Source organism: Oncorhynchus mykiss, chromosome 8 (assembly GCF_013265735.2).
Source record: "Oncorhynchus mykiss isolate Arlee chromosome 8, USDA_OmykA_1.1, whole genome shotgun sequence".
NCBI classification, from domain to species: domain Eukaryota; kingdom Metazoa; phylum Chordata; class Actinopteri; order Salmoniformes; family Salmonidae; genus Oncorhynchus; species Oncorhynchus mykiss.
In genome coordinates this window covers 14944705-15233062 of record NC_048572.1, presented here as the reverse complement: position 1 = coordinate 15233062, position 288358 = coordinate 14944705, and the positions used below count along the sequence as shown (strand labels likewise).

The window sequence follows — 288358 nt, the reverse complement described above, 5'->3', positions numbered from 1 at the left end:
TAGAGACAACAATACATCACACAAAGCAGCCACAACTGTCAGTAAGAGAGTCCATGATTGAGTCTTTGAATAAAGACATTGAGATAAAACTGCCCAGTTTGAGTGTTTGTTGCAGCTCATTCCAGTCGCTAGCTGCAGCGAACTGAAAAGAGGAGCGACCCAGGGATGTGTGTGCTTTGGGGACCTTTATCAGAATGTGACTGGCAGAATGGGTGTTGTATGTGGAGGATGAGGGCTGCAGTAGGTATCTCAGATAGGGGGGAGTGAGGCCTAAGAGGGATTTATAAATAAGCATCAACCAGTGGGTCTTGTGACGGGTATACAGGGAAGACCAGTTTACAGTTATATTTAGCATCTATTGACGCAACATTTTCCAAACTAGTATATCAAACAACATTCCTATGGGTGTGGTCTTGCACACAAATGCATATAAATTAGGCAAAGATATTCGTATTGTCACAAAACTTGGTACACATGTTCCAAACACTGTTAAGACTCAACATATGCAAGCACATTCAGATGGACCACACGGTGGTGCTGTGAAGGGCACATGTTTACATCTCTTGATCTGTTTGACTCAGAGTGATTAAATTTGGCACACATCCTCGGGGATTTAAGTCTAGCTAACCTGTAAAGTATGGTTCAGTTTAGTCGCATGTTGGCGGTGCTGGACAGTCAAAACCATTCATGCAAGCTCATTGGCTCATAGCAGCCATAATGTTTGAGCTAGAGGCCTGGAAAATATTTGAAGACATGGGTACAAATATGCTATATACCAAATTTGGTGCCAATCGGTCCAGCGGTTCTGGAGAAGATGTTTAAAGTAGTCAACATTTAAAAATGGTCCAACATCACTCAAAAGCATTTTGCATGATCTGTTCGATGTTGAGTTCTGATATTTGGCAACTGTGGTAAGGAGTACAGAAGTAGCTCATCCCAGGGCAATGTGTCCAATTTGTCCAATTCTATGATGAGCACAGCCTCATCTGGGGGAAGCAGAGAACTGCACAGCCAAGTCCTGGCAGTAGGAGGACCCAGTCAGTGACCCCACAGACAGGCTAATGCAACAGGGAAAACATGAGATGGATCGCATCTCTAACTACAGAGTATCCAAAAAAGAAACATTGGACTGTCTTTATTTCATTTTTTAGAATGCATGCTAATTGAATGGAATTATATTTATGTAGAACTGTCAATACCAATATTTTCTTGAGAAAATTAAAGGCTTGAAAAATGAATATGTTGCAGAACCTACATTTTCTGAATGCATCACACCTCAGCTCCAAACCCACATCACATCAAACCAAGATCATAGATGAACATATCGATCTATTGAGAACTACAATCAAATGACAAAACCAGGAGTGTCTTTCTTTGAACTATGTGCAATGCATACTACAGGTAACCTTTATAAATTCTTAGCAAAAGATCAGTTGATAAGCACCTGGCTACGTTTGCAGGTGTGGATACTGCGCAGTGCATATTTGCGATGATGTCTTGCCATGCACGCCCCTTGTCTTGATCTGACTTAACTATGATATCACCATCCCCATAAACATTCAATTTAAAAAAGGAGGCACAGAGATTTTCTCAATAAAATAATTAAATAAATAAAGACAATTGAAACCATACCAGTTTAATGGGTATATGCCTACTTTCAGGGGCAGGCCTCGTCGTTTAAATAGAAAATAACCTCGCAGTATGCCCATATAGGACTATCTCACAAAACAAAACACTTTTATCTTTTAAATGTGAAATAGGCCTACCTGTATCCTATATTCCAATGCACATATATCAGGGAAGATCAATAGTTATATCAATTTTAATGAATATATGTAAAACAATATAAATGTCGTAAAGAAAACAACACACACGCCTTCTTGCTGAAAATAGGCATATAACGAAAAAAAACGGTTGCATTTGTTTATAGGCAAACAAGAAATCGTGTGGACCAATAAACGATTTACATAGTTCTTCAGAGGAAAAGAGTGGCAAAGACCAAAATACAGTACATGCCAAATATTTATCATGCAACCACTGTAATTAGAATGTTCGGATGAACAGCAATGTATCCTTATAAATAGATTTACCGTAAAAATAAATACAAACAGACGTTTGTCACAGACCCTCTGGGCATTCAAAAACTTCTAAACATTTTGCTTATTTTGTTGGTGTGAAGAGTAGGCTATACATGTGTTTGAAAGACCAATCATAATCAATCAATTGAAATCAATTTGCGTTTTAATAGCCATACGATTTATTAGAAAATAAAAGGTTCCAACTTCACGACGCATAAAAGCAATAGTCTTAAGTAGCCTACGACAGAAAGATGTAGGCCTCACATACTGTATGCGCAACATCATAATAGGCTAATCCATCTGCCATGTGCCCAATGTATCACATAGCTTTAGCCATGAGTAACCATAGTGGCCTAACCATCACTCACTCAATCAAGCACACCAAAGATCTCTCAAATATCGATGTTCGAATAGGTCTGTACTAAACCAGAAATTGCATAGAAATTGTATGAATTGAGTGTTGTTTCCATATGACCATTGTGCGCAGATTCAATTAATTGCAATTAAGGGGTAGGTAAATATTGCTTTTTTCAAACTAAAGTGCAGATTTTTCATGTGTGTTTAGCACAAATCTTTATTGGGTCATGACTTCCAGTCCACGTTTCATTAATTGTGGTAACTTTTCGGATGGATAAAAATGCTAATACCCTTGCAAATGAAATTTATAATGCAAGCTTGTATCACGGACAAAAAATATCATAGGATATGATCGGAGTAAATGCATTAAAAAGAATGGCCCATAATTACATGTTAATTATATCCATTGTAATAATCAAATAGGCCTATCTTTAAACAGAGTATATTTATCCTTGTCGTGGAGAACAGCTTTTTGTTTGGATTTTAATTTCCAAGCACATGTTTTCTCCGAGTTCCAAGAGTGTACCGTAAACTCTAAAAACCGGAAAAGATTCGGTGGAGTAGCTAGGCTAGAATACACACGGAGGAGGAGACCAATGAAATGGGAAAGGAGTCTTGAGCACAGCCAACAATATTGACGTAATGGATGCGTCAAATTAATCTGCGCACACTTGAGCCTTCGGGATGGACACATTTCCCCTTATGGGACAAAGATCACTTCAGTCCCTTTGCCCAAACTCGCCGTTTTAGATCATCTTACCAGAAATGCAAGAGCAGAACTGAAGGAAAAACGCACAGAAAAAACATTTTCCTCATCTCATGTGCAGAAGGGTGAAGACAGCACTTTTCGACCATTGGCAACTGGTAGAGGAAAACATCTCAAACCAAAAGCAATGGGTAAACTCATTATTCATTTTGCATGGATCTTTGACTCGTCAGGAGATAATGTTTGCACAAATAGAGATGTGAATGCATTAGGTTTTAGCTTTATATTGTAGCCTACTAGCTTGTCCTCAAATCGTGCGTCCTTCTATCATTCCAGTGTCAGTGTCCATGTCTCCATTTTCATAGGCTATTTTATTTTTCAGACACATTTGGAGTGAACTGCTTGACGATGTTTGAGAGCATAATAGGTTAGAGAACATTGTAGTTGAGAGCCATAACAGTCTGGGTGATATAGATTAAATCAAGGAGAGGGAATTACTTTTCGGGAACTTGAGTGTGCATTATGCTAGGCTAGGCTAAACAGGCTATTGTTTAAAACTCCGTCATGTTGCTATGTCGAGTCTATGCACATCAATGCAATTCCTTATTTGTTTCTTGCAGATCAAACATATGGAGAAGTAAACCAGCTTGGCGGGGTATTTGTCAACGGGCGACCTCTTCCAAATTCGATCCGGATCAGAATCGTGGAATTAGCTCAACTTGGAATACGACCCTGTGACATCAGTAGACAGCTTCGAGTATCTCATGGCTGTGTGAGCAAGATACTAGCGAGATATAACGAGACGGGTTCGATATTGCCCGGTGCCATAGGAGGAAGTAAACCCCGGGTCACAACACCCAACGTGGTGAAAAGCATAAGGGATTACAAACAAGGAGACCCTGGAATTTTTGCTTGGGAGATCAGGGACAGGCTTCTTGCAGATGCAGTTTGTGATAAATATAACGTTCCTTCGGTTAGCTCCATAAGCCGCATTTTACGCAACAAAATAGGAAATCTTTCTCAGCCGGGCCAGTATGAGAACAGCAAGCCAACCCATCCTCAACTATCCTACAACCACATGTACCCGTACTCATACCCCAGTGCAATGTCACCCACTGGGACTAAAATTGGCAGCGGTCACGGTGTACCGATCACAGCGGGCCATGTCAGCCTCTCCCGTCATGGATGGCCTTCGGTGCACACAGTCAGCAACATTTTGGGCATTCGAGCCTTCATGGACCCCTCAGGTAGGTGACAAAATCAAATACTATGCATGTATGTTACTCTTGAAGCTGAGTTGTTTTCTCATAGGCAGCAGCATTGTCCATTGCATCCGTCAGTGTGGCTTGTTAATCACACAGATATTTCAGATGATTTCACATTAATGAGAAACAATTTAAAACAACAAACGTATAGTCAACATCAGGGATAGACAAATATAATAACGATATAGGCCTAACTGTAAATAGTGAGAAGTTAATATGGGCTGAATAGGCCTAATGTATAATGTTGGAATGGACGAACGTTTAAATAATATTGATAAAGGAGCCAAATGGCGAATCTGCTATAAACTAGAAATGCAAAATCATCTTGATGGGGAAATAGCCTACATATAGGCCTATCAGTGTGAGTCCTACTTTGTGGTTTAGCCTATTCATATTTCTACAACGAACTCGTAGTCCATTATGAACGTTAATTAGGCTAAACGTCTTATTTTATGTCAGATATCTTATTGTTTCTCTTCAAAGTATAGCATTAAAATCGCATGAGACCAACAGGTCCAACAGGCCAAACTACAAACCTATAGGATTTACATCAGCAATAATGTAATATAAATGTGTTGTTCCAAAATCTCAAGAATGTACAAAAAACATGGCATTCAAAACGTTGTGGCCACAAACATTCGATCTGATTTTACTAAAATAAAGATTGGTTGAAGTGTGTGTTTATCAGATAATTTCCCCAAGAATTTAATAAAAAACATCTGTTTATCATAAAATGTTCACTACCATCCTGTATTTTTGCAAAAGGAATGTTCTTAACATAAGAGCTAGATCCCAAAATACATTATTTAAAATGCTCAACTGAGTTGGCTTCATATCGAATAAAAACGTACATTGGTTTGTTAGCCTAATAATGTTATATTCTACACTGAAACATTTTCCACAGCCATTGCTGGAGCAGAGGGGTACCAATCAAAAATGGAGGAGTGGGCGAGCGTTAACAGAGCGACTTTTTCCTCTGCCCATGGCGTCAACGGAATAGAGAAATCATCCCTAGAGGCAGACATTAAGTATCATCAGGTACAATTATGAAACAAATACACAAACAACGAATATGTTCATAGTTTGATCAGAAATACGTTTCCACAAGATGTCCACTGTAAATATATGCATACATATAAACGTTTTGGGGCGTTTTGCTTCGCTGTGCTTAAACGGTTTTTTTTCTTCCGTTTTTTTTCAGTCTTCTTCAAACCTATCTAGTTATGTACCTGCTTGTGCCTACTCTCCCCCAAACCAATACGGGGTGTATGGTGGGCCAGCAGCTAACTACATGACAACAGGACACCACTGGCAGTCTCAGAACGCAAACCTGGCCCACCCCAACAGCGGAGCAACCATGCAAGGTGGAGACTTCCACACGGCAATGTCTTTCAAACACTCATCGCGAGAAGGTAACTAAGCAAGTCGTTTTTTTAGGTTTCAAATCTTCCAGTGGATATTTTAATTAAGCACAATGGCACACATATATGCAGCTGTCAATCATAAAACAGCTATTTTTAAATGCAACTCGTAAAAAAAAAAGATTAGGCCCCGTGGGTCGAAACCCTACGACCTAACAGGATGGGTTTAAATAGGTGGTCGAGGATGACAACGGTTGACATTTAGATAATTTTGTATTTTATATAGGCCATAGGCCTAAATGCTACATACAACGGAAGCTTCGGGCACAAACAACAGAGCAGGCTGTGTTGGGCGACTGATAAGGAAACCATTGAGTTCTTTGAGAGAAGGTTACTTTATTTACTGTGCAAGTCATTATGGTATCAAGCCAGTGTAAATGTACAGAGTAGGCCTACAGCAATAGCATTTCATACCCTCAGGTGATGACTGCAGGCCTTTGGTGTAGGTGGTCTTGAATAACCTATTAATAATAGTTGAATTATATGATAGCTATTAGCCTAACGATATAGACCACATTTTTCCAAACGTTTACATATTCATTAATTAATGTTACAATTAGCTAGCTATGATGTTCAAATTATGTCTATTTAATTTGCGAATACTTTTTAGGCAACGTTATATATTCCTATTTTCAAGGGTTGTGCGTGCGTTTGCTTTTCAACGACGAGTAGTCCTGTAGGGAAGGGTGGGTTTTGCATTGATAGGCCTACATTATTTCCACAATATCATAACCTTTTTTACGGATAAAAATCTAATTGAGGTAATTTGATATAAATGACAACAGCCATGCAATTAGCGGTGTATATTGCAACCACATTCGACTTCATTTGAACAAAAAGCCTATTAAAAGATAAGCCTATTAATGCTAAACCAATCAGTATAATTCTAAATGAAATATCTGAGTAACCTACATTATCCATACCCTACTGTTTATCGTAGGGCAATCATTTTGCTTATACTTTTGTGAAGATAATATTTGTGTGAAGAATAAAACATTGCTACATGTGGTAGGCCTCAAATTTGCCCAGTGCAATGGACACATTCATATAATTCCATCCCCGTTTTATACACCTAGGTATGACAGTCCAATAACCTTGATCTCTATCAGATGAGAAACAAGTTTAGGTATCTAATCTTGCTAGGGCATTGAGACCTGACCTATAATTGACATGATTTTGTGTGCTCACTGTTCTGAATTACGACTTATTTGTTCCAGAAACATACTGTATCTGTTGTTTGTTTTTCACAGGAGACAGAAAACCTCACAGTCCCTTGATCAAGCACCAGCACGAGGCGTTGAACGTACACGGACTCTCCCTCCCGACCTCAGCTTAATGACCCAACGAACCCAACGGACCGTCAAACTCTCTTCAAATAGGCAATGTACAGAAAATGCATAAAATTATGGGCGAATTATCAATAATTCCACCAGTAAGTGAGGAACATACATTTCAAACGTCATTCAGTGTAATTGCATTGCAGTTCAATACAATTGTAAAATCATCGAATGTAGACATTAATGTTGTTATAGTCTTGTTCACCTGCATTAATGCAGTGGTGTTGGTTAGGACTTCATTATTATATATTTTGCATTTCACTCATCCAAAACTCATCCCAAATCGAAATTGCGTAAAACTAATTATGTAACTTCCCTGAGGTCACATTGTTTCCACGACGGATATGGCTAATAGGCGTGCATGCTGTGTGTGTTCAAACAAACATTTGTTATTATGGACTGAAAAGGAAAGTTCAAAATGTGAACAATATCATGTATTTGTAATTTTGTAAATGACATCCGCAAAAACTGTATTATGTATATTTTTTATAACTGTGCTTAATAAAGGCATGCTAAACGGGAAATGCCTATTTCGACATATTTGGATTTCCATAATTCATGCAGCTTTGCGCCTATTGGCTACTGGTCAAATTAAAATGATGAAATTATGATTGGTATAATAACTTGAATGGTTTATAACAACTTTTCTCCTGAGGTCTCACTCTGTATACCTTTGACCAGATGCTACCACCCGGACTGATTTGATTTATCTCTCACTCTATCTGGGTACGGACGCTGACCGCAATATAGTTACCAAACAATTAGTCAAAAATAAAGACCTAAACGCACTTCTTATTTGTGGCACCAGACCATGACAAAAATCATAGAGTGGCACCTCTATTGGATAGCCTATTCCAAGACAAACACGAAACACCCGATAATCCAAGAATCAACACACAGTAATATCAGAACTGGCACTACACAAACGTCTGAAGCATCTGATCAATCGAAACATCAGGTAGGAATGCAAGTCATGCGTGCGCAACTGCGGTTACGCACCGTTTGCATCAATAATCACAGAAGGATATAGGTACATCTAAAGCTAATAATGCTACGCCGAGAGTAGCATTTATGACGCTTAAAAATGATGTTTGTAAATGTTGCTCAATTTGGGACAGCATACTGTGTTGTCTTTTATCTTCAGAAAATATTGGAGCCTGGATTTGAGAAGTTGTTGACTGTGAGCAAACTATCACTAACCGATGAAACCATGCAGACTAGCTCCATCCCAGCAACGTTTTCCATATGCACATTTGTTTTTTAATATTTGTTTATTCCAGTTTACAGTGTGCATCTGTTCAACTGAATTTATATCAAAAGTGTATTCACCAATTCAATCGGTGGGAGCTATAGGCCAAATAGCTAGAAAGTGTATAGCTAGAAAGTGTATAGCTAGAAAGTGTAGACTAAATGCTTCATCGAAATCGAAAAGATTATCCTATATTATTATCACTTAGGCCTAACCTATCTACTTTACTCTATTCTATATCACGTTAGGAGTGTGAATGGTAGTCCTACTTGATATAACGTTGCATATTGAAATGAATCCAACTCAAACCCTTCTCGAAATACTACAAGGCTACTGAAATTCATTATCACTACAAGGACGTATTATTGTGAGTAATATGTACATGAACATTCATGTATTTATTTATATAACATTTATGTTTTAATACGATAATATGTCATCCAACACATTCATGTGAATTATAATTATTATTGTTATTATAATTATAATATTATAGGACGTTCTTGTACAAGACTAAAGATACATTAACTTCTCGCCTGGTTATGTAAGGTTTTTAATTTTATTTAGCCTTTATTTAACTAGATAGACCTATGTCTTTAAAAATAATACTTGTTTAAGGTCATAGAGTTGACAAAATTTCCAGGATGAACACAGAGGCCTAGTTGAGCTTTTGAGGCATAAACAGAGAGAAATGTATGATTTTTTATATATGCATATAGGACTTAAAATACTAACCTAGAAAACCTTATGAAAATAGAGTTAGTGGAAGTGGAAAACATAGTTTTGCTAAGCGCTTACTTTTAACAATCCCTAGTCTGCAGTTTGTCTGTGCGGTGGCTATAACCCAGTCCAAAGCCAAGCCACAGACCTCTCCAGGATGAGAACATGTGGGACATTCTGAACAGAAATATACATAACACAATCCAGGTGCCGGTATTTCAGCTTTGTTGTTTGAGTTTATTTATCCTTACATCCATATTTTGTAAAATGTGGTTTTTATCATCCAAATGAACATGTTGGTGAAATGCGCTTCAAAGTTTCGATATTGGATTGAGGTAGTTGTCAGATTATGTCCTGTACTGGATAAGAAACTAACTTTAACAAAAGGTTCTGTAAGATGCTGTACTCAGGGTGAGCAGGTTGACTGTTTGGACAATAGTCAGAAAGACAGACAGGAAGTCGTTAGCAGCAGGGGCATGTAGAGAGAGACGTGTGTGGTAGGGTTACCATGGACACCTGGTGATGGACATCAACACAAAGGAAGGGGAGCTGCAGCATGTAGCTTCATCCATCACAGCCCAGTGTGTCTCCTCTGCAATCAACACCACCTCACCACCCCAAAGTAGAAAACGATGCCTGTCCTATAGGACTGTTGAGACAGGTGGAGGACAAAATATATGGTGTTTGCAGACCCGTATACTATTTCAATGTATGGACCTGGGTATGTGTGTCCTTCTGGATATTTCTGTGAGGTGTTATGGTGTGAGTCAAGCTATATGTCCTTTAAATGTACACATGCTTTAATTCATTAGGCAAACGATCTGCCTGTGTAGTAGGCCTATCCTCTCAGAATGTATGCAGTGTCTTAACCTGAGGGACTATTCTCAATCTCCTTCTTAGTGTTCAATCGGCTGCTATGCCAAATTAGAAAAGTAAAACTGTCGTCTACAGTGTTGAGGCAAGTACATGTCGTACAGATGAGATGAAATTAAATAGAATTATCTAACATGATCATTTCCTGCTCATAATGTTTATCTGACTAGTAGTAATTCTGCAAAAATTCAACACATATTTACTCAACGATTAGCCCCATTTGTAATAGCATTATTACATCAAGTGTGTGTGTGGATGTAGCACTCTGTGAGCTCCCAGCCTCTAATGCAGGAGAAAAGGTTTGGATTTTGTACCTATATATTCAACATTTTCTCACCATTCAAAGTCTATATTGATGTTTTTTTGCTGAGGCGAGTCCAGTAGCCTCCTGTAGACAGGTAATGAGCAATGTAAGGTGATCCTCCAGCAAACAGTTACTGCTGAATGGAGGTATGTCATTACTGGGACAAGTCTGAGCCTTACTGAGCACACGTCTGACAGAAACACTGGGCCTGAGACGAAGCACTGCTCCGTTGTTTACAATAGTGGCTGAGAGGGCTTGAGTCATTGAGGATGTTGATAATGCCCCTCTCTCCCTCCCTGTCCCTCCCTCCCTCTCTCTCTCCCTCCCTCCCTCCCTGGAACATCCCCATTGCCTACTCTGTGTGCCGTAAGGTGAGTCAGCAGCTTTCATTTTGACAGCCTATGACTTTGATTGACTGACTAACTGACTGACTGATTGACTGACTGACTGACTGCCCACACAACTGAGCATATCATCACTGGCGGTTATTCTGAGGACAAAATCAATACACACACACACACACACACACACACACACACACACACACACACACACGTTTGTATTGTACACACGAAAATAATGTATCCTGTAAGTACATCTAACAACATCTGTTTCTCTTACCGTCATATCAATTACGATGTACCTTTATGTAGGGTCGTAAGGAAGCGTATGAATTCGCAAACAAACAGTTTTTCTCCACACCCTGAGGCAGGGCCACATTAATCTCTGCTGTGTCAAACGGTATTATAGTACAGGGCACACCTCCATTCCAAGACACACTGTCTAAATGTCTCCCTCTCAGCAGCAAAGAATCAAGGCGCCAGGACTAAGACAGGCGGCAGAGCATGAAACCACAAGCCACCTTCTGCCCCCCGCTAGAGATGTACACGCTGTTCTCAGTCTGCACACACAGCCCAGATTTGAGATATTAGTAAAAGGTCAAAAGTAATATAATTTAAATAAATGCAAATAAACTAAAATTTAATTCATTTCAGAATACTGACAAAAAAAAAGGTGTATATTCTTCATTTGCACACAAAATATTTATATATACGATGGTGTCTTTTACGCTAAAAAGCGGCAAACCTAAAGCAATATCTATCTGATGGTCAAGACCTTTAAAGCAAATACAATCCAATGCTAAAATATCTTCTTCATGGGGAATGCTAGCAGCATACTGCCGGTCAGCCACCATCTTCTCAAGTGACCATGCCTCGTCTCGGGTTACCGGGTTCATTCTCGGGCTCTCAACAAAAGGTATGTGTCAGGAGAGCTGAGGAAGTGCTGCTGTCCTCATCCTGAGTCCTTTTCAAAAGATGTCTGACGTTCAAAGTCAGCTCTGACCCTCTTTTCATCCTTTCCTGTGGAAATTTGAGGAGAGAGCAAATAAACGCAGGTGAGTCTACCAGACAGACGTCCCAAAACCAGGGGACAGCGTTTCGGCTGCTGCTTGAGATACAATGTTGTCCCACTCCTCCTGTCTTCTTATTTATCTCCATCTTGATTATCCTAACATTAGCATGAGCCAATAAATAAGAAAAGTTTATGGGAAATCTGGACGATTCAACCATGTGTGTGTGTGTGTGTGTGTGTGTGTGTGTGTGCGTGTGTGCGTGTGTGTGTGTGTGGCTGTGTGTGTGTGTGTACGTTTGTGAGTGTGTGCTTGTGTGTCACTCCTACCTCACTACCACCACCAGCAGAATTGCTCAATTTGACTGTACTGTATATAGACTTTTGTGCTTGTTTGTCTAGGGGGGTGATGAACTTGCTTGTAGTGAATGATAGGTGCGTGGCTAAATGTTATGTTGTTCCGTCTGAATGAATGGTTGCTTCTCAGTCAGAACTAGAATACCACTCAAGAGATGCATCTATCCCAGAGTTACGTACCCACCACCAAACACCTCTCCAACTAATTACTCTGAAACAGCAACACCATTTTGTGTTGCAACTTCGGAGCATCAGCTATCAATTATGACAGATTAACCTGTCAGACTAAAGACAACTCTCACCCTTTTGTTCCCCACAGATGACGCCATCTTAGTTTTTGAAATATACCACATTGCCTGGCTACAATACCATTATATAATCTCAGAAATATTCACCTACCTTCAGGGATTTACAAATAATAGAAGTCCCCAAAAGGTACCAACAAGATCTCCGATCTCGTTTAAATTTGTTTGTAGTCCTATGATACAGTAATGTGTGCAAGAAAGAGTTGGAGTCTCGGTTCTGAGACAACAGTGACTATGTCTCTGTGAGGCTCTGAGAGAGAGTTCTAATAATTCTCTCAGCGTTTTCACATCTGAGATTTAGTCTAGTCGAAAACCCAGTCCAGCACCACGCTACACTACACTATACATACTACACCTCCCTCCCTCCCTCCAATGACTGGCCCCACTTCTGGGTTCCATGTATGACATAATTTCCTCTCAGCACTCTCAGAGAGTTCTCTGATCTCTTGTTCAGATGCCAACAACATCCAGTAAAAGATGCACCAGGGTTGGCACTGCGCTGCCAGGGCTTTTCCTTATTTAATGAACATAACAAGCCAAACTTCAGAAAATGACTCTATGTGAACTATATTAAGGAAGCAAGCAATTTATTGAAACAACAGTGAACGCACAACAAACTGTGAAATAATGAAACTACATCAATTAAATAGGTTAAACACTTATCTTACAGTTCATGATCTCATTTTTGAACTTTTAAATATTTTTAGGAAAATACTAAGACACTTAAAAAAAATGTAATAAAACTCTTGTTTAGGTCAAATACAGATAAAAAATGTTTAGGCCTGGACACACACCCTCTAAACCCACCCTAAACCCAAACCAAAGTTTAATTTTATCACAGTATTAATATTTTCATAAGAAGCTAATCGAAATCTCATACATCATGAGGTTACAAGAAAAATAAGTAATGAATACAGATATTTTTTGTATCAACTTTTGTACCAACACTGTGGTTGAATCCGATCTCTCAACAAGACATAAAATAAGAAAATCACTAAATTATGAGAAATGGTCAAAGTTTATCCTGATGTTCCCCTTAAAAGTATGTTCGCAAAAGCATATTGCAAACCAAGCCCAACTTGTTTTTCAGCCTGTTAAAATCACAAACACGTAGCAAGGTTCGGTAGCTCAACTGAAGTATCCCTTTTTGTGTGCGAACACAACAGTTTAGCAAAGGGCAACGTTAGATCAGAGATGGTGTCCATTGATCTCGCCTTGGTTACTGGCCTTGAAAACCTTCTGGAATGCCTCTACTGTCTGATAACATCTTTAATGTACACAAGGCTACTGACTGATAGCCATCGCACGAGAGAGAGGGGAAAGAGTTCACGTTTTTCAGGACAATCACAAATTCCATCTGAACTATCTGGATGTCTTTCACATTGCCACACGCCCTGCCAGTGCCCCTATAATTGACCTCAAAACTCCCCAAATGAGTCTGAGCCAGGAGCCACCACCCAGGAGCCACCACCCAGGAGCCACCACCCAGGAGCCACCACCCAGGATTCGCCTGCCAACGTCATCCTTATTTTCTCCTATCAGCACCTCTTTGTTGCCATGCCGATGGAAGTTGGAGATAGTGCCGTGTGAGTGGCTTGCCCCCAATGGCTAAATCAGATCGCCATTGCCGGTCTAACCCTGGTACAACGCTGACACACGCGTTATGTCTCTAAGCTTGCGTCCCAAATGGCACCCTTTCCCTTTATAGTGCAATATATAGGGAATAGCCTATTGCCCTCAAACTCAACTCTGGATCTCAAAGACAGTTCCACTGTGTTGTTTTAATTGTGCGCCCTCTAATCAGGGACTGATTTAGACCAGGTGGGTGCAATTACTTATCAGGTAGAACAGAAAACCAGCAGGCTCCGGAACTCGTAGGCTAAGCGTTGAATAACCCTGGCCTCCTGTATTTAGGGTGCCATTTGGGATGCATCCCAACTCAACAGTGTGTAGATCATTTAACACACTCCCAAGAGGACATTATCACTGACTGGAGCCAAAGACTGGGAACAATTAGCCCAATACTGGAAGAGAACTGGAGCCGGAGTCAGCATTATGTCTGTAATCCTAATCACCAGGCAGAGTAAAACAGAGGCGTTTACAGGCACAGTAGTATCGTAGCTAGCACAATATGTCTTCACAGACTTCTACATAAATGTTCTAACCTCGCATCCAGCAGCCTCCTGGATGATGCTTGAAGTGCTAGTTCTAGAAACTGAGCTATTCTGACTGCGAGTATAAGGACTTGGCCAATCACAGAAGAGAGAGCGAGAGAGAGAAAGAGAGGGAGAATGATAACCGCAGTGATTAGTGAACATCATAGGCAGATCTTGTCTGGTTCCCAAATGGCATCCTATTCCCTACATAGTGCATAGTGTCCATATGGAACCAGGTCAAAAGTAATGCACTACGTAGGGAATAGGGTGTCGTTTTAGAGGCAGATCTTTTCATGGCGTATGACAGCGTGACCAGTAGCTATATGCCCGATAAGAATGATACGCTTTGTTTGGCCTGTAAGGAGTGCTTCACTGGAGGTGGCTGAGTTATCGGACAGCGGGGGAGATTGAGGGATAGGCCCCAAACATGTCCACAACGTCAGCCAAAGTCAAATGCAATCAAATCAAATTAAATTTGATTTGTCACCTGCGCCAAATACAACAGGTGTTGTTGTATTCCTTACCGTGAAATGCTTACTTATAAGCCCTTAACCAACAATGCAGTTTTAAGAAAATAGAGTTAAGAAAATATTTATAAAAAAAACTAACACAATGATATAACAATAACGAGGCTATATACAGGGGGTACCGGTACCAAGTCAATGTGAGGGGGTACAGGTTAGTTGAGATAATTTGTACTTGTAGGTTGGGGTAAAGTGACTATGCATAGATAATGAACAGAGAGTGTCAATGCAAATAGTCCGGGTGGCCATTTATTAATTGTTCAGCAGTCTAATGGCTTTGGGGTAGAAGCTGTTAAGGAGCCTTTTGGACCTAGACTTGGCGCTACGGTACCACTTGCTGTGCAATAGCAGAGAGAACAGTCTATGACTTGGGTAACTGGAGTCTTTGACAATTTGTTGGGCCTTCCTCTGACAACGCCTAGTATATAGGTCCTGGATGGCAGGAAGCTTGGCCCCAGTGATGTACTGGGCCATACGCACTACCCTCTGTAGTGCCTTATGGTCAGATGTCAAGCAGTTGCCATACCAGGCGGTGATGCAACCGGTCAGGATGCGCTCAATGGTGCAACTGTAGAACTTTTTGAGGATCTGGAGACCCATGCCAAATAGAAATGTATGAACTACAGTATTGTTGTGTGACTCGGTTATTCAAGCACAAATCATTAAAACATTTTTTGTAATAGAGCCATTTTCATTCCAAGAGAGGGGCCTTTAAAAAAGGTGAGTAGATAATTTAAATGTGCCTGCAACAATATACATACTATACTGAAAAACAACATTTGTCTGCCTCTTTCTGTGTCATAGAGGGGCTCCCAGGGCATGTGACTTTACAGCATGTAAGCAGCGTGGCACCTACAGGTCTCAGGAGAGAGGGGCTGCGCCCCAAATGGCACCCTATTCCATATGCCCATACGGCTCTGGACAAAAGTAGTGCACTTTATAGGAAATAGGGTGCCATTTGGGACGCAAACAGGGGATTTACATTACCTGTGTCAGGAAATCTGAGAGCTTCATGTGGCTGGAAGAGCCAACCATCCCTCTCCTCATCCTCAGCAGAACTATTTTAAAAGCTTTGCACCCCTAATCCCCAAACCAAATATTTAGTGAGTTTCTCTTGATGCCACAAAGCCCAGCTTCTCCAGTCGATCCTAAAGATTAACAGCGTGGGACAATAATCTGGTAGTCCTATTGGACAGAGGTCAGGGTTGAAGACCGACCAATCCCATAGCCAAACATGACCATTAATGACAGGTTGGATCTACTCTGTTAACATTCATCTTCAGTTGGAGAGCTTTATTACAGCTTTGTAACAGACAATCTGGTGAGGATACAGATCTTTGTTGTTTTTTCAAACCTGATGCCATGCTTTGTGATACTCAAGAAACAACTGGTACTGCATAATTAGAAAGGTGTTGTGAAGAGTTAATGGAGATTCGGTGAGCGTCCCAAATAGCACCCTATTCCCTATATGGCACTACTTATAACTAGGGCCCATAGAGAATAGGGTGCCTGTATCTCACCTGCAGGTTTTATATATTCAACCACAAGCATCTCATCCCTGAGCAATCTCTCATCTCTCTATCTATCTCTATGTCTCTCTGTCTCTCTGTCTTTCTGTCTTTCTGTCTCTCTGTCTCTCTGTCTATCTATCTATCTATCTATCTATCTATCTATCTATCTATCTATCTATCTATCTATCTATCTATCTATCTATCTATCTATCTATCTATCTATCTATCGACAGAGATGTGTAGCCACAGTGTTCGGATGGCTAGGGATGCACTGTTTTCTCACAGATCACCAGAACTGAATGGACATTGTGTGAAGACTGGGGAAAAGGCGGACTTATCTGAATGAGGGTCCATTTAAGATGTAGGGAGAGGATTAGGATGTTTTCATTTCTGAGCCATCCCACTTGGGTGGTACAGTGGGAAGCACCAGATGAGATAGCATTGTGAGTGTGAAAAGGTAGCATGCTACAAAAGGAGGTTAGGAAGCAGGCGAGGGTGGCTGGATGAAAACATAAAGGAGTAGTTTTCCACTTCTCTTTCCAAGACCTCCATTCATTTGCTGTTATGAAGTTGCTGAGACGGTTTAGTCGGTTAAAAAGATGAGAGAATAAAAATTAACCTCACAATAAGCACGTTGAGCAGGAAGTTAGCAGATGTTATGCTAAAGATCTTACTTTCACACACGCACACACACACACACACACACACACACACACACACACACACACACACACACACACACACACACACACACACACACACACACACCAAAGCCAGAATGTCTTCACCACTGTGATTCTGTCTTACTCACTTTTAAACTCTCCTCAGAGGAAGTGGGGTCCCAAGGTCAGTCCTGGAGCACAGACGAGCCATACAGTATTTTGAAAATATGTGACAAGGGGATAGAGCGCTAATGTATCCCAAACAACAACAGTGTCTATAGTGCCGCTGAGGCTTTTGTTACGTCTGTCTCTATGAAGTTCTAACAGGTTGTTAACCCCTAAAAATAACCCCTAAAACAGACGGGCGATGATCAGTCAGTCAAAGTGCAAGATAGGAAACACAGCTACTAAAGTGGCGTTGCTGCCTATAGAGAAAGTGTATGACATGATAAGAGGGAGATCTTCCCAGAACTACATTTTTTTGCAATCTCTTTGGCACTAATTTCAGAACCTTGTGGTCATTTTTCAAAACACTAGACACAAAACTCAAAACGGTCATCACTTGTAACACAGGCTGTCCAATGTTCAAAACATTTCATTGTGCATTCATATCTTTAAAGAAACCTTGCACTTTCAGAATGATCTGTTCAAATAACTAATTTATCATGAAATACCATAGGAACATTAATTTAGATCACCCACACACAAGATACCGATAGGTTCACTGTGTAGTTGTTCGTTCAATCATTAAATATTGTAGTACAAAATATGTGATACATGTTTCATTATGGTACTACACGTAAACACATCACTGTAAAAGGACTAGTAGAGAGAATACTACAGACACAGTGGAATCATTGAACAAAATCTGAAATGTATTGATGAAATAAAATAAAGTCACAACATAGATTTCTTTGAACCAAAGCAAAAATAATTCTCTACAAAAAAGAAAAAAACTACAGTAAAACGTAAACTGCAGTGTTCCTCACCTGGCTTACTGTAAAAAGCAAAACAAAGGATTGATTACTGTACTTCTATATTTCCTTCAAACATGTCTTGTGGATTTGGCCACAGGTTATCATCCACATCACAATGGATGTTTTCATTAGCCAAACATCTTGGGAAGAATCTTCGGGCATGGCGAATCCAGGCCTGACACTGGTCTGCCGTGATGTCATTGCATGCGTCATCCATGGCCTGGAGAAGGGTGGCTTGTTCGTGAGGGCGCCTATCATATACCTTCCACCTCCATGTGGAGAAAAATTCCTCAATTGGGTTAAGGAAAGTAGAGTATGGGAGTAAGTACAGGGTGGTAAATTGTGGACGGGCCTGAAACCATGCTTTCAACATTTGAGCATGGTGGAACCTGACATTATCCCACATAATGGCATAGGTCACGCCATCAGCTCTACAGACCTGATTTAGCTCATCAAGGTAGGTTACAAGGAGAGCTGAATTATAGGATCCAATACGAGGTCTGTGTCCCACCACACCATCTTCCGATATAGCCGCACACATGCTGATGTTTTTCCCACGTCCAGGTACTTGGATGGTTGCCCACTGGCCAATGAAATTCTGACCTCTCCTCCATGTCTTGGCCAAGTTGAAGCCGGCCTCATCCAAAAAGAGGACTTTGTGATGGTTTTCGTCAACAACCAGCTCCATCACCCTCTAAAAGATATTTTGGAATGAGAATTACTGTTTACAATGATGTAGAATTTTTCACAACGGGCATCTTGAAACTGAACATACCTGAACATATTCAGTTCTCAGTTACTTCCTTCTGTCTGCATTTATTTCAAAAGGCACACGTTATAGCTGTTTTAAAGACACCTGGTGCCTTTTCAGCATGGGTGCAATAGTCGGCAAACTTATGGCTTCCACATTGTTGAACGTGTCGTCATTGTCCAAGATGTGCTGCCAAATTTCTGTAAGGCAAATATAATTTCTGTCCTGAACCAAATTGACCTCAGCCCGCTCTTGTTGGTCAGTCAGAATTTTGCCTCTGCCTCTCCTATTTGGCCTAGTCTCAATTCTGCAGGGAAAATTACAGTAGGAACAGATTTAGTCACATCACCTACACTGTGGTATGATCTACGACATGGTCTACAAATATTGCTCTGATTTCATTGGACACTCTTTGTTGTTGCTGCCGGTGTCTTGGCCTTGTCCTCTACCTCATTCCCCCACACCTCTCAAACGAGGCCCACGACCACCTTTCAGAAGGGGTGCTTGTCCCCTGCCATTCCGTTGAGTACCACGTCTTCCTTGTCTTCCTCCTTCCTCCTCCTCCTCCTCCCTGGATCACCTGCCAGCTCCATGTTATCACTATGTTGTTGTAGGTGGATACCACTCATTTCACTATATACTCGTACCACAATGTGAAATCAATCATCAGTAACGAGTTGGCAGTATTGGAAAAGCAATTACACTCACCAGTCACTTTATTAGGTACACCTGCGTGTAAACACAAATAGCCTGCTCCTTCGAACAGCGACTCATGTGGCTCCCTACAACTCAATATATGGAGTATATAGAGTAGAGAGCTTAAGTTGTTGTTCAACCAAACATTAGAACGGGCAAGATGCGTAATCTAAGCAAATTGATTGTTGGTGCCACACATGGTGGTTCTAGCATCTCAGAAACAGCTGCCCTCCTGGGATTTTTATGCACTACAGTCTCTAGAGTTTACAAAGAATGGTGCGATAAACAAAACACATTCAGTGAGCGGCAGTTCTGCGGGCAAAACACCTTGTTAATGAGAGAGGTCAGAGGAGAATGTCCAGACTCATTCAAGCTAACAGAAAGGCCACAAATGCTCAAATAACAGCTGTTTAAAACAGTGGTGTGCAGAAGGGCATCTCTTAACGTACACCTCCGTGAATAATTCAGGCTGTTGTGGAGGCAAAAGGGAGTCCTACCAAGTACTAGATATGTGTACCTAATAAAGTGACCGGTGAGTGTACAGTAATGTCAAATCTGAAAACATGGTCTGGAAAATTGGTACATGGGACCGTAGAAACAGTGTCTGATAAAGAATGATGATGAAATATTACATCCATAGATAATGTAGTCCAATTGGTTCATGTTCCATGGTAATTGGTGTCAGTGGATCTCGTTATACTGAAACTTTCATGATCTAAACATGGAATATTGTTTGTCAGTGTCCATAAAACTATGCATTAAGAGTAATGCAACAGTTACTTATCATATTGAGCAGTTGTATTAATTGATAGTTACATCATTGTAATGAAATGAATAGACAGCCATCTCAGATTGAATGTGTGAATTGCATTTTGAAATGGTAATACTTTGATGTTAACTTGTGTCATTTTGAACAGGTGATTTTAGTTCAATTAACAAATTATCTTATCTTTATGTGTATTGTATCCAAGCAATTAGAAAGAGTTTTCAAAAATGTGCATTTTGATCATTGGTTGTGAGTTTTGCGTCTAGAGTTTCAAAAAATGACATTAAGGTTCTTAAATGAGTGCCAAAGTGATTGTAAAAAACTGTAATACATATACAGTACCAGTCACCTACTCATTCAAGGGTTTTTCTTTATTTTTTTTTACTATTTTCTACATTGTAGAATACTAGTGAAGACATCAAAACTATGAAATAACAATATAAGGAATCATGTAGTAACCAAAGAAGTGTTAAACAAATCAGAATATATTTTGTATTTGAGATTCTTCAACGTAGCCACCCTTTGCCTTGATGACAGCTTTGCACACTCTTGGCATTCTCTCAACCAGCTTCACGAGGTAGTCACCTGGAATGCATTTCAATTAAAAGGTGTGCCTTGTTAAAGTTAATTTGCGCAATTTCTTTCCTTCTTAATGCGTTTGAGCCAATCAGCTGTGTTGTGACTAGGTAGGGGTGGGTATACAGAAGATAGCCCTATTTAGTAAAAGACCAACTCCACATTATGGCAATAACATCTCAAATAAGCAAATAAAAAGGAAAATGGAAATGGAAATGTCAAAGAAAAAGGAAAATGTAAAAAACTTTGAAAGTTTCTTCAAGTGCAGTCGCAAAAACCCTCAAGCACTCTGATGAAACTGGCTCTCATGAGGCCAGCCACAGGAAAGAAAGACCCAGAGTTACCTCTGCTGCAGAGGATACGTTCATTAGAGTTAACAGCCTCAGAAATTTCAGCCCAAACAAATGCTTCTCAGAGTTCAAGTAACAGACTCATCTCAACATCAGCTGTTCAGAGGAGACAGTGTGAATCAGACTTTCATGGTCAAATTGCTGCAAAGACACTACTACTAAAGGACACCAATAAGAAGAAGAGACTTGCTTTGGCCAAAAAACACGAGCAATGGACATTAGACCGCTTTGGTCGTTGAGTCCAAATTTGAGATTTCTGGTTCCAATCTTTGTGAGATATGTGAATGGATAATCTCTGCATGTGTGGTTCCCACAGTGAAGCATGGAAGAGGAGGTGTGATGGTGTGGGTGTGCTTTGCTGATGACACTGTCAGTGATTTATTTAGAACTCAAGGCACACTTAACCAGCATGGCTACCACAGCATTCTGCAGCGATACGCCATCCCATCTGGTTTGTGCTTAGTGGGACTATCATTTGTTTTTCAACAGGACAATGACCCAACACACCTCCAGGCTGTGTAAAGATATTTGACCAAGAAGGAGAGTGATGGCATGCTGCATCAGATTATCTGGCCTTCACAATCCCCTGACCTCAACAAAATGGAGATGGTTGGAGATGAGTTGGACCGCAGAGTGAAGGAAAAGCAGCCAACATGTGCTAAGCATATATGGGAACTCCTTCAAGACCGTTGGAAAAGCATTGCAGGTGAAGCTGGTTGTGAGAATGCCAAGAGTGTACAAAGCTGTCATCAAGGCAAAGGGTGGCTACTTTTAAGAATCTTTAATAGTGAAAACATCAGCACTATGAAATAACACATGGGGAATCATGTAGTAACCAAAGAAGGATTAAGCAAATCAAAATATATTTGATATTTTTCTAAAATGTGGACTACTATAGAATGTAGCAGGTCTAGTACCACTATTATAGACTGCAGCAGGTCTAGTACCACTACTATAGACTGTAACAGGTCTAGTACCACTACTATAGACTGTAACAGGTCTAGTACCACTACAATAGACTGTAGAAAGTCTAGTACCACTACTTTAGACTGTAGCAGGTCTTGTACCACTACTAGAGACTGTAGCAGGTCTCGTACCACTACAATAGACTGTAAAAGGTCTAGTACCACAACTTTAGACTGTAGCAGGTCTACTACCAATACTACAGACTGTAGCAGGTTTAGAACCACTACTATAGACTGTAACAGGTCTAGTACCGCTGCTACAGACTGCGGAGGTCTAGTACCGCTACTACAGACTGTAGCATGTATAGAACCACTACTGTAGACTGTAGCAGGTCTAGAACCACTCATTTAGGCTGTAGCAGGATTAATGCCACCACTATAGAGAGTAACAGGTCTGGCACCACTACTATAGACTGTAACATGTTTAGTGTCACTACTTTAGATTGTAGCAGGTATAATACCACTACTATAGACTGTAGCAGCTCTATTACCACTACTATAGGCTTTAACAGGACTAGGACCACTATCATAGACTGTAACAGATGTAGTATCACTACTAAAGACTGTAGCAGGTGTAGAACCACTACTATAGACTGTAGCAGGTCTAGCACCACTACTACAGACTGTAGCAGGTCTAGTACCACTAGAATAGACTGTAGCAGGTCTAGTGCCAAAACTATAGACAGTAGCAGGTCTAGGGCCACCACAATAGACTGTAGCAGGTATATTACCACTACCCTAGGCTGTAACAGATCTAGGACCACCACTCCAGACTGTTGCAGGTCAAGTACAACTAATTTAGACTGTAGCAGGTCTAGTGCCAATAATATTGGTGCTTCTACACCTGCATTGCTTGCTGTTTGGGGTTTTAGGCTGGGTTTCTGTATAGCATTTTGAGATATCAGCTGATGTAAGAAGGGCAATTGAAATACATTTGATTTGATTTGATATAGACTTTAACATGTCTAGTACCACTACTTTAGATTGTAACAGGTCTGGGACCAGTACAGTAGACTATAACAGGTCTAGCACAACCACTACAGACTGTAGCAGGTCTAGAACCACTACTATAGACTGTAGCAGGTCTAGTACCACTACTATAGACTGTGGCAGGTTTTGTACCACTATTATAGACTGTAGCAGATATTGTACCACTACTATAGACTGTAGCAGGTCTCATACCACTACTATAGACTGTAGCCGGTCTAGTATCACTACCATAGACTGTAGCAGGTCTCGTACCACTACTAAAGACTGTAGCAGGTCTTGTACCACTACCATAGACTGTAGCAGGTATCGTACCACTACTATAGACTGTAGCCGGTCTAGTATCACTACCATAGACTGTAGCAGGTCTCGTACCACTACTAAAGACTGTAGCAGGTCTTGTACCACTACCATAGACTGTAGCAGACCTAGTACCATTTCAATAGACGGTATCAGGTCTTGTACCGCTAATATAGACTGTCGCAGATCTAGTACCACTACTTTAGACTGTAGCAGGTTTTGTACCACTATTATAGACTGTAGCAGATATTGTACCGCTATGATTAGACTGTAGCAGGTCTAGTACCACTACTATAGACTGTAGCAGGTCTAGTATCACTACTATAGACTGTAGCAGGTCTAGTCCCACTACAGTAGACTGTAGCAGGTCTAGTACCACTACTTTAGACTGTAGCAGGTCTAGTACCACTACTATAGACTGTAGCAGGTCTAGTACCACTACAATAGATTGTAGCAGGTTTAGTACCACTACCATAGACTGTAGCAGATCTAGTACCATTTCTACAGACGGTATCAGGTCTTGTACCGCTACTATAGACTGTATTAGGTCTAGTACCACTACTTTAGACTGTAGCAGGTCTAGTACCTCTCTTTAGACTGTAGCAAGTATAGTACCACTTCTTTAGACTGTAGCAGGTCTAGTACCTCTCTTTAGACTGTAGCAGATCTAGTACCTCTCTTTAGACTGTAGCCGGTCTAGTACCTCTCTTTAGACTGTAGCAGGTCTAGTACCTCTCTTTAGACTGTAGCAGGTCTAGTACCTCTCTTTAGACTGTAGCCGGTCTAGTACCTCTCTTTAGACTGTAGCAGGTCTAGTACCTCTCTTTAGACTGTAGCAGGTCTAGTATCTCTCTTTAGACTGTAGCAGGTCTAGTACCTCTCTTTAGACTGTAGCAGGTCTAGTACCTCTCTTTAGACTGTAGCAGGTCTAGTATCTCTCTTTAGACTGTAGCAGGTCTAGTACCTCTCTTTAGACTGTAGTGGGTCTAGTACCACTACTATATACTGTTACAGGTCTTGTACCACTACTTTAGACTGTAGCAGGTCCAGTACCACTATTATAGACTGTTGCAGGTCTTGTACCACTACTTTAGACTGTAGCAGGTCTTGTAACACTACTTTAGACTGTAATAGGTCTAGGACCGCCATTATAGGCTGCAACAGGTCTGGGACCACAACTATAGACTGTAACAGGTCTAGGACCACAACTATAGACTGTAACATGTCTAGGTCCACTAATGTAGACTGTAACAGGTCTGTGCAGAAGCCTGGTGTGTAAAAGGGAGCAGTGTCATGGAGGCCAGAGCAGTGGGTCATACCCTGAACCTCCACAGCTTGCAGCTCAGCTCCATCCACTGCAGGGGGGGCTTCCTTGTGGACTAAGCATCCTCCCTCCACCCTCCTAACTGGCCGTCAACATTGCTGATGGCCATAATAAACACCTATCGTCCACTGGGGATTCCATTCCACCATGCACTTGTTGTGATAACTTTGCCACTGACAGCGGACAACGGATAGGTTTGAAATTTGTTCTATAAAACGGAAAACCTGATAGCGAAAGGGCATGACAGGCCAGACAATGCTATATATTTCTGTTCAAATGTACTGCATAACAATGTCACTTTAAGTCTCATAAGCTGTTCATATATTTTAGCTTGCATGTCCCACATGTATCACAAGGGTCTTCTCTGTGTACAAATGTGTCCTTCTCATTTCCACTCAAATTGTTTTCACAAAAATAAACAAACCTCACCACTTAAGCACTGCCTACAGAGCTTATCAAAGGGTGGTCTCCTTTGAACCACACCAATTATCTGCTATTAAACAATAACAGCATCAGATAAGAGTCGTAGTAATCAGAGTGTTTACAGTGTTTACTTCAAACATCATCAAACCATGATGTTACTATGGAGACCATCCTGAGCTCATGTGATCATTTGTGAGTGATTTCTTTACCTTTATTTAACGAGGTAAGTCAGTTAAGAACAAATTCTTATTTTCAATGATGGCCTAGATAACAGTGGGTTAACTGCCTGTTCAGGGGCAGAATGACAGATTTGTACCTTGTCAGCTTGGGGATTTGAACTTGCAACCTTCCAGTTACTAGTCCAACGCTCTAACCACTAGGCTACCCTGCCACCCCATAACCACCACATAACCGCAGTCTCGTTCAAAATGACATATGACAACAATCAGCTTCCCTAATGTTCTAACAAGGTGTTTATCTGTTTACTTTCCCATATATCAGATGTCTTGGCTTCCGCTGACTTAAAACTCCATGCTACCGTTGGTGGGCGAGTCTGCCATTGGTCAATGTTACCGGGGAGATATGTTCCCCTCCACGTGACCTCTTGGGTGCATCCCAAATGGCACCCTATTCTCTATACTGTTCCCTACTATTGACCAGATCCCTATGAGCCCTGGTCAAAAGTAGTGCACTATAAAGGGAATAGGTTTCCATTTGGGATGCAACACTGGTCATGTCCATGGCCCTGTGCTGCCCTCTCAGGGGTCACCAGGGGAGAGGAAACAGATGTCACTGCCCTTCTTAATGAGTCTCTGTGTGGATGTCCCGGTCCCTAAACGCCTGTTTAACACTGTCTGTTTGTTTTCAGAAGTTCCTCAGTACCATTCACAACTCTGTCTGTCCAAGGTTTTTGGATGTCAGTGTTGGCACGGATACCTCAGCAGTGTGCGTGTGTGCGAGTGTGTGTGTGTTTGTGTGTGCATGTGTGTGTGTGTGCGTGTGTGTGCAAAGTTGAAGAAGCAGTTTCCAATAATGGACATGTAGTCATCCATACTTTGTAGGATCGAGCTCATGACTCATGAATGATAATTTCTGTACAAACAGCTTTGTTTTCAGTCATTTCGTCCTGCTGCAACAGACACGGCAGTGAACTCATCTCTGAGCCCTATTTCATCCTGAGTAGGAGAAGCACACACGGTTTTCTTCAGTGTCTAATAACTTGGTAATAACCTCTACTTATTGCTGTCCTTATTGTACTATTACACACAAAGCAAAGAATACACCAAGAATATTTTTCTCTTCGCCTCAGCCCAAAAAACGGTGTCACCTGATCAAACGGAAGGAAAGGTAATAAAAATTCCTCACCTACAGTAAAAAATACAGTGGCAGTCATTAGGGGAAATTTAGACATGTTAAAGTTAAAGTTAAACATGACCTGAGATGTATCCAACCCACTTTATTACAATGTATCCCTCTTTGCTCTCTGATGCTATCAGTCCTGTAACTGTATCCCAAAAGTGCACCCCGTTGTGTTTATAGTGCACTACATTTGACCAGAGCCGTCTGGTCTAAAGTAGTGTACTATACAGGGAATAGGGTGCCATTTGGGACACAACCCTGGACGCTCTAAGAGTGTCTTTAATCAACACTTAAACTGGACACGGTGTGTGAGGAAAGAATGTAGTGATGATAAAGTATCTTTACAGCCTTTCAGACTGGGTTTGATAACCCTCCTAATTGGGCTAAATGAATTCTGAGACTTCCTTGAAACAACTCCTTGAAGTTACTCTATGACCATGTCAACCATCAAAACTCGTGGGGGGACTGAATATATTTTCCAATGTACAATAAACTTGATTCTGAAAGCCCAAATTGATACAGAAAGTTTACATAAATTACATTAACACCTAAGATTTGTGTGTTTAAAGTTAGTACAGACTCTATTGTCCATTTGTTTGTATACACTATATCATGTCAGATATAGTGGGAGATCTAGTGGAACACTCTTGGAAAAAAGGGTTCCAAAAAGGTTATTTGGCTGTCCCCATACAAGAACCCCTTTTGGTTTCAGGTAAAACCCTAATTGGTTCCAGGTAGAACCATTTTGGGTTCCATGTAGAACCATCTGTGTAAAGGGTTCTACATAGAACCCAACACGGTTCTACTTGGAACCAAAAGGTTTCTACCTGGAATTAACAAGATTTCTTCAAAGGGTTCTCATATGGGGACAGCCGAAGAACACGTTTAGGTTCCTGATAGCACTTTTTGTACAAACATACAGCACAGTGAGAGACAGACAGTTGAGACTTACAGTACGTCTTCTCACAAGCATTAACAGGGCATTTACCAACAGCTTAACAACTCAAATACACCTGCACCTGACACCCTGAGACACAGCGGGAGGGAGGAGCAGTAAAACATACAGTCAGACATTAAAAGAGATGACTGATTGACATCATATGAGAAGAATGACACTGGTCCGATGTTGCATGTCACTGGTTTTAAATGGGTGAGTGAAGCCCAGAGATATGGCGCCATTTATCTCATAAAACAGCAGGGCACTGATTACACACTGGACATGTGTGTAGGTAGCATATGTTTTTTAAAACCACATTGTGGACCTCTCAAAGTGTATTACAATGAGCACAATGTGTAGCATGGGAACTAAAAAAATACACCGGCTAAAAGCAACAAAAACATTCAAAAGAAAAGGCTGTGGGGTAGCATGTGTGAATAAAATACAGAAGTGTAGTGTATTACTAATGTGGGTATTATTAATGTAGTGTATTACTAATGTTGTGTATTACTAATGTAGTGTATTACTAACGGTGTACATTACTAATGTTGTGTATTACTAATGTTGTGTATTACTAATGTTGTGTATTACTAACGGTGTGTATTGCTAATGTTGTGTATTACTAATGTAGTATATTACTAATGTAGTGTATTACAAAGGCTGTGAGTTACTAATGTGTGTATTAGTAATGTTGTGTATTACATTTGTTGTTTATTACTAATGTTGTGTATTACTAATGTAGTGTATTACTAATGGTGTGTATAACTAATGTTGTGTATTACTAATGTTGTGTATTACTAATGTAGTGTATTACTAAAGGTGTGTATTGCTAATGTTGTGTATTACTAATGTAGTATATTACTAATGTAGTGTATTACAAAGGCTGTGAGTTACTAATGTGTGTATTAGTAATGTTGTGTATTACATTTGTTGTTTATTACAAATGTGTGTATTATTAATGTAGTGTACTGCTAATGTAGTGTATTAGTCATGTAGTGTTTTACTAATGTTGTGAATTACTAATGTTGTGTATTACTATTGTAGTGTATTACTAATGTAGTGTATTACTAATGTTATGTTTTACTAATGTTGTGTATTACTAATGTTGTGTATTACTAAAGTTGTGAATTACTAATGTTGTGTATTACTAATGTAGTGTATTACTAATGTTGTGTATTACTAATGTAGTGTATTACTAATGTTGTGTATTTGAGAGGCTAGTTAGGGATCAGATCACCTCTACCTTACCTGACACCCTAGACCCACTTTTTGCTTACCGCCTGTCACGCCCTGACCTTAGAGAGCCTTTTTTCGATTTGGTTAGGTCAGGGTGTGACTTGGGTGGGGAAATCTATGTTTCTATTTCTTTGTTGGCCTAGTATGGTTCCCAATCAGAGGCAGCTGTTTATCGTTGTCTCTGATTGGGGATCATACTTAGGCAGCCCTTTTTCCCACCTTAGATTGTGGGATCTTGTTTGTGTGTAGTTGCGTTCTGCACTGCATATAGCTTCACGTTCGGATGTAGTTTGTTATTTTTGTTTTGTGTTCATCTAATAAAATGATGTATGCTTACCACGCTGCACCTTGGTCCAATCCTTCTCTAAACGACCGTGACAGAAGATCCCACCACCAAGCACCAAGTGACCAAGCAGCATGCCCAGGAGTGGAGGACATCCTGGACCTGGGAGGAAGTAATGGCAGGGGACAAGACCCTGCCATGGAAGCAGGCGGAGGCAGCGAGAGAGGAACGGTGACGAGACCAGGAATCAAGGAAACGACGGAAGCTCGAGAGGCAGCCTCAAAACATTTTTTGGGGGTGCACACGGGGTGGTACACAGGGTGGTGAGCAGAGCAAAGGTGGGAACAAGAACCAACTCCATGTAATTACGATGAAGAGTTGGTCACGGTTCATATACCATGTTTTCCGGTTCTGCATCAGACTGTTAAATAGCCATCACTAGCCGGCTACAACCCGGTTACTCAACCCTGCACCTTAGAGGCTGCTGCCCTATATACAGTACATAGACATAGAATCACTGGTCACTTTAATAATGGAACACTAGTCACTTTATTTATGTTTACATACTGCTTTACTCATTTCATATGTATATACTGTATTCTATTCTACTGTATTTTAGTCAATGCCACTCCAACATTACTCATCCTAATATTTATATATTTCTTGATTCTATTATTTTACTTTAGATTGATGTGTATTGTTGTGAATAGTTAGATATTACTGCACCGTTGGAGCTAGGAACACAATCACTTGTTGATGGTAAATCACCTGTAGATGGTGAGAATAAAATGTTAATAAAAGGTTACACATTTACAACTAGGAAACATGAATAATAAACTATAGAGGAGTATATAGTGCCTTCGGAAAGTATTCAGACCCCTTGACTTTTTCCACATTTTGTTAGGTTCAGCCGTTTTCTAAAATGTAATGCATTGTTTTCTTTCCTCATCAATCTACGCACAATACCCCATAATGATGAAGCAAAAAACGTTTTTGAGAAATCTTTGCAAATTTATTATAAATAAAAACAGAAATAACCTATTTACATGTGTATTCAGACCCATTGCCATGAGACTCGAAATTGAGCTCAGGTGCTCAGGTCACTCTGACAGAGCTCTAGAGTTCCTCTGTAGAGATGCGAGAACCTTCCAGAAAGGCAACCATCTCTGCAGCAGTCCACCAAGCAGGCCTTTATGTTAGAATGGGCAGACGGAACCCACTCCTCAGTAAAAGGCACATGACAGCCTGCTTGAAGTATGCCAAAAGACACCAAAAGACTGAGAAACAAGATTCTCTGGTCTGATGAAATGAAGATAGAACTCTTTGGCCTGAATGCCAAGCGTCACGCCTTGAGGAAACCTGGCACCATCCCTACGGTGAAGCATGCTGTGGGGATGTTTTTCAGCGCCAGGGACTGGGAGACTAGTCAGGATCAAGGCAAAGATGAACGGAGCAAAGTACAGAGAGGTCCATGATGAAAACCTGCTCCAGAGCACTAAAGAACTCAGAATGGGGCGAAGGTTCACCTTCCAACAGGACAACGACCCTAAGACAAGTCTCTGAATGTCCTTGAGGTGCCCAGCCAGAGCCCGGACTTGAACCCGATCTAACATCTCTGAAGAGCACTGAAAATAGCTGTGCAGCAACACTCCCCATCTAACCGGACAGAGCTTGAGAGGATTTGCAGGGAAGAATGGGAGAAACTCCCCAAATACATGTGTGCCAAGCTTGTAGCATCATACCCAAGAAGACTTGAGGCTGTAATCGCTGCCAAAGGTCCTTCAACAAAGTACTGAGTAAAGGGTCTGAATAGTTATATCAATTTGATATTTCCGGTTTTTATTTGTAATAAATTTGCAAACATTTCTAAAAACCTGTTTTTGCTTTGTCATTACAGTGTATGTAGATTAATAAGGGGGAAAATGTATTTAATTAATTTTAGAATAAGGCTGTAACCTAACACAATGTGGAAAAATTCAAGGGGTCTGAATACTTTCCGAAGGCACTGTATATTTAAGGACAGACAGATTTGCTGCCGATATTTCTTTGCGTTTATGATACACTTTACGCTCATTGTAATGATATGTATTGGAGAGTCGTGGGCAGACAGAGACCACCCACCCCAGCCGTGTTGAAACAGGGTCCACAGAGGGCAATTAAGCTGTTTCCCTGGGTCACTCAAGTCCAACTTGTTAAAGTTGTGAACTTAGGGAGGGGGGTATGGGGGGACCCCATTGGCGAAGGTCCAAGAACACCTTGTGTTCCAAATAGCACCCTACTCTCTGCTTAGTGCACTAGTTTGGACCAGGCCCCTGGCACTATATAGTGAATTTGGGACACTATGAGAAACACAGGCCAGTGATATTTCTGTCGGTATGACGACGGCTTCATAGACCGCATAGTGCATCACTAACGAGCTAGTGACCATTATTCAGTCATCTCCTCTCATGTGTATGTTTCCTACGTGTGAAAGATCCCTGTGTGGGTTCAGGATAAACTGGGCCTTTCAGAGTGATCAGGGAGGGCCACTTTTTTATGCCAAATGTCACTTTATACATTCATATATGTCAATCTAAGGGTCTGAGTGTATTAGTAAAGTTCTTATGCTATTTTAAAATAAACGCTTCTGTGTTGACATATTTTTAAATTACTCCTGTAAACTGTTGTAGTATGTCTAATCCTGTTCTAATCCAAACTGTGTCTGCCTCCCAAATGACCCTCTATTCCCTATATACTGCTCTACGGGAATTAGTGCACTAAATAAGAAATAGAGTGTCATTCGGGATGCAGACTGTGAGAGTGGCAGCACAGACCCATAAATCTAAGCTGTGTAGAACACAGAGATCAGTTACTATAGTTCAGGGACAAAGGATTGTTGGATGGAGCTGGGCATGTGAAAATAGCTCCAGATAACTACTCTCCCCCATCCTCCATCCTTTATGGAAAATATCCAACAACAGAAACCAAAATAGTCCCACTGAGCATTTCTACTCCACTGACATCCCTAAACACATGACCTTCTCTCCATGAGAGAGGATAGATAGTTTTATACCACTAAGACTAAAGGTGACTGCCTGTGTTCCAATCCACTGGTCCTTCAGCAGTGTTGCAACACTGAAGCAGATGTAGCCTAGACCCAAGAGCTGTAAAAACAAGATGGCTGCCAAATTTGCATGGAGTTTCTTACTTCAGCAGTTCTGGTCCCTGTGTGTGTTGAGAACAGAGCCAGAGGTGAGGGGGTGAGACACAGACAGACAGTGACGGATACGAAGGGCTGGCCTCGGGCTGAGGGGATTTCTCACCCTCTTGTTTTGGCTAAGATCCTCTTCACACACAGACATCAGTGACTGGCCGCTCTGTGGTTGACGTCGGCCGAGAGGGTGTGGTCACGGGCCAGGGAGAGCAGCAACACATTGTTGTAACTGAAGATCAAAGAGCTCTGCTGCAGACTGCAGTGCAGCTCTCACCCGCTAGGCCACTCAACTAGCAGATAGTAGTAAGACACATGGGTGGAGCCTAGTTCATTACATCACACTGGAATACTGGTGATGCCAGTCGCTCTCATTGCTTTTAGGGGTGTAGGTTCAGTCAACACATCTAACCCTGCAGAAGGACTACTCCATCAGTTGACATTTGCTACAGTATTTCTATTGTCCTTCATTGGCAGACTGAAACTGTAGCTGTTTATCTTCCGTCTATGGTTAATCCTCACAGAAAACACTTAGGGGTCGTGGCAGTGTGTCCCTTCAAACAGCAAACCTCCCAAAATGCTTACAACAATGGTGCTGGGCATTGTTGTGTCAAGACTGTCAACATTTGCAGAGTGTCATTATCGGTTATTTGTCACAATGGAACCATTCCTGTCTCTCTTCCTCCTCAGTGTGTCTGTTTCACACACACACACACACACACACACTGAACTGCATTAAATAAACACAATGTGACTGAAATATCAAACAGCATTGAATTCAGGTGACACTAGTTTGTTAGTATATGGCTCTCAATTGCACAGGAAGTAATGGTAGGACAATACACTGACTTGACTTGATTTTTCAACCGCGTTGCTGACTGACTTGAAATGTAATGTTTGTGACATGATAGCACACACAGTTGATTGGCCCATTGAAATTGTCACGAATCAACAGAAGTAAGGCTATGGACTCCCACGGTCCTCAACCACTATCCCTGCTCACAATCTGACACCTATTTACTCATCACGTGACCGCAATGGCCAATAAGCATGTGATAAGAAGTCGATGTAAGATACTGACATGCTGTTGTACAGACATACTGTTGTACAGAAAGTTGTACCACATACAGTATATTCAACACCTACTTATAGCCTCTCAGAAAAGCTGAGGGACCAGTGCTGCTCTGCACATTGTTTATAACAGGTGTGCTCAACCTCCAGTCCCAAGAATTGTTGTGTCCTGGTTCCACACGTTTAAACCAGATGCTGGATGATTCATCATTCAATTGTGACACTCAACCCCAACTCAAAATGTTCATGTGTCCCAAATGGCACCCTAATACCTAAATAGTGCCCTACTTTTGACCAGGGCCTATAGGGCTTTGGTCGAAAGTAGTGCACTAAAAAGGGAATAGGGTGCCATTTAGGATGTAGTCATTGTTTGGACCCAACCCAATTCTTCGTATCTTGCCAGTAGGGGTTGAAGGTACAGTACAGAACAGCCGAGTACGGGGCATGTTCGCTAGATACAGCCCGCACTAGGGGATGAGGTGGGCATGTAAATGGACCCTTTCCCTCCCTTTTGTTCAGGAGGAGGTGAGAAAAGGAGGTGAGCTACCAGCATCTCTGTCTTGTTTGTAAGCACAGTGGAGCAGGCAGATAATCTGCCCCTGAAAGATAGGGGCTATTATAAATTACATGCCGAGGAGAGTGATAACCCTTGTCTAAACCCCTACCGAGGAGAGTGATAACCCTTGTCTAAACCCCTACCGAGGAGAGTGATAACCCTTGTCTAAACCCCTACCGAGGAGAGTGATAACCCTTGTCTAAACCCCTGCCGAGGAGAGTGATAACCCTTGTCTAAACCCCTGCCGAAGAGAGTGATAACCCTTATCTAAACCCCTGCCGGGGACAGTGATAACCCTTGTCTAAACCCCTGCCGAGGAGAGTGATAACCCTTGTCTAAACCCCTGCCGAGGAGAGTGATAACCCTTATCTAAACCCCTGCCGAGGAGAGTGATAACCCTTATCTAAACCCCTGCCGAGGAGAGTGATAACCCTTGTCTAAACCCCTGCCGAGGAGAGTGATAACCCTTGTCTAAACCCCTGCCGAGGAGAGTGATAACCCTTATCTAAACCCCTGCCGAGGAGAGTGATAACCCTTGTCTAAACCCCTGCCGAGGAGAGTGATAACCCTTATCTAAACCCCTGCCGAGGAGAGTGATAACCCTTGTCTAAACCCCTGCCGAGGAGAGTGATAACCCTTATCTAAACCCCTACCGAGGAGAGTGATAACCCTTGTCTAAACCCCTGCCGAGGAGAGTGATAACCCTTGTCTAAACCCCTGCCGAGGAGAGTGATAACCCTTGTCTAAACACCTGCCGAGGAGAGTGATAACCCTTGTCTAAACCCCTGCCGAGGAGAGTGATAACCCTTGTCTAAACCCCTGCCGAGGAGAGTGATAACCCTTGTCTAAACCCCTGCCGAGGAGAGTGATAACCCTTGTCTAAACCCCTGCCGAGGAGAGTGATAACCCTTGTCTAAACACCTGCCGAGGAGAGTGATAACCCTTGTCTAAACCCCTGCCGAGGAGAGTGATAACCCTTATCTAAACCCCTGCCGGGGAGAGTGATAACCTTTGTCTAAACCCCTGCCGAGGAGAGTGATAACCCTTGTCTAAACCCCTGCCGAGGAGAGTGATAACCCTTGTCTAAACCCCTGCCGAGGAGAGTGATAACCCTTGTCTAAACCCCTGCCGGGGAGAGTGATAACCCTTATCTAAACCCCTGCCGGGGAGAGTGATAACCTTTGTCTAAACCCCTGCCGAGGAGAGTGATAACCCTTGTCTAAACCCCTGCCGAGGAGAGTGATAACCCTTATCTAAACCCCTGCCGAGGAGAGTGATAACCTTTGTCAAAACCAACTCCCTCCTTCTGGAATTGAGGAAGTGCTGGAAAGATTCATCACGTACGAAGAGATAAATCAGCGATAAGTCTGGTTGGCTTAAAGTAAAGATTCACCCATTTTAAATATGATATTGGTTTTGTGCATCTCTGAGCAATGTTCTATCATTTCCCTGGGTCATTTCATGCTTTCATGTATATCAGCGCTATTATCGTTCAAGCAGGCAGACATTCGGCCGGTATGACGTAGCATAGCAGCACCACATAGGAAGTTAATAGGAATACGTCTTGTAGATCGTGAAAACATTTGTCATACATGTCAGATTTCAATACTGCCGATGTCATAACGTGGAAGGTTGTCTTTGGCCTGGATGCCATTGATCATATTTGAGCTATATTCCGGCCTCGAGAAATGTGTAATTTAACAGAAGGTCTAACAAATTTCTCCTATTTGTCTGCCTCTTCAGTCCAGGGTGCATTGTAAAGTGGGATTGACATCAGACTCTCTTTGAGGCACATCGATCTGCTGGTTGAACATGGTGAGATTGTATACTCCTAAATTGATAGTGCAGTTTGTTGATGTTGGTATTATTGTGTGTAGCTACCAGCCCATTGAGAGAGCATTGCAATGTGGGTTTTGTAGTCGACTTGAGCTGCAAAAGATTTCCACAACAATTTTCACGTGGCTACCAACCTTATTATAACGACAAAATGAAACAATTGTTCACAAAAAAATATTTCTCTCACAGATTAGTGTTATGTAACACTGTAAATTATAGGAATGAGTGGTTTTGGGTGGATTTTTCCTTTAAGGGTAATAAAGATACATTTACATATTAAATGTTAGTCTTAGTTCATACAAAGATTGGTTCTTTATTTGGGAGACCATCCCTTGGTGCCACTGGACCCCTAACAAACGTAACTTTGTGTTTGGTATATAAGGTAATACGGTGTAGGCTACCGGAACATTATGATCAAGTTTGAAGGCATCATACTAATATTTACTGAACATACCAACAAGTCTAGAAGTTCATCTTTGACTTCATTGTTTCAAGTCACTCACTGGGGAAACATCCTGGTTTACACAACCAAAATCAACAAATCCAAGACGCCACACAGAGCTAAACAAGCTCTGACATTTTCACTTTCCAGCTCATCAGCCATTTTACTCAAGCTGGAGCTCATAATTGACACTGTCATCACAGATGAAAGCAAATAGCTCTTTGAAAATGGTTCCAATTGCTGCAATTAAATAACTGTGGCTACTTGATAGTATCTCCTCGCCCCCTCCACCCAGAAAAGAGCAAGACTCAGGCATTAAATAATCCTGCTATCAGAAAACAGACCAACTTTGATGTTGTTGTTTAAGAAAATGGCAGAGGCCCGTTAGGGGCAGAATTACCATGGCAGTCTGTCTGGGTAGGCGCCAGTCCTGTACACTACAACACAGGGCAGACAACTAACTGTGTGGCCAGGAGATTACTGACTAATATCAGAAATTACTTACGTAAATGATAGCTGTGCGTGCTTGTCATGGCAAAGAGAGAATAGACTACAATAGACTTGAATACAATAGAATACAATAGAATATAATAACTTGATTATTTCTCGTGAGGGAACATGTTTTTGGGGCTAACAGAGCAGTTATTCGTGACTGAGCTGATAAACTCAATGCCTTCCGTGAATCTTCTTTATGACCTATAGTATAAGATCTAGTATGGTCTTGATTGAACACTATCTGTGATGTGTTGAGACTGACCCAGAACCTGATGAAAATTGATTATGACGTCTCTCTCTGTTCTTAACATCTTGTAGGATGTTAGGACCACGGTAACCCAGAGAGAAAACATTTTGTCTGCGTTCACCAATTTAGTCTAATTTCATCCCAAAGTACAAACTTCAAACGTGAGTTTGAGTTATCAAGATCTTTCAGGAAATCCCTCATTTAACATCTGAGGACATCTACAAATTTGGCAGCTTGGCAGCCAAACCCCCATGGCTTAGAGATGGTTGCAGAGGTGATGATGCACACCACAGAGCACACACCAGATCATCTGGCTAGGAACTGGAGAGGAGATAACAACCTCATAGACCAAGGTTGAGTCCCAAATGGCACCCTATTCCCCATATAGTGCACTACTCTAGTCAAAAGCAGTGCACTATGAGGGGGAAATGGTTAAATTAGGGATTTAGGACACAACCCAGGACTAATTCCAAACAAAACATTTGCCCTTTTCCTCATCCCTCGATGGTATTGCCTTTCGTCTGGCTTCAGCAAATCAATGGTATTGCCTTTCCTCTGGCCTCAGCCCTCAATGGTATTGCCTTTCCTCTGGCCTCAGCCCTCAATGGTATTGCCTTTCCTCTGGCCTCAGCCCTCAATGTCATTGCCTTTACTCTGGCCTCAGCCCTCAATGGTATTGCCTTTCCTCTGGCCTCAGCCCTCAATGGTATTGCATGTCCTCTGGCCTCAGCCCTCAATGGTATTGCATATCCTCTGGCCTCAGCCCTCAATGGTATTGCAGGTCTTCTGACCTCAGCCCTCAATGGTATTGCATGTCCTCTGGCCTCAGCCCTCAATGGTATTGCATGTCCTCTGGCCTCAGCCCTCAATGGTATTGCATATCCTCTGGCCTCAGCCCTCGATGGTATTGCATGTCCTCTGGCCTCAGCCCTCGATGGTATTGCCTTTCCTCTGGCCTCAGCCCTCAATGGCATTGCCTTTCATCTGGCCTCAGCCCTCGATGGTATTGCATGTCCTCTGGCCTCAGCCCTCGATGGTATTGCATGTCCTCTGGCCTCAGCCCTCGATGGTATTGCATGTCCTCTGGCCTCAGCCCTCGATGGTATTGCCTTTCCTCTGGCCTCAGCCCTCGATGGTATTGCCTTTCCTCTGGCCTCAGCCCTCGATGGTATTGCATGTCCTCTGGCCTCAGCCCTCGATGGTATTGCATGTCCTCTGGCCTCAGCCCTCGATGGTATTGCATGTCCTCTGGCCTCAGCCCTCGATGGTATTGCATGTCCTCTGGCCTCAGCCCTCGATGGTATTGCATATCCTCTGGCCTCAGCCCTTGCCACTCTGAAGATACTGAATACTGTAGAGGCAAAAGCAGAAGAACACGGAGAGCCGTGAGAGTTAGACTTATGTCCAACTCAGCATGATTTCAAGTGAGATTAGACAGTTGAAGTGTATTATTGCACAGGTCTGCGGCAGTAATCTTGTAATCTCAGACTGGGGTCCCTTGGGATTTGCTGGAGCTACTGTAGTAAAGAGAACGAGAGGGGGAGTTCCAGCAGGGTGATTTAGATAACCTGTTTACATGACCTAGTCAGTTATTTTGATTGTTTATTCGAGGGCTTACATGTGGGTCATAGCACTTGACTAATTCAGGCCACTTAATTGTGTAATAGGGTTATTTGAAAGCTCTGTCTATTATCATTGATGCGGTATCAAACGCTTTGAAAATTACAGTGGATAAATATACAGAGCATTAGGGCTTAAATGAGAGGAGGAGTTGGTCGGAAAAATACCAAAAAGAAAACAGTTTTGCATATGTGAAGGTGGATGAATTAAAATGAATGTTATTATGAATTTATAGATAAAGAGCATTTACAAATAACAATGGTTGAACGCCTAGTAAAAGGAAATATATATTTTTATTAGGGCTGTCAGAGTTCCTCAGTTAACTATAGTTAACTTTTTGTAATTTTAGTGCACTGAGATTTTAAAATCGTAATGAATTGCATTGTCTGAAAGCATTCACAATTGTATTAACCTTGATTTAACTAGGCAAGTCAGTTAAGAACAAATTATGATTCACAATGACGGTCTACCCTGGCCAAAACCTCCTTAAGAAAGTGTGTGCTTTATCAATTTACCTGATTTGCTAAATGTTACTTTGAACAAAATCAAGACGTTAATATTCTTTTAATGCTTTTTGTATAAAAAAATCTTGAGCAAATTCTGAATTGGTGATTAGTTGTGAATACATTGTACATCCAAGTAGTTCTCAAAGAGCCATGACTACATAAAGCCATGACTACATAGAGCCATGACTACATAGAGCCATGACTACATAGAGCCATGACTACATGGAGCCATGACTACATAGAGCCATGACTACATAGAGCCATGACTACATAGAGCCATGACTACATAGAGCCATGACTACATAGAGCCATGACTACATAGAGCCATGACTACATAGAGCCATGACTACATGGAGCCATGACTACATAGAGCCATGACTACATAGAGCCATGACTACATAGAGCCATGACTACATGGAACTCTATTCCACATCAAGTAACTGATGCAAGCAGTAAAATGAGATTTAAAAAACAGATAAAAAACACCTTATGGAACAGTGGGGACTGTGAAGCAACACCAACATAGGCACAGACACATGCATACACACACACACACACACACACACACACACACACACACACACACACACACACACACACACACACACACACACACACACACACACACACACACACGATAACGTATGCACTATGTACATATAGATTTTGTACTGTAGATACAGTATGTGGTTGTCGTGAAGTAGGGGCCCGAGGGCACAGAGTGTGTTGTGAAATATGTGAATGTATTGTAATGCTTTTAAAATTGTATAAACTGCCTTCATTTTTTTCTACCCCAGGAAGAGTAGCTGCTGCCTTGGCAGGAACCAATGGGGATCCATAATAAACCCCAGGAAGAGTAGCTGCTGCCTTGGCAGGAACTAATGGGGATCCGTAATAAACCCCAGGAAGAGTAGCTGCTGCCTTGGCAGGAACTAATGGGGATCCGTAATAAACCCCAGGAAGAGTAGCTGCTGCCTTGGCAGGAACTAATGGGGATCCGTAATAAACCCCAGGAAGAGTAGCTGCTGCCTTGGCAGGAACTAATGGGGATCCGTAATAAACCCCAGGAAGAGTAGCTGCTGCCTTGGCAGGAACTAATGGGGATCCGTAATAAACCCCAGGAAGAGTAGCTGCTGCCTTGGCAGGAACTAATGGGGATCCGTAATAAACCCCAGGAAGAGTAGCTGCTGCCTTGGCAGGAACTAATGGGGATCCGTAATAAACCCCAGGAAGAGTAGCTGCTGCCTTGGCAGGAACTAATGGGGATCCGTAATAAACCCCAGGAAGAGTAGCTGCTGCCTTGGCAGGAACTAATGGGGATCCGTAATAAACCCCAGGAAGAGTAGCTGCTGCCTTGGCAGGAACTAATGGGGATCCGTAATAAACCCCAGGAAGAGTAGCTGCTGCCTTGGCAGGAACTAATGGGGATCCGTAATAAACCCCAGGAAGAGTAGCTGCTGCCTTGGCAGGAACTAATGGGGATCCGTAATAAACCCCAGGAAGAGTAGCTGCTGCCTTGGCAGGAACTAATGGGGATCCGTAATAAACCCCAGGAAGAGTAGCTGCTGCCTTGGCAGGAACTAATGGGGATCCGTAATAAACCCCAGGAAGAGTAGCTGCTGCCTTGGCAGGAACTAATGGGGATCCGTAATAAACCCCAGGAAGAGTAGCTGCTGCCTTGGCAGGAACTAATGGGGATCCGTAATAAACCCCAGGAAGAGTAGCTGCTGCCTTGACAGGAACTAATGGGGATCCGTAATAAACCCCAGGAAGAGTAGCTGCTGCCTTGGCAAGAACTAATGGGGATCCATAATAAATACAAATACAAATGCCATGCAGTAGTGTGTTCAGGTAAGAGTCAGTTTATGAAAAATGAAAATTATAAGTGAAACTGTCAAGTCAGGCTGTTCCTCTATCCTGATCACTGTAAGTGTTCAACTTCCAACATTATCTTGGTTAGCTAAATCAACCCTAGCTATCTGGTACAGGGCATTAGTTTGCCCAGGCTCTGCGGTAGCAATCCACAATAATGCCCTGGACCAGAGCTATATCAACACCAGTGCTCAATGACAGCTGAAGACCATCATGACGGCTCTATGTGATGAGTATCCACATCCAAGTTGCCCAAATGATCTCACTGTATTTTGGAGAAGGACAAATTAGTATGGGGCACTCAATATATTTGGTGTACCCAGAGTAGGGTGTAATGGTTTGTGTTCTTTGGCTGTGCTGATTATAGATTTGGTAATCAGCCATCTCTCTCTGTTAGTAATTGAGCCTGAGGACGATGGTTATACATTTGGTTACACATTGTGCATTTGACATCAACCTGTAAATTAAAGATGAACATCCTGTCCTCATTCAACAAATGACAAGTATTACTTTTGGATGTTCAGTCACTCCTAACAACAGAGAAGGCTGGTGTCTTGTATAATACATAAACACAACAAGCTGTTCACTCCAAGATCAGATTTAGAGTTGGAATAAAGAGCAGCAATCTTCAGTTTCCACAACTGTGTCCCAAATTGCACCCTATTCAATATATAGTGCATTACTTTTGAACAGAGCCCTAACTCCATTTTTTCAAATTGACAGTGTCCTGCGTTCTTCCGGCCGAAAACCTTCAAGGTATGTTGAGCCTTTGAAGTTGGACTTTATTGTGAATGCCCTGCCTTGAAAGTAGTATTAAATAAGGGATAAGTCTGCAGTTGTTTTGACTGTGGACAACATTATGAGGTTCGACATAAGAGAAGGGTGGAGTTTTACAGTACAATATTGAACCGCTTGAAAAAATGAACATAGAGCACAATCTAGTGATGATTCTAAACAAAATACATTCACAAACAAATTTATTTAGATCTTGGAACGTATACTCCTGCAAGACATTCACACAGACCTAGAAAAGACATTCACATCTGATTTAGAGCACTTCTTCTTTTATAATGATACACTACATGACCAAAAGTATTTGGACAACTGCTTATCTAACATCTCATTCCAAAATCATGGGCATTAATATGGAGTTGATGGTCCCCCCTTTGTTGTTATAACAGCCTCCCCTCTTCTGGGAAAGCTTTCCACTAGATGTAGGAACATTGCTGCGGGGACTTGCTTCCATTCAGCTACAAGAGCATTAGTGAGGTCGGGCACTGATGTTGGGCGATAAGGCCTGGCTCGCAGACAGCATTCCTATTCCTCCCAAAGGTGTTCGATGGGGTTGAGGTCAAGGCTCTGTGCAGGCCAGTCAAGTTCTCCCACAACAATCTCGACAAATCATTTTTGTATGGACCTCGCTTTGTGCACAGGGGCATTGTCATGCTGAAATAGGAAAGGGCCTTCCCCAAACTGTTGCCATAAAGTTGTAAAGTACAGAATCGCCTAGAATGTCATTGTATGCTGTAACATTCATATTTTCCATCTAGCCCTAACCATGAAAAACAGCCCCAGATCATTATTCCTCCTCCACCAAACTTTATAGTTGGCACTATGCATTGGGGCAGGTAGCGTTCCCCTGGCATCCGCCAAACCCAGATACGTCCATCGGACGTCAAAGTCAAAGTCCAGACCTGAATCCAATCGAGAATCTGTGAAAAGAACTGAAAACTGCTGTTCACAAATGCTCTCCATCCAACCTCACTGAGCTCGAGCTGTTTTGCAAGGAGGAATGGGAAAAAATGTCAGTCTCTCGATGTGCAAAACTGATAGAGACATACCCCAAGCGACTTACAGCTGTAATCGCAGCAAAAGGTGGCGCTACAAAGTATTAACTTAAGGGGGCTGAATAATTTTGCACGCCCAATTTTTCAGTTTTTGATTTGTTAAAAAAGTTTGAAATATCCAATAAATGTCGTTCCACTTCATGATTGTGTCCCACTTGTTGTTGATTCTTCACAAAAAAATACAGTTTTATATCTTTATGTTTGAAGCCTGAAATGTGGCAAAAGGTTGCAAAGTTCAAGGGGGCCGAATACTTTCGCAAGGCACTGTATATACAATAACCAGCCTGACCAAAGGCATAGCACAAGCTTTATAAGGAAAACTGATCCCCCTGTTTCTAATAGGTTTAAGATGAACTCACCTCATCATTTGCCAGTCCAGCTGAATGAAGCAAACATACATCTGCTCTTGCAGCGCTCCTGATAGAGATCATAGGAGTCAGGCAGAGTCAGTTGGCCTGAAAGCAGGAGTGTGACAGAGGACCAGCTGGTCCAGGGGGAGGAAACACACAACATCAATAGCAAGTCGAAAAGCAACATACATACTATGGACTCGTTGTAAAATACAAATTTTATTTGCTCATGGCGATAGGAGGTTTGCGGTGCCTGGATGGAGAAAAATGCTCTTTAAAAAAAAGGAAGAACAGACAATAATGTCATCCAAAGACAAATTGTGTTTTTAGTTATATTTGCCAACATTGATTGACTTCGCTTCATTGCTACAGTCAGTTAACAGTAAAATCATATCAGAAGCATGATGACAAGTATAAGTACATTCCAGCAGTAAATTAGTATTAAATTGAGTTACAAAGATTTCTTAGGCCTTGTTCACGCGTATATGTTGGTATCACAGGAGGTTGGTGGCACCTTAATTTGGGAGGACGCTAAATGGCTTGAGCGGAATCAGTGGAAAGGTATCAACTACATCAAACACAGGGTTTCCATGGTTTCCATGTGTTTGATGCCATTCCTTTCGCTCCATTCCAGCCATTATTTTGAGCTGTCCTCCCCTCAGCAGCCATTATTTTGAGCTGTCCTCCCCTCAGCAGCCTCCACTGGTGGTATATCCAGTGTAGATATTTGATAGGGCCAGGTAACAATGCGAACACACAGACAAACCATCCTTCGTGACAACGATCAAAGAAACCTAAAAACAATGGCAAAGACAGCTAATGTCATTTATTTCTACTCTTGGCTACCAGTGGATGGCCATATTTCCCGATGCTAAAAGGCTCCTCCCAACAAAAGGACATTTGAGCAGAAACCAGACTGGCGTCTTCCGTCTCCGACCTCACTGCCTCGCCTAGCCTGCCACTCACTTGACTGAAATATTGAACCAAACTAGAAAACTCCAAGGTGACTCAAAACAACAACAATCTCGCTAGGTGCTCCCAAACATATGGCAGCAGATCCACAAAACTGAACTTCAAATCTATGATACTCCCCCACTTAACATACTGCTTGACTAGTTGGGCCCAAGCTTGCTGTACAACATTAAGACCTATTCAGTCTGTCTACAAACAGGCTCTCAAAGTGCTTGATAGGAAGCCCAATTGCCATCATCACTGTTACATCGTCAGAAAGCATGACCTCCTGAGTTGGGAAAATCTTGTGCAATAAACTGATGCATGTCTTGTATTCAAGATCCTAAATGACCTGGCTCCCCCTCCACTCAGTACTTTTGTTAAACAGAAAGCCCAAACATATGGCAGCAGGTCCACAAGGTCTGCCATGAGATGTGACTGTACAGTTCCCTTAAGGAAAAGCACTTTTAGTAAATCCGTTTTCTCTGTGAGAGATTCCCATGTCTGGAATACACTGCCATCAGACACACATAACTGCACCACATATCACACTTTCACAAAAAACATGAAGACATGGCTAAAGGTCAATCAGATTTGTGAATATGGTCCCTAGCTGTGTGTTGCCGCTTTCCATGTCTGTTGTCTGTAACTTGTGAGGTGTGGAAACACTTTTTTGCATTTATGAATTTTGTCTTGCTGCTTTTTGTCCTATGTTGCTCTGTCTGTATGCTATGTCTTGCTTGTCCTATGTTGCTCTGTCTGTATGCTATGTCTTGCTTGTCCTATGTTGCTCTGTCTGTATGCTACGTCTTGCTTGTCCTATGTTGCTCTGTCTGTATGCTATGTCTTGCTTGTCCTATGTTGCTCTGTCTGTATGCTATGTCTTGCTTGTCCTATGTTGCTCTGTCTGTATGCTATGTCTTGCTTGTCCTATGTTGCTATGTCTGTATGCTATGTATTGCTTGTCCTATGTTGCTCTGTCTGTATGCTATGTCTTGCTTGTCCTATGTTGCTCTGTCTGTATGCTATGTCTTGCTTGTCCTATATTGCTCTGTCTGTATGCTACGTCTTGCTTGTCCTATGTTGCTCTGTCTGTATGCTATGTCTTGCTTGTCCTATGTTGCTCTGTCTGTATGCTATGTCTTGCTTGTCCTATGTTGCTCTGTCTGTATGCTATGTCTTGCTTGTCCTATGTTGCTATGTCTGTATGCTATGTATTGCTTGTCCTATGTTGCTCTGTCTGTATGCTATGTCTTGCTTGTCCTATGTTGCTCTGTCTGTATGCTATGTCTTGCTTGTCCTATGTTGCTCTGTCTGTATGCTATGTCTTGCTTGTCCTATGTTGCTATGTCTGTATGCTATGTATTGCTTGTCCTATGTTGCTCTGTCTGTATGCTATGTCTTGCTTGTCCTATGTTGCTCTGTCTGTATGCTATGTCTTGCTTGTCCTATGTTGCTATGTCTGTATGCTATGTATTGCTTGTCCTATGTTGCTCTGTCTGTATGCTATGTCTTGCTTGTCCTATGTTGCTATGTCTGTATGCTATGTATTGCTTGTCCTATGTTGCTCTGTCTGTATGCTATGTCTTGCTTGTCCTATGTTGCTCTGTCTGTATGCTATGTCTTGCTTGTCCTATGTTGCTCTGTCTGTATGCTATGTCTTGCTTGTCCTATGTTGCTCTGTCTGTATGCTACATCTTGCTTGTCCTATGTTGCTCTGTCTGTATGCTATGTCTTGCTTGTCCTATGTTGCTATGTCTGTATGCTATGTATTGCTTGTCCTATGTTGCTCTGTCTGTATGCTATGTCTTGCTTGTCCTATGTTGCTATTGATTATATTGTAATTGTTTTTAATAACCTGCCCAGGGACTGCGGTTGAAAATTAGCCGGCTGGCTAAAACCGGCACTTTTACTGAAACGTTGATTAATGTGCACTGTCCCTGTAAAAATAAAATAAACTCAAAATAAACTCAAACTCAAACCATGTCATTGGATTTTCGTTAAAAGTTGGGTGGAAAAAAAAGAAAGAAATGTCCTTCTGTTAATGACTTTTAGCAAATCGAATCAGTTGTCCACATTGATTAAAACTCATCATCATTTGGGGGGGTTGAATTGACGTGGAAACAATGTTGATTCAACCAGTTTTTGCCCAGTGGGATATGGCTGTATGTTTATTTTCAAAGTAATGGATTAGAAGACCATTTTGTTGTAGAGTAATGCGCTGGATAGGAATTTATCTCTTATGCGGGTTTTGGTCTGGACATGTAGGGGTTTTGTTCCTCGTGATATGGAGATGCTTTTTAAAAAATGACGTGGAATTCAGGGACAGTCATGCATGGAGCAATTCACTCTATGTGGATAATCTGATCCTTACCGCCAAGCCAAACCTCACACAGAAGAAGTATATGTGAAGAAACAAGAGAAGCTTCTACTGTCTTTATCATGTGAAAAGGCTATGGTAAAACATGATAAATACTGTACTAAATCTTTTACAATTAAATTGTCATTTGTCACAATATCACGGGAAACAAAATACTTAAATAACTTACACTTGTTTTATGTCAATGAACATCAGAATGAATATGAGTATCACCATGATCTCTTTTATAGAACACATATATGTGCCTCATGAATAATCAGTGTAGATAGATGCAAATGTACACCACATCAATAACACACAGAAAGACAATTTTGTGTCCAACGAACTGGCATTGTGACCTTAAACGTTATGGTCCACAGATCAAAGTAACCAATTGACTTATGTTTCCTCCTGACCTGAAAAAAATATTTCTCAAAAGGCTGTTTATCTATTCATTGAACAACAAACACCTTACTTCACAGGAGGAGAGGAGAGTGTAACTCCATTTTCCACATACCATAAATCTATGTGTGTATCCTGAAAGGCACCCTATTGCCTACTTAGTGCATTACTTTTGATCGGGGCTTATTGGGCTGTTGTCAAAAGTAGTGCACTTTGTAGGGGATAGGATGCCATTTGAGACGCATCCTATGGCAGAGACCTGCAGGTGAGAATAAGGCCCTGCTGCCAACACCAACATGACCACAGAGCTGTTACTGGAAGACTGACCCCTGGTCCAGACGACCGCAGCCTTCTGACGGGACTACAGACTACCCCAGCCCCACAAGCAGACCTGAATAGACCTGAACCAGGCTACAACAGGATGCTAAAGAGCCTTGTCGAGTAGCATTTCAAAACTAATATGAGTTAATATCTGCCCAAAGCGTCCTTTGTCAGAGGGATTTAAGTTGAACTGCAAGTTTCTTCTAAAGGTTGGAGTGCCTACCACTTAGGTGGGGATGTGTCATTCCTTTGCAACACTGCCACCTACTGTTTAAAGTCATGGCTTCAGGTTAGCCATCCCATACATCTAATTTCATGATCTGCAGGTAAATATAAACACTTGACAATTTTGTTAATTAGATGAGATATTCTGATGTAAATGCAAAATGTTGACAGTAAGAGCTATTCTGGAATGAGAGGAAGAAGGAATACATTCTATACTAGGAAGAGCACAATAGCATTGGATTACGTTAACCTAGATCTGACAACGTGATGCCTCTGTGGTGAACAATGCAACTGTCTGTCCAGAGCTCCTGAACACCAGCATTAATAGGCTACATTGGAGTTTTTGATGATTTAAAGACAAGGCTAGACACCCAAGGGACCTGATGCTTGGCCGGTTTGAACTCTCGCAGGCAAATGCTCAATTAACTCAGGTAAGCTCCTGGATAATCACTTAGCCTACTGTTCCTCTGGCTAGGGTAAAGACCTCTGCGCTCAAACTATTGTATTCATTCCTATTCCTTCCCACAGTGAACAATTGGGAATAGTAGAGACTCCTGAGCTAAAAAAATTATTCTAATATTATTTAAAAAATCATAATCCCACTATAACAGGAGATATTTTGTTTGTTTTCTGTTATTCACAGAATACTTGAAATAAAAAGAAACATGAAGCAGTACAATATGAACTATTTAATTCCTTTGTAAGAGGATTGTGATGATCAAGCTTATTTAGAGCGTTACATTGTCACACAAAGACAAGTAACGTTACTAACTTAACATGTTTTACAGTAGCATTACTGACATATAGCACCAATTCATTGACTTAAGGCACCTGCAGCAAAGCCAGGCAGGGAGACAGAGTTTTTCAGGGCAGGGGAACATCTTGTGAGGGCTGAGCGGCCTTTCTTCACATGCAGCCAAATGATCCGTGAGGGAATTAAATGGAAGTTGTAAAAATAGATGGAAAAAAGTCCCTGTTCGGCTGTTGCGGTGGTCTCCTCGCTACCTCTCCCGGGTGAATAGTCTACAGCTGAAAACACTGAAGATGTTTGTGTTTAGAGGGAACATTTCACATCTATCATTCATTTGGGGGGTAACCGGCGGTCCTATTTCCAAAATTGACATACCACTCACTAGAGCACGAACAGCAGAGGGGACGGAGGGATGAGGAAATCCTAGAAGGTTCTCATCTTACAGCCTATTCGCTCTTTATCGGTTCTTATTGATTTTCCATACTTATAGTTTTCACTGTATTCTCACCAAGGGCTCTGCAGCATACTAGTGCCCTCTAGCCAAAGCTTGAAATCCCATACCCACATTTTGGGCACAACATAAGAGGGTTGGCAGTAGCATTCAAATTTAACTCCATCAACAAATAGGCAGAATTTCAGGAATACTGAAGCCTTCCCAATGGCAACAAGGCTTGCCATCTTACCTGTTGTGGACATTAAAAGTAATTTCTGGCAACTTTGTCTCTTTCTCATGGGTAAGAAATACAGTAAGCACCAATATCTCAAGCCTCTTCATCATAGGCCAAATCCACACACAGACACTGCTTGTTTTTAAACTGAGTCCTGGGATGAATATGTGGAGCTCATCTGTATAAAAACAAAACGAAAGACAATTTCACAGAGCTGGAGTGTACAGTCATCTACACAAATATCTCGCCTGAAACTGCATGGGCGACACCCATTGTATATTTTACTTGGCCACAAAATGTGCCTAGGGTGTAATACATTGTGTGTCCTTTGGTACTATTTAATGTAGAATCTCCAACACTCACAAATGCAGTATAACCAAATGGAATGCTCCAAATACAAACCAATATGGCAAACATGCCATATATCTTCCCTCTTCTCCAGACACAGCTCAACCTCATTGGATTGATGGGTAAATCCGTGACCAGATTTTTCTGTTGCAGTTTGCCAGTGTTCCTACTGTTTTTCAGTCTGTTGGTGGCCTAGGCCCTAATCACCTTGGCCTCCCTTAGAGACCATAAATTGCTCAGATGAGATGAAGTCCTTGTGTTGCTCGCACAGGCAGCAAGACAAAATGTGCCACACGGTGTTTTGACAGCCCCGGACATTAAATCAGGATTTTATGACGGCTGGGGAAAACGTGTCCATGTTCTCTGGTGCTGATTTATGCTCATTGGAGTCTGGAGGATATAATAATTTGGCCACAAACGGATGGATAGAGAGATACCACGGTTGCATTATATTCCAGACATTCTCACCAATGAACACAAATGGAATCCCACATGCTTCTAGAATCGGAACATCAGAGTGTGTCTCTGTAACATCTCTGTTCATACTACAGATGCAAATCGCAGACAAGCGAAGGGGATTGGGACGGGTTCTTCAAATGAACACATTAATGGATAGACAGTCCTGTTAAACACACTAACTTTACTAAATGAGGCCTATAAATGGGACGTAAAATATTCCATGCAGTTAATATGATTGTAATTGCGAGTGTAGTCTGTGGTCCATCGTGTCCACATCCCTCTCTGCAGTGAGAGTTACCATAGGGAGATGCAGTGATCTACCAAGAGCTACATAACACAAATGAATACATGTAAATCTAAGTGAAGCATGGAATAGGACTAATCACTACATACTGGACCACTAAATGACAATTCATTTAAAAACTATTAGCAGTTACTAAAAACATGAATATTCTGACATGCTAAATACTGTAGTCTGGGGATGCATGTGTCCCATTTGACACCTTATTCCCTGTATAGTGCACTGCTTTTGACTAGATCCTTATGGGTCCATCAGGCTCTAGTCAAAAGTAGTGCACTATAGGCTACATGAAATAGAGTGCCATTTGGGACCCATGTAAAAGGTCATGAAACAGTGGCCTACAGTGTTTCCCTACCTTGCTAACTGAGACATTGTGTGTGCTACTGCCTACACCTGGAACACCTTGGCAGTGTTTTGAGGCGTGCATGCTTCAGTAGTGTGACATCATCATACACACCACCACCATGAGCCTCCTGAATGATTTACAATAGCTCTGTGGAATGATCTCAGTGAATATGTGTGGTTGGCAGCCATTTTTGTTTCTTTTCCATCCTCCCCCCTTTTCTTTGACTGCATGGGTCCCTGAACATTATGAGGTCAGTTGGATTGAAGGCTTCGTATTCAACAAAAGTGTGTGCCATCTCAGCACACGTGTGTGTGTGTGTGTGTGTGTGTGTGTGTGTGTGTGTGTGTGTGTGTGTGTGTGTGTGTATGTATGTGTGTGTGTGTGTGTGTGTGTGTGTGTGTGTGTGTGTGTGTGTGTGTGTGTGTGTACACACCATTACATCCAATTAGAATTAATTCTCTATGATCTCATTGAAAACTTTGGACACACCTACCCATTCAGGGGGTTTTTATTTTTTTATTACTATTTTCTACATTGTACACTATGAAATAACACACATGGAATCATGTAGTAACCAAAAAGTGTTAAGCAAATCCAATTATTTTTTCTTTAAAGTAGCCACCCTTTGCCTTGATGACAGCTTTGCACACACTTGGCATTCTCTCAACCAGCTTCATGAGGAATGCTTTTCCAATAGTCTTGAAGTAGTTCCCACATATGCTGAGCACTTGTTGGCTGCATTTCCTTCACTCTGCAGTCCAATTCATCCCAAATCATCTCAATTGGGTTGAGGTTGGGTGATTGTGGAGGCCAGGTCATCTGATGCAGAACTCCATCACTCTTCTTGGTCAAATATCCCTTACATAGCCTGGAGGTGTGTTATGGGTCATTGTCCTGTTGAAAAACAAATGATAAGCCCACTAGCGCAAACCAGGTGGGATGGCGTATCGCTGCAGAATGCTGTGGTAGCCATGCTGGTTAAGTGTGCCTTGAATTCTAAATAAATCACAGATGGTGTCACCAGCAAAGCACCCCCACACCTCCTCTTCCATGCTTCACGGTGGGAACCACACATGCGGAAGTCATCCGTTCACCTACTCTGCGTCTCACAAAGACACAGAGGTTGGAATCAAAAATCTAAAATTTGGACTCATCAGACCAAAGGATAGATTTCTACTAGTCTAATGTCCATTGCGCATGTTTCTTGGCCAAAGCAAGTCTCTTCTTATTTTTAGTGTCCTTTAGGAGGGGTTTCTTTGCAGCAATTCGACCACGAAGGCTTGATTTTTAAGTTTAAAAAAAAAAAAAAATCTCCTCGCGGGGCACTGCTAGGTTGGTACACAATAGGCAGAGCTCGTGACTTCACGCTCCATCCTTTTTAAATAAATATTTTTTCCATCATTTTTTTTTCTTTTTTAAAATATATTTTTATTTTTTTCTTGTTCATACCTGTGTTTTGTTTTGTTAGACATGTTAAATGTAGGGATGTAAATTGTTGATTGCTGATAATTTTGTACAACATACAAATATATATTTTTTGTATCACTCTCCAGACCGGACACTGGGGGCCTGGGTGAAATTCAGAGATTCTGTCAGCTCTGGCCTGAATTTGTCAGACTCATTTGGTGTTTCGTTTGAAATATTTATGCCTTCAGTTTTGATCAATTACGAAAACAACAATTAGGCTAACACAATGTCCGACCTTTGTTGTTCTTCCACTGGCAATGTTTCATTGATGCTGTTTAGTGTTCACGATGTCTCGTGACATTCGCGTCACAGTCTGCTTCGCACGCATTATGCATGAAATTGTTCTGCTCAACGTGGTTTCATCCAGCTAAACTACTAGTTGATGGAGAGGCGAGGGAGTTCGGTATGATAGAATGTAGTCAGTCATAACTTTGGTGACTTGAGACGTGTAAGTATAGCCTAGCCTAACACATTTTGTTCTACGATACGAAACTACTTCAATACTGCCTCACTATTTTGCATTATTGCTTGGGGAAACATTTGGCAATTGTCTTCGAAGAACGTACATTAGCAGGGAGAACATACATTAATATCAGCTAGCATAGGCCTACATTCTCTTGCATTCGTCCACCTTCATTAGCCCCTTTCATTTGGGGATTTTGTTTGACTTGTGTCTAGAGGAGACAGTTATTTGACAATCCCTTTAAAATTGCACTGAGACACCACCCACCACATTAAAGGACAATTTAAAAAAAATACGTTTCCAGACACTTTTTTTGCTTGTTGCTATTTTCACTTGGTGCTGAGAAATTTCCCCCACCAGCTATATACTTCCTCATGCTCGTTCTGCGTTTGCAAAAACACTCAAATACGCCTAAGTACTTTTTAGAAACGGCAACACATTCAGTATAGTGATGCAGGTCTTTAGATGCCGTACACATTAAATTGTGTCATTCTGAACAGTATCCCCAACCTTCCATTTTGTTGCACTCAAATGATAGTCAACTTCTCCTTGTAGCCTGGGCAAACATTAGGAATGATACAATTTCATGTGTACCATGTCTAAAGACGTGCATCACCATACTGACAGTGTTGCCGTTTTTAAAAATATGTATTTGGAGCTTTTTGTTCATGTTTTCTTTGCCCCTGCAATTGCAGAATGAGCATGAGAAAGTCTATCGCCTGTGTGGTAAGTTTCTCAAAACCAAGATAAATCACAAAACAAGTGTCTGGACACTTCTATAACATGCCATTTACATCCAAAATACAGATTTGGTAAAAACAATTAAACTTATCCATTAACTCTCAACACAAAAGTGCCATTGGTGGGGATTTTCCCTTTGTAGAATGCAGTGAGTGGGCCCTCACACAGCATGGAAAGCCATTTAGTGGTAGGCCCTTTGTTGGTGGCCACCCATGTCTAGCTAGGGTTCCCTGGCCCGGCCTCCGCAGATGCGTTTTCCTCATCAGTGGTCTGCAGACAGCATAGACAAGCCTAGCCTACTACAGAGTCCAGGGATGCGTCCCAAATGCCACCCAATTTCCTTTTATAGTGCATGCACTACTTTTGACCAGAGCCCTATGGTCCCTGGTCAAAGTGGTGCACTTGTAAAGAATATGGTGCCATTTGGGATGCAGACAGTCCAGGGAAAATCCCCTTCCTCTCTCTTCCCGATCATATGGCCACTCTGCCTCGTCTTGATCCCTGAGAGGATGTGACATCTATTGATGGGGTCAAAGGTGAAGGAAATGGGGATCCCAGCTGAGAGCAGGTATAATCTATTACCACTCAGAGACAGATGCACTGTGTGGAAGAGAACTACTCGCGGAGCTCAGAGGAGATTTCCTCCTCTCCCTCTTTCCAGGGTGGGTGGGATGCTAGCGGAAATTTCTGTTATTGTTAACCATTGATGTATTTCAAATGGAGTGAGGAACAGTACAGACAGGTTTGTAGAAAAAGGGGGTTATTGTGTGGACGGAGGGGAAATGATTTGACTGCGAAGAGGTCTGACTTTGGGCAATTCTTAATTTGTCACCACCTCATCGGCTGTCATTGCTTTTATTTTAGTGATGTTTTCTCTGTCATATTTCAGAGAAACTCTTATCGTGGATGAGTGATGTCTGAGAAGACCGATGAATGGACTGTTGAGAGGAGGAGTTTGTGTCTCTTTATCTTAGTCTTCCCCATTAACAAGGTTTAGCTATCCCTCAAGGTTAGTAGCTTACGGTATGCTTGTCAAACACTATACACATTTGGCTTTCTAATAATGACATTCCAAAAACAAGGAAAGGGGGATAAAGCATTAAACTGAAATGTGTCTTCTGCATTTAACCAAACCCCTCTGAATCAGAGAGGTGCGAGGGGCTGCCTTAATCGACATCCACGTCATCAGTGCCCGGGGAACAGTGGATTAACTGCCTTGCTCAAAAGCAGAATGACAGATTTTTAACTTGTCAGCTCGGGGAATCAATCCAGCAACCTTTCGGTTACTGGCCCAATACCGACAGGCATAAGACAGGCATTATCATCACTCTTGAGACACCATTGATGTAGCGTTAGTCCAAACAAACCTACAGTAAAGCACACACATCCTGAAGGAAATGATGATGTTGTATTATTCACATAGATATTACACAACGTAGCATTGTTCTTTCCCAAGCTTTAAGTGAAGTACAAATACTCAAGCACATTTCAAGTAAAATGATTGCCTTCCCTGGAAATGACACACTTAAAACAGTCTATGAGAAGGGAGTTTGTATGACTGCCTTTATTCAACAAGGGAACTGTCTCTAATAGAATAAATGGTGACCGGACTATTGTAAATCAACAATTAATTTATTCTCAACAAACAATTTTACGCAACATGTAACAATTTCAACCATTTTACTGAGTTATAGTTCGTATAAGGAAATCAGTCAATTTAAATGAATAGATTAGGCCCTTAATCTATGGATTTCACATGACTGAGCAGGGGCACAGCCATGGATGGGCCTGGGAGGGTATAGGCCCACCCACTTGGGAGCCAGGGCTTTATTACATACTCCTCAATTTCATCAGTTGTCTGGGTGGCTGGTCTCAGACGATCCCGCAGGTGAAGAAGCTGGATGTGGAGGTCCTGGGCTGGTGTGGTTACATGTGGTCTGCGGTTGTGAGGCCTATTGAACGTACTGCCAAATTCTCTAAAACAACATTGGAGGTGGCTTATGGTAGAGAAATGAACATTAAATGATCAGGCAACAGCTCGTGGACATTCCTGCAGTCAGCGTGCCAATTGCACACGCCTTAAAAAATGGACATTTTATGGTGGCCTATTATTGTCCCTAGAACAAGGTGCACCAGTGTACTGATCATGCTGTTTAATTAGCTTATTGATATGCCACATCTGTCAGGTGGATGGATTATCTTGGCAAAGGAGAAATGCTCACTAACAAGGATATAAAGAAATGTGTGCACAAAAGTTGAGAGAAATAAGCTTTTTGTGCATATGAAACATTTCTGGGATCTTTTATTTCAGCTCATGAAACATGGGACCAACACTTTACATGTTGCATTCATATATTTTTTTCCATATACTATGGTTATAGAGGAGAGATGGAGAGTAGTAGGAGGTGCTCAACCAATGTGAGACGAGATGCAATCAAAAATCATCAGAGCCTTTTGAGGGAAAATGCTCAACTCTTGCTCACAATAAAAAAAATGATACTTTATTATTCTGATTGACATTAAAATGGTGATGTTTCGGCCTTCAGAACTAAATAGAGCTCTAATTCAAGTTAGTGTCAGCTTGTTGAAGTGATAAAAACATTTTAGATTACCCATAGACCCATGCAGACTCATGCCCCCTGTTAATACACAAAATCATTGAGGAGTAAATATTTAGTCTCTGGGACCCCTATTGCCTTTTGTGTGTGGATTATCTTCAGAGTCATGAAATATTGTGAAAACTTAGCAGTGACTTATTGGCAGATGCAGAGCCAGGCCAGGGCAACCTGTCCTCTAGCAAGAGTTGTCTCTCTTCGTTGGTGTTGTGTGCTTATTTGCTCCATTTAGAATGGTTTTGCCATTGTGCTGCAGGATAGGATTGTATTGTGAATACACTGTGAAATGTATTTTTCAGTTTTGAACTAAAAACACCAGGTGGCGCTATGCACTCAAATACAACTCTCCTTAGGTCATGCTGCATTACATAGTTATTTTATTCAGGGTGTTTTCACATATAGTCCTCTTTAAAACTGATCTCAGTCCTCTTTAGCCTCTTTCGCCAGTTCACTTCACCTATTTTGTGGTCCGAGTCCTCTTTGCATTCACATTACTATGTTTAGAAAGGAACCAAGATATTTGTCCAACATTCACACAGTGCACTGTGGGATTTACAAAGTGCAGGACAAGCCATTCCATCAGAATATGTTATCAAATCCAAAAATCTAATGTTATTTGTCAAATGTGCCAAATACAACAGTGAAATGATTACTTACAAGCCCTTAACCAACAATTCAGTTCAAGAAAAAGAGTTAAAATATTTACTAAATAAACAGAAGTTTTAAAAAATGTAATAAAGTTAAACAAGAAAATTACAAAACAATAACGAGGCTACTGTATATACAGGGGGTACTGAGTCAATGTGTGGGGGTACAGGTTAGTCGAGATAATTTGTAAAGTGACAATGGATAGATGATAAACAGCAAGGGGGGGGGGGGTCAATGTACATTTTCCGGGTGGCTATTTGATTAATTGTTCAGCAGTCTAATGGTTTGGGGGTAGAAGCTTTTAAGGAGCCTTTTGGTCCTAGACCTGGCACTCCAGTACTGCTTGCCGTGTGGTAGCAGAGAGAACAGTCTATGACTTGGGTGACTGGGGTCTTTTTTTGGCCTTCCTCTGACATGTCCTGGATGTAAGGAAGCTTGGCCCCAGTGATGTACTGGGGCTAATGCGCTACCCTCTGTAGCGCCTTATGGTCAGATGCCGAACAGTTTCCATACCAGGTGATGATGCAACCGGTCAGGATGCTCTCGATGGTGCAGCTGTAGAACTTCTTGAGTATCTGGAGATCAGAAAATACCAACATATTTCAAACAGACCACCATAGTCCCTGTGCCCAAGAACACTAAGCTAACCTGCCTAAATGACTACTGACTACTGACCCGTAGCACTCATGTCTGTAGCCATGAAGTGCTTTGAAAGGCTGGTCATGGCTCACATCAACACCTTTATCCCAGAAACCCTAGACCCACTCCAATTTGCATTCCGACCCAACAGAATCCTGGACTTCCTGACGGGCCGCCCCCAAGGTGGTAAGAGTAGGTAACAACACATCCGCCACGCTGATCCTCAACACGGGGGCCCATCATGGGTGCGTGCTCAGTCCCCTCCTGTACTCCCTGTTCACTCATGACTGCATGGCCAGGCATGACTCCAACACCATCATCAAGCTTGCCGATGACGGAACAGTGGTAGGGCTGATCACCAACAACGTTGAGACAGCCTATAGGGAGGAGGTCAGAGACCTGGCTGTGTGGTGCCAGGACAACAACCTCTCCCTCAACGTGATCTTGACAAAGGAGAAGATTGTGGACTACAGGAAAAGGAGGACCGAGCACACCCCCATTCTCATCGACTGGGCTGTAGTGGAGCAGGTTGAGAGCTTCAAGTTCCTTGGCGTCCACATCCCCAACAAATGATCATGGTCCAAACACACTAAGACAGTTGTGAAGAGGACATGACAAAGCCTATTCCAGATTTGGCATGGGTCCTCAGATTCTCAAAAGGTTCTACAGCTGCACCATCGAGAATATCTTGACTTGTATCAATGCCTTGTATGGCAACTGCTCGCCTCCGACCGCAAGGCACTACAGAGGGTAGTGCGTATGGCCCAGTGCATCACTGGGGCCAAGCTTCCCGCTATCCAGGACCTCTATACCAGGCAGTGTCAGAGGAAGGCCCTAAAAATTGTCAAAGAATCCAACCACCCTATTTATAGACTGTTCAGTCTGCAACCGCACGGCAAGCGGTACTGGAGCGCCAAATCTAGGTCCAAAAGGCTATTTAACAGCTTCTACCCCCAAGCCATAAGACTTCTGAACAGCTAATCAAAGGGCTACCCAGACCCCTCTTTTATGCTGCTGCTACTCTCTGTTTATTATCTGTGCATGGTCACTTTAACTCTACCTACATGTTGTAACGGTTCTCTTGTTGTGAAGTAGAGGCGGACCAAAAAGCAGCGTGGTTGTTATTCATTGTACTTTAATAACGAAACTGTACATGAAAAACTAACAAAACAACAAACGTGCGAAAACCTAAAACAGTCCTTTCTGGTGCAAACACAGAGACAGGAACAATCACCCACAAACACACAGTGAAACCCAGGCTACCTAAGTATGATTCTCAATCAGAGACAACTAATGACACCTGCCTCTGATTGAGAACCATACTAGGCCGAAACATAGAAATAACCCAAAACATAGAAAAACAAACAGACTGCCCACCCAACTCACGCCCTGACCATACTAAATAAATACAAAACAAAGGAAACACAGGTCAGACACGTGACAGCCTCTGGGCTGAGGGGCTCTGGCGCCTCTGGGCTGAGGGGCTCTGGCGGCCCCTGGCTGACTGGCGGCCCCTGGCTGACTGGCGGCACTGGCGGCCCCTGGCTGACTGGCGGCCCCTGGCAGACTGGCGGCCCCTGGCAGACTGGCGGCACTGGCGGCCCCTGGCGGCACTGGCGGCCCCTGGCAGACTGGCGGCACTGGCGGGCACTGGCGGCCCCTGGCTGACTGGCGGCCCCTGGCTGACTGGCGGCACTGGCGGCCCCTGGCTGACTGGCGGCACTGGCGGCCCCTGGCAGACTGGCGGCCCCTGGCAGACTGGCGGCCCCTGGCAGACTGGCGGCACTGGCGGCCCCTGGCAGACTGGCGGCACTGGCGGCCCCTGGCAGACTGGCGGCACTGGCGGCCCCTGGCAGACTGGCGGCCCCTGGCAGACTGGCGGCACTGGCGGCCCCTGGCAGACTGGCGGCTCAGGTGGCCCCTGGCAGACTGGCGGCTCAGGCGGCGCCGGGCAGACGGGCGGCGCCAGGCGGCTCAGGCGGCGCCGGGCAGACGGGCGGCGCCGGGCAGACGGGCGGCTCAGGCGGCGCCGGGCAGACGGGCGGCTCAGGCGGTGCCTGGGCAGACGAGCGGCTCAGGCGGCGCCTGGGCAGACGGGCGGCTCAGGCGGCGCCTGGGCAGACGGGCGGCTCAGGCGGTGCCTGGGCAGACGGGCGGCTCAGGCGGCGCCTGGGCAGACGGGCGGCGCCGGGCAGGCGGGCGGCGGCGGGCGGCGGCGGGCGGCGCCGGGCAGACTGGCGGCTCAGGCGGCGACGGGCGGCTCAGGCGGCGCCGGGCAGACGGGAGGCTCTGGCGGCGCCGAACAGGCGGGAGGCTCCGGCTGCGCTGGAGAGGAGGAAGGCTCTGGCAGCGCTGGAGAGGCGGGAGACTCCGGCAGCGCTGGAGAGGAGGTGCGGGGGGCTGCCACCGGAGGGCTGGTGCGTGGAGGTGGTGACGGATAGACAGGACCGTGCAGGCGCACTGGAGCTCTTGAGCACCGAGCCTGCCCAACCTTACCCGGTTGAATGGTCCCGGTCGCCCTGCCAGTGCGGCGAGGTGGAATAGCCCGCACTGGGCTATGCAGGCGAACCGGGGACACCGTGCGCAAGGCTGGTGCCATGTAAGCCGGCCCAAGGAGACGCACTGGAGACCAGCTGCGTAGAGCCAGCTTCATGGCACTTGGCTCGATGCCCACTCTAGCCCGGCCGATATGCGGAGCTGGAATGTACCGCACCGGGCTATGCACCCGCACTGGGGACACCGTGCGCTTCACAGCATAACACGGTGCCTGCCCGGTCTCTCCAGCCCCCCGGTAAGCACAGGAAGTTGGAGCAGGTCTCTTACCTGGCTTTGCCACACTTCCTGTGTGCCCCCCCCCCCCCCAATACATTTTTGGGGCTGACTCTCGGGCTTCCATCCACGCCGCCGTGCTGCCTCCTCATACCAGCGCCTCTCCGCCGTCGCCGCCTCCAGCTCTTCTTTGGGGCGGCGATATTCTCCAGGCTGTGCCCAGGGTCCTTTACCTTCCAATTCTTCCTCCCATGTCCATTCCTCTTTTCGTTGCTGTTGCTGTTGCCCGTTTCCACGCCGCTTGGTCCTGTTGTGGTGGGTGATTCTGTAACGGTTCTCTTGTTGTGAAGTAGAGGCGGACCAAAAAGCAGCATGGTTGTTATTCATTGTACTTTAATAATGAAACTGTACATGAAAAACTAACAAAACAACAAACGTTCGAAAACCTAAAACAGTCCTGTCTGGTGCAAACACAGAGACAGGAACAATCACCCACAAACACACAGTGAAACCCAGGCTACCTAAGTATGATTCTCAATCAGAGACAACTAATGACACCTGCCTCTGATTGAGAACCATACTAGGCCGAAACATAGAAAAACAAACATAGACTGCCCACCCAACTCACGCCCTGACCATACTAAATAAATACAAAACAAAGGAAATACAGGTCAGAACGTGACACATGTACATATTACCTCAATTACCTCGACTAACTGGTGCTCCCCCACATTTACTTGGTACTGGTACACCCTGTATATAGCCTTTCTTGTTATTTTACTGCAGCTGTTTAATTATTTATAATTTTTAAAAATGAAGCATTGTTGGTTAAAAAGGGCTTGTAAGTATGCATTTCACTGTAAGGTGAACCTGTAACCTGTTGTGTTCGGCGCATGTGACAAATAAAATGGTATTTTATTTGACCCATGCCAAATCTTTTCAGTCTCCTGAAGGGAAAATGTGTTGTCGTGCCCTCTTCACAACTGTCTTGGTGTGTTTGGACAATGATAGTTTGTTGGTGATGTGGACACCAAGGAACTTGAAACTCTCGACCACTTCAGCCCCGTCGATGTTAATGGAGGCCTGTTCGGCACTCCTTTTCCTATAGTCCACGATCAGCTAGATATACCATATACAGTACCTACTTAAAATTTGTAATCTAATAGATTGCATTTAGTTAAAATATGAGACATAACAATTGTAATCAGAAGATACTATTGAAATATTAATAACATTGGTAACAAATAAATAGCAGAAGAATAACTGCAGATTAAATAATGCTGTAACTGAAAATTGTACACCTAATGTAGGCTACAGCCTCTTTAAGGGCTATAATATATTTTCGACCCTATGTTGTGATTCTCATCAAATATGTTGTCTTCTCTCACTATTCAAACCCCACTATCGAATAAACAGTTTATGAAGCTCTCTTAATCTATAGATCACATATTGCAGACAAATAATCTGAACCAAAAGCTCCACACATATTTTGGCATTTCTGTGCATCATTGACAATTGCTAATCAATATCCAAAAACAGCACACGTTTTTTTCCACAAACCTGCACATCATCATTTTCTATTTTTTTGTGGCACCAATGTAAGGGGCTATGGCAGGGGAAACGGTGTTGCAGTAGTCTACTGTGTGGTGCAGGAATAATGACAATCAAACCTGGAGAGTTTTGTGTTCACAGTGCCCTAAAAAAGGGAACCGGACTGAGACGGTCTCAGGTCGGGGGCTCTTTTCAGGAGTCTGTGTTCCTTTGGAGTGTTCACACTGCACACAAACAATTAAGCGAACCGCAGTTCGAAGTTCAAAGATATTGGCTGAAAGGGACCAAGTGTGAACACACCCTTCGACATAACTAAAGTAATTAAGGCCAACTAACACAACACATTATCAACAATGTGCCATTTAATCAAATGAAAACATGTTCCTTTTAAAAGGACTTAGGTATATATGAACAAAAAAATCGAAATGGTATTTATCCACTAAGGAGTTACACAATCACCACACCAGGGGGTGCTATAGTTCTAAGAATGTAATGGACACCTAACACTCCTGACTCCTGACCAGTGAACAGATTTGTAATTTCAGAATTGGTTAAAATTAGGGTTAGGGTTAAAGCAAAACTCCATTCAACAATCTTTGGGTATTTTTTTCATTAGTCCACTGTTGATACAGTCCCAAAATGTTTTGCTTGTCAGCAGTCAAGTTTTCAAGATATTGGACTTTCAAGAAGAAAAGTGTCACTGGCCACATCATCATGATGATGCAAAATAAGCTTAGTGTTAAGGTTAGGGTCAGTTTTAGATTTTGGTTGGATGTTTTGCAGGTCAGTAGTGTCCTTAGTCTCCATTGATTACCATGGTTACAAGACCTCTGCCACAAGTATAGACGTTGACATGCACAGAGGAGCATTTTAAACAAAAAGCAGAAAGCTAATTTCCACGTTTATGCTGTCTGCGAGCGAGTCACTCTCTCACACAAAGAACAAAAGCTCCACTGCTATGTTTTTTACATAATCAATCTCCCTTGAAATGTTGGCACTCTTTGTCATGCCTTGTTTAAGTGGCTTACAGACTACGTCCAAAGTGGATCCCTATTCCATATATAGTGCACTACTTTTGACCAGGGCCCTGGTCAAAAAATAGTGCACTATAAAGGGAATAGGGTGCCATTTGGGACATACGCCGAGTGTTTTTTGTCTATGAGTCAGACAGGCTTTCCCCCAGGACTAGTTAGAGCCTGCAGGTAAGAGACCAAACGGTGTAACTAATACTGAGAAATCATGTAAAACATACACACAGCAATCATCTGGGTCAGTCCTCAAAGACTAAACTTCACACTTGGTCCTCAATACCGACAAGACCAAAGAGATGTGCATAGACTTCAGGAAGCGTACAACACTTACCTCTGCAACATCTATCAGAGGTCAGAATATAGAAATTGTAGAGGAATATACATATCTGGGTGTCCTTTTGGACAAGAAGCTTCAGTGGAGTAAATGTACAGACCTGATCTACAAAAAGAGCCAACAGAGACTGTACTTTGTCAAAAAGCTGGCATCTTTTCATGTAGACTGTACTATACTGACTCTGTTTTACAAATCTTTTATTGAGAGTATTTTAACTTTTTGTATTGTTTGTTGGTTTGGTAATGCCACTGTCAACCAGATAAATATGCTGAGAAGGATTATTACCACATCAAGCAAGGTACTTGGAGTCAAACAGACAGGACTGGATGAAATCTTTTTAAGGTCAGGGCCCTCCGCAAGGCTCACAAAATCATTTTAGACCCAAGCCACCCCCTGTACCTGAACCTTGAACTACTCCCCTCTGGGTGCAGGTATAGGGCACCCCTCAGTAGGAAAAACACAACTAGACAATCATTTGTGCCTGGTGTGATATCCCTCCTAAATAACTCGGGCTAATGTTCCTAGCGACTCCGTAAGGCCAGCAGGATAGTCTTTTTTTTTTATGTTTTATTTCTTTATTCATTATAATTATTGGTATGTAACTGTTATGAAAGTTGTATTGTCAATTTTGTTTTGTATTTAAACGCCACTTTAAATGTGTACATGACACTGCAACAACATTTCCCCATGGAGACAATAAAGTCAGTAAGTATGTGAAGTAGACGTAAACGTACTGTTGTATTATCCAATGATATCGCAACACCTTCCTGATTACATATTGGCAGTTTGCCTATTGGCTGTAAAAATCAGTAATGCTAGAGCAAGAATGATGGGCCGTTCTAAAGTCAGGTGTCAAGAGTATCTTTTCCCCTTGCTGTCTTTCTCAGGTTAGAAGTACGTCAGACCAGGTACATGATGATCATCTCCTGACAGCTCCATCAGTCAGCTGTACATGATCCCTTGTTAACAGATTGACATGAGAAGCTTAAACAATCACATCCCACTTAACTCACAGGTATATCTCTCATGCTACAGTATATGCTCCTGCACCAAGCGTGTTTTAGGTAAACTACAGTTAGCCTATAGATACATCAAATGCATTGAGTCTCATTCAGAAGATGTCAGTCACTTTCTGTCCCATTTTGGAAAGCCCAGTCCCTATAAGACTTAGTCCCTGTAGTCCACAGTGAACAGAAAAGAGAATAACAGACTTTGCATGGCTTTATGAAGCTTTACTCTTTCTGGCAGAATATGCCTTTGTGGCTTTGAACATTAAGGCATGATTTGGATGGGGTGACACAGCAGCTGGTGGTAATAAAGAGCTGTCTAACCCCTGATCACTGCAGTGCAGGTGTACTGACTTTAAGGATTTCTCAGACAGATTCCCATTTGGCGGACACCAAGGAAAGTTGAGAGCTAATATGCTGTGTGAATGCCAAACGTGGTGTTGTGAATGGTACTTATGGGTCAATGAAATGTATCGCCTTGTGTAACAACTGCAGTTTTCCTGTATGATTTATAGGCTTGTATTACTTTATTGTGAAATACTGGAACAGATTAATTTGCATACACTGTTGGAGAAGGACTGAAAGAATCAGTAGTCATGAGTTATTTCCATCTCTGCGATACAGAATACCATAACACTTGTCTGGTGCAGCAAGCACCGCCATTTTATGATGAATACATAAACAAGAGACAACAGTTCAAAACAACAGTTCAACACATTGTTCACATTGTCACGCACTGATCTGTTTCACCTGTCTTTGTGATTGTCTCCACCCACCTCCAGGTGTCTCCTGTTTTCCTCATTAGTCCCCGGCGTATTTATCCCTGTGTTTCCTGTCTCTGTGCCAGTTCGTCTTGTTTTGCCAAGTCAACTAGCGTTTCTCCTAGCTCCTATTTTTAACAGTCTCTGTTTTTTCCTAGCCCTCCTGGTTTTGACCATTGCCTGTCCTGATGCTATATCCACCTGCCTGACCACTCTGCCTGTTCTGACCTCGAGCCTGTTCTGACCTCGAGCCTGCCTATCCCCTTGTACTGTTTGGACTCTGACCTGTTCACTGAACCCCTGCCTGTCCTGACCTCGAGCCTGCCTATCGCCTGCTACTGTTTGGACCTGGTTTATGAACGCTCGCCTGTCCCCGACCTGCCTTTTTGGTATAATAAATATCGGAGCCCAACCATCTGCCTCCTGTGTCTGCATATGGGTCTCGCCTTGTGCCCTTATACACACAGCCTTTTATCATCGTAGACTGAAATAATCTGGGGGAAACATACCAAATGAGTTTACTATTACTATTCCATTTCTTGTCACTTTCAGGACCATGAAAGCAGAGCTGCCAAAGATAACTTAGCATGCACACTACTGGTCAACATTTTCACAACACCTCAGTCAAGAGTTTTTTTTTTATTTGTACTATTTTCTACATTGTAGAATAATAGTGAAGACAACTATGAAATAACACATATGGAATCATGTAATAACCAAAAAAGTGTTAAACAAATCAAAATATCTTATATTTGAGATTCTTCAAATAGCCACCCTTTGCCTTGACAGCTTTGCACACTCTTGGCATTCTCTCAACCAGCTTCACCTGGAATGCTTTTCCAACCGTCTTGAAGGAGTTCCCACATATGCTGAGCACTTGTTGGCTGCTTTTCCTTCACTCTGCGTTCTGACTCATCTCAAACCATCTGAATTTGGTTGAGGTCAGGGGACTGTGGAGGCCAGGTCATCTGATGCAGTACTCCATCACTCTCCTTTTTGGTAAAATAGCCCTTACACAGCCTGTGTAAGGTTATTGTCCTGCAGAAAAACAAATGATAATCCCACTAAGCCCAAACCAGATGTATCGTGGCAGAATGCTGTGGTAGCCATACTGGTTAATTGTGCCTTAATCTAAAAAAATCACAGTGTCACCAGCAAATCACACCCACACCATAACTTCCTCCTCCATGCTTCACTGTGGGAACCACACATGCGGAGATCATCCGTTCACCCACACTGCGTCTCACAAAGACAAACATCTCAAATTTGGACTCATCAGACCAAAGGACACATTTCCACAGGTCTAATGTCCATTGCTTGTGTTTCTTGGCCCAAGCAAGTCTCTTCTTATTGGTGTCCTTTAGCAGTGGTTTATTTGCAGCAAGTCGACCATGAAGGCCTGATTCATATAGTCTCCTCTAAACAGTTGATGTTGAGATGTGTCTGTTACTCTGTGAAGCATTTATTTGGGCTGCAATTTCTGAGGCTCGTAACTCTAATGAACTTATCCTCTGCAGCAGAGGTAACTCTGGGTCTTCCTTTCCTGTGGCAGTCCTTGATGGTTTTTGCGACTGCACTTGAAGAAACTGTCAAAGTTCTTGAAATGTTCCATATTGACTGATCTTTACTTATTTGATTTGTTCTTGCTATAATATGGACTTCGTCTTTTACCAAATAGGGCTATCTTCTGTATACCACCCCTACATTGTCACAACACAATTGATTGGCTCAAACGCATTAAGATGGATAGAAATTCCACAAATGAACTTGTAACAAGGCACACCTGTTAATTGAAATGCATTCCAGGTGACTACCTCATGAAGCTGGTTTAGAGAATGCCAAGATTGTGCAAAGCTGTCATCAAGGCAAAGTGTGGCTATTTGAAGAATCTACAATATTAAATATATTTTAATTTGTTTAACACTTTTTTGGTTTCTACATGATTCCATATATTGTTATTTCATCGTTTTGATGTCTTCACTATTATTCTACAATATAGAAAATAGTAATAAATAAATAAAAACCCTTGAATGAGTAGGTGTTCTAAAACTTTTGACCAGTTGTGTATGTTTTTCTTTTCCATTTTCTATACGATAAAGAGGCATACAAACATGTTTTCTATAAAGTAAAGAGAACATACAAACCTGTTTTCTATAAGATAAAGAGGCATACGAACATGTTTTCTATAAGATAAAGAGGCATACAAACATGTTTGTATAAGATAAAGAGGCATACAAACATGTTTGTATAAGATAAAGAGGCATACAAACATGTTTTCTATAAGATAAAGAGGCATACGAACATGTTTTCTATAAGATAAAGAGGCATATGAACATGTTTGTATAAAATAAAGAGGCATATGAACATGTTTGTATAAAATAAAGAGGCATATGAACATGTTTGTATAAAATAAAGAGGCATATGAACATGTTTTCTATAAGATAAAGAGGCATATGAACATGTTTGTATAAAATAAAGAGGCATATGAACATGTTTTCTATAAGATAAAGAGGCATACGAACATGTTTTCTATAAGATAAAGAGGCATATGAACATGTTTTCTATAAGATACAGAGGCATACAGCACAAACAAGGGCACAAACGAGGTCTGCGTCTGAAATGGCACCCTATTCTCTTTACAGTGTACTAGTTTTGACTAGAGCCCTGGGGTCCCTGGTTAAAAAGTGCACTATGTAGGGAAAAGGGTGCCATTTTAGACAAAGACCAATGTGTTGAGAGAGGTCTGGATTAGGAATGATGGATGGTTATCAGAGTAGTCCTCCCATTCAGGAGTAGCCTACGTGAGTCATAGGGGTGAAAGACCAAGGGGTCTTCGTTTAGTGTTCTGATGCTGAACTGAAGCCTCATCAACGCATTTCAGCCCTGAAATTAAAACGTGTTAAAAGCCATAGTTAAGTGTTGTAGACATTGTCTGTACCGTGTCAACGAGACAGGTCCTAAAAATGCAATCTTGGAACTCTTATCATAATTATAGATCTTTGGGTATTCATTTGATTGATTAAATGTCCTGAATGGGTTTGTCTCGACACAATGGCCTGTAGTTCAGAAAAAAAGTTGTCACTCCGTGAACCTCACAAGTCATTAATCGGATTAAGATGAAAGGAGGTCAATCTGAACCGATTGTTTCACCCGCATAATAACATTTATTTTCTGCTACGCAGTGTTCTCTTACTATAAAATGAACAGAGAACAAAGACTGTACTTTGGCTGTTGACCAACTGCCTTTTTATTGTGTTTACATACTGACAAATTGACAATGTATATTCCCAACAACATTTCTGTGATGCTTTATACTGGCCTATAGATGGCAGCACCCGTTTACTCTCAACTCAACCCTACTGCACTAGTGTTATTATTCACCAACTTTGATCCCAATGTTCTAGTATCTAAACATGTTAAAAAAACGAACACATCCATCTCTTTATTATTGATGACATTTCTTATCTAATTTATTTTCATTTATTACAGATAATTCAGATTCAGATATTCAAGAGACATTCTGCAATAGTCTACAGCACATTTCTCACTCAAATAGAATACAGTCAAATTCAAAATGTGACTCCACCACAAGGCATTTGTTTACTCCATGTTTATACCTTTTGAATTGACTTTGGAGGCGATCGTGTAGTCTACTGATGCAAGCGGAGATTTCTTTCAGGTTATAAGAAGAGGCTGAAGCAAAATAGAAACAACATCCTCATCATTTTGTATTTATTTGAAATAGAATTTATGTAATTATAATTATCATACAATGATGATAATGGTCCAATGATATCATTATGTGATAATTTCTCAAATAAAAACATTTAACTACGGTTAAAACAACCTAAAAGTCCACTGTATTGTGCTTCAGTGGTACATATATTTTCATCCCTGCAAAAGGTGCAGATTAACTCTGTTTGCCAATTTACATAGGATTTGTTTGCAAGTTGTACTTGGTGCAAATTGTATGTAGAAAACAGTATTAAGGCCAGTTTTATATTCTACTGAAATTATAAAGTGACACTCGAGATAAACAGAATGTTTACTCTGCCAGTGTGAGCTGAAGCTGATATGTAAATCTAGTTTTACGTTTACATTCGCCCTGTTAACCAAACACCATGGGGCTCCAATCCAAACAATTTGAATGATGGTCACCTCTTTATGATCGACCGCTATGGCGGTGGAAAGGGGAGGAGCAAATTAGATGGGGATCAAACGGAAGGAATAACGAAACCTATTGTCGCAGCACTGTTAACAATAATTGCATCAAGTATTACATTTGTATCTGTCTGAATGGCCAGTGTTGTGACGCATCATTGGCTGACGTGCGATTGCACAGCTTTTCCAAGATTTATCATCGTCTTTTTATCTGCCGCCGCCAGCCCTTGCCCTGACTGCAGTGCATATGGCTGCTGTTGCAGGTCTTGCTGTCCCAAACAAGTTTAATAACTAGAGGCCAGCATCTTTGTAGCCCTATATGGAATATCCGGTGTGTGCTGCGCCTGGGTCTAATGGCTAGCTTGAAAGTACATTTCTATTCCTGTCTGAAATTTGACAGATTAAATCTATCAATCAACACATTCTTTTTTTTCTTGTTTATCACACTGATGGCTTTCTTCTCATTTGATTTGATAAGGTTTGTTGAAATAAAAACTATGTTGTAATATTAATTAAATGGAGATGAATTTCATGATATCTTTATGTCCTCTTTCATGCCTGTTACCATAGAAGGGCATTGTTCTACCTGTCAGTAATGCTCAGCACTCAGCACAATGCTCTTTCATTGTTGAGACCAACCATACAAGTCGTACAGCACTTCACCAACTGGCAAAATGTATTTCCTGTCTCTTTGAAATGCATCAACAATGTGAGCTTATCATCAAGAGTGTCTGAGTGCTTCATAAGAGCTCAGCTAATACAATGCGGGCCTTAAGTATACAGGCCTAATAGGTTAACTTATTAACACTCTGTTCATGCCCATAGTGTTTAGTTTATGAGTGATGAGCATTATAAAAACTAACCCTGGCGTCTGATACATAATCTGCTAATATTGACATCTCACAAGTGACTGTGAAACTCATTGGAGGCAGACAGGAGCTGTAGCTGTAGCTGTGAAAACCCAGAGGACATGAGAGCAGAGAGAGTGTGGAGAAAGGAGTGAAGGACAGGAGACATTGACTAGACTGGCTATACCAGAGGGAGATGTTGGTCCTCAGAGGGTGACCGATGGTTACTGGAATGCAATGTTTCTCACCTCTCCATCCTCTCCTTGGTCTCTCTCTCTAATTCACAGGCCTTGGTTTTTAATGCCAAAGCTCATGTTATATATATTTTTTGTTTTCAAATATTTCTGTATTTTCTGCGAAGTGGCTCCTGAATTGAATGGTTGCAGGGATGCATGGAGGGAGAGGGAATCCACTTTTCTTTCTCCCTTTCTTTCTCCCTTTCTTTCTCCCTTTCTTTCTCCCTTTCTTTCTTTCTTTCTTTCTTCCGTCTTCCCGGCAAAGGTTCCTCCTGCCATTCAGAGAGCTGTCTCCCTGCGCCATGCCGCATATAATGTTTGTTCTCCATGAGCAAACAGATTGTAAACTGGCTGATCATTTTTGCACTGACATTGTCATTTACAGCTGTCAGCCCTTCTCGTCTGGCCCTGTTTGCTTTATTCAAATATGAGAGAGAGTGGACCTTCCTCTGAATTAAAATCACATCAGGCCCACTTCCATTCCTGGCCTTATCTCAAACTCATTGGAGGCAATCACTTGGTGGACTGACTGCTTTGCTGTTGCCATGGAAACTAAAATGTATTGGCGTGGACTTCAGGCAGGTACTAAGGACAGCTTGGAAGACCTGAACATGTTGCAGCCGTAGCATTTGATTGATGCCAGCAATCGCTTGGCCTCCCTTGATTACAAAAAAAATCTAAATCAATTATCCAATCAACGTTGAGCTGAGCACAACTGTGGGTTGTCCTAGTGCAGCAAAACGCCCCCGAATGGATGCCAGTTTGGATTTGGCTTCACACCAATCAAATCACATCCAAAGCAAAACGTCATTGTCAGAAAAAGGTGTCTGTTTCTGGTCTGTCTGTGTTGATGTCCTGCAGTAGCTAGCTTGTTAAGTCAGCCCTTTCTTAAGCCATAGATAGAGATGGGGATTTGGACTTGTGGTTTTGACTTAATTCTCTGTACAGTACAAGATTATGACGGCGATGCTGATCTTACCATAAATTAATATGTTGTGCCAGTGGCCTGAGACGATTGAAGTTCAGTATGTAGTCTAGTAGACTTACGTTAACTAGCTAGCTAACTTAGCTGGTTCATTGTCTCCCATGTGAGGAACTTAGGCTAGTAAGTGATTTAGCTAGGTAGCCTATGAGAACAAAAACTGAAAGCATACTTTTTGACAGAACCATAGACCGTTTTGATTCAACTTTTGACTTATGCGCACACACACACACACGCACAGACAGACAGACAGACAGACAGACAGACAGACAGACAGACAGAAAGCACTACTATAGACAGACAGACAGACAGACAGACAGACAGACAGACAGACAGACAGAAAGCACTACTATGGACAGACAGACAGACAGACAGACAGACAGACAGACAGACAGACAGACAGACAGACAGACAGACAGACAGACAGACAGAAAGCACTACTATGGACAGACACGTTGTATTTAGCAACATTGGACTAAATTGTTTTTGGTATCTTTAAGCTTGTTTTCACTGTATTAAACTAAGCATATATAGCCTTGTTGATTTGATGATGTTTACATGTTTAAGTTTAAATGGTGCTGGAATAGTGGAGGCAGTGCTCCTGTTGTCTCTGTGCTGACTTGCAGTAACTCTGGTTGTAAATCAGTAGTTGTTTAGTAAACAGTTGAGACCATGCTGTAGGTCATCTAGGCCTAACTGTTTGCTACATACAATATTTGCTTTGTGGACTTCACTGGACAGATGTGGCTCTCCAGGTGTGTGATGAAACAAACGTATGTGTAGTTGAATTTCTTCCACCACTGTGTGACTGTTGTCTTTTTGTTGTCTCTGCTTTATTGTATGTTATGAACAAATGGGTCATAGAGCAAACAACGCAATTATCACAACATAGGTTGTAATATGTCTTTTTTTCTGGCTTGGCTTGGCTTCCACATTAATTTTACCCACACACTCCTACTGGTCCTGAAGTGTCCAGGCAGTCTCCTTGTGTCTTCTTTCACTGACTCCCGAGACACTGATAACTTGAATCAATTTCCTCCATATTCAAAATGTGTACTCAACATGTCATGTTTGAAGAACAATTGTGTTTATTTTCTTACTACTTTATTACACCATATTTAACTATAGGTCTTCCTCGACTGTTAATTGTGCATAGACGGGATAAAGGAAGGGATTGAAGAGCGATTGTATGCCAAATAACACAAATAGTTGTCTATGTAGTTGCTGTTTACAGTGAAACAGTCACTGCAAAAGGAATAGCAGGCTGCTACATGCTGATCGAGTGCAGCATTTTGGTTTGCCCATATGTTGGTATCTAGGAGGCAACTAAATCGTTGATGAATGCAAAGATGTACTTGTTATTTTTAGACACAGGTGGGGAGGCTTTCTGACTCCACGGTAGTAGGCATTGTGTCATCACGTTGTAGAACCCTGACACCCGAGTTCTGCTTACAATAAATCACTGTCATTGTACTCCCACTGCTTTCATTGTGTCCTGTGTGTAAGATGGTCCATTTCCATGGGATTAACTGTAGCTAGGATCCCTGTCATAGTAGACTTAGCTCACTAAATGAAGGCTTTATAGTGTTAGTAGGAGGGGGCTTAGATAGCGGCGGCCACCCAGGCTCCTTTGGATTGTGGTGACTGTCTGCCACATGCGCGAGGCTGCAAATGAGACCTCATGGTCTGCTAGAGATGTGGCTTTTTGAAGCTACCTGGATAGAATGATAACCATTCATGCCAAATGGCTAAATTAACAGGCATATTTAAATGAATGGCTTGCATGGCAGCCACATGGCAACACTGGAGACAACAGACACTGACATAACTTGGTCATATTTGGTCAATGGATTCGTGAAGTCTTAGCGTTTGCCAAACAGCTGTCTATGGAGTTTCCTATCACTCCGTAGGACTGTAATTACGCTTTGTTTTTTGCGTTAGCACAGACTCTTTTACATTTGATTCTGCCTCAGATTTTTTCAGAACGGTTCAAAGCAGTCTTTGAAGTTGGGCACCAACCTGACCACCTGAGCTTATTGATCAGTTCAGGATTTGGCCAACACACCTGGTCTTCCAGGTCGATTAAATCCAAAACAGGAAGTGCCTACGGCCCTCCAGGACCAGGGTTGGATACCCCTGCTCTAAACCCATGCACACACACCCATGCACACACACACAGACACAGACACGCACACACACACATGCACACACACACAGACACGCACACACACACATGCACACGCACACAGACACGCACACACACCCATGCACACACACACAGACACGCACACACACACATGTCTTTGCCTCCCCTGCAGGGCAACACATGATAGGTTAAGATAAATGCCCTAACTGTAAGCCACTCTGGCTAAGAGCTTCCTCTAAATGACTCAAATCTCAACGTAAAACTGTATATCTCCCATTAGCCATGAAAAGGATGCAGGACATCTATTTATATCCCATGCATTGTTTTTCTCATGACAGCTGAAGTACCCATCATTGTGTCCTCCATCCATTACAATTGTGCCATTTATCAGATGATAAGGTATCGATGAGATACATCACTCCTTCATCTGAATTTGACATAGAATGGTGTGTTATCTGGTGCTGGCTAGTTTAGTGCAGCTTGGCAGAGTTGTGATGGTGTGTCTTTTGGGGGGCTGTGTGTTCTCCGGTCAGGGGCTCTTTATATGCAGAGAGGGGCTTTATCTCCAAGGATTCTACTTAGCCCTGGACCTGAAGTCCCCCCACCGCCCCTCACCCGGCCCCTCCTGTGAGGGAGAGAAATTGTGTGTGTGTGTGTGTGTGCGTCTGTGTGTGTTGGAAGACACAGTTGGTTTAAGGAACAATCACTTATTTATGAATAATAATGGTCCTCTCTGACCAAGACTAATGGAACTGCTGCATGCTTCTTAAACAGTGTTTACCTTCATTGATCAAGGGCTGCACACATGCACTCTCACACACACACACATGCACTCACAAACACACACTGCAGATATCTGTGTGCAGGGGGGAATGGGGAATTATCATCTGGATGTATGCCTGGTTATGCTAACAGTCATCTCAGTCTGGCTGGGCGCTACACGTAAAGACGCTGGGTCATTGCATGCTGAGTAATATTGTTTCTTATTTAGTTTAGAAACAACAGTGAGAGAGGTCGTTTGGGCTGTCTTTTACATGTATTGACCCCACTGTGTAATCCTACATTCAGGTACACATACAGTCAGCCCTTCTAATCAGGGGGTGTCCCATACAGCAGTGAAGGCTGCTGAGGGGAGGATGGCTCATAATAATCCCTGGAACAGAGTGAATGGAATGGCATCAAACACATGGAAACCAACTGTTTGATGTATTTGATACCATTCCACGAATGCCACTCCAGTCATTACCACGAGCCCGTTCTTCCCAATTAAGGTGCCACCAACCTCCTGTGCCATACAGGGATGTAAATTAAGCTAGTCCGCTATCCAGAGGTACTTTTAAGACCGGGTTAGGAGAAAATGTGTCAAACTAGCCCGAGATGGTCACCGACTACAGCTCAGCGTTCAACACCATAGTGCCCACAAAGCTCATCACTAAGCTAAGGATCCTGGGACTAAACACCTCCCTCTGTAACTGGATCCTGGACTTCCTGATGGGCCACCTCCAGGTGGTAAGAGTAGGCATCAACACGTCTGCCACGCATTATCCTTAACACTGGGGCCCCTCAGGGGTGTGTACTTAGTCCCCTCCTGTATTCCTTGTTCACCCACGACTGCGTGGCCAAACACGACTCCAACACCATCATTAAGTTTGCTGACAACACAACAGTGGTAGGCCTGATCACCGACAACAATGAGACAGCCTATAGGGAGGAGGTCAGAGAACTGTCAATGTGGTGCCAGGACAACAGCCTCTCCCTCAATGTGAGCAAGACAAAGGAGCTGATTGTGGACTACAGGAAAAGAAGGGCCGAACAGGCCCCCATTCTCATAGACGGGGCTGTAGTGGAGCGGGTCGAGAGTTTCAACTTCCTTGGTGTCCACATCACCAACGAACTATCATGGTCCAAACATACCAAGACAGTTGTGAAGAGGGAACGACAACACCTTTTCCTCCTCAGGAGACTGAAAAAATGTGGCATGGGCCCCCAGATCCTCAAAAGGTTCCACAGCTGCACTACCGAGAGCATCCTGATCGGTTGCATCACCGCCTGGTATGGCAACTGCTCGGCATCAAACCGTAAGGCGCTACAGATGGTAATGCGAACGGCTCAGTACATCACTGGGGCCAAGCTTCCTGCCACCCAGGACCTATATACTAGGCAGTGTCAGAGGAAAGCCCATAAAATTGTCAAAGACTCCAGTCACCCAAGTCATAGACTGTTTTCTCTGCTACCGCACAGCAAACGGTACCGGAGTGCCAAGTCTAGGACTAAAAGGCTCCTCAACAACTTCTACCCCCAAGCCATTAGACTGCTGAACAATTCATAAAAATCGCCACCGGACAATTGACATTGACCCCCCCCCCCCCCCCCCCCCCCCCCTTGTACACTGCTGCTACTCGCTGTTTGTTTGTTACCTATGCATAGTCACTTCGCCCCCACCTACATGTACAGATTACCTCAACTAGCCTGTACCCCTGCACACTGACTCGGTACCGGTGCCCCCTGTATATAGCCTCGTTATTTTTATTGTGTTACTTTTTACTTTAGCCTACTTGGTAAATATTTTCTTCTTGAACTATACTGTTGGTTAAGGGCTTGTATAAGTAAGCATTTGACTGTAAAGTCTACACTTGTTGAATTCGGCGCATGTGGCAAATAAAGTTTGATTTGAGATTTTGGAAATTGCAGTCAACTAGCCCGGCTGGCCAGTGGCCAAAAGACTTACGCTCCATCACTGTGTCCATATCATCAATGAACATAGTTTTATACCTAAGAGTCTCTGTGATTGTTTTTGTTTTGATTATCACTCCATCTCTAGATCTCTCGCCAAGCTCATCCCCCACCTCTTCTGCCTTCAGAGCATATACACTCGCTCACACTGAGTAAACCTTGACATGTGGATGGCAATCTTGCTCATATTTGCAGTGGGCTTTTATCAAGCGCTGATTGGTTTCCAGGACAAACTTTAGGAAATGACAACATTGCGGACAGGGTGTAAGCCAACAGACACAGCTTGTCACCAGTACGAGGTATTTACATGGACTGTTTTACTAAGGCCTCTCTTTAAAGTGAGAGGAATGAATTAATCCGTGCCCCCATAGAGGTTAAGATGAATCCAATGACCGTCTTGATCGACTCATTACTGCCAGATAAGATCAGAGTTTCTCTTTCACCTTTGAAGATTGTTTGTATTTCAAATGTAAGGGGCATTGTGTAATATACATTGTTGCAGTGGTTTGTATTTGTCAATGTATCTCACTGACAGTCAATGGACCCATAACATTTGCATAAAACAAATACTATGACCAAAAGTGTTTAAGGAACTGTAAATTCGACTGTGGTGAATCTGGGACATGCTTGATCATCATCACACTGTCTGATAGAGCCACTGTTGTGCTAGTTAATGGCTGATTACAAGCCCTTCCAAATAGCCCTCCTGTTGTGAATGGACCAGCAAGGCGCAACTTCTTCTCACTCGTGAGTCAATTCTCTCATCTCTCACTGCTGTCTTATCAGTTATTTTTACAGCCACTCATGTTGTCCATGTTGTTGCTCCGGTGGCAGTCAATCACCTTCACAATGACCCCGGAAAAACTTTTAACCCATTACTTATTTTTTTACTATTGGGGCCTTTCATAGAGACATATTATCTGGGCCAGTTTGGACCCAGTAGCCATGCTGTTTGCATATGTCACAGGCCAGTCTTATCTTATCTCCATCGTTATCTCACAGTCTGGGTCCTGACCCCATGCTCCTCCTGGTTAATCAGTGATGTTGGGTTTCTCTCCCCTCTCCCTAGAGGGAACCAGATACATCTAATATGTCTCCTTAACCCCACACTGAAGCACACTTTGGTTCAATCCTTCCCTGCTAAATCTATGTATTTTGCTTTCATCTCACCGTATAATTTTTAAACCCAATAAATCGTCTGGAGTTGACTGTCACCTGGCCGCTGTGATACTGCACGTTTTCTGATTCCTGAGGACACGACACGCGATGGCTGGTGTGTTTGTCTTACATCATCAGGCCCTATTGTGTCACACACACAGACGGCTGGATCCCAGACAGGTCACCTGGGAATTAGTGTTTCCCCCTTTGTTCCTGTTTCGCTCCGCTCCAGGCCAAGGACAGCGTCCCAAATGACACCCTATTACCTATATAGCGCTCTACTTTTGATCAGGTCCCATAGGGCTCTGATCAAAAGTAGTGCACTATTAAGGCAATGGGGTGCTATTTGGGATGCATCCCAGAGCTCCCCAGTACTGCAGCTGCCCCTGGAGAAGAAGGGGAAGGACAGGCCATGTTTACCTGGCAGACAGGTGATCCTCAGCAGCTGCTTCAGTGTGCCTCCAAAATTGCACCCTATTCTCTATAAGGTCCATTGCTTTTAACCAGGGCCCATAGAGCACTATGTAGGGAATAGGGTGCCATTTGGAATGCAGACTCAGTCTGCCTACACACAGCACACCCCTTCCATCCCTGGACCAGCTGTTTCCCTGTCGCTTCACAGCTCTGCTCCAGCTATGTGTTTAAATGGTATTAACCTATATAGCACTGTGCATCTGTATAATAGGAGAGCACATACTTTATGCTGCCTCCATGTATTCTTATTGCTGATAGGTTGAGCTCTAAGTCCCTCTAAAGTCCCTGTTATGTTCTGCCTGGGGGGCATCTCTGCGCTGAGCAACAGTCGGTTGTTGTTTAGATTTCGAGCATGACCGTCACATCTGTCACGTCGACCGAAGCCCAGGCTCCTAACGTTCTCTCTTTGTTTCTGTGCAAATGCATTACAAACCAACTCTGTGGCTGGCAGTGGACTGCTAAGATACAGCATGTGTCCCAAATGGCCCCCTATTTCCTATATTGTGCACTGCTTTTGAGTAATGCACTATATAGGGAAAAGTAGTGCCCTATATAGGGAATAGGGTATCATTTGGGAGGCAGACACAGTGGTAATCCCTCTAGTGGGGAACACTTTATCCCTGTGTCCTGGTTGCAGTGACCCTTGGGGACAGACACACTGGCTGACCCTGCACTAATGCACAGAGAACATGGAGAGGTCTTGTTAGAGGTTAATGCAGACTAAGAGGGGAAGACCACACAGGTGAGAGGAATGTGAAGAGGCTCACCAATGAAATGGCAAAGTATCCATCTTATCTGTCCATATTCAATGTTTCAAATCAAGACACCTTGCTTCTATTTTTGTGAGGAGATAAAGTAGTGAACTCGTTGGAAGTCTTGAAGTCTTGGAAATCTTTGATTAATAGTTGGAAGTTTTGGAAGTCTTTAATTACTAGTTGTAAGTCTTGGAGTCTTGGAAGTCTTTGATTAGGATAATAATGATAAAGTACAAGAAAATTGCCCACAAAAAAAAAATGATCCATTTGTAAGTTAACTTATTTTTTAACATAAATATGTATTTATTTATTTCAATTATACAGTATACTATATAATTATTTATAAGCTTTATACAACCTGTATCAACCTGCATTTTGAATACTTTTAATACATCAAAAATACATTTTTCAATCAACTGCTGTTAACTCTTCTCCTTACCGGAAGCCCATTTTGATTGCTCTCTCGAGTCACTCCCTCCCTCTTAAAGTCAGTTCTATTTTTGCTGGTGACGCAATGAGTTAATAGGAAACCTGTTATCTATACGCCTCGGTCGGTCCCCACCCTGCAAATGGCTGTCAATCCACTGGTCACTCCAAGCTCTCATCACAGTGAAGCAAAAAAGTCTCAAAAACGGGCTTTTAGGTCAGTTCATGGCAGAGTCCTCACCTTACCTAAAATAAGTAATTCGAGTTTTTTTTTTCAAATGTGAAAACGACTCATGCTTTCCAAAAAAATATATAATTACAGATGTCTTCACTATTATTCTACAATGAAGAAATGACTAAAGACAATGAAAAACCCTTGAATGAGTAGGTGTGTCAAAAGGTTTGACTGGTAGTGTATGTATTTACAGAGTGGCTCCATCACTGGTGTTTCACACTTCAAATCACTTCAAAACTTTAGCCGCCCGACACACGTCAGCTATCTGTTTTTGTTCAAATATTTATATGTTTGTGCTTCATCCATCCAATTTTAAATTCACAGCGATCCCAGTTGCTGTAAATCTGTGAATTATCAGTCAAAAGATAAAGGTGTTTGAAGCAAACAGATAAAACCAACAGAAGAGAAGGTGTAAAGTTGTAAAGTAAGGGATGAGAGGAAATGAGCATGGCTACAGGGAATCTCACGGCTCGGCTAGAATGAGGACACATTCACTATTACACGTATATCATCCAACTCCTAGGAGGCAAAAATGATATCACATATTGTATAGTATTTGTACAAATGTTAGAAACGTGTGCATTCATGACAACTGTCATTTTTAAAGAAGATAAATCAAACAGCAATTGTGACCAATAAGAAAAAAAGGCAGAATTATGAAATAACACATATGGAATCATGTAGTAACCAAAAAAGTGTTAAAGAAATCTAAATATATTTTAGATTTTAGATTCTTCAAAGTAGCCACCCTTTGCCTTGATGACAGCTTTGCACACTCTTGGCATTCTCTCAACCAGCTTCGTGAGGTAGTCACCTGGAATGCATTTCAATTAACAGGTGTGCCTTGTTAAAAGTTAATTTGTGGAATTTCTTTCCTTCTTAATGCGTTTGTTGCCAATCAGTTGTGTTGTGACAAGGTAGGGTTGGTAAACAGAAGATAGCCCTATTTGGTAAAATACCAAGTCCATATTATGACAAGAACAGCTCAAATAAGTTTTAAAAAAAGAAACAACAGTCCATCATTACTTGAAGACATGAAGGTCAGTCAATACGTAAAATTTCAAGAACTTTGAAAGTTTCTTCAAGTGCAGTCGCAAAAACCATCAAGCGCTATGATGAAGCTCACTCTAATGAGGAGCGCCACAGGAAGGAAGACCCAGAGTTAACTCTGCTGCAAGGGTTCATTAGTTACCAGCCTAGTTGCTTAGTTGCAGCCCAAATAAATGCTTCACAGAGTAACAGACACATCTCAACATCAACTGTTCAGAGTAGACTGCGTGAATCAGGCCTTCATGGTCGAATTGCTGCAAAGAAACCACTGCTAAAGGACACCAATAAGAAGAAGAGACTTGCTTGGGCCAAGAAACACAAGCAATGGACATTAGACCGGTGGAAATCTGTCCTTTGGTCTGATGAGTCCAAATTTGAGATTTTTTGGTTTCAAACGCCATGTCTTTGTGACAGGTTAACGGATGAGCTCTGCGTGTGTGTTTCCCACAGTGAAGCATGGAAGAGGAGGTGTGATGGTGTGGGGGTGCTTTGCTGATGACACTGTCAGTGATTTATTTAGAACTCAAGGCACACTTAACCAGCATGGCTACCACAGCATTCTGCAGCGATACGCCATCCCATCTCTGGTTTGCACTTATTGGGACTATCATTTGTTTTTCAACAGGACAATGACCCAACACACCTCCAGGCTGTGTAAGGAATATTTGACCATGGAGAGAGAGTGATGGAGTGTTGCATCAGATGACCTGGCCTCCACAATCACCTACCCTCAACCCAATTGAGATGGTTTGGGATGAGTTGGAGTGCAGAATGAAGGAAAAGCAGCCAACAATTGCTCAGCATATGTGAGAACTACTTTAAGACTTTTGGAAAAGCATTCCAGGTGAAGCTGGTTGAGAGAATGCCAAGAGTGTGCAAAGCTGTCATCAAGGCAAAGGAGTGGCTATTTGAGGAATCTCAAATATAAAGTATATTTAGATTTAGCATTTTTTTGGCGACTACATGATTCCATATGTGTTATTTCATAGTTTTGATGTCTTCACTATTATTCTACAATGTAGAAAATAGTCAAAATAAAGAAAAAACCCTGAGTAGGTATGTCCAAACGTTTGACTGGTACTGCATATAGTTACACTTTGAAGTGTCAATAAATCTAATAATACAAATTTGATGTGAATGTGTGGCATGCTAAATGTATTGCATGATGTGTATTGAATAGTGTTTATGTATGTGTTTTGACCAGTGAACAATGTTTGTGTTTCCCTATCCAGCCTTCCAAACCATGTGGGTGGCTCTGGTGACTGGAATGCTGGACTGCTTCATTCATTTACCACAAGGGGTCACGGATATAGACCACTTGAGAAGAATAAATGTGTTTTGTTTTCCAAAGTGAGGGATTTTGCACAATACATTTGTTTGCTCAACCCCATCATTTAGCCATCCAGCGCTCACGTTTCAGAACACTTAGCATGCCTGTGCCTGCTCCCCTGGTCTTTCCCAATTTTCTCTTTTTTCTCCATCACACTTTCCAATGTGCAGTGTTTGAATAGTTACGAATGGGGGGGGGGGGGGGGGGGGGCAGTCGGCAGAAGCAGTTGGACTTGAAATGTTGGATCACCAGGAAGCTGCAGGCAAACACTGTGTCTCATTGGATCAGGCATTACTGCTTGTGTTTGCGGTTGTCCCTGACAGCAAGCGCCACTGACTCCAAAACACCTGTGTTTGCTCACTGGCTTTCCCCAATCTACTAGGAAAAAGCCCCGGCATGTCACATGGTAGCCAGATAACCCAGGCACCAAGGGAATACAAAGAGCCAGGCTTTTAGTACAGTTAATGATTAATGGACACCTTTCCTTTTGCTTTGTCCCATTCAGCCTCTCTGACGAGAGGGCTGATATTTCATATTAGCTTTAGGACTAAGATGTCGTCATATCCAAGCAGCACAGTTAATATTGCAGCCTTCACATGGTTTCCCTTACATGTTCCACATATAGGCAAGAACATTCATGGTACAATAGAAATGTCTGTTTCAGTGTTGGGGTTGATAACACTGTTCAAATGTATCAGTGATGCAGGGTGAATCCAGGGCTGGCGTTGACTTTCTGCTAGTGTGAACAGTCGTCCACTTACAACCTTCTCCACTGTGCAGCCAGGTCAGCACACAAACCTGTGAGACAATAGACAGGTAGAGGTGGTTCTGCCGGCCCACCTATCAAAACACCTTGGCCGCAAGGTGTAAGGAGGAATACACTTGAATACAAATATTAAACCACATTAACATTTACTAGTTTCATAAAATTCAGGCAATTTACAATGACAATCTTAGCCAGCATCCCAAGTTGTACCCTATTCCCTATATAGTGTTTTTTTTACCATGGGCCCTGGTCAAAATTAGTGCATTATATTGGGGAAAGGGTGCTATTTGAGACATAGTCATAGTTGGTCCAGCCCCTCACTTCATGTGTGCCATGATTGAAATGAGTGATAGTTCATTCATTCTACGGTGTGTGTTAATTAAATGGGGCCCTTGTGTTTCTGTCTGAATTCATGCTGTGAGTGAGAACTCTGATGCTCATTTCCTCGTTGTCAAGTGCTTTTATTGGATGGAGGAAATTAAGCTCTCAGAAAAAGACCACATTAATCTTCAGACGAGAGTCCACACCAAGACCCTCATTCTCAGTTTCTGTGCATCTCGATTGTCCCGGCTCGATTGTAACGTTTGTTTATTTATGTTTTCCTAGCATAGACTGTTTTAGTGGTATGTTGTTGAACTGGAAGAGATGAGAGGGAGAAGTTAAAAACATGGTGAAACTCCACTGAGTCAATAGAGAGGGCCAAACACTGGAGGACTCTAGTGTGTGGGAGTGTCAGGTCAATCATTTACCACAGTGATCTGAGTGGCCTGCTCTCAAGGGGTTTAGGACAGAGTACCATGGCAGCATGAGCACAGTAGGTTAATACTGAGGAGTATGGAGCGGCTGGAGAAATGAATGATGGAACTGAGAAGTCATTGGTGTTTAGTCAAGTTGAATCTCTTTATGGGAAGCAAGCCTCTCCTGTTTTCCTCTGGGGTGAACTATACAACTACTTAATATGGAAATGTAACCGCAACTACTGAAAGTATTCAGACCCCTTGACTTTTTTCACATTTTGTTACATTACAGCCTTATTCTAAAATGGATTAAATAACTATTGTCCTCTTCAGTCTACACACAATACCCCATAACGACAAAGCGAAAAAGTTTTTTTAAACATTTTCGCACATGTATTAAACATTTTTTTTAAAATGTAAATACCTTATTTACATAAGTATTCAGCCCCTTTGCTATCAGACTGGAGATTGAGCTCCTGTTTCCATTGATCATCCTTGAGATGTTTCTACAGCTTGATTGAAGTCCACCTGTGGTAAATTCAATTGATTGGACATGATTTGGAAAGGCACACACCTGTCTATATAAGGCCAGACGGAAGCCACTCCTCAGTAAAAGGCACATGACAGCCTGCTTGGAGTTTGCCAAAAGGCATCTAAAGGACTGTCAGATCATGAGAAACAACATTCTCTGGTCTGATGAAATGAAGATTGAACTCTTTGGCCTGGAGGAAACCTGGCACCATCCCCATGGTAAAGCATGGGGGTGGCAGCATCAAGCTATGGGGATGTTTTTCAGCAGCAGGGACTGGGTGACTAGTGAGGCTTGAGGGAAAGATGAACATAGCAAAGTACAGTGAGATCCTTGATGAAAACCTGCTCCAGAGCGCTCAGGACCTCAGACTGGGGCGAAGGTTCATCTTCCAACAGGAGAACGACCCTAAGCAGACAGCCAAGACAATGCAGGAGTGGCTTCGGGACAGAGTCTGTGAATTTCCTTGAGTGGCCCAGCCAGAGCCCACACTTGAACCTGATCGAACATCTCTGGAGAGACCTGAAAATAGCTGTGCAGCTCCCCATCCAACCTGGCAGAGCTTGAGAGGATCTACAGAGAAGAAGGGAGAAACTCCCCAAATACAGGTGTGCCAAGCTTGTAGCATCATACCCAAGAAGACTCAAAGCTGTAATTGTTGCCAAAGGAGCTTCAGCAAACAGTGAAGAGGCAACTCCGGGATGCTGGCCTTCTAGGCAGAGTTCCTCTGTCCAGTGTCTGTGTTCTTTTGCCCATCTTAATATTTTTTTTTTATTGGCCAGTCTGAGATATGGCTTTTTCTTTGCAACTCTGCCTAGAAGGTCAGCATCCCAGAGTCGCCTCTTCACTGTTGATGTAGAGACTTGTGAAGTGTCTGTTTCTCAAACTAGACACTCTAATGTACTTGTCCTCTTGCTCAGTTATGCACCGGGGCCTCCCACTCCTCTTTCTATTCTGGAGCCAGTTTGTGCTGTTCTGTAAAGGGAGTAGTACACAGCGTTGTACGAGATCTTCAGTCTCTTGGCAATTTCTCTCATGGAATAGCCTTCATTTCTCAGAACAAGAATAGACTGATGAGTTTCAGAAGAAAGGTCTTTGTTTCTAGCCATTTTGAGCCTGTAATCGAACCCACAAATGCTGATGCTCCAGATACTCAAATAGTCTAAAGAAGGCCAGTTTTATTGCTTCCTTAATCAGCACAACAGTTTTCAGCTGTGCTAACATAATTGCAAGAGGGTTTTCTAATGATCAATTAGCCTTTTAAATTATAAACTTGGATTAGCTAACACAATGTGCCATTGGAACACAGGAGTGATGGTTGCTGATAATGGGCCTCTGTACACCTATGTAGATATTCCATAAAGAATCAGCCGTTTCCAGCTCCAATAGTCATTTACAACATTAACAATGTCCACACTGTATTTCTGATCAATTTGATGTTATTTTAATGGACAAAAAACATTGCTTTTGTTTCAAAAACAAGGACATTTCTAAGTGACCCCAAACTTTTTAACGGTTGTGTATATACTAGATAAATATAAATGCAACAATTTCAACGAGTTTACTGAGTTACAGTTCATATCAGGAAATCAGTCAATTTAAATCAACTCCTTCGACCCTAATCTATGAATTTCACACGATTGACAGGGGCACAGCCATGGGTGGGCATAGGCCCACCCACTTGGGAGCCATGCCCACCCATCAGAATGAGGTTTTCCCCACAAAAGGGCTTTATTACAGACAGAATTACTCCTCGGTTTCATCAGCTGTCCGGCTGGCCTGTCTCAGATGATCCCGCATGTGAAGAAGCCAGATGTGGAGGTCCTTGGCTGGCGTGGTTACAAGTGGTCTGCGGTTGTGAGGCCGGTTGGACGTACTGCCAAATACTCTAAAACAACGTTGGAGACGGCTTATGGTAGAGAAATGAACATTAAATCATCTGGCTAGAGCTCTGGTGGACATTCCTGCAATCAACATGCGAACTGCATGCTCCCGCAAAACCTGAGACGTCAAATCAAATAGTATTTTTTTTTTATGTAAAAAAGATTTCACCTTTATTTAACCAGGTAGGCTAGTTAAGAACAAGTTCTCATTTGCAACTGCGACCTGGCCAAGATAAAGCAAAGCAGTTCGACACATACAACAACACAGAGTTACACATGGAATAAACAAACATACAATCAATAATACAGTAGAAAAGTCTATATACAGCATGTGCAAATGAGGTAGAATAAGGGAGGTAAGGCAATAAATAGGCCATGGTGGCGAAGTAATTACAATATAGCAATTAAACACTGAAATGGGCAGAAGATGAATGTGCAAAAAGAGATACTGGGGTGCAAAGGAGCAAGATAAATAAATAAATAAATACAGTATGGGGATGAGGTAGATTGGATGGGCTATTTACAGGGGGGCTATGTACAGGTGCAGTGATCTGTGAGCTGCTCTGACAGCTGGTGCTTAAAGCTAGAGAGGGAGGTAAGAGTCTCCAGCTTTAGTGATTTTTGCAGTTTGTTCCAGTCATTGGTAGCAGAGAACTGGAAGGAAAGGCGGCCAAAAAAATAATTGGCTTTCGGGGTGACCAGTGAGGTATACCTGCTGGAGTGCGTGCTACGTGTGGGTGCTGCTATGGTGACCAGTAAGCTGAGATAAGGCAGGGCTTTATCTAGCAGAGACTTGTAGATGACCTGGAGCCAGTGGGTTTGGCGACGAGTATAAAGCGAGGGCCAGCCAACGAGAGCGTACAGGTCGCAGTGGTGGGTAGTATATGGGGCTTTGGTGACAAAACGGATGGCACTGTGATAGACTGCATCCAATTTGTTGAGTAGAGTGTTGGAGGCTATTTTGTAAATTACATCGCCAAAGTCAAGGATCGGTAGGATGGTCAGTTTTACGAGGGTATGTTTGGCAGCATGAGTGAAGGATGCTTTGTTGCAAAATAGGAAGCCGATTCTAGATTTGATTTTGGATTGGAGATGTTTAATGTGAGTCTGGAAGGAGAGTTTACAGTCTAACCAGACACCTAAGTATTTGTAGCTGTCCACATATTCTAAGTCAGAACTGTCCAGAGTAGTGATGCTGGACGGACGGGCGAGCAGGTGCGAGCAGCCATCGGTTGAAGAGCATGCATTTAGTTTAACTTGCATTTAAGAGCAGTTGGAGGCCACGGAAGGAGAGTTGTATGGCATTGAAGCTCGTCTGGAGGTTAGTTAGCACAGTGATTGATCACATACACATAGTTAGCAGATGTTATTGTGAGTGTAGCGAAATGCTTGTGCTTCTAGTTCTGACAGTGCAGAAATATCTAGCAAGTAATCTAACAATTCTACCTAATACACACAAGTATACGTGAAGGGATGGAATAAGAATATATACATATAAATATATGGATGAGCAGTGACCGAGTGGCATAGGCAAGATGCAATGAATGGTATAAAATACAGTATATACATATGGGATGAGAAATGCAAGATATGTAAACATTATTAAAGTGGCGTTATTAAAGTGACTAGTGTTCCATTTATTAAAGTGGCCAATGATTTAAAGTCTGTATGTAGGCAGCAGCCTCTCTGTTTTGGTGATGGCTGTTTAACAGTCTGATGGCCTTGAGATAGAAGCTATTTTTCAGTCTCAGTCCCAGCTTTGATGCACATCTGTGGCATTGTGTTGTGTGACAAAACGGCACATTTTAGTGGCCTTTTATTGTCCCTAGCACAAGGTATACCTGTGTAATGATCATGCTGTTTAATCCGTTTATTGATATGCCACACCTGTCAGGTGGATGGATTATCTTGGTAAAGGACAAATGCACAAAATTGGAGCGAAATAAGCTTTTTGTTCGTATGGAAAATTTCTGGGATATTTTATTTCAGCTCATGAAACATGGGACCAACACTTTACATGTTGCGTTTAGATTTTTGTTCAGTATATATTTAAGGTTTATTTCAAGTTGTACAGATTTGCAGCTAAATGGTGAATACATACATAGGCCTACGTAAGTAAATAAAATAAATATGAGATGTAGTGTACAATATTACAGATTAGCAGTCCCCTTAATTTGAATCCGGTGTGTAGTGCTAAGGCAAAAACTAAAACGTGCAAACACTTTGGGTCCCCAGGACCAGGATGGAGAACCACTGGTCGATACAATAGGCTTCTTTTATACTCTCTCTCTCTCTCTCTCTCTCTCTCTCTCTCTCTCTCTCTCTCTCTCTCTCTTTTTATCATTCTCTATTTTTCTCCCCATCTTATCTTCCTCCGGCATTCTGTCAGACTGCACCACCCCTCCTGGGTGTTCTGAGATGAAACCTGCTTTGGGGAGAAAGAGAGAGCTTGAGCTTCTTAAGGGCTGGTGTTAAATCTTTCATAAACCCGTCCTGTCTCTCACTATCCTCAGAGAGTACACGTCGCAATAACATTCACACAGACTTGAGGCACAGATAAGTGTAAACAGAGACGTGGTGTTTGGTCTGTTTAAAAGCATTGTGTCCTATTGTTTGACATGCGTCTCTAGAGTAGATTTCCTCAGTATCTGCATTAAATACCAAGCTGTGAGACCATTTCTTCCTGGGATCACATTAATTGTGAAGAAAGGCCTCTTGGCCAAAATGTGCTATATCCACCTTTGTTAACATGTAATAAAATATACAGACCACCAGAATTCTTGCCTCCCTGACTTCATTTTTATTACAATAATTGTGACATTGTAACAATGCACTTGTTATTTTGTCCTAAACGTGACGCGTATTATGGTCCTTGCAGATAACCTTCGATGGTCATTCGTTAGTCAGTCCTAAGGTGAAAACATCCAGAGAATAACCCGGAGAGGAATGTCATCTGCTCATCACGCCCAAGACATTGTGCTCCAAAAATGTAATGGGACTAACCAAAGAGTGCATCCTAAATGGCACCCTATTCCCTATATAGTGTGCTACTTTTGCCCTATGGGCTCAGGACAAAAGTAGCACACTACTGTATATAGGAAAAAGGGTGCCATTTGGAACGTAAACAGTGCTGTATAACATTCAATGTTACAACATCACAGAAGATGCGGAATCAGCTACACAGATATCAGGAAAGCATTTAGCTGGTTTCCCACTTAAATATTGCTCGGACCTTAAAGACATCGCACATCAACCTTTGTATAGGCTACTGTCCAGAAACCATTGGCTACTGTCCAGAAACCTATGTGTAGGCAGAAACTATGGAGTGTCTTGTAAAGGGCAAAGGTGTTTTGGACAGAAAAGATGCAGAAACATTAATGGTGACACCAAAACATTTTTGTGCCAGACATATCCCAAAACTATTCTAAACCTATCTAGTTCACTCTAGATAAACAGCTGTTTGCCATTCATTGGGACGTACAATGTCACTTTTTTAAGGCAAAAAGAGCTTAAGCGCCTATCTGTTTGCCTTTCAGACCACAGGTCTGGCCACCCAGAGTGATCTGGGCCGGGGGGCTTTGGTGGGGATGACAGGGTGGTTAGAGGGGTACTAAACCCACTGTATAAAAGTCAGTTTAGGTCCACAATTATAGTAACCTACCCCTGTAACTGATGACGCAGCTACTATTATGAGAATTCCATTGATGCACCCATGTAGGCTTGTAACGTGTCTGCTACATGAAGGGGCTGGATCATAGGGAATCCAATATCATTCACCACACTTGGCACCGCCGAAGCATACTATTGCCCATGCTAAACCATGGCACGTGCAAGGCTGATCTAAGCCAATAAAACAATAAGCACAGTTTGTCATGGAGTCAAATGGAGCATAATCAGGGCAGATAGGACAGATGTGGTCACATGACGCTAGAGTTTTGCAGAGAAAAGGCTTTTAAAAGTATAAGACATCTATAGTCTTATCTAACCGATGGGGATGCAAACCGGCCCCAACAAAAGGAGCCTAGGACACCACGCTTGATTCATGGGAAAGCCATCGGCCTGCCTTTGTGGCTGCCCTTCTGCTGTGCAAATAGTCCAAACTGTTCATTGGCCGTCTCCCATTCTCTCTCCCGGCACATTGTTTGTGTCCTTGCATTTCATTTTGACTGGGGAAGATTGCTCTCAGAGCCACTGAGCAAACAGTGGAGAAAGGAGCCTGCCATCTTCTTCTGTTCCCTGGAGAACTAGCATTTTTATTTCAGCTCCAAGCTGTCAAAGGAGCCAAGAGTTTATGTCAGGATTCTGAATGAATTGCTTTAAGCCGGGGGGGCTGGCCACCGCCACTTTTATCAGCAAACGCTCCGTTAAATGTTTCCTACAGATTATTATATGCCTCCGCTCCTCCACTCTATCGTCTAACCGCTGCACGGAATATTGAAACATTTACAAATGTTTGGATAAAAAAATGATGCATTCATTTCACAGTTGCCTCCATTGCCCCATATAGGTTCATTTCACAGTTGCCTCCATTGCCCCATATAGGTTCATTTCACAGTTGCCTCCATTGCCCCATATAGGTTCATTTCACAGTTGCCTCCATTGCCCCATATAGGTTCATTTCACAGTTGCCTCCATTGCCCCATATAGGTTCATTTCACAGTTGCCTCCATTGCCCCATATAGGTTCATTTCACAGTTGCCTCCATTGCGAGAACAGTCATTTCAGTGTGGCTGGTTGTCATGGGTTTCAATGGCAAATCATTTATTTGATCCTTCGTTGTTTTTCTTATTTTGTGGTGTGAGATTTTTTTGTGATCTTCATGGAACTCTAAACTAGCACATTGATTTAATTTTGATAGATCTCAAAGTGTTTGGAATTCTGTCTTGTGCTGAATATGGTATTTCTTGAGTCTGAAGACAGAGTAATTACTAAAGCATCAGGCATCTAATAACCTTGCCTCGTAGGGTAGCATCCCAAATGGTTCCCTATTTCCTATATTGCCATATGGGCCCTGGTCAAAAGTAGTGCACTAATTAGGAAAGAGCATTTAGGACGCAACCATGGCCTGCGTACATGCATGGGAAAACCCATCGATCCTGTCTGAGGTCCAAAGAAGACCGTGGGTTATTGAGTAACTCACCGTGTCTGTACCAAGACCCACCCTTAACTGACCATTCTCCCAGCCAGGCAGGTCCAAACCTGTCCTCTGCTCTCTCTGCAGTCTTCTAACTGCATCTACAATGACTACGTCCCAAATGGCACCCTATTCCCTATATAGTGCACTACTTTTGACCAGGGCCCATGGGGCTCTCCGATAGACAGATACTCGTCGATCCAGATATGTGTGAGAATGTAGCCTATGCCTAACTTCCTTTTTTCATAAGCGTTCCAGCGGTGATACATTCACATTTTAGACACACTGCATTTACATTCTTGCTGTGGCTAGAGTCTCACTACTCAAATCGCTCATTTATTTTTTGTTACATAGCACTACCTCTGAAGGGTTAGATTTAGCGGGCCCCAACATAACATCTCCTCTCTGTTGTCCTCAGCATCTCTGTCTACAGTGTAGATCCAGCCAAGGTCATTATTTTGTGTATTGGCACGGTTTCTTTCACGCCACTCAGCAGGCTTCCCAGTGGGAACCTCCATACAGTGGGGAACTGAGCCTGTCTGCAGTGGGGAACACTATAGCAAAATCTCCATGTTAAATCTCCCACTGATGACAGGTCTTTCTGTTGCTAATGGTAAAACAAGCTCCAATCACATTAGATAAATCAGGTTTTGGGTGCTATGGGGGCATTGGCATTACAATGGACAATTCATTTAATCTGGCAGATAATTAAAATGGATCCCTTTAATTGTCAACCTCTGAAACACTGTGTGGGCAACAGGGGAGTTGTCTGCAGAGAGCCTGTGGCCTTTCTTTCTGCCATAGAGCTCAATACACAACCCACGGCTTTGAAAATGATGTCTTTCTTTTAAAGCACCAACCTATACTATACTTTCCTGTAGTCAGGGGTATGTGCGATAATGATACATGATAATGTGTGAAATGAGAAGGCCATGAAATGCAGGGAAATTGCTAGTTTTCTTGTAGTTTTTTGAAAGGTTAGATTTTTTTTCACAACCTTACAGTTAATTATAACACTTTCAATATCAGAAATGTATTTTTTATTACATTGCCATCTCAATATACCTGAATGACCTGCGGCTTCATTTATAACCAAAGTGTAACACCACCAGCTGACATTTGTTTTCCCACACTCCTTTGCTAAACCATAAGGTTCCCAGGTTGTTATTGCACACAGGCCTCTTGAGTTGACAGGAGCACTCTGTCATCAGCTTGCAGTGCAGACCATGCAGACTAGAGATCCCCCTCCTCCCATGATGGATAGATGGATGGATTTATTGATGGATTGACTTTTTCCTCAGTGTGAGAGCCTTGAGGAGGACGTAAAGGGGAGCCAGTGAGGAGGTCAGGGCCGGTTCAGACTGCTGGCAGGACTCTCAGCCCAGTCAATGGGACAGTGTTGACACAGAGCTGTGTGTGAGAGAGGGCTCCGTCCCTCCATCCCCGAGCATCAACGCCACTGTGCCGACCGCCTATGAAAGGCTCCCCCACGGCAGGAATTTCGCACCAGGCTGCCATAAAAGATCAAGCAATCAACTCTGGCAAGCAGAGTCCTCCTCTGTCACACACATTCTCACCCTATGGACCAAGTGCCTTCCCTTATCCAGCTTCTCCTGTCATGGTTTGCCACTTTTCAGTGATGTCCAAAAGGGGGATATGCTATGTGATAAAAGGCACAGTTGCTCCTGAGATTGTTGTCATTGTGGATGGAACACGGTTCACCCCTTGCAGTCTGATAGGAATCAGGTTAGGTATCACACACCTAATGGAGAGAGGATGTCCCAAACCTGAGCCCTCCATCTAAAACTCCTCTTGCTTATACAGTACACACAAAAATACAACTACTTGTTTCCAATTTGCCTATTTCTCCCCGGGTAATGGGGGCAGGTTTTGGCGGCAGGTAGCCTATAGTGGTTAGAGCGTTGGGCCAATAACAAAAATTAGATTTAGGCCTAAAACCAGAGTGGAGTTAACAGCCACACCCTCCAATAGCTTAAAGCAGTATTAGGCTACAGCTTGTAAAACTGGTATCACAAATCACCTTGGAGACCACTCTACTTGGGTGTTCCAGGACTAGGTCCAGCCAAAATGGCTCATGAGGGCATCATAGTTGGGTACTAGTGCCTTCCATGGAATCAATGGGCACTATACTGTGCTAATGGGTACAATGTGAAGCTAACATTTTCGAGCATCTAAATGGGATTAGATTAAATTCAAAATAAAAGTATTATCCTTAATAAAAAATAAGATACTAAAATCATGATTTTTATTCGTTGAGCAAGATGCAAAATAGGCAGGCTATTGTGAACTTTATGGACTTAGTTTATTTCATCTCGAAGACCAGTTGTGTCTTGTTCTGACCCTTTTCAAACTGTCGAAGGGCTATATTGCAGCTGGTCCGTTATTTGAACCGAGGCTCTGAGATTAGGTTTGTGAGCATACACTAATTTAATGTTTAGTAGGCTAATTGACAAATCCAGGATCTGCATTACCAGTGGAATTGGAGTGAATGAATTATTTAAAGACAGAAGCTGTCTGCCCGTGTCAGGTACTGATCACATCTCATGCTGAAGATGAACTCTACCAGATGAAACCATGCCGGATAGCAGAGGGGTCACCTCCATCAATACACCTAAAACGTGTCCCTGCATTGGTTATTTCTAGACTGCTTTAAACAAACATTTGCCTATAACGATAATGCAATTTATAACACAAAGTAATAATAATGAAGTATTAATATTATTAATAATATTATCATTATTCATATTATTATTGTATATATTTTATATCATTATCAATATTGTGTCTATATAAATATTGCTTATAGACAGACCTACACATAATGTTCATATTTCATTCACGGTATAAATTTATATTCGAAGAAAAACGAATATTAATTCAATACTAGAAAGAAATGTCAATCTGGCAAGTAATTGCCGATAAAGCACAATGCACTCTCTTGCCAAAATGCATCAATCAGAGATGCTCTCCATTCCTTTTCAAGAGATACATTTTCTTCTCCATGCAAAACTATCCCCCGAACGAATCAACATTTAATGAAAATAAAAACATAAACATCTATCCACAGAAAGACCACAGGCATGAACAAGGCTCAAGAGAAATTGTCCATTGGCATTTTTGAATGCCTACTTCTGGATAGGTTTGTTGCCGTTGGACATTGAAAGCGATGAGATCTTGGACTGAAGTCATCGCAGCATTTATTTGGAAGCTATCTCTGTCCGTTTATTTACCCACAACGAAAATATGTCACTGCCTTGTCGGTTAAGAATAAAACAATATTGTTTTAAACTGATGATATCGATTTTTTAAAATAAACTTTGTATAAGAGAGACATTTGAAATGTTTGTGTACATGTAGCTATCGAGACTAATAGGCATATGGCCTAATGTAAAAATTGCAAATGTGACTTTGAGGCGTTTACTGTAAGTGTATGTTGTTTGCAGGTTATTATCCGACGCATTTTGCACCGATAAATGATTATCATGAGTCGGTCACATTAGGGCAGGGCGACCCAATTCCGGTTCTAGACGGCCTAAACTCGAAATACTTCTCTTTTTTGTTTCTACCTTGGTAGTGAATTGCACTCAACTGGTGTCCCAGGTCGGAATCAGTCCCTTATTAGAAGAAGAGGATGAATACCTTAAGTTTTTCGGCCCGACATGGGCGGAAATTGGGCAGCCCTGCATTAGGGGATACTGTTGGCCCAAAGTGTGGCAAAATGTGGATGAGATTGTAGTCCTTTTCACACGTAGGGCTTCACTTTATATTGGGGGGGGGGGGGGGGGGGGGTAAATGTTTTTAAATAAGGTTAATACGCGTTAGTTCGTTAGTTCGTTCTTTGTGAACATGTTCACGTTTTCTCGGTGAAAGCAACACGGGCTGCCATTCCACCCCGGAGTTGTTGATGTAATCAGAAGTGGCTCTGACATGGGTTCAGTTTATCAGTTAGGATCAGTGGTGAGTCACACGTTAATTGGTAGCAACACAGTGTCAGGGGCTCCATGTGGGACTAACATCACCAGCACTTTCACTGTGTACTGTTCTTTCTCCCTCCCGTGCACTTGTCTATTTTACAGGAGCTATTGTGTTAAAATCGACACAAATGTCATGCATCATATGCAAATGATGTTGGTGCTCGGTGGGGTTCAGGGAAGGACTGGTGTGGGACATATAACAGGAAATCATTCGGGAATCGTCATGGTTGTCCGTCCATTGTATAACATGTCATGTTAATAATAGGCTCAACCTACTTGATAAATAATAAATCATGTGGTTAACTTACGTTTAATAATATGAATAATGCTGTATTATACATTATTTTTTGTGTGGTGCTTTTCGTTTCGTTTCTTGGCGAAAATTGAAACCTTTTTCCTAAACGTGGGCAATTGGACAGGCTATATTGTCTTATTGAATAGTATTTAATACTATATATCAGGGATGGGCAATTCCAGTCCTCGGGGGCCGGAATGGTGTCACACCTTTGCCCCAACCATAGCAAACACGGCTGATCAAACTAATTGCCTTCTAAAGTGAAGATACGTTGATTGTTGGAGTCAGGTGGGTTAGCTGGTGCTGGGGGAAAACTGTGACACCAATCAGACCCCCGAGGACTGGAGTTTCCCATCCCCGGTATATATAGGGTTATATGTAGTGTTGTGTGTGTGTGTGTGTGTGTGTGTGTGTGTGTGTGTGTGTGTGTGTGTGTGTGTGTGTGTGTGTGTGTGTGTGTGTGTGTGTGTGTGTGTGTGTGTGTGTGTGTGTGTGTGTGTGTGTGTGTGTGTACGCAGGCCTATAAATACAGAACCCTTACTTTAATCATTGATGGTGCTTATCTTTCATTGTTTTATATTTGCCATAATTGCTAGCCTTTCTTAAATAAAAATGCTCGATGTTTTTAACATTTTGAATCATGCAGTTAGCCTATTGAATAATTAGCCTGTATTCTTATGTTTCCTTATAGTAATGCACACATAAAGGTCATATAAAAAAACATCAAATAATACTTTAATATAGATTTAAAGCAGCTACATGAATACACATGAACAACGTATAAGTTATAAGGGATACACAAAAAAATGTCTCACAATTTGTAGCACAGTTACGCCTTCAAATTCATGTAAAAATGGCTGTATGAAATCATTTCTTCCCATATCAACTTAATTTGAACGAATTTGACACTGAGACAGTCCTTTCCATGTCCAATGTCCATAAAATGTGACGCATAAAAACAAAAAACTACCAATTTACAAATGTACAAATTGTAATTGCTAGAAAAAGTTAATTGAATGCAGATAAAAATCAAGAAGAGTTCATGATTGGCCTCGAATACACACCTTGGTAGTAAGAAGTGTCTGTGGGTGTCGAAGCAACATCTAAGCCGGTTTTAGTTGACATTGGGCCCATGGACAGTGCCCCGTTCATCGGTGAACCATAACCGTGATACTGCATCATCTGTTCATACGATTTTAGGTCCATTTTGTGGTGATGCTGCTGCTGCTCCGACGACATTAGATTGTTGATGGAGAAAGGGTGGTTGAATGAATAGTGGTGCTCGGGTTTCAGGTGCGCTTCGTACACGAGCACCGAGTGATGTTGAGACGGAAGATGGTGTGTCTGTGGGACAGGAGTGGGCGCGTGCTCGGCGGGGCTCATTACCTGCTGCCGAGGTTTTGAGTCAGATACGGGCCGTTTGACGTCTTTAACGGACAGGGTATGGTGGGGTGATTCGTTACCGTTACAGCTCTCTGGGCTGCTGTTAGGGCCTCCCTCTGAATTTTTCCTCCCGGTTTCCCTGCCGAGGTCTTTCTCGCATCTGAACCGCTTTTGCCTTCGGAGATAGCAGCCGTTCTCAAACATATTCCCTGAGTCCGGGTGAAGAGTCCAGAAAGATCCTTTGCCTGGTTTATCCGGGGACCTGGGCACTTTGAGGAAGCAGTCGTTGAAGGACAGAGAGTGGCGGATAGAGTTTTGCCAGCGCTGCTGGTTCTGTCTGTAGAAGGGGAAGAGGTCCTGGATCCACTGGTACAGCTCATTCAATGTCAGCATCTTTGTGGTAGACTGCTGTAAGGCCATGGTGATGAGAGAAATGTAGGAATAGGGGGGCTTGGCGTGCGTATAGCTTCTCCTGTATGTTTTGGGGTCCCTTGACCTTATGTTGGACTGTCCATACATGGGGCTCATAACGCTCATATTGCTATAGGAGGTCAGGGCATTCATTGATGGAGACTGGGTGCTTATGGGGCTCATATTCGGATTCAGCGTCGCGCTCATGCCCGCCATCCCTGCTCCCATACCGTGCATGGCCCCGGAGCCCGGTGACATCCCGGCCATGGAGTGGTTCACACCCGTGTTGACGTATGACATGTTCATGGGGTTGCCTGTCATGTTGCTGGTTGAAGTCATTCCAGGCATGCTCATATAGGTGTTCATCGAGTTAATTCCCAGACCGGTGTGTTGTGTCATGTTTCCAACTGAGGTGTAGCACTGAAAAGAGGGCACGACGTCAATAATAGCTTTAACAATGTGAAATAAAGACTAGTAAAATGACAACGAAATAATTAGGCCTACATAAATTAATTGTCACTTAGATAAACATGTATTTTTCAGTCCGTTAAATATCCAATTTTAGGCTATAAATTGTAACGTCACAATTACGTTCAAACAGTGAAGTGCATATACATCATAAGGAATATTGTAAATATATTTTATTCCAGGTCTAATTACACAGCAAAACGAAAACGATTGAAAAGGGAACGAATGGATCAACGAATAGCCCAATGAGGCGAACTGATCACTGTGTTCTCCGTAATAATTCGATAGTCAAAATAGAAATGTGCCTATAGGCTTGAATACATTTCAGATTCAATTAGATTTTCAAAATATTAAATAGCCTATTCAGGTCATATATTTCGTAAATGTCATTTCCATTCTCCCTAGAAATTCGTCAGGATATCGAAAAAGACCCACACACTGGTTGAATCAACGTTTTTTTTTTTTTTTTTTTTTACATTTAAATGATATTAGCCTACGTTGAATCAACTTGGAATACACGTTGAATTGACGTCTGTGGCCAATGGGGGTGAGATCTGGGAGGATTTGTAGGTGCCTCAAGTCAATATTTGATCACAAAGTTAATATTATCTCAAGGCTAGTATTGAGTTGTATATTCAGCAAAATACATATATAAACTCTACCCACCTCGGGCTCTCCGTAGTAAGCACTCCAGTCTGAATGCTCGTGTCCTTCCATTTTAACAGCGCTTAGCATTGTGGACAGTCCAAAACAAATTTCCCTCAAAAGCCTCAGTCTCCGCAGAAGATGAAGTGAAAAACGTCTCTAAAACCGATTTGGGACCACAGGCTACCCAGGTCGTTTAGTCTGCTTGCTGCCTCGTGACTGGTTCATGGGTATCTTTCTACCCTGAGTGCCTTCAGACACTGTAAAGCGACTGACGATGACAGGAGTTAATGACGTTGGCTCCTCGCCTTGCTGTGGTATAGCAGCACGGTGTTTCGCTGAGCGCTCAACCCTCCAATCCTCACTCCTTCAGTGCCCTATTTGAATAATCTGCTCACACCTAGACACGAGACTCCTCCATTGACTGTATATTGTAGTTTACACCTGCGCTGGCTGAAAAGGCCAGACCCATTTAAAAGGATCCAATACATCAAATGTGATTGTTTTCCCTCCAGAAAAAAACGACAAGGAATTTAGAATTATAAGAGGGCTTTATATTAAGGGCTTCATTATAATGTTATTCCCTTTCTCTGTGTTAGCCTTATTAATGTGATTTAGCATCTTCTGACCAACCGAGTATTATTGTTTCTATCAAGGAGTGTGGACTTCAACTCACTTAATTTATATGCGTTTCACATTTTACAGTTTTAATCAAACATGTAATTAAAAAAAAATGTCAAAATGAACAAGGCATTTCCTAAACAGTTATTTTCACAAAACCACAATAATATACCGATGTAAGAAATAGGTCAATTGATAATGGGACATTATGGGTATAAACCACCACTTGAAATACTTATTTAGGCCACATTGAATACCGATTTGAACTACAACATGGTAAGTACAGGGGTCCATGCATCGATTCAATTCTGCTGTGAGGGAGGAATAAGGTACACAGTGGTGTTGACATCCAAGCAGAAATTCTTAGAACGCTGTGTTCCACCTATTTGAATTTCGAAACATTGCAAACATTTTGGGGTCAACTCGAGGGACTTTATTACATTTTGGATAGTCGTCATTCATTTACTTGCCGAATATTGTGCATAGTTGCCTCTTGAATTATAATTGTTACTGCAACTAATATAATTGTATTGTATTTATTTTATTATATGTCCATTGTGTAATAGAAAATACATTAGTCGGTTACAAATGATTGAGCTCTAAACTATATTACATTAGAGGCAAAATGGAAAAACTGTTTTTCCTAGGCCTATTTTAATTTCCCCTGATTTCTTTAGTGGCTGTTTGGAGAATAGAGATTATTCAAACATAGCATAGCACTGTCTATACTCTCTGTCTTTGACCATAATTCTATTGACTTTTGTGAGGGCCTTGCTGCACTGTTTGATATGACGGTTACAAGATAAGTTTATCTAAAGTGTTTGATCACTAGAGATGGAATGGATGTCCACAGCAATTGCTGATAAAACCAGCTTCGGAAAAAAAGGATACTATTGAGGGGATATTAACGGAGCAGTTTAACTGGTATTGTATTTACCGAATACACACGAGTGCACGCGCACAGGCCAGCCTACATCACGATGGAATCTTTAGATCATGGTGTTTGAAGAATGTCTGATATTTAATTGTGATAACTTTCATAACAAACTATTCCTAATGACTATGAGAATAATGCAACGAAAACTTAAGCCATACGCTATATACATAACACGAGAACCATACACGCATTTACGAAACGCTTATGTCAACAAATTATTAATGCTGTTATAAATATATATAGCTTGTTATGTTATGTTATGAAGTAATTATGTGCCATTTTATTAAGGCTACTGTGTAGACTATAATCAATGGCAACTTGTGACAATGGGTTGCTGCTGCCACATGGATAGTTTACAGATGAACGTTCATGTCAGATCACCTTGTGTGGCCTCACATTCTTATGGGCCACTGTTGATAGCTGCACCTTTGGGTCAATCAGGGTCCTCTCACAAGCAGTGAAATACAGTACTATAGTGGCCTATTGCTCTTGCCAAATGTGCTGAGGCTGATCAATCACAAAGGGTGTCAACAAAGGCACCACAATGGCCTTAAAATGAAGAATGACATTAGAAGTAGAGTAGAACATAGCATTACCCTCAGAACAAGTTACCTATCGTCTCTTTGATTCTGTGAAGGATGTGTTTGAAGAGAATGCACTCGTAGAATAGGGAACAGACAGGCATGACTGTGGATGTGTGGCGATCTCAAAGTAAAGGACAGGCATGACTGTGGATGTGTGGCGATCTCAAAGTAAAGGACAGGCATGACTGTGGATGTGTGGCGATCTCAAAGTAAAGGACAGGCATGACTGTGGATGTGTGGCGATCTCAAAGTAAAGGACAGGCATGACTGTGGATGTGTGGCGATCTCAAAGTAAAGGACAGGCATGACTGTGGATGTGTGGCGATCTCAAAGTAAAGGACAGGCATGACTGTGGATGTGTGGCGATCTCAAAGTAAAGGACAGGCATGACTGTGGACGTGTGGCGATCTCAAAGTAAAGGACAGGCATGACTGTGGATGTGTGGCGATCTCAAAGTAAAGGACAGGCATGACTGTGGATGTGTGGCGATCTCAAAGTAAAGGACAGGCATGACTGTGGATGTGTGGCGATCTCAAAGTAAAGGACAGGCATGACTGTGGATGTGTGGCGATCTCAAAGTAAAGGACAGGCATGACTGTGGACGTGTGGCGATCTCAAAGTAAAGGACAGGCATGACTGTGGATGTGTGGCGATCTCAAAGTAAAGGACAGGCATGACTGTGGACGTGTGGCGATCTCAAAGTAAAGGACAGGCATGACTGTGGATGTGTGGCGATCTCAAAGTAAAGGACAGGCATGACTGTGGACGTGTGGCGATCTCAAAGTAAAGGACAGGCATGACTGTGGATGTGTGGCGATCTCAAAGTAAAGGACAGGCATGACTGTGGATGTGTGGCGATCTCAAAGTAAAGGACAGGCATGACTGTGGATGTGTGGCGATCTCAAAGTAAAGGACAGGCATGACTGTGGATGTGTGGCGATCTCAAAGAAAAGGACAGGCATGACTGTGGATCTGTGGCGATCTCAAAGAAAAGGACAGAAAGAAGAAGCAAAAACAGCAACACAAAACTCTAACATGCATTTACATATTCAGAGAGGAATGTGCCAGTTTCATTATGTTTTCCACTGTGGCATAGGGAGTTAAAATCCCCTTAATTAGTTGTTCTACCAGTTACCCTCGTCCGCCCAAACAACTTTTCAAGAAATACAAAGACGAGGTTAAGCTTGTGATTTATCAAAGCAAAATTCATAAAGAGTCTATTCAGTGTGAGATGAAACCACAAAATGCTCGCTGCCAATTGCCTATAGTGACAGCAAATATACCAGAGTGAGTGAGTCTTGAGTCGGGGCCTTTATCCTGTGCAGCTGTGACAACGGCTGTTGGCTGCAGGTTTGCGGCTTGCCACAGTGTGTTTACCTGGAGATGAATCTGAAAGGCAGCGGGACAGGGAGGACACACAACAAAGGTGAAAGGGAACAAGAGACGGCTGTTTCAGATCTGAGGAGAGCAGTTTTGCACAAGCTGGCTGGACCATCATGCACTCTGCACACACACACAGGGGCCCGAGACCCGGAAGAGTGCAGTATCTCAACCAATACACTCCTTTTCATATTGAAAGCATATTGTGGGTTGAAATGGAAGACAGTTTAGATTTCACAGGATCCATTAGCATGTAATTCAGCATTCCAGGTCCCTGTCATGCAACAAGCCTCCTTTAAGGAATAAATTATTAACCTATAGAAATAACTTTTTGAACACGGTTTTATTTCAACAATTGAGATATGCATGTATGTGTATTGTACTGTATTCTACTGTATACTATGATGGTAGTTTATCATTTTTCATTACTGTAAATCTTTCTTCTGAAACCTATTATAGCTGACGGCTTTGTGCCCAGTTTCCCATCAGCCTGATGGCTCTTGGCTTGGACATTACAGCGATTTGTTGTATCCCCTCATGTGAATAAGGGAAATACAAAACATGACAGCACATAGACACTTCCATCCATCGCAGCGACATCAAGCTACCTCCCATTGTCCTCTGATTTTCATGATACAATTGGTGGTGTTAACTGAGAAACAGTGTGGGGCCTTCTTCAGTAGAACCAGCGAGAGCTTCACTGATGTCATTCTCAGCTCCATGACAAAGCTCCCTGCCGGCAAACAACATAAGTGTCCAATCTGTGTTTGTCAACCAGAGAAGGCCCCTTCCACATCCTAATAAACCTTCTCCTTTTCAGGCTCTGACAGCAAACAGGCTAACCACAGTGGAGGCCAATGACATGGCCACTCCTCAGGCTGCATCCCAAATGGCTCCCTATTCCTTATATAGTCCACTAATTTGGACTAGGCACCATACGATTCTGGTCAAAAGTAGTGCACAATCTAGGGAATAGGGTGCCATTTGGGACACACCCTCAGATTAGCACCTCCTGCAGTTCTGGACAAACATGGCCCTTCTACATATGAAGCACATTGAGGTGGGCAGGGTGAGAAACAGCCGCCCGGTGGGGAAGCCACCACTCCTTCCCAGAACTTCCTGGGCCGACCCATCTGGACCTTCCCCTTAGCAGTAGCAGCCAGCTGCCTTCCTGGCTAGGCAGGCCACCCTAACAGCCAGCCAGATGTGTGTATCTCAGGTGAGCAAATATTGTCACTTAGTTAAGACTTCTGTGTTCCCCTCCTACAGAGGCTGCTGTGTATTCCTAGGGGCTGCAGGAAGTGCAAGTAGCACTGTGAAGTTCCCTGGAATGAGAACTTATAAGATGCACAGCAGGGGGGGGGGGGTTGCTAATTAAACTAAGGGATGCCCACCTCAATCCTCCATCACTAACCATGTACGATAGTTAACTGGGTACGATAGTTAACTGAGTATGATAGTTAACTGGGTGCGATAGTTAACGACAGCATATGTCCCAAATGGCACCCTATTCTCTAAATAGTGCACTAGTTAGTGCACTAACTAAGACCCATAGGGCTCTAAATAATAGTAGTGCACTAACTGTATGGAACATAATTTCTTTTCGGATGCACCAACAATCTCTTTCCAAGCTAATTTCATTCTTCATCCTCACAATTCCCGATCACCACAGCCAGGATCATTCTCAAATCAAATTTGATTTGTCACATGCTTTGTAAACAACAGGTGTAGACTAACAGTGAAATGCTCACCGGCCATTCCAAACAATGCAGAGAGACATTTTTTTTTTAAATAGTAGAAAAATAATAACACAAGGAATAAAAACACAATGAGTAACAATATATACAAAGGGTACCGGTATTGAGTCGATATGCAGGGTTACGTGGTAATTTAAGTAGATACAGTGCCTTGCAAAAGTATTCGGCCCCCTTGAACTTTGCAACCTTTTGCCACATTTCAGGCTTCAAACATAAAGATATAAAACTGTATTTTTTTGTGAAGAATCAACAACAAGTGGGACACAATCATGAAGTGGAACGACATTTATTGGATATTTCAAACTTTTTTAACAAATCAAAAACTGAAAAATTGGGCGTGCAAAATTATTCAGCCCCTTTAAGTTAATACTTTGTAGCGCCACCTTTTGTTGAGATTACAGCTGTAAGTCACTTGGGGTATGTCTCTATCAGTTTTGCACATCGAGAGACTGAATGTTTTTTCCCATACCTCCTTGCAAAATAGCTCGAGCTCAGTGAGGTTGGATGGAGAGCATTTGTGAATAGCAGTTTTCAGTTCTTTCCACAGATTCTCGATTGGATTCAGGTCTGGACTTTGACTTGGCCATTCTAACACCTGGATATGTTTATTTTTGAACCATTCCATTGTAGATTTTGCTTTATGTTTTGGATCATTGTCTTGTTGGAAGACAATTCTCTGTCCCAGTCTCAGGTCTTTTGCAGACTCCATCAGGTTTTCTTTCAGAATGGTTCTGTATTTGGCTCCATCCATCTTCCCATCAATTTTAACCATCTTCCCTGTCCCTGCTGAAGAAAAGCAGGCCCAAAACATGATGCTGCCACCACCATGTTTGACAGTGGGGATGGTGTGTTCAGAGTGATGAGCTGTGTTGCTTTTAAGCCAAACATAACGTTTTGCATTGTTGCCAAAAAGTTACATTTTGGTTTCATCTGACCAGAGCACCTTCTTCCACATGTTTGGTGTTTCTCCCAGGTGGCTTGTGGCAAACTTTAAACAACACTTTTTATGGATATCTTTAAGAAATGGCTTTCTTCTTGCCACTCTTCCATAAAGGCCAGATTTGTGCAATATTCGACTGATTGTTGTCCGATGGACAGAGTCTCCCACCTCAGCTGTAGATCTCTGCAGTTCATCCAGAGTGATCATGGGCCTCTTGGCTGCATCTCTGATCAGTCTTCTCCTTGTATGAGCTGAAAGTTTAGAGGGACGGCCAGGTCTTGGTATATTTGCAGTGGTCTGATACTCCTTCCATTTCCATATTATTGCTTGCACAGTGCTCCTTGGGATGTTTAAAGCTTGGGAAATATTTTTGTATCCAAATCCGGCTTTAAACTTCTTCACAACAGTATCTCGGACCTGCCTGGTGTGTTCCTTGTTCTTCATGATGCTCTCTGCGCTTTTAACGGACCTCTGAGACTATCACAGTGCAGGTGCATTTATACGGAGACTTGATTACACACAGGTGGATTGTATTTATCATCATTAGTCATTTAGGTCAACATTGGATCATTCAGAGATCCTCACTGAACTTCTGGAGAGAGTTTGCTGCACTGAAAGTAAAGGGGCTGAATAATTTTGCACGCCCAATTTTTCCGTTTTTGATTTGTTAAAAAAGTTTGAAATATCCAATAAATGTCGTTCCACTTCATGATTGTGTCCCACTTGTTGTTGATTCTTCACAAAAAAATACAGTTTTATATCTTTATGTTTGAAGCCTGAAATGTGGCAAAAGGTCGCAAAGTTCAAGGGGGCCGAATACTTTCACAAGGCACTGTATGTACATCTATGTAGGGAGAAAGTGACTAGGCAACGGGATAGATAATAAACAGCAACAGCAGCGTATGTGATGAGTCAAGAGTTACTGCAAAAAGGGTCAACGCAGATATTCTGGGTAGCTATTGGTTAACCACTTAACTATTTAACTAACCTTTTTGCAGTAACTTTATAGCTTTGGGGTAGAAGCTGTTCAGGGTCCTTTTGGTTCCAGACTTTGTGCATCGGTTCCTCTTGCCGGTGGTAGCAGAGAGAACAGTCTATGACTTGGGTGGCTGGAGTCTTTGACACATTTTAGGGCCTTCCTCTGACATCGCCTGGTATAGAGATCCTGTCTGCAAACGTAATGATGGTGTTGGAGTAGTGCATGGCCACGCAGTTGTGGGTGAACAGGGAGTACAGGAGGGGACTAAGCACACCTGAGGGGCCCCCGTGTTGAGGGTCAACGTGACAGATGTGTTGCTACCTACCCTCACCACCTGGGGGCGGCCTGTAAGGAAGTCCAGGATCCAATTGCAGAGGGAGGTGTTTAATCCCATGGTCCTCAGCTTAGTGATGAGCTTGGCTGGCACAATGGTGTTGAACGCTGAACTGTAGTCAATAAACAGCATTCTCACATAGGTGTTCCTTTTGTCCAGGTGGGAAAGGGCAGCGTGGAGTGCAATAGAGATTGCATAATTTGTGGAGCTGTTGGGGCAGTATGCGACTTGGAGTGGGTCCAGTGTGTCTGGGATGAGGATGTTGATGTAAATCATGAACTTTCAAAGCTAGAGATGTGAGTGCTGCGGGGCGATAGTCATTTTGACAGGTTACCTTGGTGTTCTTGGGCACAGGGACTATGGTGGTCTGCTTGAAACATGTAGGTCAGAGTTCCCCAAACTGGTGGTCCGTGGGCATTCATTTGGCCTGCGGGTGTTTCTAGTTGATGATCCCTGATTAAGCTATTACAGATGGGGTCAGGGAAAGGTTGAAAATATCAGTGAAGACACTTGCCAGCTGGTCAGCACATGCTCTGAGTACGCGCCCTGGTAATCCTTGTGAATGTTCTCACATCAGCTACGAAGAAAGTGATCACACAGTCGTCCGGAATAGCTGGTACTCTCATGCATAGGTTCAGTGTTGCTAGCCTTGAAGAGCACTTAGAAGGTATTTAGCTCGTCTGGTAGGCTCACGTCACTGGACAGCTCACGGCTGGGTTTTCCTTTGTAATCAGTGATAGTTTGCATGCCCTGCCACATCGGATGAGCGTCAGAGCCGGTGTAGTAGGATTTGATCTTGGTCCTGTATTGACGCTTCACCTGTTTGATGGTTCGGTGTAGCGTGATTTCATATAAGCGTCTGGAAAGCCTCTGCTCTAGCCTTTAGTTCAGTGTGGATGTTGCCTGTAATCCATGGTTCCTGGTTGAGATATGTACGTTCGTACGGTCACTGTGGGCACGACGTCGTTGATGCACTTAATAATGAAGCCAGTGACTGATGTGGTACTCCTCAATGCCATCAGATGAATCCTGGAACATATTCCAGTCTGTGCTAGCGAAACAGTCCTGTAGCTTAGCATCTCCTCATCGGACCACTTTCGTATTGATACTTTCTGTTTGAGTTTTTGCTTTTAAGCAGGAATCAGGAGGATATGTTCAGATTTGCCAAATGGAGGGTGAGGGAGGCGAGGGAGGGTGAGGGAGGGCGAGGGAGCGTTTGTATGCGTCTCTGTGTGGAGTAAAGGTGATCTTGGGGCGGCAGGTGATGGTTAGAGCGTTGGGCCAGTAACTGAAAGGTTGCTAGATTGAATCCCCGAGCTGACAAGGAAAAAATCTGTCGTTCTGCTCCTGAACAAGGCAGTTAACCCACTGTTCCTAGGCCGTCATTGTAAATAACAATTTGTTCATAACTGACTTGCCTAGTTAAATAAAGGGTAATTTTTTTCGCCTCTAGTTGCACAGGTGACATGCTGGTAGGAGTTAATAAGTAAAACTGATTTAAGTTTTGCTGCATTAAAATCACCAGCGAGCATTTTCTTGTTTGTTTATGGCCCTATACAGCTCGTTGAGTGTGGTCTTATTGCTAGCATCGATTTGTGGTGGTAAATAGACAGATACTAAAAATATAGATGAAAACGCTCTTGGTAAATAGTGTGGTACTGTATTCTAACTCAGGTGAGCAGAACGTTGAGACTTCCTTTGTATTAGAGATCACTCACCAGTTTTTGTTAACAAAGAGACACACACCCCCTCCTCTGAGCTTCCCGGGACACAGCCGTCCTGCCGATGTATAGAAAAAACATCTAGATTTATATTTACTACTGTATGTTGTTGCTAAGCCACGACTCATAGGACATTACAGTTATTCAGATCACTTTGATAGGATAGTCTCGAACGGAGCTCATTCAGTTTATTCTCCAGTGATTGAACAGAGTGTAGAGGGGATTTTATCCACTCTGACATAGTTTTGTCAGGTATCCCGTGCTTTGGCCTCTATAGCGCCGTCTCCTCCTTCTTCGATTGTCAGGATTTGGGACTGGTCCGCGGTAATTAATATGTTGTTCTCCTCTGACTCATTGAAGTAGAAGTCCTCGTCCAAATTTAAGTTAGTGACAGCTGTTCTGATGTCCAGAAGCTCTTTTCAGTCATAGGAAACAATGGCGGAAACATTATGTAAAAAAAAAAGTCATGATCACTGCAACACAAAAATACACTAAATAGCGTGCATTTAGCAAACTATTTAATCACATTTTGGGTGTATATATTAAATACAATTCCCATGACCACTGGTCTATAAAACAGGTTGCATTTTTGTCCTGAGGAGGATTCACCTGCAGACAAAGTCAAGTCAAAGATACCTAACAACTGCCATATTCAATGGTGGTCAACCGGTCTATATGTTGATATTGTCTACATGAGCAAGACCAACGCATTCTTTGACCGTAGGATTATAGATTGCCTTCTAAACATTTTGGTCCCACTTTAAACAAAGTACAATTATAAAGGCTTTATATAACATACATAAAGGCTTCATAAGCACTACAGAACTGCTTCACAAATAATCTATAAGCGTATGTCATTGTCAAATGTGACATAATGCACTATGTACAGATAACTGCCAAAATAAAGGAAACACCAACATAAAGTGTCTTAATTGGGCATTGGGCCACCACGGGACAGAACAGCTTCAATGCACCTTGCCATAGATTCTACAAGCGTCTGGAACTCTATCGGAGGGATGTGAAACCATTCTTCGATGAGAAATTCTTTAATTTGGTGTTTTGTTGATGGTGGTGGAAAACGCTGTCTCACACGCCGCTTCAGAATCGCCAATAAGTGTTCAATTGGTCTGAGATCTAGTGACTGAGACACACACACCCTTTAAACCCCATATGCTCCTATGAGACCGCTCTTTCAATAACTTACTGAAATCTATTTTTCTAGCCATGCATGGTAGCCAAAATAATGGGTAACTGGGCATTTTTATACATGACTCTAAGCATGATGGGATGTTAATTGCTTAATTAGAAACCACACCCGTGTGGAAGTACCTGCTTTCAATACACTTTGTACAACATTTACTGAAGTGTTCACTTTATTTTGGCAGTTACATGTACACAGTGCATTATGTCACATTTGGCAATTCATCCTACAGTGGAAATGTAATGAAGCTGTTCTGACCATGAAGCTGTTCTGCCCATACCTCAGGACTACCTGACATGATGACTCCTTGCTGTCCCCAGTCCACCTGGCCATGCTGCTGCTCCAGTTTCAACTGTTCTGCCTTATTATTATTGGACCATGCTGGTCATTTATGAACATTTCAACATCTTGGCCATGTTCTGTTATAATCTCCACCCGGCACAGCCAGAAGAGGACTGGCCACCCCACATAGCCTGGTTCCTCTCTAGGTTTTGGCCTTTCTAGGGAGTTTTTCCTAGCCACCGTGCTTCTACACCTGCATTGCTTGCTGTTTGGGGTTTTAGGCTGGGTTTCTGTACAGCACTTTGAGATATCAGCTGATGTACGAAGGGCTATATAAATAAATTTGATTTAATGTCACTCTTTATACACCATTTATAGAGTTTGACATAAGCTTCCAGATGATTTGTGAAGCATGTATGTAGTGCTAATAAAGGCTTCATGTATGCTATATAAAGCCTTTCTTTATAAGTTGTACTTTGTTTGAAGTGGGATCAACATTTAATTTAATAGTGCATAATACTAAACAGACATAATAAAAGCATATGGCATTCATATTTAGGAGCATATAGATTAATCTATCTGTGAGTGCAGCTGCCTGTAGGTCGTCTCTCACCTTTCTTGTGAAAGAAGAATAGACTAAATATTACACAAGTATTTTCTGTGTATATGGAATTGAACCCCCCCAACCATTCATGTTAATTTTAAGAACCAAATTAAACAGATGTATTATCCCTGCCTGTTATCTTGAGTACAGTGACCCCTTGTGGTGAGTTCTCGCAGTACCAGGGAGCAGTGCTAGGAGAAATGCTTTTCATACCGCCCTGAATGTCTCACCTGCGTTTCCGTACTGCACTCGGGAAGTAAAATTATACAAGGGCATGTGAGGTAGGTTGGTATCATATACCATAGTTCATTTGTAATACATCGTGCATTTAATGTTTTATGATATTTGTACTAAAAGGTCTGAATTGTCAGTGCGTACTCGCCTTCTCTGCTGAAATGAATAGCTGTCTGCGAATTTAGATGGAATGCATTGCGGACTCCATTGAAAGTGAACCTTACCCAAGCCTCCGTCTTTCCTAGATGGCCCCCAAACCATTAGCACCGTTAGCAAGGAGACTGTTCAAAGGAGTAGTACTACTTGAAGTTGCAGGTGTGCTAGGTGCTTATGGTCTTTTTTACAAGATGAACACAAGTCAAGGTATTATTTACATTTTATAAGAAAGGACGTCATGGACTCTACCTTGGGCTATGTACACCTTTGTAACAACATTTTCTGTTTTTAGATTTCAGGAACAGAATGAACAACATGCTTCCCTCTGTCCTGGAAGGTAAGGGATGTAGACAGTTCAACACACACACAAACTGGAGGAATTGGTCCTCAATTCCAAGCTGCACAGCAATGAAATCAGCCGATATTATTACACTTTCCCCCCCAGTTACAATCACTGCAAACCAGACATCTCCTAGTATACTGTTTTCATTTTGTATAAACCTATACAAAATACAATACAGAGTTATTGGACATGCTGCCCACTGAACCATCATGTGATTAAATGTGTTGAATGCTGAGAGACTATCACTCTCTTTCCAGTTTATTACAAGTCCAACGAATATGCTGGGGTTTATGGGATTCGAGAGAAAGACCTTGAAGATTGGTCCAAGAAGGAATAGAGGTGTGTGAACAAACATAAGTAATCTTAGGTCCAGAAAGTATTACTTCTTCTTGAAAGTCTTTTTGCCAAACTGTTTCTTCTTGTTAAACATGGCCTTCTTCTTCATTAGGGTCTTGATGTCTCTGCCACGGACCCAGTCGTCTTTCTGGGCTTCCCACTTGAGCTGCCTGACACCTGGAGGAAGAGAAGACGGAAGAGCAATGAGCAAAAACCAGACTGCATCCTCTACTAAAGTTAGGTCATCATCTGTATTCAACAACATGCTCCATATGAAATGTGCCCGGTGGTTATCGTCTTAGGGTTACCTTTAGATCAGTGGTTCTCCATCCTGGTCCTGGGGACCCAAAAACATTTGGTTTTACCCTAGCACTACACACCGGAATCAAAGCCTGATGATTTGAATCAGGTGTGTAGCGCTAAGGCAAAAACTAAAATGTGCACCCCTTTTGGGTCCCCAGGACCAGGATGGAGAACCAGTGCTTTAGAGCCATCATGCTTGAGAGAATAGCCTATTCTGTGCAACTTTAAAAAGGACTACTAGAGTATGACAGGGTGTGCTATGGGGGTTGACGGTTAATCGGTTAGCCACTGAAAATACATTTGACCGGTCATGCTCATCAATCTATAGGTTAACCTGTATTATTTGGTGGAATTAAATTGGCGCGTGTGTATTTTTATTAGTCGTCATGCATCTTATTTATCACACACACCGTAGTTTGAGGATCGGAATGACCCATCACCTGTCAGACAGTGCAAGAGCAGGTCCTCAAAAAGCTAGTACTGGAGTGAAACATGCTTTTGTATGCCCAGCCATTGTGCAGCAAATCATTCTAAATGCAATCGTGTGTTAATGGTTTTGATGGCCACGATTTAAAAAGAGCTGCCAGGTTTATTTCTTATTAAAGTGCATTACTTTACATGTGAGCTTGAGGCAGTAATTGTTTGAAACCCACAACTTTTCCTTTACTTCAAATAATGAGGAAGGTCTTACCTTCAAAGTAGCCTAGCCAAATTCTAACCATAGAAATGTGAAGGCAATTATTTTATAGAATTACCCAGAATTTCTGTTCTATTGGTTTCATATCAACTTTCTGTCGTTGTCCAGAAGCCAAAGGCACAATCCGAGTCATATTAGCAGCCCATCCTAGTTGTTGCTATTAGATTCCCCCTTTAAGTTTCTTAAAGGAGAGTTTCATATGGAGCCCCTTGCAATAGAGGGGTGCTGTTTAGAGCGGTATTTTCCGGCAAATTGCATTTTGACAAATGTCTGAAAATCTCATTTTAATTATCTGCTTCATTACAACAGGTGCATGGTCAATAATAGGCTATAGCCTTTTCACTGTAAGACGACAGACTTGCTATTGTTGCATGTTTTCATTAAGCACTTAATGAAACATGTCCGTTTCTTGTATGCATGCATAGTATTTTCTATTGGTCACGTAATTTTACTGTCTAGAAAAAATGTAACAGTTTGTTGACCAGTTAATGAGGGTTGGTTAATCGGCATCAAAATTGCCCGAAATGTGCTTCCCTAGTATGCTCTAAACTGCTGTGAAGATACTGACTCTCCATGGGGGATATACTGTGGTTTTCCGCTAGTATCTAGCCAACTAAATAAAGTAATTTATATGAATTGGCCCGGGTCTGTTTTTTTTCTGTTAGGTGGCACTGTGGTACACAATAGGACGGATATTTTCAATAGGTTGACTGACTGTATTGAAGCCAAGGTTTACCTGCGTTGTCTTTGTTGGCCATAGCATTCATGCCAATGTTGTCAAACTTAGAACCAGCATTTTCATCCAACATATACACAAACTGTAAAAGAAAAACATTTCAACAAACGGATAGACATCAGCACACCAACTTAACATTGTGAGAAATATGACATGCGTGATCATCTCACCTCTTCAGCAGATGCCAACATGGCTGTTTCCTCCTTTCCTTCCCTGGTTTGGAACCTACAATGACAGAATGAACATGTCAGATAAGATTCTACACTCCTGAATGAGATTCGGAGCAGTTGAACAGTACAAACAGAGGCCCAGTTACTAACCTAAAGAATCACTGAAGTCAAGATCCTCTGATGCATTCCTCTTTTTAGAACCTGGCCTTGTGTGTGGAACCTCCATCTCATCTGAATCTTGAAGGGAAGCCAATGTATTTGATAAGAATCAACCTTTTTATACATTAATAACATTCACAATTAAGGATGCCCTTTTGAAATTGATTTTTAAGTTAATTCAATCTGCTTACCAGTTATCATCATCAAGTTCTGGAACTGAAAGACAAATTAGAGTCAAGTGTGAACCTGTAGTGGAGGTATAGGTTAGTGGGATTTTCTACCATGTTGTTAAACCAGTCATTTCATTTCAAAATAGTGAAGGGAAGTGAGCAAGTGCACACTTTGGGAGGAAGGAGAGAAATTGTGACATAATACCTTCCTCATTATCCTCTCCAATGCTGTCCATGAAGGCTCCTCCCCAAGTTCATCTCCAAAGTCCTCATCCAAACTGCCTAGGGACACCTCCTCATCCAGATCACCAGCCAAGTCGTCATCCAGGTCTGAATCAGTAAGCAAAGGTAAGTTGCTAGCTAGCATTAAACTTATTTTATAAAAAACAATCAATCATAATCACTAGTTAACTACACATGGTTGATGATATTACTATTTTATCTAGTGTGTCCTGTGTTGCATATAATCGATGCGGTGCGTAGTCGTGAAAAAGGACTGTCCTTGCTCCAATGTGTACCTAACCATAAACATCAATGCCTTTCTTAAAATCAATACACAGAAGTATATATTTTTAAACCTGCATATTTAGCTAAAATAAATCCAGGTTAGCAGCAATATTAACCAGGTGAAATTGTGTCACTTCTCTTGTGTTCATTGCACGCAGAGTCAGGGTATATGCAACAGTTTGGGCCGCCTAATTTGCCAGAATTTTACGTAATTATGACATAACATTGAAGGTTGTGCAATGTAACACGAATATTTAGACTTATGGATGCCACCCGTTAGATAAAAAAAGCAACAGTTCCGTATTTCACTGAAAGGATAAATGTCTTGTATTCGAGATGATAGTTTCCGGATTCGACCATATTAATGACCTAAGGCTCGTATTTGTGTGTGTTATGTTATAATTAAGTCTATGATTTGATAGAGCAGTCTGACTGAGCGATGGTAGGCACCAGCAGGCTCGTAAGCATTCATTCAAACAGCACTTTCGTGTGTTTTGCCAGCAGCTCTTTGCTGTGCTTCAAGCATTGCGCTGTTTATGACTTCAAGCCCATCAACTCCCAAGATTAGGCTGGTGTAACGATGTGATGTGAAATGGCTAGCTAGTTAGCGGGGTGCGCGCTAATAGCGTTTCAAACGTCACTCACTCTGAGACTTGGAGTAGTTGGTCCCCTTGCTCTGCATGGTAACGCTGCTTCGAGGGTGGCTGTTGTCGATGTGTTCCTGGTTCGAGCCCAGGTAGTGGCGAGGAGAGGGACGGAAGCTATACTGTTACACTGGCAACACTAAAGTGCCTATAAGAACATCCAATAGTCAAAGGTATATGAAATATAAATGGTAGAGAGAAATAGTCCTATAATAACTACAACCTCAAACTTCTTACCTGGGAATATTGAAGACTCATGTTAAAAGGAACCACCAGCTTTCATATGTTCTCATGTTCTGAGCAAGGAACTTAAACGTTAGCTTTCTTACATGGCACATATTGCACTTTTACTTTGTTCTCCAAAACTTTGTTTTTGCATTATTTAAACCAAATTTAACCCTTATACTTATATATTCTCATCCCATACCTTTACTAGATTGTGTGTATTACGTTTTGTTGTGGAATTTGTTAGATATTAGGTTTTGTTGTGGAATTGTTAGATATGACCTGTTAGATACTACTGCACTGTCGGATTTAGAAGCATAAGCATTTCGCTACACTCGCAATAACATCTGCTAACCATGTGTATGTGACCAATCAAATTATATTTGATTTAGAAGTCGCAGTTATGGTTTACTGCGAAGGTTAGCAGGAGGTTAATTTTGTAACGTTAGTTGGCTTGCTAGCCTCAGATACTTACTCGGGTTCCACCCAAACGCAAAACCTCGTCCAAATTAAATTCGTCGTCCGGTTGAGGACTATCACCATACATGTTTTCTTTTTCGTCATCCTCTCCTTCATCGTTGTCATTTTGAAACTCGTTCTTCACATTAACATAATTTGTTTTGGCTATTGCCGCCTTAAGTTCTTCTGCTTTCGGTGCCATGCTGACAGCGGCATGTAGAAACACGACAGGACCTGGAAGAACAATGTACGGTAACTGCCTGTTGAAAGAAAATCCTTGTGATGTCTATACTCAGTAAAACTTCAGAACAATATTAGCTATTTTAATCTAAAACGGCATACCTATATTTGTAAGAAATGTCCGGGTTCTATTTGGATTTGTATGTATCGAACAGGACAGTTTGACCTGAAGTTCAAAGTTCACAAGTCAATATGATCCAATCAAAAGCTTTGTTACAACTACACGACTAGTTAATTGTCCAATCATAATTGTTGTTGCCGTAAGAAGGCGGATGTACTTGCACACAAATGTAGGTAGTTAGATTGTTGAATATGTCCAATGAGTTCTTTGAGTAAATAATACATTATCTGCCAAAGTCAGTATAAAGATGAACTAGAGTTTGACATGTTATTGTATTTATGAAACGAGTTAACTTTAGCTGATCCTCGAGATTGTGCTACATGTGCAGCTATCGAGCTTCGTTAGATAGATAGCTAACTTGATAACACGAGCACCTGCTGTGAAATTCAGACTTGATGACAATTTCTGGGAAGTACAGTTACAGTAGGGAATTGTTTTACTATTGACTGTTCTAGCTAGCTTGCTGTCTCAATGAGGACTGTTCGAGCACTGCAGAGATTAAGAGGAGTCCTTGTCCGCCCTTGTCCACCACCATTATTTGGTAAGGGCGATTTCTTTATTTAGTCTATGTCTGGTCGTCAGATAGTTAAGCGAATTATATTTAATATGCTTTATTGTTTACGTCTTCTACTCTATAGTTAGATCATGGAGCGTGGCACAGAGCCAAAGTTTCTCAAGCAGCTCAGCAGAGAAACCAATGCCAGGAAACTCGATGCTCAGACACCTAACCTCCAAGATCAAAGCCACAGGTCCTATCTCAGTGGCAGAGTACATGAGAGAGGTTCTTACCAACCCAGTCATGGTAACTACTAGTTACACACACACACACACACACACACACAGTTGAAGTCGGAAGGTTACATACACTTAGGTTGGTGTCATTAAAACTCGTTTGTCAACCACTCCACACATTTCTTGTTAACAAACTATAGTTTTGGCAAGTCGGTGCATGGCACAAGTAATTTTTCCAACAATTGTTTACAGACAGAGTGAATTATAAGTGAAATAACTTATCACAATTCCAAGGAGTCAGAAGATTACATACACTAAGTTGACTGTGCCTTTAAACAGCTTGGAAAATTCCAGAAAATTATGTCATGGCTTTAGAAGCTCATAATTTGAGTCAATTGGAGGTGTAACTGTGAATGTATTTCAAGGCCTACCTTCAAACTCAGTGCCTCTTTGCTTGACATCATGAGAAAATCAAAAGAAGTCAGCCAAGACCTCAGGGAAAAAAATGCAGACCTCCACAAGTCTGGTTCATCCTTGGGAGCAATTTCCAAATGCCTGAAGGTACCACGTTCATCTGTACAAACAATAGTAGACAAGTATAAACACCATGGGACCATGCAGCCGTCATACCGCTCAGGAAGGAGATGCGTTCTGTCTCCTAGAGATGAATGTACTTTGGTGACGAAAAGTGCTAATCAATCCCAGAACAACAGCAAAGGACCTTGTGAAGATGCTGGAGGAAACAGGTACAAAAGTATCTATATCCACAGTAAAACAAGTCCAAAAATCGACATAACCTGAAAGACCGCTCAGCAAGGAAGTAGCCACTGTTCCGAAACCGCCATAATAAGCCAGACTATGATTTGCAACTGCACATGGGGACAAAGATCGTACTTTTTGGAGAAATATCCTCTAGTCTGATGAAACAAAAATAGAACTGTTTGGCCATAAAGACCATTGTTATGTTTGGAGGAAAAAGGGGGAGGCTTGCAAGCTGAAGAACACCATCCCAACCGTGAAGCACGTTTGTGGCAGCATCATGTTGTGGGGGTGCTTTGCAGCAGGAGGGAGTGATGCACTTCACAAAATAGATGTCATCATGAGGTAGAAAAATTATGTGGATATATTGAAGCAACATTTCAAGACATCAGTCAGGAAGTTAAAGCTTGGTCGTAAATGGATCTTCCAAATGGACAATTACCCCAAGCATACTTCCAAAGTTGTGGCAAAATGGCTTTAGGACAACAAAGTCAAGGTATTGGTGTGGCCATCACAAGGCCCTGACCTCAATCCTATAGAACATTTGTGGGGAGAATTGAAAAAGTGTGTGCGAGCAAGGAGGCCTACAAACCTGACTCAGTTTCACCACCTCTGTCAGGAGGAATGGGCCAAAATTCACCCAGCTTATTGTGGAAACCTGGTGGAAGGCTAAATGAAAAGTTTGACTCAAGTTAAACAATGTAAAGGCAATGCTACCAAATACTAATTGAGTCTGTGCAGACTTCTGACCCACTGGGAATGTGATGAAAGAAATCAAAGCTGAAATAAATAATTCTCTCTACTATTACTCTGACATTTCACATTCTTAAAATATAGTGGTGATCCTAACTGATCTACGACAGGGAACTTTTACTCTGATTAAATGTCAGGAATTGTGAAAAACTGAGTTTAAATATATTTGGCTGAGGTGTATGTAAACCTCCGACTTCAACTGTAGTAAAGAAACCCGTCAGACTATGCTATTACTCTATAGAAATGTTTGCTTCAGAGATGAAGTGCTCTTTTTCATGTTCCAGGGCTATTATGTGCAGAATGATATGCTTGGGCCAGATGGAGATTTCATCACATCACCAGAAATTAGTCAGATATTTGGGGAGGTAAGCATTTATCCAGAACAACATTTTACTACATGTATGTATTGTTGTGTAGTAGATAAGTATGCATATACACAATCAACAGTCTCTTAATGTTCTAGTCTCTTGATGTTGTTCCAGTCCCAATGCCCTGAGTGATGATAATGGTTTGAGCTCCTCCATTCTCTGCCTGTAGTTGCTGGGGATCTGGTGTTTGAGTGAGTGGATGGGAGCAGGGAAGCCCAGTCGCTTCCAGTTAGTGGAGTTTGGGCCCGGAAGAGGCTCCTTAGCCAATGACATTCTCAGAGTATGTATGTCCAGTCCAGGGCTGCTAAATCTTACTAAATGGCAAAAATGTTGCATGTGTACACAGTATACATGTCAGTTCAATCTATGATCAGTGGAGGGAGCCATTTCCCCATTTTGCCTGTTATATATTGAAATGTTCTTGTTTTTTTCATCAAAATATTTCTTGAGATTTTAGACAGTCACAACCTGTCCTGAATCTCATCATGGATTTTATCAGGACATTTAAACTCAGACCAGTGAGTCAAATTAACTAAACTACACTCTGTCTGTTTGTCTCTCTCTGTTTGTCTGTCTGTCTCCCTGTGTCTGTGTTGTTCAGGTTTTCAGTCAGCTGCGTGGGGCCCTGGGTGGGGCTGCAGTCTCAGTGCACCTGGTGGAGGTGAGTCCTAAGCTGAGCCAGGTCCAGGCCCAGTTTCTAACAGGAGACCAGAGCCAGGTGTCAGCCAGCGAGGATGAGCCTGTGTACCGCCAGGGAACCACCACCACAGGCCTCCCCATCTCCTGGTACCGCAACCTGGATGATGTCCCCAGAGGTAATAATCTAGAATATAAAATACAAATTGGATGGGGGGGGTTATTATTATTGAAAAATGTTTAAGGGGGTAGATCAGCTTTAATAGTGCAGATAGATTGTAGATTCCATCAATGTAATTCTCTATCATTTCCAATCACCCATATTTGTCTGGCTTGCTGTTACAAATAAAATATAAATTTTGCTCATATAATTTATAAAACTGGTCGCTAGGTGTAGGCAAAACCATAAGTAAATTAGTAAACTGGGATATGATTTAAGAGTTAATCAGGGGGATTTTTCCACAAATAGACAGGTATTTTACTTTCCATGGTAGCAAAGTGTTATATATTTTTGCTAACTTTCTATTCAAATATATTGTAGTAAGATAATTTCTTTCTTTCGGAATATGTATACCGAGTATGTCCACATCACCTACAGACCTTTTTATTGGTAAACTACACGGCAATGTTAAAGTACAATGTTTTTGTGATCCAATACATAATATACACTTACCATAATTTGAAAAAGTATCTAGATCCTTTATGAGGCTGTGGAGGGATCCAAATAGTGGATTTAAAAGAAAGCATGAATCAGCGTACAATGACAACTTTGTTTTTAAGCCCTTGATTTCTAACCCCTTAAGATTGTTGGATCTGATTTTAATAGGTAACCTTTCGATGGCAATAATAAATAGATATGCCGATAGTGGACAACCTTGTTTTACTCGTCTTGACAGTCTAAATAATTTCAGAGAAGTAGCCATTATTTACTATTTTACCCCTAGGGTTACTATACATAACTTTAACCTATTTTATAAGATAAATATTCCAGGCATTTATATATAAATTCCAGTCGTACTTTGTCAAAAGCCTTTTCAAAGTCAGCTATGAATACCAGGCCTGGTTTCCAAGATTTTTCATAGTGTTCTATTGTTTCCAGTACTTGTCTTATATTATCTCCAATGTATCGTCCCTGTAAAAAACCTGTCTGATTAGGGGGAATTATATCCGACAATACCATTTTAATTCTATGCGCTAATTCTTACACTAAAGTGTAAGGGGCCTCCAATTATTTAAGTGGACTGGATCTTTTTATTTACCACTTGGATCCTGTTTCAGAAATAATGAAAACACACCTTCTTGTTGAGTATTTGATAATTTACAATTTTTGTAGGAGTGGTTAAAACATGCTAATAACTGTCCTCTGAGTATATCAAAAAAAGATTTGGTATACCTCCACTCGTATGCCATCCAACCCTGGAGTTTTCCCAGACTTAAAGGCTTTAATTGTGTCAAGAAGTCCCTCCTCTGTGATTTGGCCTTCACATGAGTCTTTCTGTACAGCTGTTAATTTGACATAATTAATAGAAAAAAATCCTTACAGTTAACATCGGTTAGTGAAGATGGAGGAGACAAGTGAAAACGTGCTTAAAATTGCTTTCTCTTTCAAAATACACTGCTCAAAAAAATAAAGGGAACACTAAAATAACACATCCTAGATCTGAATGAATGAAATATTCTTATTAAATACTTTTTTCTTTACATAGTTGAATGTGCTGACAACACAATCACACAAATTATCAATGGAAATAAAATGTATCAACCCATGGAGGTCTGGATTTGGAGTCAAAATTAATGTGGAAAACCACACTACAGGCTGATCCAACTTTGATGTTAATGTCCTTAAAACAAGTCAAAATGAGGCTCAGTAGTGTGTGTGGCCTCCACGTGCCTGTATGACCTCCCTACAACGCCTGGGCATGCTCCTGATGAGGTGGCGGATGGTCTCCTGAGGGATCTCCTCCCAGACCTGGACTAAAGCATCCGCCAACTCCTGGACAGTCTGTGGTGCAACGTGGTGTTGGTGGATGGAGCGAGACATGATGTCCCAGATGTGCTCAATTGGATTCAGGTCTGGGGAACGGGCGGGCCAGTCCATAGCATCAATGCCTTCCTCTTACAGGAACTGCAGACACACTCCAGTCACATGAGGTCTAGCATTGTCTTGCATTAGGAGGAACCCAGGGCCAACCGCACCAGCATATGGTCTCACAAGGGGTCTGAGGATCTCATCTCGGTACCCAATGGCAGTCAGGCTACCTCTGGCGAGCACATGGAGGGCTGTGCGGCCCCACAAAGAAATGCCACCCCACACCATGACTGACCCAACGCCAAACCGGTCATGCTGAAGGATGTTGAAGGCAGCAGAACGTTCTCCACGGCGTCTCCAGACTCTGTCACGTCTGTCACATGCTCAGTGTGAACCTGCTTTCAACTGTGAAGAGCACAGGGCTCCAGTGGCAAATTTGCCAATCTTGGTGTTCTCTGGCAAATGCCAAACGTCCTGCACAGTGTTGGGCTGTAAGCACAACCCCCACCTGTGGACGTCGGGCCTTCATACCACCCTCATGGAGTCTGTTTCTGACCGTTTGAGCAGACACATGCACATTTGTGGCCTGCTGGAGGTCATTTTGCAGGGCTCTGGCAATGCTCCTCCTGCTCCTCCTTGCACAAAGGCAGAGGTAGCGGTCCTGCTGCTGGGTTGTTGAACTCCTACGGCCTCCTCCACGTCTCCTGATGTACTGGCCTGTCTCCTGGTAGCGCCTCCATGCTCTGGGCACTACGCTGACAGATACAGCAAACCTTCTTGCCACAGCTCACATTGATGTGCCATCCTGGATGAGCTGCACAACCTGAGCCACTTGTGTGGGTTGTAGACTCTATCTCATGCTTTCACTAGAGTGAAAGCACCGCCAGCATTCAAAAGTGACCAAAACATCAGCCAGGAAGCATAGGAACTGAGAAGTGGTCTGTGGTTACCACCTGCAGAACCACTCCTTTATTGGGGGTGTCTTGCTAATTGCCTATAATTTCCACCTGTTGTCTATTCCATTTGCACAACAGCAGGTGAAATTTATTGTCAATCAGTGTTTCTTCCTAAGTGGACAGTTTGATTTCACAGAAGTGTGATTGACTTGGAGTTACATTGTGTTGTTTAAGTGTTCCCTTTATTTTTTTGAGCAGTGTATCTTTTGAATCATGGGTGACTCCATCATTTGTCAGAAGTTTTAGTAAAAAAAAATTGGTAGCATTTTTATGTTGAAGATTAAAAAAAATATATTTGGTGCATTTTTTTCCCGTGTTCCATCCAGTTTGCTTTATTTTTTATAATATATTACACTTGATCTTTCTTGAATAAGTTTCTCCATTTCTTTTTGCCTTTCCTCTAACTTGTTCTGTGCCTCTGGTACAGTTTTTATTCTATCTACTATTAGTCCTATTTATTGTCATTTTTTATTTCAAACAGGCTTCAGCATCTACCTCGCTCATGAGTTCTTTGATGCCTTACCCATCCACAAATTCCAGGTACATTTACTTCAACAGCTGTTTTGATTATACATATAGATCTTGATAGCAGATCACAAAGAATTAAGAAAATGTTATTGTAATTACCATTTGATCCATTGATTGTGATGTGGGCCCAGGGAACAGAGAAGGGCTGGAGGGAGGTGATGGTGGATATTGACCCAGATGAGCCAGGTAAGCTGAGGCTTGTCATAGTGCCAGCTCCCACTCTGGCCTCTACTCAACTCATACAGGTGAGTGCTGCGTGTTGATGCTTAACTCAGACCATCTTTAAAAACAAATAAAAAAATCTCATCACGTTTAGTTTGTATGTATGTATCAGTTGAAAGATTCAAATAAAAATGATTGTAAGCATTTTATCGGACTCATCAAAATGTATCTATCGCTGATGTTCAATGTGAATGGATGTCTCCTAGATTGAAAACAGTTATATCTTTGCTGAAGCCTACATTGACACAAACACAGTCAAATTGCTCGACAAACTCCTTTTTCCTTAAAAGTTTGAACATCTGTGCAGCATCTGGTTTTTATTACCAGTGTTTCTGCAGTATATACAGTACCAACCTATTTGATCTGGCCTCACTGGAAGAGTGCAGGGGCTTTGAACAGCCTGCCAAAGCCTTACATCATGAGTGAACTTGGGTGAAACCCCCTTACTGGTTTTAAATCCTGGCTAATGGCTGCTGCCCCTGCCTGACTGTCTGTGTATTCCGGGTTCCACATACTGTAGTAGAGTTTGTTCTCTCTGCGCTCGCCAGTTAAAAGCCCTACATAATCTTATCTGTTGCTCTCATCTCTGTGGTCTAATGGGGTTTTCAATTACAAGTAGACAGGCCTATAGGTTTTAATACTCCACTTTAGTCTATTTTTTCCCCATAGATGTCCCAACATGTGTTACCTGATAGTCTAAGGGTATTTCCCAAATTGCACCCCATTCCCTTTATAGTGCACTACTTTTGACCAGGCCCAATGGGGTTCTGATCAAAAGTAATGCACTATAGAGGGAATAGGGTGCCATTTGGGATCTATCCTAACCCACCAAAGCTAACCCCTCCTGGTTTTGTGATGCCTTGGGGCTTAGAGCCAGTGCTGCTAAGTGGAGATGAATTGGAAGCAAAGTCATGTATGATTGCTGATGTGTGTGCTCAGGCCCCTGCTTCACCCAGACAGGTAAGCAGAGCCACTCTTGTTTTTGTTCTGAAACCCCTTACCTCCTAGGCAGATGAAAAGAGACGGCACGTGGAGGTCTGCCCGGAGGGAGGGGTCATCGTCCAGCGCCTAGCCAATCGGATCACCGAGGATGGGGGTGCTGCACTGATTGCTGACTACGGGCACGACGGGACCAAGATGGACACGTTCAGAGTGAGTGTCATCATGTCTCCAACGTGGCCCGTTTATCAGCTGGTTTTAATACAGTCTGTGTGTGTGTGTGTGGTAAAGTGATTAGCCGAGTGAGCCTCAGCTACAAGGAAACAGATGCAGGAAGTCGACATGCCTCTCTTGCCCTTTGCTGGTGGCACACGGAAATCAGGGTCAACTACCCTCCAGTTCTGTTCCTGGGGCTACACCCTAACCCAGCCCCATCTGGCCCCTATTAAGAGGGGTTGGCTCTCCCTGCCTGGCTCCCAGGCTCTGGGACTCACTGATGTGTGTGATGAAAAGGGGGGGGTCAAGCAAGCGACCCCCTCCTTCAAAAGACAGGGAATCACAGAATTCCATCTGTTAAAGAACTACCCATCCCGGATCCGGTATATTTGTCATCAGCAACGCTGAATAGCATTACGCAACAGTCAAAAAATATTACTAGAAAATATTCATATTCATGAAATCACAAGTGAAATATAGCGAAACACAGCTTAGCCTTTTGTTAATCACCCTGTCGTCTCAGATTTTGAAATTATGCATTACAGCGAAAGCAATACAAGCGTTTGTGTAAGTTTATCTATAGCCTAGCATAGCATTATGTACACTTAGCATCAGGAAGCTTGGTCACGAAAATCAGAAAAGCAATCAAATGAACCGTTTACCTTTGATCTTCGGATGTTTTCACTCACGAGACTCCCAGTTAGACAGCAAATGTTCCTTTTGTTCCATAAAGATATTTTTTATATCCAAATACCTCCGTTAGTTTGGTGCGTTATGCCCAGGAATCCACCGGAAATAGCGGTCACGACAACGCAGACAAAAATTCCAAATTATATCCATAATGTCGACAGAAACATGGCAAACGTTTTTTATAATCAATCCTCAAGGTGTTTTTCAAATATCTATTTGATAATATATCAACCGGGACAGTTGGCTTTTCACTAGGACCGGGGGGGAACAATGGCCGACTCTCTCTTTTGCGCAAAAATCACTCTGAGAGCCCCCACCTGACCACTTACGTAATGTGGTCATTCACGCTCATTCTTCAAAATAAAGGCCTGAAACTATGTCTAAAGAATGTAGACACCTTAGGGAAGCCATAGAAAAAATTAATCTGGTTGATATCCCTTTCAATGGTCAATAGGGATGCATAAGAACACAGAGCTTTCAAAATAAGAGTCATTTCCTGATTGGATTTTTCTCAGGCTTTCGCCTGCAATATCAGTTCTGTTATACTCACAGACAATATTTTTAGAGTTTTTGAAACTTTAGAGTGTTTTCTATCCTAATCTGTCAATTACATGCATATTCTAGCATCTGGTCCTGAGAAATAGGCCGTTTACTTTGGGAACGTTATTTTTCCAAAAATAAAAATAGTGCCCCCTAGCTTCAAGAAAGGCAGCCATGTTTCAGGCAGACTCACATTTATGTAACTAGATGAAAATGTTATCAATCGTTGCTCATGAGAGGAGAGACCTGATTTGGTATAAAAAAGGAAATTATTTCAGATCAATGTCATTTTTTAACAACTAATGAATTAAATCAAATGAAAATGTAACGATACACAAATAATGAACTGTAGTAGTTCGTAGTAGTCATGTCTACCATTTCTGTCATAACATCAAAACACCACCTGTCCCCCACCCCCAGGGTTTTAAAGGTCATAAGCTCCATGATGTCCTAGCCTCTCCCGGCTCTGCTGACCTGACTGCTGATGTGGACTACAGTTACCTGAGGAGGATGGCTGGAGCTACGGTGGCCTGCATGGGCCCTGTCTCTCAGAAAGACTTCCTGAAAAATATGGGAATCGATACACGCTTACAGGTGAGTAGGAACCCTGTGTGCACACTTCCCTGTTCCACTTCTTTATACATGGGGCTAAGGTGACCACTATATAAACAATCATAACAATCCGCTTGCATCTGTATCAGTTTCTGTCAAAGCATTAAGTTAAGTGGAAGCTCATGGTTTTCAACTGCCAATCGGGGCTTTCAAGATAACTTGGTATTTTACTTTTACTTTGCCCTCCACTCAATTATCTTTGTCTAATTGCAATGTTGTGCAATGTTGTGTCTTCAGGTGCTGCTGAGGAACTGTGCAGACCCGTCCACAAGGGCCCAGTTGATCCAGGGCTATGACATGCTGACCAACCCCCTGAAGATGGGCGAGAGGTTCCAGTTCTTCACCATGCTCAACCACAGTCGGCTCACCAGGCCCGAGCCTGAGCAGTCCAAGGGGGGGAAGAAGATGGCCCCAGTGCCCAAGAAGGGCCCAGCGCCCCTGCCTGTGGCTGGCTTCAGTGAGCTTGGCCTTTCGTAAAGAACAGACCCACAAACCTGGCATTGCAAGCGCCATGCTCTACCATCTGAGCCACACAGGATTATATACACAAGACCCGCGGAAGCAATAGGGTTTGGTCTGACTGTGGTGTGAGTTTGGTTTGAAAAGTTGAACTGAAGTGCTGATAAAATCCTAAGAATGATGTACCTTGCCTCACTGAGGGAAGATGGTGGTTGCCATCTTTCTCTATCATCTACATGTTCATTAGACCAACATATAATTCCAAGTAGTAGACAATGTAACTTTGATCAGTTAGAAGAACGTCACTCAAGGTCACAGTGTCTGAAGCTGTAGGAAACCATTCATGGCCCTTGGCCACGTGGTGCCTGGCTGTCTCCACATCTTGAAGCAATCTGGTGAACGTGGAGTTAGTAGATAGCGTATGCATCCCAGATGACATCCTATATAGTGCACTACTTTTGAACAGAGCCTTATGGGCCCGGGTCAAATGTTGTGCACTACATAGGCAATAGGGTGTCATTTGGGACACAGTCAGCCACTCACAGCATGCTGTGTTTTGCTCTGACAGGCTCTCCCTCACTGCACCAGTAGCAATTAAAGGATACTATTACACAGGCCGATTACCGTAGCCATAATAACCAGCCCAAAAAACTGAGCGATCCTAACATAAAGCTATCATAAGACTGAATGATTAAAAGTCATTACAAAACATTTTCCGGTGTATATTATCGTTCTCTTTGTCTTGGAACCACATACTGTGCTAAGTATTTTCATACGATTAAGACTGAAAATATTCTGGCATTAATCCAGTGTATGAGCATATTTACATTTTGAAAGAAATCTTAGAAGATTTCTTAGAAAGGCAACAGAAATGTTTTCCTGCTCAAACTTGTAGAGCGATAGGAAGCATTTTCTGGGGCCATCTATAGGCCTCAACATATGGTGCTATCGTTACACAGCAGTAGTTAGCCATTTATTTTCTTCCCCAGCCACAAACAGCTCTGTTCATCTAACATATGGCACAATGAAATGTGGCAGGCTACACTGGCACGGTGACAGTTGGATTTAACTACACAGATTAGAGACATAAAGAGAGCTCTTTACCCCAGTACTTCTGGCTCTGTTGGTTGTCTCCCAAATGGTACCCTATTCCCCATATAGGGCCCTGATTAAAAGTCGTGCACTACATAGGGAATAGGGTCCCATTAGGGATGCAGGCGTCCCATAGTTTCCTTAGTCCCTCAACTAATTAAATGATCAAGAATACTTGCTCGTTTTAAAAACGTCACTAAAATAGGATGCATTTGTGTGTTATGTTGTATGGCCTATCTTACGCAGGTAATGGTTCACTGTCGTTTCCATGAGTTCTCTTACATAAAGGTAGAATATCTTCCTTTGTCTGGAACACCGCAATATAATCTGATAAACAAGACCAAGGGGACACGAGCTGCAAATGAAATAAGTAGTACATTCTCTACGGTACTGTCCGAGGCATTTATTTATTATTAGATATGTGAATATTGAAACATAGAAAACATTGACATCTGCCAATCCAGTGGCAGCACAGACTAAATGAATCTCAGGTTGAAGTCATCACCCTGCTATGTGTGCTTTGTACTGAACATACAGTATGGAAAACATCATACCACAACATTGTTTCACAATCCAAAGGGGTGGATTGAGACTGAAAATAGACTAATACCAAAATAGGGAGTGTGAAGACAACATATTGGAATTTCAATTGAGTCATTTGGTGTTTTCATAAAACAACAATCATCATCCCTGTCCCTGCACACAACATTTCAGTCATTTGATACTATAAATTAAATGAATGCATTCATTGTATTCTGTATTGTCATTAATATGTAACTGGGTTAGTATCCTGCATATGACTGCACTTGGTTCCATTGGTGTCAGCCAGTGGTGTCAAACGTTCTATTTGATTTAAAATGTGTTTGTATGTCAACCGCTATTAGCATGGACAAGCTGTGAGGTCATCATTCAAACGGACGTGCCCATGTTTTGGGATGGGAGAAACACCAAACAAAGCCAAAATGTGGCACACACACAAATGATGGATTTCTGTCTTCAACCAACATGTTGGCTTGTTTGACATAGTACATGTTGGCTTGTTTGACATATTACATGTTGGCTTGTTTGACATAGTACATGTTGGCTTGTTTGACATATTACAGAGTACTCAGTCCATTTATCTGCTGTTGGCTTGTTTGACATAGTACAGAGTACTCAGTCCATGTATCTGCTGTTGGCTTGTTTGACATATTACAGAGTACTCAGTCCATTTATCTGCTGTTGGCTTGTTTGACATATTACAGAGTACTCAGTCCATGTATCTGCTGTTGGCTTGTTTGACATAGTACAGAGTACTCAGTCCATGTATCTGCTGTTGGCTTGTTTGACATAGTACATGTTGGCTTGTTTGACATATTACATGTTGGCTTGTTTGACATAGTACATGTTGGCTTGTTTGACATATTACATGTTGGCTTGTTTGACATATTACATGTTGGCTTGTTTGACATATTACATGTTGGCTTGTTTGACATATTACATGTTGGCTTGTTTGACATTACATGTTGGCTAGTTTGACATATTACATGTTGGCTTGTTTGACATATTACATGTTGGCTTGTTTGACATATTACATGTTGGCTTGTTTGACATATTACATGTTGGCTTGTTTGACATATTACATGTTGGCTTGTTTGACATATTACATGTTGGCTTGTTTGACATATTACAGAGTACTCAGTCCATTTATCTGCTGTTGGCTTGTTTGACATATTACAGAGTACTCAGTCCATGTATCTGCTGTTGGCTTGTTTGACATATTACATGTTGGCTTGTTTGACATATTACAGAGTACTCAGTCCATGTATCTGCTGTTGGCTTGTTTGACATATTACAGAGTACTCAGTCCATGTATCTGCTGTTGGCTTGTTTGACATATTACATGTTGGCTTGTTTGACATATTACAGAGTACTCAGTCCATGTATCTGCTGCGGTCTTTTTATCCTACCATGCTTTGTCACTTTGTCACTGATCAGACTTTGTCAGCAGCCCAAATGGCACCCTATCCCCTATATAGTGCACGGGTTTTGACCACAGCTTTGGTCAGAAGTAGTGCTCTATATAGGGAATAGGGTGCCATTTGGGATAAATCCTTTGTGAATCTGCCGGACTGCTTGGCCTTGCAGCTCCCTTACTGGGGTACAGCAGCAGTTCTGGCGTTGAGTGGGAATCCATTCAATCCTCCGTACAAACACAACACATGTAATGAAATGAGAAGGAAAATAAATAAGGCAGAGCCCCGAGAAGGTCACATCAGTTCTTGAATAAAAAAACATTTCTCAACTATCTTTACTTCATTGGAGAGAAAAAAAAACACATTTGTAAGCTATGGCTGAGAGCAGAGAATTAACATCTAAAATTCCCTAGGCTTGGTCCTATCAATGTTTTTGTGACACTTAACACTCTACTCCATTCAATTGACATCCAGAATTTGATACAAAAATAAAGGTAGAATCGTAAAAAATGTCAATATTTCTATGGGAAGGTTTCTCAGGCTTTGGTTAGACCGGTATCATTTTTGCTGGGGGTTTTTCTCAGGCATTTTTCTAAGGGGGGGGGGGGTTAAGACCGTGTGTAGCAGCTGCTGATTGGTTCACAACTTCATTCAAAGCATCCAATAAGGGAGCCAGAGATTACAGGTGTTAACAAATAGTGCAAAAACATCCCATCGAATAAGCAAAATATATTCAATATATATTCAAAACATCAGCTTATTTTGTATGTTTTCGAGTTCAACAGCCTTACATGAAACCATTGGAAATAAATGTTTTCAAAAAATAGCATTCATGGTAAATTAACAAATCAATGTAGTTGTGAGATTTCAAATAGACATGATAAACTAACAACATTTGAAAAATATGCTAAAGAAGCTGAAAAGCTGAAATGTCTCTTGGATTTGGTCCAAACCATCTTTTACTGTAGCCATTTTTCTGGGTTGAATGGCAGTGCAAATGTTTATTACTGTTGCTGAGGGATTCCCCAACTTATCAACCACTTAGGGTTCGTCTTTCAGGCTCAAGAGACAGACTGTATATCAGAGGTATTCAACTCTAACCCTACGAGGTCTGGAGCCTGATGGTTTTCTGTTCTACCTGATAATTAATTGCACCCACCTGGTGTCCCAGGTCTAAATCAGTCCTTGATTAGAGGGGAAGAATGAAAAAAATGCAGTGGAAATGGCATCTAGGTCCAGAGTTGAATATGAGGGCTGTATATTATGGCTTGTAGAGAACACAGTCAGTGGAGAGAGAATCCACATACGTAAGGTCTCTGGAATGTGATGAAAACCAAACAACCTGAAGATACTCGATCTCGATCGTCGCGCCTTTCCTCACAACACCACGAATGTGTTCCCATGCTACTGTACCACCATACAGCTGCCTGTCCAATGCAGCACCTTCTGTCTGTTCCATGTGGTAATGCACAATGACACCTGTATGCACAAACATATAGGGTACATGCATCTCCCCCTGTTTAAGCTTACAGTCTCAGCCAGCAGTAGCAGGTTCCAGGGACCCAAGCACCAGCTATGGGTCTCCGAGTCCCAGGATGCCCTGTGAACTCCTTCTGAAACGTGCAGCCTGCAGGTAGTCCTCCCAGCCACTAGGGGTCCTCTTCCATGTCGTCCAGGTTGGGCGCCATGATGAAGTGCTTGGGATAATGCAGGTTCCGCTCGTCGGCGTGCTCCTCCCAGCGGGCGTCGTCGCTCTCGTGGGTGATGTAGCGCTCCCCTCTGCGTGTCTCAAACTCCCGCAGGTCCAGCCACGTCTGATAGTCCTGGAGGACGGAAGGGAAGTGTAGGGGGAGTGCATTGTCATTACTAAACTGCAAGGAGAAGTACAGGAGGACTTTCATAGATCCTTAGATGGAGTAAGTTCTATTTCCACAGCAGAGTGAACTGAACATCATAGACATGTTGCATTTAATGATGTGATGAATGTAGTGTGACAAAGTAGTCACTGTGCAGGTGTGTTACCTGGAGCCAGGGGTGACTGAGAGACTTGTCCACACTGTAACGCTTCCTCATCTTCACCTGGAGGAGGTTGTTGATCAGGTCTGTGGCTGAGGGTATGGATGGACCAACATGGACAACATTGACATCAGAAACAAGTGATATCTACATTTCCATCCATCCATCCCTTTACTCTGGCCACTCCAGACTAGAATGAAATACATGGCTACCTCTAGGTTGAGTCAATTAGGACTACAAAACTATTCTGCTGTTCTCAGCCTCAAAGTTCCAAAGACATTTCAAAGAGATGAGCAGTAGGCCTTTTTCTGAGGTGGATGATTGAAAGAGAACACACCCTGAGAGGTGAAAACCACTGGTAAAATCACAGCAAATGTTATCTTTATTTAACTAAGCAAGTCAGTTAAGAACAAATTCTTATTTACAATGACGGCCTACCCCGGCCAAACCTGGACAACGCTGGGCCAATTGTGCGCCGCCCTATGGGACTCCCAATCACGGCCGGATGTGATATAGCCTGGAATCAAACCAGGGACTATAGTGACACCTCTTGCACTGAGATGCAGTGCCTTAGACCGCTGCACCACTCGGGAGATAGGTAGATAGGTGGTCTACAGGTCGACCCACACAGGCTACATCCCAAATGGCACCCTATTCCCTCCTATACATATGGGCCCTGATCAAAATATAGGGTGCCATTTGGGGTGCATGCACTTCTCTTACCCTCTCCAGAGATGTCCTTCCAGGGGTTGGAAGGGTACATGAAGGCAGCATTCTGGATCTGGTCGTTGATGTCCTCGTCCTCATTGAAGGGGAAGGTCCCACTGAGGCTGACGTAAACGATCACACCTACCGACCACATGTCCAGGGAACGGTTGTAACCTTTACTGCGTAGGACCTCGGGTGCCAGGTAGGCGGGTGTGCCGACCACAGAGCGCCTGAACGACTTCTCGCCAATGATGCGAGCGAAGCCAAAGTCACATAGCTTCACCTATAGGAACGCACATTGGAACCAAGGCCATCACTGAGCTGTCATTCCTTATGGGTAAGTTCAATTTTCTATTATTTAGTTAGCAAAGTAATTCTAAGTGATTGATAACAAATTATCTTTTACAATAACAACCTGGTTAAATAAAGCAATAGCATAATGAGTCAGTACTTCAGTTAGCTTGTTGTGGTGGACCACAGACTTACGTAAATAGAACATAGTAACATAATCAGTATTGCATTGCATCATGTTATGGTGGACAGCTGATGCACTCACCTGAGGGAAGGGCTCCGCGGAGGCCAGCAGCACATTCTCAGGCTTCAGGTCACAGTGGACAATGTTCTTAAAATGGAGATGCCTCAGAGCCACTAGGATCTGCGGGTCAGGAAGCACATGGGGTGACTTACTTCTGTCTGAGCTATAGTACGTATCATTACAGTGGCTGTCCACTGGCTGGACTGTATTGTGTAATTACCTCTAAAAGGCACTAGGCCTAGGGCAGTGGTTCCACCAACTGAATTTTGCTCTGCCTAGAGTAACCCTGAAGTAGCCCCTCATGTACATTTTAACAGTAGGTCTATGGTCTCATGAGTCTTCTCAAGTGTCCCCTGTTGATTGGCCAAGTACCACCAGGCGTCCTAGTACCCCTGGTTGAGAACCACTGGCCTAAGGTAAGGTTTTGGGTAACTGTTATAGGTACAGTGTAATAATGATTCATTACAATAGTTATTACATTGTACTGACAGGAACAATTATAAAGTAATAAAAACACTGTATGCAAAGTGTTACCGTGTTGGTCAATACGAGGTAGATCACAGATATTACTGAGTACTGAGTAGTGACCTGTGTGACCAGGAACTTGGTGAGACGCTCAGGGAGCTTGCTCTTCTCACTGGATAGGATCATCTCCAGCATGTCTCCATGGAGCTTCTCCATGACAACAAAGACCCTCTCGGGGGTCTCGAACATGCACTCCAGGTTGACGATGCCAGGATGGTGAAGGTTCTGACAGGCAGGGAGACAGGGATTCAATTCAATTAGTTTAAAAGATCATTTATCCCTGATGTGCAATTAGAGGGAGAAGACCTTAGAGACAAATACACTATGGGCTGGGTGACAGATCACCTCAACTATGATGAGCAAAGTGATGCACGCACACAGTATATATATATATATATATATATATACAGTGCCTTGCGAAAGTATTCGGCCCCCTTGAACTTTGCGACCTTTTGCCACATTTCAGGCTTCAAACATAAAGATATAAAACTGTATTTTTTTGTGAAGAATCAACAACAAGTGGGACACAATCATGAAGTGGAAAGACATTTATTGGATATTTCAAACTTTTTAACAAATCAAAAACTGAAAAATGGGCGTGCAAAATTATTCAGCCCCCTTAAGTTAATACTTTGTAGCGCCACCTTTTGCTGCGATTACAGCTGTAAGTCGCTTGGGGTATGTCTATCAGTTTTGCACATCGAGAGACTGACATTTTTTCCCATTCCTCCTTGCAAAACAGCTCGAGCTCAGTGAGGTTGGATGGAGAGCATTTGTGAACAGCAGTTTTCAGTTCTTTCCACAGATTCTCGATTGGATTCAGGTCTGGACTTTGACTTGGCCATTCTAACACCTGGATATGTTTATTTTTGAACCATTCCATTGTAGATTTTGCTTTATGTTTTGGATCATTGTCTTGTTGGAAGACAAATCTCCGTCCCAGTCTCAGGTCTTTTGCAGACTCCATCAGGTTTTCTTCCAGAATGGTCCTGTATTTGGCTCCATCCATCTTCCCATCAATTTTAACCATCTTCCCTGTCCCTGCTGAAGAAAAGCAGGCCCAAACCATGATGCTGCCACCACCATGTTTGACAGTGGGGATGGTGTGTTCAGCTGTGTTGCTTTTACGCCAAACATAACGTTTTGCATTGTTGCCAAAAAGTTCAATTTTGGTTTCATCTGACCAGAGCACCTTCTTCCACATGTTTGGTGTGTCTCCCAGGTGGCTTGTGGCAAACTTTAAACAACACTTTTTATGGATATCTTTAAGAAATGGCTTTCTTCTTGCCACTCTTCCATAAAGGCCAGATTTGTGCAATATACGACTGATTGTTGTCCTATGGACAGAGTCTCCCACCTCAGCTGTAGATCTCTGCAGTTCATCCAGAGTGATCATGGGCCTCTTGGCTGCATCTCTGATCAGTCTTCTCCTTGTATGAGCTGAAAGTTTAGAGGGACGGCCAGGTCTTGGTAGATTTGCAGTGGTCTGATACTCCTTCCATTTCAATATTATCGCTTGCACAGTGCTCCTTGGGATGTTTAAAGCTTGGGAAATCTTTTTGTATCCAAATCCGGCTTTAAACTTCTTCACAACAGTATCTCGGACCTGCCTGGTGTGTTCCTTGTTCTTCATGATGCTCTCTGCGCTTTTAACGGACCTCTGAGACTATCACAGTGCAGGTGCATTTATACGGAGACTTGATTACACACAGGTGGATTGTATTTATCATCATTAGTCATTTAGGTCAACATTGGATCATTCAGAGATCCTCACTGAACTTCTGGAGAGAGTTTGCTGCACTGAAAGTAAAGGGGCTGAATAATTTTGCACGCCCAATTTTTCAGTTTTTGATTTGTTAAAAAAGTTTGAAATATCCAATAAATGTCGTTCCACTTCATGATTGATTGTTGTTGATTCTTCACAAAAAAATACAGTTTTATATCTTTATGTTTGAAGCCTGAAATGTGGCAAAAGGTTGCAAAGTTCAAGGGGGCCGAATACTTTCGCAAGGCACTGTATATATATTTATATATATATATATATATACTGAGTGTAGAAAACATTAGGAACACCTGCTCTTTCCATGACATAGACTGACCAAGTGAATCCAGGTGAAAACTATGATCCCTTATTGATGTCACCACTTCAATCAGTGTAGGTAGATGAAGGGGAGGAGACAGGTTAAAGAATGATCTTTAAGCCTTAACACAATTGAGACATGGATTGTGTATGTGTGTCATTCAGAGGGTGAATGGGGAAGACAAAAGATTTCAGTGCCTTTGAACGGGGTATGGTAGTAGGTGTTAAGGAGCACCGGTTTGTGTCAAGAACTGCAACACTTCTAGGTTTTTCATGTGTATCAAGAATGGTCCACCAACCAAAGGGCATCCAGCCAACTTGACACAACTGTGGAAAGTATTAGAGTCAGCATGGACCAGCATCCCTGTGCAACGCTTTCGACACTGTGTACAATCTAATCCCCGACAAATTGAGGCTGTTCTGAGGGCAAAAAGGGGAGTGCAACTCAATATTAAGGTGTCCTTAATTTTTGATAGAGCTCTAGGGTTCCTCTGTGGAGATGAGAGAAGCTTCCAGAAGGACAACCATCTCTCCAGAACTCCACCAATCAGGCCTTTATGGTAGAGTGGCCAGACGGAAACCACTCCTCAGTAAAAGGCACATGACAGCCCGCTTGGAGTTTGCCAAAAGGCACCTATAGACTCTCAGACCATGAGAAAAAAGATTCTCTGGTCTGATGAAACCCAGATTGAACTCTTTGGCCTGAATGCCAAGCGTCACGTCTGGAGGAAACCTGGCACCATCCCTACGGTGAAGCACGGTGGTGGCAGCATCATGCTGTGGGGATGGGAGACTAGGGTTAGGGTTACACCAGTCTCAACGTCAACAGTGAAGAGGCAACTACGGGATGCTGGCCTTCTAGGCAGAGTTGCAAAGAAAAAGCCATATCTCAGACTGGCCAATAAAAATACAAGATTAAGACGGGCAAAGGAACACAGACACTGGACAGAGGAACTCTGCCTAGAAGGCCAGAATCCCGGAGTTGCCTCTTCACTGTTGAAGTTGAGACTGGTGTTTTGCGGGTACTATTTAATGAAGCTTCCAGTTGAGGACTTGTGAGGCGTCTGTTTCTCAAACTAGACACTCTAATGTACTTTTCCTCTTGCTCAGTTGTGCACCGGGGCCTCACACTCTTTTTATTCTCTTTAGAGCCAGTTTGAGCTGTTCTGTAAAGGGAGTAGTACACAGTGTTGTACGAGATCTTCAGTTTCTTGGCAATTTCTCGCTTGGAATTGCCTTCATTTCTCAGAACAAAAATAGTCTAACGAGTTTCAGAAGAAAGGTCTTTGTTTCTGGACATTTTGAGCCTGTAATCGAACCCACAAATGCTGATGCTCCAGATACTCAACTAGTCTAAAGAAGGACAGTTTTATTGCTTCTTCAATCAGAACAGCAGTTTTCAGCTGTGCTAACATAATTGCAAAAGGGTTTTCTAATGATCAATTAGCCTTTTAAAATGATAAACTTGGATTAGCTAGCACAACATGCCATTGGAACACAGGAGTGATGGTTGCTGATAATGGGCCTCTGTACGCCTTTGTAGATATTCCATAAAGAATCCGTTTCCAGCTACAGTAGTCATTCACAACATTAACAATGTCTACACTGTATTTCTGACCAATTTGATGTTATTTTAATTGACAAAAAAATAGCTTTTCTTTCAAAAACAAGGACATTTCTAAGTGACCCCAAACTTTTGAACGGTAGTGTGTGTATATATATATATATATGAGTGTCCTATCTATCTATCTATCTATCTATCTATCTATCTATCTATCTATCTATCTATCTATCTATCTATCTATCTATCTATCTATCTATCTATCTATATATATATATATATATATATAAAACATGATTTACTACAGGGTTTGTTTTCATCAACTAACACCCCACTCCACATAGTGGATATGATGTGTATGTACCAGGGTCCACAGGCGTACTCTGAAATCTGAAAAAAAAGTCTAACATTTCTTCACATCAGTCTTTCACAAATCTAGCATGAATCAAATCTTTATGTTTCACTACTGGTGTGAAGTGAAACAATAGCGAAACATAGCTACTTTAGATTCCCAAGCTATCAGGGTTTAGATTGTCTGTAAAAGAGCCAGGCTTCTCTGTCTTTTATCTACCTGGAGAATGGCCACCTCGTTCCTTAGCTGGCTCTCCTGCTTGGTAGGGAACCTCATCTTGTCGATGATTTTGATGGCCACGTCTCTCCCAGTCTTTCTGTGTTTACCTACACATGAGAATGAACCAGATAAATCACAGACTTCTCGCTGCAGACTGTAGCAAATTAACTGTCTGTATTTCTTCCTCTGTCTCGAACTATAGAACAGACAGAGAAAGGAATTCTACTAATGAAAGTTGATTTGCATAACATAGAAAGAAAAATAAGTAGTCTTCCCCTCCCAGTGATTGAAACTTTAAAGAGAGGAAACGTGGATGGAAACGTACATGAAGCCAAACGGAAGGGAACACTTCCTCTACCTCGCTCTCCAACTAAGGTGCATGAATTGAGGAGCAAACTGAACTCTTGGAGGGCAGTGGAAGTTGATAAAAGTGCTTTGGTATTGGTAAAAGTATAACCAAACCATTTCGGCCCTTTAGCCTTCATCAGGACTGAATTTCATCTCCACTTCACCATGTACATGAAGCCAACAGAAATACTGTGGAGTCAGTCTGACTTACCTCCATACACAATCCCAAACTGGCCCGATCCAAGGACCTCATCAGCAAAGATCTGGTAGACTGAACTGATATCCTGAAGAAGAGAAAAGACATACAGTGTCCTCTGAAAGTTTTCAGACCCCTTGACTTTTTCCACATTTAGTTAGTCTTATTCTAAAATGGATTCAATTGTCCCGTCCCCCCTCCTCATCAATCTGCACACAATACCCCATAATGACAAAGCAAAAACAAGTTTTTAGAAATGCTTGACAATTTATAAAATAAAAAAATGTAATCACATTTACATAAGTATTCAGACCCTTTACTCGTTACTTTGCGGAAGCACTTTTGTCAGAGATTAGAGCCTCGAGTCTTCTTCGGTATGGTGCTACAAGCTTGGCACACATGTATTTGGGGAGTTTCTCCCTCTCTTCTCTGCAGATCCTCTCAAGCTCTGTCAGGTTGGAAGAGGAGCATCACTGCATAGCTATTTTCAGGTCTCTCCAGAGATGTTCGATCAGGTTCAAGTCTGGGCTCTGGCTGGACCACTCAAGGACATTTAGAGACTTGTCCCGAAGCCACTCTTGTGTTGTCCTGGCTATGTGCTTAGGGTCGTTGTCCTGTTGGAAGGTGAACCTTCGCCCCAGTCTGAGGTCCTGAGCGCTCTGGAGCAGGTTTTCATCAAAGATCTCTCTGTACTTTGCTCTGTTCATCTTTCCCTCAATCCTGACTAGTCTCCCAGTACCTGCTGTGGAAAAACGTCCCCACAGCATGATGCTGCCACCACCATGCTTCACCGTAGGGATGATGCCAGGTTTCCTCCTGACGTGACACTTGGCATTCAGGCCAAAGAGTTCAATCTTGGTTTCATCAGACTAGAGAATCTAGTTTCTCATGGTCTGAGAATCCTTTAGGTGCCAGTTCCAAGCAGGCTGTCATGTGCCTTTTACTGAGGAGTGGCTTCCGTCTGGCCACTCTACCTTAAAGGCCTGATTGGTGGAGTGATGCAGAGATGGTTGTCCTTCTGGAAGGTTCTCCCATCTCCACAGAGGAACTCTGTCAGAGTGACCATTGTGTCCTTCGTCACCTCCCTGACCAAGGCCCTTCTCCCCCGATTGCTCAGTTTGGCCTTGCGGCCAGCTCTAGGAAGAGTCTTGGTGGTTCCAAACTTCTTCCATTTAAGAATGATGGAGGCCACTGTGTTCTTGAGGACCTTCAATGCTGCAGACATTTTTTGATACCCTTCCCCAGATCTGTGCCTCGACACAATCCTGTCTCGGAGCTCTACGAAAAATAACTTTGACCTCATGGCTTGGTTTTTGCTCTGACATGGACTGTCAGCTGTAGGACCTTATATAGACAGGTGTGTGCCTTTCCAAATCATATCCAATCAATTGAATTTACCACAGGTGGACGCCAATCAAGTTGTAGAAACATCTCAAGGATGAATAATGGAAACAGAATGCACCTGGGCTCAATTTCAAGGGCCTGAATGCTTATGTAAATAAGGTATTTCTGTTTTAAAGTTTTTATAAAATTGCTAACATTTCTAAAAACCTGTTTTCACTTTGTCATTATGTAGATTGATGAGGAAATATATTTTTTATATTCCTAAATTCCTTAGTTATCAGGAATGCTTGTGGAGCTGTAGCATTACACAGCTAATATGCTGTATTGGATAGACACTTACCACATTCTCTGTGATCTGTGAGTTAGACACTGATATGCTGATAGAAATGTCCTCTGAAGAGACAAGAAACAGATTATGTGGGGCTTCAAAAATAGTAAATGATCAAGCATTATTTGAAGCAGGACGCACCAAGGACACATGGTCATTTTCTTAGTTAAGTATATTTTGATATATATTTTAATAACAACTAAATCCTAATTGGCCTGAGTGGCAGTCTGTTTGTGCTTTAATGCCAACTTGTTTTCATGCTATGGCTTGACAGCAATGGAGTTGGCAAGAGAACACGGATCTGGGACCAGGCTAGAGCCACTATTCAGTAGTAGAAACCCGCAAGGCGAAAGCACAGCCTGTGTGTTCAGTACGTTTCCATTGGGGTTTCCATTGATTCTGAACCCAGGCCCAGCCATGGTGGTTAAGGTCGTATCCAGTGTTCTATACCAGCACTCTGTCCCAGTAGTGGGCCACCAAATACCAATCAGCTGGGTCAACCAAAGGCTGGGTTTATGTAACACAATCCATAGAGAAATATATAATACTGTCTGTATTGTATGCACAGGCCAGTGGAACAAAGGCTGTATCCCAAATGGCGCCCTATGTAGTTCACTACTTTTGACAAGAGTCATTGCATAAGGAATAGGTGCCATTTGGGATGCAGACAATCTCGATGCAAAATTGAACCCAAAGACCTCGACCAATACGGCCTTCTTTTTAATTGGTCTTGCAGTAAATAGGCCACTAGTTTGAGCATGTGAGACGCGTTCTTTGTGTGAGAGTAGTTAACCATCAAATGACCAAACATCGCTTATACTCCTTTGTGTGACTACAGATTGTTTGAGTTGAATGATGTTATATCACTCTCCATTAATTAAATGATGGGAGGAATTTTCCTATCACTAATCACAGCCAGAGAGAAATCAAAAAGAGCTTGAAAATCCCCTAAAATCTCTTAAATCGTCTTAAAATGTCACCATTTAATTTTCCAGTAATACACTTTGAGCAGGCAGCAGGGGGTCACAGCTGCGCGCACACACACACACGCTCATAAAAACATACAAATTGCGTGACATTACATTTGCCTGATCTCCTCAGCAGATCTCAATCACATTAGCAGCAGGCCAGGGTACTATTCTACTCACTGTGATCCTTGCCCTGTCTGGGGCCAGTACCGACACTGGGTTGCGGAGTGACGGGCATCAGGGCCTGCCGGATGGCCTTCTCCCAGCCCTGGGCCACCTCCAGCCCCACACCCGTGGCAGCCAGGGAAGGGTTATGGAAGTGACCACTGTTATTCTCCCCCACATAGTAGACCATAGTGGCAGTGATGATCTCGAAGCAGTGGGGGTTGCTGCCCTGGGCCAGGCTGTGGAAGTCCTGAGCCTGCTCCACCTGCAGGATCTCTGACAGGGGGATCTCCTGAGGATGGAGTCAGAGGAGCAGGGTCAAAGGTCACCAAAGGTCACAATGGATTGTCAGCCAATCAAACGATCCGTGAGGTTGAGGTACTCCAATCAGCTGCTAAAAAGTACACCTATAGCATCCTAACGTCTAACTGTCCCAGGAATAACTACACTCTCAGCTCTACCAGGTCCCCTCTCTCCTATTCTCAGCTATGGTCTCTACTCTCTTCTCCTCACTCTCTGACAGCCTTTGAGGAATGAAGTGTGGGGCTTTTCAAGTCCATTTTAACATTCCGCTGCTGTAGCCGAGCGAACCAACACACCCACAAGGAGAAGAGAGAAAGAGAGAGAGAGAGAGAGAGAATTGCTGGCCAGCCAATCGTCTCTCAGTCAGCCCAGTCTGCTGCGCCCATCCGGGCCTCTGTCGCCAGTATAAGATTAACTGCTTGTGGTTTGCCGAGAGTGCCACATGACAGGGCGCTCCGCCGGGTCAGGGGGGAAGCAAAGCGCTCCCCTGATTAAAAGGCAGGACGTGCCTCCCCGTTCTGGGCACGAGGCATGCTGGCAGCCTGCCAGGCAGGCAGGGAGGGAGGAACGGCCAGAGACACCACAGGGAAGCCCCCCAGTCCAGTCCTGGCCCTGACGGTCGGTCTGCCACAGGAGGAGCACGCTCAGAGATTCAGCCACAGATTCAGCCACAGGGCTCTCTCTCTCTGTCTCTTTCTTTCTCTCTCTCTCTCTCTCTATCTGTGTCTCTTTCCCTCTCTCTCTCTCTCTCTCTGATGCAAAAAGAACATGAAAGGAGGAGAGAATAGAGAGGGAAAAGACAGCCTTGCCTGTCTGTCTGTGGGAGGATGAGGGCAACACCTTACTTTCTTCAAATAACACCACAAGCTTTACTAAAATGTTCACTACATAAATAGAAAGCAATAACTGGAATGACAGGACCTTTTCTAGCTTGTCTCCAAGCTTCACACTACACATTAGACCTGTCACTTTTGACCTGTCAATGTCTTTTTATTGTCTGTGTAACTTCTATAATTGGACAGAGACGTTTAATAAGAGATGTGATGACCGGTCTTGTACCTTGTAATACTTGGTTCCCGTTTCATTCTGCAGCAGGGTCAGACACTTGCTGTCCAGCCTCCAGTAATGCCTCTTCCTCTGAAAACAAAAAACGATCAAAGCAGTGAGTTATCATCAAAACCTCAAATAGCATCTCTGAAAAATACTATTGAATTGCAATCTCTCTCTCTCTCTCTCTCTCTCTTTTTTTTAGATGATCCAAGAGGTTTCTTACCAGGTTGTCACGGCTGGTGTAGTGGACCATCCATCCCTCCCGAACCATGGTTGAGCTCTTCCGCTTGGTTTGTTTTATGGACTGAACCACCCGCATTAGGGGGATGAAACTGCTTGTCATGGGGCTACACAAAATGACGAGCACGTATGAACAAATGTATGCCTACCCACTGGGCACAGACATCAGTTTAACGACAAGTTTTGATTTACATTTGGTTGAGACATGTCACTATGTCATTGGATTTAGGTTAAAAGTTGGGTGAAAAAAATAGGAAATGCCCTTCAGTTGATGACTTTTTGCAGCTCCAATGAGTTGTCCACAGATTCACTTTTTTTAGGGTGGTTGAAATGACGTGGAAACAACGTTGGTTCAACCCATTTTTGGGTAATGTCAATTGCCAAATCATTGACATACATTCATAAAGCTTATGTGATGTAACAACAAACTCACAACTATTTTCATATACGAAATGCAACAGAACACAAGGAACTCCACAATTGAACGCATCTGCACACATTATACGTATTAATTTCATGAAACATCATACTCCTTCCAGTCCAGTGCTAGCCTGTGGTGGCTGAGTTGGGAGAGATGAGACTCTCACGGGACATGACACAAATGTAGCCAAAGAAGAGGACTAAAGGCTCTATTCAATCTGTATCGCAGAAGTTCAGCTCATTTAAAGGCAATGTTCCTGCGTTAGCACAGAATGCATTCATGGTAAATGCTGCATATATCGGCTCAATCGGAAATTACCTTTAAGTTTCTATTGCCCAATCTGTAACACTTCGGTGATACAGATTGAATATGGCCCTAAGTAAGTACCTGATAGCCTTCACTGTGTCCTCGTCCTTGTCCCCATCCAGACAGGGTCCTTCAATGTAGAACTTGTCGTCTGGGGTGGAGGGCTCCTCTGGGTCTTCCATGCTCTGGCTGCCCTCACTGTTCACATCACTGTTGTCCACCTCCATGGTAGTCTCAGAGTCGGGGCCAGGACTGGCTGGTTCTGGGGCAGGAGACACAGTAGGAGGGGCGTGATATTGATTCATGAATGGATTGATTGATTTGAAACAATTAAGTACAACAAATCCCAGAGGATGACACATTAAATACACTTATTTCCACTGTGGTCCTCATGTGGTAAAGGTATGTACTGCTTACTAGCCTGGTATCCTACTGTATGAACTGTACATGTGGTAAAGGTATGTACTGCTTACTAGCCTGGGTCCCTACTGTATGAACTGTACATGTGGTAAAGGTATGTACTGCTTACTAGCCTGGTATCCTACTGTATGAACTATACATGTGGTAAAGGTATGTACTGCTTACTAGCCTGGTATCCTACTGTATGAACTGTACATGTGGTAAAGGTATGTACTGCTTACTAGCCTGGTATCCTACTGTATGAACTATACATGTGGTAAAGGTATGTACTGCTTACTAGCCTGGGTCCCTACTGTATGAACTGTACATGTGGTAAAGGTATGTACTGCTTACTAGCCTGGTATCCTACTGTATGAACTGTACATGTGGTAAAGGTATGTACTGCTTACTAGCCTGGTATCCTACTGTATGAACTGTACATGTGGTAAAGGTATGTACTGCTTACTAGCCTGGTATCCTACTGTATGAACTATACATGTGGTAAAGGTATGTACTGCTTACTAGCCTGGTATCCTACTGTATGAACTGTACATGTGGTAAAGGTATGTACTGCTTACTAGCCTGGTATCCTACTGTATGAACTGTACATGTGGTAAAGGTATGTACTGCTTACTAGCCTGGTATCCTACTGTATGAACTATACATGTGGTAAAGGTATGTACTGCTTACTAGCCTGGTATCCTACTGTATGAACTATACATGTGGTAAAGGTATGTACTGCTTACTAGCCTGGTATCCTACTGTATGAACTATACATGTGGTAAAGGTATGTACTGCTTACTAGCCTGGGTCCCTACTGTATGAACTGTACATGTGGTAAAGGTATGTACTGCTTACTAGCCTGGTATCCTACTGTATGAACTGTACATGTGGTAAAGGTATGTACTGCTTACTAGCCTGGGTCCCTACTGTATGAACAGTACATGTGAAGAGTTGGCTACAGTACATAGCGTATGGGACCTGGCTAACTACTTACTACATGGGGGAGGCATTCTTCCACATATCCATCAATACATCCAGTACACTGGGGGCAGAAATGCTTTTGACTAAATAGTGGGGACAAGTTATGGAGGCAATTTAAGGTAGCTATACACTTGAGACAAACTTACCTCCATTAAAGGAAACCTCACCAAGGCAGTCTCTTGGTATCTTGGCTGCACATCTCTTATGGCAGTTAAATTTACAATCTGAAAACACGAAGATTCAACATCATGTTCACTCAACCGACTGTACGAAGATGCCATATGGACATACAGTGGGGCAAAAAAGTATTTAGTCAGCCACCAATTGTGCAAGTTCTCCCACTTAAAAAGATGAGAGAGGCCTGTAATTTTCATCATAGGTACACTTCAACTATGACAGACAAAATGAGAAAAAAATCCAGAAAATCACATTGTAGGATTTTTAATGAATTTATTTGCAAATTATGGTGGAAAATAAGTATTTGGTCAATAACAAAAGTTTATCTCAATAATTTGTTATATACCCTTTGTTGGCAATGACAGAGGTCAAACGTTTTCTGTAAGTCTTCACAAGGTTTTCACACACTGTTGCTGGTATTTTGGCCCATTCCTGCAGATCTCCTCTAGAGCAGTGATGTTTTGGGGCTGTTGCTGGGCAACACGGACTTTCAACTCCCTCCAAAGATTTTCTATGGGGTTGAGATCTGGAGACTGGCGAGGCCACTCCAGGACCTTGAAATGATTCTTATGAAGCCACTCCTTTGTTGCCCGGGCGGTGTGTTTGGGATCATTGTCATGCTGAAAGACCCAGCCACGTTTCATCTTCAATGCCCTTGCTGATGGAAGGAGGTTTTCACTCAAAATCTCACGATACATGGCCCCATTCATTCTTTCCTTTACACGGATCAGTCGTCCTGGTCCCTTTGCAGAAAAACAGCCCCAAAGCATGATGTTTCCACCCCCATGGTTCACAGTAGGTATGGTGTTCTTTGGATGCAACTCAGCATTCTTTGTCCTCCAAACACAACGAGTTGAGTTTTTACCAAAAAGTTATATTTTGGTTTCATCTGACCATATGACATTCTCCCAATCTTCTTCTGGATCATCCAAATGCTCTCTAGCAAACTTCAGACGGGCCTGGACATGTACTGGCTTAAGCAGGGGGACATGTCTGGCACTGCAGGATTTGAGTCTCTGGCGGCGTAGTGTGTTACTGATGGTAGGCTTTGTTACTTTGGTCCCAGCTCTCTGCAGGTCATTCACTAGGTCCCCCCGTGTGGTTCTGGGATTTTTGCTCACTGTTCTTGTGATCATTTTGACCCCACGGGGTGAGAGATTGCGTGGAGCCCCAGATCGAGGGAGATTATCAGTGGTCTTGTATGTCTTCCATTTCCTAATAATTGCGCCCACAGTTGATTTCTTCAAACCAAGCTGCTTACCTATTGCAGATTCAGTCTTCCCAGCCTGGTGCAGGTCTACAATTTTGTTTCTGGTGTCCTTTGACAGCTCTTTGGTCTTGGCCATAGTGGAGTTTGGAGTGTGACTGTTTGAGGTTGTGGACAGGTGTCTTTTATACTGATAACGAGTGGAGGACAGAGGAGCCTCTTAAAGAAGAAGTTACAGGTCTGTGAGAGCCAGAAATCTTGCTTGTTTGTAGGTGACCAAATACTTATTTTCCACCATAATTTGCAAATAAATTCATTACAAATCCTACAATGTGATTTTCTGGATTTGTTTTCTTCTCATTTTGTCTGTCATAGTTGAAGTGTACCTATGATGAAAATGACAGGCCTCTCTCATCTTTTTAAGTGGGAGAACTTGCACAATTGGTGGCTGACTAAATACTTTTTTTGCCCCACTATCTATGAACATCATAGTCACATTAATATCTTACATCTACTGTTAATCATTTGAATTAGATTATATATTTTATTGAACCTTTATTTAACTGGGCAGTAAAGAGCAAATTCTTATTTAAAATGACGGCCTACCCCGGCCAAACCCTCCCGTAACCCAGACGATGCTGGGCCAATTGTGCGCCGCCCTATAGGACTCCCAATCACGGCCGGTTGTGATACAGCCCGGAATCAAACCCGGGTCTGTAGTGACACCTCTAGCACTGCAATGCATTACCTTAGATCGCTGTACCACTCAGGATCCCTCTATCTACACAACATAATTCCAGTGTTTGGAGTGCCTCACCTTTGCACTGCATGCCCTGGCGGAACAGGCCTTTCAGCAGGCGTTTACAGAACTGGCAGATGGTTGGTCTGGTGTAGGTGTGCACTGAGAAGGTGTGAGGCACCTTGACCCTTCCCAGCACCATCTTCTCCATCCAGATAGGCCTGCCGCTCAACAGGCTGTTACCCTTCCCTGCCCCCTGTAGAGGGCGCTGCTGAGGGGATGAGAGACAGATAGAGACAGAGGAAGAAGAGAAGAGAAGAGACAGACCGAGAGAGGATAGGGGAAGGTAGCACAATGGGGAAAGGGAAGGAAAAGATAACAGATAACAGATAGCACAAGAGAAAGAAAGAGTAAATTTGTAAAAAAAAATAGGAAAAACATTCCAGACATTACCATACTGTGTATTTTATGTTGTATCATCTCTACAGACTGTAATGTTCTGAATAACATCTCACACAGATTTTATTGTACAGTATTTTCAGTCACCACTTCTTTAGAAAGGTACTGGACACACAGGCAGGAGAGAAGTAGCCGGTGTAAAACAAAAAAGAAGAGATTTTATGAAAAGGCTTTGTTTCATCTGCCTTGACTGGGAGGCAGCAGAGCAGAGTCAACCATGCTGCTGGTCTGCCTTGACTGGGAGGCAGCAGAGCAGAGTCAACCATGATGCCGGTCTGTCTTGACTGGGAGGCAGCAGAGCAGAGTCAACCATGCTGCCGGTCTGCCTTGACTGGGAGGCAGCAGAGCAGAGTCAACCATGCTGCCGGTCTGTCTTGACTGGGAGGCAGCAGAGCAGAGTCAACCATGCTGCCGGTCTGCCTTGACTGGGAGGCAGCAGAGCAGAGTCAACCATGCTGCCGGTCTGCCTTGACTGGGAGGCAGCAGAGCAGAGTCAACCATGCTGCCGGTCTGTCTTGACTGGGAGGCAGCAGAGCAGAGTCAACCATGCTGCCGGTCTGCCTTGACTGGGAGGCAGCAGAGCAGAGTCAACCATGCTGCTGGTCTGTCTTGACTGGGAGGCAGCAGAGCAGAGTCAACCACGCTGCCGGTCTGTCTTGACGGGGAGGTAGCAGAGCAGAGTCAACCATGCTGCCGGTCTGTCTTGACTGGGAGGCAGCAGAGCAGAGTCAACCATGCTGCCGGTCTGTCTTGACTGGGAGGCAGCAGAGCAGAGTCAACCACGCTGCCGGTCTGTCTTGACTGGGAGGTAGCAGAGCAGAGTCAACCATGATGTCGGTCTGCCTTGACTGGGAGGCAGCAGAGCAGAGTCAACCATGCAGCCGGTCTGCCTTGACTGGGAGGCAGCAGAGCAGAGTCAACCATGCAGCCGGTCTGCCTTGACTGGGAGGCAGCAGAGCAGAGTCAACCATGATGTCGGTCTGTCTTGACTGGGAGGCAGCCGAGCAGAGTCAACCATGATGTCGGTCTGTCTTGACTGGGAGGCAGCAGAGCAGAGTCAACCATGCTGCCAGTCTGTCTTGACTGGGAGGTAGCAGAGCAGAGTCAACCATGCTGCATCTTATTTGTAATAATTGTCTAATCACAAGTTCATACATAGCTAGGTACACAGTGTTGGAGTAGTGAACTAAATGTAATTTGACTAGTAATATAATTAGATTGTGCAGTAGTTTGGTGGTAGTTGAACTAAATTCAAATCTTGGTAGTGTTTTCAGAACTTCATTACTTTTTGACATGTGGTGGTGTAGCTAACTACTGGAACTACACACAACTTTTTTTTGCTAAAATAAAATATGGGTGAAGTAGGCAAGAATTTCCTTTCTTTTTCAGCATCAGACCTGCCTAAATTTCACTGGTTAATAAGCTAAAGAACACATCCTGTTAACACCTAACTCCAGAGAGATCTGTTCTTGCAATTTGTAGTCTATGACATTTTAGATTTAGATATGATAATTTTTCACAAAGTGGTTTGGGGTGTAATGAACTACTTTTTCATAGTAACTTTAGTGAAGTAAACTATATTTTTCTTAAGGGTAGCTTTGTGTAGCTTAACTTCTTCCAGTAAATGGTAGCTTGGTAAACTATATTTTCAGAGTAGCTTCCACAACACTGTAGGCACATTTGTTAAAAAGCTATTTCACATCTTGGTGGTCATTTTAAACATCACAACATCAATTTAACTGACCAGAACAAAATTGCACACTACATAAATATTTTGAGACACAAATTGCGTGGGAAGGAAAATAATCAAGAGAATTTGTTCTTAGCATCATGTTATTCAATATATAACGTTATATATTGAATGAGTGAGAAGTGGATTAAGTTAATAATATCACAAATAATCCTTTGTTTAGACGGTACAATACTGCATGAGGAGGGACTGAAATTACTTTATGAAAGTGATTAACATGAAGAGCCTTGTTTCTTCAGTAAAATGGTCCCTGGGTTTTGGTATGTATACACGCGTTTTGTCATAAACACTCTCTTTAGGCTCCCAACCACTAATTGGCCAGCCTGACTGAGTGCCTGCCTGCATACGGAATGTGTGTTTGCGTGTCTGTATGTGTGTGTTCGTCCACGTGTGTACTCACTACATAGTGCACTGCTTTTGACCAGAGGCCTATGGGCACTAAATAGGGAACAGAGTCCTATTTGGGACAAGGACAGAGAGTGTCTCCTTACCTCTTCCTGGGAAACAGGGACATGTTCGATGGGGGCTGGGCGGGGGACGGACAGCACGGCTCCAGGCAGGGACACGTTGGACAGCCGTCTCTTTCTCACCCCGCTACAGTTGTTAGGGATCTTAAAGGCGCAGCGCTTGTGGTAGTTCAGCCCACATCCTATAGAGGAGGCACAGTACTTAGAAACCATACATGCACTTCTCTCTCTCTCTCAGACTTATAGTGTATAGTGTAGGTCATGTGAATGACCTGTATCCAGGTGAATGTTCAGTGCTGTTTTACTCTTCTATCAGGTTACATATGATGAAAACTTCAACAGGCTTTGATTCGGGCCTATGTGAGACAGGAGTTTGATTTGAGGTGAAACCTAGGTCAGGAGTGACGTGACTGGGATCAGTAGCTCTGGGCTGAGGGGGCACTGGGGCAGGGTCCAGACATACCTTCACATTTGAGGCCCTGTCGGACCAGGCCCCACAGCATCTCCCCACAGTCATCACAGAAGGCCGGGGCCTTGTAGGAGTGCACATACAAGGCATGGGGCCGTATCTGGAAGTCCTCGACAGTGGCTAGAGCTGTGACACAAACACACACTGGGTTAGTGTACTGCAAGAAAAACAACATTAACAAAGAGGCGAGACAAGCATGGACATGAATACCAGAGGAAATGGATTGTGATGAGTCATGATCAAACCATTAGAATGTTTGAAATGAAGTGGACCAATCCTTTAGCAGAAAGCCAGTAGAAATCGCCCCAATCCTACAAGACTGTCATGATGTTATTATTTTTCAACTGTCATTCTGATTCAGAGTGTTGTTAATTCCTTTCAGATGCATGTCAAGTACAAAACAGACCCAGCTGATGAATGGGTGGCTGTCCTATCGCCTCTGACCACAAAACGTCTCCCCCATCATTTTCTGTTACTTTTCTGACGACTCTAGCTACGTATTGAATCACCATTTATCGACATCCAGGATGTAACCTACTGCCTGACGGTCGTTATGGTTGACTTGAACATTGTGCCTTTGTGCTTGTGCTACTATTCAGACATATGAGTGGGTCAAAAGTTTACTTACACTAAGTTGACTGTGCCTTTAAACTGCTTGGAAAATTCCAGAAAATGATGTCACGGCTTTAGAAGCTTCAAATAGGCAAATTGACATTCTTTGAGTCAATTGGAGGTGTACCTGTGGGTGTATTTCAAGGCCTACCTTCAAACTCAGTGCCTCTTTGCTTGACATCATGGGAAAATCAAAAGAAATCAGCCAAGACCTCAGAAGAAAAATTGTAGACCTCCACAAGTCTGGGTCATCATTGGGAGCAATTTCCAAACGCCTGAGGGTACCACGTTCATCTGTACAAACAATAGTACGCAAGTATGAACACCATGGGACCACACAGCCGTCATACCGCTCAGGAAGGAGGTGAGTTCTGTCTCCTAGAGATGAACGTACTTTGGTGCGAAAAGTGCAAATCAATCCCAGAACAACAGCAAATGACCTTGTGAAGATGCTGGAGGAAACAGGTACAAAATCATTTAGATCCACAGTAAAACAAGTCCTATATCGACATAACCTGAAAGACCGCTCAGCAAGGAAGAAGGCACGGCTCCAAATCCACCATAGAAAAGCCAGACTACGGTTTGCAACTGCACATGGCGACAAAGATCGTACTTTGTGGAGAAATGTCCTCTGGTCTGATGAAAAAAAAATAGAACTGTTTGGCCATAATGACCATCGTTATGTTTGGAGGGAAAAGGGGGAACACCATCCCAACCATGAAGCACAGGGGTGGCAGCATCATGTTGTGGGGGTGCTTTGCTGCAGGAGGGACTGGTGCACTTCACAAAATAGATGGCATCATGAGGAGGAAAATTATGTGGATATATTGAAGCAACATCTCAAGACATCAGTCAGGAAGTTAAAGCTTGGTCGCAAATGGGTCTTCCAAATGGACAATGACCCCAAGCATACTTCCAAAGTTGTGGCAAAATGGCTTAAGGACAACAAAGCCAAGGTATTGGAGTGGCCACCACAAAGCCCTGACCTCAATCCTATAGAAATGTTATAGGCAGAACTGAAAAGGCGTGTGCAAGAAAGGAGGCCTACAAACCTGACTCAGTTTCACCAGGTCTGTCAGAAGGAATAGGCCAAAATTCACCCAACTTATTGTGGGAAGCTTGTGGAAGGCTATCCGAAACGTTTGACCCAAGTTAAACAATTTAAAGGCAATGCTACCAAATACTAATTGAGTGAATGTAAACTTCTGACCCACTGGGAATGTGATGAAATAAATAAAAGCTGAAATAAATAATTCTCTCTACTATTATTCTGACATTTCACATTCTTAAAATAAAGTGGTGATCCTAACTGACAGGGAATTTTACTAGGATTAAATGCCAGGAATTGTGAAAAACTGCCCGTATTTGGCTAAGGTGAATGTAAACTTCCGACTTTAACTGTAGTATGGGTCCTGATCAAAAGTAGTGCACTATATAGAGAATAGGGTGCCATTTGGGACGTAGACATAGTTAATTGGGGTATTCATGAGTCACTTTAATGTAGTTACATTGAGAACTGTTGAGTGACATGCCTGTTCTCTCCCTGTTGGACATTTCTCTGAGGGCACAAATTGGCTTCTTTCTCTCTGAAGTCTAGCCACCTTTGCTCTTTGCTCAGTCCAACCCTTAATTTCATGTCGGTTTTCAAAGAAAATAGATTTACTGTTCATAAACCCCTCTCTGTCTTTTTATCAATAGGCGAACATGAAGGCCAAGTGGTTGAAATGAAAAACAGCGCCATAGCAACCGCATTCTCAGTGAGTACACAACAAACCAGACAGTGTTCTGAAAGGGCAATTATTCACTTTAGAGGAGAGATGAGAGTATTCTGCACTCAGAAAAAAAACACACTGCTCTGCTATTGGTTTTCTAAATGACACACAGGTTAGGTACCTAAAATGTATTCATAAGACTATACATGATAATAATAGTCTTATCCTATCCTTAATCTAACAATTACTAGGTGGGGATAGATGTGAAAGTGCATGAGCAACATTAATCAGGTCAGGATCAACGTCCTCATCAATCACGGAGAATCAGCAACTACAGAAATATAAATTGCATGGCTTTGAAATTGGGAGTCAAGAGTAATCTGCCACGGTCTCTGAGAGACACCAGCTTAGACCTTGCAGAACAGAGCAGAACATAACAGAGTAGAACAGGGAAAAATAGAGTAGAACACATTAGAACAGAGTAGAACAGAGCAGAACAGGGCAGAACAGAGCAGAACACAACATAGCAGAGCAGAGCAGAGTAGAACAGAACACATTACAACAGAACAGAATAGAGTAGAACAGGGCAGACCAGAACAGAGGCTAACAGGGCAGAACAGAGCAGAGCAGAGTAGAACAGAGCAGAACAGCGCAGAACAGGTCAGAACTGAACAGAGCAGAACAAGGCAGAACAGATCAGAACTGAACAGAGCAGAACAGGGCAGAACAGATCAGAACTGAACAGAGCAGAGCAGAACAGGGCAGAATAAGGCAAAACAGAACAGGGCAGAACTGAACAGAGCAGAACAGGGCAGAACAGATCAGAACTGAACAGAGCAGAGCAGAACAGGGCAGAATAAGGCAAAACAGAACAGGGCAGAATAGAGCAGAATAGAGCAGAACAAAGAAGGTGACAGGGATCTGAACCGAGCTGAACTCAGCAGCCCTGTCTGGGCAAAACCAGAGAGGGAAAAACATGACATTTTAGTATTTTATCCCGAGCACACACAGTAGCAGGTGATGGAGAAACGTATAGAACAGTCAGACTAAAACGTAATCAACACTACATCTGCACTGACTGTGGGGCCGTGCTGCACCAAAAACAAGCAGAGAGGATCAGGAAGTGGTCTGGGGTTGAGTCTTGTGTGGTTGGGCTGTGAGTTCATACATTTCATCTTGTGTGTTGGATTTCTAAATGAATACTACTCTGGGGTGTGTAGCTGTTCAGGTGTTGGTTGAGTTTCACACCTAGGATGATCAACAACAGACCACAAGGCACTGCATTGAAAGGGAATATGCCCACCGAAAATGTTGTGGGGTTATCATAGGTTGACATAGGGGATGAATACTGAAGGGGATACATAGGAGAGACATGGGGGGGTGGGCATATGGACAAAATAGTAGCTACACAGGAGAGATCTGGAGAGATCTGAAACACTGGGGTGTTACAGGGTAAACAAAGAGATCCCTGTACCTATAATGTGGCACATCCTAAATGTGACGGTCTGGCTCGATTCACTCTTATGTAGCAACATTTTAAATAGTGTTTAAAAAAAAATTAAGTAGAGACTCAGAGCTATAAAACTGTATATAATACACTACAGTTGAGGAACAATGGGAAAGTAAATCTGCTTTGAAAGTTAAAAGACTTGTAACATCCCTTTTGAGAAAATGGCCCTTGAATGTTTTGGTACACCTACGGGAGAGCACTTCTTTGTCTAAACCCATACAGCATCGTTCACACCCTCTTTATCCTTAGCCCCACCCATCTCTTTGAGGATTCACATGTGAGGCCATGTACTGAACAACCAAAAATGTCAAGACTAAAGGCTGGTTTATACTACGCTTGCGTTCATAAATTAAATCTGGAGTGCCAGAGTGTGCTCAGAGCGTTGTCATATCGACCGGTTCGTAAATTCAGAGCGTTTCGCTCTCGGACCATTCAGAGTGCACACTGGACACTCTGGCCGAGGAGTAGGGTTGATCCAAGCGTTCTGACCTAACAACAGCACCCAAGCTAACTGGCTAACGTTGGCTAGCTTGCTAGCTACTTCCAGACACAAATGAGAGAACTCTGACCATTTTACTCACCGTAGCAGAGCTGGTTAGGCTGTTTTCATGTTATCCAGAAAGTAGGTGACTGTAACTGTGCTGCTGGCAACAATTTAATTATGCTTTTTTTGCCAACGTTTACTGACTCTGATATTCAACGGGTGTTGAGCGTTCGTAAATTGATTCTGTTATTATGGCACAATCAGAAGAGAGTGCTCTGAAAGAGTAGATATAATTGACCATCTCCGTCTATTGACAGTAGTCTCAGTGACATCATGAACATTCTATTGAAATGGTTACTTGCATAGTGGAGTCTTTTATTTAGACGTGTAGCTAGCTAGCTAAACAACAAACCATAATCGCAACTCATAATGTTACTACCCTGCATTAATCTGCTTCATCTCTCGATATCAACCTCATCTCTCAATATCAACCTCATCTCTCAATATCAACCTCATCTCTCAATATCAACCTCATCTCTCAATATCAACCTCATCTCTCGATATCAACCTCATTTCTTGTGACATGGAGTATCTCCAACCCTTTTCCAGGTCTCACCGGAGAGGACCACCTCGATCAGGTCTCCCTCATGGATGTCCTCCGCTGACGTCAGTCGCTGCAGGATGTTCTCTGAAGTTAGATCATGGCGGAACAGAAGGATCTTGTCGTACATGCCAAAGAATCCACACTCTGGGAACTGGGAGGAGGAGGAGAAGTATTACAGGTATGTTTGGTTTACACAATATGTCACAGTGCAGTGCTTCCAATAACTGATAGTATGTATAACTCAGGCCTGGGATTCTCAATTAAAAGTTATTTTTAGTTAAGGCATATAGAGCAACGTTTTTTTTCTGAGAAGGGATTGTGGATGGGGCCCTTGTAGACCTACACTACTAGCAGGAAACGAGTGAAGCGCAGTTTGCATGGAGTGTGTTTGCAGTTTTAATGGAGTGTGTTTGCAGTTTGCATGGAGTGTGTGTGCAGCAGCCAGCACAGCACAGAGCGAGTGACAGCAGGAAATTGAACCCACAGGCTCCGGACTGGTAGCTGCACAGCTCTCATTAGGAGCTGCAGAGATGAATCTCCTCTAGTCATGAATTATGATGAGGTCCTGTCATTGACACCTTGCTGCCTTTAGCCATCTGTCCTCCTACAGCTGCAGATACAGTACAGCCCAAACAATATGACACCCAACTGACAAGACCATAACACATCCCCAACCCAAACAATATGACACCCAACTGACCATAACACACAGGGCATCCCAAACAATGTGCCATATTGACTGATTGACTGACATACTAAAATACACCACACCACAAGCCAACCAGCCCAGTTCAACCCAACAGCATACAGACGCCCCCCAGAAGCAATAACCCACCACTTGACACACTGAACTACTAAAAGGCACGGTGATCACAAATAACACATAAAATATTCAGATGCAGTCATCAGTTAAGCAGTAGCCCATGAAGACAAAACCACACAGTCCTGTGTATGTCAAGAGACAATACTTTGTGTCTATAGAGGTCAACTGCTTGTTGAACTCTGCTAATAGTAAAAAGGCAGTGTCATTTATATTACAGTCCAAACTTTATCGACACATCAGCAACGGACAGCCATCCACCCAGGGGACAGGACACAGTATCTGTAGGAGTTAGAATCAGAACGTTAATCTGACTCCGAAATCTGTAACAGAGATAATGTACATGCAAATCAGACTGAACTGAGCAAGGCAAACAAGGAAGTGAGATGTCCTCTGTCTATCCTATCAGAATTAAGTATTTAGGTCTCCTATTGGATGGAGCCTGCATGGAATAATGTAAATGTGATGTGCCACAGGGTGGATGACTGTTTATGGTTGATCCCTCAACGTGATATGTCCCCATGTATTTTATGTCAGACATAGGGTCATCTCATGTTATACTTTAGGATAAAGTATAAATCTCATCATGATTCAATATCATAAAAATGAAAGATTATGATCTTGGGGCGATAGGGAAATAGAAATCTCAGGATATATCTATCAGCCCCATGAGTGGAGGTCTCCCACTGGGCACAGACGTCAATTGTTAGATTACCTGTTAGATACTGCTGCGCTGTCAGAACTAGAAGCACAAGCATTTCGCTACACTCGCAATAACATCTGCTAACCATGTGTATGTGACCAATACAATTTGATTTGATTTTGATTTGATTTTAATTGAATGTCTATTCCATTTCATTGAAATGACGTGGAAACAATGTTGATTCAACTAGTGTGTGCCCAGTGGGCTGCCTGATCACATGATGCACCATGACATTATCTTGTTTTATGTTAGAGGCATAAAAAACGCCAACTTCCTAGTACTGCAGTACTATCTGTAATCCACATACTTGCCACAACGACAAGCAACTGTTTGATTCTTCGACTCACATAAGGAATGAGCACCACAGATATATCATACAAATCAAGTGCTATTTGCATGTGAAAATGCCATGGGATACTTTTGCTACTCCGTAACGTTTACAGTTTTGCCAGTGGCCTAGTCTTTGATTGGGTGAGCACATCTTACAGAGTGTGACTTTAATGGGAAAAACTAAGCAGCGATGTGAATACATGTAAAAAGAGCTGATCCCCTCTGTGTTAAACCACTATTAACCAAGCTTAACACTGGCAGACGCACAATCTCCACTCTATCATCACCCTCTCATCAGACCCTAAAGAGGATTTTCTGATTCTGACGACTCAGTCCGCCACGCTAGTAAGACGTTAAACATGATCAGATCACTGAGGAGACTGGGAGAGAGAGAGGTCTGGGTCATGTCTGAACCCTCCTCCTCCACCCCATCCCTGCTCGGCTCACTACCCAGGAACCACAGCAGAGCAGACTGAGCATCAGCGGTGGCCTGGTTCCGTTACAGGATGCCTTTGGTACATAAGTCCATCTAAACAGCTGAGCCCCACCTCCCCGTCTTGTCGTACACCCTCTAATCTCTACAGTACTCATATGCTATTATCTGAGACCATTGACTCAGTAAGTCTCTACCGAGGGTAAATAATCTGACTCTGACGTGAACCACACACCGATGTGTGGTTCACGTCAGACTAGGATGGATGCCTGCCCACATGTACATACCTCTAGGGGTGGAAGGTAGCCTAGTGGTAAGAGCGTTGGACAAGTAACCGAAAGGTTGCAAGATCGAATCCCTGAGCTGACAAGTTAACCCACTGTTCCTAGGCCGTCATCGAAAATAAGAATTTGTTCTTAACTGACTTGCCTAGTTAAAAAAAGGTTAAAAAAAATACCTCAACTACCTCGTAACCCTGCACTTTGACCTGGTACTGCTACTCCCTGTATATACTCTAGCTTCATTCGTGTAGCTTCATTTTTCTTTCCTTATTTGAACTCTGCATCATTGGGAAGGCTTGTAAGTAAGCATTTCACTGTACACTTGTTGTATTTGGCACCTGTGACAAATCAAATTTGATTTCAATGAGATCAGGCCATATCAGTTCATCCGGAGCAGAGTCCTCCTCTCACAGGCACTGGCTCATGTAGCGTCTTAACTTTAAGATGAGTGTGTGAGGGGCCAGGGGGATCTATTTTCTGCTATGTGTGCATATCGCACAGAAGATACTGCAAATGCAGAACCAGCTGAAGTTGCAACAGACCAGGAAATAGGTGTGCTGTTGCACTGTATGGACACATTTGACGGTGTTAAACAAAACCCGAGCCTCAACACGAAATCAAGCTGTCAACTGACGCACAACAAGACCTTGAGTTAAATTGGGGTTGCACTCAACGAGACATCTAAAACCCTGAATCAGACACAGCCATTTTACTCCCGTATTAGTCTAAAATGTAAATAGCTGATTTGGTTCTGGTTGCTAAGATTACCCCCGTATATAGCTCTTGACAAGCCATTAAGGGTACATCTATCAGTGTGTTGGATGAGAGGAGAGGCTCTGGACAGGGCAGCCCAATAGGAAACAAAAGGTAAACAGGTATTTGCTTTTTTCCCTGTACCTCACTGATCTGTTACCTCACTAGAACACATAGCATAGATGCCATAGAACTACAGGAAGTTAAGATAAGTGGGACAAGGTTGCCATGACGTCCACAGCCCCGTCAACCAGAGGGCCTCATTAATTTGGATGGTAAAGGCATTCCCCTCTGAATTAGTATCAACTATGAAATAGTTTTTTTTGTTATTCTAAAGGGGGAAAAATCCATTGTTTTTGTCTGGCCACTGTTTTGAACATCTTCAATTGCCATTACAGCAAAGTATACTGAACAAAAATATAAACGCAAAATGCAACAGTTTCAAAGATTTTACTGAGTTACAGTTGAAATTGAAATGAATACCCTAATCTATGGATTTCACATGACTGGGCATTGGTGCATCCATGGGTGGGCCTTGGATGGCATAGGGCCACCCGCTTGGCAGCCAGGCTCACCCACAAAGGCCCAGTCAATCAGAATGAGTTTTTCCCCACAAAAGGGCTTTATTACTCCTCAGCACCCCCCAGACGATCCCGCAGGTTAAAATGACGGATGTGGAGGTCCTGAGCTGGCGTAGTTACACATGGTCTGTGATTGTGAGGCCGGTTGGACCTACTGCCAAATTCTCCAAAACAAAGTTGGAGGCAGCAAAATGAACATTACATTTACTATTTAGTTATTTTGCAGATGCTCTTATTCAGAGCAGCTTACATGAGCAATTAGGGTTAAGTGTGTTGTCTTGGCTGTGTGCTTAGGGTCATTGTCCTGTTTGAAGGTGAACCTTCGCCCCAGTCTGAGGTCCTGAGCGCCTGGAACAGGTTTTCATCAACGATCTCTGTAATTTGCTCTGTTCATCTTTGCCTCGATCCTGACTAGTCTCCCAGTCCCTGCTGCTGAAAAACATCCCCACAGCATGATGCTGCCACCACCATGCTTCACCCTAGGAATGATGCCAGGTTTCTTCCAGATGTGACACTTGGCATTCAGGCCAAAAAGTTCAATCTCGGTTTCATCAGACCAGAGAATCTTGTTTCTCATGGTCTGAGAGTCTATAGGTGCCTTTTGAAAACTCCAAACGGGCTGTCATGTGCCTTTTACTGAGGAGTGGCTTCCGTCTGTCCACTCTACCATAAAGGCCTGATTGGTGGAGTGCTGCAGAGACGGTTGTCCTTCTGGAAGGTTCTCCCATCTCCACAGAGGAACTCTAGAGCTCTGTCAGAGTGACCATCAGATTCTTGGTCACCTCCCTGACCAAGGCCCTTCTCTCCCAATTGCTCAGTTTGGCCACATGACCAGCTCTAGGAAGTCTCTTGGTGTTTCCAAACATCTTCCATTTAAGAATGATGGAGGCCACTGTGTTCTTGAGGACCTTCAATGCTGCAGACATTTTTGCGCCCTTCCCCAGATCTGTGCCTCGACACAATCCTGTCTCGGAGCTCTACGAAAAATAACTTCGACCTCATGGCTTGGTTTTTGCTCTGACATGGACTGTCAGCTGTAGGACCTTATATAGACAGGTGTGTGCCTTTCCAAATCATATCCAATCAATTGAATTTACCACAGGTGGACGCCAATCAAGTTGTAGAAACATCTCAAGGATGAATAATGGAAACAGAATGCACCTGGGCTCAATTTCAAGTCTCATAGCAAATCCTGTCTTGGCGCGCTACAGACAATTCCTTCAAACTCATTGCTTGGTTTTTTCTCTGACATGCACTGTCAACTGTGGGACCTTATATAGACAGGTGTGTCTCTCGATCACGCAACTCTGACTTAAGCATAAATCATGTCAATAGTATATTTGTGAGAGAAATCGAGTCACGCATGCAGACCTCAAGATCTCATGGATTCAGCCCTATATGAAGGAACAAGCTAATAATATATATATTTAAAAAAACTCCCAATTGTCTAGGTAGAGAAAATTGTGTTTTTGCCATGCATACCATAGCCTGAGTATATGGTTGCCAAGTTACAAACCGCTTGTTCCTGTTTAGAGGAAGTGCTGTAGTCTGTAGAAGGTACATAGCTCTGAGTCTTCACAGCCCAACAACTGAGAGATAAAATTGTATTTTGTGGCTCTTTGTGAAACAGAGGTTGAGTGTTTGTGCATTCCATTCTTCTGCTCTGAAATGGGGCCATGAACAAGGCTAATTTAAGGGTACAAATTGAAGAAAATAGTCTAATGATGATGTGAAAAGTTTGAAACAATCAACACACACACAACATCACAATCATACAAAGAACAGCTATCTGAGAACACCACCACCCAGCCCTCAAGACACATTGTTCTACAGACAGACAGACAGACAGACAGACAGACAGACAGACAGACAGACAGACAGACAGACAGAGTTTGACATGTGGAGAATATGTAAACACACTCTGACTGCTGCAGAGTCTGACTGTATCTCCGTCCCAAATGGCATCCTATTCCCTGTTTAGTGCGCTACTTTTGATCAGGGCCCATAAGGCTCAGGTCAAATATAGTGCACTATGTATGGAATAGGGTGTCATTTGGGATGTGTCATTTGGGATGCGTCCTGTGTGTATGTAGGAGTCTGAGAGGTAGCATTGAGAAAATGCAGTGCTTGACAAAAATACCAGACACATATCATGTTTTAATAACATGCTGTTGATAAATTCAGACTGCATGGTGGACTAAATGTGTATAAAGAGGGTCCCTATGAGACCAGTGATTTGACTTTGTGTTTTAGTTCTAATCCATGACCTGTTTATGACCCTCACCGGCATTCTTTTCAAATTACAGAGCTCTTCCTGTGCCCCTCTTGCCCCCTTAAGGGATGGGATTGTGTTTGTGTGTGTGTGTGTGTGTGTGTGTGTGTGTGTGTGTGTGTGTGTGTGTGTGTGTGTGTGTATGTGTGTGTGTGTGTGTGTGTGTGTGTGTGTTTACACACGCATTTGTGTGAGTATGTGTGTGTGTAAGTGTGTGCTCTAATGTGTGTGACTGCAGAACTTTTGCTATCCCTATGTCATTTATTTACACTGGGATAAATTCATGTTCAAAAGAGGAAAGAGTGATTTGAGGCTCAAAAGACACCAACAGTCAGCCATCTTCCATCTTCTTCTTCTTCTCAGATTCTGAGACATGCCGTTCTTAGCAACTACTCCAAATAGCAGTTCCCTTCTGTCACTCTTCCTTCTGAGCCATCAGTCGTCATGTTTGTTTGTGACTCAAGAAGTCACTGCTATGTCAGAGCAAGGCAAGGCAGGCAGCTGACCCACACCAAGCCATACACACACCATAAACCAAGCTATACACACACCATACACCAAGCCATACACACATACTACACCAAGCCTTATCACCATACACCGAGCCATATCACCATACACCGAGCCATATCACCATACACCGAACCATATCACCATACACGAGCCATACACACACCATAAACCGAGCCATACACACACCATACACCAAGCAATACACACATAATACACCGAGCCATATCACCATACACCGAGCCATACACACACCATAAACCAAGCCATACACACACCATACACCGAGCCATACACACACCATAAACCGAGCCATACACACACCATACACCGAGCCATACACACACCATACACCAAGCAATACACCCATCATACACCAAGCCATACACACTTCAGACTAGGGGAGAGGAAGGAGTACACACAGCCTCATCACTTCAGGCCAGAGGAAAAGGGGTACACACAGCCTCATCACTTCAGGCCAGAAGAAAAGGGGTACACACAGCCTCGTCACATCAGACCAGAGGAGAAGGGGTACACACAGCCTCGTCACATCAGACCAGGGGAGAAGGGGTACACACAGCCTCGTCACATCAGACCAGAGGAAAAGGGGTACACACAGCCTCGTCACATCAGACCAGAGGAAAAGGGGTACACACAGCCTCGTCACATCAAACCAGAGGAGAAGGGGTACACACAGCCTCGTCACATCAGACCAGGGGAGAAGGGGTACACACAGCCTCGTCACATCAGACCAGGGGAGAAGGGGTACACACAGCCTCGTCACATCAGACCAGAGGAGAAGGGGTACACACAGCCTCGTCACATCAGACCAGAGGAGAAGGGGTACACACAGCTTCGTCACATCAGACCAGGGGAGAAGGGGTACACACAGCCTCGTCACATCAGACCAGAGGAGAAGGGGTACACACAGCCTCGTCACATCAGACCAGGGGAGAAGGGGTACACACAGCCTCGTCACATCAGACCAGAGGAGAAGGGGTACACACAGCCTCGTCACATCAGACCAGAGGAGAAGGGGTACACACAGCCTCGTCACATCAGACCAGAGGAGAAGGGGTACACACAGCCTCGTCACATCAGACCAGAGGAGAAGGGGTACACACAGCCTCGTCACATCAGACCAGAGGAGAAGGGGTACACACAGCCTCATCACATCAGACCAGAGGAGAAGGGGTACACACAGCCTCGTCACATCAGACCAGGGGAGAAGGGGTACACACAGCCTCGTCACATCAGACCAGAGGAGAAGGGGTACACACAGCCTCGTCACATCAGACCAGAGGAGAAGGGGTACACACAGCCTCGTCACATCAGACCAGAGGAGAAGGGGTACACACAGCCTCGTCACATCAGACCAGAGGAGAAGGGGTACACACAGCCTCGTCACATCAGACCAGAGGAGAAGGGGTACACACAGCCTCGTCACATCAGACCAGAGGAGAAGGGGTACACACAGCTTCGTCACATCAGACCAGAGGAGAAGGGGTACACACAGCCTCGTCACATCAGACCAGAGGAGAAGGGGTACACACAGCCTCGTCACATCAGACCAGAGGAGAAGGGGTACACACAGCCTCGTCACATCAGACCAGAGGAGAAGGGGTACACACAGCCTCGTCACATCAGACCAGAGGAGAAGGGGTACACACAGCTTCGTCACATCAGACCAGAGGAGAAGGGGTACACACAGCTTCGTCACATCAGACCAGAGGAGAAGGGGTACGTACACACAGCCTCGTCACATCAGACCAGGGGAGAAGGGGTACACACAGCCTCGTCACATCAGACCAGAGGAGAAGGGGTACACACAGCCTCGTCACATCAGACCAGAGGAGAAGGGGTACACACAGCTTCGTCACATCAGACCAGGGGAGAAGGGGTACACACAGCCTCGTCACATCAGACCAGAGGAGAAGGGGTACACACAGCTTCGTCACATCAGACCAGGGGAGAAGGGGTACACACAGCTTCGTCACATCCATAGAAACCCTTCACCCTCCTTCAACGGATGTTAGTTCTCATCCCTCCTTTTCCACAGACCAGAGGAGGAAGAGAAACAAGTCCTTCATGACATCACCAGGGAGTGTTTTTTTATATAACATAACTACAGGGTTGCCTCCCAAATGGCACCCTATTCCCTACATAGTGTACTACTTTTGAGTAGGACCCATAGGACAATAGTCAAAAGTAGTGCACTATGTAGGGAATAGGGTGCCATTTGGGCTGTAGCCCAGGAGAGTGATGGTGTCATGTCAATGCTTAGAAGAAGAAAACACACTGGCGTGCTAGTTGATTTGATTTGTTTAGTATGAGTCACAGCCAGTGATCAAGTTTCTTTAAAATGGCCTAAAAGTCTGTTATTAAAACATCAAACTGAAAAACGCACTTTGATTTCATTTGATGCTTAGTGTACACAATCTCTTATGCTTCCTTGCTAGCTGGTGGTAAGGATAGATTAGTGAACACACGCACAAGAAAACACACGCACACAGGCACACACACACACACACAAAGACAAGCAGTCCCAGGAAATGACTCCAGCAGGTCAGTATGTGAGGAAAAGTCATCTCAGATTTCAACACACCACCAGTTTATTGCAATACATTCACTGCAAATCACGCTACATTTCACAGCAACTGAAGGAGGAGGACTATACTGTTGTTTCTGTGATATCAGTGACATCACTGCCACTAACGGTTGCTGTGGATGTACTGCATTGTTGAGTAGATGAGGGGGCAATGAGTTTATAGACACACTCACTGTTCCAGGGAAACAAACACCTCTCTATCTACGGTGCCCATATTAGGACAGCCTCAACACCGTAAATACCAGTGTAGTACAAGGAGCTGTCGATGTCTCATCTAGTGACAGAGAGGTTCTTTATGCATCCAGTCCTACACCAAAGAGTATGTCATCAGGAGTTAAGCAGGTTAAACCTATAGGTAGAGATGCAAATTAGCCTTGAAAGCTTCAGATCTCCCTGTCAGTTTTAGCACATTCAGCAGCATGGAATAAACAATGAAATAAGGTATATGGTCGTGACTTATTTCCTGCTTGTCCTGTTATAGGATAACATACTGAGAGACAGAGCTCTATCCACTTCCTCATCTTCACCTAGAGGACAAGACAGACCAACAGTGGCAGCGCAGCAGGTAGCTGTCCGGTTGCCTCCGACCACAGAACATCGGCCGTCATTTTCTATTCATTTCCAGATGATTCTACATGTTGAACCGCTACCGTTTGTCGACAGACAGCAGGCGTCCACTGCGCATGGCCAACATTCATTAGGGTGTGTTTTAAGAGCACAGCAGATACACACAGGTGAGGAACAATGTGTGAGGTGACTAGAGATCATCAACCCCCCCATTTACAAAATGACAATTACACTCTCCAATATTACCAGGCTGCCTGCCTATGGACTGAAGGGCACTTTTAATATAATAATCACTTAAAGCCTAGTGGATGAAACTCGGCTACTCTTAATGGGGATTGTATAATCGTGCCCTTGCCTGGCCACAGGGATAATCCCATCTCAGTGCAGAAGCCCATGGCAGCATCCCAAATGGAACCCTATTCCTTATATAGTGCACTACTTTTAATCAAGGCCCACAGGGCTCTGGTTTAAAGTAGTATTGCACTATATAGGGAATAGGGTGTTATTTGAGTCGCAGGCCATGTTTCCGTAGCACAAAGCCAGCTTTGAAACAGGTCTGTGGGGCTGCAGGGTTACGGCACATGGCCTTGCCTGGCCCACTTGGAACTCATCCCTGGACCTCCAGGGAATAAAGACACCTGTGTGTGTGTGTGTGTGTGTGTGTGTGTGTGTGTGTGTGTGTGTGTGTGTGTGTGTGTGTGTGTGTGTGTGTGTGTGTGTGTGTGTGTGTGTGTGTGTAAATAAACCTGCCCCACTGCCATACACACACACACAAACAAACACATACAGTACATAAAACCACATTGGTGCACATACACCTACACACACACATATAGTACCGGTCAAAGGTTTGGACACCGACTCATTCAAGGGTTTTTCTTTATTTTTTAAAATGTTCTACATTGTAGAATAATAGTGAAGATATCACAACTATGAAATAACTCATATGGAATCATGTAGTAACCAAAACATATTTTAATTCAGTAAAAATAAAGAAAAACCCTTGAATGAGTAGGAATGTCCAAACTTTTGACTGGTACTGTACACACACACACACACACACACACACACACACACACACACACACACACACACACACACACACACACACACACACACACACACACACACATATATATATATATATATATATATATATATATATACACACACACACATATATACACCCCCACACACACTAGTTATTTCATGCAGTGTTAGATTAGATTGTGAGAGATACTTGTAAATAGCAAATCTCCTCGACTCTCAATTGAATCTACATGGAAGACTGGAGCCAAATATATAGTTGTATGATTACAGTATCAATTCAATTCACTATAAAAACCTTTAACACAATTTAATTACAAAGTATAGTTCATGACATCCATTATGAGAAAATGTACTTTTTCTGGTTTTCCAATAACTTGGTTTTCCAAGAACTTGTTTACAGTACGAAAAGCAGCCCTGAATGAGATCGCTTGTCAAGGTCACCATGACAACTTCCATTTAGCAGAGAAAACTATGTGAAAAAACAAAAAGAGTATGCATCCTAAATGGCACCCTATTCTCTACAGATCCTGGTCAAAAGTAGTGCACTATATAGGGAATAGGGTTCCATTTGGTATGCATACTATGTGAAGAAAGTGTTTTGAGGTAAAGTGAATGTTTCCTGGTAGGTATGAAGAGAGGTCAGTCCATGACTGTGCCCCAAATGGCACCATATTCACTATGTAGTGCACTGCTTCTGACCAGGGCCCGTAAGGAATCCCATAGGGTTCTGGTCAAAAATCAGTGCTCTATATAAGGGAAAGGATGCCATTTGGTACACACACCCCTGTCCACATGGCAGCGGTGTGCTTTCTTGTTGGATACCTCCCTGGATACCACCACTACACTGTCCTACCTATTCCCTGGCCTAGTCTCTGTTACCGGGGCAACACTCAACACACTTAAAAGTGATACCCGACCGACAAGGATCTTTTGGTTAAAGAGTGGGAGACTGATCGAGAACTGAATGGGGTGGGGTGGTTGAGGTTCTCTCTCTCTGGTGATGTTTTATAGTTTTTGATAGAGGTAAACAAGCTATTCAGCATAATATAAAATGGATAGACACCTTATGACACACCACATACTGATGGAATTGGAAACAATGAATTACCTGTTTGCTCCCAATATGCTTAAAAGCCATTACGGGGAGTCAAACATAAAAGCTGAGAGGAATTGGAACAACAGAATGTAAAAAAGTCACAAGGGTAAATTTGTTTGTAAACTCATTTCTCCAAGATCGCATAGCAGTTCAGACGTCTTTTGTCCTCGTCTTGTCGTGTCCTGTATATATATATATTTACAACTTTTTTTCACATACATTTTATTTTTATTTTCCATCAACTCATCTTCTAAACACTCTCCTGCAACCAGCCTCACCAATTTATATTTATAAAAAAGTATTATTTACCTCAGATCTGCAATCCTTCAGGAAGCTAGCCAGAAACTCCAGGAGGCTGGCCAGAAACTAGCCAGAAGCTAGCCAGGAGCTAGCCCAGAAGCTAATCAGAAGCTAACCACGGTTTGTGGTCATCGGCTGTCCTTTAGTTCGAAAATCTATCGAAAATCTATCGCCAGTTTTGTACGGCGCAGCGCGGCTCGGGAAACGGAACATACCGGACCATTTTTTTTCTCTCCATGTCCCTGGATTTCAACTGCTCTCTGGACGTTCATACCCGGATCTCACAGCTAGCTAGCTGCTATCCGTGTGACAGTCGGCTTTCGTCGATTCCGGAGCAAACATCGATTGTTCCGGTGCTAGCCAGCTCCGTCAATCACGCCTGAGTTCCATCATTCACTCCTGGGCTGCAGTCACCTATCCGGACCCGTTTCACTGCCTACGCGGAGCCCCACCGGGCCTTCACAACCGGACTGCCGACGTTATCTACCTGAAGGAGATCCGGCTGGCTCCTCTGTCGCGACGTTACCGGAACGCCCATCTGCGGCCCGCTAACCGTTAGCTGTCTTTCCGGCTGCTATCTGAATAGACAATCGGACAATTTATTTATTTGAATTATTATGTTTTCTTCTCGGGCCTCTATAACTATATCTATTGTTCTTATTTTTGTTGTTGTGTGATTTGGATTAATCCCCTCTACCACACGGAACCCCACTAATCTACTGACCGAACGCAAGAGGTGGCTAACAACAGACTCCATCCTATGCTAGCTTGCTACCGGTTGGCTTGGCTAGCTGTCTAAATCGCCGTGACCCTAAACCAACCTCTCCACTCACTGGACCCTTTTGATCACTCGACTAAGCATGCCTCTCCTTAATGTCAATATGTCTTGTCCATTGCTGTTCTGGTTAGTGTTTATTGGCTTATTTCACTGTAGAGCCTCTAGTCCTGCTCACTATACCTTATCCAACCTATTAGTTCCACCACCCACATATGCAATGACATCTCCTGGTTTCAATGATGTTTCTAGAGACAATATCTCTCTCTTCATCACTCAATACCTAGGTTTACCTCCACTGTATTCACATCCTACCTTACCTTTGTCTGTACATTATACCTTGATGCTATTTTATCGCCCCCAGAAACCTCCATTTACTCTCTGTTCCAGACGTTCTAGACGACCAATTCTTATTGCTTTCAGTCGCACCCTTATTCTACTCCTCCTATGTTCCTCTGGCGATGTAGAGGTGAATCCAGGCCCTGCAGTGCCTAGCTCCACTCCTATTCCCCAGGCGCTCTCTTTTGACGACTTCTGTAACCGTAATAGCCTTGGTTTCATGCATGTTAACATTAGAAGCCTCCTCCCTAAGTTTGTTCTTTTCACTGCTTTAGCACACTCTGCCAACCCGGATGTTCTAGCTGTGTCTGAATCCTGGCTTAGGAAGACCACCAAAAATTCAGACATTTTAATTCCAAACTACAACATTTTCAGACAAGATAGAACTGCCAAAGGGGGCGGTGTTGCAATTTACTGCAAAGATAGCCTGCAGAGTTCTGTCCTACTATCCAGGTCTGTACCCAAACAATTTGAACTTCTACTTTTAAAAATCCACCTTTCTAAAAACAAGTCTCTCACCGTTGCCGCCTGCTATAGACCACCCTCTGCCCCCAGCTGTGCTCTGGACACCATATGTGAACTGATTGCCCCCCATCTATCTTCAGAGCTCGTGCTGCTAGGCGACCTAAACTGGAACATGCTTAACACCCCAGCCATCCTACAATCTAAACTTGATGCCCTCAATCTCACACAAATTATCAATGAACCTACCAGGTACCTCCCCAAAGCCTTAAACACGGGCACCCTCATAGATATCATCCTAACCAACTTCCCCTCTAAATACACCTCTGCTGTCTTCAACCAAGATCTCAGCGATCACTGCCTCATTGCCTGCATCCGTAATGGGTCAGCGGTCAAACGACCTCCTCTCATCACTGTAAAACGCTCCCTGAAACACTTCAGCGAGCAGGCCTTTCTAATCGACCTGGCCGGGGTATCCTGGAAGGATATTGACCTCATCCCGTCAGTAGAGGATGCCTGGATATTTTTTAAAAATGCCTTCCTAACCATCTTAAATAAACATGCCCCATTCAAGAAATTTAGAACCAGGAACAGATATAGCCCTTGGTTCTCCCCAGACCTGACTGCCCTTAATCAACACAAAAACGTCCTATGGCGTTCTGCATTAGCATCGAACAGCCCCCGTGATATGCAGCTGTTCAGGGAAGCTAGAAACCATTATACACAGGCAGTTAGAAAAGCCAAGGCTAGCTTTTTCAAGCAGAAATTTGCTTCTTGCAACACTAACTCAAAAAAGTTCTGGGACACTGTAAAGTCCATGGAGAATAAGAACACCTCCTCCCAGCTGCCCACTGCACTGAAGATAGGAAACACTGTCACCACTGATAAATCCACCATAATTGAAAATTTCAATAAGCATTTTTCTACTGCTGGCCATGCTTTCCACCTGGCTACTCCTACCCCTGTCAACAGCACTGCACCCCCAACAGCAACTCGCCCAAGCCTTCCCCATTTCTCCTTCTCCCAAATCCATTCAGCTGATGTTCTGAAAGAGCTGCAAAATCTGGACCCCTACAAATCAGCCGGGCTAGACAATCTGGACCCTTTCTTTCTAAAATTATCTGCCGAAATTGTTGCCACCCCTATTACTAGCCTGTTCAACCTCTCTTTCGTGTCGTCTGAGATTCCCAAAGATTGGAAAGCAGCTGCGGTCATCCCCCTCTTCAAAGGGGGGGACACTCTTGACCCAAACTGCTACAGACCTATATCTATCCTACCATGCCTTTCTAAGGTCTTCGAAAGCCAAGTCAACAAACAGATTACCGACCATTTTGAATCTCACCATACCTTCTCTGCTATGCAATCTGGTTTCAGAGCTGGTCATGGGTGCACCTCAGCCACGCTCAAGGTCCTAAACGATATCTTAACCGCCATCGATAAGAAACATTACTGTGCAGCCGTATTCATTGATCTGGCCAAGGCTTTCGACTCTGTCAATCACCACATCCTCATCGGCAGACTCAACAGCCTTGGTTTCTCAAATGATTGCCTCGCCTGGTTCACCAACTACTTCTCTGATAGAGTTCAGTGTGTCAAATCTGAGGGTCTGTTGTCCGGACCTCTGGCAGTCTCTATGGGGGTGCCACAGGGTTCAATTCTTGGACCGACTCTCTTCTCTGTATACATCAATGAGGTCGCTCTTGCTGCTGGTGAGTCTCTGATCCACCTCTACGCAGACGACACCATTCTGTATACTTCCGGCCCTTCTTTGGACACTGTGTTAACAACCCTCCAGGCAAGCTTCAATGCCATACAACTCTCCTTCCGTGGCCTCCAACTGCTCTTAAATACAAGTAAAACTAAATGCATGCTCTTCAACCGATCACTACCTGCACCTACCCGCCTGTCCAACATCACTACTCTGGACGGCTCTGACTTAGAATACGTGGACAACTACAAATACTTAGGTGTCTGGTTAGACTGTAAACTCTCCTTCCAGACCCATATCAAACATCTCCAATCCAAAGTTAAATCTAGAATTGGCTTCCTATTTCGCAACAAAGCATCCTTCACTCATGCTGCCAAACATACCCTTGTAAAACTGACCATCCTACCAATCCTCGACTTTGGCGATGTAATTTACAAAATAGCCTCCAATACCCTACTCAACAAACTGGATGCAGTCTATCACAGTGCAATCCGTTTTGTCACCAAAGCCCCATACACTACCCACCATTGCGACCTGTACGCTCTCGTTGGCTGGCCCTCGCTTCATACTCGTCGCCAAACCCACTGGCTCCATGTCATCTACAAGACCCTGCTAGGTAAAGTCCCCCCTTATCTCAGCTCGCTGGTCACCATAGCATCTCCCACCTGTAGCACACGCTCCAGCAGGTATATCTCTCTAGTCACCCCCAAAACCAATTCTTTCTTTGGCCGCCTCTCTTTCCAGTTCTCTGCTGCCAATGACTGGAACGAACTACAAAAATCTCTGAAACTGGAAACTCTTATCTCCCTCACTAGCTTTAAGCACCAACTGTCAGAGCAGCTCACAGATTACTGCACCTGTACATAGCCCACATATAATTTAGCCCTATCAACTACCTCTTTCCCAACTGTATTTAATTTATGTATTTATTTTGCTCCTTTGCACCCCATTATTTTTATTTCTACTTTGCACATTCTTCCATTGCAAAACTACCATTCCAGTGTTTTACTTGCTATATTGTATTTACCTTGCCACCAAGGCCTTTTTTTGCCTTTACCTCCCTTCTCACCTCATTTGCTCACATTGTATATAGACTTGTTTATACTTTATTATTGACTGTATGTTTGTTTTACTCCATGTGTAACTCTGTGTTGTTGTATCTGTCGAACTGCTTTGCTTTATCTTGGCCAGGTCGCAATTGTAAATGAGAACTTGTTCTCAACTTGCCTACCTGGTTAAATAAAGGTAAAATAAAAAAAAATAAAAAAAATTGATTGAATTAGGGCTACAGTTGTGTAACCATCACTCACTATGCAGTGCACCAACCAGGAGAGGAGAGGAAGCCACACACTCAAACTGTTGCCTGATATAAGACATCAACAAACACTGGCCTTTCAACCACAGAGGTAACACATGTACATCCCAGGGAGTTGAAGCGAGGTAAAGCTATTCATTAAACTGCCTTTAGGGGCAATTTGGGACAGTTTTTCCAATTCGTAAGCCAAAAACCCCATATATCCCTCCCTGTGCAAATTAGAAGCTCTTTGTAAATGGCAGGATAAACAACGTACAGTATAATCAAATCTCACTGAAAATATGATATTTTGTATTAAGGTTTAGGAGACAAGTATGTCATACCAGTACATGTGTGCCTCCCAAATGGCACCCTATTCCCTATATAGTGGACTACTTTTGACCAGGATCTGTAGAGAATAGGGTGCCATTTAGGATGCAGACTCTTTTTGTTTTTTCACATAGTTTTCTCTGCTAAATGGAAGTTGTCATGGTGACCTTGACAAGCGATCTCATTCAGGGCTATGTAGGGAATAGGGTGCTATTAAACATTTAGGGGAGATTCTCATTGACAGAAGCTTATTTTAAGCATGATCACATGCACAGGGATTACTCTCCCTTAACAGGCTGACCATACACGAGAGACTGATCACACATTGACTATTCTATTGACCAGATAAGAGTGCTGGTCTCTGAGGGTGGTAAACTGGAGCCATATACACCCCTATTAGACTCAGATAAGCAATGAAGAGAGCTCTCTCTTTCTCTCGTGCGTGTGTTCTCTCTCTCTCACTCGCTCCCTCTATTTATCTTGCTTGCTCTCTCTCTCACTCCCTCTGTTCTGCTCTCTCTCTCGCTTTCTCTTTCTCTCTCTCTCGCATTCTCTCTCTACCTCACTCCTTCTTTATTTATTTGGTTGACTCTCACGCTCTCTCTCTCTCACTCCCTCTCACTCTTGCTCTCTCTCTCTCTTACTTTCTCTCTCTCTCTCTCTCTCTCTCTCTCTCTCTCTCTCTCTCTCTCACTGTATCTCTCTCTCTTTTCTGGGAGAGATAAGGACAGCACAAGGTCTGGCTCATCTTGTGTAAAGTAATTGATTTAAAATAATATTATTTCAGACCGGGAGGGGTTGATGCCACAATAGGCCCATCCTACTATGGGTCTGAAATAGTGAGGCTATTCTACTTTGGAAGATACAGTTCTAATACAGTACTGATACAGTTCTAATACAGTACTGATACAGTTCTAATACAGTTCTGATACAGTTCTAATACAGTTCTGATGCAGTACTGATACAGTTCTGATACAGTACGGATACAGTTCTGATACAGTACGGATACAGTTCTGATACAGTACTGATACAGTTCTAATACAGTTATGATGCAGTACTGATACAATCCGATACAGTTCTGATACTTTACTGATAAAGTACGATACAGTACTGATACAGTTCTGATACAGTACTGATTCAGTTCTGATGCAGTACTGATACAGTTCTGATACCGTACTGGTACAGTACGATACAGTACGATCCAGTACTAATACAGTTCTGATACAGTCCTGATACAGTTCTGATACAGTACGATACAGTACTGATACAGTTCTGATACAGTACTGACACAGTACTGATACAGTTCTGATACAGTACTGATACAGTATGATACAGTTCTGATACAGTACTGATTAGAAGTCGACCGATTAATCGGAATGGCCGGAAATCGGTATTTTTGGGAAATCTGTATTTAAAAAAATATATATATATATTTTTATACCTTTATTTAACTAGGCAAGTCAGTTAAGAACACATTCTTATTCTCAATGACGGCCTAGGAACGGTGGGTTAACTGCCTTGTTCATTGGCAGAACGATAGATTTTCACTTTGTCAGCTCGGGGGATCCAATCTTGCAACCAGTTAACTAGTCCATCGCAATAATGACCTGCCTCTCTCTCGTTGCACTCCACAACGACACTGTTACGCGAATGCAGTAAGCCAAGGTAAGTTGCTAGCTAGCATTAAACTTATCTTATAAAAAACAATCAATCATAATCACTAGTTAACTACACATGGTTGATGATATTACTAGATATTATCTAGCGTGTCCTGCGTTGCATATAATCTGACTGAGCATACAAGCATACAAGTATCTGACTGAGTGGTGGTAGGCAGAAGCAGGTGTGGAAACATTCATTCAAACAGCACTTTTGCGCGTTTTCTCAGCAGCTCTTCGTTGTGCGTCAGGCATTGCGCTGTTTATGACTTCAAGCCTATCAACTCCCGAGATGAGGCTGGTGTAACCGAAGTGAAATGGCTAGCTAGTTAGCGCGCGCTAACTAGAGGGAAGGAAGCTATACTGTTACACTGGCAATACTAAAGTGCCTATAAGAACATCCAATAGTCAAAGGTTAATGAAATTCAAATGGTATAGAGGGAAATAGTCCTATAATTCATATAATAACTACAACCTAAAACTTTTTTCCTGGGAATATTGAAGACTCATGTTAAAAGGAACCACCAGTTTTCATATGTTCTCATTTTCTGAGCAAGGAACTGAAACGTTAGCTTTCTTGCATAGCATATATTGCACTTTTACTTTCTTCTCCAACACTTTGTTTTTGCATTATTTAAAGCAAATTGAACATGTTTACATTGAGGCTAAATTGATTTTATTGATGTATTATATTAAGTTAAAATAAGTGTTCATTCAGTATTGTTGTAATTGTCATTATTACAATTTGTTTTTAAATTGTCAGATTAATCGGTATCGGCTTTTTTTGGTCCTCCAATAATCGGTATCGGCGTTGAAAAATCATATTCGGTCGACCTCTAGTACTGATACAGTACTGATACAGTTCTGATATAGTACTGATACAGTTCTGATACAGTACTGATACAGTACGATACAGTACGATACAGTACTGATACAGTACTGATTCAGTTCTGCTACGGTGTACTGACACTCCAATAAGTGTAGGTCAAATCACGCCAAGCATTCAGGCATGCCGTAGCCTATTGGAATTAAATACGCAAACTTAAGCAAAACAGGTCATATAAGAAGCGATGCACTGTTATCAATGAACAGAATCTGCATGATAGAAACATACCACATCACTTTTCTGTTCCTCATCAGCTGGGTCAATGCTTGTCCTCCAGCCCTCACAACAAGATAATGGGCTTGACATTGATGCCAGTCAAATCCTATGTTCTCATTCCTTGTGTGGGAAGTTATCAGTAAGTCAGGCTGATATTTCCTCATATGGGAAGTTATCAGCAAGCCAGGTTGATATTTCCTCATGAGATGGTGAGACCAGCAGGGTCATTACATTTAAACCTAAAGGACTAAACAGACTGCACTGACTAACGGTTAAAAGCAGCGCATCCGGCTGTCCTATCGCATCTGACCACAGAACATCGGCAGTCATTTACTGATAATGTTCAAATGATTCTATGTGTTGCATCAAATCATTGGTGGACAAGGACAATCAGCAGCTGATCTACTGAGAGTGTTCTCATGTAGATCTGTATCAGTCCTAACCCCACTGTATCAGTCCTAACCCACTGTATCAGTCCGAACCCCACTGTATCAGTCCGAACCCCACTGTATCAGTCCTAACCCCCTGTATCAGTCCTAACCCCCTGTATCTGTCCTAACCCCACTGTATCAGTCGTAACCCACTGTATCAGTCCTAAACCACTGCATCAGTCCTGACACCACTGTATCAGTCCTAACCCCACTGTATCAGTCCTGACACCACTGTATCAGTCCTAACCATAATCTCACTGTATCAGACCAAACCCTAACCCCACTGTATCAGTCCTAACCATAACGTCACTGAATCAGTCCTAACCTTAACCTAACTGTATCAGACCTAACCCTAACCCCACTGTATGAGTCCTAACCCTAACGTCACTGTATCAGTACTAACCCTAACACTCCTGTATCAGTCCTAACCCCACTGTATCAGTCACAACCCTAACCCCACTGTATCAGTCCTAACCCCACTGTATCAGTCATAAATCCCCTGAATCAGTCCTAACCCTAACCCTACTGTATCAGTCCTAACCCCACTGTATCAGTCCTAACCCTAACCCCACTGTATCAGTCCTAACCCAACTGTATCAGTCATAAATCCCCTGAATCAGTCCTAACCCCACTGTATCAGTCCCAACCCTAACCCCACTGTATCAGTCCTAACCCTAACCCCACTGCATCAGTACTAACTCCGAACCCACTGTATCACTCCTAACCAGAAACCCAATGTATCAGTCCTAACCCCTCTGTATCAGTACTAATTTTAACCCCACTGTATCAGTCCTAACCCCACTGTATCAGTCCTTAACCCTAACCCCACTGTATCAGTCCCAACTCTAACCCCACTGTATCAGTCCTAACCATAACCCCACTGTATCAGTCCTAACCCCCTGTATCAGTACTAACGCTAACCCCACTGTATCAGTCCTAACCCCACTGTATCAGTCCTAACCCCACTGTATCAGTCCTTAACCCTAACCCCACTGTATCAGTCCTAACGCTAACCCCACTGTATCAGTCCTAACGCTAACCCCACTGTATCAGTCCTAACCCCACTGTATAAGTCCTAACACTGCTGTATCAGTACTAACCACACTGTATAAGTCCTACCCCCATTGTATAAGTCCCAACCCCCCTGTATCAGTACTAACCCCACTGTATCAGTACTAACCCCACTGTATCAGTCCTAACTTCACTGTATCAGTCCTAACCCCACTGTATCAGTCCTAACCCCACTATATCAGTCATAAATCCCCTGTATCAGTCCTAACCGCAACCCCACTGTATCAGTCCTAACCATAACCCCACTGTATCAGTCCTAACCCCCTGTATCAGTACTAACGCTAACCCCACTGTATCAGTCCTAACCCCACTGTATAAGTCTTAACCCTCCTGTATCAGTACTAACCCTAACCCCACTGTATCAGTCCTAACCCCACTGTATCAGTCCTAACCCCACTGTATAATTCCTAACCCCACTGTATCAGTCCTAACCCTCCAGTATCAGTTCTAACTCTAACCTCACTGTATCAGTCCTAATCTTACCGTATCAGTACTAACCCCACTGTATCAGTCATAAATCCCCTGTATCAGTCCTAACCCTAATCCCACTGTATCAGTCCTAACGCTAACCCCCCAGGAGGGTTAGGACTTATACAGTGGGGTTAGGACTGATACAGTGGGGTTAGGACTGATACAGTGGGGTTAGGACTGATACAGTGGGGTTAGCGTTAGTACTGATACAGGGGGGTTAGGACTTATACATTGGGGTTAGGACTGATACAGTGGGGTTAGGACTGATACAGTAGGGTTGGTGTTAGTACTGATACAGTCCCAACCCCACTGTATCAGTCCTAACCCCCACTGTATCAGTCCTAACCCCACTGTATCAGTCATAAATCCCCTGAATCAGTCCTAACCCTAACCCCACTGTATCAGTCATAAATCCCCTGAATCAGTCCTAACCCTAACCCTACTGTTTCAGTCCTAACCCCACTGTATCAGTCCTAATCCTAACCCCACTGTATCAGTCCTAACCCCCCTGCATCAGTTCTAACCCCACTGTATCAGTCCTAACCCTAACCTCACTGTATCAGTCCCAACCCTAACCCCACTGTATCAGTCCCAACCCTAACCCCACTGTATCAGTCCTAACCCTAACCTCACTGTATCAGTCCTAACCCCACTGTATCACTCCTAACCATAACCACACTGTATCAGTCCTAACCCCCCTGTATCAGTACTAACGTTAACCCCACTGTATCAGTCCCAACCCTAACCCCACTGTATCAGTCCTATCCCCACTGTATCAGTCCCAACCCTAACCCCACTGTATCAGTCCTAACCCCCCTGCATCAGTTCTAACCCCACTGTATCAGTTCTAACCCCACTGTATCAGTCCTAAACCTAACCCCACTGTGTCATTCCTAACCCCACTGTATCAGTATGATTAACGATAAGGAGCACATGATGTTGACAGCGAGCTATACCTTAGGGAACGTCAGACTGACTACATGGCATTGACTATTGAGACAACTTAGATAACGTCATTCCATTTCCAAGTGTTTGAGTCTAATACTCATAAACACACTTCTGTACAGCTCCAAAGATCCTTGGCTATTTTTACTCTGTATTGTACTGAGTCTATTCCTGTTCCTTTTCGCAGTGAAGGACAAAGGGCTTTCAATGTAGAAACAAATAGCACTGTCTGACAGGGACCGCCTGAAATTCAGATCAAATTAAATGTTATTCATCACATACACAGTTTACAGCAGGTATAAAAGGTGCAGAGAAATGCTTGTGTGCTAACTCCATCAACAATACTCCATAGTCCCTGTCACGGACCCCCCTGGTACTGCTGCTCATTCCGTTCACCAGCTCCGGAGGTCTAAGTCACCGGCCTTCTAGGCGTCACTGAACTGGATTCATTACCACCAACCCCGGACTGTCTTGTCTCATTACGCACATCTGGTTCCCATTCCCCCTGATTAGTATGTTATATATGTGCCCTCTGTTCCCCATTGTCCTTGTCGGTTGTTGTTACCATGTCTGTTGGTTTTGTGAGCGCACCTGTGCTGTTGTATCGGCTTCCATGCTGCGTGTTATTGTGCACTTGTTTTGCGGGTCTTGTTCCGTGTATTATTTAGAGGTTTATACCTCGCTCTTTTGTTTGGGTGGAGAAAATTAACCCCCTATTACATATTCCTGCGCTTGTCTCCTATCAATATACAGCATGACAGAATAACCAACCCACTAAATGGAGACAGCAGGAAAGACCGAGCTGTCGACCATCGTAGAGACAGTCCAGCACCATCCTGCGTTTGGAGGGGAATGTGCAGTCCCTCCAGTCTCCAGCACCGGTTCCGGCGCCAGCCCCCACACCACTCGCTTTCTCCGTCCCATCTGAGCTGGTTCACGGAATACCCCTGTCCCTCCCGGAGCGCTTTGACGGCGCACCAGCGAAATGCATGAGATTCCTTCTGCAATGCGACCTGTACCTTGCTCGCTATGCCGAGGCTGTCTCCGGGAGAGACAGAGTTGCCACCGTCATCTCAGCACTGACCGGACGGGCGCTGGACTGGGGTGCTGCGGTCTGGTAAACGGGCGGACCCGAGGTCAAGTCCTACGAGCGCTTCACCCTCATCTTCCGCTCGGTGTTTGATCATCCTGTGGAGGGCCGAGAGGAGGGTGAGCGCCTACTCCAACTATGCCAGGGATCTAGGATCACCTCGGTGTTCGCTCTGGAGTTCCGGACCATCGCAGCCTCCACCAGATGGACGAGTCGGCTCAGGTCGCCGTGTTGCGCTGCGGACTGCGGGAGGAGGTACAGATGGAGTTACCCTGCTGTGATGACAACCTGTGACTCCACCAGCTCATCAGCATGGTGATTCGTTTGGATAACCTCCTGCGACCTGAGCGGAATCCGGAGCCCATGGCTACACCTGCTCCGTGGCCAGAGCCGATGGAGGTGGGCTCTGCACGTTTGCCCAAGGCAAAGCATAGGAGAAGGAGGAATCTAGGCCTCTGCTCCTATTGTGGAGTAAGGGGTCATTTCTCCCCAACCTGTCCTCTATCCACTAATAGGCGAGGAGGTGACAAGCCAGGGAATTCTCCTGCTCCAACCCAGGTAGGATGTAAGATCTCCCCTCCTTTTCTGTCAACTCAACTCAACAACTCAGTGTGTTTTCCCAATAAATTCCCTGAATAACCTAGCCCCTCACTCCCGTTAGCTCTGATTAATTCCGGAGCTGCCAGGAATCTTTTAGACTGGCTACTGCATTACACATTCCTTTGGTTCCCCTACAGTCACCCATTTCGGTTCAAGCCCTGGATAATCGTCCAATTGAGACAGGGCTCGTACATCGCATCCCTGTTCCTGTTTCTCTGCTGACCCATGACATTCATTTAGAACAGGGCACCTTTTTGATTATAGACACTCCCACACACCACGTTGTGTTAGGTCTCCCCTGGTTGAGTTGGCATAACCCTGTTATTTCCTGGTCTGAGGGGAGACAGCTGGGTTGGTTGAAGGAGTGTCAGGGGACTTGTCTCGCGGTGTCTGTCAACACCACTATGGTGGAATGTCCGGACCACGCCCCTCAAGTGGAGTTACCGGAGGAATACCAGGATCTGCATCTAAGTTCCAGGCTACACGCCTGCCTCCTCATCGCCACTGGGACTGTGCCATTGACCTGCTGTCTGACACAGCCCTCCCGATAGGACACGTCTATCCTCTCTCCTATGCGGAGACCGTTACAATGGAGACCTACGTACAGGAGAGCCTCTAGCAGGGTTTTATCCGCCCCTCTATGTCACCAGCCTCCTCAAGCTTATTTTTTGTTAAAAATAAAGATGGGGGACTGCGCCCCTGCATTGATTATCGAACTCTGAATAAAGCCACCATTAAGTTAAGCTATCCTTTACCCCTCATCCCAACCATCATCGAACAAATGCACAGGGCGCAGTACTTCACGAAACTGAACTTGAGGAGCGCCTACAATCTGGTGCACATTCGTGCAGGCGACGAATGGAAAACAGCCTTTTCTACGACCACGGGCCATTATCGTAATGATTGTCTAACGCTCCGTCTTCCAGGCATTTATTAACAAAGTGTTTCAGGACATGCTGGGATGGAGCGCAGTGGTTTATATAGACAACATTTTGGTCTATTCTGCTGACCGCACCCAGCATGTCTCGTTAGTCAGGTCTGTGCTGGGAAAACTGTTGGAGCATGATCTATATATATATATATATATATATATATATATATATATATATATATATATATATATATATATTTTTTTTTATTTTTTTTTATTTTTTTTTTAACTTTGTTTATTGAATTTTCAACACCTGCATTTACAAAATAATTGCACTATAAAGTTATTTGGTAGTAATACAAAACAACACATCAAAGACAACAATACAGCAAAACAAAGAGAGGGACAAACATAAAAAATGTCAAATAAAATAAAAAGACCAAAAATATATTTTGATACAGTTGTTACAGGTCAACTAGCACAGATAGTACAGTCCTTAACATCCGAGATGTCGTGTATCCACATACCAGGCCTCTTACATCACCAATATATAAATATACATCACTCTGGAACTGCAGGATTTCCATCTAAGTAAAATGAATTTTCTCGCTAACAAAGTGACAAAGGCAATTATATCCTTATTCATTTTGGTCAGTTGTATTGTGGGTAAGGAAACCCCAAATAATGCAGTAAAAGGGTCTGGCTCGATCTGTGTGCCGCTTAATTCTGAGAGTGTGTTAAAGATGTCTTTCCAGAATCCAACAGAATCCAACAAGAAAACATGTGTACATGGATTATCTTGCTTTGGTCCAGTGGGCCCTATGAATGAGTATGCATTGAATGAGACCGTGTCGATTACAAATAGAAGAGGTATGTATATATGTATGTATATACCTTTTTGAGTGCCCCTTCCCATGGTTCATCAGATATTTCCTCACCCAGATCCTCCTCCCGTGTGGATTTAACATAGTTTAATGAGGTGGTTTGTAGTGAGCAAATTTGACTATAGATGATTGACAAGGTGCCTTTCAGAGTAGGAAGTGGGATAAGAAATGTGTCAAACTGTGTTTCACCAGGAAGGGTGGGGAATTGGGGATCTATGCTGTGGACGTAACTCTGGACTTGTAAGAACCTAAAGAAATGATGTCTGGGAAGACCAAATTTAGCTGATAATTGTTCAAACATACTAAATGTATTGTTAATATAGAGATCTCTGAATCTTTAAATTATTTTTTTATTTCACCTTTATTTAACCAAGTAGGCTAGTTGAGAACAAGTTCTCATTTACAACTGTGACCTGGCCAAGATAAAGCAAAGCAGTTCGACATATACAACAACACAGAGTTACACAGGGAATAAACAAACATACAGTCAATAATACAGTAGAAAAACTCTATACACAGTGTGTGCAAATGAGGCAATAAATAGGCCATGGTGGCGAAGTAATTACAATATACCAATTAAACCCTGGAGTGATAGATGTGCAGAAGATGAATGTGCAAGTAGAGATACTAGGGTGCAAAGGAGCAAGATAAATAAATAAATACAGTATGAGGATGAGGTAGTTGGATGGGATATTTACAGATGGACTATGTACAGGTGTAGTGATCTGTGAGCTGCTCTGACAGCTTGTGCTTAAAGCTAGTGAGGGAGAGGAGAGCCTCCAGTTTCAGTGCAGTTCGTTCCAGTCATTGGCAGCAGAGAACTGGAAGGAAAGGCGGCCAAATTAGGAATTGGCTTTGGGGGTGACCAGTGAGATATACCTGCTGGAGCGCGTGCTATGGGTGGGTGCTGCTATGGTGACCAGTGAGCTGAGATAAGGCTGGCCTTTACCTAGCAAAGACTTGTGGATGACCTGGAGCCAGTGGGTTTGGCGACAAGTATGAAGCGAGGGCCAGCGTACCGGTCGCAGTGGTGGGTAGTATACAGTATGGGGCTTTGGTGACAAAACGGATGGCACTGTGATAGACTGCATCCAATTTGTTGAGTAGAATGTTGGAGGCTATTTTGTAGATGACATCGCCAAAGTCGAGGATCAGTAGGATGGTAAGTTTTACGAGGGTATGTTTGGCAGCATGAGTGAAGGAGGCTTTGTTGTGAATACCGAGACTAGACCATGTTTAGAAATCACCATCAACCATAGATGGGGGAAAGCTGGGTTTGAGGCTACCAGAGCAAAATAAGAGGTTGTCTGAAACCCAAAGTGGGGCCTAAATTGATTCCACATCTTCAATGTTGTTTTGACATATATATTTTTGGTGAAGGAGGAGTAAGGGCCTGTAACGGAGGAGCGAGGGAAGACAATGATGCCGGTATAGATGAGGTGGCCTCCATCTCCAGTCAAATTGGGGGTGGGAATATCTCTCTGCTCTGCAACCAGTACTGAAAGACCTGCGTTCCAAATCGTCCTTAGTACAGGTTAAAAGAGGAGCAAAGTTGGCTTGAAAAAGGTTTTCAAATCTGATTATGACATGTACCCCGAGATAAATAAAACTACTCTGAGCAATTTTAAATGGCAAGTTATGTAAAGGCGATTTTTGTGCGGCCATATTAAGCAGCATCAATTCGCTTTTATTTAGATTCAGTTTATACCCTGATAAGTGACCGAAGGATGTGAAAGTGGAAAGGAACAGAAATATAAAGGTTGGATGTGTATAATAAGCATGATCTCTGTCCTTTTTGGGCTACCTCATATCCATGGAAGGAGTGGAGATGGAAGGAGTGGAGATGGAGGAGCAACGCGTCAGCGCAGTCAGGTCATGGTCCATCCCCAACTATGTGAAAGCAGTCCAGCGATTCCTGGGGTTCGCCAACTATTTACGGAAGTTCATCCGGGGCTTCAGCACAGTGGTGGCGCCTCTTACCTCCCTGCTGAGAGGAGGGGATATTCGAGACGCTGAAGGCACGCTTCACCACTGCTTCCGTGCTGGCACATCCGACCCCTCACTTCCCTTCAATGTCGAGGTGGATGCCTCCAAAGTAGGAGTCGGGGCAGTGCTGTCCCAGCGCACTGGAACCCCTCCAAAGCTGCGGGCTGTGCCTTCTACTCCAAGCAGCTGAGCCCCGTCCAGAGGAATCACGACGTCGGTGACCGGGAACTCTTGGTGGTCAAGAAGACTCTGAAGGCGTGGAGGCACTGCTTGGAGAGGTCCAAACACCCTTTCCTGGTGTGGACGGACCACCGCAAACTGGAGTACATCACAGCAGCGAAGAGGTAAAAACCCGAGACAGGCCAGGTGGGCTCTATTCTTCGCCAGGTTCCAATTCCAGGCTCGAAGAACGTGAAGGCAGACGCCTTGTCCCGCATCTATGACACAGAGGAGAGAGAGGGAGAGGAGACCCCATCATCCCTCTGTCCCGTATCATCGCGCCAGTGGTGTGGGACATGGACGCATACATACGGCAGGCCCTGCACACGGAACCCGCACCTGCACAGTGCCCGGACAACCGTGCCTACGTGCCCACGGGTGTGCGGGACCGCCTCCTACCCGGCGCCTGTGTCGGGTCATCCTGGGATAAGCCATACCATCACCTGCCTGACTGAGAAGTACTGGTGGCCCACCTTGGCTAGGGACGACCCGGGTTTACGTCTCTTACTGCTCCATCTGTGCCCAGCCAAAGACACCCAGACACCTCCCGTATGGAAAGCTCCTTCCCCTGCCGGTTCCACAATGACCCTGGTCTCACCTCTCGGTGGACTTGTCACTGACCTTCCCCTCTCGCAGGGGAACACCACCATTCTCATTGTTGTGGACCGGTTTTCCAAAGCTCCAATGCAAACCGCTCAAAATGCTCTTTATACGCACGTCTTCAGGCACTACGGGATGTGGGGTTTCTGCGCGCTGAGGAGACCTGGAACGCCAGAGGAGGGTTAATAAGGTAACATACCGCTTGCAATTCCCTACTGATTAAAGCATTAACCCAACTTTTCATGTCTTTCTCCTCATTCAAGTGGTGCCTGGTCGCCCCACTGGACCCAGTGACGCCGGGCGAGGCGTCTACAGTACCTCATCGACTGGGAGGGGTACGGCCCTTGTCTCATTACGCACACCTGGTTCCCATTCCCCCTGATTAGTATGTTATATATGTGCCTTCTGTTCCCCATTGTCCTTGTCGGTTATTGTTACCATGTCCGTTGGTCTTGTGAGCACCTGTGCTGTTGTACTGGCTTCCATGCTGCGTGTTATTGTGCACTTGTTTTACGGGACTTGTCCTGTGTATTGTTTAAAGGTTTACACCTCGCTCTTTTGTTTGGGTGGAGAAAATAAATCCCCCTATTATATTCCTGCACTTGTCTCCTATCATTATACAGTGTGACACTCCCTCAACAACGCTACAGTGCCCTGCAAAAGTATTCATCCCCCTTTGCGTTTTTCCTATTTTGTTGGATTACAACCTGTAATTTAAATGGATTTTGGGGGGGATTTCATGTAATGGACATACACAAAATAGTCCAAATTGCAAGGTTGTGGAGAAGTGAAATTAAAAACATAACTTGTTTCAAAAAATTCTAAAAAAATGTAAATGGAAAAGTGGTGTGTGCATGTATTCCCCCCTTTGCTATGAAGCCCCTAAATAAGATCTGGTGCAACCAATTACCTTCAGAAGTCACATAATTAATTAAATAAAGTCCACCTGTGTGCAATCTAAGTGTCACATGATCTGTCACATGATCTCAGTATATATGCACCTGTTCTGAAAGGCCCCAGAGTCCGCAACACCACTAAGCAAGGGGCACCACTAAGCAACACCTCTCATCACCCCGAGAACACCATCCCACACTGAAGCATGGTGGTGGCAGCATCATGCTGTGGGTGTGTTTTCCATTGGCAGGGACTGGGAAACTGGTCAGAATTTAAGGAATGATGGATGGCGCTAAATACAGGGAAATTCTTGAGGGAAACCTGTTTGTCTTCCAGAGATTTGAGACTGGGAGGGAGGTTCACCTTCCACCAGGACAATGACCCTAAGCATACTGCTAAAGCAACACTTGAGTGGTTTAAGGGGAAACATTTAATTTTCTTAGAATGGCCAAAGCCAAGACCTCAATTCAATTGAGAATCTGCGGTATGACTTAAAGATTGCTGTACACCAGCGGAACCCATCCAACTTGAAGGGGCTGGAGCAATTTTGCCTTGAAGAATGGGCAAAAATCCCAGTGGCTAGATGTGCCAAGCTTATAGAGACATACCCCAAGAGACTTGCAGCTGAAAATGCTGCAAAAGGTGGCTCTACAAAGTATTGACTTTGTTGGGGTGAATAGTTATGCACGCTCAAGTATTCTGTTTTTTTGTCTTATCTCTTGTTTGTTTCACAATAAAAAATATTTTGCATCTTCAAAGAGGCATGTTGTGTAAATCAAATGATACAACCCCCCCAAAATCCATTTTAATTCCAGGTTGTAAGGCAACATAATAGGAAAAATGCCAAGAGGGTGACTACTTTCGCAAGGCACTGTAGTGCACTACTTTTGACCAGGACCCATAGGGGAATAAATGGAATTGGTTGTCATTTGGGACGCCGCCTTAGACTCCAAAACCAGAGATCCCACTGCCACCCTTACATGGTCCAACATATCACACACGGTTCACATTACATAGTCTGAATAACCATGGGATTTCAGATGAGTTCAAGCCCCTCGGCAGCACAATCTTTTCTACATTAAACATTTCACAGAGGGTGCGTTCCAAATAGCTCTCTATTCACTACATAGTACGCTAATTTTGACCAGAGCTCTGGTCAAAAGCAGTGCACTATATAGGGAATAGGGTGTCATTTGGGATGCCAACAGGCCAGGGATGTTATACAAGGCCTAAGGCTCCTACAGAGATCGAAGCCCTTAAAGCTGAACACATTCTACAGGAATGTGATAATGACCCTCGCCTGTCCAATAAAGAGGTAACATGCCAACAGTGTCGGATGTAGCTCTGTTCTAGGCCGTTAGGGTGGCTTACTAATGCAGAGCCTTCCTAAACATTAGCAAGCCGCACTAACGACCTGAACCAGAGCTAGAATAGACATAGAGTCCCACCAAGCACAGTCCTCCATTCTGGTGATCCTGAGTTTTAAGAAACAGGAACAAGGCAAAGAAAGACTGAACGAAACCTGCTCAAGTGATTTCCCCAAATCCACCAGGGCTTTATATAAGATGATTTGTGGAGATTATGAAATGAGTGTGCCTTCCTCTACTCTAGTAATAGGCCTGGTTTATCAATCAAAAAGAGCAATCATAAAAGTTTATATAAATCCTTAGGAACCCTGCCGTGGTACTAAACAAATCAAATCAAGGTTTATTGGTAGCGTACACAGATGACAACATGCTGAAAGAACGGCAATTCCATTGTATGTATCTCACAGCGAAACTTAATTATTATTCTCCAACGCACAAGCAGCAGCAGCATCACCAATGCATTAAAGGGGTTCCCCAGTGTACTGTCTCAAATAATACAGACTCAGTTGTACCCAGAGAAATCACAATCAGACACCATGTACATTTACCAAATGTTGATAACATGCCCTATAAAACACTTGTTATTCCCTATAAGCTATCCCTGAATACCTTTATTACAGTGCCTTCAGAAGGTATTCACACCCCTTGACAGCCTAAATTTAAAATTTATTCAATTTAGATTTTGTATCACTAGCCTGCACACTATACCCCATAATGTTAAACTGGAATTATGTTTTTGAAATGTTAATAAATTGATTTAAAAAAATGTAATGCTGAAATGTCTTGAGTCAAAATATATTCAACTTCTTTGTTATTACAAGCCTAAATAACATCAGTTACATGGAATCACTTTGTGTGCAATACTTTTTGAATGACTACCTCATCTCCATACCCCACACAAACAATTATCTGTAAAGTCCCTAAGTCAAGCAGTGAATTTCAAACACAGATTAAACCACAAAGACCAGGGAAGTTTTCCAATGCCTCACAAAGAATGGTACCTATTGGTTGTTGTGTAAACAATTTAAAAGCAGACATTGAATATCCCTTTGAGCATGGGGAAGTTAATAATTACACTTTAGATGGTGTATCAGTACACCAAGTCACTACAAAGATTACAGGCGTCCTTCCTAACTCAGTTGCTGGAGAGGCAAAGAAATGTACTTTATATCCTGAATACAAAGTGTTATGTTTGGGGCAAATCCAACACATCACTGAGTACCACTCTTCATATTTTCAAGCATGGTGGTGGCTGCATCATGTTATGGGTTTGTTTGTCATCGACAAGGACTAGGGAGTTTTTTAGGATATAAAGAAACGGAATAGAGCTAAGCACAGGCAAAATCCTAGAGGAAAACTGGGTTCATACTGCTTTTCAACAGACACTGGGAGACAAATGTACTTTTCAGCAGGACAATAACCTTGAACACAAGTCCAAATATACACTGGATTTACTTACCAAGATGACATTGAATGTTCTTGGGTGGACTAGTTACAGTTTTTACTTAAATCTGCTTGAAAATCTATGGCAATACTTGAAAATGGCTGTCTAGCATGATCAACAACCAACTTGACAGAGCTTGAAGAATTTTAAAAGAATAATCCAGGTGTGCAAAACTCTTAGAGACATACCCAGAAAGACTCCAAAGGTGATTCTAACATGTATTGACTCAGAGGTGTGAATACTTATGTAAATGAGTATTATTATTATTTCTCTATTTCATTTTCAATAAATATGCAACATTTTCTACAAACATGTTTTCACTTTGTCATTATGGGGTATTGGGTGAGAAAAACGATATTTAATCCATTTTGAATTTGGGCTGTAACACAAGAAAATGTGGAATAAGTCAAGGGGTATGAAGGCAATGTATTGTGTGTTTTGCAAGATAGAATGTCTCTCTCTCTCTCCCTCCCCCTCTCTCTCTCTCTCTCTCCCACTCTTTCTCTCTCTCTCTCTCTCTCTCTCTTCCCCCACTCTCTAGCTCTCTCTCTCTCTCTCACTTCCTCACTCTCTCTCTCTCTCTCTCTCTCTCTCTCACTTTCTCTCATCTCTACTCTTCCATAAACCAGGGGTTCATCCCAAATTGCACCCTATTCCATATATAATGCAGCACTTTTTACCAGGGCTTTTTTAAAGGGTGGTAGTGGGAGAGGAGGACCTCAGTTATCTTCATACTATAACACCACACCATCAGATTCCTAATGATAAATTGGATTAGAAAATGTATAAACCTGATTCTAGGCTACATAGTTAACCTTTGTTCTCTCTGCTGTTCCAGTCTTGTCCTGTGCACTGGCTGAAACTAATTGTTAGCCTATGGCACTTTAGAGCAGGAAATACACTCCACCAACATGGCACAGCTCCACATGCAGTACTGTGGGAGGGGTGGGTGGTCAGTCAGTCACTCACCATCAGCACAGTTCTATGTCATTCATGTCACACAATGTGTGTTGTCTAATAATGGCCATAAAAACAATGGCGGAATAATGAAGTTGCTTAACCTACTCCCTAGACTTGACGCCCCCACGGAAATAAAATTAGCATAATATAAAAATCCCCATAAAATGTGTACATTTAAGCTAGAGATCTTTTTTTTCATTGCATGCGTCTCAATCCACCCCATCAACCGATGTTGCACTTCCTCATCTGTGTGAAAGGTGACAGATTAAATTTTTTAAACATAACTTTTTTTAAAACGTTCTGAGAACGGAAGTGAAAATGTTGCCTGTTAATTTGAAGGGAGGTTAATTTGCAAGGAGGTTCTGAGAACGTTTTACTATGGTTTCCTGGACGTTTTCTTGGGAGATTTTATTAACGTTCTGAGAACGGAAATGATTGGTTATTTGAAGGTTTTTGAATAACTTTTAAAACATTTCAATAAGACTGCTAGCTTAGGTTAACTGTTTTTAGCTGCAAGCACAGATAGGATGCATTGAAAGGAATTTACTTAGGCATTAATCACAGAAACACATACATTTATTTTAGTTAGTATGGCATCAGTGAGATTCAAACCCATGATCTTCTGTTGTCTACCCATTGAATTAGTCCACTGCGCCACCAGGATGGAGACAGCATGCTATCTTTTTTTAACTCATACAAAGCTGTTCATTTTAGTCCATTCAAACAGACCCCATTTCAAAGGAAACAATCACTCAGTAAGATCAGGTGTGGCCAATTAGTGGGTGCGGCCAACACAATTAACAAGATAGAGAATAGAGAGAGTTTTGTTGACACTGAGAACGGAATGTATACGTTTTAAATAACATTCTTAGAACATTCTTTGAGCGTTACTAATGTTTTCTTGTGGTTTTCTTAAGGTTCTGAGAACATGACTTTAAAATGAACCGTGAGGAAACCTGCAGAAAACCTGAAATTCTCATGGCAGAACGTTATTTCTCCCAATTTTGTTGGATCAATTGGAGAACATTACTTTCAATTGAACCATGAGGAAACCTGTAGGAAACGTTATGCTGAAATACTAAAATTCCCACAGAAGAACATTGTTTCTTAACTTTCTTTGAACTATTTGAGAACATTCCCAATGCCAAACCAGTTGGAGAACATTCATAGAACATTATCAAAATTTAAATGTAGATCTAACCATGTTTGAACATTTAGGAAACGTTCTCTTAAAGTAATGAAATATAACGATTTTTTTCTCAAATTCCTTAAATGTGCTGAGAATGTTCTGAAGCCAAGCAACTATCCTGCACCATTCCCAGAAGGTTGTGGGAAGGTTGTTTGCAAAATGACCATAAGATAACAACGCTCTGACCAAGCTCTAAGAAACGTGATTCTCAGAACGTTATCTGCTAGCTGGGTGGTGACTAATATTATTACAATGGCAAGGAGCCCTACTGTATCTCAGTAGCCCATCGCCTAGTGATTTTCAGAACTGATGATGATGATGATGATCTCTGTGAAACTTCACCAGCTGGAGTGTTCCAACCATAGAAAATAGAATGATGTGATAGAATAAAACCTTATAATTCTGTAGTTCCAACACTGGGTTAAGAGTTTGCAATACAGACAGATTTGTTTATTAGGGCAAAGTGCAATTGTTTGGACATTAAGGAATAGGTCAGCAATCTGCAATTCAGCTCCTTTGCTTTAATGAGCTTCGTAAAAAGTGAGAAATGCCCTAGAATGACCCAAAGACTACATGTGCAATACATTAATGAAAAACATAATCAGTGGTAAACGCTGTAAGCAGATTGTTTTCCCTCTGTCTGAATAGGTTGCTCTATTTCATGCTCTTTTACCTTGCAATTTATATTGCATCAATTAACTTAACAGTTTTAGCCTCAACTCTGTTTCTTCCAGCTAGAATATACACACATCACTTATCGGAACCCCAATCTCCGTTTTTTTTTTTACACACACTAGCACCTCTTTGTCTGCTGCCTACAGCAGCCTGCAACCGTGGTATGTGACAGGACAGGGAGGGTGGGGCTGACTACGGAGCTGAGCCGGGCAGACTGGTGCAGCCCGGGACAGTATGGCGGCCTGCAAGGGAGGGGAACTTCCCCACTGTCTTCCTGGACACCCCGGGGACTGTTCCTGTTCCCCTCCTACAGGAGAACAAATATTACATGGTCCAACATACCGTAAATATGGGCTCCGAGTTTCAATACTCCCACACCAGGGGTGGGGCGGGGGGGGGGGGGGGGGGGGGGGATTATGTCTCAAATGGCATCCTATTCCCTATATAGTGCACTACTTTTGACCAGGGCCCATAAGGAATAGGGAGCCATTTGGGACAGTTTTTTAAAGTGAGGTGGTGGGAAGACAAATCAACATCTCTTTATGGTATGAACCACCATCAGTAATGTGATGTACATGTAGTTTTGTTGTTGACCTATATAGTATGAATAGTGGATACTGGATACACTCATGGCTTCCAGAGAAGGCTAAGGATAATGCATAGTGCAAGTTTGAAGGCCGAGCAAGCAGCCTCATAACCATGTGGTTAAACGAGATGGGTCGATTGCAACGAACGCAGGTCAATGCTGGATTTCTTAAAATTCTACAAACGGGAGATGATATGCACCTGTGTGTTAAAACATATATTTCATTTAAACCTTTTTAATATATTTTAAATAAAAAATATGACATAGGCCTAACTCATTGCGATTGAATTGATTTAATACACATTTCTAGTTTGGACCGTACAGCAGTGGCGGTTGGTGTCATTTAAGTGAGGTAGGATGATTTTATTTTTTATGAGCGTGGCCTTATTTCTATTACAGCATATCTATTAGATACCTGTCATTCATATTCCAAACATCCAGCTCAATGTAACATCAATAGATTTAGGCTACTACATGATCCTCAAATTTTCCCTTTACCCATCATGACGTTGCTACAACCTAGCCTATGAATGAAAGTTTAAAACGTAGGTGCACAGGTCGAGATTTTTTTTTGTAATCAAGGTGACAGACAGTGACACATGCGATACTGCCTTGCACACTCTTGCCTGCATCTAGCTGATCTAAGGTGTAATAATTAGTCCAAAAGTTGCAAATGTGAGTTTAGTATTAGACAAAATCAGGTATTTTTATCCCCGTTACGTTCCGTTTGCTTCCGTTTAAGAAGCGTTTTTATACAGAATCGGCAGAATAAATACACCCCTGATAACACACACAGTTCACTTTCATAGCAGCCACATAAAAACAGCATTAGCACTTTGATCATTGTGTATATTATTCCTTCTCACAACTATCTCCTCCTCTCACCTTTTCCCGTTGCTTGTGGACAACACATCAACTTTCTGTGACCAGACAAAAAAACCTTTACAAGCCAACCCTTCATATCATGACCTCTAACCGCTACACACAGCCTACATCGTTGTCACTTCATAGTCTACATACACTACCAGTCAAAAGTTTTAGAACACCTACTCATTCAAGAGTTTTTCTTTATTTTGACTATTTTCTACATTGTAGAATAATAGTGAAGACATCAAAACTATGAAATAACACAAATGGAATCATGTAGTAAACAAAAAAGTGTTAAACAAATCAAAATATATTTAATATTTGAGATTCTTCAAATAGCCACCCTTTGCCTTGATGACAGCTTTGCACACTCTTGGCATTCTCTCAACCAGCTTCATGAGGTAGTCAACTGGAATGCATTTCTATTAACAGGTGTGCCTTCTTAAAAGTTTATTTGTGGAATTTCTTTCCTTCTTTCCTTGCAGTCCAGGGATATTTCCCCCGATCTTGATAAGAAATTACCATACTTTTTCAAGCCAACATATTTTTTTTTCTCCCCAATTGGTAGTTACAGTCTTGTCCCATCACTGCAACTCCCGTACGGACTTGGGAGAGGTGAAGGTCGAGAGCCATGCATCCTCCAAAACACTACCCACACTGCTTATTGACACACTGCTCGCTTGACCCGGAAGCCGGCCGCACCAATGTGTCGGAGGAAACAACTGACAACCAAAGGCAGCTTGCAGGCGCCCGGCCCACCACAAGGAGTTGCCAGAGAGCGATGAAACAAGGATATCCCGGGCGGCCAAACCCTCCCCTATCCCGGACGACACTGGGCCAATTGTGCGCTGCCTCATGGGTCTCCCTGTCATGGCTGGCTCTGACACAGCCTGGGATCAATCCCAGGTCTGTAGTGTCGCCTCAAGCGGTGCATTTTATTTTTAAAGACAAGTTGTAATTAATGGATTACATAAATTGGAGAGAAAAATATATAGTAACAATAGGTTAGACCATATTAGTTTTCCATTCATACAAGGTGTCAGGTAAATTGCCACATTAGATTTGCCGTGGTAAACAAGGAAATACTTTATTTCAGTTGTACGGACTGATTGTCAAAATAGATCATTCGTCGTAAGTCTACTAAAAAATCAGGATCAATTTGTTCCATTGATAATACCCACCAGAGGGAGGAGTGTTCTTGAACTTTTTTGGCAGCAATCAGGAATAAAAGATAACCTCGACATAAATCGGTGGCAAGTGATGGTTGCAATTGAGATCAACTGTGCGAGTGATTTTAGGGCAATGTTTTTTAACCAGAGATTACCTTGAGTTAGTACGCTGGCCAGTGGTCATTGCAATAGGCCCCATATGTTTAAATTGAGGAATAGAAAAGAGCTGATGTTGCACTATGGCTCACACAGAATGAAACATTTTACAACCCTTTTCTTTGATGAAATCTAACACAGACAGTGAAAACGGGCCTCTATAGTATATTGTGCCATCGCTGTTGTGTCAATCCCCCATCATCAGAACAAAATGTCATTTTTCTACTTTTACTCAAGAACCATACAAGAAAAAACCTGTTATACATTGCTCTGTGTATTTGTCGCACAATGAGAAACTGGGAGTGGTATGTGTGATAAGGCCATATACCTTACAGGAGCAAGTGAAGATGTTGTTGAGTAATGTAGTCTACTCTGGGAAACATATGTTATCTGTGTTTTCCAGCCTACCACAGTATTTCAATATTTTGCAAAGTAGGAGGGAGAATCCGTCACCTCTCATCTAAACAACCCCTGGGGCATCTATTGTGTGCAAAAACAGGTGTAACACTCATAAGCAGAAAGCAAAACAGAATATTACACCTGTGAAAACCACAACTATACAGTACATCTGCCCTGTTTCAATTGTATTTCTCTCAAATGCAACCTCTTGTTTTTTTTCTTACACTGATGCTTACTTTACAATGTAGCGCCTCACCTCATGGTTCAACACTACACATGTGTACGCTCTATAAAAAAAGTAATGACTACAAAAAACAGTCCAAATATGAGTTTTCTAACTCTTAGAAAGCAACAAGGTCTTTAAAAATCGATGTCATGTGTAACAGTCTAAAGAGTGTAGCCTACAAATAAATTAAGTGTATTACAATTTGCTATACAGACCACTAAAGGAGATTGTGTGTCATATTAAATTATATATATATATATATTTTTTTTTATGGTCGAATTAATCAACTAAACTACAATCCCAATACAATATGATGAATATAGCAAGTCACAGACAACTGTAAAATAATTTAGAGTGTATAGTTTTTGTTCAGGTTTTGATGTGATCTGATCTGTCTCCATGCATGCCCATCATGAGGACTATATGGCCAAGAAATGGTTTGTCTTTAGGGTTAGGTTAGCTAAGGTTAGAGTTACTGCTGTAAGTACATTGTCATAATGAATCATTATAAGATTTGTTGCACTGCAATTACATTGTAATTAGTTACACAGTAATAACGGCACTGTGGTGTAAATTGTTACCTTACCTTTTGGTCCACTATTGAACATACGAGCTCCTTCACCGCAGATATCCCGGACAGATCGTTGGCATCCAGGTTCACCGTTTCCCTGGTGAGTCCGATCTGGATAAGAAAAGACACCCCGTGGAAAGAGCACCCGGAGTTGGTGGGGCTCGGGGCGCTGAGACTCCCATTTGACAGTCGACTGTAGAGTGTCGCCGGTGGGCTTGGAGACGGCGAAGGAGTCGGTGGGGCGACTGGATTCGGAGCCACAGAGAGGGGGCACAGTCTGGGTAAGGGTGGAGGGGAAGAACTGCTGCAGGCAGACATTGGCTGTCTTATATCTTCTTGACGAGGTAAAGAGTCAAAGTTGACCGACATCGAACGTATTATTTCGAATAGCAGCTCTCAAGTTATATTCAACAACATTGGCGTTGTTGAAGCATCTTGGTAATTCGTTTAGAATATCCAGTCGGTTGAATAAGTGATAGATCATTCGGGGGGGGGGGGGGGGGGGGGGGACGAATTCTAGCAGCACTGTTTAGCTTACTTTTACAAATAAGACATATTTGATGTATTACTGAACATCAACTATATAAAAAATAAACAATTACTCTGAAGTGTAAATTGTGCCCATTCCTCTTCGACAGCTCACACGAGGCACATAACAATAAATGTTCGATGAAAGCATGTTGATTCTTCCTCCATTCTCAGCTCTACACCACTCCGAGGACAAAGTGCTTCTGCAAAAAGCTCCCAACCATTGGAGAATGTTCAGCCTCAGCGCAACAAAAAACAGTTCTTATGGTGAGGAGAAGAAACAGCCACAGAGCAGTTCTCCTCAGTTGCAACTCCATGTAGTAGAACGTTTCTAATTCCCCGTAAATTATCTGGTAACAAAAAAAACTATAGATGAGAGTAGGTAATGGAGAACATTTATGTGGGGGAAAACTATCCTGTCGGATCTATGAGTCAGATTATTGATTGATTAGCCAAAAGTTACTGTAAATGAATAGGCTGCAAAACAGCTTGTACTGTAAACAATCATTTAATATAACCATTTAAAGGGTATCAATGATAACAACAATATAACAACAGTATTATTATTATTATCATCATCACTTGTTGTGCCTTTGCATAATTAATTTAAACTTGCCTAACACATCTGAAATCAAGACACATCTGGATATGTGCTCTCATTTGATTGGGAGAGGTAAAACATGTTCATGTAATTGCTTGTAATAGGATTAACTGTACATAGCCTATGCTTGATCTATTTCACTTATAAATGCCCACACAAAGCCAGTAGACGTGCTTTTTTGATAAGGTATAAAATCTTTGAAACACATTTACCTTTTCGAAAAGGACGGTTTTCACTCTCTGGAGATGAAAAATGTGTGTGTTAATTCTTATCTTCCAAGACGTTCGAACGCTTGAACTGTGACATCACGATGGTCGGGTGTGAGTGTTTAGATTTGGCTCCAAACTCCCTATTTTGGCATGAGTGCAAAGCCTGAATATTTTGCCAACTATACTACTTTCCTTTCCTAACTTTCTTCATGTAGCCAGATAGCAACCAATTCGTCAGTATCCTATTATCGCACTGTAATATGCCGCGTTCATGTACTAGTCGGAACTAGGACACTCGGAAATGTCCGACTTCCTAACTGGTTGAACGCGAACGTGTCTATCGACAAGTCGTAAATGTCCGTGTTTACTACTTCCGACTTGTGTGTAAACGCGGCATTAACCCTCCCGTCCCCACTCATTGGGTAACAACACAACACAGGGCTTTCTGGGACTGGAAGTTCTAGTCTTCGTTCCGCGCGCCATCAGTTGATGGTGCGGCTGGATAAAAATAACGACATTACCCACTAAGCTTTGGGTGTGTGACGCTCTTGAATTACAGGCTAATTTCTCAGCTATTTATCCCGTTATTCTCAAAACTCTATGATGGCTGTAGTATCTGCGACCTCTAACGGCGCAGATGAAAACCCCGTTGAGATAAAAGAGGACAAAAAAGGATGGTTATCCAAGCGCACTCATTTTACGCACCGGTGGAAACGCGCATGGTTTCAGTTGAAAGAAACTCTACTGTTTTATGGTGAAAATGAAGAGGTAAGAAGACAACAGTTAATTTTCTAGGGAACTTGTCACGCAAGCTAGGACTAAATTGTTATTTAGGAGACAGCATTTTCGCCCCTATGTTTATGACAAAGCAGCAAATAATGTAGCTATGCGACCAAGCGTTACATACATTGTAACTTTCAGCGGTGTCACTGCAACATGTTCCCTTACTTCCTACAGTGTTGTCCTGTTACCATAGCAGCGGACCGTTTACTGACGTCTACAGCTGCAAGGTGGCAAGGTCTCACATAGCTAGGTGTTTTGAACACTGTTAAAGGAATACAAAGTCAATTAAAAGTATGCTATTGTTATTTAGTTTACATGTTTGCTTGAAATGTCGAGACAGTAGGCTATATTGCATTTACTTTGGGATTTTATTACAAGGCAGCAAACTATGCCTAGGTCATAGATATGTTCCAAATTGCACCCTATTCCCTTTGTAGTGTACTACTTTTGACCAGGATCCATAGGATGTACACTTTATTTAGCCAGGGAATCATGCTGAGATCGTGGTCTTTTTTGCAGTTGAGCCCTGCTTGAACACATCAATTACACAATACATATCTATATACACATAAATTATACAATACATATCTATATACACATCAATTCTACAATACATATCTATATACACATCAATTATACAATACATATGTATATACACATCAATTATACAATACATATCTATATACACATCAATTACACTATACATATCTACACTACCATTCAAAACACCTACTCATTCAAGGGTTTTTCTTAATTTTTTTACTATTTTCTACATTTTCTACACAATAATAGTGAAGACATCAAAACTATGAAATAACACACATGGAATCATGTGGTAACCAAAAAAGTGTTAAATAAATCAAAATATATTTATTATTTGAGATTCTTCAAATAGCCACCTTGCCTTGATGACAGCTTTGCACACTCTTGGCCAGTTCCTCAACCAGTTTCATTCTCCTGGAACGCATTTAAATTAACAGGTGTGCTTTTCTTTCCTTCTTAATGCGTTTGAGCCAATCAGTTGTGTTGTGACAAGGTAGGGGGGTATACAGGAGATAGCCCTATTTGGTAAAAGACCAAGTCCATATTATGCGAAGAACAGCTCAAATAAGCAAAGAGAAATGGCAGTCCATTATTACTTTAAGACATGAAAGCCAGTCAATACGGAAAATTTCAAGAACTTTGAACTCTGAATACAACAGGGGTAGACCTTACAGTGAAATGCTTACTTACGAGCCCCTAACCAACAGTGCAGTTTCAAAAAATCTGGATAATAATAAGAGATAAAAGTAACAAATAATTAAAGAGCAGCAGTAAAAAATAACAATATATACAGGGGGGTGCCGGTAGAGAGTCAATGTGCGGTGGTACCGGTTAGTTGAGGTAGTATGTACTTTTTGGTAGAAATAATTAAAGTGACTATGCATAGATGACAACAGAGTTGCAGTGGTGTGGAGAGGGAAGGGGGGGGGGGCAATGCAAATAGTCTGGGTAGCCATTTGGCTAGATGTTCAGGAGTCTTATGGCTTGGGGGTAGAAGCTGTTTAGAAGCCTGGCGCCCCGGTACCGCTTGCCGTGTGGTAGCAGAGAGAACAGTCTATGACTAGGGTGGCTGGAGTCTTTGACAATTTTTAGGGCCTTCCTCTGACACCGCCTGGTATAGAGGTCCTGAATGGCAGGAAGCTTGGCCCCAGTGATGCACTGGGCTGTTCGCACTACCCTCTGTAGTGCCTTGCGGTCGGAGGCCGAGCAGTTGTTATACCAGGCAGTGATGCTACCAGGCAGTGATGCAACCAGTCAGGATGCTCTTGATGGTGCAGCTGTAGAATCTTTTGAGGATCTGGGGATCCATGCCAAATCTTTTCAGTCTCCTGAGGGGGATTATATTTTGTTGTGCCCTCTTCACGGCTGTCATGGTGTGCTTGGACAATGTTAGTTTGTTGGTGATGTGGACACCAAGGAACTTTAAGCTCTCAACCTGCTCCACTGCAGCCCCGTCGATGAGAATGGGGGCGTGCTCGGCCCTCTTTTTCCTCTAGTCCACAATCACCTCAGGCCTTCACGGTCAAATTGCTGCAAATAATTGCTGCAAAGAAGAAACCACTACTAAAGGACACCAATAATAAGAAAAGACTTGCTTCGGCGAAGAAATACGAGCAATGGACATTAGACTTGTGGAAATTTGTCCTTTGGTCTAGAGTCCAAATTTGGTTACAATCGCTGTGTTGTTGTGAGACGCGTTGTGGGTGAACGGATGATCTCTGCATGTGTATTTCCCACTGTAAAGCATGGAGGAGAAGGTGTTATGGGGTGGGGGTGCTTTGCTGTGATGTATTTATGACACTGAGATTTATTTAGAATTCAAGACACACTTAACCAGCATGGCTACCACAGCATTCTGCAACGATACGCCATCCCATCTGGTTTGGGTTTAGTGGGACTATCATTTGTTTTTCAACAGGACAATGACCCAACACACCTCCAGACTGTGTAAGGGCTATTTTACAAAGAAGGATAGTGATGGAGGGCTGCAACAGATGACCTGGCCTCCACAATCCCCCGACCACAATCCATCGTTTGGGATGAGTCGGACTGCAGAGTGGGAACTCCTTCAAGACACCTGGAAAAGCATTTCAGGTGAATCTGGTTGAGAGAATGCCAAGAGAGTGCAAAGCTGTCATCAAGGCAAAGGATGGCTACTTGAAGAATCAAATATAGAAGCAAATAAGAAGCAAATATATTTTGATTTGTTAAACACTTTTTTGGTTACTACATGATTCCATATATGTTATTTCATCATTCATTATTCTACAAAGTAGAAAATAGTAAAAAAAAAAAACTTTTGACTGGTAGTGTATATTAACATCAATTACACTACATATGTATATACACATCAATTACACGACATATGTATATACACATCAATTACACTACATATGTATATACACATCAATTACACTATACATATGTATATACACATCAATTACACTACATATGTATATACACATCAATTACACTACATATGTATATACACATCAATTACACTACATATGTATATACACATCAATTACACTATACATATGTATATACACATCAATTACACTATACATATGTATATACACATCAATTACACTACATATGTATATACACATCAATTACACTATACATATGTATGTACACATCAATTACACTATACATATGTATATTCACATCAATTACACTACATATGTATATACACATCAATTACACTATACATATGTATATACACATCAATTACACTACATATGTATATACACATCAATTACACTATACATATGTATGTACACATCAATTACACTATACATATGTATATTCACATCAATTACACTACATATGTATATTCACATCAATTACACTACATATGTATATACACATCAATTACACAATACATATCTAAATACACATCAATTACACGATACATATCTATGTACACATCAATTACATTATACATATTTATATACACATCAATTACACAATACATGAAAATCAAACAAAACATGAAAATCCAAACACAATCATACACATTCTTCAGTAAAAAGGCCCTCTAACATCCGCCTGAATTACCCGAGAGGCACCAACTCCATCAACTTTAAGAACTTTTGGAGATCATTCAACATGAGAGGCCAAAAAAACTAAAAGCAGATGTACCTACTCAGTGGTGATTGAAGGGATCTCCAGGGTTAGTCATCCCTGAGTCCAGGTCTGGTCATTTATATGTCTGAAGGTTAACAATGAGGTAAGGTATGGCAGAAGTTTATGCACGAGGGCTTTGTAGACAAAAAGAGTACAATGCATCGATCTATGAGACTTCATAGGAGGGCCAGTCTACTTTCTGATACAAAATGCAAGGATGTGTACAGAACTTATCCCCCGTAATAAAGCGCAATGCGCTATGATAAACTGCATCCAATGGCTTCAATACAGTGGCGGCTGCATTCATATAAACAATATTGCCATCGTCAATAACCAGAATGAATGTTGACTGAATTAGTTGTTTTCTGCTATTTAACTAAAGACAGGACCTGTTCCCATAGAAGAAGACTATTTTCATTCTTAATTTGTTACCTAACTCATCAACATGCTTTTGGAAAGACAGCTTTTCGACAATCCAGATGCCCAGATATTTATAAGCGGGGACACGGTCAATGAGGGCACCATCCAAAGTATGCATGCATAAATCTTCAGATACATTTTTACGTGATTTGGAAAATAACATACACTTAGTTTTACTTCCATGAAGTACCAATTTCAGTTCAACAAAGGCTTTCTGCAGCCAATATAGGGAACAGGGTGCAGATAGGAACGCACAATATATAGGGAATAGGGTGCCAATTGGGAAGCACAGCATATCTGCCATCTAAAACAACATCACTTCTCCTTCATCCAGAAGCTTCTGAAGCCCATCAACCTGGTTGGGGCAGTGGTAGAGGTTGTTGAAGGAGGCGATGGATCATTCGAATGGACTATTACTCCTAAGGACAGGAAGCGGACCTTCTTCCTAAAGGCTGGCACCATAGCAGAACAGCAGGGATGGATGGAGGCTATATGTGAAGCACAGCTGAGCTCCAGGGACCATGCTACTAATGCATGTGTGGTGCAATAGATGATCACTTATTGGATTTTACATACCCTGAACAAGAATATAAAAGCAACATGTAAAGTGTTTCATGAGCTGAAATAAAAGATCCCAGAAATGTTCCATACGCACAAAAAGCTTATTTCTCTAAAATGTTGTGCATACATTTGTTTACATCCCTGTTAATAAGCATTTCTCCTTTGCCAAGATAATCCATCCACCTGACAGGTGTGGCATATCAAGAAGCTGATTAAACAGCATGATCATTGCACAGGTGCACCTTGTGCAGGGGGAATAAAAGGCCACTCTAAAATGTGCAGTTTTGTCACACAACACAATGCCACAGATGTTTCAAGTATTGAGGGAGCGTGCAATTGGCATGCTGACTGCAGGAATGTCCACCAGAGTTGTTGCCAGAGAATTTTATGTTGATTTCTCAACCGTAAGCTGCCACCAACATAGTTTTAGAGTATTTGGCAGTACGTCCAACAGGCCTGACAACTGAAGATCACGTGTAACCATGTCAGCCCAGGACCTCCACATCCGGCTTCTTCACCTGCAGGATTTTCTGAGACCAGCCACCCGGACAGCTGATGAAACTGTGGGTTTGGACAACCAAAGAATTTCTGCACAAACTGTCAGAAACCGTCTCAGGGAAGCTCATCTGCATGGTCATCGTACTCACTAGGGTCTCGACCTGACTGCAGTTTGGCATCATAACCGACTTCAGTGTGCAAATGCTCACCTTCAATGGCTACTGGCCTGCTGGAGAAGTGTGTTCTTAACGGATGAATACCGGTTTCAACTGTACCGGGCAGATGTCAGACAACATGTATGGCGTTGTGTGGGCGAAAGGTTTGCTGAGGTCAGCGTTGTGAACAGAGTGCCCCATGGTGGCGGTGGGGTTATGATATGGGTAGACATAAGCTGCTGACAATGAACACAATTGTATATTATCGATGGCGATTTCAATGCACAGAGATACTATGACGAAAGCCTGAGGCCCATTGTCGTGCCATTCATCCACCGCCATCACCTCATGTTTCAGCATGATAATGCACGGCCCCATGTCACAAGGATCTGTACACAGTTCCCGAATGCTGAAAATGTCCCACTTCTTCCATGGCCTGCATATCCACCAGACATGTCACACATTGAGCATGTTTGGGATGCTCTGCATCGACATGTTTGACAGTGTGTTCCAGTTGCCGCTAATAACCAGAAACTTTGCAAAGCCATTGAAGAGGAGTGGGACAACATTCCACAGGCCACAGCCTGATCAACTCAATGCGACGGAGATGTGTCGCACTGCATGAGGCAAATGGTGTTTTTCCGATCCACTCCTCTACCTTTTCTTAAACTATCTGTCACCAACAAATGCATATCTATATTCCCACTCATGTGAAATCCATAGAGAGAGGGCTTAATTCAGTTATTTAAATTGACTGATTTCCTTATAAGAACTGTGACTCAGTAAAATCTTTGAAATTGTTGCATGTTGTGTTTATACACTACATTACCAAAATCATGTGTATACCTGCTCGAACATCTGTTCTAGGAAGGCTTTCCACTAGATGTTAGAACATTGCTGCAGGGACTTGCTTCCATTCAGCCACAAGAGCATTAGTGAGGTCGGCACTGATGTTGGGAAATTAGGCCTGACTCGCAGTCGGCATTCCAATTCATCCCAAAGGTGTTCGATGGGGTTAAGGTCAGGGCTCTGTGCAGGCCAGTCAAGTTCATCCACACCGATCTTGACAAACCGTTTCTTTATGGACCTCGCTTGGTGCACGAGGGCATTGTCATGCTGAAACAGGAAAGGGCCTTCCTCAAACTGTATGCTGTAGCATTAAGATTTCCCTTCACTGGAATTAAGGGGCCTAGCCCGAACCATGAAAAACAGCCTCAGACCATTATTCCTCCTCCACCACACTTTACAGTTGGCACTATGCATTGGGGCAGGTAGCGTTCTCCTTGCATCCACCAAACCCTGATTCTTTCGTTGGAATGAAGTGAAGTGTGATTGCTCGGCCATGGAAACCCATTTCATGAAGCTCCCGACCAACAGTTTTTGTGCTGACGTTGCTTCCAGAGGCAGTTTGGAACTCGGTAGTGAGCACTGTAACCGAAGACAGATGATTTTTAAGCGCTACACGCTTCAGCACTTGCCAGTCCCGTTCTGTGAGCTTGTGTGGCCTATCGCTTCGCAGCTGAGCCGTTGTTGCTCCTAGATGGCAGCTCTAGCAGGGCAGAAATTTGACAAACTAACTTTTGGAAAGTTGGCATCCTATGATGGTGCCACGTTGAAAGTAACTGAGCTCTTCAGTAAGGCCAGTCTACTGCCAATGTTTGTCTATGGAGATTGCATGGCTGTGTGCTCGATTTTATACACCGGTCAGTAACGGGTGTGGCTGAAATAGCCGAATCCAAATACTAATTTGTCCACATACTTTTGTATATATAGTGTATTTTTGTTCAGTATAGATTGTTTTATACTTTTATACTCATGTAGGCCTATTGGACTGTGGCAATGTGGGATTTTTATGTGTTAATGTGGCAATAGGAGGAATGGCATTAATGTGATTTTTAAATGTTTTACTTTACATGCCCTTAGTCTTGCATATAATCAGTGCTGCTAAAATAACCTGAATATTTTTTTTCTCACTATTTCACTATTTCACTTTTTGTATTTTCTTTCAGTTTAATGCTATTCTTTAGAGAGCCATACTCTTCTACTAGACATTGGTAGGAAATCGACTTTTGCAGGACCTATGCTTTTCATGCTACAAGAAAAAAAACATTGGCCTATGTAAATATTTGTGGTTCGACTCCAGTAGAACCGTTTCCTGTGCTACGTGTATAATACATCATTGTTCTGACCTCCACCTCCTCTATCTTCATCTACATACAGCAGAGCCACTGGACCTGGCCACAATGTATTGTAAATATTGGCAGTTAGTTGCCATGGTATAATTCCCTTTTACAGTAATCCTGATCCTAAAAGATTGGCCTAATAGGTGAGTGTGAGTGTGCGTGTTCGCGTGCATGAGTTTTATGGAGTAGAAATGGAAAGACCTTTTAACAGGAAACACAGTGGTTAGAGGTTAAAGATTAAATGAAGGAAAGAGACGACTGACAAGTAGGTGGTACAACATAATGAAACTGGATCTGACAGCATGTAGAAAGAAAAATACAGATTGGCGCCAAACCTCAGGTTCACTTGGAAAATGAAGGAAGGTCATATCTACATGGATGTTCCTCTTATAGTCCAGTTGTCCTACACCTTGGTGCCAGACCCAGACCACCCTCTGAGAGGCATTTTTTTTATCCCCAAATGGAACCCTATTTCCTGTATAGTGGTCAAAAGTAGTGCACTATATAGAGAATAGGGTGCCATTTGGGATGTAACATTGATTACCCAGGTTATGCACACTCATCCAAACATGCTGACAAAGAGGGAGAGGGAGAAATAGTGTTTTAGACCTAAGTTCCATCGTCAGCAGAAAAATAAGTTGACTGTCAAGACTAATTAATGTTATGTTTAACAGCAAGTCTTGATATGCCAACGTTTTCTAGTATGAGTCATTCACACATTTCTAAAGCAAAACACAGAGCTCTGTATCAGACATCCAGTTCAACAAAGTATGTTGAAACTTCGGCTCCAGACTCAGTGTGAGAGGCTGCTTACCAAATGGCACCATATTCCCTATATAGTGCACTACTTTTGACCAGGGCCAATAAGGATCTGGTCAAAAGTAGTGCACTTTGCCGGGGAATAGGGTGCCATTTGGGATGCACACAGTGTTTCAGCCAGGTTATGTACAGTAACAAGCCTTAAAGCCAGACTCCCACATAAAATACAACTTTTTTTCTGGTTTTACATATCTCAAAATGTATATATGAAAGAGGAATTTGCCATTTGGATCACTTCAAAATTATACAAATTAAGGTTTTACAAGTTATAAGTACAGTCTTTATGTAGTGTTGTGGTATCTCGTCGTTATGTGTGTTTTGACCTATATTTTTATTTGTAATCCCAGGCCTCGTCCCCGCAAGAGGCATTTTTGCATTTTGGTAGTGTCACGTTCTGACCTTAGTTTGTTTTTTATGTCTTTGTTTTAATATGGTCAGGGCGTGAGTTGGGTGGGTTGTCTATGTTCTTTTTTCTATAATTTGGGATTTTCTGTGTTCGGCCTGGTATGGTTCCCAATCAGAGGCAGCTGTCAATCGTTGTCCCTGATTGAGAATCATACTTAGGTAGCCTGGTTTCACTTTTGAGTTGTGGGTGTTTATTTTCCGTGTTAGTGCCACACGGGACTGTTTCGGTTTGATTACTTCACGTTTATTGTTTTGTATTTCAGTTTTGTTTCATTAAAATGAAAAAACATGAACACTTACCACGCTGCGCTTTGGTCCTCACCTCATTCCAACGACGATCGTGACAGGTAGGCCGTCATTGTAAATAAGAATTTGTTCTTAACTGACTTGTCTAGTTAAATAAAGGTTAAATTAAACAAATAAAAGCAGCTTTGTTTAGAAATTGCAGGTGGGATTTCTCCAGGTAATTACGCTTATTGATCATTTATCTCACATGTTCTACCTGTCCCTCTGATCTTTCCAAGAGTACAGCAACACATCAACAGTACTTATACTACATGACAAAGTATGTGGACACCTGCTTGTCGAACATCTCATTCCAAAATTATGGGCATTAATATGGATTTGCTCCACCCTTTGCTGCAATAACAGCCTCCACTCCTCTGGGAGGTAAAGCTCCACCTTATCTCAGCTCACTGGTCACCATAGCAAGACCCATCCGTAGCATGCACTCCAGCAGGTATATTCACTGGTCATCCCCAAAGCCAACACCTCCTTTGGCCGCCTTTCCTTCTAGTTCTCTGCTGCCAATGACTGGAACAAATTGCAAAAATCACTGAAGTTGGAGACTTATATCTCTCACTAACTGTAAGCATCAGCTGTCAGAGCAGCTTACTGATTGCTGCAGCGGTACACAGCTCATCTGTAAATAGCCCATCCAACTAAATACCTACCCCATCCCTATATTTGTGTTTTGTTTTTCTGCTCTTTTGCACACCGGTATTTCTACCTGCACATCCTCATCTGCACATATATCACTTGTGTAAATTGCTAAATTGTAATTACTTCGCCATTATTGGCCTATTTATTGCCTTACCTTCTTACTTCCTTTGCACACACTGTATGCAGATTTTTCTATTGTGTTATTGACTGTACGATTGTTTATCCCATGTGTAAGTCTGTTGTTTTTGTAGCACAGCTTTGCTTTATCTTGGCCAGGTCGCAGTTGTAAATGAGAACTTGTTCTCAACTGGCCTACCTGGTTAAATAAAGGTGAAATAAATAAAAATAAAAAGGCTTTCCACTAGATGTTGGAACATTGCTGTGGGGACTTGCTTCCATTCAGCCACAAGAGCATTAGTGAGGTCGGACACTGATGTTGGGCGATTAGGCCTGGCTTGCAGCCGACGTTCCAATTCATCCCAAAGGTGTTCAATTGGGTTGAGGTCAGGGCTCTGTGCAAGCCAGTCAAGGTTTTCCACACCGATCTTGACCATTTCTGTATGGACCTCATTTTATGCACAGGGGCATTGTAATGGTAAAACAGGAAAGAGCCTTCCCCAAACTGTTGCCGCAAAGTTGGAAGCACAAAATTGTCTAGAATGTCATTGTATACTGTAGTGTTAAAATTTCCCTTCATTGGAACTAAGGGGCCTAGCCTGAACCACGAAAAACAGCCCCAGACCATTATTCATCCTCCACCAAACTTTACAGTTGCCACTATGCATTGGGGCAGGTAGCGTTCTCCTGACATCCGCCAAACCCTGATTTGTCTGTCTGACTGCCAGATGGTGAAGCATGATTCATCACTCCAGAGAACGCATTTCCACTGCTCCAGAGTTCAATGGTGGCAAGCTTTACACCACTCCAGCCGACGCCTGGCGTGATGATCTTAGGTTTGTGTGCTTGGCATTTCACATTGTGATCTTAGGCTTGTGTGTGGCTACTCAGCCATAGAAACACATTTCATGAAGCTCCCGGCCAACAGTTTTTGTGCTGATGATATTTCCAGACGCAGTTTGGAACTTGGTAGTAGAGTGTTACAACTGCGGACAGACGTGTTACGCACTTCAGCACTCGGCAGTCCCATTCTGTGAGCTTGTGTGGCTGAGCCGTTGTTGCTCTTAGACATTTCCACTTCACAATAACATCACTTATAGTTGACCAGGTAAGCTCTGGCAGGGCAGAAATTTGACAAAGTGACTTGTTGGGAAGGTGGCATCCTATGATGATTCCATGTTGAAAGGATGATGGTTCCATGTTGATGGTGCCATGCTGTGTGCTCGATTTTATACACCTATCAGCAACGGGTGTGGATGAAATAGCCGAATCCACTCATTTGAATGGGTGTCCACATACCTTTGGACATGTAGTGTATCTAGCTATATCCCTCTCAATACAAACGAGACACATAAATGAGAGTTGAGTGATACAGAATAAATGTGTAATTTAGCTGACAAATGCATGTCGTATTGGCTCCTGGCTGTCAGTCCGTCTGATTTGAAAACACTGTGCTCAGTCTGTCATTACAAAGTTGCTTTGATGTTGCTAACGGGAGCTATGAAAAACTGGAATTGTGGGCGATTTTCATTCAGCAAACGATTGAGAATATTTTCCAAATGCAGTACTTGCTAGTTTGACCATATTTCTTAATTCTCACCAGTGCCAGCAACATGCTGAAAACTATGGATAATAATCACAAAAGCCAGCTCTGTCTACTGGTGAGTGAAGCAAGCTAGCGAGCAAACTATGCTGGAGTTTCTAGCTGGCTAATTGTTTTCCTCTTGGATGTGGAGTTTACTATGGCAACCTTTTGATGGCAAATTTATTCAACCCTATAGTTGCTAAGGGTCTACTTTTCCTGGCATGTTTGCACTGTAAGAGATCAAGCGGATAACGGCTCTACCGTTGCACCGCATTAGACTGCCTATATTGTTGAACTTTGTAAATTATATGTAAGTGAGAATTCCATTTTACTGCATTCATAGCTGACTCTACTTGTACATTTTTATACAGTAAAGTAACCTACAGTACAAGATAGTTGTAGGCTACAATGAAATGAGAACACCAGCTGTCAGATACTGATTGACTGCTGGCTGCCTGGTCTTAGAGCATTTCATATTATTCTGAATGTAGCTCCGAGACACTTAATTTAGTATAATATGTTACGTTTTGTATGGTATGTATTCATTTGTGGATATCCATCATCCATTTCTTATAATATGTTACGAATTAGCAAAATGTACAATATGTTATGAATTTGCTAAATGTATGATATGTTCCCGAATTGTAATTTGTTGTGGCCAAGGTTAGCTAGCTGGCTAACATTAGCTAGGCTAGATGTTAAGGTTAGGTTTAGGAGTTAGGTTAAAGGGTTAATGTTAGGGGAAGGATTAGATAAAAGGGTTAAGGTTAGGGGTACGTTTAGCTAACATGGTAAGTAGTTGCAAAGTAGCTAAAAAGTAGTATGTAGTTGAAAAGTTGCTAATTAGCTAAAGTTGTCCCTGATGAGATTTGAACACACAACCTTTTGGGTTGCTATACATTTGCATTTTTCACCCACCCATCCACACCAACCAACCGCTCTCCTTTCATTTTTGCCCTAAGTAACCTTCTGTATTATGTAAACGTAACATAGCATACTAATTTGAGTGTGTCGGATTTACATTTACTATGTTACGTCTAGTCTATGAGACCAGACTGGATCGAAGGGCGGCTGGTCAGCAGCCACTAGATAACTCTCAGAGCATGTTGTGATGTCTTGCCTGTTGTTTTTTTGAAACATTATGTCTTGCCTGGGTTTGTTTTGTCACCCCGACAGTTTGATATTTCGCTATCACAAACGATGACCAATGCTCAAGGCAGAACAAGAATGCATCAGTCACACAGGAAGTCTCATCTGAACACAGGACGTCTAGAGATACACTGCAAGCGAAAAGCGTACTGCACTGAAAGTAACAGGTGTTACAAAGGCAGTGATGGAGGTTGTACTGTATATTGTGGAGGCATGCAAAAAGAAAACCTTTTGTGACATTGCCGGTTCATTATCACACATATACAGTACAAAATATCATATTATTGTTTATGCAATAAATTGTAAACGCACGTGTGCATGCAAGCACACACACACACACATTCTTGTTAAAGAGAATGTATATTTTTCCTCTGTGTAGCTCTCATAAAGGACATGGCTATCCACTCCTAACAACAAAACCAACTGAAGGACAAACTGCTGCATTGATCAACCTGAGCGCCATGCCCTTGTTACGCCGATACATTTTCCTGGCCCACAGTGAATTTCCTCCAAACAAATCATTATTTTGTTCTATTAGTCTTGGCCTGTGGAAACTACAGAATGGCAAAACCTTGGAACACAAGCGTGTCAAGCATAGAAAGGGAAATATTGTTCAGAACAAGTTTATATTTCGGCAGAGGAGGAATTACTTGTCAATGTCTGAACAAGTTCTACATTGCATTCATTAATGAATACCCAAGTAATCCTGCATATACAGTACAAGTCTGTATTGCGAGCCTAATGTTATAGTCATGGATTAGTCTGTGCATAGCGATCCTATTATATTATATTCTGTATGTAATTATATTACTCTGAGCCTCAATGAACAGTCTCACCGACAGATTCACGTAAAGACAGTGCTCGTTCCAAATAGCCAATCTGAGCAAGTTAGCTATGGAGATAATGTAAATACCAACTAATTTTTCTAGTTGGTACATGTATATTGGGGGAGTTAGTATTGACTTCCCTGTCAAGTGTTCTCCAACTGCTAAAGTCAAGTACAGATGTGTAACGAGTGCGCTGAGAGTCGGGAAGCAAGTTCAGGGAGTGAGTGTTTTAATATATAAAAGAAACAATAAACACGAAACTTGAAACAAACAACGCACCGACATGAAAACAGAGTCAATGACACCTGAGGAAAGAACCAAGGGCAGTGACAGATATAGAGAAGATAATCAAGGAGGTGATGGAGTCCAGGTGAGGCACAGGTGCGCGAGACGATGGTAACAGGTGTGCGGGATAATCAGCAGCCTGATGACCTAGAGGCCGGTGAGGGTGTACAAGTGAAAACCTTTGGGTTGCTAGATGTTCGCAATTGTACATCTGATGCAGGAGAACCTTCCTGCAATGCAGTACATTTAAAATGTGTAGTGTATTTGAGGTTTAAAAAGGCTTCAGAAGCTTGTTTATGTAATAAATTGTACACCCGTGCACACTCTTGTTACAGAGAATGTCTATTTTTCCTCTCTGTGTAGCTCTCATAAAGGACATGGTTTTCCACTCCTAACAACAAAACCAAACGAAGGACAAACTGCTGCATTGATCAACCTGAGCACCGTGCCCTTGTGACGCTGGCTCAAATTAAAATCCTACAGCTGTTACTACCCAATGGGCACAGACATAAATTCCGACACACTATGACAGTTTATTGTGAAATAGACACACATTTTTGACAGTTCTCCGAAAAAGTCCACTTTTTCATGTATATTACATGATTTTCATCATTACGCATTGTGTGTATTACATTATTTTCTTTCTTCATAACCCATTTTGGTACATTACACAAATTCCAATTTGTTGTGGCTAACGTTAGCAAGGCTAGCTAGGTTACCAACGTTAGCTAGGCTAGGGGTTAAGGTTAGGGTTAGGTTTAGGGCTTAAGGTTAGGGCGAGTTAACATGCTAGCTAAGAAGTTAAATGGTTAGGTTTTGGAGTTATGTTATAGGGGAAGGGTTAGCTTACATGCTAAGTAGTTGAAAAGTAGCTAAAAAGTAGTAAGTAGTTGCAGAGTAGCGAAAATACTAGTTATCCGTTATGAGATTCAAACACACTGCCTTTGGGTTGCTAGACGTTCGCATTGTACACCCACCCATACCCCCCTACGAACCTCCCTTGTTTCTGTCTTATTACAGTTTTTTACAATCACTTTGGCACTAATTTCGGGACCTTGATGTCATTTTTCAAAACTCTAGGCACAACTCACAACCAATGATCAAAATGCACATTTTTCAAAACTCTACCACTTTTTCGAATTTCTTGGATACAATACACATAAAGATAAGATCATTTGTTCATTGAACTAAAATCACCTGTTCAAAATGACACAACTAAACATCAAAGTATTACCTTTTCAAAATACAATTCACACATTCAATCTGAGATGGCTGTCTATTCATTTCATTACAATGATGTAACTATCAGTTGATATAACTGATCAAAAGGCACATTTTTGAAAACTCTTTCTAATTGCTTGGATACAATACACATAAAGCTAAGATAATTTGTTCATTGAACTAAAATCACCTGTTCAAAATGACACAAGTTAATATCAAAGTATTACCTTTTCAAAATGCAATTCACACATTACATCTGAGATGACAGTCTATTCATTTCATTACAATGATCTAACTATCAGTTGATATAACTGATCAAAAGTAACTGTTGCATTACTCTTAATGCATAGTTTTATGGAAACTGACGAACAATATTCCATGTTTAGATCATGAAAGTTTCAGGATAACGAGATCAATTGACACCAATTACCGTGGAACATGAACCAATTGGACTACATTATCTATGGATGTAATATTTCATCATCATTCTTTATCAGACACTTTCTATCGTCCCATGTACCACTTTTCCAGACCATGTTTTCAGATTTGACATCACTGTACACTCTTCATTAGGTACACCTATCTAGTACTGGGTAGGACCACCTGCCTTCACAACAGCCTGAATTATTCAAGGTGTTGTACGTTAGATCTTCTGCTCACCACTGTTTTAAACAGCTGTTATTTGAGCATTTGTGGCCTTTCTGTTAGCTTGAATGAGTCTGGACATTCTCCTCTGACCTCTCTCATTAACAAGGTGTTTTGCCCACAGAACTGCCGCTCACTGAATGTGTTTTGTTTATAGCACCATTCTCTGTAAACTCTAGAGACTGTAGTGCGTAAAACTCCCAGGAAGGCAGCTGTTTCTGAGATACTGGAATCACCATGTGTGGCATCAACAATCAAGTTGCTTAGATTACGCATCTTGCCCGTTCTAATGTTTGGTCGAACAACATCTAAAGCTCTCTACTCTATATACTCTATATATTGAGTTGCAGGCAGCGCACATGATTCGCTGTTTGAATGTAACCTTCCTTGGGGAGCTAAATCAGGTCTGTAGAGCTGATGGTATGACCTATGTCATTGTGTGGGATAATGTCAGGTTCCACCATGCTCAAGCATGGTTTCAGGCCCATCCACAATTTACCACCCTGTACTTACCCCCATTCTCTCCTTTCCTTAACACGATTGAGGAATGTTTCTCCACATGGAGGTGGAAGGTATATTATAGGCGCCCTCACGAACAAGCCACCCTTCTCCAGGCCATGGATGACGCATGCAATGACATCACAGCAGACCAGTGTCAGGCCTGGATTCGCCATGCCCGAAGATTCTTCCCAAGATGTTTGGCTAATGAAAACATCCATTGTGGATGAGAACCTGTGGCCAAATCCACAAGACAGGTTTGAAGGAAATATAGAAGTACAGTAATCAATCTTTTGTTTTGCTTTTTACAGTAAGCCAGGTGAGGAACACTGCAGTGATGTTTTACAGTAAGCCAGGTGAGGAACACTGCAGTGATGTTTTACAGTAAGCCAGGTGAGGAACACTGCAGTGATGTTTTACAGTAAGCCAGGTGAGGAACACTGCAGTGATGTTTTACAGTAAGCCAGGTGAGGAACACTGCAGTGATGTTTTACAGTAAGCCAGGTGAGGAACACTGCAGTGATGTTTTACAGTAAGCCAGGTGAGGAACACTGCAGTGATGTTTTACAGTAAGCCAGGTGAGGAACACTGCAGTGATGTTTTACAGTAAGCCAGGTGAGGAACACTACAGTGATGTTTTACAGTAAGCCAGGTGAGGAACACTGCAGTGATGTTTTACAGTAAGCCAGGTGAGGAACACTGCAGTGATGTTTTACAGTAAGCCAGGTGAGGAACACTGCAGTGATGTTTTACAGTAAGCCAGGTGAGGAACACTGCAGTTGACCTTTAACTGTTTTTTTTCTTTTTTGTAGCTAATTATTTTTGCTTTGATTCAAAGAAACCTATGGTGTGATTTTATTGTATTTCATCAATAAATTTCATATTTTGTTCAATGATTCCACTGTGTCTGTAGTATTCTCTCTACTAGTTATTTTACAGTGATGTATTTACGTGTAGTAGCATAATGAAACATGTATCACATATTTTGTACTACAATATCTAATGATTGTATGAACAACTACACAGTGAAACTATCGGTATCTTGTGTGTGGGTGATCTAAATGAATGTTCCTATGGTATTTCATGATAAATAAGTTATTTGAACCAATGATTCTGCAAGTGCAAGGTTTCTTTAAAGATATGAATGCACAATGCAATGTTTTGAACATTGGACAGCCTGGGTTACAAGTGATGACCGTTTTGAGTTTTGTGTCTAGAGTTTTGAAAAATGACCATAAGGTTCTGAAATTAGTGCCAAAGTGATTGTTAAAAACTGTAAGTAACTTACTGTATTTATCTGTGATTGAAATGCACTGTATAGAAATTTGTGTACTGCACATGAAAAAAATGGACTTTGTGTCTATTTCACAATAATCTGTGAAACTGGGTTGATCAATTCATTGTCTATTCCAGGTTGGTTCAAGGTAACTCCATTGAAATGACATGGAAACAACATTGATTCAACCCAAGTGTGCCCAGTGGGTAGTAGGCTAGTCTACATACAGTAGCAGAAGACAACCAACCTCCTGTTGTCAGAAGAGGGCAGTCTTTCCTTAAATAAAACTTTTACTTCTCAAGATGTTTTACAGGTTGTGGATTGTATTGCCAGACAAATTAATGCTACGATGTTTCTAGACATAGTGGCAAAGCCTGTCATTTATCCAGTCCCCAAAAAATTATTATGAACTTATTGATTAAATTAAACATGACACCCACCAACAATAAATTGTGCTTGTTGTTCATTTACACCCTTGTCATCTAAAAATTATTCTCATAACCCATGCTACCCAAAATCCCTATAAAACCCTTTAAAGTCCTGTCCCCTCATGTCTTGTGTGATATCACTGCCCCCACATCAATGTTGCCTGCACTCTTCCCATGGGAAACTTTTGGGACCTAAAAAAGTCACATCAGGCAACACCCAACACATGAATAGATGGTTTAAGACTTAGAAAAAATAGGAGTCTAATTAGAGACCACTCGATCAAACTGTTGTGTGAGAATCTGTCCTGAGAAAGTTTGAGATACATTTCTAACACGTCACATGTTGTTCATAATAGTAGGTTAGGATAGGCTAGGTTAGGATAGGCTAGGTTAGGTTAGTGTACTGTATTATTGTCATAGAAACCTGTTGATTAGTACATTCATGAAGTTTCACAATAAACTTCGCTATTTGCCTGCAATAGACTCTAGTAGAATTGATATATGTAACGGTTTTAGTAGAATAGGGTTGATGACCTGATCTGTAATTGGATACTCCCGCCCCTTCTCAGGTTTGCGTCGCTCCACTGTAAACTTGTTGTTTCCCCACATGCGATCGGTCTGTCATCCGGGCTGTAGCGGGAGAGGCGTGCGTGATAGGACTATGTTCATGTCATTTCGTTGTAGTTACATGTCTATTATGCCTTCTATGTGGAATTACTGATTTTTCATCTAGGCTAACCTAAAAGACAAAGGAAAAAAAGCCGGTTCAATTTTAGAGAGCACCATTTCAAAGATGGATCCCATAACAAAGTGGACTTCTAAACAAGTTGTAGATTGGATAAGAGGTGAGTTGATAAGCCTTCCTAATTCTAACATACACTGTTACCATTATATTAGCCTAATGTCTAATACATTTTTTGAATAGCCTATGTTTGTTTCACTTTAGCTATATAATTCGTTGTTCGGCTATTGGAAAGTTAATTGCCTGTTAATTAATTGTCAAACTTTCTGCTTTAATTATGTTTTTTTTCTCTCGGGATTGTTGGAAAGGGCCGTAAGTAAGCGTATCAATGTTAGTCTACACCTGTTGTTGACGAAGAATGTTACAAATACAATTTGATTTGATTTTCATTGGTTTAAGTAACCAACGTTCAATTCAAAATTGCCCCGTATTGAGAATGTTGAGTGGGAATGAGTGAATAACAGTGTTACAAATAGCAACAAAAGTTGCATTTGACAATCGGTATCTATTAGAAGCAGCCTAGGTGTCGTATTAATACTGTGTAACATTGTTTTATTGCTTGTTTGGGCAGCTATTAAGTCTCATCTTTAAAGCCATTTTAAAATTACATTTGATGATGAAAGGAAATTGTGTGCCAACGGGGAGAAGGGTTTATGTTTACTTTAACGTACATGCGCTCACTTTGACAACCAAAGCTCGACGGTCACCTTTTATGAACTCACTGGTAGGCTACCTTAAAAGGGTCAATCTGCAGTTTCTACATAAAAAAATTTTTAACTTAGAAATTAATGATATATATCCGTTGATTCTTGAAGAATATAACTCATGAATGCATAATGAGCTTAGTTCAAACCCACCAGAACCCAACATATAAGCTTGTTTTACTCCAATGGTTGTAAACATTGTAAATCTAAACAAACACTGTATAGCCGCAAAACATGCCTAAAACTATAATTTTGATATCATGGATGGCCAGTAGACATAATTGCAAATTATTAAATCCTTCCAATAGAAATTTAAAAAACAATTTAGTTACGAATTGAACTTTAATTAAATGAGTTGGCTCTTCACATGGAATGATTTCACTGAACAACAAAAGAAAGGGAATATTGAAGGACTGCCAAGAACCTTGCCCTCATCCAGGGCAAGGTGGAGAGACACGGTAGTGATGACACCATACAGTAGGCCTTGTTGAGCTCTGCACCAAACAGGATGCTCATCCCAACATACTTGGGGTCCAACATGTACACTGCGGTGTGTATGGGTTTCAGGCAGAAGTCTTCACGCTTTTTGATGTATTTCAGAACTGCAGTTTCCTCTGCTTGGAGCAACAGTGAAGTGGGCAGGGCAGTACGGATTTATTCTCTTACATCTGGGAGCAGAGTCTGAACATCAGATAGGATGGCATTGTCTCCCTCAATCCGTGCAATAGCTACTGCTATAGGTTTCAGGAGTTTCAGGCTGCTTACCACTCTCTTCCAAAATGCATCATCCAGGAGGATCCTCTTGATGGGGCTGTCCATATCAGCAGACTGATATGGCCATTTCTTGGAGAGACTCCTTCCCCTCCAGGCGACAGTCAAACATGATGACAACACCACCCTAACGGATGTCGCTGGGCAGCTTCAGTGTGGTGCTCTTATTCTTCTCACTGTGCTCAGTGACGTAGATTGCTGCTATAACTTGATGACCCTTCACCTACCTAACCATTTCCGTAGCTCTCTTGTAGAGTGTATCCATTGTTTTCAGTGCCATGATGTCCTTGAGGAACAGATTCAATGCATGAGGGTAGGACTCCTTCACTTTAGACCAAGCAGCCTTCATGTTCACAGCATTGTCTGTCACCAGTGCAAATATTTTCTGTGGCCCAAGGTCATTGATGACTGCCTTCAACTCATCTGCAATGTAGAGACCGGTGTGTCTATTGTCCCTTGTGTCTGTGCTCTTGTAGAATACTGGTTGAAGGGTGGAGATGATGTAGTTAATTATTCCTTGCCCACAAACATTAGACCACCCATCAGAGATGATTGCAATACAGTATGCTTTCTCTATGATTTGCTTGACATTCACTTGAACTCTGTTGAACTCTGCATCCAGGAAATTAGTAGATAAAGCATGTTTGGTTGGAGGGGTGTATGCTGGGTGAAGAACATTCAGAAATCTCTTCCAATACACATTGGGCATCAGAGGTGAACCAGTTGCATACACAGCTTGAGCAAGACATTCATCAGCATTTCTCTTACTACGTTCCTCCATTAGGTCAAAATAACTTCTGATTCCAGGAGGACCATGAGCTGTTGCTATCGATAAGGTGTCTGATTCATCATTTTCACCTGACAAAAGTCTCTCTACTTCTATTCGAGAGGTTGCTTGTTGTGAGTGCTGAGGGAACTTTATGCACTTGGCCAGATGATTCTGCATTTTTGTTGCATTCTTCACATATGCTTTGGCACAGTATTTGCAAATGTACATAGCTTTTCCTTCTACATTAGCTGCAGTGAAATGTCTCCACACATCAGATAGTGCCCGTGGCATTTTCCTGTAAAGACTAGAAAACAATGAATAAAAAATAATAATACAATTCCATGGACAGATAAATAGTTACCATGAGCTGTTAGATTTGAAAACATTTATCTTACAAAGCAGTTGGATTAAACAACTGCTTTGTAAGATAAATGTTTTAAAATCTAGCATGTATCTAAACGGGTGAATTAACACTCCTCAGTTATCAGGCTCAAGCAAGCTAAAACCCACATGGTACCAAAAACTAACTAGCAGAAATTCTTAACAAGTTAAAAATGATTTAAACACACTTTGCTGTAGGCTACTATTTACTAGTTAACAAAAAGTCATTGTATGTCTTATAAAATATATTCACCCCACCCAGTATTATAATCAAAACTTACCAGCAAGCATGTAGTCCTTGGCCCAGACAGTGTAGTAGTGTGGGCTCAATAGCATCTCATTAATTTTTTGATTAATTTAAGCGAATTTCCCTAAATTCCCAGGCTTAACTTCCCATGGAAAATTTCTGGGAAAATTTCGGAAATTTACCGAAAAGTTTCCGACTCTTTGCAACCCTAGATGAGACAGCGTCTGTAGAGGATCTGACAGTACATTCCACACAACCCCTGCATGGCCATTGTGTCAGCATTTACGGCATGCGTTCATATTGATGTGTTGTTAAGCTGTGATTGATGACATTATGATACACTTGACCTGTTAGCAGCTCACTCCATTAAGAAGAGTGGAGCATCAGAGCCCCTTGAATTAGCATCTAGTAGATGGCAATGAAGGAAGCTGTCTTTATTCAGATGGTACTGCTGTCTTCCTTTAATTGTCCTAGGAGGGTTGTCCCAGTGAAAGAACCCAAGCCGTCTATCGAGGGCTGATGTGTTGCATGTTATGAATGCCATATGCCGCTTGTTTTTGGGCTGTTAATATTTCAATTAGTTATAGCTCAGATCTTTCTTGGCATACCTTCAAATGCGTGTAAATATAGTGACATAATTTATTGAAGCTGTCTGTCAGGTATTGAGGAAGCATCCTTACTTTTTGCTTCACTGCCTGGCAGAGCAACTTCTCAGGCTCTGACCACAAGGCACGACAGAGGGTAGTGCGTATGGCCCAGGACATCACTGGGGCCAAGCTTCCTGCCATCCAGGACCTCTATACCAGGCGGTATCAGAGGAAGGCCCTAAAAATGGTCAAAGACTCCAGCCACCCTATTCATAGACTGTTCAGTCTGCAACCGCACGGCAAGCGGTACCGGAGCACCATGTCTAGGTCCAAAAGGCTATTTAACAGCTTCCACCCCCAAGCCATAAGACTCCTGAACAGCTAATCAAAGAGCTACCCACACCCCTCTTTTACGCTGCTGCTACTCTCTGTTTATTATCTATGCATAGTCATGTACATCCGCACCAGTTAGTTGAGGTAATTGAGGTAATATGTACAATATGTACATATGAGATGAACTTTGAAAATGTAGAACTCAGATACAGTAGAAGTAAACATTAGTGAGAAACACGCTCAGGCAAGTCTGCATTTTCCCAAGCTCTTCTGGCAGGTGCGATTATAGAGGATGATTGTGATTGATTGAAAATCAAGATTCAAGACTATAGATTTAGGTCATGCAACTCCCAATTCTGTTGAGTTGTTTAATGAAGAAAAGAAAGGCATACATACATAACTTTGAAATAAGGGTTGTTATCAAGCGGTTATCCTTATTCTATTAGATAAATATAGATTTGCCCTTTTGATATTTTTCATTTGGGCGTGACATAACACACTCACTGTTATCTTTTGGATAAGGAAGACTGTATGCATGAAACTTCTTCCCACAGGACAGGAGCATCCAGTTTATGTGCTTGTTTAGAGGGAGGAGGAGGACTCCAAGTGTGTGTCCCAAAGGGCACTCTATTCCCTATATAGTGCACTACTTTTGACCTTAGCCCCATGGGTCAAAAGTAGCACACTATAGGGAATAGGGTTCCATTTAGGATGCATCCCAAGTTTCATCTTGGAGACACCTGAGTCTGTGTTATAAGACTCTTCCACCTACTACCACAGTCCACAAATCTGTCGTTCTACCCCTGAACAGGCAGTTAACCCACTGTTCCTAGGCCGTCATTGTAAATAAGAATTTGTTCTTAACTGACTTGCCTAGTTAAATAAAAGTAAAATAAATAGGGTGACACGTCACATACACTGACCTACCTGTTGCAGTTATGTGTCACCACTGGTCACTAACGACTACAAGGTCATGTTGTTTAAATTGATTACAGCTTAATGACACCAGCAGAGCGTCTTCAAAGTAATTGTATTGAATAAAGGAAGATAGTTAGGATAGGCAGCTGCATTTACACGTAACAGATGTACTAAACAACTTATTGGCATGATGCTATACTAATGGTTGACCACATTATCACTACGCAGTACACACTAATGGTTGACCACATTATCACTACGCAGTACACACTAATGGTTGACCACATTATCACTACGCAGTACACACTAATGGTTGACCACATTATCACTACGCAGTACACACTAATGGTTGACCACATTATCACTACGCAGTACACACTAATGGTTGACCACATTATCACTACGCAGTACACACTAATGGTTGACCACATTATCACTACGCAGTACACACTAATGGTTGACCACATTATCACTACGCAGTACACACTAATGGTTGACCACATTATCACTACGCAGTACACACTAATGGTTGACCACATTATCACTACGCAGTACACACTAATGGTTGACCACATTATCACTACGCAGTACACACTAATGGTTGACCACATTATCACTACGCAGTACACACTAATGGTTGACCACATTATCACTACGCAGTACACACTAATGGTTGACCACATTATCACTACGCAGTACACACTAATGGTTGACCACATTATCACTACGCAGTACACACTAATGGTTGACCACATTATCACTACGCAGTACACACTAATGGTTGACCACATTATCACTACGCAGTACACACTAATGGTGAATCGCATACCGCATCAACAGATCCACAGATGATGCAATCTCAATCTCTATTGCACTCCACACTGCCCTTTCCTACCTGGACAAAAGGAACACCTATGTGAGAATGCTGTTCATTGACTACAGCTCAGCGTTCATCACCATAGTGCCCTCAAAGTTCATCACTAAGCTAAGGACTCTGGGACTAAACACCTCCCTCTGCAACTGGATCCTGGACTTCCTGACGGGCCGCCCCCAGGTGGCAAAAACACGTCTGCCACGGTGATCCTCAACACTGGGACCCCTCAGGGGTGTGTACTTATTCCCCTCCTGTACTCCTTGTTTACCCATGACTGTGTGGCCAAACACGACTCCAACACCATCATTAAGTTTGCTGACGGCGGTAGATCAGGTAGGCCTGATCACCGACAACGATCAGACAGCCTATAGGGAGGAGGTCAGATAACTGGCAGTGTGGTGCCAGGACAACAACCTCTCCCTCAATGTGAGCAAGACAGAAGGAGCTAATCGTGGACTACAGGAAAAGGCAGGCCGAACAGGCCCCCAGTCACATAGACAAGGCTGTAGTAGAGCGGGTTGAGAGTTTCAAGATCCTTGGTGTCCACATCACCAAATAATGGTCCAAACCCACCAAGACAGTCGTGACGAGTGCACTACAAAACCTTTTTCCCCTCAGGAGACTGAAAAGATTTGGCATGGGTCTCCAGATCCTCAACTTCTACAGCTGCACCATTGAGAGAATCCTGACCAGTTGCATCACCGCCTGGTATGGCAACTGCTCGGCATCTGACTGTAAGGCACTACAGATGGTAGTGCGAACTGCCCAGTACATCACTGGGGCCAAGCTTCCTGCCATCCTGGACCTAGTGTCAGAAAAAGCCCATCAAATTGTCAGAGGCTCCAGTCACCCAAGTCATAGACTGTTCTCTCTGCTACTGCACAGCAAGCGGTACCGTAGCGCCAAGTCTAGATCCAAAAGGCTCCTTAACAGCTTCTACCCTCAAGCCATAAGACTTCTACCCCCCCCCCCCCCCCACCTTGTTTTTACACTGCTGCTACTCGCTGTTTATTATCTATGCATAGTCACTTCACCCCATCACTTCACCCCTACCTACATTTACAAAATACCTCAACTAACCTGTACCCCCTCACACTGACTTCGTACCGGTACCCCCTGTATAAGCCTCGTTATTGTGTTAATTTTTTACTTTATATTTGGTAAATATTTTCTTAACTCTTCTTGAACTGCACTGTTGGTTAAGGGCTTGTCAGTAAGCATTTCACGGTAAGGTCTACACTTGTTGTATTCGGCACATGTGACAAATAAGGTTTGATTTGATTTGGTTGACCACATTATCACCACGCACTGATGGTTGGCCTGAACTGACTCACTCAGAACCATACATCCTGGTTACGTGTTTCCATTAGTTTCTCTGACGTACATAGGAACATAGATAGGAGAGGCTGTTATTCATTTAGTATTATTATTATGACTCAGTTTTATGTCTAATCATTCCTCAAAATAGCAGGTCATGGAAGCTTTCTCTTCAGTGCCTGAGTCTCAAATGGCACGCTAAAGTGCAATAGGGCTCTGTTCAAAAGTAGTTCAATATATAGGGAATAGGATGCCACTAGGGACACAGTGTCCCCATCCAGTTTATATCAGTCAGAAGAAGGGTTTCCATGGGAACAAACATGCCATTAATTAACCCTGTTACAGTACATAAGGCAACCCTGTAACCTCTTTGCTAGTCCCCAAATGTTAGAGAGATCTGTGAAGAGTAGGCACTGTCTGTCACTAGTTGTTTTGATAGGATAGGCTACTAGTACGCTAATTCTGGATTATTCCCAGAACACACACACACACACACACACACACACACACACACACACACACACACACACACACACACACACACACACACACACACACACACACACACACACACACACACACACACACAATTGTTTTGTGTGGTCAAGGAAATCCTTTTCCCTCTGTTTTCCTGAGATAGGGTATTTCCTCTCCTTTCTGAATGGGTTGGTGGAGTCTATAAATAGTCTGAATGCTTTAGAACCACTCTTAATTCCTTTCAAATGACGACAACCACCACCTCTGTTCTGTTGTGAAGGATGAAGTAAATATTCCCTTTGTTGACCCCAGCTCTGCAGGTCCAAACTCCACTCATTTATTGCCTGTCTACCCCAGACGGCACAACACATGCCTTTGTGTGATGTGATGAACAAGCCAGAGGCAGCGTTCACTTCAGTTCAATGTGCAATCTATCAAACCTATTGAATATAGACAGGATGCATGCTGCTAGCTTGTTAACACACATATCACAGTTGGTTGGTTAAATGTTACCACACACAACACAGTCTAGCGAAACACATCGAAGATGGTTTACTAGGCAAGGAAAGTGAAACACTTGAGGAGGAAAGCAACCAAATTCTGGACGCGTCTGCGTTTTGTTTGTTTTTATGTTTCCGATAAATGATTAACTGGATTTTTCTGTGGAATGTGATTGCAGCCTGAGTCATGCACAAGAGTTTACTGACCTCAACCATTTTCTCAGTAACCCACTTATTCTTTGCATCAATCTCCATAATCAGATGAGGTCAATATTCATACACTCTTAGAAATAAATGTTCTATCTAGAACCAATAAGGGTTCTTCATAGGAGAACTATTTGACAAGCCCTTTCTGGTTACAGGTCGATCCCTTTTGGTTCCTATGGGGATAGCCGAAGATCCCTTTTGGTTCCTATGGGGATAGCCGAAGATCCCTTTTGGTTCCTATGGGGATAGCCGAAGATCCCTTTTGGTTCCTATGGGGATAGCCGAAGATCCCTTTTGCTTCCTATGGGGATAGCCGAAGATCCCTTTTGCTTCCTATGGGGATAGCCGAAGATCCCTTTTGGTTCCTATGGGGATAGCCGAAGATCCCTTTTGGTTCCTATGGGGATAGCCGAAGATCCCTTTTGGTTCCTATGGGGATAGCCGAAGATCCCTTTTGTTGTAAGAGTTTAGGAACTACATGGTTCATCCTGTAATGGGGTTATTTCCGTCATCATAAACAGTTCAAGACTACTTTATAACACTGTTTTTGTGAACATGCATAGAGAAGAGATAAAACATGATAATTTTACTGGTCAGTTCTAATTTATCAAGTTCTCATAGTTACCTAAAGGGCTGTCTCAAGTTGGAGCCATTTGTATAATCTTGGGCTATTGTCAACTGTCAATAGAGCAGTGAAAACAATTAAGATGCTTCTGTCTGTTAAAGAGGTTGGTCAGTGTAAAAGCAATAGAGTCGTACTGTGCTACTGCCTTTTGTACACAAACGGCTAGTCCACTGTCAGTTCATTGGTTGTGAGGCCAGAGGGCCAGAGCTGTGAATACTTCATGGGAAGAAGGATAGTAAAGAGAGAGAGGGTTGCACCATTCCCTCATTTGTAACAAAACCATGAGAAACTAGCCCCCCCCCCAATACTCTGCTGTATGCCTGTTAGCCACAGAATTTGGGAGTAGGTCGGTCATGATCTGTGTCCAGACTAGAAGACTTTTCATTTGGCTGACTATTTTTTGGCGCGTTTTCACATGTGAAATGTACAGTGTGTTAAGGGGCTTTCACACTGAGCGGTTGTGTTAAGGGGCTTTCACACTGAGCGGTTGTGTTAAGGGGCTTTCACACTGAGCAGATGTGTTGATGATCTAAGAGCTGCTGCTACATGTATCCATTGAGAGAAGATGTTGCGGTGGTGGTTGTACACATTATGTGAAAGCATGATAAACAAACTATACAATTGTACGAGTACAATTTGATTCGGCTAAGGGACAGCTAGTACACAAACAATGATATTTTGCAGCTTATCAGAAGTTAAATAGTTCTGCCTTTTTGCATCACTAGTTAAATAACCGGAATTAGCTCCATTTGTGCTTCACTCATTTCCAAAGCACCCTATATACAGATGTAGGATCTTCATTTGATCACCCTGTTACAGGACAACTTTCCTGCAATGCAGTACATTTAAAACGTGTAGTGTGTTTGAGATTTTAAAAGGCTTCTGAAGTTTGTAATTTCAACTTCGAAATTTCAGACTTGATTTTCCCTTACGAAAAATGTATCAACCCTTACAAAAATGTCCATTTAATTATAATCAACATGATAAATCACATTTCTTTTTGCTGCAGGATTATTTTCATGCTTGTAGCAAACTGGCTAAAATTAAGATCCTAATGTACGTCTGTATCGACATCCAACTGCACCAGTTGTTTGGTGTCTTTTTGAAGGTACAGTATACTGTAACTGATAGCAACATACTTTCCCTGGTCACTGATCTCTCAATGTAAATATTTAATGTGTGTGGGGACGTCTTTGCCTGTAACCATAGTGACTGTTAAGTCATTAACGCTCAGCTGGAATAGTCAACAAGTCTTTCTTTTTGAATAGCGTTCCTAAAGCAGGAAGACAGGGATGTTTTGAAATATTTCAACATTGTAATCCACACTAAACCATAGTTTAGTTGGGCTTTGAAGTTTGTCCCAACATTGGACTGAGCCAAACCCCAAGAAGGTTGAGGTTAAATCTAGTTGAAGAACGATACTAATGTTTTATGACTGTAAATTAATCGGAGAATCTTGCATTACTTTTGATGGGCTCTGGCCGTTTGGGATTCACCTGTTGTGTGTCATCATTAACAGGTGGTGGGCTGTGTAGCGTGACTTTGGCTGGCCCTCTCTTGCTGTTGAGAGAGATTATTGCCCTCCTCAGGTGTCTGAAACATGATCCTGCATGCTAGTTACCTTATCCCTTCATCACATCCTTATAGACAACACATAAAGCCTTGTCTGCTGACCCATGCATTACTTTCCGCCCACCTACATCTCCACCCAATGGCACAGGGCTAATTTCTTTCCCCAACCATTTAGAATGAGCATTTCATCTAATATTTAGCACTTCTATCCTCGTGAAAGGTCAAAACACTTATAAACATTACTTTGGTTGCGTAAAGATTAACCAGAGTGCTTTAGTGTTAGCTTGTGCTAACACAAAGGCTTGTGCTAACACAAAGGCTTGTGCTAACACAAAGGTGGCAGAAGGCAACACATTAGAGGCGTCTGCTCCGTAAACTCTGGAGATCTGTCCCAAATGGCACCCTATTCCCTATGCCCCCTGGTCAAAAGTAGTGCACTATAGCACCCTATTCCCTATGTCCCCTGGTCAAAAGTAGTGCACTATGGCACCCTATTCCCTATGTCCCCTTAAGAAATAAGGTGCCATTTGGGACGTAGTTTCAAAGTGAGTCATCTGTGGCATAGCGCGGCATTCCAGGCCAAACGGAGCAATGGTTGTCTGGGATTTTAGGTGGTTAGATGTGTGGTCACTGGTGGTCATAGATCAGTTGGATTCTGGGTGGCTAGATGTGTGGTCTCTTGTGGTCAGATCAGTTTGATTCTGGGTGGCTAGATGTGTGGTCTCTTGTGGTCAGAGATCAGTTTGATTCTGGTTATTGCTGGACAGTGCGATCCTGAGAAATGCCTGAGTGATGGACTGGTAAACAGCTTGTATTGACTCACTACCAGTGTTTTCTTCAACACTTGTGTGGTATCATAACAGGTCTTGGAAGCTCTTTGTCTTACATCTGTCTCTTTCTCTCTCCCCCTCTACCTCTCTCTTGCACGTTCTCTCTCTCTCTACCCTTCTCTTTATCCCTCTCTAACTCTCTCTCCCTCTACCTCTCTCTCTCTCTCTCTCTCCCTCTACCTCTTTCTTGCTCGCTCTCTCGCTCTCTCTCTCTACCTCCTCCCCCTATATCTTTCTATCTCTCACTATCTATCTTTCCCAGGCCTGGACGACAGCCTACAGCAGTATGTCCCGTACTTTGAGCGTGAGAAGATTGACGGGGAGCAGCTGTTGAAGATCTCCCACCAGGACCTGCTAGAACTGGGTGTGACCAGGATTGGACACCAGGAACTGGTGCTGGAGGCAGTCGACCTGCTCTGTGCTCTGGTTAGTAGTCTAGTAATCACCACACACCTTCCTTCATATCCTATCAGAGCATAAGGTTTGGTCACACTTTATTTGAATAGTCCCTGAGGTGTATATATGATCTACAGATGTCAGACTATCAACCAACGTCATGTCCAATCATCCATTCAAAAATTGTATAACTATAGTTTGATCATGGTTTGATCGCATGTCAACTTCCCGTTCCCAAATGTCCCAAATGGCAATGTCATTTTAGGTCACCCTGGGAAGTGGGAATTAGACCAAAGGGCCACATTCCAGTATGATAACATTCATCCTGGTGAAGTGATAGTGTGTGGGGCTAGATGTGTAGTAGGCCTACCGAGGCTGGGTGGTGCTTCTGGTACTAGCTTTCCTTCTGATAACTTTAGTTAAGCTGTTAAGAGTCAGTGCATTATGCCAGTGCCTTGGTATCAAGTGGCTTTGACATTTTTATCTTAGGGGGTATCTTGAACTACCATCTTGTTTTTGGAGGGTCCTCTTGAATAAACAGTCAAAAATAGTAAACATCAAGAGCTTGTTGTGCCTTCGGGGGAGCGATTGTTATTTAGCCCAGAGCGAGCCCAACTTGAGCGTGTCCAAACGGCCCATGGATGGGAGAGGCTGGCATTGGTCAGGACACCGGGATTAGGGAAGAATGTCCGGTCAGCTGCCTCTCTCTCTCTTTCACACACTCTCTCTAACTCTCTCTCTTTCTCCATCTCTCTCTCCCTCAGCTTAAGCGTGTCCAAGCGACCCATTAATGGGTTAGGGTTAGGGATGAGTGTGCCGAAGCGGCCCATGAACGTGTTAGGGTCAGGGTTAGAGATGAGTGTGTCCAATCGGGTTCTTGGTCACATCCCTGACCAAGGCCCTTCTCCCCCGATTGCTCAGTTTGGATGGGCGACCAGCTCTAGGAAGAGTCTTGGTGGTTCCAAACTTCTTCCATTTAAGAATGATGGAGGCCACTGTGTTCTTGGGGACCGTCGACGCTGCAGACATTTTCTGGTACCCTTCCCCAAATCTGTGCCTCGACACAATCCTGTCTCGGAGCTCTACGGACAATTCCTTCAACCTCATGGCTTGGTTTTTGCTCTGACAAGCGCCGTCAACTGTGGGACCTAATGTAGACAGCTGTGTGCCTTTCCAAATCATGTCCAATCAATTTAATTCACTACAGGTGGTCTCCAATCAAGTTGTAGAAACATCTCAAGGATGTTCAATGGAAACAGGATGCACCTGAGCTCAATTTGGCGTTTCATAGCAAAGGGTCTGAATATGTATGTAAATAAGGTATCTGGTTTTATTAATTACTGTTCTATAACCTGTCTGTCATTATGGTGTATTATGTGCAGATTGATGAGGAATTTGTTTTATTTAATACATTTTAGAATAAGGATGTAACATAAGAAAATGTGGAAAAAGGGAAGAGGTTTGAATACTTTCTGAATGCACTTTATATACTCTCTCTATCTGGTCGTGCCCTGCCTATGACATGGCCTCACACCAGGAAGCCTCTGTACTCCATTACATACACAGTCCTGACATGACTTGTGTCTGGATTGCAGGTAGGCCCACTGTGGACATCGTTGGGTTCTGTGGGGAAGTGAATCTTCTTTCTCTATGGATATCACATGGTCTAACAGGAGTGCCCTTCTGTCATGAATCAAATGCTAAACATTTTGCTGATGTAAGAATAATGTTTGTGTTTGTGCCATTTTGCCAACTCCCATCATTGTCATTGTCAAGAATGACCATAGGAATTAGCTATACAGCACAATGTCACGAATCGGCTCGAAGTTCGTAACAAAAAGGGAGACAACGTGGAGATAAGGAATAACAAAATATATTTATTAATTTAAGTAACCTAAATACAATTAACAATGGTGTGTGTAGTCAGTAATCAGTAGTGTAAGTGAGTGGTTGAGTGCATAAATGTGATGAGGGGTGTTGAAAGGTGCCAACACAAACAAACAAAATAGCCACAAAAATGCCACAACCAAAATCTATCAGGGGCAACAGGGCAACAGATTGGCACGGGGCAACAGATTGGCACGGGGCAACAGATTGGCACGGGGCAACAGATTGGCACGGGGCAACAGACTGGGTGCCAGAACAGGTGGTGGTAGTACACCGGACCCTGTTATCTTTTAAGAGAGCTTTAGTGGTTGTATCCCGGACCTTATCTTTTAAGAGAGCTTTAGTGGTTGTATCCCGGACCTTTACTTTTAAGAGAGCTTTAGTGGTTGTAGGAAATGAACTGGGATCTTGACCATGTCCAACGTGAGAGGGAATATACATTATCTGGCCAATGTAAAGTAGTGAGGGTTGAGTGTTGGCTGTAGGTGACTAGTAGGTGACTAGTAGGTTGCATCCCAAATGGCATGCTATACCCTACATAGTGCACTACTCCCTATAGGCCCTGGTCAAACGTAGTGCACTGTATAGGGAATTGGGTGCCATTTGGGATGCAATCTGGGCAGAGCTTTATGTTCTCGGGGATATCTCCTGGTGCTCAGGAAACAGATGTGACCCCACCCCCCACCTGTAATACACACATCCCGCTCGGGAAAAGCCCTTACACCATTGTTACTGTGGTTTCCGTCTGGTGATTGGTTCTTCCCCTGCCTCTCCTTTCTCCGACTGTGCCCCATACATCATAACTGCTGTAGATCTCAGAGTCAACACTTCCCCCTTTCCTCCCTCTGTCACATGCTCTCTTCCTCTCTTTCTTCACTTTCCCTTTCCCCTCTTCAGCGTCTGAACAGGAATAGGCATTCCATTGGCTTCAGAAGTTTCCATTGCTTCTATGCTTCAGGATAGGAACGATCGCGCTGAACAGCTGTTGTGTGTGTCTGTGTGCGTATCTGTGTGTGTATGTATGTGTGTTCATAGTGATCAAGGTAATAATTAAAGAGATTTTATTTGATCTCAATCAGACCTTGTTGGACTTTCCCATCTCACTATCCTTTGCACTTAATTAAGGCCTTTTTGCCTCTGTCTACCATAGCTGTGTTACAGTGCTAGTGATCCACAGGTGTTACAGGACCAGTGATCCACAGGTGTTACAGGACCAGTGATCCACAGGTGTTACAGGACCAGTGATCCACAGGTGTTACAGGACCAGTGATCCACAGGTGTTACAGTGCTAGTGATCCACAGGTGTTACAGGACCAGTGATCCACAGGTGTTACAGGACCAGTGATCCACAGGTGTTACAGGACCAGTGATCCACGGGTGTTACAGGATCAGGGATCCACAGGTGTTACAGGGCCAGGGATCCACAGGTGTTACAGGACCAGTGATCCACAGGTGTTACAGGACCAGGGATCCACAGGTGTTACAGGATCAGGGATCCACAGGTGTTACAGGACCAGGGATCCACAGGTATTACAGGACCAGTGATCCACAGGTGTTACAGGACCAGTGATCCACAGGTGTTACAGGACCAGTGATCCACAGGTGTTACAGGACCAGTGATCCACAGGTATTACAGGGCCAGTGATCCACAGGTGTTACAGAGCCAGGGATCCACAGGTATTACAGGGCCAGGGATCCACAGGTGTTACAGGGCCAGGGATCCACAGGTGTTACAGGGCCAGGGATCCACAGGTGTTACAGGGCCAGGGATCCACAGGTATTACAGAGCCAGGGGTCCACAGGTGTTACAGAGCCAGGGATCCACAGGTATTACAGGGCCAGGGATCCACAGGTGTTACAGGGCCAGGGATCCACAGGTGTTACAGGGCCAGGGATCCACAGGTGTTACAGGGCCAGGGATCCACAGGTATTACAGAGCCAGGGGTCCACAGGTGTTACAGAGCCAGGGATCCACAGGTATTACAGAGCCAGTGATCCACAGGTATTACAGAGCCAGTGATCCACAGGTATTACAGAGCACAGGTGTTAGCCTGCTATTAAACCCCTAGAGCTGTGTAGATATGAAAGGGTTGATTGTTCTCCCTTGCCATCTTCCTCCCTCCCTTGTTCACACACTTACGTTTACACTCAGCACAAACAAAGACAAACACACACACACACTTAGAATTTGATATAATTCAGGTAGACATGGAGGAGAATATGTTTTAATCAGAGGATGGGCCATGCAGGTTGCCATTGTGACTGGTCCTGAGTGTAGGGGGACTTGAGAACTTGGTCAGAGGGACTTGGTCATGAGAAAGACCCTGGAGTCATTAATCCTCTGTCACTCTACATTACAACAGAAAGGTAATGGCTGTGTCTGAAATGGCACCCTTTTCACTCTGTAGTGTACTACTTTTGGCCAGAGCCAATGAGGGCCCATGAGACTGGCCAAAGGTAGTGCACTATAGATGGAATAGGGTGACATTTGGGACGTAGGCAATGTTTGCTGAACCCAATCCAGTTGGTTTTGAATGGAATTGATTACTTTATTTTAATTTTATTTATTTAACCTTTATTTATTTATTTAGGCAAGTCAGTTAAGAACAAATTCTTATTTACAATGACGGCCTACCCCAGCCAAACCCGGACGACGCTGGGCCAATTGTGCGGCGCCCTATGGGACAATTACGTCTGGACGTGATGCAGCCTGGAATGCAGCACACATGCTAATCACACTAATCAAAGCTCTGATAGCTGCATGTATGGTATGTGACTATGATAACCTTATTAGTGAGTCAGATAACCTGGGTGTATTTCTTTCTTACTTTTGAATCTTGTGTTATGAGAATATGCCCTTACATTTAAGCAATAAGTCCCGAGGGTGTGTGGTAAATATATACCACGACTAAGGGCTGTTCTTAACGCAACATGGAGTGCCTGGATACAGCCAGTAGCCATGGTATATTGGCCATATACCACAAACCCCCAAGGTGCTTTATTGCTATTATAAACTGGTTACCAACGTAATTAGAGCAGTAAAAATAAATGTTTTGTCATACCCGTGGTATACGGTCCGATATACCACGGCTGTCAGCCAATCAGCATTCAGGGCTCGAACCACCCAGTTTATAATTTACATTTCGGGTATTTTAGTGAACTTACAAGTCTGTGCATTCAACTAGGGTGGTTAAAACAGCCACAAATTACAGTCAATGCAAGTAAAAACCTTTTATTTTGTCCTCTAGAACTATGGGGTGGAGACAGACAACCTGAAGACTCTGGTAGGTCGTATGAGAGCGGCATCCAACAACCTCCACAACTCAGCGTCGGAGCGCAGAAAGAACCTGTCATACGAGGGCAAGAAGTCCCACAAACCCCCCAATGACTTTCTCACTGCTGTCGTGGAGCTCATTGGAGCAGCCAAGAGTCTACTGGCCTGGTTGAACAGGTAGGTTATACAAAACACACTTACACACATGCACGTAGGCAGTGACACGCACACGCACACACACACACACACTTAACATTTCACCTGGAAGGAATGCATTCTGTTAGGGTCTTAAGTGATGCCCATGTTAACATACATGTTATCCTGTTAAAGTCCTGACTTGAGGAAATGTTTTAGTGTCTGGTAGTCAAAACAGCCACAGTGAAGTCTTTCCTAGTGAAGTAATGCAGCCGGTTGTATTTCTGTGCTTGTGTCGGCTTGAGACGCATTCCAGAAGGTCTCTGCTGCAAAATGAAACATCTGTATTGACAGACAACAGCAGATGCTGTTAGTAACCCCTCAAAACATGTTAGGGTGTGTATTGTAACCTACGTAGATGACGAGTCAAAGCCCTTCTCATCAAGTCAACAATAATTACTATTACATTTCTCACATACCTGGGATGTTTTGATTTAGATGCTGTCTTCATGAATCTGTCAGAAAACAACACTCATAATTGCTATATTCTACAGAACTGTCATCACATTCAGCTCCATAATTGCACCTGATGTTATGATTGTACACACAGCGATAGATAGGTTATTGCTGTGTTATTGGGGTTGTTGTAATTGGAATGACTCCTGTCCTTCCTCTGGTCTCTATATAACAGGACTTCTCTGACGGGGATCAGTGACTTCACCTGCACTAAGAACAGGATCATTCAGCTGTGTCTGGAGCTCACCTCCACCGTTCAGAAGGTTTGTTCTCTAATCATCACTATTCACTCTCATGAGGTTCCATAGGACTTTGGGATGACTTTGCCTACAAGGAAACTACTTGTGTGTGTTTTAAATTAGCATGATGCATGAATATTTATTTCATGCTCGTAGTCAACACATAAATTAAAATAGAGCCCCTCTCATGAACTTTCTGGGGACCAAAAATGACAGATTTTTAAGGCATGTAAAAAGCAAAACATCTCTGAGAAAATTCTCTGTGGTTTCAAAGGTAGCCCGTCTGTCACGTTCTGACCTTTATTTCCTTTGTTTTGTCTTTATGTAGTATGGTCAGGGCGTGAGTTGGGGTGGGCAGTCTATGTTTGTTTTTCTATGTTTGATTTCTGTTTCGGCCTAGTAAGGTTCTCAATCAGAGGCAGGTGTCGTTAGTTGTCTCTGATTGAGAATCATACTTAGGTAGCCTGGGTTTCACTGTTGGTTTGTGGGTGTTTGTTTCCGTGTCAGTGTTTGTCGCCACAAGGGACTGTTTCGGTTTCGTTTCTTCACGTTTCTTTTGTTATTTTTGTATTCAGTGTTCAGTGCTTTCTTTGATTAAAGTTATGGACACCTACCACGCTGCATCTTGGTCCGATCCTTACTCCTCTTCAGACGAAGATTTGTTTCGTTTGGTTGTTTGTTGTTTTTGTTCATTCATTAAAAAGAGAATGTACACATACCACGCTGCACCTTGGTCCGATCCTTATGACGAATGTGACACCCACACAGAAACTCACCACAGGATGCAATAAGAACAGGACCACTGGATGGTTAAAGCACATGTTTGTTTTTTTAGAAGGTGGATCAGCTTTAATATAGCGGATAGATTGTTGCTTTCATCAATGTAATTGCCTGCATCATTTCTAATCCCCCATATATTTTTGGGGTAAATATATATACATACATACACATACACACATATATATATATATATATATATATATATATATATATATATATATATATATATATATATATATAAACATTCATATATATATATATATAAACATTCATACATATATATACATATACAGTTGATGTCAGAAGTTTACATACACTTAGGTTTGAGTCATTAAAACTCGTTTTTCAACCACTCCAGAAATTTCTTGTTGACATCATTTTCTGGAATTTTCCAAGCTGTTTAAAGGCACAGTCAACTTAGTGTATGTAAAGTTCTGACCCACTGGAATTGTGATACAGTGAATTATAAGTGAAATAATCTGTCTGTAAAAAATTGTTGGGAAAATTACTTGTGTCATGCACAAAGTAGATGTCCTAACCGACTTGCCAAAACTATAGTTTGTTAACAAGACATTTGTGGAGTGGTTGAAAAACAAGTTTTAATGACTCCAACCTAAGTGTATATAAACTTCCGACATCAACTGTATACACATACACACTTTTTTAAATATACCTTCCTTTATTGTTCCCCAAACCCTACCACCACTCCCCCAATTGGAGTAAACTAGTGAACAACAACGCTTAGGCTTCTACTTCCAGCTTATACATACTATATACATTTTACAGACACAATCTATTTTACAATAGTTATATTTGGTTTGTTTTTAGTCCTGGCCTTCCTCAATTTCTGATGTCCATCCAGTTGGATTTATATTTGCCATATATTTTTAACTGTTATTTCACAAAAGTTCTGAACCTATATACATTTTACAGACCCCGTATGTTTTACATTGGTTATCTTGTTATTAGTCCCACCCTTCAGCTCCATTCAACCCCTCCCATCTATCTCTGAACACCATCCATTTTTTATTTCTATTTGACATATATTTTTCCACTGTTCTGTGATGTTTCACAAATGTACTGATATTCCCACTGAAGACCTCCACCAGCAGCACGTGGGAGGAGGAAATATCTGCTCTCTCCCTCAAAACGTGAAGTATACAGAGTCTGTTGTATCCCAAATGGCACCCTGTTCCCTATATAGTGCACTAGCCAATAGGGTCCTGGTCAAAAGTAGTGGACTAAAAAGGGAATAGGTTGCTATTTAGGACACCGCCATAGTGACGGATGCAGAGTGGGAGCAGTGTCCTCTCCACCTCACTGCTCCCTATAGTTAAGTGACGCCACAGATCTGTCGTGCAATCATCTTGTCACACTGTTTACAGGGAGTTGTTATTTAAGTGCCCACAAGACACATCGTCCTGTATATTTGGGATGCTTTTTGCATTCCTGTTTGGTTTCACTCCCAATTTTTTATTTCCACAAATATTTGTCCTCTGCTCACTGTTAATTTGTGTTTTCGCTCACTATTTCCTGCTACGCCTCAGAGGGACACAGCTTAAGTGTTTTACTGTAGCATCTTGTGAAATATACTTCTGTCTCTGATTGCAGGACTGCACAGTTTATGACATGGAGGAGAAGATTCTGGAAGTGGTAAGTGGTGCATCCTCTTTTTACCTCAGGTCTGGTCTGTTCACCAAGTCAGCCCTGGAGCTTCCAAATAAACACACCGCATACAGATATACACACAGGAAGCACACACACACACACACACACACACATACACACAGGCAAAGCATGTACACACACACACACACACACTTCCCTTTCCTGTAGAGACTGCCAGGGTTCTTGTGATGTCTGATATGTTCCCGTGTGGGTGCAGGGCTTTGTTTATAAAGTGCAGAGCTGTTTTCCAAATGACTCCCTATTCCTTATATAATGTACTATTATTGACGAGACCCCTATGGACATGGTCAAAAGTCGTGCACTACATGGGGAATAGGGTGCCATTTGGGATGAATCCCAGTGCTGTGATGGTCTACAGAAGCCCTGCTTCCACATCCTGGGTGAGATAGCCCTGCCTGGGGGGCCGTTGGGCTACACAGTCAGCTGAAAACTTAATTAACTAAGTGATAATATTAGTTTGGATCAGCAGTTTCCCTCAGAAGCTGACCTACTGTATAACCTCAGCCTCCCATGCTGTGCTGTTTACAGCCAAGTTGTACAATGCTTATGTAAGTGTGTCAGGCTGTTGCAGCTTTAAAGCTAATGTCCTACAATACTACCCATTTTGCCATGAGGCAGAGAGAAAACTTTGCAGTTTTAAAGTTTAAATTAATGTGCATTTGTGTAAAAAATAAATAAATACAGAATGTATTGAGTTGTGTATACCAATATCCCTGTAAGCCTCCTAGGCCCACGTTTCCCAGGGTTAAGAAATTGTAGATTAATAAGTCTTTCCACCAATTCAGTGCCTTTTGAGAAGTGTAAAAAAAAAACTATGTTCATTTCACTGAATTTCAACATTCTGTCATAGAGAGCACACAACTTCATAAAAAACATACTTTCCTATCTCAAGAGGTTGATGCTTTGTTCTTAAATCAGCCATGAATCCCCTTGTGACCGGGGGAATGGAAGCTTGTTGTGTGCGAGAGGGAGTGGCAATTGAATGCAAGCTTCACACCTTTAAAATGTTTTTAATATATATATTTCTACCCTGTCTATCTATGGGTAACAGGTTTGACTTGTTATGCTCGACCCGCTCAGTTTTCCACCACAAAACATAGGAAAATGTCCAAAAAGAGTAGAACTAGCTCTAGGAACACACTAACACCTCCCTTTATTTTTGAAGACCCCTAACTACAGCCCCAAGCACCAAGTAATGACAAAGCTATGACAACATGGATTGTAAAGGGGCCCTACCTATCTGCCCTATGTTATGACTTAGAATGAGTGGCACCTTGTGGTGCAACTGAAGTTCCTATGGTAACTTGTTTGTCAGAAGACAAATCCAAAACAGAAGGGTGTAGAAAACAACAAAATTGAATTCAATGAGTGGCAGTGTACAGAGCTACAAGCACAAGGCAAAGTAACACCCATGCTAAAATGTCCCTTGAAAGAACCATTATACAACGGGGTGGGTCTAATCCTGAATGCTGATTGGCTAAAAGTGCAATCCAGCTGGTGTCTATTCCACAAGTAACCACCGACTAAATCAATTTACTGTGTTCCATCTGACTGCACAATCCACTGTCTCATCAGCCTAGGATGGGAAGTTATAAACTTGATCTCCACTATTTAAAGCATCTGGACATTATCTCACATTACTTTTAGACAAACATTTCGTTTTCAAGCTGAGAGCTGACAGCTGAGATTTGTATAGACCTTGTTGTCTGTCTCCCCGACATCTGCAACATTGTTTCAATATTCAAATTCGATCTCCAACTGTCTCATAGTAATGAACGTGTAGGGGTTGGGAGTCGGTAGGAGAGAGAGAGAGACAGGCAGCGTTTCTCAGCCAGTCGAAATCATGAATCAGCTGGCATCATTTTTATGGATATATACAAAGAAATGTCAATTGAAAAATTTTGAAACGAAGTGGAGCTAGTTTGCAGTCTTTCCAGCTTCAGATTGAAGTTATTGTGTTAGCTGTGTTGTTGGCTAGCTCCTCTGAACAACAGTGTCCTAACGAGAGAGCACATTTCCTATGCCAGGTGAAATTGTGCCTCATTAGCTCATTGTTATGAATGTATCCAAATAAATGTCACCAGAAAACAGCTTAAACAAATGCAGCTACTGTTATTCTGGCTGCACTGTTTGACATGACTGTAAGTTAGCCGTAATTGGCTAGCTAGCAACTAAGGGATAAGATCGTTGCCAGCCTGTATGGCAATGGAACCTTTAGAACAAACGACTGGGTCGCGTCCATAGACACAGAACAAAAAGACTGAACGACTGGGTCGCGTCTCTGGCAATAGAACGAACGACGCATCCCAGTTTGCCGGCCCTCAATAACAACACCCGTGCGAATATATCCTCCAAACACTTCTTCTTCGATAGTGTTTAACGATGGTTGGCATCCAATGTTAATGGTGCATTACCGCCACCAACTGGACAGGTATTGAATAAGAAACAACAACAAAAACATTTCAGGAAAGGGGGAAAAGACATCATACAAAATAAAACACAAAAAAAACATCATACTTCTTCAATCACAGTCCACTCCAAAATACATCCCTAGACAGGGCTACATTCACCGCCTTGGCTGTGAAATCACGAAGACCCAAAAAAGGTTCAGCGGCATTCACAATGATTCACATTTTCTTAGACTTCCTCTCTGCTTGTGCTGTACGGTTTATGACCATTGCAACAAATAATACAAAGTCCACCTTTGTAACACGTAGCATTTCACTATCCCTCGGTTGATGAGAAACCTTCCCTGGTCATGGTGGCTCTACTACCATTTCTTCTTCTCCACCACTCGTTCCTTTCAGTTTTCTCACCGCCTCCAGATAGGAGACACTCTGGACACTCCTTACCCTTGCCACCTCATTTTCCTTCATCCTAACAGGGCACCCCAAGAATTCGGGCGCATGTTCACCTCCACAGTTGCAGCATTTCCCTTCATCTGGCATACGATATTATTTCCTTCTGTACACACTTGACACATGACCAAATCTTTTAAATTTATGACACTTAACGGGCTTGTGCAAAAAAGCTCTTACAGGGTATCTCACGAATCCTAACTTTATACAGTGGTTTGTTCTTTAAAAGTTGCAGCATACTGCAGCAAAGCTTGAACGGTACCGCAGAATTATATGGCACATTATTTAAGTGTCATTGTAACCATTAAAGCTAGTTAGTGCTAGTTTGACCACCAGAGGGCATCTTTGAGAAGCATTTGATAGCCTTCCATAGTGGCTATACTAGAGAATTTAAAACCTTTTTGAGAGAGAACATAGTACATGGGACTGATTTTAGAACATTTTGCTTAATTTGATTAATATTATGGTGTTTCTATTTCAAGAAAAACGAAAAACCCTCTGGGTTTCCGTTAGGATGGAACGGAAAATATGGCGCTGTACAACATGATGGTCGGGAGTAGGCTACAGTACTGGACAATTTAGCTAAAGAATCCCGTGTCGTGCGGGCACACGGGAGACCAGGGTTCAATTCCCTGACTGGGAGGAAGGAGTAGGCTGTCCCTGTAAATAAGAATTTGTTCTTGACTGACTTGCCTAGTTAAATAAATATTACACTAAGGGGATAACATTTCTACACCCTAATTGTATAATTGTAGTCTAACCAATAGCCAAATGGAGATTCAGTGAAAATAAAAATCTTATTGATTTCTCAAGACCAGTCCCCATGCTTGTCTCAGAGCAGCGTGAAACGGTGCTAAAATAGTTGTAGGCTATTGCTTCTAACTTCAATATGCTCTTTTAACACTACTTTTAACAGCACATTACTCGACACTAGTGAGACTCATGTCGCCTACGGTAGGCCTGCAGTATATTGAAAAATATTGACATCCAATAATTACATATGGGTCTCCCGGTAGCGGCCGGCACAGGTATAAAACCTGCATCTGTGGCAACGCATTTTGCACTGCGATGCAGTGTCTTAGACCACTGCGCCAATCGGAAGGTCTATTATAATACTGTACATGGTGTCCAGGTCAGGATAACCACAACATTTCTTGAATTAAAGACTATCAGAAAGAATGTTGGTACTTATTTATTTTGAATCAACGCCATGAATGAGTGAGTCACTCAGCTTTATGTAAGTGCCGGGCTATTTAACTGTGCCATCAACTTGATAATATATAATGATATTTTGGAGGTTATTTCGTTTTCAAAAAATAAAAGTGAGCGATTGTAATCTGAATAAAGGCCAAAACATGTATTTTTGCTTTTAGAGGGAGAGAAAAGCTGGGCCAATTGGGTGCCACCCTATGGGACTCCCAATCATGGTCGGATGTGATACATAATAGTAATACAAATAATATTTTTTGGTGTATTATTTGTTTAGTCTTTTCTGGTGTATTAAACTGAAATTACAAGGACTGTAAGGCAGTCACATTGTGCGCCTCTCGGGAGTCATGACCAATATGACCAATATATATTGTCCTGCTAATAACAGGGTTAATATTATATCTGTGAGAATATCCAAGGGGCTTTTATATAATTCTAAATGAATAATAATATTAATCACTTTGTTTAAAAAATAACAATATTTTGGAGATGATTTCGTTTTCAAATAATGTAAAATGAGCGAGAAAAGGGACATTCTTGAACAAGGGGTGAGACATTGTTACTAATTTGTAAATAAAGCCAGTTTGTTATTTAGAATTATTTATTGTTTTTAGAGGGAGAGAAACCAAAAACCTACAGTCATCTCATGGGCCTCCCAGTCGAGGCCAGCATGGGTATTGAACCAGCATCAGTAGCAACGCAGCTTGCACTGCGATTCAGTGTCTTAGACCGCTACGCCACTCAGGCGCTGTACAATGTCACCGTTCGGGAGTAGACTACAGTACTACAGAAACACAGTAGCACCTTAGGACCCAAAAGCATAATCAGTGCTCTAACTCCCCCTTGTGCTGGTCTGGTGCAATGAAGTAGTGATGCAGGGTACCGTACTAAACCACAATGAAGTCCCGCAGCATAATCACAAAACTTTTAGTGGAGCAACCACTGTATGAGAAGGGAGAGATCCTTCATCAAAGAACAGTAGCATGGATGAAGTGAACTTCTTTCCTCCATCCACCATACAGGTCAGTCGACGTGCACTACCACTCCATCGATGTCTTCAGTTATATTCTCTGCCTTTATTTCTTGCACCACCCCAGAAATAACCTTGATAGGCTCCCTGCTACGAAAATCCATGCAGGAAACATTCCACTAAGATATTTTTTTGATTCTTAACACACGCTTCTTCTGCTCCGCAGACACAAAAAAATATATAAATAAGGCCACTTCTTGTGACTCTCACTGACTCCACACTTTCTTCCAAAACATTCCAGATTTTCCTGGAGACAATAAACGGATTTCCCAAGTAGCATTGATCCAAAACCCTGACTCCGACCAAAAATCGATTCTTGTGGTTTCCTATTTTCCAACATACTTTACTTCTCTTGTTTCCCTTTTTGTTTGCCACTGTAACCCACTCCTTCTCACTTTCTGGTCTATTAGCTTCACTCGGCTCACTAGCAGTTTCAAACTAAATCTCAGTTTCCGACATCTTCCGTCCCCCATATCCATTCCTTCCAACCTCCAAGGCTTCTCTGGCATTATCACTTAATTATAAACGGGGTGATTCAAGCCATGGGTGCTGATTGGATGACAGCCGCGGTCTATCAGACCATAAACCACATGAATGACAAAATATTTATTTTTACTTCTCTAATTATGTTGGTAACCAGTTTTTAATAGCAATAAGGCACCCTGGGTGGTATATGGCCAATATACCATGGCTAAAAGCTGTTCTTATGCACGATGCAATGCAGAGTGCCTGGATATAGCCCTTAGCCACACCCCTTTCGGGCCTTATTGCTTAATTAACCAATCCAGTCATTAGCACTAACGTGTGACTACAGTCTTTCCCACCCCTCACCTGAAGTTTAGCTCCATCATGCATGATCACACACCAGAGATCCAACACACTAGAATAGCTCCTTATAACAACCATAACCTCGTCCCCAGGCTAATTGTGCATACATTGCGAGGCAGTGTCTTGCTAACGAGATTACAATGACAATGGTTATTTCCCCAAAGTTCAGTATACTGAACAAAAATATAAAATGCAACATGCAACAATTTCTAAGATTTCACTGAGTTACATACATATATGAGGAAAAAAGTCAATTGAAATAAATTAATTAGGCCCTAATCTATGGGTTTCACATGACTGGGAATACAGATATGCATTTTAGGGTCACAGATACCTTAAAAAAAAATGGGCCTCACAATGGGCCTCAGGATCTCGTTGGGGTATTTTTGTATATTCAAATTGTCAATCGATAAAATGCAATTGCGTTTGTTGTCTGTAGCTTATGCCTGCCTATGCCATAACCCCACCGCCACAGTGTGGCACTCTGAGCAAACTGCTCACCCACACAACGCCATACACATGGTCTGCGGTTGTGAGGCCAGTTGGATGTACTGCCAAATTCTCTGAAACGATGTTGGAGGCGGCTTATGGTACAGAAATGAATAATCAATTCTCTGCCAACAGCTCTGGTGGACATTCCTGCAGTCAGCATACCAATTGCACACTCCCTCAACTTGAGACATTTGTGGCATTGTGTTGTGTTAAAAAAAACTGAACATTTTAGAGTAGCCATTTATTGTCCCTAGCACAAGGTGCACCTATATGCCACACCTGTCAGGTGGATGGATTATATTGGTAAAGGAGAAATGCTCACTAACAGGGATGTAAATACATTTGTGTTCAATATTTTAGAGAAATAAGCATATGGAACATTTCTGGGATATTTTATTTCAACTTAGAAAAAATACGACCAACACTTTACATGTTGATATTTTTGTTCAGTGTAAATTGGTGTTCTGAGACAACGTAGCTGAGTGTATTCAGTTATATGTTCCATTCCAGTCTGTGGCTCTGAACGTGATCAGTGAGCAGACGATGAGGACGACCTCTGACCCCCAGAAGAGTCAGATGGCCTGTCTGGAGGAGGTCCATATCACGAACATCAGACCTAGGGATGGACTGGTGAGAAGAGTTAGCCTGCATCCCAAATGGCACCCTATGCCGTATACAGTGGTGTAAATACTTTAAAGTACTACTTAATTTGATTTTTGGGGTATCTTTATTTTACTTTACTATTTATATTTTTGCATACTTTTACTTCACTACATTCCTAAAGAAAATAATATTATTTTTACTCCATAAAGTACTTGTTACATTTTGACAGGAAAATGGTCCAATTCACACACTTATCAAGAGAACATCCCTGGTCATCCCTACTGCCGCTAATCTGGCAGACTCACTAAACACAAACGCTTCGTTTGTAAATTATGTCTGAGTGTTGGAATTTTAAAGGGTTTATACTTTTACTTTTGATACTTAAGTACATTTTAGCAATTATATTTACTTTTGATACTTAAGTATACTTAAAACCAAATACGTTTAGACTTTAACTCAAGTAATATTTTACTGGTTGACTTTTACTAGTCATTTTCTATTAAGGTATCTTTACTTTTACTCAAGTATGACAATTTAGTACTTTTTCCGCCGCTGACCGTATCCTGTATAATGCACAACGTTTGACCAGGGCCCATAGGTGTCAGGTCAAAAAGTAGTGACTACATAGGAAATAGGGTGGCATATAAGAAGCTGACTTATGCTTGAAATTAGAGAAGAGTCTTACATGATCAGCCCGAGCTAGATGTCCTGCTTGATTTCTCAGTCTCTGAGATTGATTGCTTCTTCCTTACATTATGCTGTCCTGTGTCATCTCAGGGGTTGTATATCAAATCTACCTACGACGGGCTTCACATCATCACTGGCACCACAGAACATGTGAGTATCCCGTCTATCCCGATAGTAGTAGTCTGGAGTAGTTTGGAGTAGTCTAGTAGTCTGGAGTGTAGATAGTAGATGGTCTGGAGTGATCCAGTCAGATGTACAGTACTGTGATGTCTCCTTGCTCACCATCTGTCTTTCTGTTGTCCTCTGCCCTTCAGTCTCCAGCAGACAGAACACACAGGATCCACGCAGGAGACGAGGTCGTCCAGGTCAACAAGCAGACAGTGGTAGCTACCTCATAGAGCTTCTCTCATCTGTCCATTATCTCTCAGCCTAACCCAGGGCTGAGAGAGACCAAATATCTTTGATAAATCAACAACAAGCTCTTACTCAATAATGGTAGGAGCACAGGGATAGACAGAAAATGTTGATGGTGAAGGTTCTGCTGATGGGACTGATGATGATGGATGTGATGATGGGAGTGATGATGATGGATGAGATGATGTGATGATGATGATCGGAGTGAGGATGATGGATGTGATGATGGATGTGATGATGGGAGTGATGATGATGGATGAGATGATGTGATGATGATGATCGGAGTGAGGATGATGGATGTGATGATGGATGTGATGATGGGAGTGATGACGATAGATGTGATGACGATAGATGTGATGACGATAGATGTGATGACGATAGATCTGATGATGGATGTGATGATGGGAGTGAGGATGATGGGAGTGAGGATGATGGATGTGATTATGGGAGTGATGACGATAGATGTGATGACGATAGATGTGATAATGGGAGTGAGGATGATAGATGTGATGATGGGAGTAAGGATGATGGATGAGATGATGAGGGTTGTGATGCAGGATGGGTCTAACGAGGTGTCCTATCTGTCTGTCTGTGGTGCCTCCAGGTGGGCTGGCAGCTGGACAACCTGGTAGGTAAGCTGAAGGCGGACCCAGCAGGCGTTACTCTGGTGGTGAAGAAGAGGCCCTCGGGTACCTTTAGCTTCACCCCGGCCCCCCTGAAAAACATGCGCTGGAGGCCCCTTCTGGTGCAGGTAGAGCCGTAATACACACACACACACACACAGCTTGTTTGATTGAAGAACAACCATAGAACCAGCTCCCCTTATCCCTGTTGATATCATAGTGTTGAATCAATTCTGGATTTATTTTCATCTGTCATCATAGGTGTGACATTTTTGTGTTTGGTATCCCAGAGCTGTTTGTTTTTGGTGGGGTTTGACAAGATAGGACAAGTTCCTCAGTTATTCAGCCAGCCGGGCTGTGTCTTTCAGTGGATGGGTTGTAAACTAATAATTAATCCCTTCTTCCTATTTCTTCCTGAAAAAAAGAAAAGCACAAAGTTCAACCATGTATTGATGTCAGACGTCTTTTGAAGGTGACTCATGTTCACAGATCATGGGTCTAGTGTGACTGAATAGGCTTTGTGTTTCAGAACCCGTTTAGGAAGTGTGTTTTAAATAGATTGCATAGTGACTCATGTTCACAGATCATGGGTCTAGTGTGACTGAATAGGCTTTGTGTTTCAGAACCCGTTTAGGAAGTGTGTTTTAAATAGATTGCATAGTGACTCATGTTCACAGATCATGGGTCTAGTGTGACTGAATAGGCTTTGTGTTTCAGAACCCGTTTAGGAAGTGTGTTTTAAATAGATTGCATAGTGACTCATGTTCACAGATCATGGGTCTAGTGTGACTGAATAGGCTTTGTGTTTCAGAACCCGTTTAGGAAGTGTGTTTTAAATAGATTGCATAGTGACTCATGTTCACAGATCATGGGTCTAGTGTGACTGAATAGGCTTTGTGTTTCAGAACCCGTTTAGGAAGTGTGTTTTAAATAGATTGCATAGTGACTCATGTTCACAGATCATGGGTCTAGTGTGACTGAATAGGCTTTGTGTTTCAGAACCCGTTTAGGAAGTGTGTTTTAAATAGATTGCATAGTGACTCATGTTCACAGATCATGGGTCTAGTGTGACTGAATAGGCTTTGTGTTTCAGAACCCGTTTAGGAAGTGTGTTTTAAATAGATTGCATAGTGACTCATGTTCACAGATCATGGGTCTAGTGTGACTGAATAGGCTTTGTGTTTCAGAACCCGTTTAGGAAGTGTGTTTTAAATAGATTGCATAGTGACTCATGTTCACAGATCATGGGTCTAGTGTGACTGAATAGGCTTTGTGTTTCAGAACCCGTTTAGGAAGTGTGTTTTAAATAGATTGCATAGTGACTCATGTTCACAGATCATGGGTCTAGTGTGACTGAATAGGCTTTGTGTTTCAGAACCCGTTTAGGAAGTGTGTTTTAAATAGATTGCATAGTGACTCATGTTCACAGATCATGGGTCTAGTGTGACTGAATAGGCTTTGTGTTTCAGAACCCGTTTAGGAAGTGTGTTTTAAATAGATTGCATAGTGACTCATGTTCACAGATCATGGGTCTAGTGTGACTGAATAGGCTTTGTGTTTCAGAACCCGTTTAGGAAGTGTGTTTTAAATAGATTGCATAGTGACTCATGTTCACAGATCATGGGTCTAGTGTGACTGAATAGGCTTTGTGTTTCAGAACCCGTTTAGGAAGTGTGTTTTAAATAGATTGCATAGTGACTCATGTTCACAGATCATGGGTCTAGTGTGACTGAATAGGCTTTGTGTTTCAGAACCCGTTTAGGAAGTGTGTTTTAAATAGATTGCATAGTGACTCATGTTCACAGATCATGGGTCTAGTGTGACTGAATAGGCTTTGTGTTTCAGAACCCGTTTAGGAAGTGTGTTTTAAATAGATTGCACAGTCCTTCAAATGTCAGTAGTGGGCTGAGTCAGTGTACCAAAGGGAAATTTGCTTAATTCTAAATAACGCCATGTAACGCATTAGTATTTTGGTGATTATTTTGCTGATCGTTATGGTGAAGTTGTCTAATTTTATCAGCTAAGCTACCTCAAGCCAATCATTTAACACAGATTTCTGTTATTTGACAACATTTGGAAATATCTGGGAATCTATTCCGCTACACCTGCAATAACATCAATAACATCTGCTAAACACGTGTATGTGAACAATAAAAATGTATTTGATTTGATTATTATAAGTATTTTGTTGTTTTGTGTGTTAGAGCGCCCTGAGTATGCCTAAGATCCAGGCCCCAAAACATGCCAGTGAAGCCCGCATGAAAAAAGAAAAGCCAGCCATTCTGGACCTATTTATTCCTCCTCCCCCTACTGTACCCTATACCCCACGGTGAGTATCTGTCTGTCTGTCTGTTTGACTGTCTGTCGGTCGGTTTGACTGTCTGTATCTCTGCCCTCCTCAGGCTTTAGGAATGGGATAACACCAACTCTTGTTTAGTCCATTAAGTCCCAAACATGTACTTATAACTTCTGTTGAAATTACTGTTTGGGAAGAAAAAAGTATTTGTACCCCTACAATGCTGGATACTCCTCTGTTAGCTGGATACTGCTCTGTTAGCTGGATACTGCTCTGTTAGCTGGCTACTGCTCTGTTAGCTGGATACTGCTCTGTTAGCTGGATACTGCTCTTTTAGCTGGATACTGATCTGTTAGCTAGATACTGATCTGTTAGCTGGATACTGATCTGTTAGCTGGATACTGATCTGTTAGCTGGATACTGCTCTGTTAGCTGGATACTGCTATTTTAGCTGGATACTGCTCTTTTAGCTGGATACTGCTCTGTTAGCTGGATGCTGATCTTTTAGCTGGATACTGCTCTGTTAGCTGGATACTGATATTTTAGCTGGATACTGCTCTTTTAGCTGGATACTGCTCTGTTAGCTGGATACTGCTCTTTTAGCTGGATACTGCTCTGTTAGCTGGATACTGCTCTGTTAGCTGGATACTGCTCTTTTAGCTGGATACTGCTCTGTTAGCTGGATACTGCTCTTTTAGCTGGATACTGCTCTTTTAGCTGGATACTGCTCTTTTAGCTGGATACTTCTCTGTTAGCTGGATACTGCTCTGTTAGCTGGATACTGCTCTGTTAGCTGGATACTGATATTTTAGCTGGATACTTCTCTGTTAGCTGGATACTGCTCTGTTAGCTGGATACTGCTCTGTTAGCTGGATACTGCTCTTTTAGCTGGATACTTCTCTGTTAGCTGGATACTGCTCTGTTAGCTGGATACTGCTCTGTTAGCTGGATACTGATATTTTAGCTGGATACTGATATTTTAGCTGGATACTGCTCTGTTAGCTGGATACTGCTCTGTTAGCTGGATACTGCTCTGTTATCTGGATACTGCTCTGTTATCTGGATACTGCTCTGTTATCTGGATACTGCTCTTTTAGCTGGATACTGCTCTTTTAGCTGGATACTGCTCTTTTAGCTGGATACTGATCTTTTAGCTGGATACTGCTCTTTTAGCTGGATACTGCTCTGTTAGCTGGATACTGATCTTTTAGCTGGATACTGCTCTTTTAGCTGGATACTGCTCTGTTAGCTGGATACTGATATTTTAGCTGGATACTGCTCTGTTAGCTGGATACTGATATTTTAGCTGGAAATTGCTCTTTTAGCTGGATACTGCTCTGTTAGCTGGATACTGCTCTGTTAGCTGGATACTGATATTTTAGCTGGATACTGATATTTTAGCTGGATACTGATCTGTTAGCTGGATACTGATCTGTTAGCTGGATACTGCTCTGTTATCTGGATACTGCTCTGTTATCTGGATACTGCTCTGTTATCTGGATACTGCTCTTTTAGCTGGATACTGCTCTTTTAGCTGGATACTGCTCTTTTAGCTGGATACTGATCTTTTAGCTGGATACTGCTCTTTTAGCTGGATACTGCTCTGTTAGCTGGATACTGATCTTTTAGCTGGATACTGCTCTTTTAGCTGGATACTGCTCTGTTAGCTGGATACTGATATTTTAGCTGGATACTGCTCTGTTAGCTGGATACTGATATTTTAGCTGGAAATTGCTCTTTTAGCTGGATACTGCTCTGTTAGCTGGATACTGCTCTGTTAGCTGGATACTGATATTTTAGCTGGATACTGATATTTTAGCTGGATACTGATCTGTTAGCTGGATACTGATCTGTTAGCTGGATACTGATCTGTTAGCTGGATACTGCTCTGTTAGCTGGATATTGCTATTTTAGCTGGATACTGCTCTTTTAGCTGGATACTGCTCTGTTAGCTGGATGCTGATCTTTTAGCTGGATACTGCTCTGTTAGCTGGATACTGCTCTTTTAGCTGGATACTGCTCTGTTAGCTGGATACTGCTCTGTTATCTGGATACTGCTCTGTTAGCTGGATACTGCTCTTTTAGCTGGATACTGCTCTTTTAGCTGGATACTGCTCTGTTAGCTGGATACTGATATTTTAGCTGGATACTGCTCTGTTAGCTGGATACTGATATTTTAGCTGGATACTGCTCTGTTAGCTGGATACTGATATTTTAGCTGGATACTGCTCTGTTAGCTGGATACTGCTCTGTTAGCTGGATACTGATATTTTAGCTGGATACTGCTCTGTTAGCTGGATACTGCTCTTTTAGCTGGATACTGCTCTGTTAGCTGGATACTGCTCTTTTAGCTGGATACTGCTCTGTTAGCTGGATACTGCTCTGTTAGCTGGATACTGATATTTTAGCTGGATACTGCTCTTTTAGCTGGATACTGTTCTGTTAGCTGGATACTGCTCTTTTAGCTGGATACTGCTCTGTTAGCTGGATACTGCTCTGTTAGCTGGATACTGATCTTTTAGCTGGATACTGCTCTTTTAGCTGGATACTGATCTGTTAGCTGGATACTGCTCTGTTAGCTGACATTGATGTTGTTTCTTCCTTTCCTCTCATCACAGAGATGAGAAGCCTACAGCCAGTGTCAAACTGAGACCGAAGGGTTCACAGTCTCCAAACTCCTTCCTGGATGAGGGCAGACGGCGCTTCACCATTGCAGACTATGACAACAAGATCAGAGTCTGCCCCCCTCCTGAGCCCAACCTCCAACCAGCCCAACCAGCCCCAGTAGCCCGCCTGAGACAACAGACATCCAGACGGGGTCAGTACCCTAACATACACACACGCACAAACAAACACACACACACACAGGGTCAGTGCACACACAATCACACTTTTACCCAGATTAATCACAGTAAAGATTGATAATCATTGAAAAGATTGATATTTGAACTCTTTACAGGTAAACCACGGCCCCTGTCCATGCCTGTAGACTCGTGTTTGGGCATGTCTGATTCATCCTCCAGACCCTGGCCCCAAGGGAGAAAAGGTACACCTGCTACATCTATAGCACTGGGTGCCACCTGCATCCCAAATGGCACCCTATATAGTGCACTACTTTTGATTGGGGCCCCGGTCAAAAGTAGTGGACAATATAAGGAATAGGGTGCCATTTGGGACGGAACCTGAGGCAAATCCACTGTTATCAGAAGGACCATTTCACAAGCTCATTTACACTGCAGAACAAACTGAGGCAGACTCGGATTGCATGCCTTAAATTCTTAAGTCATTGTTCATTAACTTTGGGGTAAGCCCCAGCATAACCAATGTTGACTTTGGCCGCAACTTCTTCTTAGACTCACTTATTCTTAAACAGAGATGGTTCTGCGGATGTTGTGAGACAAGTGTGTTCGTTTGTGTATGTCTATGAGCATATCATGTGTGTTCGATGAGTATATATATACATGTACCAGTGTAAGTAGGCACAAAGGTTTTACTGGTCAGAGTACAGTCAGGAAAAACTCTAGTTTCTAGCTCTAGTTATGCATCTACAGTATATGCCAGCCCCATGCTGAGATTCCTGTCTTATATATGGTTCTTGCATGGTGATGTTCTTGGATGGACAATGAAGTCCTATTCTACTCTTGCAGGAGAGGACATCCTGCACAGATACCTGAGTAACGAGCGCATCGCCACCATCTCTGAGGAGGCCTCGTTCTTCCCCCTACCCTACAGACCCCTGGAGGGTCGATCTGGCCAGCTGGTCCGTGGCGTCGACCACATCCGGGGCTCCCAGTGCTTCATAAATGCTGACCTGCACAACAGCGCCACCATCCCCTACCAGGAGGCATCGTCGAAAAAGGTCCCGGCTACAATTATGACCCCTAGTGCTGCTGCTACTCCCAAACGCCCTCCGTCTGAACCCTCTTCGATCCTGGGGGGCTGGCTAGCCCGCCTCAGGCTGTTGAGTCATTGACGAGTGCCTCGACCTTGTGGACAGTGGAACGTGTGTCGCCCCCACTGCCTTTACCTTGCTATAATCTAACAGTGGTATGGTTTCTCCACTCAGTATTCTGACTAACACCTACCATACCTGGAACGTTCTGTTGGAACTTGGAACACTAAAACAGCTTTTGGAAGCTTCGCTTAATTTCAACGCCACATCGCCTAGGGGTAGACCATTTGGTTGGATCTCTCGCTTCATTTCAACGCCACATAGCCTAGGGGTAGACCATTTGGTTGGATCTCTCGCTTCATTTCAACGCCACATAGCCTAGGGGTAGACCATTTGGTTGGATCTCTCGCTTCATTTCAACTCCTTGGCGTGACAGACCTGGTTTAGATTCAATATGCTGACAGATTCAGAATGTTTCGTGGAGGAGTTTCTGTCTCTGCTCATTTTCCTAACCAAGAGAAGGACTATCATTCAGGTTTAGGGAACATTAGCCTTGCTTCTGTAGGTGAACTGTCCTATGTGTAAATTGTTAAGTTATTTAGTTTGTGTCTGTACAGATTTATTGTACATACGTTTAAAATCATTTTAAGAAGTTGATTTGATTTTTGTACCGTTTTATTTTGTATTTCATTTCATGAGTTGATATATAGACATAATTAAAGCCTATCGTTTTATTTGAGATCATGTGCTTCTCTTCACGGTGTTTCATGTTACTATGTGATGGACATAACTGCCAGAGTTGGTCTTTCTTGAAGCTACCTTATGAAAACCCTTGATCCGGTGCTGTTACAAATAGTGTGTTTGTGAGTGTGTGAGTGTGTGAGTGTGTGAGAGTGAGTGAGTGCATATTTTTGTGAAGTTCAGGTAACATTTCAAAAAAAGTGTAACTACTTTATCTCACTAACTGGTCTTCAATAAAACAGGTATGATTCAATGTGAAACTATAACATGATGTCATGACCAGGAAGACACTGAGACACAGTGCCTTAGCAACACTAACCATACATTCTAAACATATGCAAGAGCTGTGAAGCTTGTATTAAAGGAGGAAATCAGTGTCTTCATTCCAATAATAGAATAGAAAAAAGCAGCAGTAAAAAATAACAATATAGACAGGGGGGTGCTTGTACAGAGTCAATGTGCGGTGGTACCGGTTAGTTGAGCTAGTATGTACATGTAGGTAGAGTTCATTAAAGTGACTATGCATAGATGACAACAGAGAGTGGCAGTGGTGTGGAGAGGGAAGGGGGGGGCAATGCAAATAGTCTGGGTAGCCATTTAATTAGATGTTCAGGAGTCTTATGGCTTCGGGGTAGAAGCTGTTTACAAGCCTCTTGGATCTAGACTTGTCGCTCCGGTACCACTTGTGTGGTAGCAGACTGAACAGTCTATGACTAGGGTGGTTGGAGTCTTTGACAATGTTTAAGGCCTTCCTCTGACACAGCCTGGTATAGAGCTCCTGGATGGCAGGAAGCTTGGCTCCAGTGATGTACTGGGCCATTCGCACTACCCTCTGTAGTGCCTCGCGGTCGGAGGCCGAGCAGTTGCCATACCAGCCAGTGATGCAACCATTCTGGATGTTCTCGATGGTGCAGCTGTAGAACCTTTTGAGGATCAGAGGAACCATGCCAAATCTTTTCAGTCTCCTGAGGGGGAATAGGTTTTGTCGTGCCCGCTTCACGACTGTCATGGTGTGCTTGGACCATGTTGGACCTTGTTGTCGATGTAGACCCCAAGGAACTTGAAGCTCTCAACCTGCTCCACTGCAGCTACGTCGATGAGAATGGGGGCGTGCTCAGCCCTCTTTTACCTGTTGTCCACAATAATTTCCTTTGTCTTGATCACGTTGAGGGAGAGGTTGTTGTCCTGGCACCACACGGCCAGGTCTCTGACCTCCTCGCTATAGGCTGTCTCGTTGTTGTCGCAACTCACAATACTTTTCAAGTGCTTTGCAATATGAATACCTCTGTGATAGTTTCAACATTTTCTAAACTATAATGAAAAGGTGCAATTTAACTTTTGGTTGCTTCTTTCTTGTTTGTTCTTTCTTATCTCAACAATAATTACTTAGAAATAATGATCTGATTGCCATTTGAAAACATAATTATAACATATTGCAGAACTTCAAAAAGTTTTTTAATGCAGACCGATCATGAGGCAGACTTTGACATAGCTTCCCATTAGGTACAGATGTCAATTCGACGTCTATTCCATGCTGGTTCAACGAAATGTCATTGAAATTACGTGGAAACAATGTTGATTCAACCAGTGTGTGCCCAGTTGGTTAAAGCTCTGTTACTGTTTGATCACAGAAAGGACTATAGCCTGCCCTACATGGCATTTCACAATCAGATTGGAATCTAGGATTTAGGCGTACTAACTCACTGGTACACACTACGCAGGTCAAACAGGCAGCCCATGTCTGGAAAGAGGTTTAGTTGTGAATTGGAGAACAAATCCCAGATAAAGTATTTTATGAGAGTAATGCATAATATAATCATATGCCTAAAGATTAAGGCCCAGGTCCTCCATACTCAACTGGCGGAAAAATACGAATAATAAAAAGTAATACGAATAAATGTTTTATTTTATTATTGTTGGTACCATATAAACACACATTAGACATGGAAGAATGCATAGAATTGTAGGAAATTAGCTTAAAAACAGCAAAAACAACAAAAATATCTGCCCCATGCAAAATGTGTAGAATTGCGGTAAATTTGCTTTAAAACTGCAACATATTCTCTCCACCAACAAGAGGGGCATGGGTTGCGAAGTGGGGGTTTGTTACTACGCTGAAAAATTACATTATACATCCGGACTTTTGCCACCTAAGAAAATGTGTGCGACCGGACTTTCTCAAATAGTACTTGAGCACCCCTGGCCTAGGTGTTCTGAAGGAACTATCAAGTTGTTTTCAGCCTGCATTAATTTGTTGCCTAAAGTATGCAGACTTTAAGAACTACGGCGACTTTCAGTGGCGGATGACAGAACAGCATATATCAAGCATGTCACGGAGGAAACGGTTGTCACTAGTTACCACAGCCACAAAGTCAAACTCCCCCCATTTGTACAGTTTTTCGTTAAAAAAATGTATTTTAAACCTTAACCTTAAACCAACCACACTGCTAACCTTATGCATAACCTTAACCTTAAATTAAGACCAAAAAGCAAATTTTTGTTTTCAAACTTTTTTTTGCTAAAGCCAATTTTGACTTTGTGGCTGTGGTCACTAGTGGAAACTGAGAAATGTTGAACCAAATAGAAAATTAAGAATAATGACCGGAAATCGTTCATCATCAGTAGCAAGGGCAGCAGCAGAAAACGCTTCTTGATGCTAAAATTGTGTATTTTCATGCAATTGATGTCTCTTCACGAAGAAGACAATGCTTTCAAAGCATCTGTAGAGTAGCTTTATTTTTTAAATGTTTTACCTTTATTTAACTAGGCTAGTCAGTTAAGAACAAATTCTTATTTTCAATGACAGCCTAGGAACAGTGACATGCTTGATATATGCTGTTCAGGGGCAGAACGACAGATTTGTACCTTGTCAGCTCAGGGGTTTGAACTTGCAACCTTCCGGTTACAAGTCCACCGCTCTAACCACTAGACTAGGCTACCCTGCCGTCTGATGGGTTGGATAATGCACTTTTTCAAAAGTTTAAAAGTTTGTTACAGGTTGAGGAGGCGTTGTGTAAAAGTTGTTTCTCGTCTGATCTAATTCATTCAGCCAATCATTTCTCAGAAGTACCCGTGTTTAATTTAACCTTTTTTTATGCGTGGAATTGTTATCCTCGTCAGACACTTTCTAAATGATATCTAACACACTGCCTTCATATTAAATTACATGCTACCTGGAAATCTAGACTGCAAAAGGAAGGTTCATGATTGTGATTTTCTTATATGAGTAAAGGTATTTTCAATCTGTAGCCGAATACAAGTAGATAGTACACAGGGCGGTGTCTAAAATTTAGGAATAGTGTTTGTCCAACCTGCCGCAATGAATTTGAAGGTGAAACGTGCCCTCATGCAGTACTAACCCCAAATAACATTTGCAGTCAGCTCCTCTCACTTCCATTTGTGCCTACTAGTGGGCTAATGTCTTCATTTGATCTCTTGCATGTAGTTTGATCAAACCACTAAAACATATTTGGGTTGATAAATGCTTAACATGTATATCATTTTGTAAACCCATGTCACTACATTTTGGAGAGCAAGACCAACATGCTATTGCCATGTGAAACAGGATGCTGTTTTATCTGTGACTCTAGTGGTTGGTGGTGACAGCAGCAGGAGGGGTGTTTGTAACTGTTGGACTGTACAAAGCCCTACATGTAGGCTATACTTGGTTGGGCAACGTTAAGGAAGGGTATGCTCTTCATGTACATCCTCTTGTCATTCTGAGAGTCTGTATGAGCTGTTGTGCCTGATGGCTCCAGCATGCTGGTGACATGCTGCTGTAATAGGATATCTCTTCTCTCTGGATCAAACTCACCTGGTGCCGTACAGTACCTTCAGGACAGTGTTTGGAGGTAAGATAGCTAGACGTTCTAGAAAGGGTAGGATCAACACCTCTCAACCTAGTAGATTACATTACAATGTACAGATTCCATTATTTAACATGGGCTTTTCCTAGTTTGCCTAATGTGGAATACAAAGGGCTACTTAATGGTAAAGTGTTGAAGAAAACAATACTTGCCTGCCTCACTGCCTCAACCAAAGGTCTAGATGACCTGCTCACAAGGTTGCAAGTAACAAAGAGTAATATACTCTAAGGACGTAGTCGTCCTGTCTGCCTGCCTGTACTGTAGCTAATGTTGCAGTGCCTGACTCTTTCTGTCTGTAGGTCCCATAGGTTGGCTTACCATAGGTGATTCTGTGATGAGCCGTCGCAAGGTGTCTTTGAAGGAGCTGGGTCAGGTGGACTACCAGGGCTGGCTCTACAAGAAGAAGGAGAGCAAGGGCTTCCTGGGAACAAAATGGAAGAAGTACTGGTTTGTTCTGAAAAAGATCTCCATGTACTGGTACACTGGTCAAACGGTAAGTCCTAGTGTTGTGTTATCCCTTTGTGCTAATCTAATCTTTGTTGTTTTTAGGATGTTGAGTTGTGCTAATCTAAACTGTCGATCTGTGTTGTGTTAGATTAGATTAGCACAACTGTCCCGGAGTTGTGCTAATCTAATCCAACATGTCGTTTTGCTAATCTGTTGTTGGGTTGTTGTGTTCTAATATGTGTTATTGTTATGTTGTGTTGGGACTGGAAACATTTTATTAGCTAAATCTCAAAATGCTTTAGTTTAGGGCAGGAATGGGGAACTGGTGGCGGCCCCAATTTTGTAGGTCTACGGACCAATTTAAAAATAAATGTAAAATAACTTACAGTTCAGTTAGAATAATAGAATACACAAGGTGCTATTTAGACATTTAGTTGTGCGTCAGCAGTCACTCAATTACCCCAGGTCAGCTAAATAATTTTAGATTGTTAAATAAGTGTAGCGTCCAGCTATCTAAACTTGTAGTAAGCATGGTCGAATTACCGACCGGGGTGGGGCCCATTGATCATCAGTTATCATATTGAAAACTGCAAAACTTTGCCTCCACCGTATGGCAAAATATGTAGAATTGCAGCAAATCTGCTTTAAAACAGCAACATTTTCTCTACACCCAATGGCAATGTGAGGATTTGCAGATAATGAACTCTAAAACGTTGCTGTAATGAGGGGGGCTGCTTTGCTCGCAAGGTACGGAGGCCCCCCATGATGAGTTCCATTTTTTGTCCCAGCCCCATCAAAGTTGCCCATCTCTGGTTTAGGGTATACAAAAATGTATGCTCATATTCAATCAAATGTATTTATAAAGCCCTTTTTACATCGGCCGATGTCACAAAGTGCTATACAGAAACCCAGCCTAAAACCCCAAACCGCAAGCAATGCAGATGTAGAAACACGGTGGCTAGGAAAAACTTTCTAAAATGGCAGGAATCTAGGAACAAACCTAGAGAGGAACCAGGCTCTGATGGGTGGCCAGTCCTCTTCTGGCTGTGCCGGGTGGAGATTATAACAGTACATGGCCAAGATGTTCAAGCGTTCATAGATGACCAGCAGGGTCAAATAATAATAATCACAGTGGTTGTAGAGGGTGCAACAGGTCAGCACCTCAGGAGTAAATGTCAGTTGGCTTTTCATAGCCGAGTATTCAGAGGTTGAGAAAACAGGTGCGGTAGAGAGAGAGAGAGTCGATCATATGACCTACTGAAGAGATGAGTCTTCAATAAAGATTTAAAGTTCAAGACAGAGCCTGCGTCTCTCACAGACAGACAGACCATTCCAAAACAAATGGAGCCCTATAGCAGAAAGCCCTGCCTCCAGCTGTTTGCTTAGAAATTCTAGGGACCATAAGGAGTCCTGTGTTTTGTGACCGTAGCGTACGTGTTGGTACAGTTGAAGCCATAAGTTTACATACACCTGAGCCAAGTTAATTTAAACTCAGTTTTTCACAATTCCTGACATGTAATCCTAGTAAAAATGCCTTGTCTTAGGTCAGTTAGGATTACCATTTCATTTTAATGTGAAATGTCAGAATAATAGTAGAGAATAGGATTTATTTCAGCTTTTATTTCTTTCATCTCATTCCCAGTGGGTCAGAAGTTTACATACACAATTAGTATTTGGTAGCATTGCCTTTAAATTGTTTATCCTGAGTCAAATGTTTCGGGTAGCCTTCCACAAGCTTCCCAGAATAAGTTGGGTGAATTTTGGCCCATTCCTCCTGACAGAGCTAGCGTAACTGAGTCAGGTTTGTAGGCCTCCTTGCTCACACACGCTTTTTCAGTTCTGCCCACACATTTTCTATAGGTTTGAGGTCAGGGCTTTGTGATGGCCACTCCAATACCTTGACTTTGTTGTCCTTAAACCATTTTGCCACAACTTTGGAAGTATGCTTGGGGTCATTGTCCATTTGGAAGGCCATTTGCAACCAAGCTTTAACTTCCTGACTGATGTCTTGAGATGTTGCTTCAATATATCCACATAATTTTCTTGCCTCATGATGCCATTTATTTTGTGAAGTGCACCAGTCCCTCCTGCAGCAAAGCACCCCCACAACATGATGCTGCCACCCCCCACAGTTGGGATGGTGTTCTTCGGCTTGCAAGCATCCCCCTATTTCCTCCAAACATAACGATGGTCATTATGGCCAAACAGTTCTATTTTTGTTTCATCAGATCAGAGGACATTTGTCCAAAAAGTACATTCTTTGTCACAATGTGCAGTTGCAAACCGTAGTCTGGCTTTTTTATGGCAGTTTTGGAGCAGTGGCTTCTTCCTGGCTGAGCGGCCTTTCAGGTTAAGTCGATATAGGACTCGTTTTACTGTGGATATAGATACTTTTGTACCTGTTTCCTTCAGCATCTTCAAAAGGTCCTTTGCTGCTGTTCTGGGATTGATTTGCACTTTTTGTACCAAAGTACTTTCATCTCTAGGAGACAGAATGCGTCTCCTTCCTGAGCGGTGTGACGGTTGCTTGGTCCCATGATGTTTATACTTGTGTACTATTGTTTGTACAGATGAACGTGGTACGTGTTTGGAAATTGCTCCCAAGGATGAACCATTTTTTCTGGGGTCTTGGCTGATTTCTTTTGATTTTCCCATGATGTCAAGCAAAGAGGCACTGAGTTTGAAGGTAGGCCTTGAAATACATCCACAGGTTCAGCTCCAATTGAGTCAAATTATGTAAATTAGCCTCTCAGAAGCTTCTAAAGCCATGACATCATTTTCAGGAATTTTCCAATGTTTAAAGGCAGTCAATTTAGTGTACGTAAACTTCTGACCCACTGGAATTGAGATACAGTGAATTATAAGTGAAATCAGGCCTCCCGGGTGGCGCAGTGGTTAAGGGTGTTGTACTGCAGCGTGTGTGCAATCAGAGTCCCTGGGTTCGCGCCCAGGCTCTGTCGTAACCGGCCGCGACTGGGAGGTCCGTGGGGCGACGCACAATTAACCTAGCGTCGCCTGGGTTAGGGAGTGATTGGTCGGTAGGGATCTCCTTGTCTCATCGCGCACCAGCGACTCCTGTGGTGGGCCGGGCGCAGTGCGCGCTAGCCAAGGTTGCCAGGGGCACGGTGTAGCCAGCCGCACCATTGGTGCGGCTGGCTTTCGGGTTGGATGCGCGCTGTGTTAAGAAGCAGTACGGCTGGTTGGGTTGTGTATCGGAGGACGCATGACATTCAGCCTTGTCTCTCCCGAGCCTGTACAATGAGACAAGATAGTAGCTACTACAACAATTGGATACCATGAAATTGGGGAGAAAAAATGGGTAAAATTCAAAAAAAAAAATACTAAGTGAAAGTGAGTGAAATCATGCACAAAGTAGATGTCCTAACCGACTTTAGTTTGTTAACAAGAAATTTGTGGAGTGGTTGAAAAACGAGTTTTAATGACTTTTGACTTCAATTGTAAATATTAAAACAGTCTCTCGGACAATGTTCCTCTAACCAACCATATTTATTAACTATCGTCTTGTCACATGATCGTAATCAATGATGCATGTTATTGTTGTTTCTCTCTCTGTCACCTCTTGGTGTGTAGGCTGAGAAAGCAGAAGGATACATCCACCTTACAAACTTCACTGTCGACCAAGCAACAGAGTACAAGAAAAAGCAGTAAGGTTTTTCTAATTTAAAGTTTCCGTTTGGCCTGTTGGAAACCCGAGTAGTGTGGGCTACACACCACACGGTCACAGGAAATTGCTGAGCTTTTGCAAGTCGAGCTCAAATGTAGTCTTTGTACAGTAACTTGCTGTTCATTGACGGTATATTTCACGCTGTGTTCTGTATTATCACATGTAGCCTTCTATCGTCTGTGTAAGTCATCAACCCTAAACCATGTTTATTTGTTCTTTACGGTATGAATGCATGCATAAGATAACTGCCCGTCTGCTGTTGACCCCATTTTGTGGTTTCACTTTAGCTTCCTTCCAAAAATAACTCTCTCTCTCAACACACAGAGCAGTGTTCCGCTCTCTCCTTTAGTGTCCTATCCTGTCGTAGTAATAATAAGAATTGTATTTCTAGATCATTTTTCACATGTTTACACTCAAAACACTTAATGTAGTATTTGTTGATCTGACGGCTATGTTGTTTTGCCTGATCTCATCCAGTGCTATGAAGGCCAGCCATCCACAGGTTGTGACACTCTACTTTGCCGCCGAGAGTCTGAGAGAGATGAACAAGTGAGTATGTAAAAGAGGAGGGCAATGGAGGCAGGCCAGGAGATTGTAGCCTATTTGTGCCAACATTTTTATAACTAAACCAAGACAGACCACAGCCTGTCGTTTCCAATGTGAACAGATGAGTTATAGTGGGCAGAACAAGCAAGGAGGTTTGCAGAGCCAAGCACGAGCTAGCGAGATCCTATTGGTCGGTTCTAGCATACATCTGCATATTTACGTTGTGAAATGCAGTGTGCAATAAATCAATTCGACTTTGCACTCCTTCTAAACAATGTGATTTAAAAAAAAACTTTGGCAAAGGCTAAGGTCTACAAAACTCAGTCCACTCTGTTCATAACATATGTTAATTTGGGGACATAAAACTGTATTGAGATCAAATGTTTAATGATGACAACATTCGCAAAATGTAGGCCAAAATCTATCTAATTTTATATTCTCCCACTGCCCACCAGTGGGCTTCCTCTCACTACCATATTTGATAGTGAGTGGAAACGCCAAGCAGATGCTTCATATTTATACATCCAGTGAAATATCTGGCTCGTTGTTCTATCTGTGTTTGTGTAACGCTGATGTCAAAAGGAACACTTACTGGTAGCGGATGTGGGCTGACACTTTGAAAATATAGCCTATTTATGTGAACGACTTTTTGTGTACTGTTTAAATGTTGTAAAAGTTGAATCTTATTGTATATTATCTCAGCTTCATTTGGTCTCATGGGGCCATATTACAATGCCATTACAGTTACCCATCCTGAAGCTATTTCAGGAAGCTACAAGCTATTTGAGGAAGCATGTGCAAAGAGGACATTTGCCTCCTAAGTACATAAAACATTGGCCGTACTGGTCAGGTATTCGTGTTTTTCAGTCATGGCTTCTCAATGTTACAGGTGGCTGTCTAAACTGTCAGCAGCAGCAGCGGCAGCGACTGCTACACTGGACGAGTCGTCAGAGAGGAACACTGGGGGTAATGGACTCAAGACATTACATGGATCTTTTTTTATTAAATTGTTTTGTTTTCTTGATGAGGAAAGCCAGAAATAAGCTAGGCGAACGATAGAGGGGAACACCATTGATGTAGTGGAGGGTATACCCACTTATGTTTCAGTACGCATTGCGTGTACACATTTCTTAATCTCCACTGATGCGCATCAAAGTAGTGTAGTGGAAGTATAAATCATGTCAATTAATAAGGCTGATGGAACAGATAGACTGTTTAGCTTAAAATGTTGATAAACTATTCCTTCACATTTTAGGCGCAGCAATGTACACACGGAGCTAGGCCAACGCGTGAAAGTTCCCGAAATGCAATTGCGGGAAAACGCCCTTCTAAAATGCAAAGCGAGCGGTTTAATGGACAGAAATCGAAATATCCCATGGAAATGTAGGTTAAGGGCGGGATTTAAAGATCCAACAACTTTCATGAGTTGCTACTGTGATTAGGACAATGCTTTTGGCTGATAGACAAAAGAAAGTTGGAAGAACCAATACAACAGGAGAATGAATATGAGTAAGTCTTTAGAAAAAATGATTGCCTCCACGTTTCTGTGGTCGGATTTTGGTTATAGGCTACTTTGAAACAAGGGAAGAATACATAATATGAAGTAAAACGTCCAGGTGTCAAACAATTAAGGAACAGGAACAATATCGTGATGGTAATGATAGACCAAACTGTCTTCTGGTAGATGGAAAGGCTTTCCCAAAAAGCTATATTAAATGGCAACTAGCTACAAAGTAATCTATGTCTACCTGTCAGAGGGATATCATGATTATTTGCATCAATCCATTGGCGTGCGTGCGTTTGTCTAGAGTGCTACAGTGAGGAGAGTGACCAAGAGGAGGTTGAGTCACTGGAGACATCTGACGCTTTCTACTCTGAGCAGCTGACCATAGACTCTGTTAATGTGAGTGCTCTGTCCCATTATACTGCTTTGTATGTATGAAGATTGTTCAGCATTGATGCTACTTTGTGCTAGTGTTTAGACTCTGTGTCTGTTGCTGTAGATAAGACAATAAGACTCATGTTAACCCAGTGTGAATGTTGTTCTCTGTTCTCTCTCTATCCAGGGAGATGTCCCCCCATCTTGCTCCACCTCGTCCCCATGTCACTCCACTGACCCCATGTCTGCCCCTGACAGCATTGAGACTTCAGAGAGCACGGAGTCCTGGCTGGATGTCCCTTCTCCAGAGAGGGCAGTGGGACAGGGCGCTCCCCTCCACCCCTTCAGACTGGAAGAGGAGGATGGACCGGGGGCTGAGGCCCAGGGAGGAAAGGAGGGTAAACTGTTAGCTTCTCTGTATCGACACTACATCATCTCATTATCCTGAATTGAAATCACATCATCTCACTATCCTGGATTGAAATCACATCATCTCACTATCTTGGATTGAAATCACATCATCTCACTATCCTGGATTGACACCACATCATCTCGTTATCCTGGATTGACACCACATCATCTCATTATCCTGGATTGACACAACATCATCTAATTATCCTGGATTGACACAACATCATCTCATTATCCTGGATTGACACAACATCATCTCATTATCCTGGATTGACACAACATCATCTCATTATCCTGGATTGACACAACATCATCTCATTATCCTGGATTGACACCACATCTCATTATCCTGGATTGACACCACATCATCTCATTATCCTGGATTGACACCACATCATCTAATTATCCTGGATTGACACCACATCATCTCATTATCCTGGATTGACACCACATCATCTCATTATCCTGGATTGACACCACATCATCTCATTATCCTGGATTGATGGCATAGTAGCCTAGTTAACACCCACACCTCTATACTGCCTGTTTGTTCTTATGAAATTATTTTGAATGATAACATGTAAATGATGGCATATTTGTATGCCAAATCTTGATGTATTATTATGATGATTTTTAGAGGGCACATCTGATGAAATGGAGGCACTGTACATCCATCTGAAGCATGCCAGACTATCTCCATCTGGAGAACTGAAGAGGGACTTCAGAGCGTCATTCATTCAACGCTGCAAAAATGACAGAGTCAATGAGAAGCTGCATCTGGTTAGGACCCTCAACAGCACTTTAAAGGTGAGTCACTTCATTCTGGGTCGATTACTAGAACAGGGTCATGTTCAGTAGGGCACGCCATTATTTATTTTTCAAACAAAGTGTAAATGAGCATTTCTGCTGGACTAGTTTCAGGTAGTAGCTCCCTATAACCCCGATCTCTCATAGTTTGTCAATCAAACCCATGAACATGGAAGTTTTTAGTTTGCTGATATTCCCTGGCTACAATACCCTTAGATGCACCTACATTATTTCCTGTTGAAATGTGAACAGCTCTACATGTCTTTTCAACACCTTAGTCTAATTTCAATATTCAATAGGCAAAAGAAGCCGACCTGTTGGCTATAGATCACGTGCTGGCAGATCCCCTTCTTACTGCACAGAGGTATCGTCAATGGAGGGTTGGGAACGTGGCGCTACTGCAGGATATCACTCATCTCAAAATGGGCCCACCAGGTGGCAGCAGAGAGCAGTCTTTCCCCCTCGAAGCTCCACGGACCCACTGCATCGCTGAAACCAGTGTGTGACCAACACAGAACAATGACAGGCATAGAGGCATCGGATACGATTCTCCACGGCCCCTATTTATAAAGCGGCTCAGTTTAGGAGTGTTGATCTAAGATCAGCCCCCACCCCTTAAGGCGAAACTGATTTTACATCAGCATTACTCTGAGATACTTTATGAGTAGGAGCCCAGGCATGCCCATAAACAAAAAAACAACAGCATTGTATTCCTTATTTTATCGAGAATATTCCTGAAAAAGTGCCGTGGATATTCCTATGCTTTCTTGTATGAATGGTTATCCATGTTTCTTACAGTCTTTTAAACACATGTTATTTTATGACGTGTGCAGTATAGTGCCACTTAGGGATGTTGGGAATAAGATGCTCCCTCTTTTAAAGGGAAACGTAATTTATAATGGGTTTGCTAAATCACAGGGTCATGTATCCTATCACTGGGTACGGATTGGGTGTTAATACTATTTTTCTAGTCACCATTGTTTGTAACACTGATATTAGGGAAGTTTGTTCTAGGTACACACCTTGTTCAATTAGTTTCACATCACAGAGTCTGGCCTAAGTAGAGTTTGTCTAAATAACTTTTTCTATCATAAGTAAATCAGCATTGACTAAATTATGTTTTTATTTGTTTTTAATATTTTAATATTTTATCATTCAAACTTTGTAAATATTTTGTACATTGTGTATGGTTTTGTGGAACGAACTTGTACTGTTTACATGTTGTATGAATTTAACATGCATATGCTAAACAAATAAAGTCAGAGCTTAATGCCTAATGTCGTATTGACTTATTATCGGTAGGCCACATGGCTCCAAATAGGATACTGAGTGGCCTACCACTGAACCTGCTGGTATTGAACATAGGTGTTAGGTATCGCATTGAACCTGCTGGTATTGAACATGGGTGTTAGGTATCGCATTGAACCTGCTGGTATTGACCATGGGTGTTAGGTATCGCATTGAACCTGCTGGTATTGAACATGGGTGTTAGGTATCACATTGAACCTGCTTGTATTGAACATGGGTGTTAGGTATCGCATTGAACCTGCTGGTATTGAACATGGGTATTTAGGTATCGCATTGAACATGGGTGTTAGGTATCGCATTGAACCTGCTGGTATTGAACATGGGTGTTAGGTATCGCATTGAACCTGCTGGTATTGAACATGGGTGTTAGGTATCACATTGAACCTGCTGGTATTGAACATGGGTGTTAGGTATCACATTGAACCTGCTGGTATTGAACATGGGTGTTAGGTATCACATTGAACCTGCTGGTATTTCTGTACGGCAGCATTCACACGCTGAAATGAGTAGTAAAGCACAACATTGCAGTGGCAATGAAAAGGTCAAAGTATTGTAAAGAAACTGCATATGATTGCAGAAATACTCGGCAAAAAGTTATGTGAATGAAGTTGATGGAAAGTAGCCTGGAAGATACAGATGATATCTTGGCCATCTGTTGCAGGACCTTTTGTGTAAAGCACAAAGACGGATTCTTGGCTGGCTGCCCTCCTGTCAACCTCACTGCTGACACCAACTCAATTGAATGAGGAATGAGGGGCGGGGTTATTCACTGTCTCTCCACAAGATGTCCCTGTTAGCCAGATGGATGGAGAGCCTGTCTTTGACTGCTTCTTTCTCAGATGGTGCATTATTCCCAACAAAGTGCACTACTTTTGCCCAGAGCCCTATAGGGCCCTAAATAGGGTACCATTGCAGACAGCATTGCCTTGCTGTAGGTCTCAGGGTAGGTAGGGGGAACTCGTCTTGCAGCGTAACTAAGGTTACCCAAACTTTAAATGTGTTTCCCAGTCAAACATCTATGTTTTCCATGGATGCTATCCTATATGAGCCCCCTGGGGGCTAACACAGTACATATTTAACTGGGGTCATACTGAAGGAGAGAGAAGACTGCAGTAGAGGCTATAGGAGGACCACCTAGTATACACAGCACTGTGTTATTAGGATGTTTAATGAAAAGGCTCTTTTCAAACTGACTATGTACTCTAAATTGGAGTGGTTACATGTGTGTGGTCTTGGGAATGTCAGTGTGTATGAGCTAGAGCTGTTAAATAAGCAGTCACATTCCTAACACCTGATGACACAAGTTATCTAAATGTAGAAGACGAAGGAGTATGAGACGTCGAGAGGCAAAATGTCAAATAAACTATTAGAATTTCAGAGTGCAGGTGTTTTACAACAAGCGGGTCAGAAAATAAAACAGACTCTTTGTGTAGAAACAAAGCAAGCTATGGTTGGGGCCAGAGGTGTGGAATTAAGGCTTATCTCGACCTACTCATATCCAGCTATGGCTCTGCTGCTTACAAACAGTAAAATGGTCTCAAAATGATTTAATCATGAGAGGATCTGGATGCAGGGCTGCCTGCTTCCCCGCAAAATCAGCATGAACAGAGTTTTTATCAATTAACAGGAGATCCCTGGGTTATATGCATATCTATTAGTCTCTGAAGTTCTCCACTCAAGTGTACAGAGAGCAATGTTAACAGCAACTTTGTTGTCCCATTCATTAAAAATTACCTGAACTGCTGACACACACACACACTGGTGATGGGGTACACATCATACACTGACTCATTAGTGTAATATGAATTAATGACTTGTGGTTTACCAATCCACACAGAAATTATTTTATATGATGCTGACTAAATCAGGGGCTAATATTGCCTTTCCTAGAGTTCTATCATGTCAATATTATTGTTCTCTTTCGAAAGAGTAAACCACCTTGAACAATAAATGTTATGAAAATGAAGTTCTACATTGAGTGAGAGAGATATGGCCTTGAGTAATCTGCAAAGATGATGTTGGGGAAACATCAGCTATTTCTACTCTGACATTCCGTAAGAATGTCCGAGGCCAACATGAAGCTGATTCAAGAAGGGCTATTTCTCGGTAGGTTCTGTTTATGTGCATATTTAACCAACTGATTTGTTCTACAGTGCCTTCGGAAAGTATTAAGATCCCTTGACTTTTTCCACATTTTGTTACATTAAAGCCTTATTCTAAAATTGATTACATGAATACAAAACCTCAGCAATCTACACACAATACCCCATGATGACAAAGTGAAAACGGGTTTTTAGACAATTTTACAAATGGATTAAAAAAAACAAATTCAATTGATTGGATATGATTTGGAAACGAACACACCTGTCTATAGGTCGAAGGAATTGTACGTAGAGCTCCGAGACAGGATTGTGCCAAGATCTGGGGAAGGGTACCAAGAAATGTCTGCAGCATTGAAGGTCCCCAAGAACACAGTGGCCTCCATCATTCTTAAATGGAAAAAATCTGGAACCACCAAGACTCTTCCTAGAGTTGGCCAAACGAGAAATCGGGAGAGAAGAGCCTTGGTCAGGGAGGTGACCAAGAACCCGATGGTCACTCTGACAGAGCTCTAGTTCCTCTGTGGAGATGGGAGAACCTTCCAGAAAGACAACCATCTCTGCAGCACTCCACCAATCAGGCCTTTTATGGTAGAGTGGCCAGATGGAAGCCACTCCTCAGAAAAATGCACATAACAACCCGCTTGGAGTTTGCCAAAAAGGCACCTGAAGACTCTCAGACCATGAGAAACAAGATTCTCTAGTCTGATGAAACCAATATTGAACTTTTTTGGCCTGAATGCCAAGTGTCACGTCTGGAGGAAACCTGGTATCCCTATGGTGGCAGCATCATCTGTGGGGATGTTTTTCAGTGGCAGGGACTGGGAGACTAGTCTGGATCGAGCGAAAAATGAACGGAGCAAAGTATAGAGAGATCCTTGATGAAAATCTGCTGCAGAGCGCTCGGCGAAGGATCACCTTCCAACAGGACAAAGACCCTAAACACACAGCCAAGACAACGCAGGAGTGGCTTCGGGACAAGTCTCTGAATGTCCTTGAATGGCCCAGTCAGAGCTTGGACTTGAACCCAATCGAACATCTCTGGAAAGACCTAAAAATAGCTGTGCAGCGACACTCTCATCCAACCTGACAGAGCTTAAGAGAATCTACAGAGAAGAATGGGAGAAACTCCCCAAATACAGGTATGCCAAGCTTGTAGCGTCATAACCAAGATGACTCGAGGCTGTAATCTCTGCCAAAGGTGCTTCAACAAAGTACTGAGTAAAGGGTCTGAATACTTATGCAAATGTCATATTTCATTTTTTTTTTAAATAAATTAGCAAAATAAATAAACCTGTTTTTTCTTTGCCATTATGGGGTATTGTGTAAAGATTGAGGGGGAAAAATGATTTAATCAATTTTAGAATAAGGCTGTAACGTAAGAACCAGAGTAGAGACCAGAGTAGAGTAAAGCACTGATCAAAAGTAGTGCACTTTAAAGAGAATAGGGTGCCATTTGGGAGGTAAATAAAGACTCCAGTGAGTCATCAGTCATCTTTGGACAGATTCAGAAACAGCCTTGGTGTTGCTCAGATGACAATGCCACACATTCCTAAGCAGTGCTTGTGGTGTAGGCCGCCACCAATGTTGCGTCAGACCAGCTACAGAGTGCTACAGAGTCCTCACTTTAACCCACAGCGAAGGAGCAACAAGAGGACTGTTCTTATGCTCTAGACACATTGTTTACTACTTTGAGCAAACAACAATAACATTCCAGACAATTTTGTTCCATCTAAAAAACAAAAAGTCACAGAAACTGGGATTTTCCTGGAAGGCGATTTGTCAGGCAGTGTTATGAGTTCACTTGCCACACAGATACAGTATGTTCATCACATGAATAGAAAGTCAACAATGACTATAGGATAGTCTGGACATGCTCATCCCAAAGCCCACACCCTCTCTCTTCCCTGCAGCTCAATCAACCATCAATGCAGGTGCAGACCATCACACATGCCAACCTATAAAAAAAACATCCCTGAGAAAAGGCACTTCCCTGGATCTTCCCTGGATCTCCTTAGCCTCCTGGGTTACAGTTAGTCTATCAGCATCCCCAGAGAGCCTTCCTCAATCTGCCCTCATCCACTCAGTCAATATCAGCTGTGATAATGTTTCTGCATCACTGGACAATCAATTGTCCAAAAAAACATCCTCTTTGCTATATAGTGTACACATTTTTACCAAAGCCCTACCCTACATAGTGAATAGGGTGCTATTTAGGACGCAGTCACAGGAATATTAATGCTGATTGTTGATATGTGCTGCCGAGGGGCAGTCCAGGTCCCCTGTGAGTCTCCTCCCTCAACACTTCTATATATTTTATATCTTTACATGATTACATTTTCTCACCCTGTTTGGGGCCTTCCGTAATGCCCTGTGGCAATGATTACATGGTGTGAGTGTGAGTCATGCCATTAAAACAAGGTTATGGTGTTAGACATTCAGAGGCTGTGTTGTATGGGCTACAGACAATAAAAACAGACAGACATAGCCAGCACCACTGATGGCTAGACTATTACAGGCCCTGTGGCTTGCCTGGAAGCTATGTACTGAAATTATACATGTGGATTTGACAGCCAGGGCTGAGGGGGCCTTATCTTAGGCTGGAAACGATTATATCCTTGACAATGACAGCCGTGTTGAGGGTGGACAAAAACAGAGTGGTGAAATAGATCCAGAAAACACCACAGATAAGATGTTTTTTGATGTCTGAACTTGGGTGGTTTCAGGGACTGGGACTGATGAACCAAGTCACACAGCAGAGAGTAATTATAAATCATCTGTCCTTACGGCTCTTATACTCTGTGGTGGGTTGGATGGACGGGATGAGTGAGGATAAAGTATCCCACTCAATAAGTGAACCATCCACACTCTGGCTGGACCAAATTTCATCCTGGATCATTGGGCCCAGTCCGTTACCTCTCACCACCACTCACCTTGCCCGGGGAACTCCACTGTAAATAGGAAACGAGAGCCCATGTGGACACCCACCCGCAGGGTTTCATTTCGCAACCTAGCCGGGTGAACTGAGGACTGGAGGGGGAGGCAGAGAGAAGGGGAGGCTGACACAGTTCCAGGCAGGTACAGTAGGGTACAGATAGATGGAGCGTTGTTGTACCTGAAGGGGAGATAGACATTGTAAAATGTTGAAAATTAAAACATTTATTTAAATACTGGCAATAAAAACTTCCAGTGCTCTGTTTTGAGTCGTCAGTCATGGTTCCATATCCTTAGCCATATCCATATCCTCCCTCTTCGTGTTAAAAACAGGACATGTGATGGACAAATCTTGTCTTTGATAAGAGGAAATCAAATAAATGACAGATTAAAGTGTGTGCCCAGAATTGATGAGAACTCAGTTAAAATGATTCTAGTTGCCTCCTCTGTGTATGTTTTGTTGATAGGATCTGTTGTGAGGAGCAGGCCCTAACTGAGATCAGGCTTCTCTGATTAGCAGAACAGTTCATGACTTACTTCCCCTGTTTTTCTTAGCTTGGATCATATTAATACATCCCTAAGTAACACTTGATTTGGGTAACTCAGTTCTACACTATTAGAAAAAAAGGTGCTTTCTATAACCTAAAAGGGTTCTTCATCTGTCCCCATAGGTGAACCCTTTGAATAACTCGTTTTGGTTCCAGGTAAAACCCTTTTGGGTCCAGGTAGAACCCTTTCCACAGTGTTCTACATGGAACCAAAAAGGGTTCTACCTGAAAGCAAAAAGGGTTCTACCTGGAACCCCCCAAAAATGTCCTATGGGGACAGCTGAAGAACCCTTTTGGAACCCTTTTTCCCTAAGAGTGTAGGGTCCACTTGGTCACACTTCAATGGCTTTAGATTACAGCTTCCTTTGTTATTACTGTGTATTGTAACTTGCCATGCTGTACTTAAAGAGTTACACATTAAAAATAGCACTATGTAGAATCCTGTGTGCAGGTATCTTTTAAATGTAGTCTAGTGAAGATATGGAATATTTTGAAACTTCTCCTCACACTTAGTAACCCTTACAAAAAAATATTCCAGTTTTGAAAATGCAGTAACTGCAGTCAACTGTGGTACTTAGGATGCAGTAACTGCAGAATAACTGTGGTGTACTGCAGTTATGCTGCACTCTAACTGCAGTTACACAGTAAAACATTTTTTTATTTTGGACATAGTATTTGCAGCATACTGCAGTTATACTGCACTCTGACTGCAATCTTTTTTCTTAAAACTTTTGGAAGAGGTAATGAAGACAAATTAGGACTATGTCTGTTTGTGGGAGCAGGATTCCACACCAAGGAGAAAAGTGAAGGATTAAGAATGAGGCATGTATGAATTAGAGAAACGATATGTTATTAATGTTGTTACTATTCCTTAGGAAATGTATTATGGCATGTTCATGCTCCATAGAAAAATGAAGCGCGCATCCGTCCCACTGGCGGGGGTGTGGTTTCCACCGATACAACTACTATGGTTGAGGTACTCCTCCCTCAATGTATTGATGAGCATACTATTGTACATTTGTTGAAGGATAGGCTAGGCTACTGTTCATTGCTTGGACAGCATTTGAATTTCCAGGAGTTGTTTAGATCGAACACTCAGAGTTTTGTTGATTAGGACTCCAGTAAAGTGTTGTGTCTTTTGAAGATCTGTAATTCGTGCAGAAATTATGGAGTAACTGCAATTGTTCCCAACCGTGCAACCTCCGGATTTAGGCTACCGTGGGTTTAAAACGGGTGAGTTTAACTATTGGTAAATGATCTTGATTTTATTGTTTCAGCGTTGATCAGATAACAATTGTATTGTCGCTCCGGAATTTTTTTTCGGGACACATTGTTGGTTAGTCTAGAAGTATTTATATTGTTCTCACGCAATTGTCGAATAGTATCCACAAATTAGCAGCATAGCCATATTCTCACGTGTGTGGGTCAAATAAAGGAGTTCCAATTAAATGTATCAACATTTCCTCGAGCTACTTCAGCGTGGTAGTGCGCTTGGCTTGCATGTGACTGGTCCTGTTGTAAGAATCACTTGACATCTGTTTATTAATCATTTATGGAGGCATTCATTTAGTAAAAGTCGTGTTACATGCTGACCAGACCGCTCGTGTGTTCGTGTGGATTTTATCCACCGACACCAGATGAGATCAGGACACGCACTCTGAACCAACTATATTAATTTGGACACAGGTCGAAAACCATTAAACAATATGGCAATTTAGCTAGATAGCTTGCTGTTGCTAGCTAATTTGTCCTAGGATATAAACATTGGGTTATTTTACCTGAAATTCACAAGGTTCTCTACTCTGACAATTAATCCACAGGTAAAAGGGTAGACAGAGTTTGTTTCTAGTAATCTCTCCTCCAGGCTTCTTCATCTTCTTTGGACTTTATATGGCGGTTGGCAACCAACTTTAAGGTGCATTTACCACCACCAACTGGACTGGAGTATGGACCTCAGTTCACCTTTCAATCACCCATGTGGGTATATGCTCCTAAAAACCAATGAGGAGATGGGAGAGGGGACTTGCAGCGAGTCCATGTCACAAATAGAACAAAGTTCTATTTTAGTGCCTGGCTACTACGCATATGCTCGTTGATGCTGGTGTGGGTGCAATGATTGAATAACATGTATGTGTACATTTATTTTGCAATGCACGCGCATGCGACGTGAGTGGTGTGGTCTGCATGTTACTGTCAAATACTTAGTGAGAATCATAAAATGGTCATACAACAAAAATACTTTGGAAGATTCTTTTGTAACACCTTTATGTTAATCGACATGTCTTGTGTGTGAGCAGAGAGCAGAGGAGATGGCATAGCGGCACTTGTGGCCCTGGTGGGTGATATGGATGTAATTGTAGGGGCCAAACCAAGACTTACTATGAATAACTGTGGCTCTTGTCTTACTGTGGTTTTTGGACAGTGAGGCTATTGCGTCTGACAGTCTGAATTATTTGTCTGAATGGATGCAATAAATATGACATGTTATGATGCCATTACAACTATACTCAGATAGTTTATGCTCACTAAAAAGATACTTACAAGCTCTAGCAATGCATTTCTATGACACATAAGGTAGCCCGATCAGTCGTTTGTCATCTGTGTCCAACTGGATTCTTAAAAGCGTCAGCATGATTCAGTTAGGCAGGCGCCTAGCCGAACCGAAGGAGTCGCACACTCCCTTAAAAGACCTTTGCTTGAAAAACAAGGAAAAAGATGCCATAGCCAGTATACAATTCCTCAAAATAGTCAGAATTCATTTAAACTACCTCAAGAAATCGGTCATTTCTTTTTAAGTTTTTGCAGAGGAGATTTTAGTCACTCAATTTTACATCTAACTTAACTGTTTGGTGCCGTATTTATCATTGAAAAAACTTAGCATGAAAAGTAGTCGTCTCTCATTGAATGACAACAAAGACATTATTGAATAATCCCTACTGTTGACCAGTCACAGAAGAAGGGGCGTAGACTTCGGCTTGCCTCCAGAAAAAAAATGTGTGACGGAACAGCCGAAAAAAACGACACCGATTCCAAAATGAACAAAAACGTCACAAAATGTCATAATATATGGACAAACTCTTCCCAACTTTTTAGTCTGGGAAGTATGCGTTTATGCAGCCGGCTAGCTATACACATGTGTCCCTGGGGACCGGCTTGTACATAAAACATCCTCCATTCAGACTGCAGGCGCATCGTTTTCCTCCTCAACTTGCTTTAATGGCGAGCCGGCAGGAAAAAAATGTTCCACCACCATGCTAGTAGCTATTGCCACTTCCAGATCTTGCATATAGCGTTCAGCCAGGGGTAACAGACTGCTGCAACCTGATTGACCGAACATCAGGAAGTATCATTAGCCACTCTAGCATGGTGGTGGAAAATTGTGCTTTATTAAGACAGTACACATATTTTTCCAGTTCTTCTTTTGGAGTCTCGCCATTAAAGCTAGTTAAAGAGGAAATCGACGCCTTTGCAACCTGAATGGAGGATATTTTAAGTAGGAGCCATTCGCCCGGGGGACGGGAGTGTATAGCCAGCTGCACAAAGTCCAGTCGGACTCAGATGACAAACGACGTAAAAAGAACAATAGAACCATCTGCGGCCCGTCGGGTTACCTTATAAGACTGCGATCAATGGAATTGTAACGGTCAGATAACATTAACGCACCCTTAATTCTGTCATTAGCAAAGCACATGAGCATGAAGCCAGGTTTAGAAACCAACAAACCATCCAGCCCACTATTCATTAACTTGCTCCAACACAATGTCGTTAAGTCATTAGACAACATATGGGGAAACAAGTCTTCACACATGACTGAAGGTACCCCCTCCTGTTCATATGTAAAGATCCCATTGTCCATGTAGGCCTAATCATTAAGAGCACAAGACAGGAATTATTCATGACAAATGCATCTACAGAATGTTGTGATGTGGTGGGAACAATTTTTTATTATTTATAGATCAAACAGTTTCTATATAAAATGCCAAATACATTTGATATGCAAACTCTCAATGAGACTTCATGGAGCTGAGAAGCTCACTCGTAAGATATAGCTGGGGCCATGTGTATAAGTGTATCAGGTCCCTCCTGTCCACATCACCTTATTCATTATGATCTAAAAGGCTAAACTGATCCTAGATCAGCACTCCTACGCTGAAACGCTTGATAAATAAAGCCCCTGGTCTGTCTATACTGAAAAATATATATAAATGCAACAAGCAACCATTTCAAAGATTTTGCTGTTGAAGTTCATCTAAGGAAATTAGCAACTTGAATTCATTAGGCCCTAATCTATGGATTTTACATGACTCTGCAAGGGTGCACCCAAAGAGGGAGCCAGGCCCAGCCAATCAGAATGTGTTTTTCCCCACAAAATCACTTTGTTACAGACAGAAATACTCCTCAGCATGTATTTCAACATTTTTGGGACTTAGGCGACCTGAAAAAAAGCTTAGGCGGCTTGCCCAAGGTTTCAATTGCAGAAGAATCCCTGATTGACATAATTGTTGCGTTCTCTGACACATGCTAGAAGTTGGAAACCAAACTGTTTACTCCCTGGTCCCTTGTTGACAGCTGAACCCAGTCAGAAAACTGGTCAGCCCAAAGCAAACGAAGAGCCAGTCCCTGGTCTTGGAGACCAGTCAAAGAAGGGGATATTGGACCCCATGCAACATTCCAACAGCTATGCTAGACCGACATATGCTTACATACTGACAACAATAATCAGGTGAACCAACCAACATCAACAACCAGGCCTGGTCAACGCTGGGCCAGCCAGGTTTGCTCCCAGATAACCAGATGTAAATGGTCTGCGTTCACGCTCAATTGAAGTCAAACACGGGGTCCAATTGGCTGCAATCAATAGATAACATCGACCAATTCGCTAAGGCAAATTTGCTTTAGTAATGTAAAGCTGGCACCAGACTCCTAAGCACAAAAACATCATCATTTATTTTCTCAGCATAAATCCTTGACTAATCCACATCATTATATACATTCTTTCCTAAGAACAACACCCTCCAGAAATAGTAAACCCTCTAATCTAGCAGCATCCAAATACAAGTCTGTGTGTGTGCAGATGCAGTGTACCTACAGATGGATAAAGCCAAGGAGGTGGAGTGGTTAGTCACTATGGGCTTTGGGTTTCCATGACAGCGCTCTCTTTGTGCCCGTCAGTCGGCTGCATGCCCCAGCCTTCCATCCTGTGCTGGTGGTGGTGTGCTGTGTTTGCTCTGCCTACCGCTGCACTCCAAGGACTCCAGTTGGCCTTTTGTGTGCTCTTTAGTCTGCCCAAGCACCTCACACATTCAGCTTCAGCAGCACAACAAGCCACGTTGGGGGGGGATTTCCAGCCGTTTATTAGAGGCTGAAGAGAAAGAGATGTTTTTACGGCCAACATAAGGTGACTTTCCTGCTGAATTTCTTGCTCTGTATATCAGTAAAAGAGACAAGCATTGCAAGCAACAAGCATCCTCATTACCTTGCTATCATGTGCACACAGAAGGAGGAACACGTGTGTCAATGTGAACAGGTAAGTGGATGGTGTGGTGCAGTCAAAAGATAGCAGGGGCCTCATTTATACAGTTTTCATGCAAAAGTTGGCATTTATAAAAACTAAACTTGAGAATGTGCTTATCCTCCCGCAAACTTTAGACCATGCGTACATACTGTTTCTAGTGGTTGATGTATTGCATTGCAAGAAAGCAAAAGCCAAGTAGTAGCCTTGTGACACTCTTATTCATAACAATAAAACAGGTAGCTAAATATATGATGACTCTTATTCATAACAATAAATCAGGTAGCTAAATATATGATGACTCTTATTCATAACAATAAAACAGGTAGCTAAATATATGATGACTCTTATTCATAACAATAAAACAGGTAGCTAAATATATGATGACTCTTATTCATAACAATAAAACAGGTAGCTAAATATATGATGACTCTTATTCATAACAATAAAACAGGTAGCTAAATATATGATGACTCTTATTCATAACAATAAAACAGGTAGCTAAATATATGATGACACTCTTATAACAATAAAACAGGTAGCTAAATATATGATGACACTCTTATAACAATAAAACAGGTAGCTAAATATATACTGAACAAAAATATAAACGCAACATGTAAAGTGTTGGTCCAATGTTTCCCGAGCTGAAATAAAAGATTCCAGAAATGTTCCATACGGACAAAAAGCTTATTTCCCTAAAGTGTTGTGCACAAATGTGTTAACATCCCTGTTAGTGAACAATCCATCCACCTGACAGGTCTGGCATATCAAGAAGCTGATTTAAACAGCATGATCATCACACAGGTGGACCTTGTGCTGGGGACAATAAAAGGCCACTCTAAAATGTGCAGTTTTGTCACACAACACAATGCCACAGATGTCTCAAGCTGAGGGAGTGTGCAATTGGCATGCTGACTGCAGGAATGTCCACCAGAGCTGTTGCCAGAGAATTGAATGTTCATTTCTCTACCATAAGCTACCTCCAACGTCATTTTAGAGAATTTGGCAGTACGTCCAACTGCAGACCAAGACCTCCACATCCGGCTTCTTCATCTGCGGGATTGTCTGAGACCAGCCACCCGGACAGCTAATGAAACTGAGGAGTATTTCTGTCTGTAATAAATCTCTTTTGTGGGGGAAAACTAATTCTGATTGGCTGGGCCTGGCTCCCAAGTGGGTGAGACTATGCCCTCTCAGGCCCACCCATGGCTGCGCCCCTGCCCAGTCATGTAAAATCCATAGACATTCTAATGAATTTAACTGTCTGATTTCGTTATATGAACTGTAACTCAGTAAAATCGTTGAAATTGTTGAATGTTGCGTTTAAATTTTTCTTCAAAATAATATACAAGATGCAGTCATTTGCCATTAGTGAGAACAGCTAAGATCAATTTATTTTATCTTTGCATTCTAAAATACTTAGAAATAGGCATCTATTTCCTGTTATTTATTTAATTTCCATGATCATAGCAGAATAAATTCCTCACCTTTTCTGACTGTGATGGTTTCAAACTCGCGAAAATAGCCTATAGGGCTACAACAAGTTAGGATAGGCTACCATTTGTCCCACCTCTCATTTAACTGGACCCACTTCACAGTAGCATAGTAAATAGATAAGCTATTTCAAGTATTAGGTGATCCGATGCGCAGTTTAACGGTAGAACCGGCGGTTCACCTTTTCCATTGACGTTTGTAGGCTACGTCCTAATAATGTCACATTTCTCATAGGCTATATTTCATTTCTAAACATAATTCATCATACATACACTGAGTATACCAAGCATTCAGAACACCTTCTTAATATTGAGTTGTATCCTCCCCCTTTGCCCCCAGAACATCCTCAATTCGTCAGGGCATGGACTCTACAATGTTTTAAAAGCGTTCCACAAGGATGCTGGCCCATGTTGACTCCAGTGCTTCCCACAGTTGTGTCAAGTTGGCTGGATGTCCTTTGGGTGGTGGACCATTCTTGATACAAACGGGAAACTGTTGAGCGTGAAAAACCCAACAGTGTTGCAGTTCTTGGCACTAACTGGTGCACCTGGCACTTACTACCATACCCCATTCAAAGGCACTTAAATATTTTGTCTTGCCCATTCACCCTCTGAATGGCACACATACACCTTCCAATTTTTCAATTGTCTCAAGGCTTAAGAAGGCAGTGATTCGCTGGTTTCAAATATCCACACTGTGTCAGTAGCAGTATGTGTACTACTGACAGAGACAAAGCCCAGAGCCCCCTCTCTCCTTCTCTCTTCCTCAGGACACTGCTGTGGTCTCTCTCTCATTCTCTCTCTCTCTCTCTCCCTCTCTCTCTCTCTCAGGACACTCTGCTGAGGTCTCCCTCTCTCCTTCTCTCTTCCTCAGGACATTCTGCTGTGGTCTCTCTCTCATTCTCTCTCTCTCTCTCTCTCAGGACACTCTGCTGCGGTCTCTCTCTCTCTCTCAGGACACTCTGCTGAGGTCTCCCTCTCTCCTTCTCTCTCCTTCTCTCTTCCTCAGGACACTCAGCTGCGGTCTCCTACTATCCCGGGAATCGAACCCACAGTTCTCGTGTTGCAAGCGCCATGGTCTACCAACCAGAGTATGTGATGAGAGTTGAGCTCATGGAGCGCTGCACAATGCTCCCCGGCACTCCACATCCTTTCCAACCGCTTGGCAAAAAACTGCTCCTAGCTCACAGAAAAAAAACTGCCTCTCTGAATTACATGAATTAAAGTCACAATTTAACTAACACCCATCTATTTTTGTGACTACCTGGACCTACCAGTTGGTTTTGAATGACAATTCAATTCAATTTACAATGACACTTAGTTATCAACCCACCCCGTTCCTTTCTGTTAGCATGTAGTAAGTACAGCATCATACTTTTGGGATGTCTTTACAGATTCCACAATTATTCTTTAGTTGTGGACAACACATCTGTCACGTTCTGACCTTAGTTCCTTTGTTTTGTCTTTGTTTTAGTATGGTCAGGGCTTGAGTTGGGGTGTGCAGTCTATGTTCTTTTTTCTATGATTTGGTATTTCTGTGTTTGGCCTGGTATGGTTCTCAATCAGAGGCAGCTGTTTATCGTTGTCCCTGATTGAGAACCATACTTAGGCAGCCTGTTTTCACCCTTGAGTTGTGGGTGATTATATTTTCTGTTTAGTGTGTTTTGCATCTGACGGAGCTGTTTCGGTTGTGCCTTTTTTTGTTTCTTTGTTTGATGTTGTTCAGTTAAAATAAATAACATGAACCAGTACTTCCACCGACGACCGTTACAACATCATTGCACTCCCCTTCTTACTCTTGGTCCTCATCTTTCTAAGTCACCTTGATTTTTACAACTGTGTGTATTATCAGTTTCTTTATGAAAATATTTAGCAAACTCCATGACAGTAGCTAAAGCAAGGGGCAGCACACAAGTAGACTGAATACAAATGCATGCTGTGTCAAGCATGCCCTGAGCTCATGAAGTGAGCTCTATTGGAGCGGGCGACGCTCCAGCCTTTGGGAATCTCGCTCCTCGCTCCAGTCAAATTGGGCATGCTCCACTCCTCGCTCCAGTCAAATTGGGCATGCTCCACTCCTCGCTCCAGTCAAATTGGGCATGCTCCACTCCTCGCTCCAGTCAAATTGGGCACGCTCCACTCCTCGCTCCAGTCAAATTGGGCATGCTCCACTCCTCGCTCCAGTCAAATTGGGCATGCTCCACTCCTCGCTCCAGTCAAATTGGGCATGCTCCACTCCTCACTCCAGTCAAATTGGGCATGCTCCACTCCTCGCTCCAGTCAAATTGGGCATGCTCCACTCCTCGCTCCAGTCAAATTAGGCATGCTCCACTCCTCGCTCAGCTCTACTCACATACTCTGCTATTAACTGAGCTACAGAGGACCATGATACAACACTTGGGCTGGGAGACCCCAAATACACACACACACACACACACACACGATCAGGGTCAGAGGAACAGGGTGAGAAAGACAGAGAGAGAAGAAAAGGGCCCATTGTTGGCCACAGGTGTCTGGCTGCCTGGGATGGTGAAAGGGTACAGACAGGAAGAGGACATTCCTAACATCCATCTCTCATCTCTCACACATATTAATCTGTGTTATTTTGAGCTTCTTTATTCAGACACAAAGAAACTGGTTTTACATGATCCTGCTGTATCTCTCCCAAGCCCGAGGGTGACTGACTGACTACTTTGCAGTGCCTGATCAAATAACCCTAGACATTCCCGGAAATTATTTCCCCTTGCGCTCTGCCAGTACATTTATTCATTTCAAAACAATTGCCTAGCTGTCAGTGTCGGCAGACAGTTTGTGTATGAACAGAGTTCTTCAAATATCATTAAGACATGTTACCTTAGCTCATCTCCCAGGCTGGTAGCTGGGGTGGGACATGCTGGGGGTGGGGGGAAGTTAGACTGGTGTTGTCCCCCAAATGGCACCCTATTCCCTATATAGTGCACTACTTTTGACCAGGGCCTATAGGGCTTCCGCCAAAAGTAGAGCACTAGGGAATAGGTTGCCATTTGGGACACAACCTGAGTTGTGGTGGGTGGGATGAGGACTGAGAGGGCAGCAGCATGGGAAAACACAAAGGAGCTCCGATATGAGTAGAACAGGCAGGTAAGGGTGGGAGGTTGGGCGCCTGGAACCAGCAACCAGGGAACAGCTCTGTCAGAAAGAGGGAGAGTGCCTGCTTCCTCCCTATCCCGGCAGTGCCTGACAGGGGGCTTTGTGCTCCCAGCGTGGGCAGACGGGTGGGGCCCCTGAAACCCATGTTACGTTTGGTGTGGTCCCACAGCTGCTTCCTCCTCTGGACCCCATCAAACCACTCAGAAGGGCAGAGGGGAGACTTTGAGTAGGGAGACCTGTGTAATATTATGCACCCGAGGGTCTATTTATAGGACTGTGTTGGTCTGGTTGTCTTGATAAAACTGTGTTGGTCTGGTGTGGTCTAGTTGTCTTGATAAAACTGTGTTGATCTGGTGTGGTCTAGTTGTCTTGATAAAACTGTGTTGGTCTGGTGTGGTCTAGTTGTCTTGATAAAACTGTGTTGGTCTGGTGTGGTCTAGTTGTCTTGATAAAACTGTGTTGGTCTGGTGTGGTCTGGTTGTCTTGATAAAACTGTGTTGGTCTGGTGTGGTCTAGTTGTCTTGATAAAACTGTGTTGGTCTGGTGTGGTCTAGTTGTCTTGATAAAACTGTGTTGGTCTGGTGTGGTCTAGTTGTCTTGATAAAACTGTGTTGGTCTGGTGTGGTCTAGTTGTCTTGATAAAACTGTGTTGATCTGGTGTGGTCTAGTTGTCTTGATAAAACTGTTGGTCTGGTGTGGTCTAGTTGTCTTGATAAAACTGTGTTGGTCTGGTGTGGTCTAGTTGTCTTGATAAAACTGTGTTGCTCTTGTGTGGTCTAGTTGTCTTGATAAAACTGTGTTGGTCTGGTGTGGTCTAGTTGTCTTGATAAAACTGTGTTGGTCTGGTGTGGTCTGGTTGTCTTGATAAAACTGTGTTGGTCTGGTGTGGTCTAGTTGTCTTGATAAAACTGTGTTGGTCTGGTGTGGTCTAGTTGTCTTGATAAAACTGTGTTGGTCTGGTGTGGTCTGGTCCTGTTTGATTTGTCCATAAGTCTGAATATGAGGCCAAATGTGGCCTGGTGTTTTTATTCATACTGATAAAGGGACAGATTCAGACAAACACATGCAACTCAGATTTGTTTGCGTAAATCGTTCATTGATGTCAATGGGAGTTAAATCTGAGTTAAGCTAGTCGATCTCAATTAAAGTACTGCCCATATATTTTACGAGTAAGCAGTGTTTCTCTTATTCACTTATTCATCATCTGTTCCCAAAACAAAGTTGAACCCGTATCTACTAACCAGACTATATTTGACCTGGTGTTAAATCTAATCTGACTCTCTTTAGCTACCTCCAGCCCATTTCCACCCTAGGCCTCAACCTGTCAATTTCTCCAACACCAGTTAATGAATGGTTAACTAAGTTAGCTGTCAATTAGCGTTGGACCTCATCGATCCATCACTGTACCTGAGCATTCTGTTGTTAGCAAACATGATGGGGGTTGAGGTGAGGACACAGACAGCATCCCAAATATCATCCTATTCCCTATTTAGTGCACAACTTTTTACCAGGGCCCATCAATGTTTGGCCAGTCCTGTGCGGTGACTTTCTCTGATGCATTCGGACTTTCTCAGATGATTGATAGAGCAGTCTCCATAGTGATGCTCACTTCTTTATACTGCATCTGTATGTCTTATAGTGGAATTAGTTGTGGGTGTCTCTTGTGTGTGTGTGCGTGTGTGTTCACACCTGGCAAGCCTTTGTACATTCACTCTGCCAAAACATTACACAGTTACAGTCACTCACCCTTCTAGATAATTAAAAGCAGTCTAACAAGGTCTAGGCTAGCTAGTCCTAGCCATCTTTTTCGCCAATTAGCTTCAAATGGCTGGTGTGCAACCATGGCAAAGTTGGTTTGACGTTTGGTAGCCTTACTCTGGGACTAGTTAGGAGCCGTGAATAAATGACACAATGTAAGTGGGACAATATTTGCATGTTGCACATCTAGTTGTCTCATTAAAAGCTTTCAATATTTGTATATGAATTTCTAGAATGTATAGCTGGTTTGAGGTTTTTAATGAATTGAAATTTGGAAATATTGTCCTTTAAAAATATTGTCCCATGAACATTGTGTAATTTACTGATGGTCCCTAACTAGCCCCATAGGGATATCGAATGTCAAACCAAATTGACCCCTAGCCATTAGAGTTCCAGCCAATGAGCTTCAGCCCCTTGCCATTTCTGTGACAGCTAGTAAGATGCACACACAGCAGACCGAGAGAGAGAGCAATGGCGTAGTATGCAATTTTTGGGGACCCTTTTGGCTCGTGAGCACTAAATTCAGAACTACTGGCTAAAAATTATACAAAAGTACTGGTGAATGAAAGATGCTCTCCGTTTGGGCTGATCCGTGACCTGCTAGCACCTCAGCGTTACACACAACAGACAGGAAATAAATGTGGGAAGGATGTGGTTCTGTACTACAAGAGATAAACAGTAATGAATAGACTGTACACAATTAACATAGCATGAATCCAATACAATAGCACAGCAAGAGCACTGGTAATGACTGTGTAAATATAAAGCTAAGATAAGCAAACAATTAGCATTTCCTGGTTGCTAAAATTATAATAGTTTGCCTAGTTTCCGTTTATGTGACAAAACAGCTAAGTATAGTGTAGATAGTCATTGTAACATCTAAACCACTGTGAAATATCTTTTCCATAACCAAACTATTGTATTTTCAGCTGTTTGAAGCTGGTGTCCGAAAGTAAAAGCAAAAACTAAACTTAACAATGGGAAGCATAGAAATAGGGCATATAGAACAGATCTACCACTTGTACACCAGCTGTTTATTTCACTTTGTTTATTATCTATTTCACTTGCTTTGGCAATGTAAACATATGTTTCCCATGCCAATAAAGTCATTTGAATTGAATTGAAATTGAGTGAGAGGCCAGTTTATGGTACCCCCCAGTCTCTCAGGCTCTGGTCATATGGGGGATGGGGAGTGGAGTGTGACACTTGAAAGGATTGTGAAGTGCTGATAACAGTTACCGGCAGGGAATTAGTAACAACTGGAGAATCTTTTTAAATGCTGCAGCACCTTCAGGTTGTGCATTTCTATAGAGGCAGTGGCCGGGATTCCACTCAAAAGTCATTGAAACCACTGCATTCAGAACTGATGTGTTGACCAAAATCAAAACAGAAGATTCATTTGCAACCCCAAAAAATGTGATTTTTCGACATTATGTCATGCTATTTATTCATTACTTTATTCAGGCATTCAACGCATCCATGATGGCATGATCAGTCTGTCAGTTACTATACGGTGGGGAAGAGTTAACACTGTGGGTGTGTAGTCAGCACACGTTTTCAGACGTTTAGATTTGGCCCATTCATCTCTAGTCAGAGGCAGAGTGAGGCATGCTGGGTTTGCTCCAGCAATAGCTTAGCACTTGAGTCCGAGCTGTGTACCGCTGTGCAACACCACACACACTAATGAGCAGGATGTGCTGGTTAAGGCTAAGCCCCATGTAAACACAGGGATACCACAGGCAAACCCGATGCCTTCCCTCACGCACAGATCCGCACACAAGAATGCACGTAAGTACTTTGGGCTTGGAGTCAATTCAGTATTTATTTTTTGTTGCTTTGGTACTAGTTTCACAAGTATGTGGTACATTTTCACAACTCTTAGTACAAAACTCCAAGCTGGTCACACAACGCAGCCAGTCTTTCATTCAAAACCTGTCCTTGTGCATTCATTTGGATTGTAAACATCTCTCCGCACAACCATTGATTCAAAATATATGTTTATTGTGACATGTAATGAGAACATTGGTTTAGTCACCAAAACACAACATAATGATATAATTGAGTTGTCTTAACTACCAGTTAATCCAATAGCAAACAATGCAAGATACAATTTTCACATTTTTCCAAATGTATTACAAATAACAATCAGAAATACCTTATTTACATACATATTCAGACCCTTTGCTATGAGACTCGAAATTGAGCTCAGGTGCATCCTGTTTCCATTGATCATCATTGAGATGTTTCTACAACTTGATTGGAGTACACCTGTGGTAAATTGATTGGACATTATTTGGAAAGGCACACACCGGTCTAAATAAGGTCCCACAGTTGACAGTGCATGTCAGAGCAAAAACCAAGCCATGAGGTCAAAGGAATTGTTCGTAGAGCTCCGAGACAGGATTGTGTCAAGGCACAGATCTGGGGAAGGGTACCAAAACATTTCTGCAGCATTGAAGGTCCCCAAGAACACAGAGCCTCCATCATTCTTAAATGGAAGAAGTTTGGAATCATCAAGACTCTCCCTAGAGCAGGGGAGAAGGGTCTTGGTCAAGGAGGTGACCAAGACCTCGATGGTCACTCTTCCAGAAGGACAACCATCTCTGCAGCACTCCACCAATCAGGCCTTTATGGTAGAGTGACCAGACAGACAACATTCCTCAGTAAAAGGCACATGACAGCCCGCTCGGAGTTTGCCAAAAGACACCTACAGACTCTTAGACCATAAGAAACCCTGGGTCTGATGAAACCAAGAGTCTTGGCCATCTCTTTGGCCTGAATGCTAAGCGTCATGTCTGGAGGTGGCAGCATCATGCTGTGGGGATGTTTTTCAGCGACAGGGACTGGGAGACTAGTCAGGATTTGAGGCAAAGATGAATGGAGCAAAGTGCAGAGAGATCCTTGAAGAAAACTTGCTCCAGAGCGCTCAGGACCTCAGAATGGGGAGAAGGTTCACCTTCCAACATGAACACGACTCTAAGCACACAGCCAAGACAACGCAGGAGTGGCTTCGGGACAAGTCTGTAAGACCAAGTGGTATAAAAATGTAATGGATTTAATGGCTTAAAGTTGAATGCTATCTGTCCAGAAGGTCACTGGTCGTTTTAGGCGTAGAGGAATACGAACATTTTTCAAGTAGATGTGTCAATGTGGTGTAGAGCAGCTAAAAACCACATCCACCAATTGTATTCTCTGTTTTAATTCCCTAGTTTCTTTTGTAGACAGTGCAGCCTTAACATGGCAGTATGGCTGCCAGAGGTCCACAGCCATGAAAATAATGGTTACCTTGTTTGAAACACCTCTGACTGTGAACACAGCTTAGTAAAACTGTTGACCAGTCACTGAGAGGGGAGGGCTGACAAATACATTCTCGAGACTTTCTCACTAGCACTGCTGGCTTACGAACACACACACGCACAGACACACACACACACACACACACTGACTATAATACACTGTACATAAAACATACCCACACAGGACGAGGTCACTTCCTGTGTCGGGGTAGGGCTATTTCCTCTCAGCTGGTCTCACCAATAGCAGGGCTCCATTCCTATCTGACTAACAGGTTTCAGAAGGTCAAACATCCCGTCCACATGTGTTCCTGTGACGCTGTAGTCCTGTAGTGTAAAACCTGGGAATGAACATCCAACTGAAGTTTCATCGGAATAGCCTACAGCAGAGACTTCAGGTGAGCTATCAGACACAGTAAACACAGTGTCATACACATACAGTGCATTCAGAAAACATTCAGACCCTTTTCCGTTGTCCACATTTTGTTACGTCACAGCCTTATCCTAAAATGGATTCAATTGATTGGACATGATTTGGAAAGGCACACACCTGTCTATATAAGGGACCACAGTTGACAGTGCATGTCAGAGCAAAAACCAAGCCATGAGGTCCAAGGAATTGTCCGTAGAGCTCCAAGACAGGATTGTGTCGAGACATAGCTCTCGGGAAGGGTACCAAAAAATGTCTGCAGCATTGAAGGTCCCCTAGTACACAGTGGCCTCCATCATTCTTAAATGGAAGCAGTTTGGAACCACCAAGACTCTTCCTAGAGCTGGCACCCAGCCAAACTGAACAATTGGGGGGGAAGGGCCTTGGTCAGGGAGGTGACCAAGAACCTGATGGTTATTATGACAGAGCTTCAAAGTTCCTCTGTCGAGATGGGATAACCTTCCAGAAGGACAACGAGGAATATGGTTAGGATCGAGGGAAAGATGAACGGAGCAAAGTACAGAGAGATCCTTGATGAAAAACATTATTTCCAAATGCATTGTATTTCTGCTGCCTGCTTTGAGGAATACAAAGATTTCAAAATGTATTTCTAAGCTGTGTACTGATTACTGAAAAGTGCAGCAGCACTTCACCAAGTTCTCCTCTGACTTCAGTCTCTTCTATCAGGAATCAAGGTAAGACCCAAGTGCAGACTGTGTGAAGTAACAATGTTTATTGTAACCACAGGGGCAGGCAAACGACAGGTCAAGGCAGGCAGGGGTCGATAATCCAGAACAGAGGCCAAGGTACAGGATGGCAGGCATGCTCAGGGTCAGGCAGAGGTCGGTAATCCAGAGGTGAAGCAAAGGTACAGGACGGCAGGCAGGCACAGAGACAGGCAGTGGTCAGGCAGGCGGGTACATTGTCAGGTCAGGCAAAGGTCAAAAACCAGGAGGATGAGAAAAAGAGAGACTAGGGAAAACCAGGAGCTGAGACAAAACGCTGGTAGGCTTGAACAAACAAGACGAACTGGCAACAGACAGACAGAAAACACAGGTATAAATATAAATGGGGAAGATGGGCGACAGCCGGAGCACAAGGTCAGGTAAAACAGATCAGGGTGTGACATCTTCTCTTGTTTGATGGGAACACTTCTCTCCTGGCTTACATGAGAGGCCGCCCTTCCAGGGAGACATGGAGAGAGAGTCACAGAGCTGTGCTTACCAGGAACCACAGAGGCTGAGTCCTAATTATCCAACCTTTTCCAGAAGTGTGCACTTTGCACGCTCTCCGTGATGAATATGATTGTTGTAAACATTGGCTGGAGTGAGTTTTTCCATTACTGTCAAATTCAAATGAGAAAGTGTGCAAGGTGGAGAATCGGGATGCAGGAGAGAAGTCAGGAGAGCCTCACTCCTCTCTTATGCAACCCTGAGAGAGGCTGAAGATCCAACACTGGGAGAGGCTGAAGATCCAACACTGAGAGAGACTGAAGATCCAACCCTGAGAGAGGCTGATGATCCAACACTGAGAGAGGCTGATGATCCAACACTGGGAGAGGCTGAAGACCCAACCCTGTGAGAGGCTGAAGATCCAACAATGAGAGAGGTTAAAGCTCCAACCCTGAGAGAGGCTGGGGATCCAACCCTGAGAGAGGCTGAAGTTCCAACACTGAGAGAGGCTGAAGATCCAACACTGGGAGAGGCTGGGGATCCAACATTGGGAGAGGCTGGGGATCCAACATTGGGAGAGGCTGGGGATCCAACACTGGGAGAGGCTGGGGATCCAACACTGGGAGAGACTGGGGATCCAACATTGGGAGAGGCTGGGGATCCAACCCTGAGAGAGGATGAAGATCCGACACTGGGAGAGGCTGAAGATCCGACACTGGGAGAGGCTGGAGATCCAACACTGGGAGAGTCTGGGGATCCAACACTGGGAGAGGCTGGGGATCCAACATTGGGAGAGGCTGGGGATCCAACATTGGGAGAGGCTGGGGATCCAACATTGGGAGAGGCTGGGGATCCAACATTGGGAGAGGCTGGGGATCCAACATTGGGAGAGGCTGGGGATCCAACATTGGGAGAGGCTGGGGATCCAACATTGGGAGAGGCTGGGTATCCAACATTGGGAGAGGCTGGGGATCCAACATTGGGAGAGGCTGGGGATCCAACACTGGGAGAGGCTGGAGATCCAACATTGGGAGAGGCTGGAGTTCCAACACTGAAAGAGGCTGGGGATCCAACATTGGGAAAGGCTGGGGATCCAACATTGGGAGAGGCTGGGGATCCAACATTGGGAGAGGCTGGGTATCCAGCATTGGGAGAGGCTGGGTATCCAACATTGGGAGAGGCTGGGGATCCAACATTGGGAGAGGCTGGGTATCCAACATTGGGAGAGGCTGGGTATCCAACATTTGGGAGAGGCTGGGGATCCAACATTTGGGAGAGGCTGGGGATCCAACATTGGGCGAGGCTGGAGATCCAACATTGGGAGAGGCTGGAGTTCCAACACTGAAAGAGGCTGGGGATCCAACATTGGGAGAGGCTGGAGTTCCAACACTGAAAGAGGCTGGAGATCCAACATTGGGAGAGGCTGGAGTTCCAACATTGGGAGAGGCTGGGGATCCAACATTGGGAGAGGCTGGGGATCCAACATTGGGAGAGGCTGGAGATCCAACATTGGGAGAGGCTGGAGTTCCAACACTGAAAGAGGCTGGGGATCCAACACTGGGAGAGGCTGGGGATCCGGCCACACAGAATGGAAAACAATAAGAACTGGAGCCAGAAAGGAGCAGGACACGATGACAAAACATCAACTGAGAGAGATACCACTGAACAGTGCTGATGGAGAAGAAATAAGAAGGAATGTGGGGGAGTGGGAACAACTGACACACAGGGGAAAGATGTGTATCTGACTCACATACATTTGTTCATATACTTGTTCATACACATGCATGAACACACATACAGTACACACGTACCCCCCTTTCCAACCCTTGCATTTTTTATTTGGGTCAAGGAAGGTTCCCAGATATCCATTGTGGGAAGCAGCCTTTTGGGGGCCCTAAACATATTTGTTTGAGGGGGCACCCACAAAGCGGGCAAAACATCTTAGTGGCCCCCCTCTTGACGGCGGAGAGAACGTTTTTACGTTTTAAAGTACATTTCCTGCATTTCTACACGTTGCCACGGGGCTTAGAGAAAATGTTGCAGTTTTAAAGCAAGTTTTCTGCAATTCTACACATTCTGCCACAAGGCGGAGTGAAAATGTTGCTATTTTATAAAAATGTCATGCAATTCTACTCATTTTGCCATGGGGCCGGAGAGAAGAATTTGTCATTTTAAAGCTAATTTCCTGAAATTCTACACATTTTGCCATTATTTATGCCATGTCAATACAATATCTGAGCGAGTGACTAACAAAATCAATGTGGGGCTCCATGACCTTCGTGCCTGGTTGGTAATTTGGCCATGATTACTACTAAGTTTAGATAGCTGGCTAGACTAACTTACCAATCCATTTTTTATATCTGACATGGGCTAATTGAGTGACTGTCAGTGACTGACATAACAAGAGGAAAACTGCTGATGCACAACCACATTTCGGCCCTGGTCAAAAGTAGTACACTCCATACACTGGAAGAAAGAAAGATAGCGATTCAACATACAATTGTAAGGCAACCAGCTGCAATAGGATTGTGTGTTCACTCAACAAAAATGTTCTTGGGCAAACTCACAACAAAAAGTTTGTGTGTGAACATTTTGTTGAGCAAACTCACAATCCTATTGCAGCTGGCTGCCTTACAATTGTATTTTTATTTATTTATTTATTTTACCTTTATTTAACCAGGTAGGCAAGTTGAGAACAAGTTCTCATTTACAATTGCGACCTGGCCAAGATAAAGCAAAGCAGTTCGACAGATACAACAACACAGAGTTACACATGGAGTAAAACAAACATACAGTCAATAATAAAGTATAAACAAGTCTATATACAATGTGAGCAAATGAGGTGAGAAGGGAGGTAAAGGCAAAAAAAGGCCTTGTATGTTGAATCAACATGATTATTAGTTTCTTTCTATAGTGATGGCTGTCTCCCTGTTCCTCTCACAGGGGAATATGCCTCTGCTGGGGTTAGGGAGATGGATGAGTCCCCTGGGAGACCAGAAAGAGCAGAATAAGAACAACTGTGACATTCGTGGACATTGTCCACGTTAAGAGAAAATGAGTTTGAGGATGGATTTTTAAGTGACGCATGGAGGCTATAAATATATGCGTATGTCTGTGTTTGTAAACAAGCAGAGGAACCTTTTGTGCTCTGAAGTGTGGATATATATATATATATATATGCCTGTATGCCTTTGTGAGTGCCTGTGTGTGTAAGCACTGTGTTTGAGGGCTGGTGGTGAGGGGGCTGAATCAGAGGGGGCAAGCAATGGGAATTATCTTGTGGGGGAACAGGGAGTAGACGAGACTGGAGAGCATAAAGGTAGGACTATTAGATCGGTAATGAAACGCAGCTGTGGACCAGTCAGGCCCATAAAGACATGAGGAAACAAAAAGCTATGTTCTTGGACTCTCAGAAGAAAGGGGAGGCCTGGGAATGGGAAAAGCCTGTTTATGATGCAATAATGCTGCAGAGGACACTGGATTCGTGTAACAGAGCAGCCACTGTAGGTGCCGTTCCTATCCCTCACTTCTGCACAACACCTTCCACGCACAAAGCAATGTTAGTTAGCTAGCCACCAATCTCCTTTTGAGATGGAGGAGAATGGAGGTAGGCGATGTATTCTGAGAGCACTTCAAGAGAAAACAAAAGAGCTCGTGTCATCATTCTGACACTCGGCAGAATGAAATGATAAGATATGAAAAGATGACGTGCTTCCCTGGGTAAAGCTCTCCCAATGCACATTGAGGAATAGAACAATTAACATGTTTCATGGGGTCAACTTTACACTTATTTCAGAGATGGAAACAAACCTGGCCCATCTGTGGTCTGGTCTGGGTAAGCAGCTGCCTTGTTTAGAGGGGGTTACAGCGCTGCGGCTGGACGAGATTTAATTATGTTCTAATGCCATGCGCGCACTCAAAAAGAAAGAAGGGATACTGGTGTGTTGGGTTGGGTAAGGGTTTGCAATGGACCGTCATTACCCCAAATGGAACATTGATAAGATCAAATTTACTGTGAAATGGCATCGCTGAGAGACCCTAATGGAAGCCACGAGTTTCCAGTGTGGCTGGAGGATGGGGACCGCAGTGCGTATCGCAGGCTGTTTTTTCCAGCCCAGTCAGGAAAAAACATTACCCCTTACCCAAACCCCCCTATACTCACTGGGCCCAGTGGGGGAGACCATGGAGACAGAGGACGACCTAAATTACAGCTGTGGGTAACACAGTAATCCACATTATCATGAGGTATTCGCTGCTGATTTCCTCTTTGGACTCAATGTATATATGGTTCAAGCGCATTAAGAAGGAAAGAAATTCCACAAATTAACAAGGCACACCTGTTAATTGAAATGCATTCCAGGTGACTACCTAATGAAGCTGGTTGAGAGAATGCCAACAGTGTCCAAAGCTGTCAGTCTTCAAGGCAAAGGGTGGCTACTTTGAAGAATGTACAATACTTTTTGGGGTACAACCTGATTCCATATGTGTTATCTCATAGTTTTGATGT

At 42.6% G+C, this 288358-nt stretch overlaps 10 protein-coding genes across 21 annotated transcripts in view; 7 read left to right on the top strand and 3 right to left on the bottom strand.

Annotated features, from left to right (window-relative positions):
- The first annotated feature begins 3050 nt into the window (after nt 1-3050).
- On the top strand, nt 3051-7688 carry LOC110529463 (paired box protein Pax-1). Its single transcript, XM_021611644.2, has 5 exons — nt 3051-3332; nt 3762-4388; nt 5311-5444; nt 5608-5818; nt 7078-7688. The coding sequence occupies exons 1-5, from the start codon at nt 3329-3331 to the stop codon at nt 7161-7163; spliced, it is 1062 nt and encodes a 353-aa protein (XP_021467319.2). The 5' UTR covers nt 3051-3328; the 3' UTR covers nt 7164-7688.
- Nucleotides 7689-94877: 87189 nt separating this feature from the next.
- LOC110529462 (forkhead box protein A2) lies at nt 94878-97851 on the bottom strand. The gene is made up of 2 exons (XM_021611642.2): nt 97096-97851; nt 94878-96381 (listed from the first exon to the last, which is right to left on the bottom strand). The coding sequence occupies exons 1-2, from the start codon at nt 97162-97164 to the stop codon at nt 95197-95199; spliced, it is 1254 nt and encodes a 417-aa protein (XP_021467317.1). The 5' UTR covers nt 97165-97851; the 3' UTR covers nt 94878-95196.
- A 10753-nt stretch (nt 97852-108604) lies between these two features.
- LOC110529461 (protein CEBPZOS) lies at nt 108605-111122 on the top strand. 4 transcript variants are annotated; one of them, XR_005052785.1, is made up of 6 exons: nt 108605-108695; nt 108894-109011; nt 109097-109141; nt 109405-109486; nt 109596-109786; nt 109952-111122. XR_005052785.1 is itself a non-coding variant. In XM_021611639.2 (5 exons), the coding sequence occupies exons 2-4, from the start codon at nt 108894-108896 to the stop codon at nt 109482-109484; spliced, it is 243 nt and encodes an 80-aa protein (XP_021467314.1). In that variant the 5' UTR covers nt 108605-108695; the 3' UTR covers nt 109485-109486; nt 109596-111122. The 4 variants fall into 4 exon arrangements, 2 of the variants coding, with proteins under 2 accessions (XP_021467314.1, XP_021467315.1); XM_021611639.2 differs by having other exon boundaries at nt 109596-111122; XR_005052786.1 differs by having other exon boundaries at nt 108661-108699; nt 109596-111122.
- LOC110529460 lies at nt 109013-113964 on the bottom strand. 3 transcript variants are annotated; one of them, XM_021611638.2, is made up of 9 exons: nt 113896-113957; nt 113570-113787; nt 112871-112946; nt 111924-112048; nt 111740-111764; nt 111540-111626; nt 111390-111444; nt 111220-111301; nt 109013-109660 (listed from the first exon to the last, which is right to left on the bottom strand). In XM_021611638.2, the coding sequence occupies exons 2-8, from the start codon at nt 113753-113755 to the stop codon at nt 111247-111249; spliced, it is 609 nt and encodes a 202-aa protein (XP_021467313.2). In that variant the 5' UTR covers nt 113756-113787; nt 113896-113957; the 3' UTR covers nt 109013-109660; nt 111220-111246. The 3 variants fall into 3 exon arrangements, 1 of the variants encoding a protein (XP_021467313.2); XR_002474387.2 differs by having other exon boundaries at nt 111740-111794; nt 113570-113964; XR_002474386.2 differs by lacking the exon at nt 112871-112946 and having other exon boundaries at nt 113570-113957.
- A 100-nt stretch (nt 113965-114064) lies between these two features.
- On the top strand, nt 114065-127109 carry ndufaf7 (NADH:ubiquinone oxidoreductase complex assembly factor 7). The gene is made up of 11 exons (XM_036984847.1): nt 114065-114083; nt 114370-114455; nt 114553-114716; nt 116443-116523; nt 116696-116806; nt 117128-117341; nt 120629-120687; nt 120807-120920; nt 121906-122049; nt 123703-123876; nt 124132-127109. Exons 2-11 carry the CDS (start codon nt 114386-114388, stop codon nt 124369-124371), a joined length of 1371 nt encoding a protein of 456 aa, XP_036840742.1. The 5' UTR covers nt 114065-114083; nt 114370-114385; the 3' UTR covers nt 124372-127109.
- Nucleotides 127110-127954: 845 nt separating this feature from the next.
- On the bottom strand, nt 127955-193949 carry LOC110529458 (serine/threonine-protein kinase D3). Of its 2 annotated transcripts, none has more exons than XM_021611634.2 (19): nt 193623-193949; nt 192297-193159; nt 152651-152789; nt 147711-147842; nt 147272-147429; nt 144650-144842; nt 142595-142672; nt 141147-141327; nt 140322-140445; nt 140108-140185; nt 138761-139037; nt 137625-137677; nt 135956-136028; nt 135397-135503; nt 131248-131409; nt 130681-130779; nt 130140-130407; nt 129423-129508; nt 127955-129223 (listed from the first exon to the last, which is right to left on the bottom strand). In XM_021611634.2, the coding sequence occupies exons 2-19, from the start codon at nt 192648-192650 to the stop codon at nt 129050-129052; spliced, it is 2736 nt and encodes a 911-aa protein (XP_021467309.1). In that variant the 5' UTR covers nt 192651-193159; nt 193623-193949; the 3' UTR covers nt 127955-129049. The 2 variants fall into 2 exon arrangements, with proteins under 2 accessions (XP_021467309.1, XP_021467310.1); XM_021611635.2 differs by having other exon boundaries at nt 144650-144839.
- Nucleotides 193950-194049: 100 nt separating this feature from the next.
- si:ch73-111k22.3 (pleckstrin homology-like domain-containing protein) lies at nt 194050-199148 on the top strand. Of its 3 annotated transcripts, none has more exons than XR_002474623.1 (2): nt 194050-194387; nt 198829-199148. XR_002474623.1 is itself a non-coding variant. In XM_036986838.1 (2 exons), the coding sequence occupies exons 1-2, from the start codon at nt 194220-194222 to the stop codon at nt 199042-199044; spliced, it is 381 nt and encodes a 126-aa protein (XP_036842733.1). In that variant the 5' UTR covers nt 194175-194219; the 3' UTR covers nt 199045-199148. The 3 variants fall into 3 exon arrangements, 1 of the variants encoding a protein (XP_036842733.1); XM_036986838.1 differs by having other exon boundaries at nt 194175-194387; nt 198832-199148; XR_005053016.1 differs by lacking the exon at nt 194050-194387 and adding an exon at nt 196949-197039.
- Nucleotides 199149-212672: 13524 nt separating this feature from the next.
- On the top strand, nt 212673-248531 carry LOC110529457 (connector enhancer of kinase suppressor of ras 3). 2 transcript variants are annotated; one of them, XM_036984845.1, is made up of 13 exons: nt 212673-212933; nt 224205-224368; nt 229474-229676; nt 230326-230413; nt 232781-232822; nt 239786-239905; nt 240656-240715; nt 240880-240948; nt 241584-241730; nt 243807-243931; nt 246517-246716; nt 246858-246944; nt 247546-248531. In XM_036984845.1, the coding sequence occupies exons 1-13, from the start codon at nt 212882-212884 to the stop codon at nt 247869-247871; spliced, it is 1683 nt and encodes a 560-aa protein (XP_036840740.1). In that variant the 5' UTR covers nt 212673-212881; the 3' UTR covers nt 247872-248531. The 2 variants fall into 2 exon arrangements, with proteins under 2 accessions (XP_036840740.1, XP_036840741.1); XM_036984846.1 differs by lacking the exons at nt 212673-212933; nt 224205-224368 and adding exons at nt 226841-227377; nt 227503-228993.
- A 3677-nt stretch (nt 248532-252208) lies between these two features.
- LOC110529456 (interactor protein for cytohesin exchange factors 1) lies at nt 252209-261449 on the top strand. Its single transcript, XM_021611632.2, has 9 exons — nt 252209-252382; nt 252697-252890; nt 256436-256509; nt 257007-257078; nt 257965-258041; nt 258884-258978; nt 259142-259352; nt 260003-260172; nt 260472-261449. The coding sequence occupies exons 2-9, from the start codon at nt 252732-252734 to the stop codon at nt 260676-260678; spliced, it is 1065 nt and encodes a 354-aa protein (XP_021467307.2). The 5' UTR covers nt 252209-252382; nt 252697-252731; the 3' UTR covers nt 260679-261449.
- A 6300-nt stretch (nt 261450-267749) lies between these two features.
- Nucleotides 267750-288358, top strand: part of LOC110529190 (T-lymphoma invasion and metastasis-inducing protein 2) — a 56439-nt gene continuing 35830 nt past the window's right edge. For all 3 annotated transcript variants that reach the window (XM_036984843.1, XM_036984844.1, XM_036984842.1), the window contains exon 1: nt 267750-268294. The gene's annotated coding sequence lies outside the window, so the exon portion shown is untranslated. The remainder of the gene's footprint in view (nt 268295-288358) is intronic.

Coding starts and splice junctions, on each gene's coding strand:
- LOC110529461 (XM_021611639.2), top strand. CDS start 108,894: ATGGCCCCCAAACCATTAGCACCGTTAGCAAGGAGACTGTTCAAAGGA. Junction 109,012..109,096: donor CAAGATGAACACAAGTCAAG/GTATTATTTACA, acceptor TTCTGTTTTTAG/ATTTCAGGAACAGAATGAAC. Junction 109,142..109,404: donor GCTTCCCTCTGTCCTGGAAG/GTAAGGGATGTA, acceptor CTCTCTTTCCAG/TTTATTACAAGTCCAACGAA.
- LOC110529456 (XM_021611632.2), top strand. CDS start 252,732: ATGAGCCGTCGCAAGGTGTCTTTGAAGGAGCTGGGTCAGGTGGACTAC. Junction 259,353..260,002: donor GGCCCAGGGAGGAAAGGAGG/GTAAACTGTTAG, acceptor GATGATTTTTAG/AGGGCACATCTGATGAAATG. Junction 260,173..260,471: donor CCCTCAACAGCACTTTAAAG/GTGAGTCACTTC, acceptor AATATTCAATAG/GCAAAAGAAGCCGACCTGTT.
- si:ch73-111k22.3 (XM_036986838.1), top strand. CDS start 194,220: ATGATGGCTGTAGTATCTGCGACCTCTAACGGCGCAGATGAAAACCCC. Junction 194,388..198,831: donor TTTATGGTGAAAATGAAGAG/GTAAGAAGACAA, acceptor TTCATCCAGAAG/CTTCTGAAGCCCATCAACCT.
- LOC110529458 (XM_021611634.2), bottom strand. CDS start 192,650: ATGTCGGTCAACTTTGACTCTTTACCTCGTCAAGAAGATATAAGACAG. Junction 136,029..137,624: donor CACAGATCACAGAGAATGTG/GTAAGTGTCTAT, acceptor TCTCTTCTTCAG/GATATCAGTTCAGTCTACCA. Junction 130,780..131,247: donor CCAAGTTCCTGGTCACACAG/GTCACTACTCAG, acceptor CCTGACCCGCAG/ATCCTAGTGGCTCTGAGGCA.
- LOC110529462 (XM_021611642.2), bottom strand. CDS start 97,164: ATGCTAAGCGCTGTTAAAATGGAAGGACACGAGCATTCAGACTGGAGT. Junction 96,382..97,095: donor CTTACTACGGAGAGCCCGAG/GTGGGTAGAGTT, acceptor CCCTCTTTTCAG/TGCTACACCTCAGTTGGAAA.
- LOC110529460 (XM_021611638.2), bottom strand. CDS start 113,755: ATGGCACCGAAAGCAGAAGAACTTAAGGCGGCAATAGCCAAAACAAAT. Junction 111,765..111,923: donor TGGAGAGGATAATGAGGAAG/GTATTATGTCAC, acceptor TTTGTCTTTCAG/TTCCAGAACTTGATGATGAT. Junction 111,302..111,389: donor TGTTGGCATCTGCTGAAGAG/GTGAGATGATCA, acceptor TTTCTTTTACAG/TTTGTGTATATGTTGGATGA.
- LOC110529463 (XM_021611644.2), top strand. Junction 5,445..5,607: donor CAGACATTAAGTATCATCAG/GTACAATTATGA, acceptor GTTTTTTTTCAG/TCTTCTTCAAACCTATCTAG. Junction 5,819..7,077: donor CAAACACTCATCGCGAGAAG/GTAACTAAGCAA, acceptor TGTTTTTCACAG/GAGACAGAAAACCTCACAGT.
- ndufaf7 (XM_036984847.1), top strand. CDS start 114,386: ATGAGGACTGTTCGAGCACTGCAGAGATTAAGAGGAGTCCTTGTCCGC. Junction 114,456..114,552: donor TTGTCCACCACCATTATTTG/GTAAGGGCGATT, acceptor TCTACTCTATAG/TTAGATCATGGAGCGTGGCA. Junction 120,688..120,806: donor TACCCATCCACAAATTCCAG/GTACATTTACTT, acceptor ATGTGGGCCCAG/GGAACAGAGAAGGGCTGGAG.
- LOC110529457 (XM_036984845.1), top strand. CDS start 212,882: ATGGATCCCATAACAAAGTGGACTTCTAAACAAGTTGTAGATTGGATA. Junction 239,906..240,655: donor TCAGACCTAGGGATGGACTG/GTGAGAAGAGTT, acceptor GTGTCATCTCAG/GGGTTGTATATCAAATCTAC. Junction 246,945..247,545: donor CTGGCCCCAAGGGAGAAAAG/GTACACCTGCTA, acceptor CTACTCTTGCAG/GAGAGGACATCCTGCACAGA.